Genomic DNA, 261,407 nt, shown 5'->3' on the forward strand with positions numbered 1-261,407 from the left:
GCATGTGTCTGAACTACAAACACTATTTTTAATGGTTACCAGAGACATTTTTTCCACAAACATATGTAGCAAAATATGATTTAGGCAAAAATGCTTCTTCCCACATGCCATTACAGTCATGAACAATTAAATCAGCCAGAGGCCAGAGGCGCACCTACAGGAGAGGCAAACCAGGCAAATGTATGAGGCCCCCAAAAGAAGCTTGGGAAAGGGGCTCCTGATGACCACTCTAGAGGTAGACAGATTATTGGCTCTGGCCGTTTATTCAGCATTTTCCAATTTTGTTGATAACTGTGATTTTTCTGTCAGATCCTAACCCTAACCCTAACCAGACCTCAACACCTGTTAACACATTATTCTATGTTCAAAAGTAGGTAATGTTTACTGTCTAACTCTCATTTATGCACATAAATATGTCTGTTTTCACACCTCTTACCTGTACATAAGAGCTCTATGTTTGTTTATCTTTGTTTAACTTGTCTTGTTGTTGAGCAACTGAAAAATGTAGTTATACTTCTAGTATGTGTCACTAAAGCTGATTTTGATACTAAATGCATATGGGAAGTGCATCCATATATAGTATGTTTAAAAAATGTTGAACTTCCACGGTAAAACAATTGCCTTTTGAGAGTTAATTCTCAGTTCCTGAAACAAAGAACAGGATGATTGTTCCCATCTCAGATGCTTCAGAGTTGTCTATAACACATATTTGATATTCCATTCACATGTCTCCATGCTGCACCAGTTTCAATTCTCTCTCTCAGGTCCCATTTACAGTGTCCCATGAGGTGCCTCCAGCAGGGCAGTTTCTCTCTGTGGGGTCACTCTCTCTTGGACTGGCCTTTCATGAAAACAACTGTCAATATGTTAATATGAAACACTCAGGGCCATTGTGGACTCACTCAGTTACTCCTCTTATCCTTCACAGTTCTGCACTGCGCCACGACAACAATGTCCACTCCTTGAGGACGGCGAGGCGGCTTTTGGAAGAAGATTTGTTTAAAAATGGATGCAATAAAATTTGTATCATATTTACCCAGAACAGAGCTAAAAGAAGCAGAGCCGTAGTCATGGAGTCAACACTGGAGGGGACAAATCTGCTGGGGGCACCTCCGTGAAAAAAAATGACATTTTAAAACTCATTTGATGCCAGTCTAAAATATTATAAAATTCATCAACACATGGACAAAATAAAACTTTTGATTTATTTGCTAGTTAAAGCAAACAATGTATGAGTCATTCCATATCAACTCACCTAGGGCTTGTTTTATACTGGATTGGGTTGAAATTTGTACTGAACGTCCAAGAAATCCTGAGCAACATATATTCATTTAAATAGCTGTTGCATTAAAAAATCATAAATCATTTTCGAGTAAGCAATTAGTGAGGCATAAAGCACACATTTAAAGAATCGCAAAGTGGTGAAATTTAGCTCCAACAGCCAAACTTCAAAAACTCATCATTTAAAAGGTATTTGGAGTACAGCTATAGGGTTTTGCAAGTTCCTATTAATTTAACAGAAGTTTTAACATGATTTATTTTATTTTTTTCAAGAAAATCCATTACATGAGCTGGGAAAACTTCTAAAATCTAGGTGTAATAGTATGGAATGATCCATATGCTAGCTAGCTAACATTCTTACAGGAATTTAGCATAACATTGCAACAGGGGCGAAAATATAATATTAAAGGACAGCTGCGTGAAATTTTCAAGAAATTCCAGAGGGGGGACACCAAAAGTACCTGTAGCTGTAACTCTGCTAACGAACGCCCTGCAAATGACACCCTGCCAGCTTTAACTTAGCATTGCATTGCTACATTTGCTACTGCAAACACTGGCTGATCTTACAATGGCTCACTAGCAAACATCATCTTACCACTGGCTGACATAAAGAGTGCGCTGTAATTTGGTGCAGAGAAAATAAAGACTGGTGATAATTATAAAACTCTATTGCATGTTTTTTTTATTAGTATTATTGAAGTAACACAGTTGTGTTTCCTTTTACAGAACAATGCACAAAAGCTTTCACAATCGACAGTGACGTAACATTGATATTACATTCTAATGATCCACTTTTTGAGAAACATTTTTGGTGTTGATTGCACCTACACACAGCTTCTACTTGGACACGGCAACACCACTTGGACAAACCACACACATTTAAATACTTTTTATATCAAAATGTTGGTGGAGGGGCATGTTCAGCATACTTGAATATATGGAGCATGTGTTTCCCTATTATATATTATAATTACAGCTCCAGTTAGAAGACTGTGCACATGCTGTGAGAAGATCATTAATGCCCATATTTACAGTTATACATATCACACTGGATCATTATAGATCTACTGAAACTCCCACTGGGTAATTACTCCGCAAACTTCACAGATTCCTCTCAAGGCCGTGCCAATACATTCTCATGTCCTTTGTTTGCAGCTCGAGCTGGAGACGACACTCAGAAGTCTGAAGACAGACACCATGGCAGTTATATGTCTCATGTAGGCCGCCAGGGTGTTGCATTTGTGCTGCTTTTAGGATATTTGACTTTTCCCTTTAACTTGGAGGTCTTTGTAGAAATTGTTGATACGTTTCCAAGGACTCCTGGAGTAAGACAGACATAGCTGCAAGGTTTTTCTAAAGCTGTTTCCATTGGCCTGTGTTTACCTGACACTTGGATTGACAGCAGAGTGATTGGAAATATCCACCATTCACTGCCGTGAGCTCCTGAGTGCACGGAAAGTGCTTTTGTAGTCTGGCTGTAATGGGCCAAGTTTGAATTGAAGGTTGAGAGAAATAGCCTCACTGCGGTCGCGCACTGTGAGGAACTGACACACCACAAATAATACTCAGAAGTGGGCTCCTGATAGCATCACAGGCACAGAGCAGGTACAATAGCATGCAGGACCTCATTTCAATGCACTTTCACAATGTTGTACTGTGCACAATCAGATGGAGGGGAAGAAATCTGCTCAAATACAATCTCAGATTGTGTCTTTCTTTTTCTCCGCCAAGTAATCAACACAATCGACATCTTAAAACTCAACTGTTGATCATTTTCTTATTCACGAGTAAGAAAGTGCCACTATTAGTTTGCACAAAACCCATGAGAGCCGACCGCTCATGATGAATTGAATCATGGTAGAATTCAAATTCATGGTAGAGTCACAATTTTATGTTTCAGAGCCATAAGCAGAGTAAATCTGCTTTGTAAACTTTAAAATAGGTATTCATTTACCCGATCTGATCTGCCATGATTCAACCAAATAGCGTTACTGTAAATATTTTTTTCTTATGTCAAAATCATCACAATCTTACTTTAATTTTATTAAATTAAATAAAAGTAATTGTGATCATTTTTACAGTATGTAAGATAACATAAGCTCACAATAAGCACTACGCAGTGACAGACAGATATTAACTTATGGAAAAAGTGAGCATTGAGTATCTGAACAGGGAGAGAAAAAGGTGGATTAGTGCATTAAATGTGAAATAATTTATCTGCCTGGAATTTAGACAGCGCATTATTTGTTTGTTTTGATTTGTTAACACCTTAATCCCACCTGCAGAGAGGAGTTATGTAAGGATGTTTATCGCTGTTAATGCTGTCTTATAAGTCATAAGCATTTTGGGACCATTTGTCGCTGTGTGCAACATTTTATTTATCAATATCTCACACTTTTCAAGAGTATTTTACCAACATATATAAATTACAATATGTTTTATAAATGGGAATGATGTTTAAAAGAAATGGGTTCGAGGTTTATTGATGATGCCGGAGGTTGTGTGACCTGTGGGACCATTAAAGTTGTTTTTCCTGGAAAAAGTCCTTATGTGCCTGGTGTTGATCACAAAATGCTCTTTGATTTGAGTTAGCAAAGGCATGAAGATTAATTTAATGTATTTGGCAAATAATGTGAATGCACTTCTGTGTCTATCTTACTTATTATTATTTATTATTATTATTATTATTATTATTATTATTATTATTATTATTATTACTATTATTTATATAGCCTATACTTGCTATTGTGCACAAAGCAACACGCTTGATTATACAAGCAGCTGTCTCACCAGTAACAACAATGTAATAGAAAGTGGATAATATAACTACAGTCCTCACTGCACATCAACCCCAATACAGTACAACTGAAGAGGCATAATAAACAGGAAAAGAATCCAACAAAGGATGATTGACACGCCGCCTGACAAATAATAACACGGTGTGCAGAATGAATAACCAATCAGCTTTATGAAGGACGGCGGGATTTCCTGTATGTGACGCAAACACTCCCAGTCAACACTGGAGGCCCCACCCTTTGTGTTACCTACCGCCCGTCAATCAAAATATAAAAAAATTCTGACAGTTATCATCCATTTCTACGCGTGTACAATCAATTTAATGTGCTGAACATGTCCGGTGGCTTGTGACCATCAGGACTCTCCGTTTCACGACAAGTCACGCCAATGACTGGTATGTAATATCTGTCTTTTCCCCCCACGTAAGCTAGCAGGCTACCACAGGCATCCTCTGGCTAAATTAGCTCGCTAGCAGGCTAGCAGGGATGCTTGATGGTGATATTGCTAATCAGCGCAGGCTGAGTTAGCGCTAGTAGCTAACGCTGCGCTCGTTAGCTTAGCTAACTAGGTTAGCTTGTTGGGGAGTTAAAAGTAGTCAGCTCTGCTTAAAATAATCACTGCTACGCCGTTTTTGTCTTTGTGGTGTTTAATGCACTTGGTAGCGGTGCTTGTGATCTTATCGTTAGCTAGTCTACTGACGTTACAATAACGTTACAGATGTTAGTCATCTGTGTGAATATCAGGTTTGTTTAGCTAACGTTAGCTTCGGCTGTTCCCTCTCTCAGCTATACGTTTTTTACTGCACAGCGCCTGAACAGCCGATGAAACCAGAGGATATGGCTGCACTGGACGTGGACAGCAGTCAGAGCGGCTTCCTGCAGCAGGAGGAGACCAGTGGCAATCAGGTAAGAGTTTAACTTTGATTATACGTCGTTGCAGCGTTGAGTGGTGCTTACTGAAGTTCACATATTTCAAACTTGGAGGGGGGTATGTACCCTGATTTGAACCTCTCAGGCTGCTTACAAATCCCGCCTCCTTAACTAGGATTGAAGTGACAGACTGTAAATTCAAGCTAGATTTAAACATTACCTGGGAGTTATCGTGGGTGCTGCCTGGGGGGCTCAATACAGGACAAAACGTCCTTAAACCTCCAAACTTGGCAATGAGTCACACTTTTTCTATGTGGCCCAGACTAATGGCCACCCACTTTCTTCCTTCTAAACTGGCCTGTTGTGGGTAGGACACTCAGCCATCACCCCTCGACCTGCTAGCAACCACCTGCACTAAGGTTGGCTCACCGTCGTCAGAGGTGGACAGAGGTGCTGCAGCTGATGTGGTAAGTCAGCACCTCTGCTAGATCCGACACAGCTACAGCAGAAGTGAAGCCTTCAGTCACAGCTGAGCAAAATGGTGGGAGTGTAGCAAAGGTTGCACTTGGTTTCATGAAATTAGAGCTGGTGCATTTTGGCATCGAAACATTAGGATATCTCATTGCTACAATTGGGATGTTTTAATTAGTTACAGACTCAGTAAGGGCACCCATATCTGTCTGGCCAGTATCTACATTTACTGTCGATAAATCTAGTGGCTTTTATATGTGAAAAATTGAATGCGAATACAGTTATCACTGGAATCGCAGTGTCACAAGACCTTCCATATTTGATGTAGTTTATGCAGTTGGCAGCTCGATCTAATGCTTCAAGCTTAATCTGTTTTGCGCTCTAATAAAACAGCCATATCAACCATAAACCACAAGCGCATCAAAGAAAATGAAGCTTGTTAACATCTCAAGATAAGTTAATGTAGGTCAGGAAGTAGTCGACTGGTTCTTTTGTGAGATTATTTATCAGACAACTGGTGGGTTTATGTTTTAGGTTTGTCCAAAGTGGTGCCCATGGGCCCAAACTGGCTCACTATAAGGTTAAATGAGGCCTGCCAGATGTTTCTAGAGATTTCTTTGTAGTAGATCTGTAGTTATTATTTTTCATAATCAGAGCACAGCAGTGCAGGCAGAGTGACACGTCGCACAGGAAGTTAGTCAATTAAGGCACCTTGGGATCTTTGTACCATTTTGCATCATAACAGTTTAATACATAAGGTGTTTGGGTGTTTGCTTTTAATGATCAAAATTATAAAACAGCACATGTTGTACCTCTTGTTACTTGTATTTAATTCTGGAAGAGTAAGATTGCAGCCTGGTGACATTTAGACTCTGGAGGAAGGAAAAATATATTGTTCCACTTATTCTGCTTTGTTTTTCATTTTCAAGAGACATTCTGTTATATTTAATCAATGCATTTAAACTCTAGGCATAAATATTGCTCAATTTTTCCATCTTAATCAAATGAGACCAAAACACTGCTGAGAATCTGACAAAAGACGTGACGCAAGGAACACCACTCCAAGGCATTCACTTTAAAGCAGCTGCAAGGACAGCTAAGTTTGTATTTATAGTAAATTAACACTCCATTACAGCTGTTGTAGCAACGCAGAGTAGACGATATAAGAAAACTGTGAACTTTCTGTGTCTACACACAGCATCTGTTTGATACAGTCGGTCAAAACTCTAGTGTGTTTGCCTTTTAGCTCATTTTGTCGTGATTTGTAATGAATCAGTGTCAACGTTAAAGATTAGAACTAACATACAGGCGACAATGATCGTGACTGTGTTTGTTCGGGTCCAAGGTAACCACACTACAAGAGTAAACACAGCCATAGATTACCACTAACTAATAATGGGAACATAACGTGCGAAAAAAAAATCTTGCCTCTACAAACTCAAAGAATTTAGCTGATTTTGCTCTCTGTCTCCCCATGTTTTTGATGCTGATTGTGCTAATTAAGCTAATTCATTAACAACAGGTGGCTAATCAGTTTTTTTTAATCTCAATCATTTCCTTTCTCAGACATCAGATCCATCTACACAGCTCACTGGGACTGATAAATGGGAGGTGTTAACCCCCACCTCAGTGAAGGATGAATCCGGAATGATACAGATCCAAAGTCAAGGAATATTAACGTCAAACGGACAGTATGTTCTTCCTCTCCAAAACTTACAGAGTCAGCCAATCTTTGTGACATCAGGAACGGACGCCTCCTCTGCCAATTCAGTGCCTAACATTCAGTACCAAGTAATTCCTCAGATTCAGACAGCAGATGGACAGCTGAGCTTCTCCACGTCTGGCGTGGAGGGAGCGACTCTGGCTCAGGATGCCACGGGGCAGATTCAAATCTTGCCTGATGGTAGCCAGAGTCTCAGTGTGACATCAACTGCAAACATCCTTAATAACAACCAGAACCTCATATCACAGACTGGTAATGTCCAGCAGATACATGGGGTTTCTATCGGCAGCTCCACCTTCAATAACCAGGGTCAGGTTGTTACTAATGTGCCTGTGGGTTTGCCTGGGAACATCACTTTTGTTCCCATTAACAGCGTGGACTTGGATTCCCTCGGCCTGTCTGGTGCTCAGACTATAGCAACAGGGGTCACTGCTGATGGCCAGCTAATTATGGCGAGTCAGCCCATGGACGGCTCAGAGGGTCTGGCGAAGACAGATAATCACCTCTCACAGACGCTAACAATAAATGACTCAAATGCAAATCCTGAGATATATGTGCCAACGTCTTCCTCTCAGCTACACATTCCAGCAAGTGAATCAGGTCTGCTGACACAAGACACTTCACTGTCATCAGTGGCTACAGAGCAAGCCGACTCGAGTTCTGGTCTGCAGGAGGGCTTCATCCAGCAGAATCAGGAGCAGAGCATCCAGGTGTCCTCAGCTCAGTCCATCATCCAGCTGCAGCAGGTGCCCATTCAGACCACCAACGGGCAGGTGGTGCAGTCAGTGGCGACCGGCGGCCAGGGTCTGCAGAACGTGCAGCTGATCAACCCGGGAACCTTCATCATCCAAGCCCAGACTGTCACACCGTCAGGTCAGATACAGTGGCAGACCTTTCAGGTGCAGGGGGTGCAGAACCTGCAGAACCTCCAGCTGCCCACGACACCACCCCAGCAGATAACCCTGGCTCCAGTCCAGACCCTGTCCCTGGGCTCCAATCCAGTGAGCATCAGCACGGGGCAGATCCCCAACCTGCAGACAGTGACGGTCAACTCAGCCCAAAATGAAGGAGACGAAGACAACCCCGCAGGTAGAGTAGCTCTTTTTTACGGAGTATACTGTAGGGAGCTGTGCAGTTGATTAAAATCTCAATATGGTCAAGTGCAATATCCAAATCAGGAGCTCCAATTTTTATAAGGATAATGGTACAAATCATATTCTCTAGATGTAAGAGAACATCCTTCTTGGGTAGAAGTCTCAGCAAAAATCAAATAATCTTCTTTTTTTTTTTTTGTGAAAATGAAATGCTAAAATTATCGTTCCTACTAAAATTGTGACTCCTATATCAATTGCAAAATCTGTGAAAATAATCACATTATGATTTGCATATCCTTAAGAAATACTGTATGTACCCATGGTAAAACCCACACAGGCGTTTTCACTTGGTTGCCAGATTAAACCTCTTCTCAGGACTCGGGGCAAGTAGAGACAGTGTTGGATATCTCCATGACTCTCCTGTTAGGTTGGTTAATTAGACCTGTATTATTATCATTATTGTTATTAGTAGTAGTAGTAAATTGATTTTGGTGATCTCACTAATTTCCGCATAGTACCTTCTACATTTTACCTGGGCAGAGGACTGGTCAGCTAGAATAACTCAAAACAGAGTGAATTAGTGTTCATAGTCAAATTCACTTTGATTTTTTTTATTACATTTCTTACACTAATGCAATAAAATTGAATGGAAGTCTGTTTTTGGTGCTCAAAGCAGTTTGTAAAATCATCTGTAGTGTTGTAGGGACGTAACTGACTTATTCACTGGTGACATTTTGACATGTTACAGAAGGAAAAGCACTTGTGTAAATCGTCAAATGAATTGATGGCTGAAATCCATTTAGCTGCTCCAGTCCTGCTATTGTGCGTGCTTGCTCACCCTAACACTGTCAAGACTTACTTAAGGCTCTTTAAAAACGTTAACACCTGTACTGCTCCTACTGTCATAAAATGTCTGCTGCGAAAATGTTGCAAACTATATTCTGCCTCGCGTGACTCCTGGATGTAGATTGTGGGTATAAGCCTATTTCAGGAGGCCAATTGCAGGCTACGTGTTACTGTATTCAAAGTACTTGTTGCTACAGGAAACAAAATGGCCAAAACAGCATCCGAGCTAGCAACCTACATGCTGAAAATTGCAAGTTACCTTAACCCTTACCTGTTTGCTAATGGTTCAACCCTTAACAAGCTAGCAGCTGTTAACTCTACTTTAGCAGAAATTTGGCTATTTATTTGAATGCCAGGGCTCGCTTCCCCGTGTGCAAATGTTCCACCCCTCAACACTATTTTGGGGCACCTTCACTGGATCCTCGGCTTTGCACTTCCCAAGAGGATTTTTCTTCTATAGCAGAATGATAATGGGTGCAGCCAGACCTTTCTCCAGCACTGACACAGCGCCGTGGTCCGGCTACGGGAGACCATAGTTTGCCTTTCCAGCAGCAGAGAAACACAAATTTTCAGATTTTTTTAAATATATGACATAGGGAAAAGCCCTCATATTTAAGAAGCTGTATGCAGCAAAAGCTTGCTATTGCTAAAGAGTTTCTTTACATTCAGTGTTTCAAAAGAACATCTTGTGTGTTTCCTTGTAGCCACTTTGTGTTGACTTTTACTGTAATTACAGCCATCAAAACATTGTGATGAAGTTTTCGGCTGTAGCAAAGTCCTTCCATCCATTTTCTGCCACTCATGTGGGCCAGAAAGTCCACAGGGTACATTTAATTTTAAAATTTTTAATTATCAAAATTGTCATTGATAAATTTTGAGCCTATCAAACAATTATTTTATCACTGTGCTAATATGAAGTTTAACTTGTGAAATTTGCTGCCATGCTGTCAATCACAGGCAATAATAAAGCAGCTCTCACTGTGCGGGCTTTTTTGGGAAGTGTAGCAGAGCTTTGTGTTGATATTAACATACACATTGTTTCCAGACGTTCGGATAAAAGAAGAGCCAGACTCTGGAGACTGGCAGCTGAGCACCGACTCCACCCTGAACACGAGCGATCTGTCTCACCTTCGCGTCAGGCTGGTGGACGAGGACGAACAGTTGGGTCAGGAGGGCAAGAGGCTGCGCAGAGTAGCCTGTACTTGCCCCAACTGTAAAGAGTCAGGTGGGAGGTGAGTAAGCCTGGCCGATGCTTTTCTCTATGTCTGTACAGCTCTGCGTAAGAAATACACATATCAGGGCCCTAACTCACCCTACCTGTACTTTACAGAGGATCCAGCACGGGGAAGAAGAAGCAGCACATCTGCCACATCGCAGGCTGTGGGAAAGTATATGGAAAGACATCGCACCTGCGAGCACACCTGCGCTGGCATTCAGGGGAGCGACCTTTTGTTTGCAGCTGGATGTTCTGTGGGAAGAGGTTCACACGCAGCGACGAGCTGCAGAGACACAGGAGAACACACACAGGTGCCCTTTTTCTGCTCCCTCAGTGTTTGCACATCAGGAAAACATCAGGAAAATCAGTAAAATGTGTTAATTTGTGCCCTGCAAAGCGTGAGTCACATAAGAAATGACAGCGTTTGCAACCCCTCTGGATTTACATGTAAAATGTCAGGTTAGGAATTGAAGTGATAAACATACCAAGATTTCACAATCTTGGTGGTATTTTTCCAGTTTAGAACGGGCTTTAAACAGTTAGTTCTGCACTCTAATTTCCAGGACCTGTTCACATCTGATTATATAACAAAAGCATGAGATGAGATTTGAGCTGTTTTATTTTTATCCCAAGATTCTCCTTTGAATCTGAACACTCTCGTATCAGCTCACCTAATCTGTTTTTAATTTTGTAGAATATCCCATCTGTTGTCATGGGGAGAAACACAGCTCAACAGAATATGGAAGGGAGCAGAAATGCATGAAGTAGCAGCTCATGAAAAATCCAGTCCTATATACCAGCAGAACATAATGATATACCGTGTGTGATGACATTTACTACCAGGATAGACCTTTGAAAGATATACGACCACTTGCTCGTACTGTTGTTGAATTTATAAAGCCTGTCATTGGCTGAGTGAGGCCTCTGACAGTACGGGCTAAAGTAACGTTCCATTACGCTGTCAGCTTCAAGCTCAAATATAGATGGTTAGTATTCACAGTTACAAGTTGATATTCAATAATTTTCTGTTTCTAATTGGTGAGAATTGTAATCAGTCATATAGTATCAGTTTGTCATTCATTTATTTGTCGTTTTTGTCAGTGACAGGTTGGAATTCAGTGATTTAGTGGCCTTGAGGCATTCAGCAACAAAACACAACAAAAATCTATTTAATGAGATGAGATTTTTTATTTTATTAACAATCCGCTATTAATTGTTTTGTTATTGCATTTAAAATTTTCTTTAATTTTATCCATGATGCATGCGAATTGGACCTGTGTGCCACTTTCTTAGACTTATCATTGAGCCGCAGCTAACAATTATGTTCATTATCGATTTATATAATCTGATTATTTTCAGGGTTAATCTTGAAGAAACTGTGTAAAATGCTTTTAGAGCCCAAAGTGACGTCTGCAGATTGCTTAATTTGTCCAAATAACAGTCCAAAACCACAAAACTCTTCGTTTACCTTCGTGAATGACAAAGGATAGCAGAAAATCTTTACGTTTAAGAAGCTGCAACCAGCAAATAATTGACATTTTTGCTTGAAAAATGAAACGATTAATTGATTATCAAAGTAATTGACTAGTTGATGCAGCTCGACTCATCTCCTCTCCCACAGTATGAAACATATCCTCCAGATAGATGGCATGTTCGACCATCTCTAAACGTATTCAGCATCAAACTCTTTATCTCACAAACTGTATTTTCTCTCTGGCAGGAGAGAAGAAGTTTGTCTGCCCAGAATGTTCCAAGCGCTTCATGCGGAGTGACCACCTGGCGAAGCACATTAAAACTCATCAGAACAAAAAAGGCGTGAACTCGGGCGGCGCTGTGGTGGCCTCGATGGAATCCGCGGGGTCCTCAGACAGTATCATCACCACGGCAGGCGGGACCACCCTCATCCTCACCAACATCCAGCAGGGTTCCAGCAACGCCCAGGACATCCTGGCCAACGCAGAGATCCCTCTGCAGCTCGTCACCACGGTAGCGGCCAGCGAAGTCATGGAGTGATTTACACTCCACTTATGAACTTCTACAACCTCTCTCATACTGTATAATCCTACCTGCATTTTTATTCCAAGTTTTGAAGAAAAGCTGAAATTATAAATATATATATATTTTAACACAGAAATAGTCAGTCCATGTCCGTGCTCAGTTTTTACTGAGGAGAAACTAGTAGTGGAGACTAAAACAAGATAAAGATGGAAAAAGACATTGCAGTAAACACACAAGGAAATGCCTTATTTTGTACAATATTATGTCATTGGAAAAGTAGGATGCCATTTTGCTTTGAATCTACTTATTTTTTCTATGTGTTTTTCACACAACAATATTGGTAAGTTGAGCAATTTTCTCCTTGCCTTTTTCTTTTGATGGTATATTCTTATGACGTCCTTGGTTAGCAAGGTTTGTTCCATATTCCTTTAAGCAGAGACTAAATCTCACAACAGAGCTAATTTTATCCAGCTGAAGTAATGTTATTGCTTACGTCCATGCAAATTTATTCATGTTTTGTGTTTGTGTCTTTTAATTATTATGCATTTTTTTTCAGTGCAGTCGGTCTACTTGCAAATTAGGAAGTCCTCCTTCCTCCATTTTCTTTAAAAACTTTGCTCACACCTACTACATTTTGCAGGTGAAAATCAAAACAATCAAAATTTTTGTATTGTAAATCCTCTTGAACATGTACTGTTGATATGATACACATTATTTGCTTATTAAATATTTTGACTGAACAGCTATTTATATTGGGCTTTACACAGAAAATGCATTTGTGATATTAGAAGTCCAAAATATTTCAAATGGCTTCATTATATGTAATTAAAGTGTGTGTTTTTTTTAAAAGTCTTTTTTGGAGGACTTCAAAACAAACAAACATGCATTGTGATATGAAGAGAAGAAAAAGCCATTTTTTGGAGGTAATTGCCAAATTTGACTACAAACTCAGGGTGACTTGTGACTGTGTGATATAGGTAGAGTAAAATCACCCCTGTAGCTTCTCGGGCCATGGTGGGGTGTTGTGAAGAAATGTTGTTTGATGGACCAAAAGCTGAGGTGAATTAAGCTGTCACCATGTTACCTATGCTTGTTGAATCCTACCGTGTCAGTTTTTTTTTTTTAATACAATAAGGACAACCCCCCTTCATGTTATAGAAACAGTTTGGCTGAATTCCTCACGCAGTTGAAAAATCAGTGCATTACTGAAAGCGGTACTCTTTTTTAACAGCACTGTTCTCATCACGTTGTTGTTAATCCTTTTGTATAAAAATGTTTTGTATACTTCCCAACAGACTGTCCTTTATATTCATTGTCAGTAAATGTACAATGTTTCTGTCTTTGTGTGTCGATACCTTTTCTTTTACTGTATGTCGCATTTCCCTGTTTCATGTTATAATGTGTTTTATATTTTATCTGAATTGAATTGATAAATACACACATACACACTGAACAGTGAATTATGGTGGCATATTTGATTTGATTATGCTTTAACCTCTGAGTCAGATACCAAGATGCTGTTGAAACATTCAAAGAACATCTTAATATTATGTACTAAACACACAAAGGTTTATTCTCACTCAGAAATCTTCTGTATAAATATGTCAATATAACATCAATATAAACCTTTCTGTTACACTTGAATTACCTTTCATTTTGCTTTATTTTATTTGATTGTTTTAAAGGGGCACTATGTAGTTTTGGAAAAGAAATTCCTAAACTGAGAAAGGTAATATTCACAATATTAGTAAGGTAGTAATACACACTATATTATTTATTATTTCCGTAACTTAGTAAATAAGCCTTCCTCAAAGGAACACTAAAGCTAAAAAGGTGGCAGGTGCAAATATAAACACAGTTAAACAGTATTATGTTGTCCCTTAAGGTCAGTTTGTTTATTCATGAAAATAAAGGAAGTTTATTTAATTTGTTAAAGCATGAAAAATCAGTCCATTCAGATTTTCTCTTCTGATTAAAATTTCTCCCCAAAAACTACATAGCGCACCGCTAATGTATCAACATCTGCTTGCAGAGGGCAGCGTGATATTTCATACTAAACTCAAGTTTGAATTTCTCCTTACACTTGAAACCTTTTGTTTTGTGTCTTTTCAAAGACTTGACATCCAGCCAGGAGGTTCATTCTCCCCCCTTCATGCTCACACTCTGGGTTAGTAGTCCAGTAGATGTCACTACAGCCAAGGGAGCAGGACAAGAGGTATGTTTGACCCCTTGACCTTCCCCATGTAGCGGCGCTAACATGAAGGCAGAGGCCAACGGGAGGTGTGGACCCTCAATTAACCACAAGTTAATGTCACACAGAAATGTCAGGAACATATTCGGCTGCTGTCTCATGACTTTGAACAAACCTGACTTCTGACTTCATGACCTGGATTCATGTATTTTTTAGCAAATTATCCAAAAAGCCTTTTAAAAAAGCTGGTCTATCCAGTTTCAGACTATAAAATGTGCACACAGTTTCCTGTGACTATCATTTACCAGAAATAATAATAATTTCTTAATATTTTGACATACCAACCTGATATTAGCAGCCCACACATGCTGCATCACCCTGTACTTCTCACACTAAATGGGACATTTTACTAATTAGGTACTGTTGCTATTTTTTCTTTAATCTCAGGCTCAGGACAGCGGCATAAGGGAGTTAAAAATGTATTATAGCCTACCTGGTTTTAGTGCCTGTGAACATAATTAAAATGGTAGTCTATGAAAAGCTTTATCTGGTAAATCAGAGAAGAGCACATGCTTTTTGAGTCTTAGTCAATTTGCTGAAAACGAGTCAGAAAGATGTGGTCGGTAACGTTAAAAAGGGACTCGTCCGTTTTGTCGTTCCTTTCATTTGCATAATTTAATGAATCCAATTCATTGTAATGCAATACCAAGTGCACCAGGAACATAGAATGACAGTTTGAGTTAATGAAATGTGTTAACGGTATCATCATTTACTTGTATGTTAATTAGTCCAATTAATTTCCCCTGCTCGGTAATCTGAATATTGTAATAATCTTTGCTCCCCTGCAGGAATGAAATCTATGATACACAGACCTCTGGGACAATCTGAGGAGAGAATCATGGATTTTCCAGTTGTGGCACATCTGAAATATTTTTTTTTTAGGTCTGATATTCTGGAATATTTTTCCGTTTTGTGGGGGATTTATGCTCGTATGTATGTATGGACCATACTTATGTATGGTCTGCGATCAGCTTTTACGATGCAAATCACATTGATAGAAATATATTGAGGAACAGGGAGTGTCCGGTGACAGAGCTCGGATAACTTTGTCTTGCTTGACAAAGTGCCATTGCCTTGTAACAGGAAGAGGTGCGGCTCTCCCGGCCACTGCAGATAAAAGCTGCCATCAGTGGGGACGATCTTTCCCGGCAGGTTAAAGGAAAGAAAAGAGATCACGGGGCAGTTAAGCGTGACACTGTCCACACACTTGTCATTTGAGCTGACCACCTGGATTGGGGGCCAACTTTGTCAACAAACTGTTCCAGCTCTTCTGTTATTGTACTTAAACCATGGTATCACAGTTTGTGAAATTGTCTCGAAATATTATTTACAGGATGTGTGTACATAGGGATGAATTTAAGATTGTTTTCGTGACTCTCAGCACAACTATCTTTTGTGCCTGCAGCACGTTTCTTTGGCTGAATGCATCACAACATTTATGAACCACGCTGGAGTCGCAGAAAGGTGGTCGTGTTGGACTGTCACACCAGAATTCAGGGTTCGTATCAAGTCTGTGGTTCGGTTTAGGGAAAGACATTTTCAGTTCCTGAAACTCACGAAATTTAATCTATAGGATTCACTTTAAAGGTGCACTGTGTAGTTGTGGAGAAAAAGTTCAAACTCAGAATTTTAATATTTACTTATTATTATTGTACTAATTAATATTGTTTATTTGTAAACAAAGTATAACAGTATCAAATTGTGTTGTCCTTTAAGGTCATTTTGTTTATTCAGTTTATTCAGTCATGAAAATGAAGAGTTTGTTTATTTAGTTTGTTTAGGCATAAAAAATCAGTCAATGAAGATCTTTCTCCTCTGATTAAAATGTCTTCCCCAAACTACATAGTGCACCTTTAAAGCAACATTATGTAACTTTTTGACCATAAAATAACAGCTTCAAAATCATGTTGATGGTACAGTGTCTTGTAATAGGGTGAATGGTGTCTCTGTCTCAGCCACTCCGCCCCCCTATCACTTGTTTCTGCACTATGTAACTTCAGTGAGAGGGTAGGATCACAGCGTTGCATACATGTTTACTTCAACATACACGTTTTCAACACATAACATTGTGATGATGTAATGAGTTTTGTTTGTAGTTATTACCTACATTACGTATGACAGCACTGGGATTTGTATTTACAACAGTGGTGTTGCACTCAGTAACTGTGGGGGGCTCCAAATTGCAAAAAATGCCAATTTCTACATAATGTTGCTTTAAAGGAATGAGAACAGAAGGGGGTTTTATGTGATAAACACTTTATAATAATTTCACAAAATATTACCTCCTGACAGACATGAAACTTGATATAAACTTGAAATATATATATGTTTTCTAATAACTCTAGAATTCAATACTGTATATAGGCAAAGGTACATGGCTATAATTTTTATAGCATGGTATCTTGAAACCTATATATCACTGCAAGCCTCACATGGACACAAATTTCCATTTTAAACTTGTGCTGAGTAATTGGTGCCCATTAAATTTTGTCACTTTCCCCATGATACTGAGTTAATATATGGGCACCTCAGAGTTTTCAACATTTTCTGGCCAGTTAAAGGTAAAATATCTAACATTTCTGCGTTTAAATGTCTCAAAACGACTAAACCTTCGTTATGTATTTTGTTGAGTTGTGTACTGACATTATCCCAAATGTTCCCAACAATGTTCAAACCCATAATTTTGTTCAAGGTAACAGTGTGTTTCATTTGATCGCCTGTCTATATAACTTTCGGGAGAGTTAGAGAGTGTGGAAGGAAGTGGGCGAACAGGTTAAAGGTAACGTAAATTAAAATTTAAAACATAACCTAATAATTTGTTCCTGAGTCACATCAGATAGATCTTCATCAACAATGGTGGTTGTTCAACAATAAAAACAATGCCCATTATCCCACGCTGCTTAAGATCTTTTGTTATGATAAAGAGATGACTAATGACAGAAATTACATATTGTGTATTTAATCTGAAAAGGTTGCTTTAAATTAAAGGATGCAAAGGAAGCCTCTTGTGGCTTTGATTATTGAGGCAAACATGTATTTTCTGCACACACTCAGTTCCTCATTGTTACTGATGTAGTTTGAAAATTATGTGAAGAAAATTTTGCATGAGAGGACAATTTTGGAGAGTTAAAGGAAAAGCTTTTTCAATAATCAACATTGTGTTCTTGTGACAGACAGGTATGGTTTCAACCGGTGCTTACACCACAAGTTGTTTGTCTGTTTTTATCGCGGCAAATAGCTTTTGGTTCTTCTCAGCTCAGTTTGAATAGCTGTGTAATTGTACGCGGTGCTCAACTTCTCTTCCGATTCATGTGCAAAATGCATAAATACAATAACCATGCAGAGGGAGAGAAACACTGTAATCATGCAATAATGTTTCCAACTGTATGTGTGATAGAATTCAAAACGCTATTGGGATTATGGTTCTTAACTGTTGGGAGGTAATGTGAACTGTTGGCAGAAATGACTTATTTCATTATAGCGTCCCAAATATACAAAATGCTTCAGCGAGAGGGCTGCTTCTTCTCCATCTCTGCCCAATTTGAACTGTTTTCACCGATTTGTTGAAGGCGAGGCCTGCAATTTGGCAAAGTGACTATTATTTGCTTTTCTCAAGGAATCAACAACTTGAAAAGTACAGTGAAATGAATTGTTGGGGTTGTGCAGCTGCATGTATTTACAATCCTCTGTGAAGCATCTCGCAGAATTTAAAGACTTTATTTAATTTCCTCTTAGATATGAACTCTTCATAAGTGAAAAGCACTCACCATCCTGCTTTAATATTTTGTTTACAGCACGCTACTAATGCTGTTTTTCTCACACGAGCCATTAGGACATTTGAAACAACATACAAAAGTGTCCCGTGTTTCTACATTCCTGACACATTCGTGCCCTTGATCAACTGCAGAAGGCAGACAATAGCTGCAGATCATTTTCCCCGGGCAGGGAAACGCAGCATGGATCAACTCAATAACCTGATATTCCCTGTCTACTGAATGTGGCCAATTTAGCAGAAGGTCAGCGCCTTTTTTTTTTTTACTCCAGAGACAATTTGGTGACCTCCCTCCGGAGCCCCAGCAGGACCAGCAGAGACAAACAGAATGGTTGAGCTTGAAAGTGCTGGTGTTGACATTGCGTTTAGATGTGGGCTTCTCAAGGTGAACAGATACCTGGTGTGGAACAGGGGGGCTATTATGCAAACCTGAGAGCAACGGCTTCAGTTTTTCATGCATTTTTGGCAATTATTTACGGTGTCAGGGTGGATGTTTGAATCTAAAGATGTGCACTGGGTAGAAAAGTATGGTGTGTGCGAGTATCGGTGTGGCTGCAAATCATCTTCCATCATCCTTTTACATGCAGAGATGCTTCAAATTAAACACTCTTGTTTCAGGGAAATTATGGTCTGACTCCATGTTCCATTTCAGGAGATTCAGATTTGATCATTCTTTGCCATTTTTATTGTAAAATGTCTCTCTCCTGCTGTATGTATGTTTTTTTTTTCCAGCTTAACTGTGAAAATTGAATCTGAATTGAATATGACACCTCCATCAAATTTGGCACATTATGTTGTTCTTTGTGCTCGTGCTCAGTGTGCGTCTGTTTTTAGCAAAGAGACAATTGCATAAGATGATGATGGGATCTATGAGAAGATTAGGTGGGATAATTTTTTTAGCCATTCCTCACAGCAGTCGCATAGTTTGTACGAAATAACTCTGTCTTTATTCTGCACCTCAAGGTCAAACGTGATGACGGCTTCAACTTCCTCGGACTCGAGGAAAAAACTGCGAGTGTGCGCTCAATATTGTCTTTTGTTGACAAGAGCCGGCCTTCGGTGTTATTCAGCCCATTGAAAAACGATTTCAGATAAGAAAGGAGACGTTTTGTATCTGAAAATGTACATTAAATGGTGTCAACAACATCCCGGAGGTCAGAGTGGAGTCCCCATGGAGACTGAATCTGGCTGCTGCGCTCAGAGACTCGACACCCCCCTGAGTGGCGGCTCCGTGATGGCTCTCAGTTTCTCTCGTCATGTCCCTGGCAGCTTTGACACAGGTAATATGCATGCAGGCTGACAGTGCCTGGGATGTGCGGCAGAGACAATGATGTACATATCATTTTCCTCCCTGACTGATTGAAGACTGTAATCTGTGCTGGACTTTCTCTCTGATTACACACGTCTCAGGGAGCAAAACAAGGACTCTGAGCTGCCACTGGGCACTGGACTCATCCAGGGCTTTCAGCCTTCAAGAGGACTGAAGTCCGCCTTTAAGGTGAGCTCAATTTTCGTCCCATTTACACTATTGTTACAAGTGTCGGATAGAATGCATCTGGTAGATAGTGGTCAAACAGTGCCTGTCTGAAGATGACACGGGAACAGAGATGTATCTGGCACCCAAGGTCATCCTATTCCCATCTGCGGCAATGTCACAAATGTTTAGAGCAGCTCCTGTAAAGGCACTCACAAAGAGAGAAACAATATCATGAATTTTACATTGTGAGCAAAATGCAAAGTGTCTCCTGCAGCTCAACAGGCCGACACTAAACCTGTCCAACAAGACCAACCATGAACCGCAGACAGAATATGTTGCTCTGCTATAATACTCTATTGTTCTCTCCGTACAAAGGTGTTTAACAATGAAGCAAATTTCATGCATAAAATGTCATGATTGCAAACAGCGCACTCAACCTGCCTGTGTAACCTTGTGAGGAACACTTGTGTCTTTATGTAAAAACCTAAGAGATTTCTCTGTTGACAATAGGTCAATCCGTTACAGAAGTTACCTAGCACATTACAAGGTTGGTCTCGGGGGAGAAGTAATGGGTTCTGGGCAATTGACCAACCTGCCATGCTTTACTGCACCTGCACTGAGTTAGAGCTGTCATCATTACCACTTCCTCTAACGTTCCCCCACAGCAACCCAGACACTCCCACTTAGAGCGATATTTCACTTTGGTGGAACATTTTCACTTTTTTTTTTTTTTTTATCACACGTCCCTCTGTAGACGAGTGGAGGCAGTCTGGCTTTAAGATTTGAAGCAGTCAGGTAACCTCCAACGGGCCTTTGGGGTGCACACTAAAACATAATGTTTCCAAAATAGCTCCCAATCGCCGGTGATGATTCTGACTTAAACTTTTCAGATCGAGAACCATACCTGCCAGAAAGAAAAAAAATCTTGAAGATAAAAGGTTGTAAAAGGTGTCTACCCACAATCTCTCTGTGTCAAAGTATGAAGAATATGAGGTTAGTCATTTGAATGGCATTTATCCTCTATTTTAGTCGAGTTATTCAAAATGATTGCAAGGTTGTACAGTCTGAAAATAATCATCAGGCCGTTCTGTGAAGCTGTTTGAATGGTTCATTAAAGTGAATCAGAAAAAGAACAAGCTTCGACATTAATTAGTTCATCGAGACCTGCTGATAGGAGGCACCTTCAACTTCATTTTCTATTTTCTTTCTTTTCCACGAGTGTAGCTACATTACATACAGGTCAGGAGGTCACGGACGTCACACACACACACACAGCTCTCTGATTACAAATCCATCTGAAATCTCCTCTGGTGAACATTTTCAACAAATATTTGAAATGTTATTAAAAATATGAATCATTCTCAGAGGTGGAAGAAGTACTTGTTAGCAGACTTCATTTTTTAAACATTCTGTTGCTCTCTGTTAGCATAGCGGAGAGAGGCACTTGAAAACATGCATAAAGTCACATCCTTTGGACTGTCGCAGAAAATCCAACCCAAGTTCTTCAAAAATCCACAGTCCAGCAGCATTAAACAACTTAAACAAATCATCCACAGGCTGGTATATTCAATGGAGAGAGATGGAGAAGGTTTAATTACAATCTGCTCACATATGGCCAATAAGAAATTGATAAATACATGTAAATTGCAACAAATTGTTAAATTGAGCCCCTTTAAGTAAACGTATGAAAGTATTAGCATCAAAATATATGTACAGTTTTAAAAGTAAGAGAACTCATTATGCAGAATGGTTTATTTCATAGTAATAATATGTAACATCATGAGATTATAATACACTTTGTTGATGCTAGTAAATGTAGTGTACTGTATATTGTTTATCTGCTGGGCAGCTTCTAAATGTCCCTTTGGGATCATGAGGGTTTTATCATAATCTATAATATTGCATCATAATTTATCTGTTGATTATATTTCGTATTGTTAAACTAAATCTGCAAAGTAACTAATAACTACACAACAGTATTTGCCTCTGAATTGTGGAGTAGAAGTAAGAAGTACCTCAAAATTGTACCTCACAACCTTAAGTACTTAAGTTCTTTTTTCAAGGTCACCTCAGCACATTACATATAGACATCAGATCTTGATCTATAGTCACGCGGAGGTTTAGTAGCTTCATCAACTATTACATTAGTCGCCAATTATTTAGACAAATTTCTGATTCCAGCTTCTAAAGTGTAACTTTTTTCTGGTTTCTTTACTCCTCTATGACAGTAAACTGAATATTATTTGGGTTGTGGGCAAAACAAGACATTTAAGGACGTCATCTTGGGCTTTGGAAAACACTGATCAACATTTTTCAAAATTTTCTGACATTTTATAGACCAAACAACTAGTCGATTAATCAACAATTAAAATAATCATTAGTTGCAGCCCTGTTATCCATCAGGTCACATGATTTTCATCAGCAGATGGAGTTTGCTTAGTTGTCATAGAAATGTAGGTTTTCAAATGTTCATTATCTCTGAGCACGTGATCACATTTGATATCAGCTGTTGTCAAAAGCAATACAGGAAGAATGAAATCCGTAGTAGCACTCACACATGATATATTTAATTTAGAAAGTACTCCTTCACTCTACATGTGTCAGTCAGTCTCAAGTAGAAATAAACAAACAACATTATTGTGATAAAAATGTTTAGCCTTCAGGTTTTTTAAACCACCAGAAATGATCAAGGCCTCAGCTGTAGCCAGCCTGCAGCAACTTCGCTCTGACTTGCAGATGTTTTTCCCTCAGTTTTTCACTTCCTCCTCCCACACATGTCTTATATCAGTATTTGCCGGATCCAAAACGACCAGCTTTGAAAATGAAGGAGAGGAACTTTACATTGTGCCAGAAAAAGGAATGGAAATTACGGGCAGTGTCAGATAATTGAGCTTGTCGTAAGAGACATGTTAATAACAGACGGAGATGCAGAAGACTTGTCACTCCGTACCCTGGGTGACAGACTCTCTCTGCTGTTGATGAGCTGTTTTAGAGGGGAAATTGTTCCACGCAAAACACCATCGTTATTACAAGCTGGCAAGCTGCTCGCTTGTGTACCCAATTCTGCTTGAACTGACAGAATCCAATTGACCGGCACATATTCATGCACTTTATTTTCTTTATTCTCACCAACAATGCAGATAATTACTGCACCAAGTAAAACTGAAAATAGAATTTCACTGTGTCCCAGAAAACAATGCCAGAGCTGTCTCAGCAACATGTCTGCTCAAATTGCTGTGACTGGGAGACCTACTGTAAGACAAGCAGCAATCCAATATTACTTGTCAACTTAAAACCTGCTGAAGCCATATTGGCATTCTCCTCTTTTATAAAATAGGGTGAAATAACTTTAATTTTCTCGTTGTCATTCATCCTCTCTGTAGCAAATCAAGGCAACATGCAAACCTTTTTTCAACAAAACTCCCTCATATGTAGAAGTTATCTGTGGTCTGAATGATCCTAAACATAAAGAAACTCTCCCAAAAGCTCAACTTCTGAATAAAAGATTTATTTATTATGAATCGGACACAAACTGTGAAGTGCACCTTTATGTTCTGGGGGTGACCTACACATGAATAATTCACTATTTTCACATTTGCCATTTGAAGTTAATGTAAACACAGCTTATTCTCAGAGGAATACAAGCATATTTTAATAGAAACAAGCCACATTTAGAAACCAAAAGCACATCTTAATGCTAGGATTTGTTGCTTTTTCTTGTAAAATCGTCTGCTGATTAAGCTCAGGGGCCTGTTTTATTTTAAATTGCATCAATTTGCATCACTAAAAATCAGGCTATGTGGCGTCTTTACCGCTGATGAAGTGAAATTGTAATTTACTACTTTATGTTTTAATCCAGAGTTGATTAATTTACGGTTCATAACTGTGAAGTATCCGTGAAGTATTTTTCAGATGCAGTGTCTGAACTGCCAAAAGGGTCACCAAGAAAATGATTACCTTGTTTTCGTGCTTTGTTTCAGTACGGGTGATTATAGCAGTGCATGTGGTTTTCATATCACAGATGAATAAAGAGCGGGTTAAAAAGGGCTAGAACATGTTCCAATAGGATAAGTTTAAAAATGATTGAATATAGATTTTGTTGTGGTTAAATGGGGTTTACGTAGTTTTGGAAAAGAAACTCAGAAAGATAATATTTACAATACTGACAAAGTAACAACACAAACTCAGAAATATTTATTATTTCCGTAATTGAATAAACAAGCTGTTCTCAGAGGAGAATAAGGTCCCCAGAACACTGGTTGAAGCTAGAAAGGTGGCAGGGTCCGCCAAATATAAACAAAGTAAAACAGTACTACATAATACACCTTTAAAAACACATTTACCCTAAAATCATGTCTGTGTTTTTACCATTAATCCCTTGGGGAGTAAATGCGATCAGCGGCGTAGCAAATGGGACGTTGTCTCTGTGGCACCCATGGCGGGACGGTAGAGTGTCTCCCAGGGACCTGAACACATCTGCTGAGTTCACGGCCCTCCGCCACCTCTAACGCAACTCATTAATGAGGATCTGTTACTGCCGGTGTGTCATGTATTTTTTTGAACTTTAACTTTGCTCTGAGTCCCACTGTGCGGGGGGGCTGTGTGGCTGTCATACTAATGTATAGGGACACTCTAGTGTCGCTGTCCAACAAGTCGTCCGTTATCTGAGGGAAATGTGTCCGTCCAGAGGTGAGGGCGGCTTTGTGCTCTCAACCAGGCCACCTCTCAGCCTTTGTGCCAGTAACAAGCTCAGCTCAGGCTCCAACGAAGCGAGAAATTGTAAACTCTCCGGAGAGGCCCAGTGGAGAGATAAGGGCTTAGTGTTTGCTGGCAATGTGCATGGGGATGAATCTGATACGGCCGAGTCCCACGCCAGAATGGGAGTGATGATACCTCCCCTTCTATGGAGAGTTATGTTTAATCCCCTTTGCCAGCGTATTCACTTGCAAATATTCCTGTCACCATTAATATGTATTAACATCCCTCACACACTGTTCAATACAGATTTATCAGACTCGATTTTTCCTCTTGTGCTCACCACCATCTCACCGCTGCTCTTGAACCCAAGCTTTTGATTTGGAGAATGGACCTCAATGTGCTGCTGATGTTCAAGCAGCAAACCTTTGCCTGTAGATCCTGCAGGCTTCTATGTAGACTCTCCTGCAACATCAGCCCACCGACGGGACAAAACCCACTATAGTTTATGTATATAAATCATGTGCACATTTTTTAAATATTTTTCAGTTCAGTTCAATTTATTTAGGTCGTCATTGTACACATGCAAATACAAATAATTAACAAAAAAACAACGGCAACAAAAATATATTGACCAAAAAGGTGTAGGCTGAAGGTTTGGTCATACAAGAGTTCATATTTTAGTAGTCTGTACATTAACACAACATTTTCTTAATTAAATGAACAAAAAATCCTTGATTCCTTGTCACAACTATTTCACAAGTGTGATAGATATACATCTATTCTTTATATTTGTTCATACCGACTCTTATTTCAGACAACCTCTGAATACAGTGATGAAGCACTTTGTGTTGTGCTTTGTACATCATCTGTGCAGTTCTATGATCAACTAGATCACAACATTTTAAAGCATGTAAGTTGATTCAATATATCTTTAGCTTTATGTAATATTACAATATTTTTCTCAGTAGTATCCACATTGGAACATATCATGGTGTGGCCATGGGTTGCATGATTGGTGTTCCTAAAAAAAAATACCAATTTCAGACTTAAAAGGCATCAAAATGTTCTTATATTTAAACTATATATATGTAATTTCCTTTTTGTCAAAAATGTTGGATATTTTCACTTCAAAATCGGAAGTGGTTATATCTTATAGAGCTAATTCAAGTAATTTTTAACTTTACATGTCTACCTTCACATAAACATCGTATATTCTTACCTGCTTTACGTCTATGCTTCTGTTGTAAACTCTCCTTACCCTTACAAAAAGTTAAATTTGCCTTTTCCCATGTGAAAATCAGTTTCACATGTGAATTGAAAATTAATGCATGTGATTAGCTATCTCACATGTAAACTAAAATTTTAACTTGTGAAAAGAAAATAATGTCCAATGTGAAGTAGGCTTTTTCACCAATGAACGAAATTTTCACCATGTGAAATTTACATTTTCATATGCTCATACAGTACGTGATTAGCTTTTTTTCTCATTTCTTCACATGTGAATTTCACATTGTCAAACCTTTTCACATTTAACTGGCGGTTCTCACATGTGAACTAAACATTTAACGTGAAATTAATGTCACAATGTTCACATGCCATTGGCTCTTTCACATATGAATGAAATTTTCCGTAGAAATGAATTATTTATGTCACATTTATTTTTTCACATCAGGAAACAATACATGGTACGAAATTATATGAAATCAAGTTAAACTTCCCTCTTTACATGTGAGTTACACATTTTCACATGCTTTCACAGGCTGTTCTTACATGTAAAATGTAAAAATAGAATGAAGTCACCTGTGAACTACACATGTTCACATGAATAGGCTTTGTCATGTATTAATAAAAATAAATACAGAAGAATTTTCACATGTGAATTACACATGTTCATATTTTGACTTTTTTCAGCACCATTGAAGTTCTTTACATTTAGTCTTAAGGATTTTAAAAGTATTCATTCTCCGATATCTCCATACACCTTGTATAAAGCTTGCCATCAAAGTTAATTAAGATTTAATATAAAACATTGTCACTGCTGATATTTGACTTGTGCTGTTCTTTTAACTTGAATGTAATTCTGAATTACAGTAGTATACAATCTAACAAGATAAAGAATGCTGGATGGGATTTGTGTGAGATTTTGCCTGTGTTTGCTGGTCTAATCCAGACAAAGCCCTGAGAAGCTCATTACAGCCTGGTGAGGCCTTAAGCCTGTGCTGCCTGCATTAAAGCAGCCAAGAACTGTCTGTCAGCTTGCTGGCAGAGCCCAAATCAAGCTGTCAATTACTGGACGTGTTTATGGAAATTACATGTTTGTTAACATGCTGGAAAAATGTGCTCTCGGCTCAAGCAGCATGTGTTCGGAGAAACAATTTTGCTCGGAAATCACCTTTCAAATGGATGAAGGTGATCCTCATCAGATCACAGACACGAGAGGCATTTTAACTCTCCCCGTCCTGATACTTGTGAGGAGAAGCGCAGACAGAAAGAGCCACAACTAACAATCAAAGGTGGAGTCCGTGTATGATGCTATGTTTTTGTTTAATAAGTCATTTCACTCTGTCTTGGCTGTCGTTCGGTTCCCTTTGTTACTCTTAAAAATGCAAAAGCCCAGGTTTGGTAACCAAGGCAGTGGTGAAAAGAGAAGCTTGTTTGAGCCGGAGCTGTAACTCTTACACCCGACAGACACCCTGTTCAAAGTAAACATTTCGTTAAAGAAATGTTATAAGCAATCTAAAGGTGAATTAACCACTAGAGGGAGCAACAACCTCTGATTTATAATAAAGAGTATCAAATTAATCATTTATGCAACATATTTCCATTTTCACGTACCGTACACCGCATTGGTGTCTTTTGGTGTCAAACACTTACCAGTTTCCACCTGAAGAATGGCTCTTTTAAAGTGCACCTTCACTTTGAATGGATTTGTAACAATGCAGTGTATAAAATGAAGCTCTCTCTACCATTCGGTGTAATGTCTCCGATGAGATGTTTATGTCAATTTCCCCGTTGATTTTCTCTCACATAAAGGCCTTGATTTCAGCCTCCCAATGATCATGAAATTGAGCCAATCGACATGCATGTCTCAGATGTCTGTTCGAGCTCATCTTAGACAAGGTAATTTTGCCAGAGCAATTACCATTGTAATGTATTCCAAAGTCAGGGCATTTTTCTGCTGCTTAGGTGAGCCGCTGACAGCATGTTTTGATTTTTAAGCAATTGTGCTTTTCACTCCGAGATCACGCCAAGGTCTGCATTTCTCCCTATGTAACAACCCGCCATGATTCCATTATTTCACATTAACATCTAATTACCTCACTCAGACCCGCAGCTATATTGAAAAGCCACTGCGAGTTCTGGGGTTTGACAAAGCTGTAAGTAAAGATGGGTGGGGGTGGTTGGTGCATGTTTATGAAGAAGAAACTCCAACTGTAAGACATACCCAATTCCCAGTGGACCCGTATTACCTGTCAGGGATGATGACAATGCCCTGGAGAATGTCACTGTGCAGTGAAACTGTCATCACACAATTACTCTCACCATTACTGGCCCTACATCTCCATGTAATGGCTGTGACACACTTTACAATTCAGATTGTATTCTCAGTCATTGGCACTTAAATGCTGCACTCCGTTTTATGAAAAGATAAAGATCTCTGTAATCTGCCAGAGCTCAACCATCCCTTGAAAGCTTGTCAGGCGGCATTTTGTCGTTCACAAGAAGTTGTCATACCCCGTAGCATCTCCCTTTGTTGGGCTGGTGAAAGTGTCTTTTTGAGTGCACTATTGTGTGCTTGTTGATATGTGCTTGCCTATAGAGTCAGACTGTGTTTTGGTCGAGTTATCTATTTGAGTCATCACAAGAGGAGTGTGCAACGTGGTATGTTGTGCAGAGTTCAGCTGCGACTACAGATCGGCACAGAGCATCAGGAGATCCCTCAGTCATGGATCATCAAATTATGATCCAAACAATAAGGCTGGAGATATTCTATATATTTTTGTTATTGTCCACAAATCTTAAGAACAGACCAAAACCACCAGGGTGTTAGTTCTAGTGGCAATACTTTCTGACTTCTGCAGACTGTCTGTGTCTTGTCTCTACTGATGACATTAATATTTAAAGATGAGTCACAAATATATAGTTTCATTTTTTAAACAGGCTAAATTGTTTCCCAAACTGGTGCAATTACTTTATATAAGATGGACTATTTTCAGTTGTGGATTAATACACATGCAGTACACCTGCAGGATGGAGTATGTAAAACTTAAAACTAAACTACAGGGTCCATGTTCATGGTAATGAAGCAATATGTCAACCGGTGTAACAGTGTTGCTTACTGATGTATTTTTAATAGTTGTAAGTATAGATCAATGGAGGTCTATGGTACAGAGGAATGACTTACCAACACATCCTTTTCCCTAAATGACTGAATAGGTCGATTGTCAGCGTCTCCCAAAACAACATACTATATCACCATGTCCAGAACAACATGATGAGCATACCAGTGCACACTAACTTCACCCTACACTCGCAGTTTGGTTAGATTTAGAAACCAAAACTACTTGGTTAAGGTTTAGGCACCAAATATACTTGTTAAGGTTTAGGCACCAAATATACTTGGTTAGGTTGAGGAAAACATTGTGGTTGGGGTTAAAAACAATGTTATTTCTGTAAGTTCCATTACAAACATACCTAAATTACCTAAGCTACTTACATCCCGTTATGTACTCAATGTGACTTGACTACATTTGTAAGCTGAAACAGCTCACTGTTGACTTTTGGTTTCACACAGGAAACGAAGAGCGGTTTCCTGAATGTGCCAACTGATGAATCTACAAAATAACATCTCTGTCAACATTAAAACCATTTACCCTCCATAGAAAAGGCAGTCTTTGTAACAAGATCAAGTCATTGTTTGTTTTGCTCTTTTCATGGGATTTGTTGATAATGAGAAAAACATGGGTTTCTCACCGGTTTTATCCTTTAAGTTTCAGCTGTTAGCAGATCCGGGAACCATCTAACTGCACCACCAACTGCAAAAAGCCTAACTGGCAGCCTGTGTGTGATAGCAGATTGAGTTTAACAAGCCAGATGGGTTGTAATTGTCTGATCAATCCAATGTTTGTGAGCTTTTATGCCTTTTATTATGGTTTGTTTTCCTTACGTGCTGTTTCCTCTGCTGATTTGCCTTCCCTTGGGGAGGGTCTGTGTCAAAAACACTTTAGCTGCCTGACCAGCGTTACTTCTCTCAGGATGTGAAGTGCGCCGTCTGAGTTGGGCAGCACCTCCCGTGAAAATGACTGGAGCAGCATTATCTTCCCCGCCTGTCGGCCATGCCGCTGCAGTTTTACTGGTCACCTTTTCAGAGCGGTTGTCTGGCAGAGTGTCTATATGATTAAGGCTGCCCTGCTTTCCTCTGTGCAGAGGTGAGTAAAGGCTCATTTCTCCACAGTTCTAAAGAGTGGAAAATTAATTTAGACATTTGGAAATGTCATTTACATCTACTAAACCATTTGAATTCTCTTAGCTTTTTAAAACTTGCAAGGATCAACCTTTGCTGTTTCCCCTCACTTTACATTAAGATATTTGTGTGCCTGAATCATCAAACTGCTCTTCTCCTTTAACATGAATCACATTTTTAAAATAACACACAGACATAAGACGTACAGATGGTTCTGACTTCTGAGACAGGGCGTCGCAACACAGGCATTGTTATTTTCATGCCGCATGTAACAGCAGGCCCTCTTTCCAATCATATCTTAAGAGTTGGTCCCTGTACAGATGTGAAGAGGTTTTTAACCCCTCACTTTTGGAAGCCGTTTTGTTAGCTCTCCTTTACTTTCTCCCGGTTATTGAAATTCTTTCACGGTGCCTCTGTTTCTTTTCCTAGGTATATAATGTACTGGATAGATCCTCAACATGCCCAATCACAGAGAACTAATTTGACTCTATTGTTTGACAAGTGTTCCTTACAGCTTGGTGTGAGTAAGATGCAATTTGAGAACAATTATGCCATTTTCTGAGAACAGTATGGGGCATGTAAGAATCATTTTAGATTTCCACAGGTTAAGTGTAATGACCACTCTAAGCATTGCATTTAAGAGTTTATGGGTATTTTTTTCGTAACTGCGTTTGCTCAGGATGAGAAAAGAAAGTGAAATACTGGCATTATATACATCTATATACGTAGATATAGTTTAATATACGGATTGCTGATACTCGTGTCCTCACCAGTTCTTGCGGTTTGTCCTTACTTCTTCTTTATGAGCTGCAGAATCTGCCACATGAATAGAGGATCCAGTCACTTTCATCTACGGTGAGGGCTTAATTCTAATTCTGCAGCACATCAGGTACCTAATCTTAAAAAATGGTTGGTAAAAGACCCTGAAGGTGCACTGGCATTTCAGAGGTAGTGAAGTAAAAGAGCTCAAGGTTGCAGAGGACTGAAACCCATCTGAGTCACGTCTTTGAAGCCCCCTGTTGGACTTTTAAATTTTTATCACTCCTGATATTTGTTCTCGATGGCAAATTAACAGCCTTCCCCGTGCCATTCAGTTTCCTTTCTGAAGACAAGCCTTAAATTTTGTCTAACTGCCTTGAATTTACTACTCTTCTATTTTTCACACGACAGAATCAATACCAGGACTGAAGAAGAGAGGATAAAAATTTATGGTATCTTGCAATTTAATGGTTGAAAAGATGCAATTTGAAAGATCATAAATTGTGAAGGAGCTTATGCTTCATTGCACTTGATTCAGTGCTTGCTGTTAGAACTTGATTTGCGAGTGTCTGCAAAGTGTGATTAACGAGGCGATCAATGTGCAGTGCAGCACAGTATGGCACTCCTAATGCTCTTCATTAGAATAAATAAAATAAATTGACTGCAGCTCTATGAAAACTCTGTAATGGTTAAAAATCAAAGAATGTCATCCCCCAGCCACGATTTAGCTTCTCTCAGCCTGCATCCACCTTGATCACATTACCCTGACAGCCTTGTCTCTGAACCTGCAGGGGCCCTGAGACGAGCTTGCGGTGAGCGAAGGAAAAGGAAGTGGTGTGTCGGCGGGGGCCACAGGCTATTGCTTAGTTGACTGGTAATCATAAATCGGAGGGCTTTTGTACTGAAAGTGTTGGGGGGAATGCAGTTTGTGGAGTATTAATGCATGAAATAGCATTTCAAGCTGATAAACGGTTCGCAGAAATGGTCAGTCGGCGCAGATTGCTCTTCCCCTCTTTCTTTTTCATGAAGGCATATTGTTTGTAATAACATTTACCAGGAGAATTTATTCCACTTCATCTCATGTTTTTCTCGCCAGACAGCTTGGTATTGGAGGGAGGTGGGGGTGTCAAGCTCAGCTGAAATATTCACTCCTCCAGCCTGTCCCCCTTTGGATTATTGTCTTTTTTTCAGATTAGACTATGTGGAATTGGCCACAATATGAGCTGTCATGCAGTCACTTAACTTGGCCCTTCAATTGATTTCTTGCTACGTCTCCCATGCGGTTGTTAAAATCAATTAACTATAAGTAACTGGGCAACAAAACACGTTTGTAAATGAGCTGGTATTGATATTTTCATCTTTCTCCATTAAAAGCAAAGTATCGACTCAAAGGTTTATGTTATGTGTCATGTTGTCTCTTTGTCTACACTATTACTGGGAAAATATTAACCACCATGTAGCGACAGATCCATGAGTGTGCAGCTTATGAAAATCCAACATGATGATATGTGTCTTATAAAGCAAATATGACATTCATAACATCAGAACAGCTTAAAAAAAAGCAAATCTTTTATGTCTTCTATGTGCTGTTTATTCTGCATAACACTCAGCTTGTCGATGTGATCCCTGCACAGTGAGAAGAGATTCATATTTCAGTCCATGTGCACTCGCAGGCTTTTAGCTGCTGATGAGACGATAGGGTGCCTGCCGGAGTCCACGCGGCAACCGGCGGCCCTCCCTGCTCTTGTGTCGGCGACACCTTTGGGCTGCTGCTGTAGGGTGAGTCACCTCTCCCCCCACTCAGCCCAACCTTTATTAGCTCTCTGCCCATTAAACATGACCTGAGTGCTCATTTTGCATGGAGACATTTAATTGCGTGCTGCTGAGGCACTAGTCCTAATAGGCTAAGTGCTGGCTCCTACGGTGACAACATGCACTGTATGCGAACTGCAAAACTTTCCTTCTTCCTGCAATCCCCCACTCTACTCCACAACACATTATTTTAATCATCTTAGAAATCACATTTTCTGATCTGAACATACACATTAGATCAATTCAAAAATATTTCAAATAAGGAGTTCTTTAAAGGGGCACTATGCAGTTTTGAAAAGAAATCCAGAAAGTCAGGTAAGATTTACAATATCAATGAGGTAATAACACAAACTCAGAAATATTTATTATTTCCATTACTGAATAAACAAGCTGTTCTCAGAGGAAAATAATGTCCCCAGAACACTGTTTGAAGCTAGAAAGGTGGCAGGGTCCGCCAAATATAAACAAAGTTAAAGAGTATGAAATTGTGTTGTCCTTTAAAGTCAGACTGTATATTCAGTTCAGAAGACAAAGATAGTTTGCACATTTGGTTTGTTTAGGCATTAAAATCAATGACGATTTTCTCTTCTGATTAAAATTTCTTGCCAAAAACTACATAGTGCACCTTTAATGGTTCACAAGTAATCAGTAATATTTAATTTCAGTACAATCTAAAATTAAAGAATCTTCCTGCACAATCTAATCATTGGGGAAACTATTGGCAGTTACATTTAGCATTTGTGAAATTTGAAACAAGCTGTATTCGAACTGAAAGTGCTGTCACGTCGAGCTGAAATGCACTCAGGTGTATTTGAAGACGACTGCTCGATAAAAAAGAAATATTCTACAGTAGATTACAGGCCTGGTGAGCTCAGTATGACACTTCTGCTGCCAAAATGTGTGCTTCACTTCCTGCAGAGTGCATTTGTGTTAAAATGTACAGGACGTGTGGTAATGTACTGTGCTCTGGATTGAAGTTTCCACCAAATGTCCTTAAAGGTCAGACATCCCAGTGAACTCATCAAGGAGACTCACAAAGACCATTTAAAGTTGTCCCAACGCGCAGTATGTCGACTGTAAGTATATCCTGTTGAACTCTTTCTATCAAAACATTAATAAGGTGGTTATAGGACTAAAGTAGCTCCGTCATGACAAAATAAAACAGTAGGTTATAGCTAGCCAGGAAATACTGAACAATCAGATTTTCCAACACTGGGACAAACGTCACAGCCTTCACTTGTATGCATACATGATCCAGATGTTCAATGAAAACATTGTTCAAATTAAAAAAGTTAATTATAATTAGGAACATCCATGATTGTTTGATCACTTTCACATATGTTACTAGACTGTGGACCATATATAACATATCAGTGGCTGTATTTCAGTATGTGTTGATCTTGAAAAAGGCATCAGGCCGAAAACATCATATAGTTAAAAAGAAAAATCCATATGGAGCCAGAGTGTGTGACATTTTTTCTGCTTTCTAGTCTACTTCCAGTGATCAGCTCCTCATTACAGCCCTTGATGTGTTTTACCTTTCTATGATAATTAAGAACATCTATCCAATGTGGTAGACTTCCATACTTAGCAGTCACTTCCCGCACGTTAGTCTGATATCAAATAGAAGAGCTGGTGGCATATCACCCTAAAGAACCTTTTGAATTGTTTTTAATTACTGTATTTATTATGACCACCGCTACACCCAGCTAAATCTTTCCTAAGGTGCTGGAAGCATCAGCATGTCCAAACTGAAAAGCTTTCAGCAAACGTACATGCTGGAAACATTGGCAGGCATGTGTGGCGAAACGTCTCGCTTTTCATTTCGGCGTCACTGCTCACAGTGTTTTAAAGTGGGCTGCAGGCCAGAGTGAAAGACATATGGCAAGTTTATTCTGTCAGTTTAAAAGCAATGTAATTTTGTTATTCAGGATTATTCTTACACTAATAAAAAGATTTATTAAGAATTCATTTGGTAATGAGTTACCTTGATTATATATGCATGAGCAGTGATGGAAGAAATATTCAGACCTTTCACTTTAACAAAACAAGTAATACAAGTAATAAATGGAAAAATACTCCATTAAAAGTAAATGTTCTGCATTGAGAGGTAGTGTTAACAGGTTAGAGCAGACACATTGCTGGTGTGAGTAGTGCTGCTCACATGTGTGTCAAGCGAGGCTGCAGCGGCTCATCATCTAGAGATTCGGAGTCTCGCCTATTTTTACTGCGACTTGTGCGCAAAAATAGACCAGAAGACGACCTGTAGACAGTCATATCGACATCATACCTGCTTTTCTCTACAGTTTTAGTCTGTGTCTGTAGAATATGTCACAGATGACACAGTTTTTTTTTCATGTACAATCTCGCTTGGAGAAAAGAAAAGAAAAGAAAAGAAAAGAAATAAAAAAAAAAGAAAAGAAAGAGTTAAAGAGAGCTGCCTCGAAAAGAAGAAACAAGTCGTGGAAGTGTGGTGGCGTAGAGAGGAGGAAGGGGATTGCTAACTGCAAAACGGACACGAAGTTAGCTGTCACAACGCTTACATCAGCTTAACTGTTACTGTTATTAGCGAAGATATAAAAAAAGACTACATTGCATTGCTCTAACAGTCGATAATGATATATAGTGTTTGACAGCAAAATAGTAAAACCTTTGCAAGCTGGAAACACTTTATAATAGACATAATTAATAAATGGTAAATTCATATCGACTGTTATTAGTTATGTGTTTCACTGTAAAGAAACAATGAAATGTTTAATAAATGATTTATAAATGTAAAAACATCAGTTTATAAAGTTTAAAGACAAACTGCACAGCATTATTAACCTTTTACAAAGTATTATAAACATCAGTCAGCTTGATAAATAGTTTATAACTGTTTGTTAAAAGTAAAAGTACAAATGTAGTTTAAATGTACAGTTTATTAGTGATGGTGATTACAGTGCTACCTAAATGTGATATTTATCTTGAATACCAAAATTTTACATTTTATTGATTTAAATTGGTTTCACCAGATTGCTGCTGTTGTCTGGTCTCTGTGAAAAAGAAGCCAAACTTGATTTACTTTGATTCATTATTTCTGTTCCTTGTTAAATGTAGAATCGTTCTTAACAATGAATACTGAATACTTCACAGAATACAGTGGACTGTGAGTGTTGTGGTCATTGTCCAGGTGGTCAGTTTGTGCAGGGTTTTATTTTTATTTTATCTTGGGACTGTTTTAGCCGTCCATCATGGGAGGCTCATTTCTTGGCCCTTGCTTGCTTGAGATTTCTGCAGCAACTGTGGGTCAAAGCCCAGACATGGTGGCCACTGATATATTCCATGAGAGAGTACTGGATACCCTAAAGTAATTATTGCAGCATCCTGAATTTTTGTGTTTTTTTGTTCTCTTGATGATTTCCCTGGGTATCTCTTTTCAAATGGAGGACAATGTGTGCAATCATTTCTATATTTTTGTTTTCCACCATCAGCCAGAATACTGCTAATAATCCATGAAGGCTTTTTTTTTCTGAAGGTAAACTGTAAGAGAGCACAGCCAAAATGGGAAGGGTCAGCACCGAAACAAAACAGATCAAGTTTTTCTGTTTTGAAACTGTGTTTATAGTGGGCTTCATGTTGCGCGGCGTGTGTCCATGAATAATAGACAGCACAATTTATTTCCAGAGATTGCTTCAAGACCATGCTGAAGCGCTCGGATGAGATAAACAGATGTTTACTACATGTGGAAAACCTTGTCTTTTTTACTACCTCATGTTGTCCTGAAGTTTAGGTTACAAAGTTTCCTTTTCACTAGTGAAGAGATGCACACAGCTCAGTGAGAGGTACAACAAGCTGGAAAACAACTGCATCCGCCGGCTGTCGGAGTGAGGAATTTATTAGCTCACAGTATTTTAAAGAGGGCTGCAGGCCAGAGTGAAAGAGGTATGGAATGAACTGCACAAAAAAACAGTCAGTTTGACAGCAATGCAGTTATTTCATTCAGCTTTATTCTTACACTATTAAAAAGATTGTTTTAAGAATTCATTTAGTAATAAATTACCTTGGATATATGCACAGGCAGTCAAGGAAGAAAGATTCAGATCTTTCACATAAAATAAGTAACACCAGAGCGTAGAAATACTCTTATTGCAAGTAAGAGTTCTGGATTGAGAAGCAACCCAATCTACAGAATAAATGTTAGGAATGTACATTTTTTCATTTTATGTTGTGACAGCGCTGTGCTTATGCTCTGGTTAGGTTTAAGCACAAAAACTTGGTTAGGGTCAGAAAGAAGGCACTTTTTGGCTGGCTCTTTCCAAATGTCTCATCAAAAATATCCAGTGGTTTCAAGTTTACACATGTTGAAGCGCGGCCTTGAACACTGGTCTCTCGTTCGCCCCGCTGTATCGCTACCACCATTCCGTCTACCTCCCAACATGATAGTCTGCTTATATACGTGTAGTGTGAATGGGATATGGCGCTTATTGTAGAAATGTTGATATCATATGTATGACATGTACAAATCTAAACGTTTCTGTGGTTTGCAGAATGCCAGAGCAGCAGAAGTTTTATCAGTAGAACGTACTTAAATTATCAAAAGAAGTACTCAGTCTGCAGACTGGCCTCATTTCAAAGTGTTATATTATTGTAGAAACACTATTTTATATTAAATCATTATTACAGATGCAACATGTCCGCAGCATGTTAATAATAAAGCCAGTCTAGGTGGAGCTAATTTAACTACCTATATTTTTTATACTGGTGGTTTCCTTAATTTGAGAGGATAACAAATAATGATATTTAGAGGCTAGTCATATGTTTTGTATGTAATATCTATAATTTGCAAAGTAACTACAGCTAAAAGAAAGAAATAAGATAAGATTTCCCTCTGAAATGTAATGAAGTAGCATCAAAAAAGTATAATTGCTTCAAAACTGTAGGAGGCCAGACCTGTCCACATTGCTTACTATTCTCTCAGTTGAGAATTTACAAGAAAGAATCTGAAATACTTTTAGATTTTAAGTCTAATTTTCAGTCATACATATTAATAATGGGAGACTGAATTATATGTAATGCAAAATAAAGAACAAAACAGTGGTAATATGCATTTAAGAACTATTTCTTACTTTAAATAACAACCTTCTGCCCGTCCAATAAAGACAACTACTACAAGTACAGTCTGTACATAAAGGTCCAGTGTGTAGGATTTAGGGGGCAGAAATGAAATATCGTGTCCATAATTTTGTTTTCATTAGTGTATAGTCACCTGAAACTAAGAAATGTTGTGTTTTCTGTACTTTAAAATTAGCCTTTTATTTCTACAGAGGAAGTAGGGCCACCATGTTGCACCATCATGTCTCTACAGTAGCCTAGAAAGGACAAATCAAACCCTGGCTCTATAGAGTGCCTTTTGCCACCATAGGGGACAATGAGTTGAGAGGTATTCAGTTGGTTGCAATCTGCAACCTCACCGCTGGGTGCCACTAAATCCTTCACACCAGACCTTTAGTACTTTACATTTCTTTAGGTTCAGTTTTATTGTGAAAATGCTGTGCTTATGTTCTGGTTAAGTTTAGGCACAAAAAGCACCCGGTTAGGGTTTTTGTCACCACAAACACATCTGGAAAGGGGTTTCCAGATACATGTTAAAACGCCGTCTCGAACTGCAGTCACTGGCTTGGCAGCTTTCTTGCCTGAAACTCCACCACCATCCCCTCCAGCTCACGAAGGTTTGGTCATAAACATTTCATGTGATATAACATGTTTCGGAGAAATGTCACATACAAATGTGAACATAGGTAATTGCCAACATTTTATCCTGGCGACTAGGCTGACTTTCGACCATTACTCACAAGGAATTGAAAAAGTGAATGATTTGTGATAATGGCAGAAGTGTTTTTTAAAATTTGAGATTACCTCTCATTCAATAGATGTCATTGCCTTGAGTCCACATTAGTTTATTGTACCTGATAATAAAGTTATAGAACTTAACATGTTTCGTTCAAATGCATAATTTGCTTTCGTACAGTTTCATGCTGTCTCCTGTTCTCCCCAAGGCTGAGGAACGGAACCGGCCCTTCGCTCCCTGCTACACAACAGAGGGATGAATATCATTGTGTGAAATCATTGCTTTGAAACTTTAACAACACACTCCTCATCACGTTGGAGCATAAGGAGCTGGGAGGGGGCCACAGGGCAGCTGAGCTGTGAATAGGCCTCATCAGTGAGGGTGAGGGTTCAGATCCTTATATTAGTTATACAGGAGTCACCCTCCCCGACCTAAGGCAAATAAGCCACTTAACGCGATTATTTGCAATCACTAAATGTGGTGTTCATTATAAAAGATTTTTTTTCTTCCTTGCCTCAACATAATTTCCCATTGTTCGTGCGAAAATGGTAACCAAGAGAGCGTTTTAAGTGTTACTGTGGAGAGAAGGGCATCTTTCTTTTAAAGACTGCTTCCAAGTCTGAATAAACTTTCAGATTGTGAGATGAAACTGAGCCTTATTGTTTGCGGAACCCCTCTGAGGGAGAAAATGGCAGGCGTCTGGGGCACATTGTATTGGGCTGATTTGTAAATATAAGCTATTGAAACGCAGCACAATGCTCCATCATGAATATTTCTGCTGCTGCACATTTAATGCTATTGTATTACTTGAACTGTTTTTATTAACCTTATCAGCAGGTATTGTGGTCGCAGATGCATCATCTCAGCAATACGCACTTTACTCTGATACCTGGCACCTATAGATGTGAAATCACAGAGGGGAAGCGTCTGTACGTGTAATAAACTGATCCCACACAGAAGAGGCGACATCAGAGACAGCAGATGAACAATTATTCCAAACTTTCCCTCTAGTGTTTATCCGTACATCTGTCTTTGTTTGATTACAGTTTCAAGAACAGAAGCCTCACTCTGTTTAGCCTCCTATCAGCGCCGGGCGTAATATGCTATTTGGTAATGCAAAACCAAATATCTTACTAATTAGCAGTTCCCTCACGTCGCTATACGTTTTTTCGCTCTGCATATTTCTGCCTTCCAGATAGTAATGCAATTAAGCACAACATTTTTTTTTTCCCTCGACAAAATTGCTTAAGTAGATGTAATTAGGGAGCGAATGTTTTGATGAGGAGAACCGAACTTATGGAATACATCCATAAACCTCCACTCGGGAACATCAGACAGCAGCTATAGGAAGGACGTGTGTGTTTGTAACTTTGTGTGTCTCATTTAAAGGACCAGGTTTGCATTTTTAAACACTATTTTAATACAGCACTCACATGCACACGGGTAGATTAGAAACCTTAATTGTTGCTGTAATTGTACAGCCTCATTCTGTGTGAAAACTGCATACTATAGATCAGCTGAAGCTAATAGGATCAATCAAATCAGGTGTGTTGCAAAGTTTTTGTCCTTTTGGTGCAAGATTCATGATAACTCTTTATAATAAGGTTATATATTTAAGTAATGCTTAACTAAAGCATGACTCAGTATTATTTAATGATTGTATTAATGCCGGATGTATCATGATTGTCTGTTGCTTACCATAAAGAAATGATCAAGTTACTATTGTTACAAGCCACAAGGGCGCCAAACCTGAGACCACAATTCGAGTCTGCGTTTCGCATTTGTGAGATTGAAACCACTGGATATTTTTGTCGAGGGACCACGGCGTTTCAACATTCGTAAACGTGACAACACTAAATACTGTTAAGGATATTTTCCAGCCGCGTTTGTGATGTCCAAAGCAGGTATTTTAACCCAAACCATGATGTTTCCCTAACCCTAACCAAGAGTTTTTTTGTGCCTAAACCTAACCAGAGTTGAAGCCCAGCGTTTTGACAAGAGATAAATAGAAAAATTAACCTAAAGAAATGTAAAGTTTTAACTTATCTGTGGTTTTGCAGAAATGTACATTGCCAACATCTATTGTGGTGATTGGGTTATTTGCTCAGCCTCTCAGTACCGGTTCTCGTAGAAATATTCTTTTAATCAAATCGGTCGTCAGATTTAAACATTTACGTAAATACAGTTACATAAATACACTTTTATAGAACTGAAATCCACCTTGTTGATGCATGTCAATTAACATATGAAGAAACTGATTTAATTATTCATGAACTGATGATCTAATAAGTGTGAACAAATCATGAAAATCCATAGTAACTTGATCATTTGTTAATGTTGAACCACAGGAATTCATGATACGTCCTGCCTTGATGCATGCATTAAAGCAGTGTTTTCCAATCCTGGTCCTGAGGGTCCCGGCCCTGCATGTTTTATGTTCCCTGCCCCAACACACCTGATTCAAATGATCAGCTCATCAGCAAGCTCTGCTGAAGTCTGACAACGACATTGAAAACATGCAGAGCGGTTTTGGAAAACTGCATTAAATCATCAAGAGCATTAGTTAAGTAGATTTGTTCCCTTATTGGTGTTAACCAAATCTTCTCTTGCTGAGCTGCAGGAAGACACATTAACATGTAGGTAAGTGTGACTTTTCTACTAAAAAGACTGAAACTTTGGAAACTAGAACGTCCCTCGGTAGAGTACATACCTCCACAAAGGCCCAACAGTCCCTTTTCAATTCAATCAAGCATAATTCATAATATCAAACTCCTGCCCTGTATCACTCTAAATTTTACACCACCCATAACACCTTAAACACAATTTAAGCTCACCAAAAATGCCAGATTTTTTTCATCAAGATTCATGTATTATTCCTTAAGAAATTAACAAAAATGTTGAAAAATGTTGTATCTCGCAATGTTAAAAAAAGTGATGAAGAAATTGCTGTATCTGTCCCTTCATCCAAATCCTACCCCAAAAATTTATGGAGTTTTGTGGAAATCCATTTAGTAGTTTTTGTGTAATCCTGTTGACAAACCAACCAACAAACACAGGTGAAAACATAACCTTCTTGGTGGAGGTTAAAAGTCACATGATTTGAACAAATTGTGGCTGCTGAAGCCTTTTTTTTTTTTTTACTTAGATCAAACTTTGGGTTTTGTCCTCCATTTCTTACACTGAAGTGGCATAAGTAAGAGATCTCTTCACAGTCAGTATGAACAGGAGCAGTGATTACAATGATCAAGCCTTGCATGAAGATGTATGAGGATTGTTTTCATAATGAAGTATCTGAAATACTACAGTGTATCTTAGAACTGCTCATTATAGTAAGTCCTCCCGTTCTATTGTGTTAGTCAAACTATTGTGAAAAAGAGCTGCAATGATTAAACAAATAGTTAATCAGTTGTTAACTATTAAACTAATCGCCAACTATTTTGATTTTCTCTGAATTCTCTGATTCCAGCTTCTTAAATGTGAACATTTTCTGGTTCCTTTCCTCCTCTGTGACAGTGAACTGAACATCTTTGGGTTGTGGACAAAACAAAACATTTGTGGATGTCTTATTGAGCTTTGGGAAACACTGTTTTTTGACATTTTTCACCATTTTCTGACATTTTATAACCAAACAACTAATCAATTAACAGAGAAAATAATCAACAGATTAATCAACAATGATTGTCAGTTGCAGCCCTGTAATGAAAACCCTTCATTCAGCGAAGAAGCAGTTCAACCTGATCCCATTCAGCCTCATATAGAGCGCTAAAGAGTTGGAGAACTTGTGGCGGCATGCGCATCTGTGTGAAAACTGGTGGCAGCATGATGCGTCACAATCGCCTCTGATCAGTTACAATGGAAATAAATAATTCATGCTGGAGGAAATGAGTCTAATTAGCAGGCAGTTTGGGTCCTTTGATAAAGCTGAGGACTAATTCTATGAAGGGCAGGAAGCTCTGTCATCAGTCAGCCCTGAACAGATTAGCATCTATTATGAATGAGGGACGAGCACCCTGGTGAAACCAAGTGTGTCCGAGAGACAAACTTAATAACTCCTGCGATGGGACAAACTTCCCCGCACCCTTCAACCCCCTCCTCCTCCTCCTCCTCCTCCTCAGCTGCAACACACACATACATATCCTCCCTCCTTTCTCCCTCTCTCTCATCAGTCAGGTCTATTGTGTGCAGGTAGAAGCATGCCGCTGCAGTGGCGAGCCTCGCCCCTCTGTCCATCACCCTGACAGCTGTGGAAATACATTCGCCATGCTGCATTAAGGAGCGTCCACAGTGTTTAACACCACACTTAAACACAAAAGGAACCCGGGGCACCTTCTCCACGCTCATTTTCCACCATATTCCTGCCTGTTAAAGAGAACATCACTTCATTTCAGTACATTTTCCCCTCACGGGAGTTGTTTTTGCAGTGAAGAGATGTGAAACTTGTGCAGCAAAATGGTGCCACATGTCTCCTCTCTCCCGAACAACACAATAAAGGCCAATTAGAACTGAGTGCAGAGCCGCTGTGACAAGCAAAAGGTCCCGGTATCAGGGGGGACAGGCGTGGGCGGGGTGGACCTGTCAGCGCTACATTGAGGGAGATAACAATAAATAGCTAATAATGACACTTAATGAGCTTGATTAAGTTGATTTGTTATGGAAAAAGTGCAGCAAACGGTGGATGTAGGCGACGATGTGACGAGAGATTGATTTTAATAGATAGGAGACTCTGTTGGGGCTTCTGCTGCACAATGGGGGAGAAGAAGGTACAAAGGGATGCTGAATGGATTCTCACGAGACATATTTGAGATAATTAGATAAATTTCACACTAACATACATCTCTCACTCACTCAAGGACATTATTATGAACACGTTACATTTCTCAGCATACAGAGGATTTTGTATATTTCCAAGAAACGGCTGCTCTGATTATTTTCGACTTACATGTTTCCAGCGAGCGCAATATGTTCATACAGTATATGAATGTCGTTAAATGCTATTATGGGAGCAGTAATGACTGCCAGATAATTATCCCTCCCACTCAGACTTGACGGCTGCTGAATTTCTCTCATTTCACCACATAATTGTCTATGATTGAATCGGAGATTTTATATACTTCTCTGTTCTTTCAGGCATGAGTTGACTTTCCACAGCAGTGACGGTGGAGGTTATCACGGGCCCTACAAGTCCCCCGAATTGCCCTGTAAACAACATGCAATAGGGAACAAAGTTTCCCTGGCTTTCAATATGCCTCTCCCAATTTTCCCTCGAAAGCGACAGAAAGTCAGATGAAGGGAAGTTTAATTAAGTAAGAACCTGTTGAGGAAGATTTCCAATCATGGTCTTCAGAATGAGTGCATTCAGCGTATTCATCTCCAGGCGATATGCTCTCTCTTTATCCAAGTGTGCGCTGGAGTTCTCTAGAGGGACCCCAGTTAATTGAATACATTAAAGTAGAGCGCCGGAGGCTTTATTTATTTTTCTACTTTAGTCAGACTTGTTTAAAGGAGACCAACTGCTGATGTTTGGCCCCTTCTAGAGTTTAAATGGTCTCTACACTGGGAGTGGTGTGCAGGAGTAGTGGTTTGAGAAGAGATTTGATGTAATCCACAGCCTTATTTATTCACCATGAACCCCTGAGTGAGCCTAGTTTATGTATTTGGCAGCCATTCAAATGTGCATCTTGGCCCTCAGGCCTGTGTCCCATTATGTATCTAAAGGACTCAATACACAGGAACCTACCTTTAATGTTTTTAATGTCGCTCTCCCTCGAAACTTTTATGACAAGCTGCAGCACACTGACCTTGTTTATATGATCTCTTTTCATTTTAAACCAACTGAAGACATATGAAGGTATCTCGCAACTGTGGCTCATTTTCAGCCATTTTACATTACAGATTCTGTGTTTTTGTTTATTTGCACATTACTACCCTAAATACTGTCTTGCTCTTAAATAACTAAACTAGACAAAGAAACAACCCTATGGGTAGAAATGGGGCTGTCACCATGTCAGATCTTCACGATGCGATCATTGTGTCGAAACAAATTCACGATAACCATTTTATCGCAATATCTACTGGAGATTTGGGAAAAAATGCTATCACTCAAATTCATCTTTAACTTTGTTTACTGTGTGTTTTATCCCTTTTTTGTAAGTAAAAATTACATTCAAAATACAAGTGTAGGGAGAGAGTCCGTAACCACGACTGTAAAAAAGCATACACAAAGAACAGTCACACTTTGGATTTTGGAGACCACTGTGGACAAAATTGGTATTGTTTTCCAACGTCAAGACCACAAAATATAACGTCAAAGATAAACCTATCTAATGAAAAATCTCCTGCTGCTTTTCCTGCAGGCAGACCTGGTGGCAGGTGTTAAGAAAAACTAAATGGAAATAGTTAATCTTCTCTTCTGATGGTCTCGTTTGCTTATATAGGTCATATAGAAGCATCATAATCAGTTAAAAACTCCTTGTAGTGGCTTTAATTATCGTGAAAAGGCAACGAAATGAACTGATAAAGAAAAGATCCACAAGGCTTAACATCTGCTTCAGATTATTCACACCATATTGATTTTTTTGATATCACAGTTATCGTCAATATCGGTTATACGCGACATCTCCAGGCAAAAATGGAATTTTCACACAGGAAACATTAAATTCAGGTTTTTATATTTAAACAAACGTGTGCTGTATATTCACTTTTACATTTGAGGGTTTTTTTTAGTTGTTTTCTGTAAAAAGTCCTTTTAAAGTGCCTGTTTCTTTGGATATATGTTCTCACGTGTTAAGATCTGTTCTATGTGCACCGAATACAGTTTTTTCTCTTCCCTTACATTTAAAAACATGTTTTTCTTCTTGTTCCTACATTTGAATGTTTGAGCTTCACTGTGTAGAATGATGTATGTGCACAGTTTGACACTACAAGGCTGTTTTCACATTCATCTGCTGAAAGCGTAAATTGTCTCTGTGCTCATTGAAGATGTGATTTTAAGAGGTGTGGCCACGAGCACGATTTGTGACATCACAAATAGTTTAAAAAACAATCCTGGTCCAATATTCAGTACACACAAGTGTGATGTGGAAAGTTGGACCCTTCAGTGCACATAAGGACTTCACAACCAAGCAGGAGACTTCTTGTGTCCAGTAGTTAAATGAAAAATATTTGCATATTCATTCATATTCTGGCATTTTTAATGAGGGAAAGGGAACATTTTAAGGATTTTAATTTGACAATTTTTCAGCAAAAAACATGTCAGTCACAGAAGAGATTTTTTATGTATGCCTTGATACATGTGTTGAGGGCATCTTTAAATATCATTACTGATGAAAAAACATTGAGAAGTTCAAATATTAGTTGTCTCATTATTTGTTAACAGTTCACTGTTGTTAGGACTGTTGTCACTGGTCAATGCTGGTTCAAAGCAAATAAGATCATAGGAGACTACACAACTTTCAATTACATACAGTTTAAACTGAACCTGGGTTGTGATGGGTCAGAGGGAAAGTAGAAATGACAAAGGAGATTCTTTAACAAGCAGCTTGACTGCTGGACCTCGGGGTATTAACATCATATGATGTGTGAAATCTAGACGGTGGCTTTCTCCCCAGTGGGCACCGAGATCAGATCCCTGGACAACACTCATTAGTCAATGTGCTCCTCACCTCCATCGTCACATTTATCACGACGACACAGAAAACTTACTTGCACAAGCACATTATATGCTCATTAATAACCTGGTACAACATTCATCATGCTGGAGAGAAAATTAATTTCCTTGCTGTGGTGCACTTGTCCATTGAAGGCAATTGTCAGAAAGCTTTTTTCTTTGTTTTGCTGCTGTGTCCCTTCAATCATGGTTAAAAAGGTAATGGGACAAAAATATTATTTTGCATTTGATTGAAAATGGCTGGCTATCAAGGAATGGATCAGACTTTCACTTTTGTCATAATTTTAATTTGCAGTGTAGAAAATAGCAAAAACAAAACAGTTTTTAAAAGGCATATTTGCTGCGAAGAAAGTTCTTTGAATTGTCCTCAGTTTAATCTGAATATGTAAAACACTGTAATTTGAATACCGGGATGCCTTTTATTAATGAAAAGGACTAAAGTGAGATTTAAAATGAACAAGGTGATTAAGAGCGCCTGTGCTGGACATTTATGTAGCAGGACTTGCACATAATGAATAAAGATTCATGCTTTAGTTCCTAAATTTGAATTTTTTGCACAAAATGTGCCTGATGTAGTCAGCTTTTAATCACCTCGCTGACAGGAGTAACTGCTTTCATTTAACCTTGACTGAAGATCATGAATTCTAAAGCATTTAATTGGATACGTCATTTAACAGAATGAACAGAGCAAATTTTCGCCAATTCAAAGGCTCAGATTGACAGACAGTGGCAGTAAGACCCACCACAATTAAAGCTGATCTGTATTCACTGGCCCTGTCACCCGTCGCCATTAGTGATGTGACTGTTTGATCATCTCTGCAGAGAAACTTTGCTGAACTTCACCTTGTTTTGAAAGGACTCGACGTTGAATGAAAGACGAAGGTTGAGGAGGGGAAGGGGCTCTGAGGATAGTCACACACACATATACGAACACACACACACACACCTATCTACCTCTGGGACCAAAGCTCCCTCTGATGCACCTCAGGTTTAACAGCAGTCCTGAAAATGGACGTGACAGCACAAAAGACAACAGAGCAAGTCTCACACCATTATGTTTATTATCTCCATCAGCGGCTTAATTGAAATGTTTCAAAATCAGAAAATAACAATGCCATCTTTCGGAGACATTGGAAGTAATGGCTTTGTCTCGTCGTCGCTCTCTGCAGACAATTGCCCCAGTGATGTGAAAAACTGTGTCAAGTGGTACACAGTGAAATGTGCGGCAGGCAGACACTTAATTGTTTTCCTGCCTTTGACTTCAGAGAGAACAAATTCAATCTGTGTGCCAGACATTTCCTCTGTGACTAAGCCTAACCAGCCAAAGCATGTTTGGTTAAGCAACCAGCCCCAGGGTTAAATTTCACATTTAGCAATTACAGTTTTTTTTTTTTAATCCACAAAAATACAACGTGTTATTTAAATGAACATAGCTTTGGGATGTTTCTGTTAACCAGATCCAATATAGTGGTTCTCAAAGTGAGGTGTGGGGGACCCCTGTGGGCCCTGTGGAGAGCCCTGGGGCTCCTCCAGAAAAATGAATTGTAGATTAATTTCACTCTATTTTAACTCATGGAGAATAGATCGTCTGTTTTTGGGTCATCAACGAGACATCTCTATATTTACTGTACAGATGTTTTACTGAATATACTGAGAATCTACAATATTTTAAAGGGGCACTATGTAGTTTTGGAAAAGAAATTCAGAAACTCAGAAAAGTCATATTTACATTATTGATAAGGTATTAATACGAACTCAGAAATATTTATTATTCCATAACTGTATAAATAAGCTGTTCTTCAAACACTGTTTGAAGCTAGAAAGCTGTCAGGGTCCGCCAAATATATACAAAGTATGTTTTACTTTGTGTATATTTGGCAGACTCTGCCAGCTTTTTTTTTCAATGAAGTTGTGTTGTCCCTTAAAGGTGCATGATGTAGTTTTGGAAAAGAAATTCAGAAAATATTCATAATTTCCATAACTGAATAAATAAGCCTTCATTAGAGAAAAAATAAGGTCCCCAGAACACTGTTTGAAGCTAGACATGTGGCAGGGTCCGCCACATATAAATAAAGTAAAACTGTATGAAATAGTTTGTCCTTCAAGGTCAACTTGTTTATTCAGTCATGAAAACAAAGAGAGTTTGTTTATTTAGTTTGTTTAAGCATGAAAATCAATCAATGAAGACAGACGGAGAATAATAACATTGCAACATTTATACAAACTAGATATTATAAGATGTTTCTTGATGACAAAAACACAGACACCAAAGAAAATTAACTAAATGTTCAATCTGCATAATATAACAGGCAACAACTAAGCACGCCTCGCACCAAACCCTTTTTTCTATCCTCTTGGGGGAAATCTTCTGAAAGATTTTGCAACTGCGATGACACACACTTTCTCACTCCAGCTGGATTTGATCAACGCTGACATTTTGGAACAGAAGAAAGACATGTTAAAGGAAATGCAGATTAGGGAGACCAAATCAAATCCACTCAAGTGTTGTTCATTCCGCCCCGCCACAATACAAACCATGTGTGCTGCTTTTAAGTGGTGAAAATAATCTTAAGATTATAGAGTGGTCTCTGGTGCTAATTGTCTCCGAGCTGTTTTTCTTTTGCTCCCATTAATTCTTCCGTTTTAAGAGCTTTTCCCCCCCGAATGTTTTAACTGGATTTTTGTCAACTGTTAGCTTTGGAGGTATTGTTTGACGCCAAATGTAATGAGGGAATCATCGTTTCAACATGTGCGGTGAAACAGATCTTACAAATGTTCTCCGGGACAGCTGTCGTATAACAGAATTTGAAATGTTAAGAAGTTTATGCTGCCTCAGAGGGAAAGCACTTAGCGCCTGCTCACTGATGTGTGTTGTTCTCATGCTCAGTGAGGGAAGAGTCTGACAACAGGTCTGAAGCATGAACAAACTCACAGCTGCCAGATTCAACACAGATGCACTCAGCTACATACAAACGCTGCATTTTGACACTTTTATCCATAAAATTAACACTCAATAATGTATGTTTCTTATTGTTTCCTCACTTTAATGTTTGACCTTCACTCTGCAGAAAGACGTGCAGAGTCTGCTGAAGGAGGAACGTTTCTCTGTGCTGACTTCAAGACTTATGAGATGATTTTGTGACATCACAACTAGCTTGACAGCTAATCAAGGTTTGGAAACCTAAAGCACACAAAGGACTTTTCAATGAAGTAGGCAACATTTAACATCGGTGTCATTTACCCTGGGGATGCTGGGAACATGCATTTTTTGCAGTGATGGAATGTAACTAATTACATTTACTCAAGTTTGAGAACTTTAGTTACTAGTTACTTTGCAGGTGACAGGGTGCATCAGAGCCAAAGTAGCCCATTAAAAAAAAAAAATGTATTTGATGGGCAGTCATATAAATAAAAACAATGATTCAGATCATCAAAACAAAATTCTGAGTATCAAGACCAATACTCAACCAGGCCACTAAAAATGCGGAAAAACTCAAAAGGTCAGTGTGCAAAATGGCGGACAAGGCCATGGAAGAGGAAAGGAAAAATTACTAAAATGTCACATGATTATCATTCTACTCATTAAGTGAGTAGGTATATCATTTTAGCCTAACCATTTTATATTTTTTGTATTCATACAGAATTATTACCTAAAAAAGTATAGCTAACGTGTGTGTGTAAAAATGAATAAATAAATACATAAACATTGAAAAAAGGTTTTAGACTGGAGATTCTTTTAGATTCTTATATATTTTTTAAATATTTTAAAATGTATGTTAAACATTGTTTAAAGTACGCTGTTCTTTTCTCCTCTGTCTGGGCCCCCTAGTGGCTAAAAGGCCATCAGCAACAAACTTGTAACCCTGGAAATAGATAGAAATAATCTAATTCCTGCTCCAGTCTCATTTATTTTCTCACATGCAGATATGTAAACCTTGTGCTGAGAATGTGTCATGACTGGTTAAAGGTGCTGTATGTAAGAAAAGTGGATTTTTGAGTCTCATTCCCAGGCCGTCAAATAATGACAACCCGTCCAACAATCCCAAAGCATCATTAATTGATAAGTTGGCAATGAGACTCAAAAATCAACTTTTCTTACTTTTCTTACTGAGCAACTTTAAACTTGAACTCTAGCGTTAAAAAAGTATGCAGCATCGAAACAACGATGCAGTTTATCTTAACAACTAAGGGTAAGGTTGATTTATTATCTTTAGCTAACATTGTCAATGTTTCTTTTTTGTCATATTTTAGGGCAGAGGTATTGGATATTGTGAGTGCTGCGCTGCCCGACATGCACAGTAGATGTGATATGGGGCGTTATTCAACTGACATGGTGTTGCAGGTATGGATGTGATGCATATTGATGAATAGTACGTACGCAGTCGTCGTCGTCGTCGTCGTCGTTGTGCACATTATTCTGGAAAATGTTTGGATATTTAACTCTGTAGTAATCTAGGCTATGCATTTTGATGTGCCCTTATGAAGTAATTATCTACCCCAAACGATCCCCCATTACGTCCCTTATCTTCCCACCACTTTTCAACACAAAGTGACGCCCTTGCATCTTGACACATCTCTCCTGATATTAAACATATTTCTTTCTTAGAGTCTGAGAAAACGTATTAGAATTATTAATCCGAGAAGAAGAGTATTTTTAAATCTGAAGAGTCCACCCCAAAATCCATAATACACGTTTTCTCTCTTACCTGTTGTACTATTTATCCATCCAGATTTTTTTGGTGTGGTGCCGAGTTTTCAAGATATCGGCTTTCCCTTGAATGTAATGGAACAAGATGGCACAGGGCTTGTGGCACTCAACAGTAATCAACAGCAATGCCTTCTTCCAGAAATCATTACCCCGTAATTCAAGACAATCCACAGACCTTGTTGTGAACAGTGTCATGTAGGAACTACTTTCTTTCTACCAAACTATACCAGTCAACCGTGTTGCGGCGCAGAAGGAAGCCCTTCAAACTTTTGAAATGTAACATGTTTGCTTAATAAATTCTGAAAAGAGTAGCCTTTGACGTAAGTTTAAGAATGCCAGACACAAATAACTTTTCCAAGAAGAGTATTTTTACGTGTTAAAACAAGTCTGGAAGTAAAGCGCATATTTAATTTCAGACTGAAGCTGTCCAGTTGTAGCTCGTTTCTCACCTCCACTCTCACCAAGTCTCACTCAATCTTTTCTCAAGAGTTCTGCACCCTCTGTGCATTTTCACAGTATACACACACACTCCCATCGTTGGTGAATAGGCCAATCACTGAAAGTCAAAAGCACACCATTCATTTTTCCCTCTTTACCCTCCCTTCCTTCGCCTTGCAGACCAGCGAGGGCCGTCACTTGATGGTGACGCAGGGCAGAACGGTGTGCATAGGTGCATTCGCGACTGATTGATATTGTTGGGCTAAAGGCTATAATATTAAACAAATGGTGCAATCCAAAGGGCCGACATAGGAATTTTTTATATTCCTTCCTGTGAGACACAAAGCTGCAGCACCTATTGGTTTGTAAGTAAACACACTTCAGGAATACAGTAGCTATCTGAGGATGGAGGTCTGTAATCTGTAATTACTGTGCTGGATTTTAATCACTGATGGATTTTGAAAACTACGATAGTGACACTCATGATTGTTCCAAAGTGGCCTGTTGTTAATAGCAGTATTTTATATTGTAACAGCAGAATTAACAAGAACCACTGTATGTATACAATTTCTAGGAGTTTTTGTTCCCATGCTTTTTATTTCTGTGGCTGTAATGACTTTCTGACAGCTAAATTGATGCAACACTTCATCTTATTGTGACTTGAATGAACACTTTCATCCTTTATGGACAAATGTAAAGCCAGGAGTCCGAAAAAGAAGTGACCTCGCGCATGAATACGACTTGATCCGAGGTTATGTATATTTCATGTGTTACTGATTTGTTTTGACAGCGTTACTCGGTGTATCCACTCCGCTGAAAGTCGTTGCCCGGGCTTGTCCATTTGCCTGTAGCCTGGATTCATGGCCGGCAATGAATTGTGTGTTGAAGGGTCTGAAGGAGAGAGTTAATGAAGTAAAAATTAATGAAGCACGTGAGCACCACCATCTCAAGGCTGTAAGCTCCTCCATGCCCCATTTATAATGTATGATCTCAATAAAATCAATCCAATGTACCAGTTCTCACTTAGGGTAAGAATAGATTTACAGATTACAGCCCTGTGTTCCCCTGGTCATAATTACCCCCTCACCTTCCCCTCCCCCCTCCCACAGTCAGAGTGTGCTGCCGGACTCCTTTAGAGGATTTAATGTGAAGTTTCACAACACCGTGCGCAGACAATGTCATCGTCCTCCTGTCACATTCAGCTCTGACACTGCAGCTACAAAACCATCAACTCTTCTAGACACCAAAATCTACTGAATATTTGAGTATTTCCTGGTTTGCAGAGCAGCGTATTTGTGCTTTTATAGTATCTTTTTATTAGATTAAATGTATGTGACAAGTGAGGTAAAAAGCTCTGGCAGCACTCTAACTTTCTCCTCCACTCCTGAAGACTTGTTGAAAGTTGAAGGAAGATAAAAGTGCAGCAAGTTGCCTGTATTAGAGCTCCCCCTTCAGGTGTCACAGAGACCGAACTGTCCACATTATGAGCAGCAGCAGCAGCAGCATTACATGATTGTATGCACAGATTATTGTCATCAGCATTCGTAGATCAGGAGCGTCCATTTTGGACATTTATTCTCTGTATTATTTAAATTTTTTGTTGACGTATATATACAGTAGATGTATATAGACATGTATACATGCTTATAATGTACGTAATACATTCACACTACGTACACATATTTATCCAGTGTTTATTCTCTTCACAGTACCTCTACTGCTTCTTTGCACTATTTGTACTGTTTACAGTTGACTTGTATACAGACATAGCGTCACTCCTTTCTGTTCACATGCTCTTGTATAGTACAGTCCTCATTCACATTTTTTTTATCATTCTTTATATTTGGTCAGTTTATTGTTCATTCCTAGCCGTATGTCTATTTCTGTGTAGTACACTGAGAGCAATGTAACCCGGAGTCAAATTCATTGTATGTGTACACATACTTGGCTAATAAAGCTGATTCTGATTCTGAAAAGACTGTGTCCAATAAAAATGCAAATAAAGTCCCCATACAAATTCTTCCTTAAACCAAAAAACAGAAGTTAAACTTGTACTTTAGTTTGTGATCAATAGTTCATAACCAAAAAATATGCCCCGAGTTTTTTGTCCGTGATTTTTTGATCACAAAGCAAAGTACAAGTTTAACCTCTGTTTACTGGAGTCATGAAATGCCCTTGGATGCAAAGGTCATGTCTTTTTTGAAACCTGTTTTTGTGAAGCAGCCCTCCTCAGCTCTTTACACAAATTCTTCTTATGTTGAGTCATTTTTATTATTCACAGCTCACTGTAGACTTACTACTTCCGTATATACTACACACTCAGTGTATATAAAGTGTGCAAGAGATTGTTGCATTTTTGATTATTGCATTTGACAACACCTGCATCACACTCGACTGACTTTACTGATTTCCACATCCCATGTCGTAAATATTCATTTGATCAACTACTTTGGTATGATAAAGCATTCTTTAAACATTTACATGGTCTTATCTTCCTTTTTGTCGTGACCTCTTGGGCCGGGTCATAACATACTGCAAAAAGTGCCACTTGAGTTAATACATTTGAAAAATAATGAATACAGTGTTTTTTGCTTGTAATAAGTAAAATAAATCTGCAGATGGAACAAGTGTGTATCTGCTGCCATACCACCAATCTACAAAGCAGCTTCATTCCCCAAGCTGTGAGACTCCTCAATTCATCATCTACGCTCCATTTTATAAAATAGATGAAGCACAAAGGACTCAAACATTGTTTAATATTTTTCAAACCCTTGTATTTTAAAAGATGATAATACATTTACCGAAATCAGATTTCTTGAAACAAGATGTGATGTCTGAAAACAAGCCCCTATACCTCACTGAAATGTTGCTATTGATAAGGTAATAATACACACTTATTATTTCCATCTCTCTTTATCAGAGGAAAATAAGGTCCCCAGAACACTGTTTGAAGCTAGAAAGGTGGCAGGGTTCGCCAAATATAAACAAAGTGAAACAGTATGACATAGCTCAGTTTGTTTATTCAGTTTAGTCAGTCATGAAAATGAATAAAGTTTGTTGATTTAGTTTGTTTAAGCATAAGAAAATCAATCAATGAAAGATTAAAATGTCTTCCCAAAAACTACACAGTGCACCTTTAAGTGTAAGAGACATTTATACAGGAAAATAGGAAAAAAACATTTTTTTAGTTTTTTCAGTGTTTGTATAATTTTCATATGCTCTGTGTCATCAGTTGTCGATCAACTTCTGGAACTGAAGTTGTAAACTACACAAAGCTGCAGTTTCAAGTAGTTTAAAGTGTAAACATCCACATTTACAGTTTAAGTGAGTATCATATGAATCCCAAGCGGATAAGGAGCTGATTTTGTTTTTAGATAAACCCATACAGGCTTTGGACGTGCACATGAAAAACAAAATTGTCAAGTTAAGCTGCCTGATGTACCTACCCCTCCACCTCCGTGAACAATTCTGTATTTATAATGTCATCTTATCACGCTCCCCTTGAAGGCAGCGGCGAGTGCACTTATGCCTTTCTTTGTTAGGGTGAGTTGGCAATTTCCTGCGAGATGGAGCAACTGCAGGCAGCCCTTTTCTTTGATAATGTCCCTGACACCTGGACCAAACTGCTGTTTCCATCACTTTGCAGGCAGGAACAGGAGGGAAAGGAACATGTCATAAGCCTCCTGCCACCCAGAGTCACTCACTGTGCATTTAACAGCACTCTCCTCACTACACTTTTGCGGGATGTAGAGGTCAGAGCCAGAGGGAGATGCTTGTGTGGAAAGTTGTCTTGCTGAGCTGCATCAAAAAAGGAGTAACAGTTGATATAACAGCTCCTTTTTTTCAAATGTTTTATCTAATTTTATTATCAGATGTATCTTGTTTGTGTTCACTGTACTAACTTACATTCACATGCTGTACTTTACCACCATGTTACATTGTTCCATGTAAAGCTGGTTATTAAGCAGCAAGCCTGAAAGGGTGTTTATTACAGAGGCCTGACAGATTGATTCTAAATTATAATTAATCAGTTGATTTTGACCCACAGATTGTGATTGTGCCCTGTGAGTTTCATTTATTCAGCTTTTCTTCTGGCTCTACTACAATCACCGTAGACCTGCAGGACTCCCAAGCAAATTAACAGTCTTCACGCTACCCTGCAGCCATAATGAAAATATCAGTCAATCAAAACCCATATTATGCTGTGAAATCCTACCACATATCTCCAGACCTGCATACAAATAGAAACTGCAGAATAAGCGCTCGAAGCTGTTTCAGCTTTATGGCCGTGAGACGATATTTAAAAGGTATTTCTGCACTGATCACATCCACCTGAAGCACTGAGATTTTCTACTATGCTGTCTGGCGTGCAATAAAACATATCATCTCTATATGAAGATGCTTTGGGGAAAATCCAAGAGGTAAGAGAGCAGGGCACACAGGGAAGTGGGGCCCATCTGCGACCTGTCTGCAGGTCCGGTGATGTATAGCTGTGGGCTGGACGGCCACAATCGGGGCTGTGTGTTGCTGCTCACTGTGCCATGGCATTCAGGGCACTTCAACCCCCAGTCCCTCCTTACAGGTACCCCGCAGCCTGCCACCGTGCGCTACTCATTTACTGCTACACTGGTTTTCATAATTAGCGCCGCAAGGCCTCATTAAATCTGCTCTAATGAATAAATATTGTATTTCATAGCCTGATTACCAGATCAGCTCAATGCTTGAGCGTTGTAAACAATTACTTCCCTAAATATTCATCACCCCAAAGTGGGTGATCATTGGTATTTAATACAGGACTAGTATTTTCAAGTGCATCTTTATTATACTAATAATAGTTTTTGAAATGTTCCTTTTGTCAGAAAAAAAGAAGGAAAAACGAGGAGTAGCTTATTGTAAGTTGTATTATAGACGCATATGATGATGATTTTATTCATATACCATTTTAATAAAACAGTACAATAGAGTAAACTGCAAAAAATCAAGAATTGCATCGGAGATGTGTCAATTCGACTGCATGGTAATTTTTTTTTTAAACCATTTACCATATTAGTGTTCTAATGAATCATATTACATTACGTTCCAATTATAATGTTCAACTCATGCATATCTAACTGGGACTGGACAGAATATAACACTGTTTCACACATACAACATACGTATCCAATAAACTGATTCATTTTATTGTTATTCATGGTTGCAATATTGCTGTCAGTAATAATGTTTTTGTTGTTCTGTTTCATTGTTGTGATCAATTAATACTAGATCTACACATTTAATAAGGACTATAGACGACTTATGTGATTTGTAAGTCAAAGCAGTTATTTGACTGCAAATATTATGAGCTGGGGGAGACCGGGGGCAACTAACATTTTTTGGTTTTCATGTCATTACTCAAAAACATAATGCATAATGAGTTTCTAGTTGGATTACAGTTCAATCACTGTTACTTTGTACTTGACCTGACTAGTAACCCAGGCAACTATTAAAGACTTAACTTGACTAGTCCATTGACAGAGTTGGATGAGAAGACTGATACCACTCACATGTAAGGTAAAAACAGTTAGCTTAGCTTAGCACTGGAAACAGGCTACGTCAAAAGAAACAAAATCCACCTACAGCCTCCTCTAAAACACAATATTCATTGGTTAAATCCATCATTTAAATGAAATGTAAAAACGACAACTCACCGTTTTGTGGGGCGTTATGAGCCTAAATATACGTGCTGGTACAGGTTGCCAAGCAACCGCAGAAGACTTCAGAAAATCAGTGTGAGGCGCATTTTGTTAACTATGGAAATACCCAGACGAGCTGTTTCCCTCTTAATACATCCATGGTTTCCCCCTGTTTCATGCCTTTATGCTATGCTAAGCTAACCACTTGCAAACTCAAGCTGGAGATTGTCCTATGTTCCCCAGCTCCTGGGTTAGGAATAGGGTTATTTGACCTGAACCCAATAGGGTTCATATCTGGGGAACATAGAAAACACTCCTCCAGCTACATATTACATACATGAGTGTGGTATCAATCATCTAACACTCCGCAAGAAAGAGAATAAGCATAGGCCTATTGTTTCTCCCTGACTTTACATAATTATTAATTAACACCAACACAGCTGAGAAAGTTTTTAGTAACCTTTTTGTCTATAACACAGGTATTAAAAGCCATACTTAAGTCCCAGTGGGACATCCCGACTGGTAATCTCTATCTGTCAGCAGCAGTTGTTGCTGGTGTCACTGGGTGGCTTTCTTCCTTTTCTAGTTACTCGAGCAAAGCAGATGTTATAAGATCTTCTTCTGATGTTCTGTGTGTAAAATCTCATCAGTGAAGTCACCACAGTACTGGACTATGAAGGATCGTCACATCCTATTAGACAAGATTATGGCTAATGTTAGGCATCTTCAGTTCAACTCTCTTCAGTACATTTCTATTAAACAAATGGCAGGATGCACAGCAGTGCGGCTGTGTGCTGAAATGGAAGGTTCCTACATTTTTTGGGGGCCAGATGGACCGAGGACTGTCCCCCAAATCAGAAACAGGAACTTCAGTGCTTTTACTCATTATTAGCGTGACAACAGAGCAAATTACTGTGACATCAAGATCATAGGGTCACAAAGTCGACACTCATTTGACATTCTCTACTGATTGCAAAGGACCCTGATATCCATATATCAGCCTCTGTGCTCTCTGTCCTGCACTGATGGCAGCAAATAAGTTGAATTTGATAACTGTTTTAGTATTTTGTCATCCATAAATGCCAAACACTCTCTAGTTTCCAGCTTCTCAAATGTGAGGATTTTATGCCATTTGTAGTTTAGAGCACTTTAAATTGAATATCTTTGGATTTTGGACAGTTGGTCAGACGTCACCTCGGCCTCTGGAGTATTGTAATGGGCAATTTTCAAAATTATAGTCCTAATATTTTTAAAGTTATATCATTAAGGGACAAATGAATAAATCTTGAAACAAGGATTCATTTGCAATGACAGATATCTCCCTTCTCCCTTATTTTATTTCCCTAAATCATGGTGTTGTTTTTTTATTTGTTGGCTTTTTGGTGCAGCCAATGGAAAACAAATCAAACTGGTGTTGATTTATTCAGTTTAAGAATGGTGTTTATCCATTTTTGTTGTTATTTGCAGCACTACTTGATTGTGTCATCATTTTGAATTTATTGAATTGACATCAAAATTGTGCTGACATTTTTCATATGCAGGTTAGCGCTGCTGTAACAGTATGTCACATTCAAGCTTAGGCCAGCCAAGTCAACTTTCAGCCAATTAACATTCGTCAGATTCTTACGCCAAAGTAATGCAAACACACAATAAACACTGAGCACAGCTAGCTAACAGTGATGGAAACATTAATAAACTTCCAGCCTTCACACTCAATCAGATCTTCAATCACCAGCAGCATTCAGGATTTCTCCTCCATGTTTCAATAACAGTAATTACAGCTGCCACTGTTCTGGACAGAGTGATGGTCAAGTCAGAGAAAACTCATCACACGATTCTGCAGTGATTAACGCTTTAATGAAAATGTACAGTTAACCCAATGAGCGCAAAGTAACCGTCACCATAACAGACATAAACAGTTCAGGATCACTCTTCTTGTTAGGAGTGCAGCAGCTGATAAATACAAGCAGCGGTGAGATAACCTCCACCTGCCATTACCTTGAAGAAGAAATCTCAACCGTTGATTATTTTGAAACAGTATCATATAATCAGAGCGTGTCCTGGTGCAGGTCGAATGAAGTACATTTCAAAGATGAACGACACAAAGGTTAATTCCATGTCATTTCGTGTGGAGTATTACACTTCTGAACAGAAAATGCAGGCCATAACTCTATAGCCACTTCAGTGGCACCTTCAACCATTCCTACTTAACAGTGTAAGGCAGAAAATGAGCCAAAGAGACTGGAGCAGAGCGAGAATGTGCTTTAACAGGATAAAATGATTTACAGGTATGAGATTCCCATTAGAGTGTGCTAATTGTTTCCACACCATTAGTGACAGTTATCTAATGAAGGATATTTAACCAGGCGCTGTAGTATATCACACAGCTCCTCTCGGTTTAGAAGTGAGAGGCAGTGGACCCCAGTCTTTGCCCTTTCCACCTGCACCACCTCAGTAGCATGCAGATCATTCGGCCAGCTCTACAGGGCACCCTGACTAACGCAAACATTCTGTTTAGTGGTTTGTTTTCAACATTTTAACTTTTCAGCAGATTCAAAAATGCGACAGAACTTGTAAAAAACACAAGCATACATTTGCAACTAGAAAAAAAAGGCACAAAGATGGTCCACATGGGCTGTGTAAAAAATATATACATTTAAAACAATGTAAACAGTAAATCATCTAAACAAGCATGAATTTTTCTTTGCATATTCAGCTATAAAAAGGGGATTTTTTACATGTTATGGGACTATGTACATGAATCATCTTAAAATATTTAAGATCACAGAGGGCTGTTGAGAATTTAAGGAACATTTTTCCTTAGTTTACAAATCATGCAAGGGCTCAGCTCATTACAACAGGCAGGAAAATACATGAGAGAACAAAAACACAGAACTGGCCTCCCTCCAGATGTCAGTCAATGCTCAACAAATATGTGAGCTTTCACAAAAACACAAACAAATAGCATTGTGTTATAATGCTTTAAACGCTAAGAACAATACTTGGACTTTGTGTGCGTGTAGAAACGGTCATAAAACATGTCGGTGTGGTCCTGGATCAGCTTTCTCCCAATTTCAGCCTGAGTTTTCTTCCAACTCCTTTTTCAGGCTGCAGTTAAGAGAAACTCGTGTTAACATCAGATATTTAAATTAAAAAATAAAAACATAAACTTCGAAATTCACTTCATTTCTCCACTCACCTTTTCAGGTAGGCGTGCACATTATCATAGCCATGAAATTTAGCCAGGTAAACCAACACTCCTGTAGCGCAGCGACCGTCTCGGGCCCGACAGAAGCTGCAGTTACAGATGCCTCTGCATGGCGGACACTGCCACTCCTAACCAGGGACAGTAAAAACAGTCAGACTTGCCCAGCACACACGTGATCAAATACAAATATGGTCATGTATGTTTAGATACTCACCGGATTCAGCAGGGCATCTCTGACCTCCTCTCCATAGCGGTTACGGAGACAGGGGCCGCAGAACTGACCCCTCACCCCGACACACTCTGGGTTGCGGCAGCTGGTTTTGGTGTCGATGGTTTTCTGGCGGCACTGGTGGCAAGTGGATCCCTGAAAACAAGGGAAAATTAGTGTCTTCAACTAAAGGAGCCTGACAAACAAAAGGAGTAAACCTTTTCAGCATTTCAGTGACTGTGGAACCTACGGTTGAGCTGTTGTACACTTTCTCCCGCACGTTGGTGCAGATGTTCTCCAGCTCGCATTCTGTGATTTCATCCACAGGCCGCACTACATGAGGGAGGGCCTTGGTACCGTTGAAGGAACGACGACGGGGCTGCACATGAAATAAAGTGAGTTAATGTACTGCACTACATATTAGCAGAATTTGATGGAATGTAAAAGGTGACATAACATGCAGACTGTTTATGATGTGACTTACTGGCTCATCATATTCCTCATAGTAGCGGCTTTTGCGAACCAGGCTGAACTTGTCCTCGGGATCCTCCTCTGGAGGTGGGCTGGGGGGTCCGTCCACCAGTGTGCGGGACCGTGTATGGGGACGGGACGAACGCTCCGGGTTTCTTCTAAGAGCTCTTGGAGTTCCCATGGGGCGCCAAGATGTCTGCCGAGGCTGAAGAAGTTCAAATGGAATCGGTTAATGCAGAGAACTGAAAAAGCACAATGTGATGTGGTGAAATGAAATATTTATTTTTAGGTGAAATTACCGTGGTGGATGCCGACCTTGCCCTCTGTCTTGGCAAGAGTCCAGGTACTTTGTTCAGCTCTGCCATGAGCTTTGCAAGCTAAAATTAGAAAAAACATGAATGAGATTTTGCACAATGACAGTAGAGGCTGTTCTGTTCAGTTCATAGTACCAAATAATCTGAACCAAATACAGCAAATTGTACCATTGCTTTGTTCTCCTTGATATTCAGGGCTCTCTTGTCCATGAAGTTCTCCTCTTCCTCAGCGTCGGAGTCCTCTACTTTAGTCTGAGCGAGAGGTTCCGACGCAGGTCTTTTCTTGCCCGTCTTCTTGGTGGGGAAGGTCATGGCAACCTTGAGGCCGTTGGACCTGCGGCCTCGTCTCGGAGAGTCCATTTTCTGAAAGAATACACAACTTGTGGTTAGAAGAAACTTCCAAGGCATCTGATGAAGTTCTGAACTATGTTGCAATTGCATTTTTCCTTATAACTTACCATGGCTTGCATCTGACTGTTGATCACGTTCTCCTCAAACCCGCTGCACGTATCCTCCTCTGACGTAGCCTCAAACACCTTTGGTTTCTCTGCCATCGTCCTTCTCAATCTCAAGCTGCTCCTCTAAACACAGACAGAATCATTAGTTGCAGACACACACAGGAATTTACGGGAATGCTAAGACTTGGTATTTTATCATTGTCGCAGTTGCAAAGTCTCCTTACACTTTTAACACCATTTGACAAGAATAGTAAGTTTTTAGTATTTGATTTTTACCGTATTTGCAAAGCCTCCATCAGAGCCAAAGCTATCGCAGCTGTCATCAGAAGAGGAAGAGGAGGTCTCCATGGGAACTAGCGGGGAGCTGCGGAAGCTCCTCAAACTCATCCTGGTGGATGGAGGCTGGGCTGCCAGTTTCTGTAAATGATAAATGTACATTTAAATCAATCAATTTAGGGTTGCATTTCAAATACAGTCAACGACTTCTTAATTACTATTTCCATATCACAAACACATGGTTTTATTTAAGCGGCCTTACTTACTAGGCTTACAGTAGGGTTACAAATTACACCTGCTTTTAATCATCAATTAACTTCTCAATAAATTGTTTAGGCAGTAAAATGTCTGCAAACATCCAATTATACCTGAAGCTCAAACTGGCATACTTGAACTGCATGGTTTGTCTAAAAGCCAGTAACAATTTAGTTTATAGCTTCTTTCATAGAGGCTTAAAACCAGCAAGTATATAGTTTAAAAACCTTAAATCAGTTTTTGCTTAAAATAATTAAATAATCAGTCAAAGTGTTTCTGCTAATGTTTCATGCTAATGTCTCACATGTTTAACCTGAGCCTCAGGGACACTCCCCTGTTGGCAAAGTCAGCCAGATGTAACTGAGTCGTGCATATTTCAATACAAATACTCTAATATGTCAATATATCTGACATGTTTCAGTTACTGTAAATGAACAAGCTAACTTTAATATCATCTCCCTCTTAACTTTGGTAACACTAACTTGGTGTGACATTATGACTTAAATCCTTTTAATCATTCGTTTTGCTAGTTTGATACATAATAATATCTTTTCATGCAAAGTTTTGTAAGCTAGTAAACTCTTAAATGTTAAATTAACATTTTTAAGCGTTACAGGAAGTTGGCATTTAAAGGGTAGCTTACTTAACTGTAACAAAGTCGTCATAACAGGATATTTTAACATCAACGTGATTTTAAAAAATACATTATTAATGGCAACAGATTGAATTGTAAATCATGTAAAGCTGTTTTTCTTACCATTGAGCGTGTGGCCGGCATTTTTCTTTCTTTCTGTCCAGACAAACAGAGACACAAACGCACCGTGCTGCAGATCTGCGGTGAACAAAGCTGCTGCTGCAGCTGCACGAGCCCAAACTCGTTCATTTCCCGCGCCACCGGAAGGTCCTGGAAGCTCTATAAAATGTAGTCAGGTAGATGTATAAATACTAAGCTTTCTGACAACATGAGAGGCCAAATAAAGCCACAGCTCGTTGTTAACATTTTGAAGTGTGTTCTGTATTTCTTTGAATAACTAAACGTATATAATTCATGACTTTACGAGGCGTTTAGGAACTTAGAGCGGTGGTTCTTCCAGGAACTGCAGCGCGGCGCGAATTTTTTATTTGACAATTTGCATGTAACGCGGGTAAAATGTTGAACTCTTTCCAGCAGTGAAAAGAGGTCAAGTTTTAAAGGGTAATTATGTGTTCAGACTCAAGTTAGGCATATTTGTGCAAGTCTGTTCAGACTTCATAATATGAAAACTTCACTCACACTTTATATGGGTTACAACTGATAAAAGCATTAAAGGTCCTATTTATTAGAAAAGTTGATTTTTGAGTTTGATTTTGAGTTGATTTCATTCGCACCTCAACAAACAATAACGAGTACACGATAGCATGGAGCTTTAGGAGTGTAGGACGGGTTGGCTGCTATCCCAAAGTGCCAGTTTTTGACCGTGGGAGTGAGACTCAAATATAATTTTTTCTTACAAACAGGACCTTTAAGATTTACTGGCAAAATGAAAAGGAAGAGATTGAACTTTAACTAAATAAAGGGGAATGATAAGAAAAGATAGAGGAACGATAAGGCCTGCAGCAAAACTGAGATAAGTCAAAAATAGGGTGACACTTTTGTGTAAACAACAGGAAGCTGATGTGATTGAAGCATCAAAGAGGGTTAGGGTGGGGCACACCAGAGCAAATCAAACTTTGCACTGGTGGGTGTATATGACCCTTGTAAAACAATGGAATAAGTAGCTCATGTTATCTTGCTGTGACAACAACACTTTACTGAGAGAAACACACCAAAGAGGCAGTTAAGGAAGTAAGGAGTTAAAGAAATGAGCCTTAACATTTTATCTCAGGGCATTAAAACAGTTTATTCGGTTACTTGTGAGAAACAGAGATAATAAATACAATCTCTTTTTTATGCAACCACAATGCTGGTTGCCATCTACCATTTACAGTTTTTTTGCTATTGCTCTAATTAATCTTGCTTTTTTCAAAACTCTTCACACAGTTCTCTTTACCAACATACAGCTCAGCACAACAGTTAATCTCATATCCATGCGTTAATTTATCCAAGTCACACACATCTGATGTCGACACATTAAAATATATATCGCTGTTGTCTTGAAGTATATTTTGTGTATTTTTTTTAATCAAAAACCAAGATTTAATTAGAACATAAATAAGGGGATTCCTTTATTGCATGCATTGCACAACCTAAATAGGCCCATGTCACAGAAATGAATCAGAAATGCTCAAACTTGCAGCAATAGGTTTTTTTTTTTGTTTTTGGTTGTTTGTTTTTGCCATTTTTGCAATGAGTAACGCACAAAATACCGATATAAAAACACAAAAGTGCTAGTCAGCCTTGTCGTCCTACATTTGCTCTCAATGACACTAATGTCCTCTCTTGTGATACAACCATCCAGCGTTCACTGCTTCCCAAAGGGGAATCTGATCATATGGCTAGTGATCATAAGCTTTCAACCTCGATAGATGCAGGAACAGAGAGAAAGAAACGGCACATTGTCTCACACAGTTTCGAAACCTTCTAGTATATGCCTCATAGAGGTCATCAAGGAATGAAAACGCTCAGTGTTGTAGGTCCCAATTAGGAATATGCATTTCTATTTTTTATAACATGTAGCAGAATTTAGAAAATTGCAGAGTAATTTACTGTAATCTTGTGTTATATAAGGGGCTTTCAACATGAATATAATATGTGTCATGTAACGTTTTTACAACAGGATGTAAATGTGAGAAAAGTTAATGACGTGGTCATTGAATGCATTTTGCGTCAAAGTAATTAAAAGTGATCCACTGTTGTGCTGACGGTGTGAAGAGTTTTTAAAAAGTGAACTCACTACAGAGAAAAGTGAGTTAGAAATGGTTTTAAAAAAACTGTAATGGATGAATAACAAAGTCTGAATTGTCCATTTTTATAATAATAATAAATAGATGCTGAGCTCATTTTGAGCTCATTTTATTAACCCTTTATTAGCCTGTTTTTAAAAAATATAAGCTTCACGTGTATTTTTAATACATCAGTGTGATTCTCTTACAACAAGCATGTATGCAGACATAATTGATATGTAAAACCTTTTCAGCGCATGAAGCTGTCAGTTCATGTGTGGCCCACATTAAGTTCTTCCAGCAGCCCCGCGCCCTCCCCTGCCCCCTCTCCTCTGTCGACCTCTGACTTGTTTATTGTCCTGACGTGGTAATCTCTTCTGTCGCTCCACTTTGATCCACCCTCCATCGCTGGCTTTGGCCCCCTCTTTTTCCTCACTGGGGTTTTCTGTCACAGACAATATACCTGGTATCATAGGGGGGCGGTTCTGTGGTGTGACACTGTAACTGTTGGACCGTGGCCTCCCTGGCTGTCTCCAGGTTTTGCTGCTTTTATTATGAATATAGTTACCTCTAGTATTGGTCCATGCATGCTCCCTACCCTGCCTACCTCCCACAGTTAATGTGTTGCCAAAGTAGTTGTTCCTGCGGTGGTCGAGCACTGCTCCGGCACTGAGTGGGCGCTCTCTATCCCTCTCTGAGGCGCTCTCTGACGTAGTGCTAGAAGGGCTGCTGCCCTTTGACCCAAGATGGAGAGGGGAGAGTTTGGCCGACAGGCTGGTAGTTGGCGAGGAGCTGCGCGAGTCGATCCAAGAAGATACATGGCTGCGGTTTGGAGAGCGACGCACAGCTGCAGCATAAGAAAACTCCTGGCTTTCATGTGCAGACAGGAACTGAGGCAGAGTGCGGGCATCAGAGCTGGTGAAGGCAGCAGTCGAATGAAGGGATTTCTGGGTCATCATCTGCCTCTGTCTTACGTTGTACATCCACGTGGGATCAATATCTAAAAAAGGAGATATGCATTGATAAAAATAGGAGCAAAATCAGTATTTAAAGAGGCACTATGTAGTTTTGCAGACGACAGAGACAGGTGGCAGGGTCCACCAAATATAAACAAAGTAGAACAGTATGAAACTGTGTTGTCCTTTATGGTCAGTTTGAATGTTATCATGAAAACAAAGAGTTTGTTTATTTAGTTTGTTTAGGCATAAAGCAAATATATATATATATTTCCCAAAACTACATAGTGCACCTCTTATACTGTTAAATATATTTATGATATCTTATAATTCTAGAAATATATCAATAACAATCTGCATTGTCCAGCAGTGAAACTCTTACTTTGGCACAAACTATGAATAAAACAATTACCATAGTCACACTTGTCTCTGGGGTTCCAGTTGATGTCGCTTGGTGTTGTTTCGATGACTAACTCCACAGTCTTGATCTCATCTTGTCCGCCACTGAGACTCCACGTCACTGGACAACTGTGTCTGGTCGACCTTGGTGATTTGACATCATTCTGAAGTGAGAAAATAAGGACAATATCAGGATATTTGGTGTTAAAAAATATTTATACTTCTTTGATTCATTTTCTGTGTAGATTTGCATTGTTTTGTAAGGGCGCCTCCCACAGCTGCTGAAACGACTCACTTCATAATTGACCGTGTAGTCCACTCGCTGGTTCTGCTGTATCCCAACGATCCATTTGTCCATCACAAAAGGAGGCTGCATTGCAATGACATTAGCTCATAAACAATCACACTATGGCAACCACAACACAAGGCCAGACGCATATTATAGGCAACATTTAGCACTGATTAAAACAAATGTGCTTCGGACCACACCTTTGTCATACGCAGCACTTCCAAATCCTGACGGTTGGTGTTGAAGACGACGTCTTTGATGTAGGTTACCGCTACGTCATCTCCATCTAGCTCAATGTACATTTTCCATTTGCAGTCCTTGAAAAGAAAAGAGCTAATGGTGAGATAATGTAGGTCTGCTATACTCTCAGAAAAAGCACCTGATTGTAGGGAAAAGTTTATAATTGCAATATTCTGTGTGGAGAACTTGGTGACTGTTGTATATAAACCAACAGCACAACCTAGAGGTGGTTTAATGGCAGTGGCCACAAAGCCTCACATTGTGGGGGAGGACAGAGATTATAACATGAAAATATTGTAAATAAATTGCAAGGGGATGAAAAGGGGATAATATATTGAATGTATTGTGTATAAAATATCTAAAACAACTCATTTAGATAACAAATCTTAATGGACACACTATACGAATGCCTCAACATTGCGGTGAGAATTGTCGTGTTTCAAAAAGGAAAGAAATGTCAGTAAAAGCAAATATTTTTAAGTAGACTCTCTGTTACACATTTGGTATTATATTTCTCGGCGGGATCCAGGATTAAATTCTTGAAACGATTGATATTAGGTGATAAGGGTGAAGGTTTTTCCTCTTGAGTTGCTGCATTAATTCCTCTCTGGGAGGCACAAATCTGAACAATTCCCCAGCCCTCTTCTCCTGCATACTGAATGCTGACGAAGCAGTAATGATTCTGCCGATCCCCAAAAGCCGGCCGCAAAACCGCAGGTCACTGCTTAACCACACAGGGTTCATGGCACGGGCCAATCCATTGTGTAGTGATCACAGAGAAAGACATCAGAGGAGTGGCACTAACACACTCGTCTGAGGAGCCTTCGCCCTCTCCTGCATCGTCCCCGGGGGCTGGAAACGGCTCAAAGGGGAAGCTTCAGCAAGCCTCTGGCTCAGAAACACACCAGTGGCCCCGCGCTGGCCTGGTGTCGGCACTGGACGGTCGCACCGGGGCTCCCAGGTCCATGCTAGTCTAATCACCCCAGCAGAAACAATGTCTGGTAATGATGCCTAGGACCCGAGTGCGTCTAATGACAACTCATACATAATTCAGCACCTTTCACTTGGCTGCACGGTGATATCCTCATTAGTAGGGGACCCTCAGTGGCTGTCAGATGGTGGCCGCACAATCGCAGGCCCTCATTTTGTCTTTGAGAAGTGCAGCTGCTTCCATGACATCGCCAGCAAAGAGGGGCGAAGAAAAAAAAAATGCAGTGCGGGTTTGTTTTATTTAGTGCAAAAAAACCTTCCAGTTTGTAAAAACAAGGCTGACACGGAACCTGACACCAGGCAGGGGAAAATAATTAGCTCTCATTTTCTCAGCCTCCTGTTTCCTTCTCCCTGCTGTGTTTTCTACCCACTAAACCACCACATGTCAGAAGAAATGGGAGGCAATTAGCAGGCTCGTTTCAGCCCTGCCGAACACACTGAAAGAGGACTATTTATGATGGGACAATGAACAGCTGAAAGATTAAATAACGTTTGCCTTTTAAAAAGAAAATGACTTCTGGCTAAATGGGCTATTTTTGATTAAATTCAAACAGCAAGTTAAGAGCCACCCTTTCTCCACAGTTTGAGACCCTAACAAAGGGCTGAGAGCGAGTCGAGGTGGATGTGGTACATGGCGGAGAATGAAATGTTTATTTGTCTGGTTTTATGCATGTCTAGTGATGCCTTCAATGGTCAGAGTAACAGCCATCATCATGATTTCCTCAGAACAAACGGCTTCAGCACAAGGAGGCTGATTCAGTCATGGCAAAAACATGATTCTGTGCATCCATTTACAATTATTACCAAACATATTAAAGATGTTAACAATTTATAACAACCCTGATCAAAGTGGATACAACATGTATTTGCGATTGTCCCCACAGATCGAATGATGCTGTTGATGCATTCAGTGTGTGTGTTACTGATACGCAAATAAGATGACATTCATTGATGGCAGCGGTGGATTTCTTTCCTGATGTGTCACATCAATTTTGCACTGGCACATTCATGACATACTGGCTCGTGACATCCCTGCCATCAGTTTGTAAGGCTGTGTAACTACTGAAAAATTGTAATCATTGAGTTGGTAGTTGTATAGCAGGCTAAAAAGGCTTTTAAAGGTGGAATTTGTAAGAATTGGCCACCAAGAATTTATACTCCCAACAAACAGGGGGCAGAGTAACTGCTAACTGTATTTTCTTTATATATCTATGACTGTAGTGACTGTTAGCTTGTTAGCTCAGTTAGCCCTGCAGCTAACCAGACTACCAGGGAAAGGTTGGTGTTTACTCTTCAACACATTCTGACATCTTTGACATAATTTTAGTAAATTATTGAACGTTTTAACTTAAAATTCTTACATATTGTACATTTAAAGCAGTGTTTTCATGTGAAAGCTTATATTAAAGGTTGTTTCATTAATGTGTATGATCAGATTTGTGCTCTTATAATGCTAATGAAGGGCTGAATGACTTTAAAACAGTTTTTTGTTTTTTTAATAAAGATCTCTGTTTCACCGGCACAAAAAGGGGGAATAAATAACAACAATAACAAAATGAACAACAAAAAAAATGTGTGTGTGGTTCACTACAAACTTACGGAGTTCCCAGTTCCTGGTTTCCAATGGTACCCAAACACCAGCTCCAAATTAACAGTTTTACACCTCTCTACCTCCTTTTCCAGCTCATCCTGGGAACAGAAAGAGTATAGACTCAAATATACACAGAAAACCAACAAACACAACTCTTTCTGAAGATGAAGAAGAAACTTTATACCTTCAACAGAGGTGGGAAGTGGACGTGCCCGAGGTAATCATTTGTTAGCTTTTCAATCCCAGCCTGCCAAAAAGGAAAAGAAAAGAGACTCACTGTGATTCCAAATATCAAAGAGATCTCATCCTGTCAATTATGTGTGTATAAAAAAAAATTAGACAGTTGTGGACAATGGTTAACTGTGCCTTGCCTTCAGGTGCATGACGTGACCTTTGGATTTGACCCCCATGTCCCGCATGTCGTTTTCTGTGAGCAACAGCAACCTCTTTCCTGTGATGTGATTTTCTTTAAACAAGTCAGCATACAGCTGCATGCCACATGTCCCCTCCCCTGAGATAGAAGAGGACACACCCAGTTAGTAAAAATACACAAACAACAACTAAAGAGTCGGATTGAAGATGATCCAGAGAGTGGTATGAACAAACCTGCGCCAAATATCTGCTGCATCCAGAAATACTGAGGGAATAAAATGGTGATAAATTAGTTTGTGAAAATCTAAATGAATACATGAAGTTATGATGTTAATACAATGACACTGACCACATGCTCCTCTGTCCACGTATAGATGTCAAGGGTGGGCAGCAACTGTGTGAAAAACAAAAGACAAATAGAAGTAACAGCAACAGAATCTGGATGGGAATTTAACATGTGTGTATTCATGATAGAGAGAAAATCACAAGACTTAAGTAAATGTTATTAAAATGGAAAATAGGCATGTTTTCCATGTCTTCCAAAGCCATTACTTTTCCGGTTATTGTGCTGTGCGATTAATACGACTTGCCTCTAATGGTCTATATCAAACCGAAATGTCCATCTGACTGATCTAACGTGATCTGTTTGAATGATAAATCATTTATTGCTCATTAAATGTAATCAGGCAGAAACTTGCCAGCCAAAATAAAGATTTCATCATTGTGCTCATGAGACTGGTGTGTAATGACAGAAATAATGCAATGGAAAATTGGAGGAAAGATGACTAAATGAATGAGTAATCCCCCCCCCATTCACTGTCTTCTTCCCACGACGTCTGATAACAGCTCAGATTATGAACTGAATGCCGGTCTCAATAGACAGTCGCTGCCATACGTTTCAGTGCAGCCTCATAAAGCCACTCAACCCTGCAGCTTTTTCCGCCTCCTCCTGCAGCGCTGCCGTTCGGAAGTAAACAGATTCAGAAACACTCTGCCACACTGCCAAAGTCTCACTGGAGTGACTTAGCATCACTTTTCAAGCAGCGTATTGTGTTTCACAAATGCTTCTTTTATTAAGATCCACAGCGGCTGTTGACAAAGATACCTAAATCTGAAATTCAAAATGCGGGGCAGAGTTTTTGTGTTTATGTGTGGAATCTGCAGAAAATAAAAGACTTTGAGTTTGGTTTAGTTCACACAATTCTGCCCCCGTGTGGACTGAAGTGGATGATGGGTAACTAAAGCATGAAAACAGGCAGTTGCAAAGTTAAAGGTGCACTATGTTGTTTTGTAAAAGAAATTCAGAAACTCAGAAAGGTATTATTTACAATATTTTTAAGCTAATACAACAAACCCAGACTTGGTTTTTTTTTCCATCACTGAATAAACAAGCTGTTCTCAGAGGAAAATAAGGTCCCCAGAACACTGTTTGAAGCTAGAACGGTGGCAGGGTCCGCCAAATATAAACAAAGTAAAACAACATGAAATTGTGTTTCTTCAAGGTCAGTTTGTTTATTCAGTTTATTCAGTCATAGAAAACAAAATAGATTGTTTATCTCTTACAGTTTGTTAAAGCATGTAAAATCAATCAATGAAGATTTTCTCTTCTGATTAAAATCTCTTCCCCAAAAAATAAATAGTGCTCCTTTAAAATCCCAAGAAGCAGCTCCACAAAAACACCTGAGGCAAGATATTTTATAACCTTATTAAAACTGTATATCTTTTCTGTGTTATATGACAAACATTTTAGTAATAATAGCAGTAATAAAACATAATAAAACAATTATCCTTTTCCTACTATTTGTTTACATATGGAAGTAATAAAATCAATCTAAGACAGACAGATTGGCAGAGAGTTGAAAGATTTATTGACAGAACAGTGAAAGATGAAGAAAATACGTCACATCAAGAAGCTGCAAGGCGTCTGATTTGAGATGACTAACAAGTGTGGAAGCTGAATGTTTCGGTGTCTGTATTTCACACAAAGAAAAATGTAAATATTAGTGAGAGTCCGTGTTAATTGTTATGTCCACTCTAGCATGTGTAGCGGCTTGATGTCGCAGGAGTACAAGGCATCGCTGAATAGCAATATTAGCTTGTGGCAGGAAGCTAACAAGCAACAACAGAGGAATACAGAGGATTACATCCTCATGAGACTGACTGATGATAACAAGCGAAGGGGACAATTGAATGGGCTATGCTCAAGGAAGCATGTCCTTCCCCCAGATGAAGCATAATACCTAACTGAACACTAATGCTAATACGATTTTCTCCACTGTAAAGTGCAGGACTCGAGGCTCAGTTAGACCATATGGCGTGATACTGTATGTAAAATGTGTCTGCAGAGGGAAATCATTCTATTAAAATCTTTGTTAAAAACTGAAAAGCCTCTGGTGCAGAAACATTGTTATTGCTATTAATTATTTCCTGATTTTGTCTCATCTTTCTGGGCCGCAGACTCCTTGAAAAGTAAAAAAGGTAAAATGACAGAATGAAGCCGACAGTCACACACCAAAGTCCCTCTCCTGCTGTTTTGAACCTGGGTCAGTCAGAGGAAAAAACATGTACTTTCTCATCCTGGTAAGAGACTGCGTCTCAACAACTGCACTCCACCACATCCAGAACAAATTGGCCAATCTTAATGTCAGCAAAATGTCACTTCATCATAAAAGCCTGGCCTTCTCTAAGCAAGTGGCTCACGTGGCTCTTTTCTTCACAGCATGGCACTATACATCTGGTACATTAGGCATACAGTAAATGACATCCATAATATCCATAGGTGGAGGGTTACAAATATATTCTATAATATGTTTCTGTGCTATATTGAGTAAATTCTGAAAGCAAATCAATTCATGTAACTTGGACGAAAGAGAGGAAACAGTATACTAAGACGTGGTTTCCAGGGATAAAGTAAAGATGATTGAAACATGACTTAACAAGCAATTAATTAAGAAATAGCACTTCCATTGAGTGAGATCACAGTGTTCAACAGATGCAGCTGTGGCGACACAAACACCGGAGAGCTTTATTCACTGTCATCAGACCAAGCGAGGCGTCCCATCCCAACAGTCATGTTGATTTTGTGTCCTTCTCTGACACAGCTCGACACCGAGGAGTTCTGCCTGGCCTGCATGTTGACCTGCATGCCCGAGTGCAGGACAGGCCGGCCAAAGTCCAAGGAAAACACGTCCTCAAAGCCTCTCATCATGGACTGCAGATCCACCTCCTCGTTACCAGAGGTCGTGATCTGACACGACATCTGCGAACTGTTTGATTCCTCCGTCTTACACTGATAGAACGACTTAGCACTTATCTTTTGTGCCACAGGTAAGAAGAGCTGAGAGGCAGAGACAGGTGGAGGGCAGGGTGGAGGGGGTAAAAGAAAAGAGGAGAGGATAGAAAAGAAAAGGAAGTAAGTAATCAAGTAAACCACCAAATAAGTGTAAATAAGAAAGGTTGTCAATTTTAAATCCAAGATGTGATTTAGAAAACTGGATTGTGAAGGAAAGTTAACAGAGCAGAACAATGGAGACAGATAGGAAAAGAAAGGAAACACAAGAAATCCTTTTACTTGATTTAAACTTTTGTTTTTTACTATTGACATATACAAAGATGGACAACATGACAGCTCTTCAAGAGTGAGGCCAAACATCTTGATCACCCCCTGGTGGCCGGCTGCAGTATAGGTCATAAACCATGTTAGCAGATGAGACATAGGCCAAGTTAAAAACTCAAATACATTTTTCCCGAATATGGTTTCTATCATTTCTAGGTAGTTTTTATCACACTAATGTATGTTCAAGTGTTGCTTAGTGATTGGTTTTGTTTTAATTACCTCAGCCAATGAGGTAATGTTTACGCTGGTGTTTGTTAGTTTGATGGTTGGTTTGTCGCCAGGATTACACATAAACTATGGAATGGATTTCCACAAAACTTGGAGGGATGATCTATGTCGGCCCAGAACAGACCCCATTAACTTCTGGTGCGGATCCAGATAAAGGTAGGAACTTTTTTCTCACTTTCTTTAACATTGTGAGACAGGGCGTTTTTCAACAATTTTGTTAATTTCTTAGTAATGCATTGATCTTGATGAAAAAAATCAGATGTATTTAGATGGCTTGTATGTATAAATAAGTACAATTTGATCCTGATCAGCTTAAATTATGGTTAAGCAGTTATGGGTGGTTTAAAATCTAGAGTGATACTGGGCTATCAGGTTTGATATTGGATTAGGCTTGACTGAATTAAACGGTACTGTTGTGCCTTGGCAGAGGTATGCGTTCTACTGAGTGCCATTCTAGTTACTTATTTGATGATATAAAAAGGGGGTAAAATGTCATGGTTGACATCAGAGCCATGCTCATGATTGAGTAGGCTGGTGTATGGGTGGGAACCATGGATCTAATAAGGGAAATCTGGATATAACGTCAGAGGCGGAGTATTGCTCAGTGGTGCATGAGGCCAAAAAAGTTCAACTTCCTGGGTGTAAAATGGAAGTCACGGGTGCCGACTAGAGACCTACGCCAGTCGAGCAGCTAACTTTCAGTTTAGCCCTGTGCTTTCTTGAATGGAGATGAGACAATTTAATGGTGTGGCTCCTCTAGAGTTTCCACATTTTGCGGGGGTTGTGACGCTCAAAAAAATGTATCCAGCCACTCTTTCACAATGTAGGCTTATGAGAAAAAGTATTTTTGGACGACAGCGCATCACACGATGTTGTAATTACACAGTTTGGCCACTATGCCAATGTCTATTCCTGGAGGTTTGACAGGAACTCAATACCTCGTCTCCATCGCCCGATCACTACTCCGGCTCCAAATTATGTCACCAGCAAGGATGGCAGCGCTCATTGGCTTCATTTTTGTATATTGGCAGGAAGAGGAGACTGGTCGTCCATCTTTATTTATGTCAATGTTTCCAGCTCCAATTATAGGAAGTGTGTTTTGTGGCGTGACAGCCTCCAAGATATCTATACCGTAGACTACTGCAGCCACTCAAGCCACACACAGTTTTAAGATAACAACCGCTTTTTGTGTACAGAAACACAAGTGAAAACAAGTAAATACCAAAATACAATCTGTTGTGTCTTTTGCATGCAAAAAATATAATGCAGGCAAACAAAAGAAAGCCATGAACAGCAGGTCAGATGCTGGACACTCACAATTCAACATGAACCCTAATGAGGAATGCAGCCTTCACTCTGTGCATCACGATGCAAATGTACTTGCTGGGCACCCATGCACTACACTGCACATAAATGCAGCACTGCCAATAGTATACACAGCCCATAATGTTCTCATAATGTGCTTTTACTTTACTTCTCATTCCACACTGTTTATTTTCATTTCATTGCTTCCCCATTTCCACTTCACCCCACAGGAAGATCACAGGAATTCTATCCCTCTCGTAATGGGACTGAGGAAACACGCATGTGAACAGCAGTGTAAACACGAGGTGCTGTGACCACTCAACAGTAGGTGGCGTCTGTCCTGAGGGCAAAGGTGGACCAAGGTGGCGGAAGGGATAATGAGGAACTCACCGGGGTGTTGGACTGTTCGATGAGTTTGCGCTCCCACATCTTTAGACGCCGCTCGCGCTCCTTAAGCTCCTGTTCCTTGGTGCTCAGATCTCTCTCCAGCTTCTTAAGTCTCTCAAGTGTGGCTTCAATCTCACACCTACAGGACACAGCGACAGAACAATGTGAGGTATAGATACATTTAAGTATGGTATGATTTATTATACATATATAAAGTCCCTTGAAGCAGATTTAATAAGCTATAAGATTTAAAAACATTTGTGAGGTTGCCTTTTCTCCTTTATTGGACAGTATGACAGTTATGTGGCAGCCAGAAAATGTGGGGAGAAACATGGGTATGACTTACTGACCCATCACATATGTATCATATTCTGTACAGACATCAATTAAATATTCCACGTTTGTTTATGGCTGCATCATTGCATTAAATGTAAATGTTTTAGAAACTTTGGGATTTCCACTAGAAACTGAAACGCAGTCATGTTGGTTTGAACAATGTTTGGCTACACAGCATCTGTTTGTAATATCTAACCCACACATGTTTCTTTTCATTGAATGTGTTGACAGTAACAAAACATTAAATGTCACCAGCCTTATAATGTAAACAACACAGTGTAAGGAGTAGTGAAATTAATCTCAGTGCTTGGACAGTAAGCAGTGACACATACTAAAATAAAACAAAAACAAAAAACTCCTCTGTAAACAACCCATGATGCCCTGCAGTCACAAGGTGATTAGTCTGCGTGTGAGGCTTTGAATGCGAAGGACAAGACAACGTCTCATGTTTACCTCATACTGGGGAAGTTTGTTTTGCCCAGCGGGTGGGGCTGCACAGTGTGTCGTGGAAATCCATGCTGAGCTTCAGCCTGAAAGAACTCTGTTCTCACGCATAAGCACATGTAGCCAAGGCAGGAAAGCCCATCCTTACTGCTCCCAGTCCTCTACTTCCTCCACCCTGACGCCTCCACCTCAGTTTCTACTCATGCTCAACTTTCCTAATAATTTGCTTTCTTCTCTTTATGGCATTACCCCGTACATTTTCTACAGTTGCAACATGAGCAGTCAAACAAGTCTCTCTTTATTCTTCAAGCTTTTATCCAAACTGGTCTGATACAGAGGGTAACAGGAGACATCTGTTAAGTTTTACATGTTTGATATTTAACTAGTGACTCAGTTTATATTGACTTTTTAGCTACATAATTACTGGACACAATACAATGTCAAGTACTGGCTGTGGTGGTTCCTGTGTCTTACCACCACCACAGCTGGTGCTTGACATTTGATCCAAAATGTACAGTGCAGGCTGGAGGCACTACTGTGGATGTGACATGAAAAAATGAGTGTTTTCAACACAGTCAGCTGACACCTGTATTGTGAGATCACAGAGGAGGCTGAAGGTGCCAGAAAGTACCTGGACTTTAACAGAGCAGGCGTGTGTAGAAAAATGATTGTTTTTGGTTAAATGTTTCTTCAACAGAGGATGCTGCTGGTTTTGGCTACATCCTTGTAACTATCAGGGAGAATATGACATCATCTCACCATGAAGTTTGTCAGTACGTTCATAAATGTGCCTTAATAACCATTTTCATGTCATCTTTTTGTGTCAATTAATAGATTGATAAGAAAAAAACATAATTTAACCAGCATCTTAGCATGACAGTACATGAATTATGGTTGCTTATTTTTGTCATGGCTTTGGGTTTCACTTCCTGTCTGTCTTTTACCCACCTTTTTCCCATTCACCTGTAATTTGTTAATTAATTAGTCCTTGTGTATTTAGTAAATTTGTGTTCTCTCACTTGTCAGTTCGTCTGTTTTAGTCCTTGTGTCACTTTCGGTTTGTTCTAAGTTTTTGTATTTCTGTTTAGTTTTTCTTTGATTCCCATCAGCCTGCTATTTGTCTGTTTTGTTGCCTGCCTTTGCTTTTTTGGACTCAGCTTCACATTATTAAAGCTCGCCTTTTGTTTTTCTACCCGCCTGTCCTTTTGTCTGCATTTGTGTTCTCAATTTTGAACAAACGTAAACTTTACTTTGTATTTCAGAGCCAAACTCACTGTTTATGCTCATTTTGTCATCAACAGAAGACTGAGCTGCGGCTGTCTGTCGCACTGCTATTTAGTATGCCAGAATAAGCGTTAGTGTGTCCCAATACATAGTATGTGAAATGCAGTATGCTAAAAAAGATACCAGGTCCTACTGCAACTGGTCACATTTTACAGTATTCAAGCCAGCATGCTTTTCTGACCCACAATCCTCTACGCAGCAGTAGATTCTTTAAATCGACTGAGCCACCGAGAGAGCACAAACAAATGAAAGCAAATCACGTCCTTTTTCATTTAACTTCAACTTTCGCACTGTGGACTGGAGGGTCTCACTTAAAACTTGGTATTTCACCCAGATGGGCGTAGTTTTGCGAGACGTAGCAGTGCAACTGCCGGAAAACCTTTTGGAAAAGTAGGCCTTTAGGTGATCTAGTTAAAGATGGCAAAGTACTTGTTTCTCCGTAAATTGTGCTGGATGAATGAAAGAGTTTGTGTCCTGTATGTAAGCAGAATTTTATGGTTTATGAACTTTTACTTGATGAATTTATTGTTTTAAGGTATTCAAAAGAATAGTTTCAGTTTAAGTTTGGGAAAAGATCATGGTTTGCATTAAAATAAAAAGTCAATGTTCATTTTTGGTTTCACATGGGACAAGACCAGCGACGATCACAAAAAATTAAAATCATCTCTGTTTTAAGTTACAAGTGACGAAAAACCCACTGTGAGCCAGCTAGTACATGCATCAGGCACACAACACTCTACGCCCCCGGGCAAAATACCAAGTTTATAGGAAGTCCCATGGACTCTGAGAGATTTATGAGCAAGAGGGTCAAAGTTCAAACTGCAATGTTATCAAGACTGTATACATACTACATATTTGTAGGGGGGCACTGCAGAACGTACTAAAAGAAAAAGCATATGATTTGGGAGGCAGCCTAAGTCTTGTTACACTGTACATACCCCAAAGGGTAAAAAGGGTTGTATTCTTACACTATCCACACAATACAGATATTACATTTTGCACATTAATTCAGGAAGTGTTTTATTTGAAAACCTAGTGAACTACAGCATCACACAGAGCCTCTCCACCAAAACATCAGTCTGCACTGTACTTTGTATGTATTCCTTTGTAATTTCTGAATAATGCAAATCAGCTAACAGAGCAAAACAGTATTAAGCCCAACAGGTCTCAAAACATCTCTCCACCCTTTCTGGTGAAGAGCCTCTCTTTAGATTTTCAGTCAGCTGAGTTCACAGTATCAAACCTCTTGACCAACAACAAATGTGTCTCACTGTGTCACACATTCTCAGTTTCTGTTTTCCAGCAGTGAGATTCGCTCCAACCTGCTCCACCTGCAGATGGCTGCCTGGACATGATGCCACCAGCACAACTTCTGAGGAAAAACCTCAGAGCACAGACAAGCCCCGCAGAGAGGCAGACAGAGAATAAAGTAACAGCTGAGACTCAGGCTGTGCTGAACATCACCAAACCTCCAGCTGCTCATACAACCCAATTAAACACTTCTACTTGAAAAAGATGGTGATTATTTTTAGGGCCTTATGGGTAAAGAGAGGAAGTATATCCAGATGGATGATTCTTTGGAGGTTTTCATGCCTTTATGTAGCTATCAGTGTAATTATTAAAGATCTATATGCACAATCTCAAGTCTTTTTTTGTGTTTCACGGCCCCCATCAGCTACATTTCCACATCATTCTTTGCAAACAGTTGCACATTTCCTTAGGCTGAGGCAGTATGTTGGTGAAAAAAAAAGGAGAGTTATAAATACATTGGAGCTTGGCTGATCTCATTACCTCCATTCAGCCTTGTTGTGAAGGAAAGAGTTGCACTGTTGAGGAAGTTGGCTGTCGTTCGACATGGACTCCAAAGTTGAGAGAATCTGCTTGAACTGTGGCCTTTCCTAAATCAGCATACAAACATTTGCTCTGTATGAGATTCAAATGAAAACATACGTATGTTGTTAATTTGCATGCTAAGTATTTGCATACTCAGCGTAGCACTCACTTTTGGCTCTGTTGACCAGCAGTTCCTCAAGAGCTCAGCAAAACTGGCAGGACAGCCACTAGGGATGGTTAACCTCTGAAACACAGACAGTTATTTAGGTTAGTGAGTGATCTAAACTGAAGGACTGCTTACTTAAAGGTGCATTATGTAAGAATTGACCACTTATTGAGGTCTCTCCAAACAAATAGGGAAGAGAACATCACCAGAGGAACCACTAACTCCTGCTCTATTAATATTTTTCTGTTGCTATCTATGTCTGTAGCTACTACAGGGCTCCAGACTAACTTTTTTTACTAGGAGCACAGTGGCCCCTAACTTAAAATTTTAGGGGCGCAAGCAGAAAATTTAGGGGCGCACACTATAAATCGACTTGCAAAGTTTTCCTATCATTTTCACTGTATTACTGATAAATACTTTGACAATAAATGCATAAACTACAATCTTATAAACTTGTGCAATAGTTTTAATAACATACACCAGTTATACAGCTTAAAAACACAAAGTGAATATTTATGCTCTACTGACAACAACAGTAGTGTTTTAATTGTCGTGTTTTAATTGTGTAGTGCCAGTCTTATCAGCAAATTTCGTGTTCCCCGCATGTTGTGGGTATCGACAGCAGAATTTGCAGTTCATTGAATTCGTCTCCCTGAAATACCTCAGCCAGGTGAACTCGCGCAGCCACTCATCGCGAAAGCTGAATTTCCTGCCTTTTTTCGCCACGACCGTTTCCTCACAATCTGAGTCGGACCCATTTAAAAGTCACAAACTTTGTACCAATGAATTGATCATACTTTTTAGGTTCACGGTTTTGAGGTCATACAAAGTGGATTTTTCTAAAATGATAACTACTTTTCACTGTGGGCTAAATGTGTCAATCAAAACTTTTTATTTGTTTAAGATGCCACTGTTATGATTGAGGTGAGAATCAGAACGACTGGGCAGATGTTAGCCCTTGGAAGTCATATTTATTGAACAGGAATTGCCTACAATGTAGATTTATGTAAAGGCACTGTCATTTATAAATCATACAATCCCTAAATTTAAGAAACTGAACTACTGAATTAACAGTCAGAACGTTCTCACAGCTACATATATAGGCTGCACATGGGGAGGACGAGCAGCAAAGGTTTCTTATAATCTTTATTTATTGATGTATTTATATTTGTAATTATATACAGTATATATGTGGGAATATGTGTGTATCTGGCATTGTATTCTATCCTTTGTTCTTTTTGTCTGCCTTGTAAAGCACTGATTGCTCGTTTTGATAAGTGTTATACAAATAACCTTCATTATTATTATTATTATTATTATCAACCACACAAAATATGTTTGTTAACAGATTAAACTTTCATTGCACAACATGAGATTCATATAATCTAGCATTAAATATAACAATTACACAGAAAATTAGGATTTTGGACAAAACGTAGTGTTTGTAGTCCTAACTAAGAGCCAATCAGCTCTTTGATCAGGCGAGAGCCAGGCGTTTCCCATCATGCCCTGCGGTCTTGCAGTCGGTGGAGCCCAACTGCGGCGCCTGGCTCTAAAAACTGCGGCCGCCTTGATCTCTCGAGGTTATCGTTGCCGGCGCGTGCATGACGTCAGAGCAAGTCGGGGTCAAGTCGGACACAAATCTAATCGGCATGCATTGTGCGGTGGTCGCCGGTGATCGATTCTGCGCAGGCCTGGCTCATCTCGAACGAGCCTTCTGTCCATTGTTTACAGGAGACACCGCTATGTGAAATCTGTGGATTCGCGCGATAACCCCCAAGACCCACCTCTTTTCACACATTAGCCTATCACAGTGGTCATCCCCCCCCACCCCCCGCCGCCGCCGCCGCTCTCGCACACATTGGCCAGCCTTCTTCTTCTGTTTTCGTCTCCTTTCTTCTTCTTCTGGAGTTAATGTCGGTTGGCAAACCACTCATTCAGGCATTACCGCTAACTATAGTGGGCTGAAGCGTAGAACAAGTTTGTCAGCAACAAAAATATTTAATAACCAAAAAAAAAAAAAAACAGCAAATTTACTGGTCGCGCATGCGCGAGTAGATGAAAAATTTACTCGCACTGTGTCTAATTTTAGGCGCAAAATGCGACCATTTGGTCGCAGTCTGGAGCCCTGTACTAGATGCTGTTAGCTAGTTACTGTAGCTTAGTTAGCCGTGCCCCTGATCGTGTCTTGTGACTTGTGTCCCAAACCTGACTCAAGTCTGCACAGACCGGGACCTTGGAGCAATGTGTCGGCAACAAATCCAGGCTCAGGAGCCTCCAACTGACATGGCGTCAAAATTGATATTTCTTCACATTATGTTGGATATTTTAGCTATATTTTCATTCATTAATAGTAATGTGAAATTTTCTAAATATACACTTTCTTTCTTCTTGCTAAATGAGATGATCAATACCGCTGTCATAAATTTACAGTGACAATGTACCACTTTACATTTTTATGCTTCAGTTTTGTACAGATTAACAAAATGAGATCTAACATGTTATTAAGTGAGATTAAAGGTGTTCAGACTAACAATCAACCAATTACTGGCCTATCGGCTGGGACAATTAGCATTTTTATAATCATCTAACTCAGTGTTTTATTTGTCTGATTGCCGTTAAAATAAATCAATAATCTGAATCTGTACAGTAACTAGTAACTAAAGTCATCAAATATATTTAATGGAGTAAAAAGTAAAATGTTTGGACTAAATTCTGATGCTAAGATCTTTGTTTTTACTATTTATGTTTACTTTGTGTGTCATTTCCAAAATTCTGTTATTGGTCTCCTTGATTACTGATGATTGGTATCAGTATCTGTCCAAAAAAAACCCCTCTGGGTCTATCCCTAGCTATGTGCCTGCGTGTTTGTGTGGCAGCTAAGCCTCTGACTATACTCAGAACTCACCAGGACCTCCAGTTCTTTGTGTTATTTTCCTCCTGTGACTCTCGTTTTTCAATGTGGGTTAATGCACACAGGAAACCTGGCATTTAATGAAGGCTTTTACTTTGACTTTGAATACAATTGCGCTACCACTGTTTCGCTTTTTTCGGTTTTTATGCTAAGCTAAGATTCCCATCTGCTGGCTGTAGTTTTAGATTTACTGTACAGACATGAAAGTGGTATTGATATTTTCACCTAACTCTTAGGGGAAAAAAGCAATTACATTTAGCAAAATATCAAGCTATTTCCTTAACAAATTTCACACCTATGACATCAAGCAACAGCATGAGATTTAAAATAAGGATGGTTTATTTATCTGGACAATAATGATTGTAGTACATGTAATCACACACTAGAGTACCTCATTTTTCTCCACCACGAGCCAGGCCACTTGTAAACCTTCCAGGCCTTTGAAGGGTATCTCTCGGGTGATCATTTCCCAAAGCACCTGTCACAGAAGTCAAGAGCCAAGGTCAGTAAACAAATACTCATAACGCTGTTAAATGATACACATACAGAACATGTATGTGCAGGCTCTGTCAACATACACTATAAAATATCTATGAATCTTTTGTTTTGCCCCACCAGGTGGCTTTGACAAACAAAACACTGCTGAGCATCATTCATATACAAATCAACATTAAAAACACTTTTCTGTCTGCCTCAGAGACAAAACACAACATATAAAATAGGCAAAAAGATTCATTTTGGATTTCATACAATGATTAAAGGCTGCTATTTCTGAAGTACTATAACAGTACTCCCTTGATAATTTAGGTTCTTTTCAGCCGTATTCAGCAGTGTCAGAAATAACAACCTGCGTCGACATCTTAAAAAATTAGATCATGAAAAGGTGGAGGAGAGCCATTTTTCATACACCCAAGGGCTCTACTGTATATTATGTGTGCACCGTACTTCTCACTTGCCAGCTGCCTCTCATTACATGTATGTGTTTTACTATGGAAAAATGTTTGAGGAGGAAACTGCATACTAAAATTTGCAATCATTTTGCAGTACCTGGCATGAAAAGCACTCATTGCAATCACAAACATTGTCTGTTTATCTTATGATATCCTACATATATCTGAGGAAACATAATTTTTACATATTCTTTGTTAAGTCATCAGTAATTTACCCATGTATACCAGGAACTGAAATTGAGTTGGCCGATTAAGGGTAACTGGTAACACTTTCCATTTAAAAACTGGTTCCAAAGCTCATTCGACAACAGAATAAGAAAAACACATTAAGTTTCTTGATTCTGTACCTCTGCTAGGTTCAAAATCACTGCTATTGTAAACTTAATCAGGGAAAGAAATGTAGAAATAATAATATCAATGGGACTGGTTGACCAACAGTTAAGCCATAAGGGACTTCAGTGTTCGGTATTTGTCGAATAATTGAAAAAATTAATTGTTAAAATCAACCAGTATGTACAGAACTACTAAGAAATAGTCTTAAGAACAACCCTAAACTTTGACTTATGAGTCAAATGAGTCAAACTTTGTATAAAGAAGCTGAAAGTTCAAACTTTTTGCAGTCTAAAGGGCTCGTATGCTCCAGCAGAGCTGCTTGTCAGGTGGTCAAATAGCTTCCAAGCCCCCTCCCCCAACACCTTTTCCGATGTCAGATTTGGGGGGTCTGTGTCCGACCATTTCTGTACCTTTACGAAACTGGTGATCTGACATTCACACCCACTTCCTGCGCTGATTGGCCTGCTGTGCAGAGGTGAGAAAGGAGCCAGGGATTGAACTTCTCTGCCTGGATCTCTTTTTTCATTTAAACCAAAACTATTCCTGGTCGCTTTCTTAAGTGTACAACCTGAAGTGCACAATGTCTTTCAGGAAAGAGTGTTTGAAAACGTGTACCGTATCCCAATATTATATTAACACTTGTAAAATAAAAGCATATATTTTATAAACTTTAGTATATTAAAACATCATGATGTTGTATTGACAAAATTAGATATAAGACTTGGAATATTATTGTTGTATTATGTAAAAAAAAAAAGTAAATGTTGAATTTTTCTATGATCTACAGAATTTTGCTATAAAAAGCTGTACCAGAGTCATGAGAATTTCACCCTTTTCCTTCTTATTACTCACCACACCATAGGAGAAAGTGTCACAAGTCTCAGACACAGGCAGGCTCTGGATCACCTCCGGAGCCATCCACGGAAACGTGCCCACCAAGGACATGTGTGTTGTGTGGGTCAGGAACTTGGATGCTCCAAAATCACAGATCTGACGAAATGAAAAGAGAGCCGAGATAAGTGCTACAACTCAATCAAAATGTTTATTTTGGTATCCATGGCCACCATCCATAAAACAATGTACTTGTCATGTAATACTTAAAAATGCACTAATCAAAGCAGGTACATATAGACAATGTGTTAAAATGTATTTGGAGTTATTCAATATTAATCTCTTGAAATTAAAAGATCAATATATTGTCATGAGTTTGTGTTAAATCTTCTTCTTTCGACTAGCCTCATCTACAAGAGCACCTACAGTGAAGCACACCGGTGATGCAGTCATCGGTTTCTTGTACAAGCTAAGTTAGTCACTGCCCTCTTGTGTCCACAAACTGTAGGTAAATATGATACCAGTATGTGCTCATATTCTTCTTAAATTCTGCAATAAAAGCTGAAACTTTCAGGTGACCGGACAGCATCACCTCATCAGAGCAGTCTCATTGTGCAGCAATATGTAAAGAGATAAACCTCGACGAGGTACAAGTCATAATGAAAACCTACCTTGAGAACCTTGTCTGCTGTCAAAACAACTGAAAGAGAAAATAAGTATTCACTTTTAAGAATATATTCATGATCATGTTTTGGACACATAAAAATGATGCTAGAAATCAAATCTGTTACCATTCCTGGACTTTAAGTCTCTGTGGATCACCTTGACGGGGGCCTCTGAGTGTAAATAGTGCATTCCTAAAGCAGAAATAGACATTTTTAGAGGGAGATCAGTGGAAACTACTACATAAACCGGCGGCTCTGATTTATCATATGAGAAAATAACGCATCTTCCAACTGATAATGTGAAGAGAAACCCCATAATGTTTGAAATACTGCATGTAAATATAAGGAATTATATATAAGGAATAAGGAATTTACTAATGAGCAAAATCATTACCATGTCTACTTACACTGCCTGCACACACTAAAGCACACAAAAACAGGATTTTTAGTTTTGTGTTTTATTTTGTAGTTCTCTCCATGGGTCATGTTTTGCTTTTTACTTCCTCTCTTTGTCCTTTGCCCCCCTTTTTTCCTGTACCCTGTGTCTCATTAGTTAATCACTCCCTGTGTATTTAAGCCTGTGCTGTCCCCTCACTCTTTGTCAGTTCGTCTGTTCCTGTCCTGGTGTCAGTCCTGTTCTGTTTCCTCACGTCATATAAACGTCTCATATGTTCCTTGTGTTCCTGCCTCTGCTCTCTGTGCTTCTTTAGTTTTTTTTTGTACTTTTATTCTCAGATTTGCCCCTGTCTGCTCCTTTTATTTTTGCTGCTTTTAGTTTTCAGCTTTTTGTTGACTGCCCTTTGTGTTTGCATTTTGGCCATTTGGACATCAGATTTTGGACATCAGCTTATTAAAGCTTGCTTTTTGTTTTGCAACCTACCTGCGCTTGGGTGTTTAGACAGCAACAAATGAGGACTCAAAACCAGCAGTCAGGCTGGCAGTCTTCCTTTGTAAAACTGTTTATACTTCCAAAGCAAAAACTGTTTGCTGTACCAATATTTCTGATTTAACCTGCTGTCAATCTGGCTTTCAGACCTCAGCACAGCAAAATCAGTGTGGTTCTGCTGATTAATCGTCCCTCTTAGGCCTTTGATATGCTTCATCATGATATGTTGAGATTCTTAAGATAAACTGGCTTTAATAGGACTACTTGTGGCAAGTTAAGATATGACCTGCAAAACTGAAATTTCTCATTGGGCTGCAGCTATATACCATTTTAAAGGTATACACAGTGGAATGAAAACAGATGGTTGCCATACTGTGAACTTTATCTACAGTACTGAATTCTAATATGTATTAATGTTATTTGAAATAAAGATATTTTTACTCTATATCAAGTCTTGTGTTCTCACACCAGAGTGGCAATTTATTGATATTATTTCAAATTAGAAATTAGAATCTGTATCAGAATTACTTTATTTATCCCAGAGGGGAAATTGGCAAATGTTTATAAAATTGAAAAGTATTTGTCATGGCTTGCTGATTGGTTAGTTATTTCCTGTTTTATTTTGTTGTTATATATCATCTTGTGTCTTTTTGTCACTTCCTGCTTACCTTTTTCAGGTTTCTGTTTCCCTCCCTGTTTCACACCATCCTCGTTAGCACTGCCCTGCTCCCAGTGACTCTCCGCCTCATCCCCTCTTTAGTTTAATTTGTATTTAGGCCTGTATTGTTCCCCACATTTTGCCACTTCGTCTGTGTCTTGTGTCTTGTGTCTCCGTTGTTCCTCGTGTTCCTGCCTGTTAATCCAGCGCTTCTTTGGTTTGAGCTTTTATTGAAATTTTGCATTTTTATAGTTCTTTGTTCTCGGTTTTGCCCCTGCCTGCTCCATCTGTTTTGTTGCCTTTTGTTGCCAGCTTTTGTGCTTGGACTTGTGTTTTTGTGCAAGATTTTTTTTAAGTTTGTGGACTTTGGTTACCGGCTTTATTTAATAAAGATCACTTTTTGTTTGTTTACCTGCCTGCCTCGTTGTGTCTTGCATTTGGGCTTCCTCAAAACAGGACAAAAAAATCACTTCCTCTCAATGACTTACCCCAGCAAAAAATAAAGGTTCAACTAATTAATTAATATAGAGACGTTGTTATTCAATAACAAAATAAAGGATAAAATCATAAATCATTTCACGTTTACCTCTGGCGATCTCTACAGCCCACGTCATGATCTGTCCAATGTCCATTTCCTCACTCTCATCACTGGACAGGTAATCATACAACGATCCACCGCTGGCATACTCTATGGAGGAAAGTGAGTCTGAGTTTGTATCATTGGGAGCTGACTGACAGGTTGTGATGGTAAAATGTCTTACAGTGACAAAACTGTTCTCTCGAGGCGTTACATTGTCCATATGAGTGCAGTATGTGAGAGCATTACGTGAAAACAATTGAAAATTGAAATTCTGCCAGTGGACTGCTGGAAGCCAACTGACAGCATCTTGTTTACAGATTGCTTCTGTCACTGTGGCCGTGGGCGAGCTCCATTTATCACAGTGTAACTGAACATTATGAGCCTGCCTGTTCCCTCAGGAGCCCACATCTTATCAAATCTATCAAAAATAGTATAGTCCTTTTGCTTTGCTTTCAAAAGTTTCATACACTTCTTAACCATGTTGCCGTTTGGTGCAGAGGTTTCTATGGAAGTCCACCTCAAACAACAGGCCAAAACATGGAAATAAAGCTTTGATAAAGCATGTAGAACAGGCAAAACAACATTTTTCTATCTGCTAACTTGTGAGATAAAGGGCTTGGATAAAGATAAACAAGCGCTATCATACCAGCTAAGACAGCAGGAAACCTCTGTTTGTGCATAATAACCCAATTATGTTCCAACACAGCAATGTAAACATGCACCGGCACCAAGACAGGAGTCTAATTAACAATCATAAAATACACCGATGTTTTTTTTGTTAGTATGAATAGTATTATATGAATTTTGAGTGGCTTTTTTGTAGCATCACTGGCTGACAGCAAACATATAAACTCGTGTCTTAAATGAATCCCAGCTACAAATAAGCTCAACTTACTTCACCTGTACGTGCAAGTGAAGACTCGTCTGCTTCTGTACTTTGCACCAACCACATTCCATAGATAATAAGGCTGGATGTGATCCTGTTGTAAACTTTACTTTCATTTGAGTGCCATCCACCTCCTCAGAGAGAATTAGTCTAATGTAGATGAGTTTTTGTATCCCACACATAAATGTACCTTTCTTTACCCCCAAACAATAACAAAGCTCAATTAACTGGGTTTATAATGCTACTGACTGACAGCAGATGTTGTTAAACCCATGAGACTAACAGGTGTAGATACTGGCTGTCAGAAAGAGGGAACTCCCCAGCCTGAAGCTGTACGGTGTGTCAACACACAAGAGGAAATTTATAACAGAGCTGATGAATGTGGACACGGCATGCTCAGGTTGGCAATAAACCTTTTTCCTGTATCTGGTGTTAATTAGATTCTACTTTGATAAATAGGGATACAGACCAGCACCTTGACAACAAAACCTTTCTCTTTCACAGCTGTAAAATACTACAGGGGCTGATAAGGTGCCATGTGCCGTGACTTTCCCTCTATTGTTCAGCTCCAATTCTGCGGGACATGCTCTAAAACTGCAACATCCACTCAACTGTTAATGATTTCTGTTTCTTTTTCCACAGCTTTTTAAACCTTTCACACAGCTGTTACATAGAAATTATGTTTGTATAATGTTAAACATAAGTGCAGACACCAAGTACAGATTTTACATCAGTGTCTTCTGGTCACAATGATCTCAATCTTCTTCCTAGTGAGGAAAAAAGCTGTTTCAGTTGTGTTGGCTAATTGACACTGTGACAATATGTTGACAAACAAAACCTTTAAAGGAGACCTATTATGCTTTTTTTGGTGCTTCTGTCGGTGCGGACTTAGACCTTTTTAGCCTTCGAGATCATTTATATGCACAGATTTCTACACAACACACTGAAGGCAGGAAACAAAATGTAAACGCATTATAGATCACCTTTAAAAATGTTTCAGAATGTTGATTTTTTTTTAAAGAATATTTTGTTTCTTCTTATCTTAAGTGTCCGTACAGTTCTGTTAATTTTGTTTGATTTTGACAACACAACACATTTTAAGCATGCACTTGCACTTCAATTCTGCTGCTTTCACATCAGAATTTCTGATTCGATCCCAGTTTTTATGCTTCTTACTGTCATTTAAAGTGTTTTTACTGTTTTATTGTTCAATTGTTTGTTATTGTATTAAAGCCTCAAGTCATTGCCCCTTTTAGGCTTGTTGAATTATTTGTAAGTGAGGCCAATTTAATTATCTTATTTTGATCAATGATTATAATGTTATGTAACAGCACCCCTGCTCGTGGGAAAGAAACAAGTCAGTGTATTGTATTGGACAATACGGTCCAAAACACATTAGATTCAGAGAGGACAGATGTGAACTATGGGCTTGTATTTATCAGTTTCACTGACCAACAGAACAAAGAACATCTTGTTTGTGTTTAAGTCACACTGTGGGATGTTGGGCATTGTCCACATGATAGAAGGAAGTGATTCTCACGCTTCAGGATGTGAGTTTCTGCTTCTGCTTCTGTGTCTTTAGTAGTTTTTCCTAGAAGGGGAGCGAACTCTGTGGCAGTAAGAACAAGACGTTAAATCTATATAAGCTGTGGGGAGTCACCTCAAACAAAGTCACAGACCTTTCAATAACAGCACTGTCAAACATAAATTATACTTCGTAGTCCAGTTCAGCCTTTGATGTAGGGTCAGTAAACATGTTAAGAGCCTGTAATACAGCCTCCTATCTACACCGTGTACACTGAGCTGTTTGTACTCTAAGGCTGCCCGTTGGTCCTCTGTTCTTTAACGAAAAGAGTATTTTGTTTTGCTTTTCCGAAAGAGGGAACGGTCTCCATTTGTGCAACTGCAAATTAAGTCACTAGTGGTGAAATAACTAGAAAATTATTGCCAGCAATTTTGGAAAAAATATACATTATTCGAGTATGTTACCTTGGGTTCTGGGTAATGTGATGGCCATTTGTCCACTAATTTATGACATCTTACAGACTAAACAACTCATTAATTGTGAAAAAATAATTAACAGATCAACTGTAATTGTAAAAGCAAGACAGTTGAACTACAGTAGAACTGAAATGACATCTCCACAGGACGACCTCTAGATTCCTGCCTGATGAAAGTTTGTGCAGAGGCATCGTGGGCCCCTTGAATACATGTGCTTTATTCTTCTCAGCCTCTAACCTAGACACAAAAACAAACAGGGCACACAACTACTGTACCAATGTGTGCACTTCCTGAACCCTCTGGCATTCACGAATGCTTCCATAGAAACCTCTGCACCATTCAGTGTTGAGCAAAATGCAACTGGTGCAAGCAGATTCAGCTGCTGCGCTTTCTATTAGGGTGTAGCCCGGTGGCTCTGATGCACACTGATTATTATTTAAACGTATTGTATGCACGGTCGGTATTTATTTGAAAAATCTTACCAGTGACGATTCCATAGTTGGGAGCCTCAACAATCGCACCATAAAACTGGATGATGTTTCGGTGGCTGAGGACACTAAGGATTTCAGCCTAGGCAATGAACACACAGAGAGAAAACGTGACTTTTCTTGATAATGGTGCTTGTTATATAATAAAAATAATATGATGTCATAGGCCACTTATAGACCACCAATATATTGATCAGGCTCTGGTAGAAAGTTTACCATGTTCACTCTCTAAGCTTAGCGTGTTAGCATTTGATAACTAGCACAGAACTCTACATGAAGTACAGCTGAGGCTGATGGGAATGTCAAGCAAGTGTTGGACAAATTGAAATTCAGACCTGGAGATGGCACTAGATGAAAAGGTAAAGGACCGGATGTGAATGTTTGTGCCAAATTTCAAGGTAATACATCCAAACACTGTCACACACATCTTGTGATGGCACCAGAGGAAAACTCAAGAGATGAACAAGGTCTGCATTAATCTTCTGGGGACCATGAATGGCCATGCAATATTTTGTGCCACCACCAGATGCTGAAATATTTTAGGATAAGTGGGAACTTTGACCTGCTGGTGGTGGTAGAGAGTAAGTCATTAGGTTCATCAAAGTCTTTAGGATTCATCCTCTGGGAACCAGGAATATCTATATCAAATTCCATGGCAAACTGCCACAGTCATTTAGAGCCGGACCAATATATATATACATATATATATATATATATATATATAATATATATTGCTAGATTTTCGGTGTATATTTTGTCTGTTGTGAATGAACATAATAGAGAAAACAATGATCAGGGTCATTATAATTATTAATTTGCCAATGGAGTTCAATCAAGTATCAGTGTGGCTCTTCTGCCATTTACATATTTTACTAAAAAACACAAATTTCAACCTCACGATGGTGCTAGAAATGTCATGTGATCACCAAAGTCAGCAGTATTCATCCTCTCAGGGCCATGTATACGTGATCAAATATTAATAGCAATCCAAGAAGTAGCTGCTGACATATACTACTCAAAATTAGTTGGGGATAAAGGGATATGGGTGCATATATCCATGTGCATGGATATGCAATAAAAGTAAAACGCAATGTGTCGCATCCTTTTGGGGGGACCAAAAATATTCACAAAACACAAAATAAAAATGCATATATCTCATCAGAATAAACAATCAAGTGAAGCACTAAAATATCCCTAACTAATTTTGAATAATGTATTCAGTCTGGACAGACAGGCAGACACAGCAGCTGGCTTAGCTATATATACATTGTTAAGGGGTAAGAGTATATATAAATATATATTTTAATATAACATACAGCTCAGGAAGACTATTGTAAAACCTGACAAAACCATTTAATTGTAGCCAAACACTATAATTAAATGAACAATTGCTTCAGTGTGAAAGGATTACATTATTATTTTCACTGAACAATCTCCTCTCCAACACTTGAGTGAAGTTGAATGGATATCTGTGATCTTTTACAATTTCATAAAAGAAACATGATGAATAATTTTCTGAACATCTTATCACAGGCCAACCAATGTTATACAATTTCCCTGAAACGATTTCAAAGATAATTCTTTTTTGTCTTTGAGACAATGAGCGCGAGCTTTCAAAGAGATCTCAAGAGCCAAATACATTCTTTCACTTGGCAATAATGTTTTTCTTTTGCTGCACATTTTCTAAGAGAGGGGGAGTATAATGACCATGAGTGATGGGTACAGAAGTCACCACATCTCCCCTAAATGGGGTAGCAATTAAAATGATTACTACACTGACAATTAAAAAGTATATGAAAAGCCCGAGCAATTATGACTCCTACCTCGTTTTTAATCTTGAGCAGCTTTTTCACTGCCACCTCTTTGTCCTGGGAGATCCACCTGGCTCGGTACACACTTCCGAAGCTGCCGCCGCCGCAGTTCTCGTAGAAGTGGATGTCATCAAACTTGATTTGCACGAAGGAGGCGCTTGGAGACAACATCTCATAATGACACTCAGCAACAACTCGGCTTCTGAGGAGGATCACAGGGGAAGGAAGGAAGTCTGGTTCACTCAACAAAGTCCTCTAATGGTAAAACAAACTTCAGACTCCTGCTTTGAGAGAGGTTAGATGAGACTCCCACATGACCCGAAAGAGGCCACTGAGCCATTGGCTGATTGTGGTGTCAGTGTGATATCCCTGGTTTTAGCCTCTGTCTCTGCTCCTGTCCTCATCATCAGCACCGGTAAGCAATGAGCTCAGATTCTGCTTGTATAAGGACGATGGCATGCCTGGTATGCTGTGATCATGCAGCCAAAGTCACAGACTTTTTCCAGCCTGGTTCACTGTGTTCAGTACAAGTAAGGCCACAAGCAGGGAGAGTAAAAATAAATGTGATGATAAACATGTCTGTAAATGGAGAAACCCTCGTACTTTCTTCATCTTTACAACTAAAAAACAAGCTCTTCCTGCCTGTAGTCAGGGTTAAAAATGTAATGCTTCCAAGCTGGAGTGCACACAGATTGATTATCATATCCTTTTGTTTGTCCGTAACAGCATAAAAGCATCTTGTAAAGAAATAATCCCATCATTACAGGAAATTGTAGCTCTGTTATTGTTCGTAGGTTTCCCATTTACAGCCGAGCAATTACGGCTTTTAAAAGGCTGTTACCTGGGTCTTCATTGGGATTGCTATCCGTCCCAGCGGGAAATGCCTCCATTGTCACAAAGGGGAGCCATTGCTTTCTGCTGATTTACTTGTATTCATGCTATACTTAGCCTCACAGCAATCTGCTCAGCGGATCAGCCCACAGTATTGTCCAGCCACTCAAGAGGCCAGGGTTACTGGGATATGGCAGCACTCTTGCTCTCGCCTCCTGCCAGCTCTCTCTTCATTGCAAACAATAACAGTCTGGTGGCCATACATCAAACCACAGGTAGTTACTGTAATCAAACTAAATGAAAGATAAATAAGATAGCTTCTTTTTCACATCATAACAGTCAGCAGCATGGAGATATTTACTCATCCAGATGTTGATATCACAGTTTATAATCAATGATCTGACAGTGCATGACTAGATATTGATCATGCTCTGTGTGGCTGAGATTTTTGGGGAGATTTGCATGACTGCATGGCACTGGTGCCCCCATGTTCGAAAGAACACAGGATGCTCCTATGGTAGATATAACATAACAAAAGCCCCATTGATACTGCCTTTTCACAAGGTGGGAATCTAATTAATATAAGATCGCATCGCTGTCTGCATGAAAGTTACAGAGGTGAAATGCAGGGACAGTTTTGTTCTGCCTCTGATCCTCCAGCGGAGGTAGTAACAGAGCCACAACAGAGGCGAATTGACCTCTGTGTGCAACTTTCCAGACCAAACAACAGTAATGTGGTAGGAGGTAGTGTCTTCCGCAACTTATATGAGGGAAAACAAATGCAGAATTTATACACTGAAAAGTCGCTGTCACCGCTCTTTGTCACACTTACGCCCGAAAATCAGCGTCTTTTGCCGACAGCGAGAGCCATGCGTCACCTGTTGTTTACTGGCAGTGATTTAATGAGGAACAGTCACCGTGACCATGGCCACCCTCCCTACGGAGTCTTGAGTGAACTTCCCCCCCGGAAAACAGCATCCCTCTCCGGGACTGAGAGCCAGACAGGGTCCGCTATTTACTGATGGCGATTATGTGATGTAATTTAGAGCAAAAAAAATCACATTTTTGTCACTTTCCATGATGCATGGTGGGTCAGGATCTAAGTCACGACGCTTCCACATGATTACAAACAGTTGGCGGATACTTGTTTAAATTTACAGGTGGAAAGCGGCAGAAACTCTTTAAAAAAAAACAACGTTATGATGCCCATTCTGGTCCTGCAATGCCGGCATGCTGTATGAAACGACACACTGGAGCGGCTTTAGTGGTTCAGTGTTAACAAACAAAGGCGGCGTGAAGGCGCGCCTTCGTTGCGGCGCTATTGTGGATTCTCTGTCTGAAAAGGACTAAAGTCTCGTTTTGGATGCCCACCCCCCCTTCCTTCATGTGGTGCCCTCTATATTTTTTTGCGCCCCTACCCCTCAAACATCCTGAGTCCACCACTGCTGTTTATTAAGACATGATGCACTGAAAACATTCAACAGTATTCAAGCTGAGAAAGCAAAGGGCAAAGTTGTACACTGCCACATTAGTCCTTCCTATAAACTGCCTCTAACAGCCCTGAAACAGCAGTAAGCGTGTACTAATACCCTGTGTTACACACACACTCGCATTCTCCGGCCTGCATTAACACTCCTCATATCTCCATGATGCCACTCAGCTGCCATGTGAACATCTAACTTTCACTCTCAGTTTCAAACATATATCGCCGCAGCTGCTACGTACCAGCATTAAGTGTGAAGTTTGAGGCTTCAGAGCAGCTCGTCGTCGGTCACAGGTTTCAGGTAGAAGATAAAAAAATAAGGAGAGTAAGATTTCTAGAGAAGTCAGAGTTCCGGGAAATCTCATGTGACGTTTGAGGATTTCTCCACTCACTCCGCGGCTGTTTTACTGGTTGCACAACTTCTTCCCGCAGCAGAGAGCAGAGAGCAGTAAGCCGGACTGAGCTGCTCACACAGAGGCAGCATCCTGACAACAACAGCTCCCCCTGCTGGAGCAAACAGGGACAGACTCTGCGGTCCTCTGGATGTTCTGGTGGCCTTTTCTTGCCTCTTCACGTCCCCTGGGCCCTCGGACCACACGAGACAAACAAAGAAAAACAAATACTTCCTGAGCTAAGAAACAGTATCACTGAAACAACAACAACACTGTAGCTTTTATTCTTTTCACAAATATTCTTTTGTCAACTTTTTGTTTTAAATGAATTGTTTCTTTAAATGTGTTGAATTCATTTTTATGCATTGTATAAAGCACTTTTTGCACACATGTGCCTCTGTTTTAGGTGATGCACAAAAACATCTCGCTCAGTCATCACTCGACCCGTACAGATGTAGAAAGTAATCAATTACATTTGCTCAAATACTGTACTCAAGTGTAATTTTGAGGCATTATTCTACTGTATACTTATACTCAAAGGTAAGGTAAGAATTGTACTTTTGACTCCATTTCATATCATTTGACAGCACATTGTGAATGCATATATTGTAGCTTAAGACTTAATGTACAAAACTCACTGCTTGGCCATTTTATTAGATACACCAATACAATTTAATGCAACCCAATGCAACAGATGTGTGACTAAATCTACATTGAAGATCATAATGTTCAGTAGTTTTTTTTTTGACACTGTCAAGTGTTGATTCACCAATATGTTTATTATTGTGTTGTAGTTGGTTCTAATATTTTATAATATAGTTAATGCCTCTCTGGAAGTGTCAATCAAAACTGAACATTATCATTTAAGATTCAAGATGAATGTAATTGTAATTATGCACTACAGGGTTGTATAATGAAATTTATGTTAGTATTACCCTAAGCGACATACACAATAATTCAATAATAATAATAATAATAATAATAATAATAATAATAATAATAATAATAATAATGATAAGAGCCTTAGCCTGAAGAAAGAAGCTGCTCGGTAGTCTGGAGGTACGCAGCGGGTACTTCTTTTTTTTTTTGCCAGAGGCCAAAATGTAATAGATTGCATTAGATTTTACAGGTGAGTCTAATAAAGTGACATCTCAATATTAAAGATGAGATCATAATTAAAATGTACTTCTTTACCATGTGCATGCTCTGTTTATACATCAGTAGTGATGTAATAGTACAATATGTAAATATAACCCTGCACCATTCTGCCTCCACATAAGTAATTTCACTTTTCATACTTCTAATACAATTTTAGTTTAGTTGTAGTTGTTTAGTTATATATGTTCTACTTTTTTATAACCTGAATACTTGTATTTTTATATTTTTTGGGTACCAAACTTGTGTCATGCAGATTTAATATTGGAAATATAAAACATTAACAACAGTTTAAACGTTGTTGATCAGGTTACGGAGAATGAACTGTTTAAACTGACCTTCTGTTTCACTCTAACAGAAGGTACTATGACTAAGTCAACAATACAAATGATCACATGTGTTCCTGTAAATTATTGGTACAAAATGGGCTGACAAATAAGATGAAATCCCCCTGAAATCCTGTAAATCACTGGATCCTTAACTTGGGACAAGGATTAGACTTTTAGATATTTTGACAACTATTTCATTTCCTAAGAACTGAATCCAGGAGATCATGAGTAATACTGACTTACTCTTACTTACTCACTCCTCTCTCAGATGAAGATATGAAAATTATAAAAAAAAAAAAAACCCTGAAGTTGAGTAATGCTTCTGCATGCTCTGAAATACACGTTCTCAAACTAGAGCCTTTTTTGTTGTGCTAGAAATCAAACTGCAAACTATTGTGATGCTTTTCCGACAAACCATGATTATAAATAATGCGCTGATGAAACACAACAATAACACACATCACACACACATACATCTAAAATATTTAATACTGAAAGCACACAAAAGTTTTTCAGACATTTACTGTATCTCAGACCTTTAAAGAGAAATGTGCTCACGTGAATAAAAAGTCAAACAATCTTAACAATTGTTTGCATGCTGAGGTCAAAATAAATATTTGTATACAGTTTACAACACTTAAGATTCTCACAAACTTAAATATGTATAAATACTGTTTGATACAAAAGATACGAAACAGCTGAATATCAGGAATAAAGAGACTTTGCATTCTTAAAGCGTCAGCGTCACATAGTGTTTACGTCTGAAATGTTAATCTGATGAATGAGATCCCCCAAGGATATAATTTCTTCTACTGTCGCTCGTGTTTGACTTGGAGATGATGGCGATATCTGCAGCACAGTGATATGAGAGGTACTTCACCCACCAACAATTACTGTTGTTAAAATACTACAAATTACTGTAATAAAAGGCTTAACAAGTCAGGCAACGGCGTCTGAAACAATATCTCATTATCTGACACGTCGTTAGGTCCTCCATGTGATTGCCTGCATTGAAGTAAATTCATCCCAACACAAGCACATGTCATGTTGTGACGCAGCATCAGAGTGTAACATTTTCTTTCCCTGAGTAGTTTCAAGACCTGCGGGGCTCAAGTCTGTGAGAGAGCTGAGTTAGCGTCCTTTGGTTGTCGATCACGTGGAGCTGACGTACGTAAGTCCGAACCTCTGGGTGGTTCTTGCTGGCCAGAGGTGAATCTGGACCTGATGAAAATGGAATAATGAGTAAAGATTGTAGTAAATGTTAAAATGAATTTCCAAAAACATCAACAGAGAAAACTAGAGCCTATGTTAAAGTATTATTTGTTATCAAACTTGTATGATGCACACTTACTGAATGGTTGGCTCCGACAGTATCTCACTATCTTCACTGTGTTCGCGATCATCCGCTGAAAGACAAAGAGCTAGAATCAGCAACACACATACACAATTAGCCAGTGATGGAATGTAACTAAGTACATTTACTCAAGTACTGCACTTGATTATGGTATTTTTAAACCTGGAACCTATATTTTACATGTTTTGGTGTGTAAATGATTCATACTTACCAAGAATCGGTCCAGTAGATCTCTTCAGCTGGCTACAATGTAGTCCTTTGGGGCAACTCTGACTGTTAAATTAGCATCCACTAAAAGTGCTTGTCTTTGCTACTGACGGGCTGAGGTCTACCAACATTACAGAAAATATTCCTACGGAGACAGACTTTTTTGTTAAATGATAAGATTCTTTAAGTCTTGCTCTGAAATCTTGCAAGAGGTGAGTTGTGTTAGGAGTTTACCTGGATGAACTGCCAGCAAGAATTTAGTTTAGTTTAGTCCTAGCTGAATATGACGACTCACCTCTCGTGTGATTTCAGAGCAAGACTTCTACTTGAACAAGTTTTTTTTTTTTTTTTAACAAATAAGGCCTATCTTGATAGGAATTGTTTCCTTAATGTTGTCAGACACTTAGAATAACAACCTCAGCTTATCAGTGGCAAAAACAAGAACTTTTAGTGGACATAACTTTGACAGTCGCAGTTGCCCCAAAGGATTACATCACAGACGTTGCAGCCGAGTCGCAGCTGACAGCTGAGGTAATCTACTGAACTGATTTCTAAACTTTTGGTAAGTTACAATCATTTACACACCAAAACATGTAAATATAGGACCCAGGTTTAAAAATACTGGAATTCCCCTTTACTTGTACTTTACATAATCATTTCCACTTTCTGCTACTTTATACTTAATAACTCAATAACTCTAGTTACTAGTTACTTTGCAGATTGCATCATCAGAGCCAAAGTAGCGCATTTATAAATTAATTTATTTTATTGGAAATCAGATAAAAGAACCATTGATTCCAATAAGTGGAAAAACGCTGAATATAAGATCCAATAATCAGCCAATAGTAAGTATAGGAAATATAATTATAATTTAGTTTTACTTGTACTCAAGTATGACTTTTGAGTACTTTTTACGACACTGCAATTAGCTGTTTGGCTAAACAAAGATTTACACCAACTGTTCGACAATAATCTGCACCTTCAGAGCCTCACCATTTTCTCAAAATTGACCAAATTGTCGATACATGTCTTGTTTCCCTCATGAGTGAATGTCATGTCTGGAAGAAAAACAAGGTAAGACAAGTCAGAGAAAAGGGAAGAGAAATTGTTTTGATGGTTAAAGATGTTGACGGAGAATATCAGCAACAGAACAACTTTAAAGTACAGGTCAACATGATGTTATCAAATGAACGACTCTGACCTTTGATCAGCAGCGGCATGAAGGGAATGATCGGAGCCTCCAGCTTGGAGACTGTCAGCCGGTATGCCCGGTGGTTCCTGGACGGGTCCTGTGGAAACAATCACACTGTTCTGAGATGTACCGTTGCTGTGTTAATCAGATCCATCACTGTCCTGGCTGAGGTGATGTTGCTAAACCCACGCACACTCACAGCTGACAGTGCAAGAGTTCCTGTTCAACTTACCATCAAGTTTTCAAATTCCCCGTAAAACTTCTTGAACTTGCTGGGAAGTTTCTGTGAAAACGGACAACACTAAAAGTTAACTTCCTGTTAGGAGAAGAATGATTATAACTGCAGACAGGTACCCACCTCCCAGGTCTGATTCAACCTGCACACTGCTGGGTTACTCAGTCCCATAATGACAGCAAAGAAGCCGTTCAGATTCCTGTACTCCTTACAGCTATGACAGAAACATGAAATGGTAAGTTAGAGCTGTGAATAAAAGAAACTGAAAGCTTAAAGAACACAGACTGTGAAAAAAAAAGGTCCACTTACTGAGCCGCAATCTTGATGAACTTCTTGAGAAGTTGCACCCTCTTGCTGAGCTGAGAACACAGAGACACCTCTGTGATCACCCAAAACTGAATCTCATTAAACCTCCTTAGGAACAGGTCCAGGTTCACCGTGGTTTTCTTCATGTTTTGCCTCCCAAATGTGTGGTAGATGAGTTCAAGCTGTTGGAAACCAAAGACAAACACATCTGAGCTTCTTGTGGACAGAATAGTTGATCAACTGAAAGTAAACCAAACCACGTTAACTTTAATTAATGGTATGACATCAAAACATATCAAATAAAGAATCAGTTCTGCTAATGGCACCTGGTTTTACAGTCGTACCTCATGTACACAGTGAAAAAGCTCCCAGTCATAGGAAGTCATGTGGTAAGCCACGTCCTTGGAGCTCATTAACTCAAAGCTGGCCAACAGACCTGTAGCAGGACCCTCCTGTTCAGGTAAAGGGGTCTAGAAATCAAAAAAAACAAAACAGCCTTTCTTTTATCAATAATCATGTCATGTAATGTTTTGGGAATTTGTGTTTTGCAGTTTAAAAAAACTATGCTAAGACTAAAAGAGTCATGCATCTTCTTGTGACATGAATGTTAGCCAAAATTCATTACAATATTAAAAAGAAGTCAAAGAAAAGACAAGACTGCTGTTGAACTGCTTGTAAGAGTAAATGTTGCTGTTGCACTTTACAATACACACGTAAAAAGATTCACATATACAGATATAAAAGAATCTGCACATTCACAATGTAGTTTAAAAGCTAGCTGGGTCCTAAAAGCATGGAAGACAATTTTACATAAACAATATGAAAAAAGGAGTTTTTATAGCAACAGATTTCAGAGATGTACAACTATACATAGAGTTAAGTGAACCCTCTTTTATATGATGTGCTGTTGAGGGTAACATGTTTTTGTAGGAGAAATTAACCCACCAATGAATCCAACTGATCCCTCCGGCAGGCAAACAGTCGTCCATTTATACTGAGTGTGGAGAAAACTGAAACATCGTTGGGCTTGAAGATGACTTTGTCTGTTGAACAAAAGCATAACACACAAGGGTTAAAAAAGATTTGAATTGTCTTTTTCTGGATAATATTGCACACCATCAATTTGATGTAATGTTATATCCTTCTATAAAACAACTGCAGAAACACAAAATCACACACTAATCAAAATATCTAAATAACTGCTGGATTACCACATGTTGTACAGACATGCTTCCCAGAGGATGTCTCCTATAGACCTTGTTGATGCACTGCATCTGTCCACTTTTAAAACTACTTACAAAACATTCCCATCAGCCTCAGCTTTGTGTGCTTACCACCACATGTTAGAAAGCTAACACAGTAAAATAAGATAATGAACATGGTAAACATAATAGCTTCGAACATAAGCTTGTTAGCACAGTCATTGGGAGCAGTTAGCATTAGCATGTAGCTCAAAGCACCTCTTTACAGATACAGCCCAACAGAGCTGCTGGCTTCGTATCTTTGAAAAATACATTTGTGCTTAAAAAAGTGTCCATTATTATTTGACATGATTAGTTTTCAACTATTATATTAACTATTTTGATAATAAATTAACTGGTTTGTGTATTTTTTAAGGAAAATTTCTGATTCCAGCTTCTTCAACAGGATTTTTTTTCTGGTTTCTTTATGGGTAAACTGAATATCTTTGGGTTGTTAGCAAAACAACATGAACAACACGACTTTGGGAAAAACTGATTGACATGTCCCACCAATTTCTGACATTTTATAGACCAAACAACTGATCGCTTAATCAAGATTATAATTTAATGATTAATGGATGATGAAATAATCGTCAGTTGCAGCCCTAGCTAGTCCTTACACCGCCAAAGCTCAATGGCTAAGAATACAGTAGCCTATATGAGCTCTGTGATAATCCACTCCAAGCAACAGAGAAGCTACAGCTCTGTATTTGTCTACTTGCCCTTGATAAGTCAAGGGCGGGTCAAGTGTGGGCAAGTAAGAGCTGCATTAGACACAATGAAACATCACTACAGTATGGAAGCAGCCACCAACCATCTTGTGCTGAATGTCAAGCTGCTCTAAAGGCCATTCGTCACACCTACTGCAGCAGTTGTTCGCAGTCAGCAAACCCACTGAAAAAGACAGCTAATGTCTCACTAAGTCAGCAGGGGATTAATGAGTATAACACTCTGCTCGGACTCTCCCATGTGCCGTCTCCAATCATTTGATTAACACGTAGCTGCCGCCGCTCTCACCTCCTGCCGAACTGAGGTTGACCAGAAGCAGGTCCTCCGCTGACCCCAGCTTGTCGGCCACGGCACCGATGACCTCCCTGACTGAGGCGGCCACGGGTGCACGGATCGTTGTGTAGGTGTGGTCGCAGCAGTAGACTTTGAATAGGACTGGAGGCATGAATCAGAGCAAATATGGGATTGTCAGCAGGAAGGGTTTAAGGAGTGGTATATTGGAAAGTTAGAAAGAAAGGACGTCACTATAAATTGGAGGGGTCATGGGGCAATTTGCAATACAGAAAAGAAGGGAAAAGAGTTTTATCCAAAAGAAACAACATACATTGCTTAATTTCAAGGCATCACAAGAAAATAAGGTTAGGATTCACTGGATTAAAGCTTTCTATGCTTGGTAATGTTCAGTGAGAGCTGATAAAATGAGGTAAAGAGCAACTACTGACTCATTTCCTTTGACTCAGATAGAAAGAGAAACGGTTTTGTGGTTTTACATGATGGCAGTAGCAGGTAGCAACTAAATGGTAGGTAGCAACTAAACTTAAATTCAGACCAATGAGGTGAATTGAAGAATGTAAGATATTCCATAAGCCCCTCTCTTATACATTTTGTATTGGTTCAATTCAAATTGACAAATTAACTAAATTATGTCTCTATAGACAAACTGAGACGGGTTTTCACCCACTGCCTCAGGATGCTAGAGGCAAAACCACAGGAAATTTGTGGTTTTCTATTTTTCTACTTATTTATGTCTGACTGAACTATCTGCTCTCAATTTCAATGGAAACTTAGGCCCTGGTCACAGATGTCATCAACATATGTTCTGAGTGATCCGATCACAAGTGGACAGCTCTAAGAACAGGTGTGAACACCCCCAAGATGCATGGAGGACCCATCTGAGATCCGATCAATCACACCAAAGGTCAGTCAGGTGCTGAGAGGTCAGTCAATATAATGGCATCATAGTAATGGTCCCCAGAAAGGTTGTCTATAAAAAATTCAAAAGTATTCGGCATGCGTGTAGATTGTGGGAGATTAAGTTTCCAAACCTGTAAGTCAGAAGGTCAGGACAGCTATCTCTTCTTGTGGTTTTTCATATCAGCAGATATGATCGGTTTATTCATTAATTTAATACAAATTTCAAGTGACACAGCACTGTGTGGCAACATTATATGAGCCTTCATCAAACTTTAGTATCATTACTGGCCCGAACATGTGGGGACGTGACATTACTCACTTTCATCATTACTCTTGATGGGCTGACGCTTCTGAAGCTTCTCATCTCCCATACTGAACTGCCGCAGTAGGATTTTGTGCTGTGACAAAGCAAAAGAGATTCAGACATCACGTCATTTTTTACTCAACACAACAAAATCTACATATTAACTTTAATTTAAAGGAAAAAGAGTTGTACCTTTTTCTGTGAGACTCTGGCATCTTCAGTGCTAAAACACAAAAAACAGCAACAATTACTCTAAAGTTATGTTTGTCTGTTCATCTACCAATGGGGGGCGGCAATAGCTCAGTCCGTAGGGACTTGGCTTGGGGACTCAAAGGTGGCCGGTTCAAGTCCCACTCGGACCAAAAAAAGAGTATGATGTGGACTTGTAATGGAGAATACTAGTTCACATCCTGGGCATTGCCGAGGTGCCCTTGAGCAAGGCACCGACCCCTAACACTGCTCGTTGGGCGCCGTTGCAGATGGCTGCCCATTCACTCGTTCTCCTCTATACACTGTGTGTGTGTGTGGGTGTGCATGCATGTATAACGTGAGTGATAAAAAGAATTTCCCCTTGTGGGATTAAAACAGTATAATAAATAAAAAATAATAAATAATACCTACAGAGACAGTAAACAGAAGGGTGTTGTTTTATATACAACACACAGGAGGATCGTCATGACTATGACATGATGAATACATATTAAAAACCCTGACTTACTTTCGCTTTACAATTTTCTCCAGTTTCGTGAGTTGATCCCTGAGAGCTGGAATTGCTTTGGCGTCATTAGATACCGCCATGAGAAACTCCTGAAAAACACAACAAGCTCTGAATAGAAAGAAGGTTCAGAAATGTTACGATTCAAGAACGCAGCTGGGGGGTGGGGGGGGGATGTTACTGGAAAATGTCTCGGTACAACTGTGCATCCATTACATCATGTTGTACTGTAATAAGTGTAATTTTGTGAACTTCCCACCTGTGCCGAAATCTGTTTGCCACTGAGAATTCGCTACTCTGATTGGTTGGCACGGTCCATTTAATTTGACTAACTGGACAACTCTGACGCGTGTGTTTGCTGTTGTAAATTAAAGTGCCGGTGGTAAATTATAAAGACAGCAACAGTGAGGCTTAGCTAATGAGCTTCGAGCTGAAGTTGGTTGTGTAACCAATATTTTTTTTTAAAAATGACACTTGGTTGATCAGTTATTACCACAAAATTTCATTTCAGTCGTGTTTATTTTGCGTACGACTGTTATTGTAAACTTGTTCAACTTGAATAGTTTAACTCAGTGGTTATACTGAGTAATTAAGTATATTATATATGACAAATACTGCAGATTAAACTACCCAACAAGTAAACACGATAAATGAATAAACTAATTAAAGCGATGAAAATTCATGCATTACTATTTATAATGAAGTAGTAAAACATATAAGATTCTGAAATGGGCCATTCTGCAGATTAATGTAATTTTACATTTACTACTTAGTAACTGATCTGAGTACTTCTTCCACCACTGGTTTTACTAAAATATATTTTATGCGTGTTGTCAAAAGTACACAAAAGTCATACTTGAGTAAAAGGTATAGATATCGTGTTAAAGTATTACTTGGGTAAAAGCTAAAGTCACCCGTATGAGTAGCACTAAAATACCTAAATTATCTAATATTAAAGGTACTTAAGTATCAAAAGTACAAGTAAAAGTCATTTATACATAAGTATATATACATGCATGCATATATCGTAAACTATGAGTCGATCCAATATTCAGCATTTTTCTGAATATCAGAATCAGTGTTTTTTTAATCCAACTGGTATTCAAAAAAACATTTTAAAAATGTGCTACTGTCGCTCTGATGCAGCGGTCGGCAAAGTAACTAGTAACTAAAGTTATCAAATAAATGTAATGGATTAAAAAGTATAATATTTGCCTCCAAAATGTAGTAGAGCGGAAGTATAAAGTAGCAGAAAAAAGAAACACTGTAAAGTAAATTACAAGTACCTCAAAATTGTACTTAAGTAAAGCACTTGAGTAAATGTACTTAGTTACATCCCATCGCTGTTTTTATGTTAGCCTCTGCTGACGCATATTGTTACATGCTGTTGATCTACGACATTGTACACTGTCACTAAAACATTAAGATAAAAGAAAAGGACCATAAATGACTACTTTACTGCATTATTATTGTTATTATACTTATTATAATAGTGGTTATATTGTAACTAATGTCTATTGACTGACCTCGAGGAAGGCCACCGAGACGTCTTCCTCCTGCAGGTAATCTCCATGCACAGCAGCCCACTGCATCACCAGGCGGATCACCCTGCGCTTGTTGTTCAGTGTGTAGTCCAGCTTCTCCTGGTCAGAGCCCTGCGAGGCCTGAGCGTGGTAGGTGCACAGCCGTTAAAGATCAAAACAATCACAGCAGAGCAGATTAAGGAAGTCCTTTTTTCTGGTCAGTTTCAGAGGGATGTGAAGGAACATTTAACTGTATTAGGCAACATATCGTGCTGAAAGGATATTGGGCCATCAGCACCGGACACAGCTGACTGTTTGGGATGAAGACACAGTGCATGAGCACAAAGTCATCTAAGGCTGAATCTGTGATAAAGAAAAGGACAGGAGGTTATGTCAAACACCTGTGCAGCCAGTGTAAGGGCAGATCAAAGAGCGTCCATCAGGCAGACGGCCACATGGCCCTGTGTCTGTCACCTCTGCAGGCAAATGAAAACCATATGTATCCACACGAGTGAGAGTAATTAGATCAGCTCTGTGATGTGTGGCTAATTATAGATGAGAACAAACAGGTCAGTGCAGAGCAGAGCAGCCGGCAGAGCACAGAGGAGAGCGAGGAGGAGAGAATAAATACACTGCCTCACATTAAATGATCATCATATTGATGGATTGCGTTAGATGGCTGATGCATGCCGAGCAGTACCTGACTCTGTGAATTGAGAATCCAATCGCATCATTTCGAGGAGGTGCTCCAAAATCTTCTCAGGAGTCCCCGACATCACCTTGTATCTGGAGCAACAGGGAATAAAACACACCCTTCACTAATCAAGAAACACCGGCTCTTAATGCTTAATGCCACGACTACGGCCCTCCACTGATTTGTGTTACTCGAACATGCGCCTGTGATTGCTTCATTTGATAACAATCCTATTTACAATCACACAGTTCTTGGCCGGCTCAAGATTAAGGGGAGTCTGGGGTAAGAGTAGAAGTAAAAAAAAATAAAAAAAAATGTAAGGGCATCTTCTCTGTGTGGAAAAATCAACACAATCTAGCCTTGGTTGTTTTTATTACATGATAACAGCATCACAAGAGGGAGGAGGTGCACGAGCCATGTTGTGTCTCCCACACTCAGGAGGGAGAACACGGTCTTGACACTCTCATGGGTGAGGAGCCGAGTTGATTAGAGGGCGACCCCTGACAAATAATTGTAACTTGCAAGGCCTTCTTTTTCTCCTCTGAGCTATAGGCCATCATTACCATTAATGTGTCTCTCTATATTACAGCAGTGACAGATGCCTCTGTTAAGATAACACTGGTTGGCTGCAGTGCACAGGACTGCAGGAAGCATTTTCCTCGGCTGTTGACACTCACTGAGAGTCCAGTAGTCACCAGGCACTTTCAAGATTTTTGAGGATAAATCTGGTGATAGCCTATATTTCCTTTTTGTCAACAAATACCATGAAGAGACAAGAGCCAACAATGATCCAACGACATCCATGTGGCCAAGAGACCATTTCACACAGCCTGTTCAAGGTGGGTCTGTTGCACCTCGTTGGTAGAGGTAGAAAGATGGAATGGGGAGGTTTTTGTTTTTAAAGATGTAATCTGTAGAATATGGCCAAAATTCGAAAAGGTAGCTCCAAAAATATGGGGGTCAACCAACAATTGCTGCTCTATGCTAGCAATACTCGGCGGTAGTTAGCTACAGTCAGTTAAGTAGCTTGTGACTCATTAAGCTGAGGAGCCAGTGGCCCTAGAGTTTGTCTGGACTGGGACCTCAGATCACAGGCTGAGTCACCACAGGCGACACTAACAGCTGGCATATATCTCCCAGCTGAGCTACAGTATCACCTCTTGCTGGGTAAAAGTGGTATTACGAGACAGAGCAGAGGGCAAGATCAGCCCCCATATAGCAGGGGGAAAGACAGGTCTTTGTTGCATCGGTACTGCGTAATATTTGTGTAAAAATGGCTAAAGATTGACGTGATTTATTAAATTTATTACATGTTCCTTTATTACAAGTAACATTTACAAATGATTTTGAATCATTGCCACATACTGTACATAAGCACTGCAACAAAATATCAAAAAAGCAATAGTCCCCAATAAATACACAATTTACCCGTTCTTGAGTATAGTTTGTTAAAAACTACAGTAACCAGCGGTTTATGGAATTTGTTCAGACCTTGAAAAAATCAAACTACGTATTTTCACCTGCAGTTTATCATATCTTGACTTCTGGTTTAGAATAGTTGACTAGAACTGCATTTGAGGTTATAATCTTAATGGTAATGCTTTTAAGCATTTAAACATTTAATAAATCGATCGTTATAACACTAATGTATTAGGATGCATATAAAAGGCCATTTTAAGTGTTTATTGATATACAGTTTTGTCAGTAATTATAACTTCTATAACAAAATATTTGTTTATACAGCTGTGTGTATATATACAGTCTATGGGGGGAGTTATAGTTGTCGACAAATATATAATAAAAAAAACAATTCTATCTGCTTACAACTACATTACAGTGTGATATAAACCATTTCTGCAGTGCACACACAACATTCAAACCTTTCTTATCTGTGAATGAAGCTCTGCTGTGTGTGTGCAGTGAATTGTGGGTAGATTTACTTGTAGTGAGAGGATGAGGCTCCGTGGCTGGAGGTTCGACTGCTGCTGAGACATTTCTCTAACACCAGAACATCCTGACCGTGCTCCTTCAGACGCACCGTGTTGGCCTCCACGTCCTTCACACACACACACACACACACACACACACACACACACACACACACACACACACGTTATGCATTTTAATAAACAGTATGAACAAGAAGCTGTGTGAGCTGATGGAGACATGTGATCATATCTAGGAAGTTTAATACAATGAAACAGCTTGTTTACAAAACACTGGGTGGTTGTGTGTAGTTCTGTCTGAGTCTATTTCTGTTTTAGTGATTATAAGATGGCTCTTTTACAATTAACTGAGGATGACATGTCACAGATGGTGGTAATTGATAAAGATTATTTTCAAGTGTAACCATTTCAAATTTAGAGGGATTTCTTGGAGTACCATCTCAATGGCATACCTTCAGGGCTGCATTGCTGAGTTTTTGCCAACAGAGGGCAACAGCGCTTTTTGCTGTTAGTGTAAAAGCATCAATAGATGGTAGATGGAAACTCACCCTCAGAATCCTGTTGAAGTCCTCCTTATCTACTCTCAGGAAGTGACAGTTGTCTTCTCGCAGGACAATGGAGGCAGCGCGGGGGGCGTCGTTGACGAGAGCGAGCTTTCCAAAGTCGTCTCCTTCATGAAGAGTGCAAACAACACCCTGCACAACACAGGGTACTGATCGGTTACTGACCAATACATCAATGCTGCAGCCAGAGTTACATAATCAGAACGATACCTACTTTTCCATAGATGACAACATTGACTGAGCCCTTCAGAATAATGTACCATGATGTGCCCTCCTCCCCCTGATTGAACACTGAAAGAGAAAAGACACAAAGCTAATCTGGGATTTGTTGGATTAATTCTAACTGTATTAAACTGTTTCACATCAGCTATGTTGAAAAGGATATCCACTGTATCAGGTGTTTTTGAAAGATCATCACGGTCACGTCACTTTATTCTATCGCATTACTTACACACTGTTCCTGCCTTCGCATGGGACTCAAAGATCAGCACTCCTGCCAGTTCTCTCTTAACCTGAGCAAGCAGGGGAGACAGATTCATAACTTAGGAAGATCAATATTAACACAAAATCCTTTTACTTGGTAGTGCAACAGGGAGCAGCCAGACAGTACAACCATGCAAAGATTCCTGCTGATCAATACCCTGCTGATGTAAAACAGATTTTTCTAAAATTTAATGTGAGGTTAAGTCAATAAAAAGGAACATTAAGTTTGCAGAAAATCTCTGCAACTCTCCCTGCAGCAACACAAAGTCATGCTCTCCTTACAGAACATGTGTCCAAATATGCATAAACATATGATGAGCACCATGAGTGGTGGAGTATTGGTGTTTACCCTGCCAGCACAGGAGCTTTTCACTGTGACAGGCCGGGGCTAGCTGATTAGCATGCTAACTTCAGTAGATACCTCTGCAACAACATCAAAACAGTTTTTTTTCTTCACATTCTGTCGATAATTTTAGTTATTTTTTTGGTCTTTTCGACAAATTTCATACACATTTTTCTCATATTCTCTTAAACTACCTGCCAGGCAAAGTACAAATAAAAAAAAACTCAAAAGCAATTCAATACAGTATATGTTTCAAATACATTTCATTGAAATACTGCCCATCTCTGAACATCACTCTGCTTTTAAATGCGACAAGAGTCTGAGGGGCTGAGCGTGGGTTTTACTGCCACAGAAGACAGAATCAGTCTTAATGTCTGCAGTGACATGTTGCACTCACAGTGGTGGATAGGTGAGACAAGGCCTTTATATGCAGCAGCTCTTCATAAATGATCTCCAAATCATCTGCTGTTCTCTCAGCCGGGCTAGAAAACAGGAGACATGTAAATTAAGTCACAACACCATCACACTGATTCACTTGATTTAACATCAGAGATTACTGCTTTAGATCCATACTATTTCCTCAGGATCATCCTCATGTGGGCGTCAGGTCCAATCTGCGAGAGGAGGAGCAGAGTGTCCTGCAGCTCCTCTTGGCTCTCCTTCCTCTCCTCCTCGGTGGGCAAAGGAGCGTCCTCCTGCTCGTCATCCAGGAAGCGGTAGAAGAGGTACTTGTCCTGGAAGCTCAGCTCCTGGTCCACTGCGTCACAACAAACCAACACGGACAGCAGGGCTTGAATTTACAATCTCTGCTTCGCACGTACATGTGTGCAGACACAGACATCACACAGAGTCTCACCATGGTTGAGAACACCCTCTTCCAACAGCACCTGCCACATGCCCACAGCCTGAATACGAGAGTGGACACAGGAGCTCTGCTGCATCTGCCAGTCGACCAACTCTGTTCCCACGCAACACTGCCTGGGAACGACACAAGTTATGTGATATGTTATATTTATCTCTTTTTGTTTTTTAATAATTGATGCTGATGCATAACTAATCTGGTAAGAGCTTATGATTGTATAATTCCTTGATAAATTGAGCTTAAATGAAATAAATAAATACTAAATTGTTATATTCTCATTATAACAAAATGTAATTGTATTGTTTCTGTCTCAAAATAGTGACAAATGTATTTCTAGCACATGTGGACTAAGAATAAACGCTAACATCACATCATCATGATTTTATTATGTTATTAAGTTATTTTACATAACTTTACTGTTAACAAATTACCTGGCTTTGGCTTTTTTTTTTTACTAGCCTGTTATGGGACTGATTTTACTTTGTCAGTGTCTTTCCTTGTTATTGTTGTTCCTTTTCCTTGTTTGTTTGACTCGATGTCATTGTAAATTAGGGTTACCCCTCGTTGATCTCTCGGGTGTAAAGAAAGGTTGATTGATTGATTAAAAAAATCACACACATCACAAATATTTGATCTTTTGAAATGTAATCCTAAGTGCTGTATCATAGGCAACTGGACGTTTCACCTCTCATCCGAGAAGCTTCTTCAGTTCTAACTAACTGGAGGGGAGTTACAGGCTTTTAAACCATGTGTGGGAGTGTCCTTACTGCGTCGTTAAGACCACATGTGAGCTCTGAGTTTTAGAGTCGTTAGGGCCACTTGTGGGTCGTTGACTTATCCCGGCCTTCATGTGGGTTGCTAGGTGAGCCCAGGTGTGAATGGTTGTTAAGCTGTCTGGGGAGAGAACTCAGTACAGCATTGTAGGTGGGTGACAAGTAATGTCTTAGGCCACCTTCTCTGTCCAAAGACGGTCGCTCCAGTTTGATTCTTTTACTCCTCTTTCAAACATCTGCACAGTCCTGGCTGAGGTGAAACATCTTCAAGAAACTGAAACATGTCCAGTTGCCTATGATACAGCACTTAGAATTAACCATGACCTGGATGACTCAGAATCTTCCTTAACTCTATTGAAATATGTATCAGTACAGCTTTAAGTTCATGTGGTCAGAAATGCTTTTTAGATAGCCGGTAAGAAAGTTTTGACAAAGACACCAAAAGACAAGATGAGGTTAAGTTTGCATTTTTGCCATCATTTGCCTTTGTGGTGTTGGACACTATTGGCCAGCTATGGATTGTGTCCTGCCATTACACCTTGTGTGTTTTTCGTCTCTATCTTTCAGTCTTTAATGATATTTTTAGATGTTTTTCATGTGTGCGAATGAATTGTTAATGTGCTTTTGTGTGTTTTTGTTTGTACACCTGTGTGCTTCACATCATCCCTTGAGGGACAAACATAGTGTTTTCAATTTAATATTGCAGCCTTCCACAAATATTAAAGAATTAAGATAACAACCAACCTGTATGTCTTCAAATGGTACTTCCTGTCTCTGATCATATGAGGCGCCCAGGAGAGGATGGCATTACGGAGAATCTTCCCCGCTCGCAGGATCTTCTCAGAAGGGACCTGCACAGTAGCAGTAATTCAAGTTAAATCTCAGCACAATAAAAGTCCTGCTGAGTACCTGCTACACAAACAGGTAATGACTGGTCCCCACATACAGAAGGTGATGGAGTTTACTACCTGAGAAATGCATTTAAGGTGGGGTTTGGCTGGACTTTCAATGAATGACTTCTGCAAAATAAAATGAAACAAAAATAAAATACATCACAGATGGCAACGAAATGATGCAAAACTGAACATCACAGGAGTCAGGTGAAATTAAAGACTTACTGAACCCAACAGTCTGGTAATTGGCAATAAAATACATTAAACAACATGTCAGGCAAGTCAAATAACAAGTTGTTTAATTGAACTTGTGTCTTTCTATATTGCTTCTCAGTTAAATAACAGCCTGTCAGCAGAGTCTTGAATGATGCACTCAGCTGCTTTAATGGGACATATATTGTGCATTACTGCATAGAAGTGTGTTTTTCTGTTTCATCCCTGCAGGGGCTGTGGATGGGTTGTGGGGCTGTGACATTTAAAATGCTTTCTGCATGCTTTAGAGAGCAGCGTAACTCATGCGTTTATGTGAAGGCTTTAAAGTTCATCATTTATTTACAAGAAAATTGGTCCACTCAGGAGCCAAAGAAGCTATGGTTTTCATTCTATATATTAACGTTATGGCTGTGTTTGTTTGTTACATAACAAGAAAGCAAGTTATGGGTCTTTTACATAACAGACTAAACTCTGTGGAGGAACAAAACACTATAAATCTGTTGTAGTGTCACGTTATCAGCCTAGCGGTCAGGAAACAGCAACAGGAGAAAGGTGGGACAGGAACTGATACGGCTGGAGAGAAAAACTCCACTCTTCTTGCTTATATTTAGACCAACTTTAAACAAACGTCACATTCCACGCTCATTTCCATCCTCCTTTTAAGAGGTGTGTAACGGTAAAGGATGCTGTTACGTCAGGACAAAACAGGAGCACAGGATGAGTTATGGCCTTCGTTTAACCCGGTGCCAAACTGTTCACTTACAGTAACACTGCTGGACGGGAACAAGGCCAATAAAGCAGCGTTGTTTATCACCCTCACAGCCACTCGCTGTCTTTCATAACATGTGGAAACACTAAGGCGTATAAATAATTCACGAGTGTCAGGCAAACTACCTTATTCTGATGTTTGGAGACTGAAACGAATGAGTTGTTGCTTATGTTCTCTTTGTCCGGCATTTCTGGAGGGGAAAAAAGACAGAGAGTACATTTATAAAGTGATTCATGATCTGGGACAAATCACTGAGAAAAGTCTCCTTTTTTCATTCAAATTGACACTAGAGGATATGTACAGTACAGAGCTCCTGCAGGCACATGTGTTGGAGTATACAGTGTTTAGCAATTCATGCCACCAAGTAAACTTCCCCGAAGCAAACACATAAACAACAAGCTGCTTCTAACTTTGCATAAGGAGCCGAGTTAATCCTTGAAAATGAACTTCAAAGTACGTTAAAAACACAGAAGGCCTTTGTGATTTCTGCCTCTAGGGGTCATCTCTCAATCAAAACAAAACAAAAGACATAAGTAGCGTAGGATCATGGGAGTTGCTGTCTTCGTCGCTGGTGAAAGTCTATCGATGTGACTCTGGCAGAGATGTTAATGGACGAGGTAATGTTTTAAAGTTTTATTCACGTTATGTTTAGTCTCGTTTGCAGACTTCCGTCGTCACTCTCTGATTCTCTCAAAAGTTATAGCGACAGGCAACCAAATGAAATGCACCATTACCTTGAATACCATGAGGATTTCTCTGGGTTTGGACATTGTTGAAAACATTTATGATAATTGAAATGCCAAACTCAACAAAATATACTACAAAGGGTCTATAAGTTTTTGACATTTTTATGCTACATATAATATCTTTAGTACACAACAACAAAACCATGTTTCACTGTATATATTAACATATTTAATACGATTTTAAAATAATTAAATAAATGCACATTTTATGAAAAGGTAAAAACAAGATTGTCCTTAAAGCTCCCATAGTGTTGAAAGTGTCTTTTTGATTATAGAGCAGGTCTAGGTGTTACAGAAATATTGGTGAAAAAATACACACAGTCCATATTCAGCCTTTAAATTAGCCATGAGGACTTCTGTTAGGTCGTGATGTCATAATTATACAGTCAACGCTCTCGGCCATGGTTGCAACAACACCGGCAGAGCTGATGTGATAACATGGTGGGTGGTGCCTACTCAGGCCTGTGAGAGCTGACCAATCAGAGCTGACTGGCCCTTTCAGGAGAGGGGCCTTAAAGAGACAGGAACTTAAATGGAGAGTTCAGACAGAGGGTGTATAGAGGTGCTGCAGCAAGAGACAGTATGAGAAAAATAATGTGTTTTTAAACATTACAGCATGTAAACATTTTGTGGTGGACACCCAAAATAAAAGTATGAACCTTTAAAATGAGCATAATATGGGACCTTTAAGCTCGACTTTAGTTGATTTTCAGTTACTGTTCAGACATAATAAATAGATTAGGCTTTCATGTCTGGGAGAAAATGCCTTTATTCACATACTAAGCAATTTCAATTTCTCCTTAAATAAACATACTGTTAGACTATTATGCTGAACATGTAGCAGGGGGTTTAGGGTGTGGTTATTTCTCTGTAAGGAGCTTTAACTTCTTACTGTTCCCCTGCAGGACAAATAACACTATCAGTCAGAGCTGCTCAGTCACAACTGTATCTGCAGGGCAAAACCCGGCTATTCTTAGACCTGCCCCTTAGAGTGCTGATACAACAAAAAAGGATACAGCATCCACACAATACATAGAAAGTGGAACAGAAATGTAACATTATGCTTCTGGCTATACTGTACATCCAGGAATAAAACTCATCTGTATCTGGATATCTGTGTGTTCACCGGCTGCTTTTAATACCTGGTTACTTTTGAAGTACTTTGCTGTGAAGACTTCAATACTTAAAGTGAATTAAACGTCAGCTAATATTTAAAAAGCAAATGAAATGCTTTATAAGCTACTTATTAAGCAGTTGTAAAGATTTATAAACATCACTTGCAACTTTATAATGGCAATCCAAATAGTCTCTACTACACAGTATTTATTAGCCATTTACAAAGTATTATAAACATCAGTTGCAACTTCACAATAAACAATTGCTGGTTATTATAAATTGTTACCTGGAGAGGTAACAAATGTAAATGGGTCAACTGCTTTGATTACATCAGATCATCAGTGTGAACACTTGAGTACAAGTGGATGTCGAAAAGTGGTTATTGCTCCTTGCGGACGTGTACCGCTAATTTCTAAGGACATGCACAACCAACAAAGCAGGTATGAATTCGGCCTTATTGTCAGGCTCGTCGGACCTTGCAACAGTAACTAATTGGAGCAGGATGTTGGATCGGTCAGTTGTGTCTGGATAATGCTGAGTAGGTTGTATACAGTAGGTTTTTAGTAGCTTTAGCTTTAGCTTCAGTAGATTTTTTGTTGAAAATGACACCATGAGAACAGTAAGTGTGAATCAAAAGAGTAAAGCCATAGGATGGACAGTTAAACAGTTACAAAATAAAGCTCCATTAAGTCGAGGAGAGCTGCAGATTCAGGTGATGTTTCTACAGGTTCATCACTCTGAGCGACCGCTTTCACAATATCACATAGTTTTTACATTGTCATCTAATTATTAGGAAAATACTGATTATAACTGCTTTAAACAAGAGACTCACTCTGGTGAGTCTCTTTTTTACACACTCTTGGACTGCATTTGCTGCAATGCGTTTGTTGACTGCTTTTTTGGTAAGTTAACAAAGCTGTCCATCATTTTATTTGTGATGCTGCCACGCTGGTCCACGTGACAGCATGCCACTCATTCAAGTGTCACATCAATTCAGTCACATCAAAAGGGAATGCTGTGTACAGTATGCATGTGGGAGACGAATCCAAGATTAGACTTAAGTTACATAAATCTAAAACCAATGTAGTTTGAGCATGTCAGAGCAAAGTGTTTCATTTCATTGAATAACAATGGAAAACAAATGTGTTTGTGCATTAAAAGGTGCTCAGGTAAAGTGGTCTTGAATGAAACAAAGCTGACTGTAAAAGCTCCAGCTGTTAACACCAAAGTGCTGTGATAGCGCAGTGTTGTTGTAACTAAGACAACTATGTAAAACATGTTTAATTCATTCGACTTAGCCACTAGGCTGCTGTGGATGTACTGTACCGGAGAGTGCATCAGCTTCCAGCTGCTTGACACTCGTGTGATTTCTGTCTTGGTGCATTCATGCATACAAGTACATAGTACTGTAAAGTACTGTACTGTATACTGCAGAAATACCCAGAGCCATGCTCTTATGGTGCTGCTCCAACAGTGATGAATACTAAAGCAGACACTTTTACTTTTAAATGCAGCCCAAAAAGCTTCAGCTAATCAACATTTTAGGGTTTAGAGTTTGAGTTTGTGAGTTCTTTAACATATATAGAGTAACATTTTCTATAAAATACATCCATCATTTATGAACTCTTTCAAAAATACATGACAATGCACAGTGAACAGGCTGCCAGTAAGCCGGCAGACTCTCTGGATTTTCTCACCGTACGCTGCTGTTCATCATTTTTATGGTACATGACTTTGAAGCAATTCAAGTGCTCTGTTTGAGCAAAGCTGAGTCAATATTGAGTTAACTTGCAACAGAAAAGCATAAACAAAAGAATCAGCCTTTATCACAATGCAGGAGGACAAAAGGGGTTGCACAGTAATGGACTTAGGCAGACAAAAATGTTATTACATATTGTACAAAATGAGGATCTATGTTATAAAACACTACCTCAAAAATGGGAAATATCATTATATAAACTTCTGGGAATCGTTATAAAGTAAAGACATTTACAGTAAACTGGAGTTCTTCGTCCTGATAAATTCTAGACTGAAGACAATCACAGCCTGGAAACTATACTGTTTCTTATCTGTGCCCTAATAATATCTTGAGAAACTGATATGAAAGCAGCTGAACGTAAACCTAATGAATTGTTAAACCTGTTTCTGATGATGTAACACTTGCTAAACCATACTACCGTGTGTGCACCAACTGCAACATTTGAACATTTGGGAGCACCTGCACTCTGATGTCAAATGTTGTTTGGTGATCCTGTTGCAATCAAATCTAATTCAAAGTACAAAGAATGCTTTCAAATCTAACACAACCTGTGTGAAAAACAGTGACAAACGTATGGGTTAAATGTGTGAATGCTCAGAAAACAGATGAGGGCTACTTACTGTCAGCACTGCAACCACTTTCCATCACACCATAGGGTGGGACGAGCAGTCCAGCCATGCAATGATGATATTTCTATAAAAAACAAAGAAAATACAAAGCAAATAGGTCACGGCAGTTAATATCCGACAAGAAATGATCAATTTGAAAGAAATTTGTGATCCAAACCTAAAAAATGCACATTGCCACACAGTGCGAACATGATTGCAGCACATTATGTTTCAGTCATAAGAAGACTGTAGCAGCATAAAGACAGTAGCACCGTTTCGATTGGTTAAAGCAAGCACGAGAAAGCTTGTGTCTCATCACTTTATCAACTTGGCCATGGGAGGCCAAGATAATGACCCATGTCCAAGTGTGTGTGAGGTTAAGTGCTCAACAGCTTGACATTAAAGTTGGTTATCCTGAGATTTTGTGTCAGGTTTCTTGTTCCAGTCTTCTTCATCATCAAACAGCTCGCACACAGCTCTACAGAGCAGGATCGACACCAGAAGTGGAAGAAGTGCTCACATTCTTCTAAAAATAACAATACAACAATGTAAAAATATCAGCAAAATGTTTGTGTATGTTTGACTCCATTAGTTTTACATATGCATATCTAATAAATTGACAACTGAGTGCATATGACTTCATTAGACTGTCAATACTGACGCAGCAATGTGTTAGAAGCACTATACTGTTGTTTGGTCCTGTGATTTCCAGCCCGAGGGTCAGGCCTACAAAGGATGACAAGATAGATCTAAGCATGGTAAAATGATTAACTGGGTAAGAAAAAGAGAAAAAAAAAAACAAAGTATAAAAATGTTAAGCCATTTTTTGGACTTTCCTCTAATCTTTTCTTTTATTGTGACATATTGTAAACTTTTACATCTTTGGGCCAAGAGTAATTTAAACGAAACCATCTGATACCCCTTTTCCACCAACATTGAAACAGTGCCATACATCCATAATTAGGTTTAGGCACCTAATTTTGAACTGTTCTCAGCATTTCAACCAAAAATAAATCTGTTTGAAACCCATAAAGTTGGTTCCCAGCCAGATCCAAAAGAAATAGGTTTTTCTTGGTCCAAAGTGGGCACAAGCTGCTTCACTGAAGTTTAAATAATCTTTAACGAACCCAGTTTAAGAACCAGAGCTAATCTGCGGGGCACGAGAGCTTTATAGGGGATCTATTTATCTTTAAAGCCATAGAGAGAATCAGGTTTATTTTAACATTTGAATAATTTTGTAGTGATTATAGCATTTAAACATATTTGATCTTATTTCATTTTGATATTATTTGTGTTTACCTAGCAGATCAAAATATATATCTATGGTCCCTAATTTGTCCTGCTACCACAAACTGATCCTACTGTCCTAAAGTGCAGCCAATTAGTAAACTGTCGTGTGGGCAGGCACCTGTGGGTATACAGCTGTGGGGAGAATTCACAGCTGGACGAGGAGCAACAGTTTTTCTGACCATTGCGTGTTTATTTTGTAACTGCCGATTTTTGTGGAATTAATCATCTGGATTGCTTCATTTTATAGCTGCCTCATTTCCATATTGGATTATTATGGAAGTTGGCCCTTTGGAAAGCACGAGTCAGAAGCTTTACGTCCTGCAAGAGTGGCAAAGAAGGTTTTTATTTTAAGTTGCCACTACAGTATATAATGTATACTCATACATAATAAATGTACTCTAGTACGGTTGTGTACTCTGATCACTGAATAGAGAAGCAGATAGTAGTGCTACTCGTCCATCAATGGTCTGACATGTACAGTAATACGGCACTTAAATGTCAGAGAAACGTTTGATTCAGGCTGTGAATCTTTGTTGCATGTTATGTGCCTCACTCTCCTCTTATCAACCCTTCTGACATCACTTGTCTCCAGGCTGGGAGGGAAAAAAGTCAATGAGAATTTGTTTAATGTTTTGTTCTCGTTAGTCAACGTGTAAATGCAAGTAAGGTTCAATGATTATTCAAAAAGTCATTATCATATTTCTTGTAAGACTGTAAAAAATGTGAAACTACACCTTAGCTATTGGAAATCACAACATCTATGGTGTACATTTGTAAAATGAAAAATAGATCTCAGGTTCTAGTCGTCTTTTTTTTTTTCCTTTTGTCTGTTTCTTTTTCCTGTCATGCACTTATTAGATTTCATATTTTGATTAGTCATACAGGACATATTCCTTTAATGTTGTTCAAGACGCAGAGAGCCACAGACCAAACAGAGCATGACAACTGTACATGCCGTATACCATCACTGTGCCCTGCAGCATCACAGATGTTATGTAATGAATGTCACAGGGCAACCATGCACTCTTGTAAATGTCATGTTTTCCTTCATGACACGGCACGAAGAGGTCGATCCAATCATGGACAAATGAGCGATAAAAGAAATATTGCCTTAATCACTGCGAGACAAGATCAGGGGTTAAAGTAGAACAGCCCGAGAGAAGACAAACCTCTGCCAAGGTGGAACAATGTTCAAACAGCAAGAATAACATTCGGAAGAAATACAAAATTCTGAACATCTCCTCAGTAAATTAAATGTATTCTTTGACTCAAGTTCCAGCTGTCTGCGTAATTTTATTGGAATCTGTTCACATCTGTTCACTAATTAAAAAATACGACCTCTGCAAACGAGGTTCTGTTTTCATCCGTGTCTGTTTGTCAGTTTGTTGGTCGGTTTGTCAGCAGGATTACAAAAAAACTATTGAATAGATTTACAACAAACTTGGATGGAGGATGGGTCTCAGCCCAGAATAGACCCCATTAACTTTTGGTGTAGATCCAGATAAAGAGACAAATCCAGGAATTTTTTTCTTTTTTACATTGTGAGTGTCCGTTTTTTCGACATTTTCGATAATTCATCAGGGAAGAATGCATGGATATGGTTTGAGTAACTCTTTAAAAGAAAATAAGTGGAGATAAACTCAGCTGTCACTATTTAGATGGAAAGAACACATAGCTTTTGGTATGTTATTTATTTTTTTTTTTTTTTGTGAGCCCATTTTAGTATTAAGCGCTGTTTTTAATTGTTACTTTTAGACTGATGAGAATTTTACACATATTTTTTTTGTGTGCATTTGTCCACTGTTGTGACAAAACCGAGCCACTGTTTGTAAAGGTGAGAGCCGAGGTTGAGTTAGGAAAATCAAAATGATTGGGGGTAAAAATCATTCTAACATCATTTTGAGTAAGTTCTTTCAGGGCTAGAGCAACACTGAGGCATACACAGCCACCAAAATACAACAAAATATTTTGATTTTGCAAACACGTTAAACATTTAATTATTATTATTGAACAGGTCCTTGTATTCTTTGCTTTGGATGCTTGCATATAGTATCTACATTTTTGTTGGGTTATCTTTGTTTTTGTAAAAGCTTGCCCACCACATGTAGTTTCACTCTAATATGTGCTGAATTTAAGCATTTTATTTTCAACCTGATTTCCAAACTCAATTTTTAAACAATTTGTCAAGTAGACTGATTGTTCGAGATTAATTTGTGGTAAAAGCCAAACAAAACCTGATTATGAGCCAAAGCAGCTTCGTTCTCAGTCAATAAAAAGCTGATTGAGGAACACTTAGTGACCAACTAATTCTCTCTACCTTCCTATCTTCTGGACGGAAGAGACTGAAGGAAAGCGAGAACATGTGTTCCTGGATGGTAATGTACTCTCAGAGGTCATGTTTTTAATTCAATTGTACCCTTCTGAGTCAGGTAATCACGTTAGCAACCCTCTAAGAGCACAGAGCTTTTTCTCTCAATCAAGAAGCAGTTTTCGAAAGCATTTTCAGATATCCACTACTCAACATGAAGATTGACTTGCTGCTCATTAAGATGCCAAAAGATATAGATTAATGTCAGCTAACACCACCACACTCAGATTATGAAAACTAGGACAGAATTTACAGATTACAGATAAGGAGACATACAATATGGTGAAACACAGAGAAAAAAAGGTTGGGATGTAGGGAGGGAGTAAAATTGTGGATTCCTGAAACCTGATCTCAACTGTCTGATTTTCACACTGATATAACATATTGCCAATTATTCAAGATGGAAGAATTTCATGGCATTTAATGACATTTTTAATAGCAATCAGAACAACATTTTACATACATTTTAAGTAAAAGATTGTTTCTTTACAAAGTCCACAAAAGTCAGAAAAGTCTGCGACACATGAAGATGCAACGCCCGTCATTTCCTCCAAATATGCCACTTTTTTGTTTTTTAATTGTAATTTTTTAGGCTTTATTGCTGAAACACAAAATGCCTATAGCAGAAATACTGTCATCATCATCACTTGAGGAGAAAGCGGGTGTGTTGGATTAAGAGCAGCAGACTTTGACGCCACACAGCCTATGTGTCTTTCGACCATTCAACCTGAGCAGCTGGACCATCCTGGGGAGGAAGAGAGTCGGAATAAGAGCCATGCTAATCCAGCTTGGTTTAAGGCTGCTCCTGACTAATGTCCGGTCGCAGGAAAAGGAAATGGACATAATATGACTCAGGTTGGCAAAACAACTTCAAATCAGAGACTGTTGTGCCCACAGAGACCTGTCTCCACCGCAACATCTCGGATCAAGCTGTTGCGCTCGACGGGTGGACCGTGTTCTGAGCCTATGGATCGCAGGACTACAGTGGGATGAGGCGAAGTGGACTCTGTGTTTATAACATCGATGCTCGGTGCTCACACACAGTGAAAGTTGATTCCTAGATGTCAAACTTGATGAAGATGCACAATGTGTTTACGTATATTTGTATGTAAATAACTGTGTTCTGTAATTTGGGTAGCATGAAGAAGTTTACAAACTTTCATTTCGTTATGCAACCCTGTGTTATGTAATGACGAATAAATTACCTTGTACCTTGACGATTAATCAATATTCAGTCCAAGCCTTTCCAGAACATGCTTTACAGGATATATTTTGTGTTGGATTTTAAATAAAAATCTCTGAGCTTTTTTCCAGTTCATTGTACCAAGAATTGAAGACCAGAAACGAGGAATACAGTTACCTACAATTACATTTTTTCTTTGTTTGTTACTACATTTTTTTATTTTCAAATGTCAAAATCACCTTTAAAGATAGTCCTATTTGTTGGCTGGTGACTATAATTGAGAGAGTTTTTATATCAAACTTGGAAAGGAATTCATCACAGGATGGTAACAGGCCACTTCCTTTTAAATGTGGCTTTCGGGAATAGCTAACACACACACACACACACACACACACACACACACACACACACACACACAAACCGCTCCCCAATTACAGTAGTGGGGTGTGTCTTTTGTGGAGGGGATTTTGTACACATGCAAACAACAGATTTAATTATTCAAAGTTAATGAAAGCAACAGAACTGAGGCCTTCAGAGTCACTTCGACGAGCCTATCTGTCTTTGTTGACAATTAAAGGATTTCGGATTAGGGAGGAGCACTTAAACTGAGCAGCACATGAACAAATGAACTCAACCCCTCTGAGCCAGTAAAGCTTCCCTCCCTGAGGAGTTGTATCCTGCACACAGGGCGGGGGTGTTGTTTTAGAGGAGGATTAGGACCACTGTCAGGTGTGTAAAAAGCACTCAGTTTTTATGTTGTTGTAATGACGTCTCTGACTCTTACGTCAAACAATGCATTTGTTTCCATGAGGAGCCTTTTTTTGCACAACCTCCATCATGCTAACCGGCGAGCCCTGGGCCTTAAAACCTCTTTCTCCCAGTGGTCCAAAGGACCTGTGCCAGCGGTGTCAACACTAACACTCTAGCTAGCTGGGCGGCTAACTGAGCTAACAAGCTAACAGTAGCTACAGTCATAAACAGAATACAGTTAGCAGCGGGTAGCTACTCCGGTAGCTATATGCTGCCCCTATTTGCTGGGAGAATCAACAGGTAGCCAATTCTTACATATTGCACCTTTAAACAACCACTATTGCTGATTAAAATCTATTTGACATGACTCAGAAATATTCACAGACGAGGTAACATGTTAGTCGAGTTTGCCTTCCTCGCTCTCTGACTCTCCCGTTATAGGGACAAAATGACCAAATTAAACACACCTTTACCTTGATAAAATCACGGTTTCTCTGGGTTTGAAGATCTGGAATACTGTATGTACACAACTCAACAAAACATAAAAAAATAAGGTCTAGTCGTTTTTTTTTTACATTTGAATGCACAACTGTTACAAATTATTACTTGCTTTTGAAGAAATCCTGCAATAAATGCGCTTGCCATGACCCCTTGTAATGCAAATGTACATATTTATGTGTAAATCACTTTATGTGTGTCACTTTATAGCCATAATACTGACGGACATGTCCTGATCATCTATTATCTTCAGTGGCAGAGGGAAGGCATGCCTTTTAGGATCACTTTGTTGCTGCTACAAGCCAGCATTTACTGACAAATGGACAGTCAATAGTCATAAGGCACAAACTCCACTGGGACTCACACACAGCTCTGCAGAGAACATCCACTGTTGTACTAATGGTAGAAATGTTCCTCACTGCATACAATGTTTCAGGCGCATTCGATTATGTGTGGGTCACATAATCTGTCACGATTTGAGTCCAGGCAGCAGGCACAGTGGTTTAGTCAGACAGCTTATAGCGTCTGAATCAACCCTGTCTCTTACAAATTATTGTTCAATTTTATCACATTAGAGGAGATTATGATCTGTGGCTTCGAGAGGATTAGTTCTAAGTAGCTGAGAGGTGTAACAAGCACTACCAGAATAAAAATTATGTTGTTTGAAGTGATATGATCAGTGGGTAGACATGTAGGAGTCTAAATCTCATCAAATCCATGACTCTAGGAGGAAGAACTAACTTCCAATTGACCTGAGGTCAACCTGACATAAAAGCATCACCAATAGACAGCAGAGACATGACTTTATCAACAGATATTCTTCATTTTTTCTTCAGCTCACGTAGCTCAACAATGGTGCAAGAATACAAATATCTTGAATCAGATACTCAACAGTCTTGTCAGAGTTGTCATGTCAAGTTTAAAGACTACATTTTAAATTCAACTGAAGGAGACATTTGTTTTGATCTCAGAGAGATAGCACAGGTGACGGAGTAAACTCTTCATTTATCAGTGTCTTCATGTTTTTGACATTTGAATTCAGTTTTTTCTTGCTTATTAGTAGCTAGGTGTCAACATAAAAACTGTTTTGTAGTCTGTGTATTACAATTCACTAATTTGTGTATGTATTTAAAATGATCTCCTGGTTTAGTGGTTTCCTTTTTTATTTTGTAGATTATATCCTTGTGTTTTACCTTCTACTTCCTGTCTTTGTCTTTTTCCTGCCCTTTCTCTGTGTACACCTGTATTTCCTCACTCTTTGTCGGTTCGTCTGTGTCTCCTCCTGATTTGTCCCCCTTGGCTTTATGGTTTGTCCTCCGTTTTTATATTACTCTAGTTTTCTTGGATTCTCTTTGTTGCCTTTTTGTTGCCTGCTTCTCTGTCGCTTTCCTTTTGCTGGTTTGTATTTTGCACTTTGGATTTTAGGACTTCAGCTTGTTATCAAAGCTCCATTTTTGTTTTTCAACCTGCCTTCCTCTGCGTGTCTTGCATTTGGGTCCATTTTTGAACATCTCCACTAGCTGATGTGCATGGTACCAACTAGTTCCAGTACCTCATATTTACCATAAACATATACATCATCACATTTGTTATCATGTGCCTCGTGTATTAGTATGTATTAGTTAAAAGACTTTCTCAGACATTCATTCTGATGCACATTAATTTCTGACTCTGCTCACCCTGTGAATAGAAGGTTAGATAAAGATTAATTAGTCTCATGCATTAGTTTCAGACGCAATCATCAGTAACAACAAGACGCTATACATGACCAACACAAATCTTTTCATCAGCTGCTTCAGTAATGTATTTTTCAATGGTATTTGAGTGAGGATTTGCTATTAGTCTGACATATATAAAGAGGGGGCTATTCCAAAATGGCTCTGTCTTAGAGGCACTAGATTTTGAGCAAGGTAACATAATTTGGCCATCGCCTGCTGTTTTACTGAAATGACTGTGACTTTACTTTATTTGATAATTTGGCTGTATCATATCTTTGCTTTAGTGGAATAAATGCTATTGCTGAAGAATGCAGTGTGCATAAAGTAAGTTTTTCCTCTGCCTCCATTGAAATATATTTACAGGGATCCATGCCCACCATTTTAAGCTTTGTGACTAGATGTTCCTGACTTTACTCCTTCAGAGGCTCGGTTGACTTCTGTCCTTTACAGTACACAATATACATAAAATCAGATTTTAAACATGACATGAAAGTGATATTTTCACCATTTTACACCATTTAAATAACTACTATATGATGTACTTCACTAACAATCTGGTAGAGTTCTGGATATGAACCATGTAACTATGAACGTTACAGAGTCAGTGGATGTAAAAACAACCTCTTTCCTCCCAACATCTAAAACCCTGACCATAAAAAAATGCAATTTAGAGAAATTTTCATTGAAGGTTTTACAGAGAAACATTGTTAATTTACAGATTTTTCCTAAATCATTACAATCAAAAACCTTCAATAAAGTGATGAAACTAATAGTTTTACAGATAAACACTGTTGTTTTACAGATTTTTATATGCTTTAAAAAAACAGAAAACTAATGTAGTACTACTGAGTTATTTTCTGTAAAATTAGGTTTATTTTTTTTTACAGTGTACTACCAAGCAAGCAATGTTTTACTGTTTTATGCATGCTGTATTATGGTTTTATGTTTTTTATGGTTTCCTTTTTCATTTTTATAAAGCCAATGTGTTTTTTTTAATCTCGAATTGCATGTGCGATATCTTAAATATCTCTTTTAATTTTAATTGTATGTAATGTATTATAGTGTCTTTGTTGTACCACTGTACCACCTTGTTAGCTTCATTTTGTTTTAAAGTTGAGTGTGTGTGTGGTACCATTGCCCAAGCAAAATTTCCCCTTGGGCACCATAAAGCATAGCTTATCTCATCTTATCTCAGTATACAGACATATCAGAGTCATCTGACCATGTTAGGAGTACGCTACTGCATTCATCCTTGTAAAAAAAAGGGGGACATTAGAAATGTTGGCAATAACAGATGTGCCATTCTGTATTCCTCCAGTGAAGCTCGGTCAGCTGTTGTGATTATTTGCTCTCTTACATTAACCTCACTGTTCACAGCAGCAGGAGAGCGCTTACATGTCCCTGAACACGTTATACACCTTGTGTATAAACACAGTCTGTCACCATGGAGTGAAAACGAATATACAGTCCATATCTCTATCTGATAAGTGAAGTCTTATCTGTGTCATAACAACAGATCAGTGAAGATATTAACCGTGTCATCTCAGTGCATTCAAGCTCCACCTCTGTCTTTCATGCTTGAGCGCGTTATTGCATTGTGAGCATCAATGTGCATGAATGCATGGCTATATTTTGAATAACCAACCCCGGATTACATAACCCACGTAGTGCAAACTGTTCTCAAAGCATTCACTGATTATTCCAAAGTCTTACAGGCACACTTCGGGGCCACTTGGGGAAACAATCACGGGAAAAAACCCTCCCAAGAGTTACACTTCATTTCACTTCTGCTCCGTCACATTTCCTCCCAAACAGGAACAGCTAGAATATACTGTATATTGTAGAAGGAATGAAAATATCCAGCATTTCTTTCACTTTCTCAGTATATGACACAGTGCCTCTCATGCAACACATGCATATGATTGTTAAAAACTTGTTTTACAAGATTACCTAAAGATGCTCCCAGCGTCCCATGCAGCCTAGTTTTATTGTTAATGACTGGAAGCTCCTCCACACCCTCTTGATCCAGGCGTTGACAAAAACTCCAAACATATAAATCCCAGAGCGTGGTCCTACATGATCCAGCGGCTCTGTCACCGCAGCACGAGCAGAGCCTGTCAGCCCAGCGGAGTGCCAGTCAGCTGCTGACTTCTTCTGAGCAGCAGTTGCTAGGTGATTACTCAACTCCAGTCAGTGAGCACACAGGAGAGCATGCTCGATCTCTCGCTCTCTCTCTCTCTCCCTCCCTCTCTCTCTATCACAAGTCTTAGCTAATCCACACACACATACAGTAGTTGCTCATTTTCAGCAACAAAGGCAGAGCTAAAACAGAGTCTGGTCAATCTCACAGAACACGGAGACCAAAGATCAGAAATCTTAAAAAATGATTGCAAAAACGTCCCTGCTGCTTTCATCAACTTCCAACTCTACAGGGAGACATATTTCCCTCCAGCAGCATTTAGTTAAACTTGTAAATTTTTCCTTCTAAATCTAAATCGTGCAGAACGTACAATCCTGTATCCTGTTCCTATCACTGAGCTCCTTCCTCTCAAGGACAGCGACCAGATGGTGTCTTATCTTTGACCTTGTTGCTTATCAAAGACATAAGACAGCTGCACTGAACTCTCTGAAGATTTTCCAAACCAATAAACTAAACACATGATCAAGAATATGAAAGTAAAATATGTTTGATTTAATTTGAGTTATAAGGTTGTACACTGCGACAAATAAATGTTTATTGAAAATGCCAAGTTAAAGAACAACTTATTTCCATTGTGGTCCTCTTTCCAGGAAGACGAAGATAAATGTCAAACTAAACGATGTGTTATGATTTGGACTTTGTGGTGGCCTGTTTGTGGTCTGTGTTTTGTGCTTTTTGTTTCAGAGGTGCTTGGTGAGGCTGGGCGTGGCTTTGTTGCTGGTCGGAGCTGTGCCGGTCCACACACCTGCAGCACATTGTCAGTATAATCAGCTTAGTACCTCTTGAGTTTATGTATTTTGAAAGCCTTCTTGTGTTCACTCGCCAGTGCTTTAACCCTGCCTTCCTCCTCTTCCAGTGTGACTGAGAACCAGCTCCTCAACCACTTGCCACCCAGCCTCCCGTGAGTCTCCACCTGCACCACCCAGGGAGCCCTCGGCCTGTGCTCGAGCTCACCGTCTCATCCAGCAAAACCATTCTTGTGATCAATAAATTCAACTTTCAAGTCACTACCTGTTTGGTGTCATTTTTGGGTCCACCTGTTCCTGACTACAACCGTTAGATGATGTCTAACGTAAACCTGATAGTTATCATTTGTCTAATTTTAAGGATGCTTTCATTAATTTTTGACGTGGTAATTGTCTCAGATGTTTGCAGAGATTTGCCTGTTGCAGCCTGAGGCTTTAGTTTAAACATGTTGTCGTCTCTTGTTGTGAATTTGATGCCTGACAAAGGTCCATGACCGAAATGTTGCATTTCTAATGAAATGCACGCTGGCAGTGTAAAACTGAATAAAAATCTCACTAATCGCTCTCGCACTTCACACAAGCAGCTTCATCAGCTCATTCCACTGGTGCTAATTTGTGAATGACAGTGCTGATAGAGGCTACAAGAGTGGATTTAATAGTCAGTGATGGTTCATATAAATGCGTATTGATTGAACAGGTACATTTGATCAAACGTGTCAAAGTTCTACATACCATATTCACATTTCTACAATATGTGTCTACATGTTTATGACCTGACTTTCATTTACGGAGTTGAAGGGAGTGGTTGTGGAGATAAGCGAGAAGGCTGCCAAGCCAATGACTGGAGTTCAACACTGCATTTCAACATTTTTAAAGAGACAGCAGGACATCTCCAGCTGTGCTTGTGGCGACCGAAGCAGGTATTTTAAGTCAAAACATGATCTTTTCCTTACCCTAACCATGTGTTTTTTTAGTAGTACAGCATTGTCACGACATAAAATACAAAATTAAAAGTTTCAGTATAAAGAAAAGTAAAGTTTTAAAATACCAGTTGTTTGCAGAAACGTACATACACCAAAATTGATTCTACCGACTGGTTTGTCATTTATCACAGGAAGGAAACGATAACACATTTAAAAAAGTGACATATTAGTAAATAGCCTTCTAAGTGAATTTGAGACAAGAGAACTGTGAAGAGATATAGATGGGCGTAACTGAGAAACAGAGATGGAGTTGGAACAAAGACTGAGCAGGTGTAGATGTTTGTCACTGAATCGCCATGTCAAATCTGACTCCCTGTCAGTTTACACAGAACAAACCAAACAGCTAAGCTGCTACAATTTCAGTAAAACCATGTGACGGGAATAGTGCCTAATTTTGAAATCATCATTGGTCATTCTGAATTTGATAGAATTAAGGCTTGTATTGAACAGGAACGCATTTACAACAAGGCAAATGTATAAAAATGTATTTTGGATGTCATTTTGATGGACTGAGGGAAACGGAGGCCCTGGAGAGAGAACATGAGCACTGATTACATTGTGTGTGGTTTAACTTACAGGTTCAACTTCAGTAAAAATGTTTCTGATATTGTTGATTTCTTCTGGGGGTTTTTTGGCAGCTTGGTGAGATGACAGGAGATGGCACACAGCAAAGGGGCACAGTCAATGATTTCTGATATGGAAGACAAAAGCTGAGAGATATCTAGTCTGTATACAAGCTGAATGTCCACTGGACACGTTATTCTGTACTCCGGAAATCCGTTGCCGTTTTGTGACTTTACAGCTGGTGTCTGTTATGCAGGATCTTTCTACCTCATCAATTTAATTTCATCTAAATCCGACTAAATTCTTATAAATCCTACAAAAGCTGTTACAACGACTTTAAAACTTCTGGGAGAGTCAAAAAGTGAGGAGGAAAGTAAAATGTAAATGTAACTAAACATAACATTAATAAAACTTAAGCAAAATGATGTCACTACTTTACCTTGAAATAACAGCTTTACAATATAATAACAGCTTCATTTTAATTAGTAAACTACAGTGAAAGGTTTCTCCGTCTCAGCCACTTTGTTTCTGCACTACATAACTTCAGTGAGAGGGTAGGGTCACAGTGCGTAACGCTTACGGCAGTACATCACACACAGCAGCAACTGTCACGGAGACTGGTTTATATGTTATGGAAAACTGTCCTCTGGTTTTCCCTCTGATGTCCTCCGGCTGCTCTGCCTCAACTCTCTGTGATTAATGGAGTTTCTTTAAGGCAACGTGGTTCTGCCACGTAGTGTAGCTAGAAGTTAGCTTTGCTAGGTTAAAGCCGGCAAGCGAGTAATGAGACCGGGCCCAGCAGCCTCTGTTGACATCATGACAGAGGTGAAGAGACCGAAGAGGACGTTAATGGACGAAACTAAAAGGAGGAAACTTGCTAGCTTCTGAGCATAAGGCTAGTCAGCCGATTTTTGACAGAGATTTAGCTGTTAGCATGTTACAACCATTTTCTTATTGTCTCTGGTTCACGTTACGTTAGCTTGTCGTGCTGTTACTGTTCTGATTAGTGTGCAGCACTTGGGCGACTTTGACTGCTGTGTGTCAAAAAAACCTGGGCATGCATGTTTAATTCAAGACATAAGTTTTCAAGACAAAACATTGTCATGATGTGCGGAGCTTTGATTGTAGTTAGCACGTAATGTTACACTTCATCTGACAAACTGTCACAGAAACATGGGATTTGTATTAACGACAGCGTTGCACAGCGGGGGGCACCAAAATTGCTAAAAAATCTGAAGTACTACATAATGGTGCTTTAAAATTTCGTATGGCATCCCTGAACATTTCTGCCCGAGTCACGTCAGACTGATTTACATCAGCAATGGTGGTTGTTTGACAATGAAGACAGCAACTCCTACGGGTTTTGTTTTGTTTTGATTGAGAGACCTCTAGAGGCAGAAATCAAATACTGTGCATTTAATTAAGAAGCAAAAACTGAACAGATAATAATAATCTGCAAGACCAGTTGCTGTTTCCCGCGAGTCCTGTTTTTTTTTTTACAGGTTGGAGTTCAGACTCTGGGCTTTTGATTATGTAGCGACTCTGTGAGCAAAGATAAGGGAACACAACACAAATATTTTGATCAAATCTTCCTGCTCATTCGGCGCACATATCCGCGGTACTCTTGGAGTGAATCTTGCCCTGGACGTGGCACACTATGTGGATGCTGAACCACCAGAGGATCCACGTGGCCTTGTTTTTCCTACCCCCCTCCTCCCAATCCTCAGACACCAGAGGGCACGCTGCGTCCCTGCCACTTCCTGTTCATCAGCTTTCTCCACTGGCTGCCCTCCAGGCTTCTTCTATGGACTTTTGATAGTGACACACCACCACCCCCCCATCCCCGCACACTCTCTCTGCTCAGCACCCAAAAGATACGCCTCCAGCCTAAACATGCATGCACAATACATAAAGATGAAAGCATTCAAAACACTATGTTTCTCAAAGCATGTGCAGCACGCATGCTTATGAAACCTATGATGTGTAATTTGTCACATCTAAACTAAAATGTCAAAGCTTCCAGATATTGAAAGCAGGTCAGTCCATGCCACATGCAGGCTGACGTGGCTGTTAGAGAGCCGTCTTATGACCATAAAAAAACAAAAATGGCAATTGTGTTGTTTCAATCACGGAGCCCATCGGAAGCAGGAAACAAAGGCGAGAGCAAATTGATGATCAGGCCATCTAAGCTTCGGTCAGCATGCCCTGTGTGCTGAGCTCGGCTCATGTCTGCTCTGTTAAACAAACAGCACGCGGCTGCCCGTTCCCGGCGGTTGTAGGAGTCAGCAGCATGAGAAGATAAATATCACAAAGTTGCGTGCATGAGTGGCACCCATAGACACTCACACATGCGGTGAGTTTGCCACGTGTACACGTCCGTGCACCACAGTCACATGCAAGACACATTAGCTGCGGTTACATGGACAATATAATGCGATTAAAATCATTCTAATAACAGAGTCCAACTTAACTGTTTACAGAACCGCTAAATAAAGTGATAAGATGCCTTAAAGCAATCTAATCAGAATATAACTTTTTTGACATACAAATTTTGACAAGTACATAGTAATACTAAGTGTATTATCTGTCTATATAATAAACATCGGCCAATATGGCACAGTCACTTTTAAAGTGGCAGATTTTTTAATTGAATTTGGCTTGTTCTGTTCTATGGGGAGCCCCCCATGCCAAATGAAGAGGAAATCGCATAATGGTAATTTCATTAAGAAGCAACACTTGGACAGATAATAATAATCTACAAGACTAGTTGCAGTTTCCCACGAGTCCTGTTTTATTTTACAGTTTGGAGTTCAGATTCTGGGATTTTGATGATGTAACAACTCTGTGAGCAAAGATAAGGGAATACAACACAAATGTTTTGATATAATCTTCCTGCTCTTTTGGTGCAGTCACATGCTAGAAACATTTGCTGGTGTTACGCAAATGATATTTCATCAACTGAGTGAAATCATTCTGATCAGAGGGTCAAATTTAACTGTTGAAGTGATACAAAATCAGAATCAGAATAAAACTTTTTTTAAAGGGCACAAAATGGTTCCAGGCATCTCAAATATACTGTACATCAGTCGATATGGCACAGCCTTCTCTAAAGTGGCAGATTTTTTAAATGCCAGTGCCCTTTAAAAGGAGACCTTCTATGCTGTTTCATTTGTTTCCTTTCCTTCAGTGTGTTCTTGTGCATGTAAAAGGTCTTGAAAGACAAGTCTGCACCAACAAAAGCTCAAAAACACTGCTCCTGAAACTCCTTGTCAATAGTCCTGCCTTTAATTCCATGACTTCTTGACATCACTACGTCACCATGTCACACATTTTCATAATTCAGGGCTATATTCATGATAGAAGTGAAGCCAACTGGAAGCTTAAAACATGACAGAGCCATGCCAGAGTCACTGTAGGTGGTGCTGGCTCAGGCGTGTGTGAGTTGACCAATCAGAGCAGACTGGGTATTTGGGAGGGGGACCATAAAGAGACAGAAACTAAAACAGAGCATTTCAGACAAAGGGGGAATATATTGCTGCAGCACTGGACAGTATGAGAGAACTGATGCATTCTGAGTATTAAAGCATGTAATGCTATCCTAGTAGTAAACCAAAAAAAAAACCATGAACCTGAAAATTAGCATAATATGTCTTCTTTAAAGTATCGGAATTTTTATATTTCTTTGTTTATCGGTAAATATAGACATCCAACAGTTTGTAAAACATGATAACTTGTGATTCAGCACAAAATTCTTGTAAAATTAATATGCATCCAAAATTTCAACTTTTATAACATCAATCTGGTAAAAAATTGGTGCTGATCGGACTACAATAGGCAGGCCAATTATTGGTGTAAGTGATGCTTTTTTAATGGGACTTAGGCCAAATGTATGTATAACCCCAGGCCAATCATAAAAGGTCTTACAATAGTGTTGATACGGTATACATTCGCCATGTTTTCTGTCCCTCCTGGAAACTCATTTACATCACATAATGTTAACCCAAGGTGGAGCTAACATGCACACAAAGAATAAGTGTATAAGTAATGTATAATTCATAAGTGTATTATCAAAGTTTTACTGAGCTACTCTCAACCTGATTGAAAATGCATTTCGACAGGGCCAGTCTCTTCCAATAGACCGTATTGACACGGCGGGTATTTCACTCAGACATGAAGCTCGGGTGGGAAACTCAAATATCTTACTGTTGTGTTCCAGGTTTAAAGTCGTATAAATGTAGGGAATATGACTGATCATTTCGTCACTTCCCAATTGATCAGCAACTGAAAAGACGATGGAAAGTGAAAATCCAGAGGGACATTGGGCCATATTTCAAGGTAAAACAACATATTTGATATCCCATTAGCTTCCGTTATAGACAACAGCCAACCATAGCAATGGGGTGAAATTAACTCTCAAATATCGATGTATATCTTCGACACATTTATTTAAGAAATGGAAGTGAAACAAACTGGATGTAATCAAGCAATTAGGTTAGCTAGGAAGTGGCTGAATGCTAATGTTAGCTAATAGGTTATCAAAATACCTTGAAATATGGCCCAATGTCCCTCTAGATTTTCATTATCCATTGTCTTTTCAGTTGCTTATCAGTTAGGAAGCGGTGAAATGATAACGATTTGTCAGATTCCCTCCGTTTACTTGACTTTAATCCTGGAACACATTTGAGCTTTCACAGAAACAAAAGTGGAGCGGGTAAGAAGATGGTAAACAAGCATTATCTCTCACAACATAATCTCTGATTTACTCAAAAGTCCATAAGGATTTTTGGAGAAAGAGTAAAACCTGGAGACATACTGGACATACACTGAATAATTGACATGGCCAGTCATGAATAAATAATATCCACTGGTTCATTAGGGCAATGCTGTGCTCACTGTGGCACAGTTTTGTATAGCCACAGGCGTTCTGTAGGACAGATCTGTGTGGGAGGAAGAGGAGGAGGTGTGTAACTTTGTTTCGGGGCATCCTCCTCAGCTTGACGCAGGGTAGGTGGTACAATTCCCTCAACATCGCTCCTCTGCTGTATCCCCATATCAGCTGGTATCAGTCGAGGCTGGGAGTATTTCAGTAAGCGGTAAGAACCCAGATCTCATACAGCTTAAGGTTTTCCATGGACAACAAAAGGTAATAAAGCCTGTGTGAAGTTTGCCGCCACAGTCCATCAAAACTTGCAGGCAATGTCTGAAGTCTGATGCCACCAGTAACAAGATAGGCCTACCCATAAGCAATTTTTCTGCACTGCGGCAATGCCTGGAGGAATAACTGAGTGCCAAGCAGAATAATTTGGTGAAACTGTTGTGCAAACAACAAAGTGTAAAATACTGGAAGCTAGAGTAATAATTATCTGTCAACAAGCTGATTATGTGAACATTGACTTGATAGCCCTTCAGTCACAGCTTGTGGGGCAATGCCAGCTCAGCACATCCAACAACAGAGGATCCATGTACCAAAGCCGATGCTGGAAGTTATTGTCATGGATTTAGGGTACATCTGGAAAACACTACGGAGAGCAAATAAAGTGAAAATCACATTTGGAAAACCTGTTTGTCAATCCACACGTGTTTTAAGACATAAAAATAATAAGGTTGGAATGATTATTTGTGTTTGATATACCAGAGATTTTATTAAAAAATCTTAACTCCTAATCAAGTTTTCACAAAACTATCTGGAAAGGCACCACTAGAAACTAGAAAAGGGCATGGATTTTAAAAAAATATGGATGGACAAACCATCTATCTATCACTGTCTGTTAGGCTAACTTCAACCATTCTGATCAACAGTAGGAGAGCGCTACCACCAGCAGAGCCAGTTGGTAAATCAAACTCTTACTGAAGCCAGTTGAGAGAAGAGCAATAACATCTTTTCCATGGAGAAAAGTCTTCAATGCAATTTTTTGCTCTTCTTTCAATGAAATAAAGTCTCCAGCTCTGATGTAACTGATGTTAGCAGCATCTACGGTAACCTCTTGAGGTAATCTATGCCCATCTATGCCGTCCCTAACTGCCAGTATTTCCTCAAAGGACGCTGATTGTGTTTAGCCACAAGCACATAGCTTGAAGCCTGGTAAGAGGGATCTGTGAGATCACATGATGACATCATCTTGCAAAACCAGCTGCCTCTCAAGGTAAATCTACTCCCTCTTTGAAAAGTTTCCATATCAGTAAGGTGGACGGTAATTGATTTTGATTCTAAATGGAAAATCAATCAAAATCAAAGTGTGCATCTAGTGTCAAACTTCTGCACAGTGGAGGCCAAACATCAGAATGAAGTAACAATAATCAAAGCACATTTTTGAGTGCTGGGGGCCTTAGAGATGAGACAGCGAGTGATAATTCTGTCAGAAAAATGACTCTCCGACAGTTTAATTCAGTCCCTTAAGCAATTGCGCGGGCAACAATGACACAAGATCGAAAATGATTTACCCAATGCTGTCAGCCAAACTGTTTAAAAAATACAATAACATGCAATTACCAAAACTGGAGCCGCTCTACACTCAAAATTTGTGATACCATAAGGATTTTTCCTTCTTTATACCAGGATTGTACAAAATAATATTGCAACCATGCCCGATAATGTCCAAAGGAAGCACGCTATCTGTTCCTAAACTTCATCTTATCACAGTTACTTTACAATGTGTCACTACTTTACAAAGCAACCGAAGCCAGAGAGGTTTGACAACAAGATACAACAATCAGAAGCCATAAAATCGCATCAGAAACAAACCTTACTGAGGAGGTCACCCCTGGGGCAGATGTGAGACGTGCAGCCTATAGTAGTACTTTCAGAGCTACATCCAGACCTGGTTAAGTGTCCAATGCGCTCACACAGACACACACACAGATCATAATTTAACAGCCCCTTGTGCCCTCCTGTGCCGGAGGGAAATGGGCTGTCTCTCTCTGAGTAAACCAGCCCACTGCAGCGGCTCCAGCAGAGGAGGAGATGGAGGGTTGACCGGTGCACTGGGACCAGCTTACCTTTGGCTTATCCACTAACATTCTCTTTAGTATCATCTTATAGTTGATATAAACTATTTTATTATGTAGCTGATATATAGCTCTAGGTCTTTCTTACATTGAGTCAGTGCATACAATAAAGACCTCAGTGAACACAGAACCAGAGAGAATCTGTTTATCCACAGCGCTGCACTTCCATCTAGTGGTCAGAAGGAGTTCACTAATGCTCACACACAAAGGTTACAGTATAATAAGTGGACAGCTCATGTTATACCTGCAGGGGGCCAACAAAACAATAACTTCACGATCCAGCCTCCACTAATCCAAATGACACCATCTCTGCCTTTTAGCCGCCCACGCTTTGGCTTGCGTTTGGCTCAATTCGTCATAGTTTTTCACATTTAAATTCCAACAAGAACGAGCTAAGACAGGTGGCTGTTCCCTGGCTTAAAGCAGCCCCCACATTAGGTCAGAAATTAAAGGATAAATGGAGAGAAATGTGCGCTGGCTTTAACCGACTCACTCAGCTGTGAAGGATCTGCTTTGTATCTACAATCAATGACTTTAAAAGTAGTTTTAGAGAAGAAATTCAAACTCAGAATTTAAATATTTACAATATTGACAAAGTAACAATACAAACAAAAGTTTTTCCATAACTTAATAAACAAGCTGTTCTCAGAGGAAAACAAGGTCCCCAGAACACAGTTTGAAGCTAGAAAGGTGGGAGGGTCTGCCAAATATAAACAAAGTAAAACAGTATGAAATTGTGCTGTTTTTATGATCAGTTTGTTTATTCAGTTTATTCAGCCATAAAAAAAAATCGGTCAATGAAGATTTTTCGCATCTGATTAAAATTTCTTCCCCTAAACTACATAGTGCTCCTTTAAGAATGTAAAACAAGTCACATCATAGAATCTTGATTATCTTACTCCTCTGACTCAAAGGAAGTAAAGTCAGATCGAACAAAACGGCAAAAAGACCTGCTTAGTCATATTTCTCTCGCAGCCTTTTAAGATCTACCTTGAGTTAAGCTCAGAGATGTGTCACACAGTTCAGTGTAGCCAGAGATTTGCTGGAGGCTGATACGAATACAGATGGAGCAGACAGAGGCACTCACCTCCCACAGAGACCTGAACTCCCTCTGTTCAATGCGGAGGAGTTCGCTGAATTCCCGTGTGACAATGGTGGCATGCCGGGGGGTGTTGTCCAGGATCGACTCCCCAAAGGCCGTGCCAGTGCCCAGTGTGCATATAGTAACAGCATCCTATATTAGAAACAGAGATGGTGCTCCACATGAGGGCTGGACAATATATCAATATATCATTATCTTGATAAGAGACCATATATTGTCTTAACTTTTCGATATCGTTACATCCTGATATGGCCTAAGTGTTTTCTTTTATTGATTTTAAAGGCTGCATTACAGTAAAATGATGTAATTTACCCATTTAGTCATTATTTTCACGTTATTGATGATTATTCATCCAAAATCTCATTGTGTTCATATTTTTTGAAAGTACCAATAGTCATTCCTACAATATTGTCACAATATCTAAGTATTTGGTCATTTACAAGATGTTTTGAGGAAATTTAAAAAGATTAAGATATATATTGTCTATCGCCATATAGCCTAAAAATATTATTAGAAAGGAGATTTTTTTTGTTTTGTTTTGTTTTTTCCTTATCTTCATCAGTTATTTAGTTTCTTGTGCATGTAAAAGCTCTTGAAAGTTAAAAAGGTCAAAGTCCACACCAACAGAAGCTCCTCTATCCCACTGAAAACACTGCTCCTGAAACGCCTCGTCAGTAGTCCCGCCTTTAATTCTGTGACTTCTTGACATCACTACATGTCACACATTGGCATAATTTATGTCTAGCAGCTAGTTTGGCACCTAAGAATTGTTTTAGCACAGTCTCTTTACTGTCGTTAGCAGTGCTGGCTCAGGCGCGTGTGAGCTGACCAATCAGAGGAGACTGGGTATTCAGGAGGGTGGGCCTTAAAGAGACAGGAGCTAAAACAGAGCATTTCAGACAGAGGGGGAATACAGAGCTGCAGGACTGGGCAGAATGAGAAAACTGATGTGTTTTTGGAGCATTAAAGCCGGTAAACCTATTCGAGTAGGAACCCAAAATAAAATTATACTATAAAATAACTTTAAACTTTAATTATATAACTATAAAATGAGCGTGTCTCCTTTAAGGACATATCATCCAGCCCTACACCACATGGATTATTCCTCCATAAGGATAAAACGTCCAGCCAGACAACAAGCGTGTCAATCGTAATGTAATGTCATTATTCTGCTGCACAAATGGCTTTTGTGTGAGGCCCTTGAGGAGCAGTGCTCTCAAAGGCTAGAGGCAATCACCTGAACACTTGTGGCAGACAGACGGATACACTTCAATCTGCAGACATTACTCCAATCAGCACCCACACAAACTGACTGCGGTGCATGAAGCTGCAGTATTAAAAACTATTCAGTAATGTCTCTTAATGTAATAAGCTAAATTCTTTTTGCAGCATGCACTCCAAACCAGCTTGAGGTTAGATGTGAATTCTGCTACATGCGGGATGAATTTCAATTAGGGCTTATACTGATACAGTCATTCAGATCTTGATGTGATGGCAGTATAGAAATAAGAGTGTCACTCCGATCTGTAAGTCCCACTTGGTTTAACCCACCCTTTTCAATTGCAACTGTGGTATCATGTAATGTTTGGAAAAACATATCAGTCGTACCTGATAACTTGATGTCTCTGAAACTTTGACATCCAGTGAACCAGAGAGTACAGCGTACCAGCTGGTGCCGATGTCTCCTTGGCGATACACTAAAAAGCACAAAAAAATCAACATGTCTTTAAAAAACATCCTTCTAGCCACTCATCTTTGCCAGGTTGACAGTTTCAGAGCCTGTGTTTTGGCTTACATGTGATGCCTTTCTCCAGGCACTCGTAGAATCCACACAGACATATCCGCTGCAGCAGACTGGGATGGAATCGCTCGAAGGCCTTCACATTTTTCAGACGAGCCAGAATTATGTCAACGTCTTCCCCAGAGCGCTCTGCTGGTCTGGAGAAATAAAAGGAAAACAATATTATACAGGCAATTGCTTAAATAAATGTACATAATAATCTGCAGAGTTTGAATCAGCCAGAACAGCATAAGTGTATCTGAAGCTCTGCAGGAGGAATGTATGAGGAACACTGGCTCCTGGAACGGTTGCAGTTTTCATGAACTCGGACAACAAGCAAGTTTGTGCTACAACACTTTTCACTTCAACCAATCCAATCCTGTGAGCATTTTATCTGGCTGCCTACATTACCCACTATGCAATTTGTGGGTAATGAGTGATATCACTGGAGGTAATTTATCAGATTAAATGCAGCTTCCTCTGGAGCCACAAAAGGCTTCTAGCTACTTTCTTCACATATGCAGTAGTACTCCCCAAGACCTGTGAACACACTTCACTGTGTAAAATTGGTTAGTTATCCTTTAATTTTTTTTAGGTTGGTATTTAAGTATTGTTTCAGTGTTAAGAAGTCAATAGCTAAACATTAAAGTAGAGCCCATACAATATATCGGTTAGCCAATATTATTGGCCAATATTGCCCTATCATAGATACATCGGTCTCGGCATATAAATTGTCCGATATCCACCGATATGAAAGTTGGAGATTATGCTCCAGAAGAAAATGCTTGTGGTAATTTATAATTATTAAATTCCCAGTGAACTGTACTGTGTCAGTGCACTGATTTCATTTTAGACATTAAAGTTTATCGCTAAACTGTAAATATCCTGCTTCCATGACATATCCTTGTCACAAGTGTTTGCTAATTACATAATAAAATTGTGGTAAAACGTGTGTGTATCAGTTGATTCATCAATATCAATGGCTTTTCATTGTGAATTATTGACTTTTAAAGCAACAACGTGTAAGTTCCTGCTGAAAGATAGTTGATTGTTGAGTCTATCTTGAGTCCCAGGTCATCAAATACTGAGTCAGACGCCAACCGAAATCTGACCACCTGAGGATGAGATGAGACTCAACATACAACTATCTTTCTCCAGGAAGTTACATTTTGTTGCTTTAAAAGTAAATAATTCACTGTGAAAAGCCACGCAGAGCCTTGCATATAAATTGAGAAGACTGACAGTTTTGAACCATACTCTACAAGCTGTTCACTGACCGTTTCAAGTGGATCATGCGAAAAGAGACGATTTACATAAAGAATCTGAGCTGTAACAATGTGAGTGGCCTCAACTGTGGCAAAAAAACGTTCACATCATCACAGATGTGTCAGTGTGTGTTTGATCCCTCTTTCTCCTCTGTTGAGCTGCATCGCACTGCCCCAAATTTGTTCCACTGAATCAGGAGCCTCTGATGTAACATGTGGGTGGCTGTACTGTAGCTTACATCACCTTTGAATCCTTCTCCATCCTCTAAAAAGATGAAAACCAAACAGTATCAATAATTCAGAAAGGGAAACAAGTGCGTGCTTATCCACTGCAACAATCCTATAGCTTCACGTGGCTCTGAAAATGATGTATTATTCTTTTTTACCCGCTGTGTCGCAGTACAATAAAAGTGTTTTCACCGAGCAACAGCTTGCAAGCAAATGCCTCCTCATTATGCTTTCCGTGACAACCATTCAACACACAGCAGTAACATTAAAGTATCTTTATCGTTGGACAACAAGAGAGGTGTGTGGGAGCCTGAGTTTCAAAGCCAAGGTGTCTATTAGGAAACCAACCAAGTCAACCCAGGAAAATCTTTCAAAAGATGCTGATTTAGAGTTCAAGTGAGGACAATTTTTCATCATGATGCAGCTTGTTTCAGTACAAACACTACAAACAATGATGAACCGTAACTGCTTCTCATTTACAGTCCTGTTACAGAGTGTGAGACTTTGACGCATAGTGAGTGACATTACATATTCCTGCATGTCCAAAGCTCTCTATCAAACTGTGGTAAAACTAACAGTTTCATAATGAAATAAGTGACACATTTAGTATTTGTGTGCACCTGACTTGTACTTTGCTGTAGAAGAACTTTAAAGTGAAGCGTTCATGCAGGTATTTGCAGGGAAAAAGGTGACTCATACAAGATCCATTTGATTTGAGCGACACAGGTGGCTTCTACAGCACAGCTAAGTGGAGGATATCACTGTGCAAACACGCCTGGCAGACTGCGTCACCTTGCTGCTTTTAGCTGCTGCACTTTGGACCCTTTCTTTTTTGCTCCATCCTCAGTCTGTGTATCCAAGTAGCCAGTTTAGCTTTGCGCAACATCGCTGTCTGTTTAACACCTGCAGCACTATGTTCACTTTCCACTCTTTCTTGAGTCTGAGTGTGTGAATTCAAAGTGTAATGTTTATCCCAAAATCCCACAATGGAGTAAACTTAATCAAATGAAATTAAATCAATAGGGCTGCAGCTAATGATTGTTTTCATTGTTGATTAATTTGCTGATTACTTTTACAAATAATCAATTAAATGTTTAGTCTTTGGCAGGGGGGCCCCAGTGCGGGGGGCAGGGGGGGCCATGACGTCTCTCACATAGTTGTTGGCCACCTACTAATCTTGAGTGCCCTGCCCACTTCGCAAGTGCCCCTCTTCCCCTAGTGAGCATCTCAGTAATTAGTTTACAGTAAACAAATAATGAAAACAAGATGAAAATAAGAAATGCATAACCAGCCAGACAATATTGACCATCTGTCTTTCTAGGGGCAGGAAGTGCCCTCTTGGATGCCTCTATGGTAGATAAAACAACCCACTAGGGTGTCCTTCCAGTGGACTCAATGTGGTTAAGTGCCCTCTCTTCACTATAAATGTATCACAACTTTCCAGGCGCTGGTGGTGCCCTTTTTATTTTCTTTGCCCCTGCCCCTCAAACATCCTGAGTCTGCCACTGTCCCTAACAGAGAAGTCTATAAAGTGTCGAAAAATGCCCATCAAGATCTCCCAGAGCCCAAAATGACGTCTTCAGATTGCTTCTTTTGTCCAATCAACAGTCCAAAACACAAAGACTCTCCAGTTACTGTCATAAATGACAAAGAAAAGCAGCAAATCCTTTCATTTAAGAAGCTGGAACCAACAGATGATTGACATTTATGCTTGAAAAATGACTTAAGCAATTAATCAATTATCAACATCAATGGTGATTAACTTTCTTTCAGTGGACTAATCAATTAATCGACTAACCGTGGCAGTTTTGAATTAATTTGAACATCACGGTACAACATTGCAGTTCTTTGCTGTGGATGACAGACATTTACATTACAGTTGTGCAACACTGCACCTGTCAGTGGTGATGCAGGATGATGATGATCCATAAATAGCCTATCTGAAAACAAATGTACCACTCACAGTAGTCTATCTGAACGGATCACAATCAGGTCTTGTAATCTGATCACTTTTAAAACAGTCCCTTGCAGCTGCTTGGTGGCTCCTGACAGGTGTGCATGCAGTAGTTTCACCACCTGATCAGGTGATTTGCAGCAGACTTCAGTCTAAAGCCAAATTCATCTCACGGACAGTTTGACATGTGAACCACCCTGTGTTTCCCTCTAACAATCACAGCAGTGTGTAATTCAAACAGCTGGAAGGTACATTTACATATCAGACGCTGTCTAAAGTTGGTAATCTTGTTGCTGAGACTGCTTTTCTCTCTGGCCATCCAGTTCCCTGCCGATATGAACGGAGTCACATTTCACATGGCGCTGCGAAGGATGTCCTGATAGAAGTCTGAATTCTGTTGGGAAATTAAAACTATGGGGACGTCATTAATGTTTGATCTCTTCTTCTGTGACACATCGGCCGAGCTCCGCTAGAAAAATCGTGTTAATATTCCGCCATTCTTCGCTCGCACAGTGGCCTCAGACGCTACGCAGTGACACGATGTACACGGATTACCTTTTATCCAGACAGATCATCCACTCGGCAGATTCCGACGAGTGTGAAGAAGTGTGCGCTGCTACCATCTTGAGATCCTGCTGCTGCTGATGATGCTGCTGATGCTGCGGTGGTGGAGAGGGCTGGACCAGCAGCAGCACTTCATCTGCCTTCACTCACTCACTGCTGACAGTCGACACTCCTGTCCCTGCTGCTGCTGATGATACTGCTCACCTGACCAGCAACAGCACCCACACACCACCTCACGTCCTGTTAAAGTAATGATGCTCAGTTTGTCATAAAAAAACGTGACTCACTTGGCAAAGCTGAGAAAAATTAAAATAATTTAGACATCATGATCAGGGTTTTGTCAGATTTCTCTGATTTATTTATTTATTTTGTAATGAGTGATCTACTGGAGTGGGTTATTTAAAAAATAGGCTAAGTAAATAAATCCAATCTGACATTTTTGGACTCAGATTTCCTCTTCTATACCTGTCAGTGTCTCCCAGTAGTCATATATACAAAGAATAGGTACTTTCATTGCATGCACCCCAGGTTAACAGTATCAACACATTAAGACATTTCTGACCTGCTTAAAGTACCTCTGCCACTTCAACACAGTTTGTCTTGTGTTTCCTTTGTCTTAGCTTTAAGTTAAAACGATTAGCTGGCATTTCTGTGAAAGTGTGTGTGTGTGTGTGTGTGTGTGTGTGTGTGTGTGTGTGTGTGTGTGTGTGTGTGTGTGTGTGTGTGTGTAAATTTTAGTTCCACAAATATGATTTCAAAACCTTTTAAGTGCTAAAAAAAATGCATTTTGCATATTCAGCATTCACAGTTTTTCAAATCAAATGTAAAAACAGTACTGACACAAACTACAGGTGCACTGTGTGTATTCTACAACATGCTGTTTCCCCCCTGAAAACTGCCTTGTTTTAAAGACATAATCTGAAAAGTAATCAAGTAATCCTTGACAATGTCACTATGAGCTAATTTTACACTTTATTCAAACTTAATCTGGGCTGAGTTTAGTTATTCAACCTATTTTTGCAATGAAACGCATAATCTTGAACACATTTAATCCGAGAAAGAGTGTTTTAAAGGGGTATTTCTAACTGACAAGAGGCAATTTTCTGGGATTTTTCTCAGAAATTGTTGCAATTCTTGCATTTTTTTCTGAAAAGCAATTTAAAGGTGCACTATGTAATTTTGGGGAAGAAATTTTAATCAGAAGAGAAAGATCTTCAGTGACTGTTTTTTTTGTTATGCCTAAACAAACTAAATAAACAAACTCTCTTTGTTTTAATGACTGAATAAACTGAATAAACAAACTGACCTTAAAGGACAACACAGTTTCATACTGTTATACTTTGTTTATATGTGGTGGACCCTGCCACCTTTCTATCTTCAAACAGTGATCTGGGGACCTTATTTTCCTCTGAAAACAGCTTGTTTATTCAGTTATGGAAAAATGTATATTTCTGAGTTTGTATTATTACCTCATTCATATTGTAAATATTAAAATTACGAGTTAGAATTCATTCTCCAAAACTACGTAGTGCCCCTTTAATATATAGGGGTACACTCAGTTCCCCACTTTCAGATACATCTAGCTCAAACTAATGCAGTCTAATACAACAGCCCAACAACAAATCCTTGATGTTTTACAGAGGTGTTTATTCAGCTTCATTGTCATTTTGGAGGCTGCACTTTGTGTTGCTGTTTAACTATTTTGCGCTATATACTGGAATGTGTTTCTTATATTTTGTCCACCCTGCTTATATCAGTGAGACCACATTAGATATTACTAACACTTCAACAAACCTACATGAGGGTGGGATTCATTGCAGGGCTGTTGTTAGTTTGAACTAGATGTATCTGAAAGCTGGAAACTGAGTGTAAACTGTATCGAGAAAATGCCATTTCTGAGAAAAATTGCGTGAAATTGCCTCTATAGTCAGTCAGAAAGGCAGGTCCGTAACTAATAAAAAGACAACTGAGTCTTAATCAAATTGCTTCATGAAAATGCCTAACAATGGTGTGAATTAACTGTTAATCGTGACGTACAATCTACCACCCTGGTGTAAAATGGTCCCGCTTGTTGGAGTGGTACAACATAAGTTGTGAATAATAGAAATGTTTTTCAACAGTTTGTCTCAGACGTGCGAAATGTCGCCCACACTGTGAAGCTGCTCAACTAATCTTTACTCTGCTATTGTCACGACCTAAAACCATCTCACACCCACAGCTCACCGATCTAAAAAAACACAACTGGAGGTTGAATTAGTCAAAACCTCAAGAATTTATTGTCAAAGCCTTGTGATTGTTAGAGAAATATTATGTTGTCATGTTGAAGCAGCTGTCTGCAGGTGGAGGACATGATAAGTGGCTCGTCAGCACAATAGCTGACCTTTCTCCTGCACAAGATTAACATACACAGAGGTTATCAAGGTGACCTTATGGGTAGCTTATAGAATAACAACCACATTATTATCATGATAGCTCATATACATATACAGGGACTGAAGAAGATGGCATAAACACCCTGCATTGTTCTCTGTCTATAATGGCTGCCCGTATAACTGACTGCGACTGCCTTCTGCAGCACTTTGCACCGACACTGACGGCTCGTCTTCTATCAAAGTGGGAATTATCATAATGGCCCTGAGAAAATGACGCTTTGTAATAAGAGGCCACATAATGAAGGGTCATTGGTCGCTCTCAGTTACCTTGGCAACAAACGGTGACAGTAGAGACAGAAGTAACGAGGCTCAGCGGTGCCACAATGCCTTCTGTGCTGATGAAACTGTGAAGGAAACTGTTTGTGTGCTTCCTTTCTTACTTTTTCTTTCTCATCACTTCAAACTGGGAAATTTTTTTTTTTTTCTCATTTTCTATGATTATATACAACACAAAGGTACCAGAAAGAAAAATAATAAAAGAAAACATAGACCTCCTTGTTTTGATGCTCTTAAAGGAATATTACTGATAAGTGCCATTATTAATCTCTAGTTGCTGTATAGGTTCAGTTGTGTCTTAAATAAATCAAGTAAACTAATGATGACATGGTTGTCAGTAATGGTTTAATTGCAGGTGTTTGTAAAAAACACAGGAATCAGTGAGTGCTATTCAACAGATCACATGTGATTCTTAAGGTTTTCGAACTTCTTTGCCAAAATTGTGAGGCATTTTCTGCTTTTGCGTGGTTTCAGCAGAGAATACCAAAATCATTACATCTTTCTTTCTTTCTTTCTTTCTTTCTTTCTTTCTTTCTTTCTGTCTTTCTGTCTGTCTTCTTTCTTTCTTTCTTTCTTTCTTTCTTTATTGATCTTTATTTATTTATTTCTCTTTCTTTCTGTCTTTCTTTCTTTCTTTTTTCTGTCTGTCTTAATTTATTATGTATTTCTCTTTTTTCTTTCTTTCTTTCTTTCTTTCTTTCTTTCTTTCTTTCTTTCTTTAATATGTACTTCTTTTTCTATTTATGTATGTATTGTGTATTTCTCTGTCAATTTCTTTCTATTTATTTATTTATTTATTTATTGTGTATATCTCCTTCTACTCTTTCTTTCTTTCTTTCTTTCTTTCTGTCTGTCTGTCTGTCTGTCTGTCTGTCTGTCTGTCTTTCTTTCTTTCTTTCTTTCTTTATTATGTATTTCTCTTTCTACTTATTTTTTTATTTATTGTGTGTTTCTTTCTTTCTTTCTTTCTTTCTTTCTTTCTTTCTTTCTTTCTTTCTTTCTTTCTTTCTCATTGCTGCTTTTGATGTTTCTATAATTTTTGGGACCACAATTTAAAATCATGTACTTCTATTGACCACAAGGTGGCAGCATTCTCCAATTAAAGGGTACGAAGATGAGCATATCAGAGCATATCAGAGCAGAAGGTGAATCAGTTCTGATTTGAGAGTAAACAATGGGGCTCATTCTGCCTTGACCTTGAATTAAGTGATTGTTTAAAAGGCATACAGTCTAACAGTCTGAGATATGTTGGATTTTTTAGCATGAAAAAATGTGTGAGCAAAAATGTCAACAATACTGTGTTGTTTCCCAGAAATGTTGTGTCCTGCACCTGAAAGGAATTTTGAGGGTCCTTAATTATTAAATTAATTACTAAATTACTGTTCCAGTGGTCAGTATTAAACATGCTCTCATATTGAAGGTGCGCATCTTTATCTTCTTCCTTGGAATGACCAGCAATTGCCCTACCCATCACTTATATACCCCCCATCCTCCTCCTAAGATAAATAATGGGGCTGAGCTCAGGCTGGGGCATGCACAACACAAAACACACATTCCTGTAACGCTGCATACCACCAACCCCCAGCAGCAACAGACCAACACATAACAATGTGTGAAGATTTCAATATGCACTGCATGACTTTGCCACCACACCTTTGTCAATACTTGTCATAAGACAGGCCTACAAGTTTACAAACCATTGCAGCTTCTCCCAAAGAAACCAGCAAATCACACATATTTGGACGTATTTCTGGGTGTGATTAATACTTCATTCACTGCAAGTAAACGTGCCAACAATCCTTTGTCGCAAAAAGGCGATAGAATTGCTCTCTATACTGAGAAGCACCCCACTGTCAGCAGCAATTTTTAAAGATCCCCTCCATAGGAATACAACAATATCCTCTAATGTGTGTCTGACATGGTTTTTGCACAAAAGAAAGTATAATTGCCACATTAAAATCCCTTAAACAGGACCTTTTCTTTCTCAAAGAGTTACAAGCAAACTCAAGCACACTGTCTAACTCGCAAAGATACATTTATTGCAACATTACGGTTTTAGACCTTCATCAGGCAAAGGCTTGTGTCTAAACTATTTGTGATGTAACAAATCATGCAGCTAGGCCCGCCTCTTTAAATCAAACGTCTTAATGAGCGCAGAGAAACTTTATGCTGTCAGCAACAAATGAGAAAGAAGCTTCCTAGTGTCAAACTCTGCACATACATCTTTCTACATAGTGAGGCTCAAACATCCAACTGTAAGAACAAGAAGAAAAACACATTTATGACTGGAGGGGGACTTTAACACCACATGGTTTTCAGCGAGAAGGAAAAGCAGCAGGTGTAAAGACAGTTTTGTGCCTGGCTGGACTGAGTTTGAGACGTTGTCTCAGAAATTCCACGGACTCCAACCTGCTCTTCTCCTGCTCCTGTTTCCATGTGGTTTGTCCTTTTCATTGGATGTTGTTTGAGGGGTTGCTATAGGGACCAATGGCTTGGCTGCGGCGTGCCATGCTACCCCTGGGAGAAAGCCCACTGACTGTGTATATACTGCTTCTCAGACACACAGTTGCTAGGAGATGATAAAGCAAGCTGGAAATGATGAAGACACGGACACATGACACTCTTATGTGCACACGCAGCATGATTTCAGATGCAGATGAGCATTTGGAAAGCGGTTTGTTACTGCTGGTATGTGACTCTTATGAACTCTGAATGTTTAGGGTCAAACTTGCATGAAAATGTGTTTGTTTCTTCTTGTCAGATGAGAGCAAAGTGCGAATTCCAGAGTCAAAGTAAAATGATTTTAAAACATTAATGACGCTGTTCAGATTTTTTACTCCCAGTCTGTGAGCTCACACTTCTATCTGGAGCCAAAGGTCAATGGATTTACATAAAGCAAATTAATACAGAACACATTAGAAAGCCATAATGTGCAGTAAACTATGTGAGTGGCTACATGAAGCTATATAAAACGTCATATATCAGATAACCACGTCTCAGTGGAATGCGAGGGCGGATAACTCCAGAGGAAATGCCTGAGAACCTTTTCCAGAGACATGCCTCTGAATGTTGTAAAACACTAATTTACAACTTTGATATGATGGGCTGAAGTAGCCCCAAAATGAAGCACTTTAGTCATATTATGCTTCCAAGAGAGTCTTACGATCAAGGGCAAAAGGTAATGATCACTGAAAGAAAGGACTCAGTGTTGAGGGTTCAATTTTTCATGCTTTGTACGATTAAAAATGTATATGGGATTTCACTTTAGGCAACAGAAATGTTCACATGCTCACAAAAATGCCTTCTAAATAGATCACCATCTGTTTAAAGGCCTCATGCTGCAGTCTGGTTCGTATTTATCAATAATTACTTCCTTATTTGCATATCGTTACATAATTCACCTCGTGTTTAGTTTCACACAAGACTGCATTTTCAAATTGTTTAAAGGTTTGGTCAAACATGTCAACATCCACCCTTTCAATCTTTAAAAAACACAATCCAAAGTTTTTTATCTCGACGACCTGGTAAATGAGTTATTAAAACTTGGATTTAAAGGCGATGCAAACTCATCATGTAAAAATATTCAGTTATACAAGTGAGATCAAAGAATATCTCGTCCCACTTGATTTGCCTTCTATATCCCAGGTTAGTCGGATTGGATGATATTTTTGTAATGTAGGTTCCCAGCCTCCAAGGAAATCTGACTTTCATTCAGTGTCTTTGCAGCTGATCTGAATGAAAACAGCATCTCTTTCTTTTGTGAATCAAGCAGACACATGTGTACTGCAGGTTAACTTGCTCTGCTCTCTGGGGAGGGGACCTGATTTTAAATATGACTGGCAACAAAACACAAAATGCATTATGTTTCACTGTTCTGTGGAATCACTTGTTTTTTCAGCATAATGAATTAGAAATTAAAAGTATAAAATTAGAGAAAGTCCCAAAAGACTTTTCACAGCCAGAGCAAATGTATGACGGCTATAGGATATCCGTTGGTGACCTACTTTAATAGAGGCCAAATTTAGAATGGAATATGAAGGCATTATGTGACAAATCTACTGTGACTTCAGAAGGGAGACTAGTCCCACATCATAATCTGGTATAACACCAGTGAGACGTTGTTTAATTACCGTGCACAACAGAGCTGGAGCGAACTTTCAGAAGATTTAAGTCTGGATTTAAAGGCAAACAAAGTCTACTAAAGTTTAGATTGCATGTTCTCCACTGCATATTTATCTTTAATTTTTCCATCAAGATGTTTTTTTGTCATTTAATTTCTATCTCTGTGTTTTATGTTGCATTTCCTATTCAATAATTGTATAAATTAAATAAAGCACTTTGAAATGCCTTTGTGTATGACATTTACTATACTAATAAAATGCATTGTTGTTGGTTACATCTTACTAGTACAATGGGATACTTCTGACAAGCAGTGACACAGGACCATGAGACCTTGTAGGAGCAGCTCTGCTCATGTAAAGCCAGACCTATCCGACTGCCAGCCTGTGGGCTGAATGCAACCATTTAACAGCCTTATTCCTGTCCTTTGATCATATTGTTAGTAGGCTAATTAGCCTATTCTAAGCCTATTCATTACTTATGTCTGTTGCTAAGCAGAAAAATACTCTTACTTTTATCATTTAAAGTTTTTCACCCAGGCTGTTTAAGCAGTAGAAATTTATGAGAATCAAACTGACAACCATTTTTAAGATAATGAGGTGAATTGTTTTTTCTTTACTTCTGCACATAGTTTCTTTTTCATTTGGGAAAACTAATAAATAAAGCAGAGAAGATAAAAAAGTGCTAATTTTAATTCCGAGCTTTGCAGGTCAGACATGGTGAATTTACAGTAAAAGTCTGACCCCTGGCATTTCACTTTTTTTCCTGTACAACACAATAATTCCCCCCAAAGGATCAGGACCCGGTCCCTTCACGTAGTCCCAAGATAAACCGAGTGGTCGATGATTAAAGGAACATTTTATTTTTTTCTTGCAGAAATCTATGTTTTCTTTTTTGTCTAATTTTCTTATGAAATATACGTATATAAGGGAAGATCGCTCTGGTTGGAGTAGTCACCCTACACATCCATAGTAAAACCATATCTAATGAGGGGTCACAAGTTGACTTTTTTTAAAAAAAATTTGGCTAAAAAGGGATCCACTTCCTGAAGCATGCAGCCTCTTACTCAGCCTATCACCAGTAACTGCAGCAGTGTGCCAAGTCATGGCTGGACTTACCAGTCAGAGGACCTCAGGGCAGCATTTGCTGTGGACCCCCCATCCCCACTTTCCTGTCCCCATTATCTGCACAGTGCACACAGAGGATATGTGGCAATTTCTTACCCAGAAACCAAGAAGTACTCCATAATTGAACATTTTGTTCCTAACTTACGAGCAATAAGTTCCATGTGTACACAATAAAACAATGGTCTTATTTCTAGATTTGACAGGGGGGCCCGCTACAAAAAAAAAAAGATAATCATGAAGATCCTGCCTGGATCGATTTTGAAATAGGCCTTTCTCACAGCAGACATCTTTTTAAGCAGGCTGCAGGTGTCACTAATAACATTACAATGGCCTTATTCTTTGTAGGTGTCCCAGTAAGAGTATGACAGAATAACAGTGTGACAGTGAACCAGCACGAACAATACCAGCACCCTCAAGGAGAAACCAACTCTGAAGCAGCCATCATTCATTTGTTTTATTTACAAATGTGCTTTCTCTGCTATGAGTGTGACATGTCAAAATGTCTTCTGTGAAAAAGGCCTGTTCAACAGATGACCAAAACCCACTGACCTCAGGCCTTGGGGCCATTTGGGGAAGTTTGGCAGTTGCCTGTTGGCCGAGTTGGTAATCCAAGTCATATAAGTAGGGTTACAGCATTAGGAATCTGTTGTTTCAGCAAAGTATCCTGAAGGGGTCCTCCAGGAATTTTGTATTGTTGATTATTTAAAAAAAATAAAAATAAAAAAAGACAGGAAAAACAAACAAACTGAAGCAGTGAGGGCCAAGATTTAAAGCTATAAAAGCTACAAAAACAGTGGATCTTACCATTTCCACAGGCCTAATGTGACTTAATAACATCTTTTATGAGACCCCTTCTACCTCCTCAATGCCAGTTCTTCTCAAACGCCACACTTCCAGTTTATAATGTAGTTCTCTGTTTTAAGTCTCAAGCCTGAGCTGTGAGATAACTGTGATGACATCACCTTTCACTCCTTTCAGAGCCAAAAAAAAGACATCCTGTTTTGCAGGCTGAATAGTAGGCCCATACCTGACAAGAGAGCTTAACTTAAAGGAACAGTACAGCCAAAAATGAAAATGCAGTCATCATCTAGCCCAAAGATTCCAAATTCAATTGAAAACATGCTATTTATTTTTATTTATTTATTATGTTTTTAAATCTCAACTGCAGCTGCCAAGGTAAAAGCATTAGCGCGCACCTGGTATGGGTGCACGAGCCCGACTGCACGTCCAGGATACAAATAACATCTTTTAGAATCAGTTTGCATCTCTGGGCTTATGAAGACTTGGATTACACCGGACGAGCTGCAGGGAGCCATTATATGCTTTTTGTCGTTTGTGCATTTTTGGCAAAAAAGGGTTTAAATAATGTATTTTCAAATCAAATTGGGATCTCTTGGTTTACAGAGGCTTGGATTATGCCGGACGAGCTGTGTAGAGCCATTTTCTGTGTTTTTGTTGGTTTGTTTTTTCTTTAAAACAAGTCCCCATCTACTTCAAGAAATGTTTCGAGGACTATGAAACTTCACCCGACATTCCATCGGCGTGGGGGTGAGTAGATGAGTGAATTTTCATTTTTGGTTGAACTTCATCTTTAATGTGTAAAATTAGCAGAGGGCCCCTCTAACGTGAAGGTATCATAATAGTGTAAGTGCAAGTAAAGGCCACTTTCCATGTCTGCTGTTAAACTTTTCCAGTCTTGGTTGCAACACATGCGCAGTGTAACTGAAGTCTCCTGGGTTGTTTTTTTTAAGTCAAGGTGCGGACTTTAGCCCGTGCAGATCGTCTAGGTGAGCTCTAATGTACAATAAGCTCTTTCCCACGCCTTTCTTCCACAGCTCCTCGTGTCTGTGGAGAAAGAGGGGTGGAGAGGGTGGAGTGGAGCGGTGGGGTTACAGTCCTGGAATGTGCGCGCGCTCCCGATTCCCTGTGTTCCCGGTCGGTCGCGGCGCGCGGCACAGACAGACTCGGGTGCGCGCGCAGCCCGCGACAGGTCTGGAAGTGCAAGGAGGAGGCAGGACAACGCTGCCGGAGCGGGGAATGATGGCGGTGAGCACGAAGAAGGGACAAGTTTGATACTGTAAAACTGGGGGATTGTGGGCGAGATTTCGGCGCCTAACACGATGAAGCAAGCCAGAGGTGAGGAGCGTGTGAAGTTATTCACCTTTCTGCGGGTTTGTGTGCAGAGCCGGGGGTAACGTTGTCCACAGCTCGTACTTGAAAAGCCACAATGAATTGTTCAGACCGAGGCACCGCCGTTCGGGGCTGTATTGAACTGTTGGCCCAGCGAGTTTAACTTTGTTTCGCCTTTTTTCCCCCTACAATGTAACGGTAGACAAATAGCTGTCAGTGTTTAACCGGTTGAGATGAGTACATTAAAAGTTCAGAGCTGGTTAAAGTTACCTCCGTGGTGAGAGTTTTGGTTGAACTAGCAAGCTAACGCCACCGAACGTTCTCAAAGTGAGCCAGCGGTCCAGCACGCTCCCACTTACCTTTAGCTTTCACGCTCTTTTGCTCTGAATGTAGAAATAGATAATCATGTATTAACTAATTTGAAATGACTTACGTCAGGCATGGTGAGATAATCGTATCCGGTCTCTGTATTAACAGATTTTACTGTCCGTTTCTCCCTTTTAGATGACTTCCCTGCGAGTGTTTAGTTGAGACAACAGTGCTCCAAAGAAGCCCCGCCGGACCCATGGCACCGCTTGCGTGAAGTTGAAGGATAATCGTTCACCAAGAAGCGGCAGCACTCTCTCCAAAAACCGTCTTTTCTAATTGGGCTGCAGTCACAAACAAACACAAAAAATGATCAAAGCGGAAAGCAAAGGAGGCGAGAGGACCCTGAGGAGCGCGTCCCCTCACAGAAATGCATACAAGTCTGACTTCCACGCAATTAAGTGCTCCTTTGATGGGCCAAAATCCGAGGGCGCCGCCAAATCATATGCAAATGGGTCCAGTGACACCCGGGAGGACTCGAGGGGAAGGCCTTTTGGCACCAGAGTGAACAAGATAAAGAACATATTCCTACAGATGGATGGTCAGCAACAGGAGAGCCAAGAGGGGAAAGTGACTGTAAAGCCAGATGTGCCCCAGGTGTCCCCAACAAAGGCGCAGTTCCCAGTCACCACCCACAGAGGTAACCTCAACAGTGCAACAAGCCCAGAATCACAGAATGTAGATAAAACACCCAAGGGGGAAGATGTTGAGATTGACAAAGTGGCTTTGGCAGAGAAGTTTTCGGTAACCAGAAAACTCTTTGAACGAGGGATCAAAGAGCAGCCTGCAGCTGACAAGCAGTCTCCGAACAGAGTAGTAACTCGTTTGTCCCTCGGCAGTGCCTCTGATGAAGGGAAAAGCACAAGGAGAGTCTCTGGATCCTCCGAGACCACTATCAAATCAGAGCAAACTCCTACATCAACAGTCGAATGTCGATCGGATGAGAAGGCTGATGGTGAGAAAAGGCATTCATCTAGAGTGTCACTAAATGCAGGACCCATGTCTAAAAGGTTGGGGAATTATATGACAGAGAATGACTCAGAAGACAACAACACAGCTGTGGTGTCTGCTAAACAACACAGTACCACTGAACACTTACTGCCTACCTCTCCAACTAGGGACAGCTTACACAAATCTACTACCCCTGTTAAAGAAGCCACTAACTCTACACCTGTGACCACTAACAAAAATGCATCCCAGACGGCATCTGTCATTAACAAACCAGCGTCCTTGGCGTCTAAACCAACATTCCCAGTTACAAACGCAGCGTACAAATCTGTTTCTCCAACAACTGATGCCACTCACAAGCCCATCTCACCAGAGCAAACAACCCCAGTTAGCCAAGGCTACAGACGCTCCTCATCATCTGGTGATGGATTTAGTAGGACATCTGTTGGTGGGGATGAAGGCAAGCCACATAGTCCGCCCCCAAGGGATGCGAAGCAGCCTCTTCCATCAGCTGGTGGATTTCAGAGCAGGGCTAAATACCCTGAAAAGGCCAGGAGTCCTGACAGTGTGGTACATAGTCCGACCATGGACAAGCCGCCCAGCCAGACCCCCTCACTGGACTCCAGGGGGGTGGGCATGGTACGGGCAGAACTGGTAGTGGTTCAGAATGAGTCCTCAGAGAGCGAGGAGAATGAGGATGAGAACGTTGAAGATAATGTGTTTGAGAAGCCGAAGGTGCAAAGCTCCAAAGACCTACCAACAGAACTAAAAAGAACCTTTCTACCAGAAAAACTGAACTGTAACCCAGCTCATGTCACAAAAGATGCACAAAGGATAGCAGAGACTGTGGGTGAAGGTAGAGTCTTGGAGGACAACGAGCAATTTGGAGTGAAAGAGGAGAAAAGGGAAGAGAGTTTAGTTAGTCAAGATGGTGACACTAATCGTGAGGAAGACGATGAGGCAGCGGAGGAGGAGAGTGAGCTGGAGGAGCAGGTGGGCCAGAGCGTCCTGGATGGAGCCTCACCAGTAGTTTATGGTATTGAGAACGCAGCATTTGTGGATGACAGAGATGTAGACCAGGTCCTCAGGGAAGAGGAGGAGGTGGAGGAGGAGGAAGAAGAGGAGGAGGAGGAGGAAGATCAAATGTATAGGGAGTATGACGACTGTTATGAGGCCCCTGGTCTGTCGGATGAGGAGGAGCCTCCCCAAAAGAGAAAAATCAAGTTCTCCACAGACCCCATTCTGGTAAGTGTTTAATGATGTACTGTTTACACGTGAATTATTGCCACTGAACTCAAGCACTTAAAAACATATAGCACAGGCCCGTCATTATAAACCACCGTCTCACTGATTCAGCAACTGTTTCTGACCTCACTGTTTCCCTGCAGACACGAGACAAATTAGTGGAGGCTGAGAATGAATGCTTCTGTCTGGCATTTTGACGTCACAGCTGTTGCACTGTATCATCAGACAAGATTATCACAGCTCTGAAAATCTAAACTATGGTTTATTTAATCTCAGTGACCAGGGTGGCAGGTGGTTTGACACACTCATCTCCTGGTGCAGTAACCCTGCAAGAGATAGGACAGAGGGGAGAATGTTGGGGATGTGACGAAGCAATGTTGTCTGTGGTATTTCTGGAAATATTGTTGACATTGCATAAGAGTTTGTGAAAGCAGGAGAACAGCTGAACGAGGGCAGCAGTGAGGTGGAGACTTGTGTAACTTTAGACTTTACAGTAAAAAAAAAAAATCATGGGCACCCCTGAGTCACAGCGCTGCATGGGTATTTTTGCTCATTTAGAGTGGTTCCCCTCCGTACATGAATCATGTGTTACAGTCATGAGGGACTTTTCCATTCTAACATGGATATGAGTAATTCTATATGATCTCTTATACAGACCATAGCTAAGTTATCTTATAACTAATTTTAACATTTAGTTGATTTTATAAGGATGTGAATGTTTATTGAGAAGCAGAGATGCACATTCAGTTTTTTTTTCTTATGATTCGCTCACGTTGTTAGTGGTTGGTATTGAGTTATAACATGTCTTCATTATCATAGAAGTATTTCAAGTTCTGCAATTGGGTTTCTAAATCTGGGTGATTGACAGAATGACTGCTGTTACAATATTCTTTACTCAGACAGTTGTCAAATAGTGGTAATGTGGGTGCTTTCATACACAATCTAAACGTAGCTTAGGCTTGTTCCGAATGGTCTGTATATTATTAGCATCACCACTGTGAATGATGACTGATTTTCATTCTTCCTTGAACAATCAAAGTAAGAAAATTCCTGCAGTCTCATATCATGATATCCACAATACATATTCTTCCAGCTTTACATTTTTGCACTCCAAGCTGAATTTCCAGCTGTTGTAATATCTTTTTGGCACAATGGTACACATCATTGCAGGTGGATGTTTAAGGTCTCATTCAGACCAAATCAGGTGTTATGACGAATACTACAGCACATCATTCATTAACTGCATTTAGGCTGTGGTGGTTCGAACTGCAAGGGTTGCTGGGAAAAAAAATGCAGCGACTGTGCGAAAAGTAGAAACAGAATCAACTTTTGGAGAAACGCAACCATTCTGCAGTGGCCAATCACATAAACTGGCGATCAGACAGGCTTATCAACAGTTTTGTTGTTCAAGCCTTTTAACTATTACTAGTTTACTTCGAGTTTCTGTTATGTTGTCTGGTGCATCAGGCAACATCATGCTGTGAGCAGACTGCACCAGCAGGGTAGAAGATCTAAAAACTTGAGTTGTTGCTCTTAAGCCGGGACCCAGAAACAGGGCACTGTTTAAACAAAGCGATGATAATCTTCCAGTTGTGTCCGCTCACACCGACGCGCAACCCTGCTCTAATCTCCACAACACCTGATTTGGTCCGAAGGGGTGTGGTGAAAACGGAGGTGATATCTTCTACCATAGATATTCCACCATCACCATATCTACACAATATTTTTCTAAAGCAGGGAAAAACAAATCACTCTAGTGCATTCCACAGAGTTTGTGAACAGCTCAGTGTTTATCCAGGCCTTCAAATGCTCTGTTATCTCAGGGTGGGGATCCCCCTCCATCCCTGTCATCCTGGCAGGGGGTCCTGGGAGAGGGGACCAGAAGCTGACCTGGAGTGGAGGGGACACAAACAACAGTGTGCCTCCTCCACCCAAAGTGGAGCTATGACAGAGATAAACACAGCTTTGTAGTTCACAACAATATGTTAGACTGTCTCCTCTGTGTAGCAGTTCACATACTGCTCATAACAACCGTGAGAGGGAAACTTTATGCAAAAGAGAAACGGCTGACACAAGGTTGTAGTTGTTGATATGTGAGATTGTATCAGCGAGCTAATTGAAAGATACAAGGCTGTGTCCAAATTTTTCGTACCGCATACAATTATGATAATTATTATAATGTGCAGTGCAAGTATGGCAAGTTAGTATGTGAAAGGTTTGCGGGAGTTATGTGGGAGTTATTCCCAATAAATCAGTTAATCATTTCTTCTGGTCATCGGTTTGATTTGAAAGGTTTTTTGTTTTTTTAGCTCTGAATTAGACCTAAACATGAGGGTGAGAAGGTAAATTCATACATTTTGGATGTAAAATTCAGTCAATTCAGTGTTAAATTACATGGACAGTATGATATAGTATTCAATAAAAATTTGAATATTAGTTGCACAATCTTCAAAGTATTCAGGCACAGCTTTTGTCCCCTCCTTATCCTACCCACCTGGTGTCTGTGAGAGCACCTATGCAAAATTAACATGTGTCATTAAGTCCAAAAATGTCAGAGCATTCTTTTAAGTTTCCAGTTAGCTTATTTATATAATTGCATGAATGGTTGCATGCAATGGACAGGCTGGAAAGAACACAGAGAGAGTTGTCAAAACAGTGACATGCGCCTGGATTAAAACCACGGGGTCAAGGTTACGTGGTATGCATGTTCGCAAATTAAGTCACACAAATGTCCCTCAGCCAGCCTTTTCTACCTGTGGCCAGGCCAACAAAAGCTTCCCGCTAGCAATGCATCATTCTTTACAGTCTGATAGTCAGAGCTGGCACTGGGATCGAGCACACTTGAGTCGAAGCTAACTAGGAGAGAGGAAGTGCTTTGTGCTTCTGCTCACAACGGGATTAGGTCCTCACGTAACCCGAGTCATCTTGACAGAGGAGGTGTCCTGTGTGGAAGAAAGGTCGTCTTTGTGAAGTGAAGTCGATGTCCAGTTTCAGCATGTATCACCCTAATCAGGGTTGAAAAACAAACTTTGTTAAAGAGGGCTTTCTGAGGCAGTTAGAAGGATTAGTGCACCTTGATTTGATCATTTCTAGAGTGAAAGTCTTGTGTTAAGGCAAAGTTTGGATGTTTATGTCCTCTAAATGCGTTAATATACTTGTGATGAAAATACTCGTAATGTGCAATATTAGAAAGAAATTAGCTTTAAAAAAATGCATTTTGAAAAGCACTACAATTATTTTATGCATTATGTTTTGTGAGAAGATTGTTCTGCAAACTATGGAGTTACACAGAGTCACACTTTAGTAGGGCATTGTAATGCTGCATTCCCATTGCTGCTGTGTCAGTATATAAGTTTGCTACACCCCCTGGCTGCATGAGCAGTATAGATATTGCACCACTGCTTTAAATTATATCTTTGTTTTTAGTGAGAAGGTTGTTTGCGCCATAACTGCAACTGCTAGCCGGCCTGTAATATTAGATCTGTGTGTTGAGGCATGTCCTTACCTGGAGAAACTTTTAAACTACAGATCACTTTTGTTTAGCCGTTCACAGCTTTGAATTCACTTTCTCTCTGAACCCTATAGTTTGGCAAAAAGCTGAGAATTATTCAATGATGAACACTCTCTGCTGTAGGCGTGTGTAATCTGCTTGGGGACAAAGACTGCAGTCCTTTTCCGGTTAGTCATGTGGGGTCTCCAGAGACACTGTCTTGCATTTTGTGAGTCGTGTTGCACATAAGGACATTTGGAACAGGAGTCAAAAACCAGTTAACTGTAACAGAAAAGAAAATGTCTGAAACCAGGATCTGCACCTGCTGCTTTGCCCCACCCCCGTAGAGTCACAGGAAGTACCACCGGCAGTTATTGGTCAAGTTAACACATTGTGCCTTCTTAAACACACAGGGTGTGGTGAAGGATTGTTGAGTGCATTGTAACTGAAAGAGTTCAGTGATATTTTTCTTTGTTTGCACTGTCGATAGTTACACTGTCTACATCAGCCACTGTTCAACCATAAATGCCCTTCTGTTAGATTGGCTTCTCATATGCCTGCAGTGAAACTTTGTTTAGTATATGCAGACGTCACCTGTCAGGTAGAGTATAGTTTGTCGACATTAATGTGTAGCCAGATAAGAGTTTCTTTCTTCAGAATAACTTTAAAAATGTGCCTACATAGTGTTGCTTTCATTATTTACATTAATGCACACACAGACTTGACACACCTCGACTTTCTGCAGATTTTTTTTTACCCGTCGCAATTGCATTTTCACAACAGCAGGTGATCCATGTGTGGAGGAAGCTTGTCGTTAATTATGTAGCCTCGAACTTTCAAAAACCAACGCGGTACCGAATGACATTGCAACAATCAGGTACACTTACAAGCTTGTACGTATCAATAGCATCTGTAGGCCTCCATTAAATTATTAAATAAAAGTAGAGATCATATCACAATCAGTGAGTTTACAGGAGGGATGTATACCAAACAACAGCTCTCTCCCTCTCTCTCCGTTTCTCTGCGGAGCATGTGCGAATGTCAGTGGACAGGAGAGTAGAGCGAGGGCAGATTGTCCACTAGTTAATCAATTGCAGAAATAGAAGTGTAAAATGCTAAAATAGGTCACCAAATATACCATTAATATACCTTGGCAGCCCACCCAAGTAAAGTCTATGTATGGGAAACACTGGAAAATGTAAATTACTGACATTGTGAGGTGTTTTTTGCAACAAAAAAATCTCAGTCCACCGCATAATTATAAACGTTATATCACCATGAGTGGAGAACAGCCTCTCTGATGCAGTGTTAGTAGCAGCAAAACCATTTTGATTGAAAATGCTGTACAGGCGAATGTCTTTTGAAATGAAACAAGCTGTGGATGGAGTTACTTTCTCCACCCGCATGGAGATGTGCAATGTAAGATAACACTAGCATGTGCATGCTGTACATTGTCTGTGTTCTGCACTGTGCCCTGTACTGAAATCGATTGTAGGTATTTGTTAATGGATTCAGAATCGTAGAGGGCGGGAATTGTGATAAAAGGGTAAGAATGAGTCTTTTCCCCATTCCCAACTTCTTTATATAAAGCTGGAAAGTTAAGATGTGATCACAGCAGGACAGCTCTTCTGTGTGTGTTTCATGATTAGTGAAAAGCAAGAGGGGCACACTCCATATTTTGACTCTGGCCAACCTATCCCATAGTGTTATGCTTTCCATTTCCTAAATGAGATGGGTCTTCTGCTGACCAGAGGAATGTGTCTGACTAGACTCCACCCTCATCAAACCAGCAGACAGGCCCTCCCCTTGTCGGCTCTGAGATCCCTCCAGACACCTGGGCAAGTGGGTGACTATCCAACAGAACAGGGCAGAATACTAATGCAGTCAGCTCAATGCTGTTCATTAAACAACTTGGCATGGGATGAGTCTTGGGCTGATTGTGATTGCCTTAAACGCTATCATTATGTGATTACAAACAAACACATTAGTGGGCACTGTGTGTTTTCACTGAAAGTTAACAGTAATGTTGTGTTAAAGATTTCAGCTCCTCTCACAGGACAAAAGTAGCTTTTGTGGGCCATTTATAAACAAACCTGTTCAACCTGTTTATGTTTGCAGTCCTTTGGAAATCTGATGCCATTATGGCACTCTGCTCTTCTCAGACTCCACCTCCTCCTGCTGTAGGTCACGCATAAACACTTAAAACATAAACATTGTTGTTTAGGTTACAGTCAGTCAGTGTGAACATATCAAAGTGTTAATATTACATAGGGCACACATACAGGAAGTACTAGATATATATTTAGGTCTTGTTCCTGGTGTGTTTACATAGGGTCTAAAAACTGGGCCCCATGCCTTCTTCCATAATTACTCCATGATCTGCGCCAGACTGCCACCCCTGCCCCAACTCGCTCTCACAGCGTGTTTTGATTTGTTTTCTTTTTGTAGGCCTGCTTACTTTACAAGCTCCCCCGATCCAGTGGTCAGCCCTCGTTTTGCATTGGCAGAGATTTCTCTGGTTTGCTTTTCCTCGCAGCTGCTGACTCATTTCCCACATTGGTATTCTGTTGTGGGGAGGGGAATGAGAGAATGATGGGAAGGATTTCAGTTTGGGTGTGGGCATGTGTGTACATCTGTGCGTGTGAGCACACGTAGAGAGGGTAGACCACTGCAGTTGTCGTAGATGGATGGAAAGCCCACACAAAGTGCTGGGAGCTAGAGTTTGGAGGAAATGGAAATTTGAAGATGGTATTGCAGTCTATTGACCCATATCACAACCTCAATGACCACAGAAATAATTTAGAAGAAGAAATTTGCAGAAAAAGATGATTTTCCTTTGTGCTGTATAAACTTGTAGTTCTTCTTTGGTCTCTGGATTCTTTATGCCTGATCAACAGTTGAGTGTTTTAGTTTTAGCTGATGGTGGACTGGACATGTGCTGAACAGTAAAGTAAAATGGGTGTTTTGTCTGATAACTGGAAACAGTGATAATTGTGAACTGTGTGTATGGCTTGTTTGTGAGGGAGAGGCTAATAAAAAGATTGATTTCTGTCTTTCTTGCAATGAAAACAGTGACTGAGTGATTAGGTTTCAGCAAAGAACAGAACATTGTTTGAAAAAGGCCTGGGAGTCCATGGCAACGGGAAATGGGAGTTGAGGGGGGAGAGGTAGAGAAGTGAAGCTAATCTGAACTGCTGCTGCTCAGCTAATGCCAAGGATGCAGCGGTGCTCGCTATATTCTATTAGCCTACATTTTCAACCGTTAATTACTAAAGTCTCCAAAGCCTAAACTAAAAAGCATCTTTCATCCTTAATGAAATTTCTGTCTGCTCTAGTTCTGGAAATCCATTTATAACTGTTTAAATTAGAAGTTGATAAGCTTTGTCAGACCTATTTATAGAAGTGCTTTCAAGCTTGTTATTTGGAGACATGCAAAAATGTGTTGAGTAGCTAGTTAATTTTCAATAGTTATAATCTTCAGTGCTATGTGCAGCGGTTTTGTATGACAAAGAATACATTTATCTACCACTGGAAAAAGTGCAATATGTGGTTCATATATAATAAACTTATGGCATTAGGTTTAAGTATAAAGAGGAGGAGGAGGATTTGGAAGGAGAAGGACTCACTTGGGTTGATGGAGGGTTGAGGCCCCATGAATAGCATTCCTGACTGTACGACAGAGTTGCAGTAGTGTGCATAATCTCCAAGTTTCTAGTCTTCTTTCATTTCTTTAGGCTACAGGAGAGAGGTACCTGTACCAAACCAGTACATGCTCCTTGTTTCCAAGATAACGCAATGCATTTCCACTTGGATAAATGTGTGAGAAAATCAGCGGGATGTTGTAAACCAGAAATAGTCATAGTAATTCACTTTGACGAATTGAACAGCAAGCTCAGTGAGTTATGTTGGAAGCTTACTATCTGCACTGTTTTGGGCTGCATCCAAAGGCTACATAGTGAGGAGACAGAAAGACAGAGGGGTAGGAGGGAATTGTTTGTGGTTGATTCTTCAAGTCTTGACAGGCTGCAGGATCTAGACCTCAGACTCTGTTGCCCAGAATGGAAATGTTTACTTAATTACATCATACATCCTCATGGCAAATGTTGCAATCAATCCTATAAGCCGGTAGCCCTACTCCTTTTTTATTTTTTATATATTACCCCTTGATGTTTTTATTATGTTTACCACAACCTGGGTTGCACACTCTATATCATGTGAGCAGTGTCTGAGCGCAAATCCAACATTTGTCACAGGGATTAGTGTCTCTCAGGTATCTATGGTCCTACACACACCACATGACAACACAGTGTTTGAGAGTAAGCCCATTTGTGTGTGTCTTGGTGTTAAGTGAGACTATATACAGCTGTACATGCAGCTCTCATTAATAACATGTTTGTAAATCATTTGATTGCACAATTTCAGCACCTTTGATATACAAGATGGAATCACAGATTTGTGATTGTAATCACGGAGAAATACAGCAAAACAAAGAACAGTAGAAAAACGTAGAACAAAAATCAAAGTTCATTAATGTGTCAATGTTGTTAAAAGAAAATCAATTATACATGTGTTTTTAGCATTTGTTTCAGGCAAATTCTCTGGAGAAAAAAAAGTATTAGAAACTTGTCAAACCACCCCCACCAGATAATATGACTGAAATAGACAGCTTCTTTCTCAAGGCTCACATGTGATCTTGTCTAGCAATGAGCATTTTGCACGTCTTGGTTTGCACATGTTATAACCTGGCTCCTGCTCTTCCAAGAAACAGCTCAGCAACTTGACTTAACGTGATAACTTCATGCCCAGAGAATACATTTGAATAAATAACACTGCAACCTAAATAACACTAGAAATCTAGAAATTTGTTTCTAGAAATGATCAAAATTGACAAAAGAAATTACTTGTGTGCAGGATGGAGTGATGAATGGAAATTCATGACCTGAATGGAAAAGCTTTGCACTGATGCCACCAAAGTAAAGTTTCAAAAATTCCCAAATTATGCCCTGTGTTTATTCCCACTTTGAGACATAAGTAATGTTTTATTTATATAGCACCTTTCAAAACTAAGAGGATAAAAGGTTAACAGTGCAAGATGTGATTGAGACACAAACATTGCAACCACACAGTAAAAACAACATGTACAGACAATTAGAAGCATCACTAATCAAAATGGTTTACAAGACTCAAGCACAATAATGATTAGAAAAGAGATAGGTCTTCAAGTGTGACTTATAAATTCAAGAGAGTTCACTGACCTGATTCCCAGGGGGTGACTGTTCCAAATTCTCGGACAGTGATCACTTCAAACTATCTTTTAAATGTTTGCCTGTATTTCTCTTACAGAAGGCCATTCATAATTTTTTTTTAAAACAAACAAAAGGTGGTCAGCAATAGGGGGACAACTTCATTCTTTCTCTGTATTCATGTTCTCCTTGCACTTCTTCACCTCTGTTAATTTTCTAAGCTGCAACTCTTCTGTTTTGCTCTGTGTGATTAGTGAGCCTACTCTTTAGTAGAGGTGTGGAAATTTCTCGATTAGAAGTGCATCGCAATGTCTATTGAAGATTCTGCATCAATGCAGAGACGGAGCATAGTCGAGAGTCTGCAGCTTATGCTGATTGTTGATTGTCTGGCCTCAGCTGGAGTCAATAAATTCCTTATCTTAAAGCTGCTATGTGAAAACAATATTACTGTAGATTACAACAAACATGTAAGGCACTGCAGATGGATTAACACTTTGTTTTTGTAATGTTTATGTATTGAAAAGATACAGCTTTTATTTTGTAGAGTGCGGTAGTCTGATTATTGAAAGGAGTTTCTGAATAAAAGGGGTATTTAAATAATTAAAAAGTAGCCATGTGCAGTAATATAGATCATTGAGGATGCCATACACTGAGATGCAACAAGATGCTTGGAGAATCGTAAAGCCAGTGAAGACTCACACCTCTACTCTAGTAAAACTGCAATTACCATCTCATACGAACAGTGGAGCCAAATGATCAGTGTGCTTTTTACCAGCTCAGTCATAGGCACCTGTAGGGTGCACATTTTGACCCTCATGCCAACCCTGCCAACATCACCACCAGTATCATAGTGACTCCACCCAGATTAAGACTAATGATGACCAAGAAGGGGTTTTATGTTACCGACCTACTGTTGGGTTCATCCCCATAATCGGGCATTAGGCCCAGATGGAGTCTGGTGAGTTCTAATCTACTTTTTATCAACAGTGCTTGATATCTGTAATCTAGTCTTTCATAATTGAACTCACTCTAACATGACTTTGCCATTTTTGCTTTAAAAAATACTTAAAGATTTAAAGGGCATCAGTGTTAAAAATGTGAAAAAAATGCTGTTCATTCCTTTATGTTAAGTTATAAATTGCTCTGTGTTGGACTTAATCAATATTGAAAATAATTGTTTGTTGCAGCCCTGCTGCTGGCCTTGCCTTGTCTTCGCAATGAATTAACTTTATACTGTTATTGTACATTGTAGTAACTGAGTTACAACAGATATCAGTGAATTTCAGAGAGGATTTCAAAAACCCTTTCTGCTTGGTAGTATCAGTGGCATTTATAGTAAATAGCACAAAGTGTTGTTCATAATAACCCTTAATACTAGAGTTGAGTACTGAGTAATGCGCATTAACTGAAGGTTAAGGGATTGGGTTACTTTTTTTTGTATTGCTCTTTATTTGATTTCTTTCTGTTGTGACGATGACAACACTTGTCGTCTGCCTCTGAACATTGATCTTTGCTACATTCACTGCTTAGCTCTCCCCAGCTGTGCCCTACTTTCCACACTGCTCATGTTCTGCTTTATAATTCCAACCAGAAAACAGCCTCTGGGACACATCCAGTGCTTTGCAAGGGCTGCCTGCAAAGTTCACAACTTCATAAAACTCTGATGAAAGACCTCATGAGTATGTCTGGGGAATGAATCTTTTGCTTCAGTGTTGTTGACACTTGATTTACATCTGTGACGTAAATGCATAAAGATAACCTGCAAGAGTTGATGATGCAGTCTGTGCAGTTAGATATGCTCAGATTCAGACACTATTGTGAGAACAGTGGCCACAGATGATAAACAAAGGAGCGAATTTCAATGTTAGTGGTCCAAATCATCATCAAAGGGCTCTGCTGTCCCTCAGCAGCTGTTACAGTGTGCTCCAGTAGTGCACTGGTGCCATAATTTCCCAAGTAATGGTCCAAAGTATGAGAGTATTTCTCCCTCGCTATGCAATTTATCTCAAATGAAGAATGTGTCCTTGTTCAGTCTGCCAATATAAATAAGAATAATTGAGAAGTGAACATAATATGCTTGTGTCTGCGTAGATCCCGTAGATACCCCTCAACATAAATCAGTCTGATGTTTAACTACTTGTTCAGGACAATAGAAGCTGGTGTATTGAAGCTATGCACTTGTTTTTTTGACCGACACAGGTCTTCAGTACCTTCTCCAATGAGGAATATGATCGCCGCAACGATGATGTGGATCCAGTTGCAGCATCTGCAGAGTATGAGCTGGAGAAGAGAGTGGAGAAGATGGATGTGTTCCCTGTGGAGATTGAGAAAGGTGAGTTTAGTAACACTGGAGGTCAATTTCAGGGAGAAACATTTATCTGCAGCCTCACAAAGACAAGCAGTAATATCTTCTAATTTTGTATTTCAACAATTTTGGTTCTGATTGTAAATCAGGAATATTTAGGTTGACAAATGCTATTAGATGGTAAAGTCTTGTAAACTTGAAAGCAGTTTCTTGTCCACCACTCACACAGTTACTGATCGGAATCTATTACAGAATCATTATTGTGATTCGGGGCATAAACTTGTGGAATTGAGCCTATTTCCAGTTCTTTCTAACCACCCTTGAAAAATCTTTGTAATTTCTCTGAATCCAGGAGACAATGGACTTGGCATCAGTATCATAGGAATGGGAGTGGGGGCTGACCAGGGTCTGGAGAAGCTTGGCATTTTTGTGAAAACTATAACAGAGCGAGGAGCAGCTGAGAACGATGGACGGTGAGTTAAATCACGGATTTGTTTTGATATGTTTTGTCTACAACCGGAAACATGGCACACACTCGCTGAACACTACACAACTTACACACAACTTACACAACACTACACAACAGTTTTTAATGTCGTCTTCTAGGAATTTCTCAAATTCCTGGGGCCCAGAGACGCACAAGATACAAACAACCAGATTTATTAATAACCTTCCGAGGAAGCTAAAGAAAATAGTCTCACTACGTCTGTTTCCCAGGCATTTTTAGATTTGTTTTATTGCCAGCTGTACTGTGGCGAATGTATTTTCGATTTATCTTAACCACAATTCTGTAGGCGGCGCATTACTCAATGTGGAAATGCTTTGAAAACCTCTCCATGTAATTACTGTCTTCTGTATCTCCAGCATACAGGTGAATGACCAGATAGTGGAGGTGGATGGCATCAGTCTGGTGGGAGTCACCCAACTGTTTGCTGCTACAGTCCTGAAGAACACAAAAGGCACAGTGAGGTCAGCTCAAAGTCCATCTTCCTGACCCCTAAAGACCTTTCTTTAGGTTCTGACCCTCGAACTTTATTGAAAGACCTTGTTAGTGACAAAACTGAGCCACTCTGCAACAACTGAGTTTGTAAATTTCAGTCCAGGGATGTTTTTTTGTCTTTTAAGTGAAAGAGGTCACACAAAGTATTACTGTATGTTAATGATTTATCATAGGGAAATGAAACACCCACACATGACCAGCATCAGGCCTAAACTGCATCAACCAGACAAGATGTGAATTGTTTCATTGTATGGTGTACTAACAACGTTGCACTCTAACATCATAGGTTCCTGATTGGACGGGAGAAGCCAGGGACGCAGAGTGAGGTGGCTCGCCTCATAAGCGAGACACTAGAGCAGGAAAAGAACCAGCAACAACAGCAACATCACTTGGATGACCGCTATGAACACTCTACAGAGGAGGTGAGTCATTAGACAGCCCAGTCACTGCTTCATGTCATGTGACTGATGATAGTCATGTAAGGATTAAACTACTTTTTATTGACAATATAACACATTGTTCATTAAATTGATAGACTTTTGCTGATGTGAGGCGTCAATACTTGTCTGGCTTCCCTATGATTTATCACCAAGGTGGGTATACTAAAGCTTCCAGGAAAAAATCGCTATTCATTACCAGCAAAAAACACTATTTACAATTCCTAATTACGATAACCCCAGCATGATACGAACACAACATTAGCCCCCTTTCCACGCCCAGTCCTATCCCACTCAGCTCAAACAGCAACAGGAGCAGGGTGCAGCTGACTGTGAGTAAGCCATGTGTCACCATTCTGCTGTGTTGGAAGGTGTTCATTCGGCTGCGGCCTGTCTGCCAGAGTTGTGAAATGTTTGCTCTGTGAAGTTCAAGCAGCCACAAGCCCTGTTTTTACGATAGAGAGGCTGGGCAGGGAATATCTGTGGGATTTACTGGAGCAGCCAAAGTAAGTGGACACTGTTTTAGTGTCTCTCTGGTTATGCAAAGTGTCTGAATATATGTGTGTAGGTGTGTTGATAATCTTGTTGTTCACTGAGAATTTTGTTCATGTTAATGTGTTGGATGCACCGGACTTATGTAGCCAATGTTTGGTTTTGGTTATATTACAATGTTCCCTTCAGATTGTGGTGAACTGTGCCCTTGGGGGTGTTGACACAAACTTAAGCATGTTCCTGGGCATGTAGGGAGTGTTGTGTTGCAATATGTGATGCCATGCGTGATGTCATATTTCAGGAAGAGCGCTATGAGGAGGAGGACGGAGTAGATGAGAGAATTCTGGGCTCCAATTTCTCTCCAGGGCGAAATGCAGAGGTGTTTGAGCTGCCTGATTCAGAGGCTTTGTTTCTGCCAAGCAATATGGACAGCTCTCAAATGGCCTTCAAGTTCAAAGAGGTATCACCCACATTATCACATTCTGTCTTGTCAAAGATCAAGTTTTCTGTTTAGACAACCAAAGAGTATTAATCACCAACAGTACTTGGTTTAACCAAATCTTTTATTTTCCTATTTTTGTTTCTTAGCTGCAGCTCAAACACAGCATTGCCACAGCTGAAATAAATCAACTAAAGGAAAAGGTATGATGGAAATAAAATCAACATTTTTCTTTTTTAATTGTTTAAAATATTCAAGATCATCATGCAACATATAAGATAAATAAATATATATTGTAAATGCATGTGAGTATTGTACCATTTATAAAAGAAGAAGAATGAAACCAAAACAGAGAACAGACTTTCATAAACTGAAGTTTCATCATCAGTAATTATACTTTAATATGGGTCCTCTTGTGTCTTGAGAATGGTGATTTCTTAGCACCCCTTTTTCTTCTGTGTGACTTATTTCTTTTAAATTACTATTTAATACATCAAGTAACACACAGATTGTCTCAGGCCAGGAGTCCACCTGCTTAAAAACAACACTTTAATCAACTAAAATAACATTATCTCTGTACAGATAAGGGCATCTGAGGAGGACAGATCATTGTGGGAAGCCAGGGAGTCCGCACTGGAGCAAAAGATGGAGGATAGCAACGACAAAATCCTGAAGTTGGAGAGTTACTGGCTGGAGGCCCAGGACCTGTGTAAGGGTGTGAATGAACAATTAGCTGAGACTCAGGCTCAGTATGAGACCCTGGACAAGAAGTACAACAAGGCCAAGAAACTGCTCAAGGACTACCAGCAGAAGTAAGTCTGTCGTGAGTTACATAACACCACAATGTTGGAGAGGTGACTAATTAATTCGATGGTTTAATCAAGCCAGCTTTTTGATGTAACACATTTAAAAGCAACAAATGTTGACCAAAATGTATTTTTTATAGAAACTAAAAATGCAACCAGGGATTGTTATATGTTGATTCATAATTAAGTTACTGGGCAAATGTAAAAATACAACAGGCAAATTGCACAGAAACACCTTAAATTATATAACATTTGTTTAGACTCAACAGCTGTTTGAAGATGTCTGGAGATGTAATTTAAAAGAAGACCTGATTGGGACAAGTAGTCCCCTCCGCTGTCTGTAGGACAATGTTTGATCCATGTGACTAGAAGCATGGAATGGGGGAGGAGTGATAGTTCAGTAAAACGGAGAGGACTGTAAGTAGAGTAGTGGTTGAGGAGGTCAGAGTTATAAAGTGGTGTCAACCATGCAGTTTCTAAATATATGAAAGGGAATAATGTCTAAATGACGTGTAGAAGGCGTTTGGGTAGTATAAAGGTTTAGTTGTCATAAGCACTGTAATGCATGGGGTTAAAGGGCCATCTCACCCACATCACAAAGAACATTTTCTCAGACCTCTAGTAGTAGGTAGCCATACTAATACTTCTGGTTTTATCAGCTGAGTTTTTAAGATGTCTGACTCTGACATTTCTTCCATAATACCAATACAGTGAGCATAAATGGAAACTCTTCTGTGGTGCATTAAAAAAATTAAATGTGACTAACTATTTCCCGAAACGATTTCCTTGTTACAATTTTTGTGGCATAAACATGAAAACTGTTTACAGACCTTTTAAATTTTTACATTTTTTTCAGTAATCTGCCAACCTCAGAATGAATCTGTTTCATTTTTATTGTATTAAGATGGTGAATATCTATATTAAAAGGGACATTTAAACCCAGCTATCTGCATGGTTTTGGACCTTTACTTAGATGTTCTTTCTTTTTTTGGTGATTCGGGTGATTTTTATTGTTTTTAATAATTTGTTTCCATGGGAATTAAGGTCTTATAGAAAACACCATTTGTTAGTCTTGTCTTGATAGGGCCAGTATATTTTTCTGTTTACACTTAGGTGACATTTTTCAACCAAGGTATAATCTCAGATTTTACATCTCATTATTTTTGGAAGGAGAATAGCTGCTGTATGACCTCCGTGTTTCAGTGATAATCACATGAAGTTGAGCATGTTTACAAGCTAAAGGGCTGATGGGAGACCACATTTCCTCTTTTTCTCCCCAGAGAGATAGACTTTGTGAAGAAAGAGGAGGAGCTGAAAAAAATTCTAGATGAAAAAGACAAGTGGTACAAGGAGCAGCTGGAGAGCTTGCAGAACAGGGTAAGACCCCAGCTCGAAAAGAAAAAAGGCTTATACAGCACAGCAGAGTTACTGTGAGACACTGAAAGGAGCCTGTGTTGTTTTGTCCACAGATAGCCGTCCTGGAGTCCAGAGGGGCCTCAGTTGTGGAGAGTCAGAGTGGTCAAGAATCAGCAGCAGACAAGAGATTAAGCAGCCAAGACCCAACCAACACACATACAGTTGACTCACTACTAGGTACAAAGGTTTACGAGAATTTAATCGTATTCAAAATGGAAGGACCCACGTCATACTTTCATCGTGTGATCTGTAAAACATTCACAACCATCATCAACTCCAGTGACCCTGGTAAATAATTAAAACTGCACCGTGTCTTCTGACTTACATGGTATTTTTGTTTCTTTCTCTTGTGTAGAACAAGACTGGAGCGAGTTGGTCCCTGAGACTGAGCGTTTGGACACCAGTGCACACAAAGCAAAAGGCCTGCTGGCTCAGAAGGCCAAACGTCAGCCTCCGTCACGCAACAAACTGAAGGAGAACCTTGCAGTGACTTCAAGTCACTCTCAGGTCTGCCAGCAACAGCCTTTAATGATACTTTGCTTAATCTGCTCTGCGAACCAAATTCCTGTGTCCTATTAGCATAAAATTGGATTTAACAGTCAGCCACTTGATGTAAGTTATGATGGCAGGTTCTAGCTCAGAATGCCATCTTTGGGGTGAAACTAATGGTGACAAACACTGTGTCTCCCTTTTATAGACGAAGCAGAGCACTTCATAACTTGTATAATATTTAAATTGGCAATAGACAACTTTTTGCTTTAACTTCATTATTATGGGGTAAAGGTTGATTGCACAGTGTAATGGTTATAGCATAATTACACCATTGGTGATTTGTTCCCTATGAACACTATGAATACTATCTGTTTCCACGTCTCAATTATAGACTATATGATTGAATAAACTTAAGCAGAGTCCTGTTGGTGGTTGTTACTACTCAAAACAGAAAAGATCCAGTTGTCTCTGCCAGCAGTACCAATTACAGTGAACAAGGTGCAATTTATGTTTGAGAAAAGCAAACATGGTGTGACCTGCTGTTGAGGCACAGAAATATCTAAACATATTCAAAACTGTTCAAAAATAAATATCTGACACATACTGTCATTCTTTTTGCTTTTACAAAACAATAATACCTATTTTTATTATTAACCACAAACATTTGATGCATTATTATATGATAAGACAATGTTGCTCTATACAGAAAGTATATTTCTAGCTTCATTTGAGTGTGACAGGTGTGTCATGTCCAGTGTGTGTGTGTGTGTGTACGTAACTCAGCCAATCAGAGCTGAGGAACCAAACTGTCTGTTATATAAATAGCTGCTATCTCCTCTTCCTTTCATTGTCCTTGTAAATAATTAGTTTTGGCCCTACAGGAAACTGAAGAAGAGGAGGATCAGGAGGAGCAGGAATCTCCCAGGAGGAGGAGGTCCATCCAGGAAAGCCTGTCCCTCCCGGTGCCTGTCTGCTATCCTGGGAATGGACAAAAAGATGATTCAGGAGAGACTAGAGATGGATCCAGGAGAACGGCAGAGCTGTCAAGCAGCCCGTCTTTGTCACCATCACTGGGAGACAGTGTGGAGAGTAGCGGAAGTCCTTCTTTGTCCTCTCCAAAAGACATCTCGTCACCACACTCCCCCTCTGGATTAATGCGCAATGTCAAGAAGAGGGAGTCCAAAGGCAAGGGCAAAGAGCTCAAAGGTATGCCAGACCAAAATGTGATGGCTGTCATAGCATGTGTTCTGCTGTGCTGTTTTTATGAGGCTGATTATCATTGTTTAATTTCAGATGAGCTAAATGAGGGCTCATCAGCAGGAAAACCTAAAAGACGATTTCCAGACTTTGGGTAAGTCTCCATGGTGATCGCTGTCACTCGTTTCTAAGTCACCATCATTTTTGCACCAACAAAAAATGTTACTGGTCTTCAACAGAGGTCTCCGGAAGTCAGGTGGCAAAGGAAAAAAACACGACAAGGAGGCGATGAGAGCATCTTTGGACAGCAGGTACATTATCACTCAATTTATAACAAGATAAAGGTGACAAAATAACTGTTGAATTGTTGTGGATCTTTTGCATGTTTTGTAACATTTGTTAGTTGCTGCAAGTGCAACAGATAGATGCCAAAATTCCTATTTTAACTGGACAATGGAACAACACACGCTGACTGTTTTTTCCAGTATAGATAACTTTTACTGTATTTCCAATGTGTAGGGGATCAGCAGAGTTACTGGAGGAGTCTGGAGGGAACCTGTCTCCTGCAGATTCAATGACCTCCATCCCTACCTGCATGCCCTTCTCCTGGTTTGGAGACAAAGAGAGGGACAGGGACAGAGAGCCCTCATCTTCCAGCAGCAGCCTGCCGTACGTTGCAACTGAGACCAGCAGTGAGCAAAGCCAGGATCGAAAGAATAAGGTGTGTAACTTCTTCTAACTTTATGTAAAAAATAAACATTGGACATGGAGTAGAGTATTAATATTCAGCAAAACGTAAATAAGATATAAGTTAGATAGTATTTAACACCACATAAATCAAGAATGAATGTTCAAGGCTGTTTCTAGACACGTGCCTTCGTTGACCATTTCTTCAAATAAGCTACGATGTGCAAAGGCTACAAATAACAGGATCCATATGTTAGCCATTAGAGAGAGCTAGCGGGGGAAAATTTGCTGGCTTTTCAATGACATTGCAAAGAGTGACACATCAAATGCATCCAGTGAAACAGCTGGCTGACTGTCATACAGGCTGCGGTTGGGCTTGTGTTCCCACAACGCTATTTAATGAGTTCAAGACACAAGCTGAACCAAGAAGACTTGAATACCAAGAGAAGAGTGTTGTTGCTGTGTGTATGATGGTAGTTTGTGTGCTTTGCTTCCTGGACATTTATCTCACTGAACCGTGTTTCCTTTAAACAGACAAATCTCTCCTGGTCCTCTTTATTCAGTCGCTCATTAGATTTGGTACAGTATGCACATTTTTGTCTTATTTTAATTTTAGATTACACAGTAGGGCTAACACTAACATTCTGCGATTTTGTAATATCTCACCTCAATACATCCTATGAATAATTCACTGTTTTCCTTTGTAGTGGGTATGTGGTAGTGTTACAGGAAACTAATGTTTTTGAATTTTCCACATTCAGAGAGAAACAGATGCAGCCAAAAATAGTTTCTCTGGCTTGTTGCACCAGCTAATCGAAAGTTTGATCAGACATTTGTGTGTACTCTGTATCTATCTTGTATCGTGCAGCTTGTTTTTTATAATGTAATTCTCACACTACATTTGAATTTTACTGGATATGGGCTTGTATACACATAGCTGGTGCAATAGCCCCCACATCTGGACAATATTTCCATTAATCCAAATTTAACTCTTCTGTCTAGAAAACAAACCACAGTTTAAAGGTCCCATATTTTATTCATTTTCAAGTTCACAAATGAATTTTTTAGTGCCTACCAGAACATTTTTAGATACTTAAATGTAAAAAAAAAACATTAGTTTACTCATAATGTCCGTTGCTGCAGCACCTCTATTCACCCTCTGTCTGAATGCTCTGTTTTTGTGCTCGACTCTTTAACTCCCCTTCCAAATAGCCCAGTCTGCCCTGATTAGTCAGCTCTTACAGGCCTGAGCAGGTACAGCCCCTATTACCTCAGCTATGCCAGTATTTGTGCAACCATGGCCGTGCTTGGGGCATGGCTGAAGGTGGTGACTTTATAGTTGTGACATCACAACCTTACAGAGGTCCTGACGGCTTGTTTAAAGGCACAGTTTCTGAACACGTACACACAAATACTTTTACAGTGTTTTTTTATAGCACCTAGACCTGCTTTATGAACACAACGACATGGACATGGAAATCTCACTTACTACAATATGGGACCTTTAACTATTACTGTCTCAAACAAAAAGTATTTACTCTGCCTAATTAAAAACATTACCCCATACCTGAGATGTGTGTTTCATTAGAAGTAGTGTTAGTTGTTGTAGTTTAGAAGTTGCTGATGTAGTTTGGTGGTGGATTTTGCTGCACAGTAGAATCTTTTGCCTTCCTTTCACAAGTTGAAGATCACTAAATGCTCAAATCAATGACATGGATTGCTGCCACAGTTTTGATCACTTATAACAATTTGAGTCCTTGTGGAAACAGCATTGCACTCACACCTCACACCTGTAGTGTTGTGTTTGTTTGTTTGTTTGTTTGCCTCTCCTAGCAAAGAACTGTTGTTTGTGGTGGTGATGTGTGACTTTAGTAAATGCGTTCCTTGTTTCCACTTGTTCCAGAGTTTTTCAGTCATAGATGATTCTAACGCTGCCAGTCCCAGTACAGACATCTCTGGGTTAGTCGCTGAACCCAATCTGTCTGGGCGCTCACACACTTTAATCTTCTCTTCCAGCGAGGTGAGTGCTCTCCTTGTTGTGCAGTCACAAAAGCCGTGTGGGACGCTCCGATGCAGCTGAAAGGGGACATTCTCAAGCATGCTCTTTGAGCCTCCCCCCTTTCATAGCTGAGATTAAATTGTGAATGCAGAGGGGATAGAAGAGAGCTGCATGTGTGTGTTAAAGCTATTTTGTTTTGTGTTAAAAGAAGTCTTGTGGCTGAGCTTTTCTTAAGTCAGCTGTGATGTTAATAGTTTGTATTTTGCTTCTGTTAGAACCAGTGCTTCATGTTCTTTACAAGCTTTGGCAGACCACAGAACAATGTTGACTGCTCTGCTGCCTGCTCAGTGGTTTCTCAGCTTCTGTTTTTTCTGATTTTAGAGTTTCAAGTGTCTCTCAGTAAAACATACAATATGAAGACGCACACCTGAATATGTTATTGGTATTTTGCTGTCATTGCACGCTTGTTTTCTTAGTGCTAGCCTTGGAAATTTGTATACAGCACACGCATTTGTTTTGTTTGTTGGACATACTGTATACTTTCTTTGCTTTTTATTTTGTTCCCCCAGACTCCCCACTCCCTAACTGGAACTGCTTTTCAGCAATAGAAATAAATTTGCTCAGATAATTGGTATAATTTCAGACAACATTTATTGAAGTGATTTTGTGAAAGAAGTGGAAATGTGATTAATGTCTGCATTTCACCTCTGGTAACTTAACTGTGCATTAGAAACAGACTGTCAAACACATAGCACAATTCATGGCACTTTATAGCTGTTGCACATTGGCAGACACCCACTAAATAAATATATATATATATATATATATATATATATATATATATATATATATATATATATATATATATATATATATATATATATATATATTTAGTGGTATATATATGGTACACTCTTACTGAAGCATCAGTATGTTTATTTTTTACATCTGTTCATTTTATGTGTCCTCTGTAGACTTTGGATGATGAGCCAGTAGCTACAGGAAAAGAGTATCAGTGGCAGAACCGGCCTGTCTCTGAATGGACCAATCAGCAGGTCTGTCACTGGTTGATGGGCATGAATTTGGACCAATACACACCTGAATTCACAGCCAAGGGAGTGGACGGCCAGCAACTCTTGAATTTGGACAGTGACAAGTTGAAGGTGAGGTGAAAAAACAATACCTGGTGATATTAGTTTACTTTGAATGAACCGTGTAACAATGTAATGATAGTGTTTCTGTATCAGTGATGTTCTAATGTTTATATTCTTATCATTGGAGACCTCTTTCAATGCAAATCAAGTCAGTATTTAATCACGTCTTGTCAGCCATCTTTTGACTGCCATCTTGTGGCCAGAAGAATTTTATCCTGTTGGCAGTTGCAACTTGAGATGACTCTGATTTCTAATTTATATTTTACATTTCTGCAAAATTAGAGGGGAAAATGAATATTCAAAACATAAATGAGAGAAAATGCTTTAGCAAGACTACTGACGTGAGATCATGACTAGGCTACATGTTGATTTGTAGAATTAAGTCATCTGTGTTAATTTACGGTATGTAACAGTTGGATTACATTTTTTAATCAGGCTAAAATTATAGTTATATATTTGATCCTGATATCAACTTTCTGTTTTTGTGAAGTTCTCCACAGTTACACCACTACAAATGTAAAAAAAAAAAAGAATAAAAATGTTGTTTAGAAAAACTCACACTAATAATATGAAGCGATCCTTCACAGCAAATTTGGCCTGGAATTGAAACGATTATTCAATTTATTTTTCTTGTGTTTGCTCCATTCTCTCAAATGTCAATATTTCCCACTTTATTTTGCCTTATATGTTCACTTGAATGGCACTCAGTAGAGCACATCCATCGCCAAGGCCCAAGAGCCGCCTTTAAATATTATCAAACTCAATAGCCCTGTATTACACTTATATTTTAAATCACACATAGACACCATCCACCTAAATACCTAATTTTTTCATCAAGATTAATGCATTATCCCCTGAGAAATAAACAAAAAGGTCAAAAACGTCTTGTCTCACAACGTTAAAGATCCTGGATCCGTCCCTTTATCTGAATCTGCACTAAAAATGAATCGGGTCTATTCTGGGCTGAGACCCTCCAAGTTTAGTGAAAATCAGTTCTGTAGTTTTTGTGTAAACCTGCTGACAAACCAACTAACACACAAGTGAAAAAAATAACCTCCTTGGCAGAAGTACTAAATTAAATATATTTGGGTTTCGCACTGATGTTTTGGCCCGATTAATCATTAGTTGCAGCCCTACTTTGGTCCCAAGTGACACGTTTTACATATGGTAGAATTATTCTGTCCTAAATTTGTGCTTTTTTCTCTCAGGCACTTGGTGTTTCAAGTCAGAGCGACCGTTCAACCATCAAGAAGAAGCTGAAGGAGCTGCGTAAGGCTCAGGAGAAACTGGAGAAACAAAGAGAGAAAAAAGAGAAGGAGGTTCGACGCAGTGGGAGACCTCCAGTCAGTAATGACTCTGTCTGCTGAGCCAGCAGCTCTCAAAGTCCATCACAGCAGAACTATGACCAACCTTTTTTATACTTTTGGTGCCATGACGTCAACCTCACGTGTTGTTAATGCGAACAACCAGAAAACATGACTGACAGGAGTGAACCTTTGCCGACTGAGGTGCCAGTTATGGTGTCTGTTCAAACTGCAGCATCCTGTTTATCTTCTCATCGCTGTTTCTCTTGAATATTTTAACACCTTTTCAGCTCAGACCGTTTTAACTGAAAGATGGAGACTGTCCAAAAAAAACAAACAAAAAAAAAAACGTTGGGTATATGACCAAAAAGGAATCCTAACATTTTTTACCACTAAAAGGCTAGAAGCTATTATTGTTATTATTATTATAAAAAAGTCTGTTTTCAGATCTAATGTAGTCGTTGCAGATCATGCACATATTTACCGATGGAAGTCCAATGTATACTGCTTTTCAGCATTTTATATTTTGCTAGTATAACTTGCCTGTTTCCATGTAAAGACTCTTTGCAGGAACAGTTACTGTACAGTTCAGATAAAAGCACTATATTTGTCTTTTAAGCTTCAATGGGCGACAAGGTTTTAAATGTATAAATGAGTTTTATACATGTGCCTAATAACTGCATATCTTTTTTTTTTTTTTTTTTTTACTTAAATACCATTGTTCATTTTATACTATCTAAATTTTTCTACTAAGTAGAATAGCTCAGCCGTCATTTTTGCTGAATGAAAAGCAACAAACAAATCAAGTAGGGACGTGGTGAATGCTGCTTCTGCTGGCCCTGACTCTGGCTGTGTGTCGCTGAGATGGTACCATGATGCTCCATGTAAATACACACACAGCATGCAGGTCTGCTACACGTACGCCTCACCGGTCCATTAGACGGTCAGATGTGCCTATGACAAGGACCTGTGTGAGTCTGGAGCGCAGCGTCGTGTCTGAATGTGAGGCTGAACAACGAGTCGTTGGCAGCCAAACCGAAGTGCTTCCTTTCTTCTTCCCACGCATGACTCCATGTTCTGTATAGAATACAACATGTTGGACTGCAACAAAATCATGTTTTCCACATCTCCTGAATCAGTGAAACATGTCTTGGTACATACAGCATCAATAAACTAATTTTCACTTTATGAAGTGTGTTTGCTTCCTGTTTGCTTTGGTCAGTGAGCTCCAGATAACTGCAGACTGACGTGTTTTAAGGTGCACGATGTAGTTTTGGGGAAAACATTTTAATCAGAAGAAAAAGATCTTCATTGACTGATTTTTTTTATACCTAAACAAAGTAGATGAACAAACTGACCTTAAAGGACAGCACAGTTTCATACTGTTTTACTTTATTTATATTTGGCAGACCCTGCCACCTTTCTAGCATCAAACAGTGTTCTGGGACCCTTTTATCGTCTGCAAACAGCTTGTTTATTCAGTTACGGAAAAATACATATTTCTGAGTTTGTATTATTACCTCGTTAATATTGTAAATATCACAGTTCTGAGTTTGAATTTCTTCTCTAAAACTACATAGTGCCCTTTTAATATATTGACACATACAGGGTTTGTACTATAAAGAGTCTTAAAGTTTGGAAAAATGCTTAATTTTAACCGTTATGGTTTCAAGGTTAGAAATATGCTTGAATTTGAATATAATCCCTGAGAAATGCTTGATTTTCAACATAATTTCCTTGTTAAAGTCTTATTTTTAATTAAATGACCCTTTCATCATATTGACTTTTAAATTAACAAGAATTAACGAATCATGATCAAAACATACAGTCAGAGTTGATATGAACAGCTGCTGCTGATAGTTGTGGGTATAAAGGAATTCTGTAAACTTGTATTTTTCGCAGTTGCATTTTCAGTAATTCATTCAAGGGTGGACATTTTTGTGTTAGATACCTTGAAAGTGCTTGAGTTTACTCTTAAAAAGCTGTAGTCCTGTATTAAATACTACTTTTATGAAGCTATTTAATTTTGAATTGTTGCCGACACTGTCAGGTGTTGATTAAACGTGCTTTTTAAAATTTTTATTTTGAGGCTGTAGCCTATTTTGGACTGCAGTATTTTGTCATATTAGTGTTATTTTTATTATTTCATATCTTTGCTCCTCCATATTCTGTATGTAGTCTAATGGAAAACTACAGCAATGTAGAGCCTCAATATGTAGCAGAGAACTGAGTCAACAGACCAACAGAGCCATCTCAAAAGAAACTGAACATTTTTATGTGCGGTTGTATTAACTGCAGGGCTGCTCTATTGGCTCAGATATAGTTACTCAGTAATGAATCAGGGATTATGCAAGGCTTCTGTCACAGTCTGTAAATAAAAGATGACACACAGTTGACTCTGTAGATTATTCACTTATTCACAAATAATTTCTGCGCAGTTAAATGATCAGAAAAGCTTTTTTTAGGTGCACTCAAACAATATCACACAATACTTTCAGTATCAACGGTCTGGTGTAAATCTTGTTTATTCATTGAATTTTTAAGTCTCATATCAGTATGGCAGGTGGTCTCATTGTAATATGGGGGACCCTCAATTATTTTAAATAATATATTTATAAACCACCTCCAATTATGCATCACTCTTCTGGATGTAACAGCAATATACCCACAGCAACAATGATTTAATTGTTAATGCCCTCAAGTAAATTATTTTAGCATTCAACTTGACTTTTTATTACAATTACATTTCAGAGCCAAAAGTGTCCCTTAAGAGTTTATTGTAGTGATGTCTCAACCAAACACAGGGCAGAAATCTGATCAGAAGTAACATGATATGTGGTGACACAAAGAACTGATCACTGACACAACTAAGAATCAGTCTGAAGTATTTATTGTTTACTGAACATAATCCATACAGCAGAGCTGCTTAAGTGTAACAAGGAAAATATGGATTCTAGCTTATTTAACAGCAACCCAAACATTGTATCCCGTTGTAATGGGAAGGTGACATAATTCTCCTAAGGTCATCCTGCACCACCTGATTTTCAAAGAAACAGAGAAGGAAAAAAATATGTTGCAAACCCATCAACACTGTTTTGATCGCATGTTGCTTGTCTACTGAAGAAGAAATGCCCGAAATGAAAACATTTGGACCAATAAGACTTATGACACACATTTCCAACGGATTTCAAAACAAGCAGCAACTTAATGTGGAAGTTTTCCTATTATCAAACTTCACACAGAGCAGAAGTGATGAACAGAGCAGACTGTAACAGAAAAAGTTCAACTTTCAGCAAAATAAAACCAGCAAAGCAAATTAGGCCAAGCCGTAAACCAATAGAGCAAAATGTCAATACAAAGTAAGTGGATACCTTAAAGAAACCTTACTTGTTGCACTAAAAGCATCAAAATCTAACGTTTCAACACATCAACACGTCGTCTGATTTGATCTGAACACAAATAACCTGTTTCCTGTTTCGAACATGTTGGCTGGTAATGAATTGCAATACAGAAACACCAAAATACATTTGAGGTCATTTAGAAACTGTAACGCCATTACAAGACATCGACGCACTTCTTTAATCACCATATTTAAAGAATGCTTAATGTAGATGCGATGTATGATTATCTTAAAAAAAAAAAAAAGTCTGCCTCAAAAATCCAGTATTGGTCTTTACTCTCACTAGCAAGAAGAGACGCTTTGCAGAAACGAATGAATAATGCTGTTTTTTGTTTTTTTAAATGAGGGCTGGTGCTCTCTGTCTATAGCTCTACAAGAAATATGGCACTAAAACTTTGTTCTAGTATTCTTTTTTCCCTTTTCTGTACAAAGAAATCTGGACCGATTAGTCCCCATTAAACACACACACACACACACACTTAGCATCTCTTGCACACGTTGCTACAGGACGGCCGCCATTCTGATCTAGAAACTGCGAAATGTGGTCATGTCCTTGGGTTCTTTGCTGGGGACGCACCAGTCGTCGGCCTCGTGGATCGTCTTGTAGTGTTTCCAGACGGACTTGTTGTACACGGGGAGCCTCTCGATGGACTCTGTGGAGAGGGCCTGACAGAAGACGGGGAGAATAAAGTTAACACAGGATGTTAACAATGCATGCATTCTTCTTTTTTCACATGCCGTTAACGTAAAACACAATTACCCGAATGTAGATCACAGCATCAGTTCCATAACCCTCCAGGGAGTACAGCTTCAGGTCCCCTTGAAAGTAGCGGGCGTACAGACGAGAGATGGGCAGGCCGTAACCGTAACCAGCCTGGGGAAAAAACAGGGTTCATTTCTACAAGCGCAATCTACATAGCAAAGAGTAAATGTTACAGTGATGTGACTGACGTTGATGTAGAGGAGACCTATTATGTTTTTTGGGGGTTTTTTTTGCCTTCCTTCAGTGTGTTATTTATTTTATTGTGCATGTAAAAGATCTTGAAAGCTAAAAAGGTCGATGTCTGCACCAACAGAAGCTCCTCTCTCCCACAGAAAACACTGTTCCTGAAACGCCTCGTCAGTAGTCTCGCCTTTAATTCCGTGACTTTGTGACATCACACTACATCATGATGTCCTACATTTGCATAATTTAATGCCTAGCAGCTAGTCTGGCACGTAGAAATGAATTTAGCACAGCTGCTCTGTTGTTGTTAGCGGTGCTGGATCAGGCATGTGTGAGCTGACCAATCAGAGTGGACTGTGTATTCAGGAGGGCGGGCCTTAAAGAGACAGGAGCTAAAACAGAGCGTTTCAGACAGAGGGTGAACACAGAGCTGCAGCACTGGACAGTATGAGGAAATTGATGTGGTTTTTGAGCATTAAAGCATGTAAGCCTTTTCTCGTAGTAACCCAAAATAAAATCTAGATTGATGAATAGCACTACAGGTACGAGGAAAAATATGTATCTTTGTTAAATATGATTTGGTGGTGAACTATCCCTTTAAGATTTTGACGGCGCCAAGAACAACTTGGATCAGTCTGGAGCAAAGTTGGCTCACATTCATCCGAATTATTCACACACTGTTGATCACACATGAGGAATACTGACCAGAGGAGCAGCACGGGACCCGTCGATGCTGGGCCGAGGAGCTGTGGAGTACGTGTAGGTAAACAAGCGGTCAATCTTACGCAGCGGCACGCCTCCTCCACGATCACTCACCTGGAGAAGAACATATGGTCTGAACAGTTTCCTCAGCCAGTACACTCACCCAACTGCCGTCGAGAAAATGCAGCAGCTCAGCTTTACCTTCACTGTCAGATCTTCAGTTCCCAGAGCGACCTGTGCGTGGATGGCAGGATACTCCATGGCATCGCCGTATAACTCCATGGTGGCCCGCATGGCGTTCTGCATTTTCCAAATGTTAAACAGAAGAGATAGGAAATATATGAGGATGTAAAACTGTGTCATGAAAACTGTGTTATGAGTTCAAAAAGTAAAATCCTACCTTAAAAAGTTCAAACACCATATGATACAAATGAGACGGCACGTACACCACAGCGACGTGGTTTTCCATCTCTTTCACTGCCAGGACACACACAACTGTGTTTATTTCTTTATTCATGAAACAGTTTGAAGTGCTTAAGATAAGCAGGAGGGATTGTGTGACGTATAAAATAAAAAATGTGTTTATTTAATTACCATTGAATTGCTCCAGTACCAGCTCCGGAGAGTTCATGTAGTACCGGTCACAAAGGTTTCGAGCATTTTCGTAGGCGTCTTCGAGGAAGAGGTTTGTTTTCAGGAAAGAACACAAACGACACTTGAATACTTGACCGACGACATGTTTGATCACTCGGTTATGTTCCTCATAAAAATATTGGTGTGACATTCTCACCTCTGATGACCTCACTGACACGACAGTGTGGATCAATACTGCCGATCTGTTTGGGATGTGCAGGGTTCACCTTCACCTTCCCACCGAAGAGGAGAGCTGGAATACAAATACACAGGGATGTGACCGTACACTATGGTATAAAGTGTAAATTGTTTAAAGGTGTAGTAGACAATTTATGAGAAAGATGGTAGATTGTTGAGTCTCATTTCCAGTTTGTCAAACACTAACTTTTTAGGTTCGTATATCGGTATCAGGAAAGTGGCAAAACCAAAGCATCAGTATTTGACAACCTGGAATTGAGACTCAACAATCAACTGTCTTTCTCCAGGACTTCTTCACCTTTAAGTGATAATACGCCCCAAACAGACATTTGTAGGAAGAGATTTCTGTCATGAAATGTCTGAAAATGTAAAAAATCACAATTTGATCACAATTTCCCAGAGCCCTCAACGACATCTCCCCAAACTCAAAGATGTTCATTTTACCTTCACATGAGAACAAGAAAAGCAAAAAATCCTCGCAGCTAAGAACCCTTACCAGTTCAAAGAAACCTTCACCCATTTTACACATTAAAGTGTATTTACAGGTCTTCGGGAGCACTGCTGCACATTTGTTTTTTTTCTGCCACAAACTTAAAAATATCTCTATATCTTATGGTGAGTTGAGCCGGACTCAATAGAAGCTCTGCACTCTTTAATTTTCAGAAGAGCTTGCTCTTAATGTTGTTTCCTATCTTTTACACTTACATTTTATTAGAAAATCCTTTTTTTATGCTAGACAACAAGACATCCATATTATAAACATTATAAACTATGGGCACTAAGTTTTTATGTAGCTCTACCCGATTGTCCATGAGTTGTAAAGCATTTAGCAAAACAACTGGGTCAAATTGAAATTAAAATAGTAAAGTTAACGGACATAAACCTGCTGCCCTGTTCACTATTACAACTCATCTAATATCTCTAAATGTTTTCAGTAACTTCTGTAACCCAACCTTGTGATTTTGTCCTTGACGTGTTCGCTCTCATAATCTAATCATGACCCTGTAAATCTTGTTTCTGTACTTTCTTATATTGTTCCTTTGTCCTTATTGTGTTACACAGCAGGGAAACCAGCAGAAAGAAAGTTTTTAACAGAGTCAGGCGTACAGCAGGGACTTTAGTTTCCTGCTAAAAGTAAAATATTGGTGATAATAATAATTATGACATGCCTAAAACAGACTGTAAAAAGATGCGATACAGACGGATCTTTTTCCAAACCAAACTATTTTTGTGCTACTATCTTTTATAGTGTAAGACTGGGCAGGTTTGGGTGTGGTCTGTTGATTCCTGGTTCACTGTGGCAGTGATGTTACAGGTCTACCGACAGTATACACTACAGAGCAGTGTATACACATTATATGATCTATGACGGAGATCAAGAGATCATGTTTTATAAAGCAGCAGCGAGTTGACTCACTGTGCTGGTTGAGCAACATCCTGATGGATATCCTGCTCATGTAGAAACGATCCAAGAAATACTGGACATTCTGGCTGACGACTGGGTCTGTGCCGTACGTCTCCTTGTACTCCACGACACCCTGAGCCATAGTGGGGATGACATCGTTGTGCCGGTTTCTGATTTTTATTACCGCATCTGTGAAACTAAATAAAGACAAAAAGATGTATTAACAATAAAACTACGTAAATTCATACAAGAAATAAAGCTAAACTGCACTGTGTGTGTTTTAATTCACTTACTCGTATGTGACTTTCTCATCATCCGCATTTTTGTCTTTGAACTCAAGAATCTCCTGAAAACTCTGCATGTACCTGCGTGAAAATAAAGGAGTGTCATAACTGTCTACTGGCAGGCATCAGTGTAATTTGAGAGATATCTAAGCAAAAGCAGAAGAAAAACCTTCATACCAGCTCTGCACCAACCGGACGGATGGAGTCCTCAGTAAGTTGTCAGGCAGCAGGTTGATCTCTTTCATGATGTTCGCCAACCTCACAGGTAACTCCTGTCTGAGGAAGGCGAACGATGTCTTCTCACACGCGTTCTCTGAGCCTGACGGGTGTAATTACACAGTAATGTTATCGTTATTAAATAAATAGTATTGGAGGCAAAGGTTGCCACAGAAGTGATTTCTCTCTCTAGAGCTGCAACAATCAATCGATTAGTTGTCACAAAGCAGACATTCTTGTCTGGTTTATTTCATCTATGAGCAATTTTTAAGTCATTGTGTCCTGTAAATTTACTGGGTCACGATATACAGTGTGGGTCATTCCACGCCAACTAGCCAACATTCAGACATTTTCCCAGTTCATGTCATGGATATTCTCGAAGAACTTAATATAAAAACCTAAATTCATGGGACCTTGTAAAATGTGTCACTGTACTCCTATATCTCATCGCTCATTTTTCACTGGATGATTTGCAACATGTATTCATTCAAATAGTTAATGCAGAATGTTCACAGTAATCAGATGAATAATAATAAATCTTTTTTTTTTTACCTCAACAAGTACTCTTTTAATTTAAAATATAAACATCTCCACTAGTTTTCACTTTCTTGGTACCAAAGTTTGATTCTGTGATGTATCAAAATCACTGGCTGTAATATTACATTCACTAAATACAATATAAACTGAAATGAAACTCTAAACTGTTCACCTTACATGATCTCGAGCTTCTGTCTCACTGCTATACTTACACATGTGCAATCTGCGTTCAATAAAACTCCCACAACAAACGTGTATTTCCAGTTCAGTCTCTAATCTTAATCTAACGATATGAGGAGGGACAATCATTATTTGATCAACAGCTCACAAGGGGAGGTAACACGTTGTATTGAGTGATCACAAGCAAAACAGCTGGGATCCACTGACTTCAAATGCTACATATGAAGGCATAAAGACATTGTTGTTTGTAGGGTGTGAACATCATCTTACCAAAATCCAGAAACTGCTTCATTGATAGAGGGGAGGGTGAAAATTTGGAGTAATAGTCAATGTCCTTTCCTACAGCCAAGCTGCTCCTCAGAAACCTTAAAATCCTCATTTTGACAGGTCCGGTGCTGGCTCACTGGGCGGACGGTGTTGATCAGAAGGTGTCACAGACTACTGAGTTTGATCACTGGTGGCATCCGCAGCACAGTCGTTGCATTGGTGTTAGCTAATCTATGTTGACATTAGCTTCCACGCTAACTTCGGCAGCTCGCACACACGCTCGTGGAGTTAACGTCCAGTTATGGAGGGATTTGGTAACATTTGTGCATCCATGGTCACCTCAACGGTGAAATATGTATTTAGTTGTCCTTTAGTTCACTGGCTCATAGCTGAATCCTTGTGGTGGAAATGTCAACATGCCAAGACCGCCGTGTGAGTACAGTGTGTGAAGCTAGCTGAGCCAAAGAGTCACGACGATGACAAGATAAGTCACGCCAGTAACGTTCTCTATTCTTCTTCTTCTTCTTCTTCTTCTTCTTCTTCTTCTTCTTCTTAGTTAGCTTACGACTTTGTCAAGATACCTAATAACTAATAAAATATAACAACATAAAAAAAGGAAAACCATAAAAGCAGATCTGATTAAAAATCAATGTTTTTAAAAATGCATTAATCATTTGCATACATTTGTGTAACTATATGTTATTGTGGTTTGGATGCAATTTTAGCAAACAAATATACATGTGTAACTTTGTAACGTGAATTGTTTTCGAAAAAAATACTTTTCATCATTTAAAATGTAGCCATTAAAAAACATTTACAAAACATTGAAATAAATATTGGTGTTATTCTGAAATATTCTTGAAGAAAATCCACTCGTAAACATCTTCGGTTTTGTACCGAGGTGAAGTTAGTTTTAGGTTTCTTTTGTTTTGTTTTGTTTTGTCTTTATCTCTTTTACTGCACACACAGCGGTTACAGACCATTTTTAACAGTGTCATATTTGACATCGACAGCGAGCATTTTTAAATGAAATAACTGTTTTTAAAGATCATCGTTTCGTTGGAATCTGTGTAAAATAGTTATTTCTGATAAAGTTAGGAGAAGACACGCAGCTCGAGTTATTATCTTTTCGCAAAGTCATTTCTCTTCGGAAAAACACAGGTCCCTCTTTCCCTGAAATGTGTTTTTCAGGCAAGCGAGCTCTACCAATCAGACTTCAGTTTCGGTCTGATCAGGATCATGATTGGGTATTGGAGCTGTCAATCTTGCAAGAAGGCGGGATTTGTGTCCTGGCAGACAAAACTCAGGGCGACACATTCTTGCCCTTTGGTTCTAACTGTCGTCACTTCCTTTAGGGAACTACGGAGATGCCTGTATGAAGCAGTAAAAAGCAGCGGGCCACGTTTTTGTGAAGGATGTCTTGTTAGTTTTTGGTCGCCGTCGGGACACGGTAACGTTATCAAACCTGTGATTGACTTTATTAACCGCTAACGTGTCGGAAGTCACTGTAGGAGAGGAACTGTTTCCTCGGTGACTCCTGTTGAACCAACTCGTCGTAGTGACCCGCCAAAAGCCACGGCGAGGTTCAGCGAGGAAGTGACCATTTTGTTTGTTAGCTGTTTTCGACATCGTTTTATCTAAACATGAGTGGCGGATTCAACTTCGGCCAAGCCTCCACGGGTTTCACTTTTGGAGCTCAGAAGCCGGCGCCCGCAGCCGCCGGCACCACCTTTGGGATGACGAGTTCCACACCTGCAGCTTCCGGAGGGGGCTTCACCTTCGGCACGGCTCCTCAGGCCGCCCCCAACCCCGCCGGCTCTTTCAGCTTTGGCACCCCAGCAAAGAGCACAGCAGCCGGCGGAGGCTTCTCTTTCGGGACCCCCGCCGCCTCCACCACTTTCGGCCTCGGCACGGCTCCTCAGCCCGCAGCAGCAGCAGCAGCAGCAGCAGGGCTGACTTTAGGCTCCGCAGCAGCTCCAGCTCCGGGGTCAGGGTTCACACTGGGCGCGGGTCCGCCCGCACAGACCACCGCTGCCGCCCCTCCAGGAGGGGGCTTCGCCTTTGGCACTGTACCTCAAGTTCAACCCCAACCCACAATGGCACCGGCAGCCGCAGTAGCACCAACAGCCATGTCCGCGGCCACGACAGCACCAGGTGGCCTCTCATCCTTTGGAGGATTCAGCTTTGGACAAACCAAGGTCCAGGTGACCACAGCTGCAGCCCCTGTTGCTGCCCCAGGAGGTGGCTTCAGCTTTGGCACCAGTGCTCCATCCAACCTCACCTTGGGCAGCCAACCCCAGCCAGTCTCCACCGCTGCAGCCCCAACGGCTCAAGCTATAGGAATCCCCTTTGGGATTAAGCCCTCATCAACCCCAGCTCCTCCTGCATCCACCCAGGCGGCCCCAGCTCCAGGTCCATCTCTCTTCGCTGCACCTATCGCTACAGCTGCTGCTCCTGCTACTGCTGCCGCAACAACTGCTGGCTTTACTTTGGGTGCCGCTCTAGCTCCAGCTCCAGCACCAAGCACTTCTGCTGCAGCTACTTTATCAGCTGCTGGAGGTCTGCCTTTCATGATCAAACCTCTGGGGGCAGCTTCCACCGCCTCCACTGCGGCCCTCATCTCTGCTGCCACAACTGCAGCTGCCACAGCAGGTGCTGCTTCTGGCTTCACACTGGGGCTCAAACCTGCATCCAGCGCAAGTGCCACAGCAACCGCTACAGCCACAACAATCACTACAACCACGGCCCCCCCAGTGATGACCTACGCCCAGCTCGAGGGTCTCATTAACAAGTGGAGTCTGGAGCTCGAGGACCAAGAGAGACATTTCTTACAGCAGGCCACTCAGGTGAACGCCTGGGACCGCATGCTGGTGGAGAACGGTGAGAAGATCACAGCCCTGCATAAGGAGATGGAGAAGGTGAAGCTGGACCAGAGGAGGCTAAACCAGGAGCTGGACTTCATCTTGTCCCAGCAGAAGGAGCTGGAGGACTTGCTCTGCCCGCTTGAGGAGTCGGTGAAGGAGCAAAGCGGAACCATCTACATGCAGAACGCCGACGAGGAGCGAGAGAGAACGTACAAGCTCGCAGAGAACGTGGACGCACAGCTGAAGAGGATGTCGCAGGACCTGAAGGAGATCATCGAACACCTGAACACATCCAGCGGCCCAGCAGATACCAGTGACCCAGTAAGATGAGACCTATTTTTAGTTATTGTTTTTGGTGCTTTGACATTCATTGTTACAAATAAATTTAACATCTGCCTCTCTTCTCTACTTATTTTCTTCCCCAGCTTCAGCAGATCTGTAAGATTCTCAACACCCACATGGATTCACTTCAGTGGATTGACCAGAACTCGGTTCTCCTGCAGAGAAGAGTGGAGGAAGTGTCCAAACTGTGCGACAACCAGCGCAAGGAGCAGGAGAAAACCTTTCGCTTAACGTTTGACTGATCTGGAATAAATCTGTTGACATGTATATTGACATAATGCTAACTTTGGATTTTGTTGTTTTCCAGTAGTCGTTAAGAGGAAGAGGTGTCTCTTTGGATACACAACCAAAACATTCATCACAACTACAGTTTGCAGTTTATCTCAGCTGTTTTGAGTTGATAAGGGTTTCATAAAGAGTGATATTTTCAATGCAATGGCTTTTATATACAGTAGTGAAAATAATCTGTTCCTATGTAAATGCTATGCCTGTTAAATAGTATGATTAAATAAATCTCTTGAATAAGGCTTTGTAAACAGATGAGCTTTACTGCAATTTATTTCAGTGGTAATATGGTTACCCTTCACACATACAGTGTCCCTGTAACATTTCAGTATCTCGTGATGGGTGTTATTTTTGAGACATGACGATGGAAATCAGTTTTTGCTTTTATACATAGAGCTGAAACGTTTGCTTCAGTGTTTCCTCTACATTCATTTGGAAGTGGTGGACCACTGCAGCCAGAAAAAAATTGAAATTGAACATGTAATTGTTCGAATAACTAATAGTGTTGTATTCACTTATAGACCAGCAGGGATGGATGCAGAACAAATACCAAAAATGACCCTCCTGCTCCCACAACTACAAAACAATCAAAAAGGAAACACTACTTAGTCGATCATTATCTCCTCTGTGACGGTAAACTGAATATCTTTGGGTTGTGGACAAAACAAGAAATTTAAGGGGCTTTGGGAAACACTGATCGACCTTTTTCGAAATAACTAATTGATTAAGTGAGAAAATAATCATTCGTAGCAGCCCTAACTGAATATCTGTGGGTTTTAGCTCATTAAAATAAATCTATTCACGTTAAGCTCTGGGCAACTGACGAAATGGGCAGATAAATTGAGAATGGAACTGATCATTAGTCACAGCCCTACTTTTATATCGGCTATTTTAAAGGGGCTCTATGTAATCATTTGTAGCATTTTATTTGTATTTATCACTTTTTTACTGGCCATATGTGAGCGTATTGTAACATGACATGAAAAATGACACCTTCCCTGTCCCTCTCGGTTGTCCGTACAAGCCTGTGGACGGTTCGTTGAAGTTGTTTAATGCTGCTGGAGTTCTCCAGTGCCTCGTCCAAATGACCTTAGAGAGCAGCAGTAGCTAAGTTAGTTTGGAAATGGAGCCCGCTAACATAAACTAACGACCGGCTTCCAACACAACACAGAAGATCCACAGAGCTCCTTTAAATGTGAATATTTTCTGGTTTCTTTACTGCTCTATGACAGTAAACTGAGTTCATAGACCTAATAATTGATTGAAATCATTCACCAGATAAAGGGTAGATAAAAATGATCATTACTTGCAGCCCTACTTTGCAATAGGCTATATGAATAGTAATGAAATTGCACAGTGGTAACCCAGTGTTTAAAAATGTTTATTATACAATTCGACAAGTAAGACATTGACATTGAATGAAATCTATAAAACACATTTCAGCTACTTTTCACCAGCGTCCCTTGGGATTCCTTACATGGAACAGAAAGACTTAGTTCAGTGACGACCTACAGTACAGTGGATGCTACCTGAATGCCACAATAGTGAGAAGAGGTGAAGAATAAATGTGTGAAAAAGTTCCTCAACTTGCTTTTAAATGGTCACTTATACATTTTTAATTATTGTACCTACATGTCATTCCAAAGACGAAGTTGTTTTGTTGGAAAGTACTGAACTAGACACATAAAGAGCAACAACAGATGTACAGATTTACATTCACATGACACTGAGCTGGCTGTACCTTCCTTGCATAGACTTTTAGTAAGACAGTACAACTCCACAGACACAGCAGTAAACTTTGCCCTGTGTTGATCCGCTGCAGGCAAACATAAGACTGAAAAAAAAACTCTTTGGCTGCATGAAATTATTTTTATCAAAAAATAAATATACAGTGTGCAGAAGAATTTCAATATATACAAAATTTACAAACAACAATTCATCATCTATACAGTGTAAAAATCCAAAGACATGAACCAGACTAATTCCTGAAAAGGATTACCTACAATCATTTTTTAAAAATCACTGACCGTCGTGTTCAAAAACAAAAGGCTTGACGATTTTTACGAGTAACTTTCATTGTCAATCCAAGAGGTCATCCACTGCTTCCTCTCAAAAGCATCAAGCTTCACTGTTCCGTCTTTATACTCGGGAGTTTCCTTTCTAATCCGCACGGCGTGGTAACGCGGGACGCTGTCGTCACGTTTGGAGCGTTTGAAGAACCCACACTGAGGAGGGAGAATTCAAAAAATAAATAAATGCTTTATTAAAAACAGATGCATGTCAGCAAACATTCATGCAGGAGAGAGATGTGCAGGAATGTTAAGCATGCTTTTGCAGTTTTGAATGAGACATTTCAAACAGCCAAGCAGTCAAAGCGATGTCAGCAAAAGCGGCTGCAGAGCACAGAACAATTACAGCGAAAAATTGATCTCAAGGTGGAAAATATGAAGCCTGCTGGTAAGAAAATGCATTGATTTTTTTGTCAAAATTCAGAGACACATATTGTACAAATATCAGAAACATTAACAAGTAAGAGGTTACAATTTTATGTTCGATTTAGGCAACAAAAAAAAATGCAAATTGTAAATTTTCCTTCCTCGGCTCAGTACAATATGTGTCTGATTGAATTTTTCTGCATAAGTCAGCTGATTTGAAAGTGAGTTCATTAGTCGGTGCAGCAGTAATCACACTCCATGCTGCCAGCTTGTTTTTTTTACCAATGTTCACAGAGTATAAATCAGGCCTCAGCAGACAGTTTGTCTTTGTCAGAGGGCTGAACATGGATCTCTGCCTTGTGATATGCAGCATCGTATTCGTCTTTTGTTGCTCTCTTGAAGAAGCCACACTGAGGGGGAGCAAGGGTGATGAAGTGTTAATGATAGTCAACAGCCAATATGATTTCTTCCAGTAAAACACCAGAGGAAATACATTTTATTAAGGAAATGCTTCACCTGGACAGTCAAGTGTCGATGCTTGAATGTCACCAGACAAAAATTAAATGTTAAATATTTCAATAAATCAGTTCTCATATTTATCTTCACACTGACATAGAATATATTTGACCTTTTACACAGTTGAATACTCACTTGAACGCAGCTTTACAGTAAATGGAAGGTCGTAGTCATTTGAAGAATCATTTGCAATTTGGAAAATAAGCATATTCTCTTTCTGGCTGGGAGTTACATAACAAGATCAACACCACCGGTGTCTCTGAGCCCAATAGATAATCTGGGACATAACTACCCATTATACAGTATGTCGAATTGTATAATCTTTTGTATAATGTGTTGTTGCTGTTTTTATTTTTGTTGTGGTTATTGTTTATTTGACATTTCACACTTTGTTTTTTGTACAAACTAATAAAAAACGAGATATAAAGTGTTAAGTAGTGATTATAAGTGATTATAAACATTTAAAAAATATTCTTTTTTGAAGTTTTCTTTTTCTTTTTTATTATTATTTGTATTGTTCACAGATGACACAGTTTCTGACCCAATTTCTCTAAAGGCTTCAATGATTTTTATTTTTTATCACCTATTTTCATCCCATGTAATCCTTTTTTATTACAGTCTCTGTACTCACCTTCCAGAGCAGAAACACCAACAAAGCCAAAATCAAGATGCCTGCAAGAACGGCCACCAGGATGATCCACCAGGGAACTCCAGTGTGCTGAGCTACGGCACTCTCTGGGGACACTGTCACTATCACCTGCAATGAAACATCACAGGCAGGAAAACCGAGATATCAGGTGAGTTAGGATCAAGATAGCGAACACCAGCGGTGGAAGAAGTATTCAGAACCTTGAGCAACTTACATCAGTGTCAGGAGTTTTCAGGATCATGTTTTTAGGCTGACTATGCAAGACGAGCGAGGCCTTCACAACGATATGCAAGTGTGAGAGAGAGGCATAATCCTGTGTAAAAACAAAAACAGCTGCTCAGGGTGGACAGTCACAACAAATCACTCTGATGAGACACACGGAAACAGTTAAAACACGTCACGTTACCTCAATAAAGGTCGAGTTCCAGAGGCGAGACCTCAGCTCAACTGCTGTACCGTCGAGGCCCTGCAGGGGGCATTTGAGCTCCACACATTTGATGTCATTGTCACATGACTAGGGAGGAAAGAGTCTATTACACATCAGAACAATCTATACTTTTAAAAAAACAATGTGAATACATCCATACAAACACTCACCAATACTTTATTTTTGCCTGACAGTGAAGACATTTTGGCGACAGGTTTTCTCTCTCCAATTTCACGTTTGGTCCTGGACGCAGACGACTCCTGAAAGCACGTCTCCTCGTTAATTCAAGTTGAAATTAAGCAGTGCAGGTTTGCTGATAATGGCAGATTTCTGGCTAATGCTGTAGTAGAGGAAATAAAGGTTTAAAAGTTCTACCCGGATGTGTTTGAGAGAGTTGATCTCAGACTCAGGAGAGCAGAGGATCTCCTGCGGTCCTGTAGAAGAGATCTTCACCAGGTACAGAAGCCATTTCCCATTTATGTTAAACTTGGGCCACTGAATGTGCAGCGAGGCTTTGACAGGAGACTTCAGAGTTTTCCACACGTTGTTTATCTGAAGAAGAAATCATTACGTTACAACTTAGCTGCTTTAAATGCTAAAACCATCAATTATATGACAGCAGCTGTGAATAAACTCACTCTGAATGTGTAGTTAATCAAACTTCCAATCTCTTCTTCTGTCTTCATGGCACTTTCACCTTTCACAACACCTCCAAAAGACACCTGATTAGGGCTGGCCTCCCTGTTGAAAACAAGCAAAAGTATTTATTACACCTACTGTTGGAGATACTGTGTATTTATTGTGGTTAAACAATAGTTTAACACTCACCCAGAGACCAATAACGGCAATTCAATGATTACTTTAGCCTTTACTTTAATGGAAGCAATGTTTTCTTGCACACTTGTCCTGAAAGAAAAAAAATACACCGGTATAAAACAATACTTTTATTTACTCATACATGTGCAGAACACCTATACCTGAGCAGCACTTACGTTTGGAGCTGCAGGTCAATGTCAATCTCGGTGGTGTCCAGAGTCATACCCACAGTGCTCAGGATGATGTAAAATGTAGTCTGATGAAAGAAAAAAAAAAAAAGTTAAAACATCTACAGCAGCAGAGCATCATGATAAACATCTTAAACTTAAAACAAGTCCGTACCTTGGAGTTGCTCTTAAAAGGATTCCCCAGCTCACAGTCTGCCTGAGAGCCGTTCTGATTGGCTGTGCAGATGATCGGCTTCTCCACCTGGAAAAAAAATCAATCAGTGATTCAGAGTGTAATTACAATATACAGAAGTTTTGCCCTGATTTCTCAAGTTTATAACATTCTTACTTTTTTCAGTGGCAGTAGTATGGTAATGTAAGTAACATAACGCCCACATGGGGTCACTAGTGCAGCTGCACACTTTTACTCTTGTTTACCGTTGTTTGCTGTGAGCGGACTCCAGAATATGACACAATATCGGGGAAAGTCCCAACCAGCTTCGCCTCGTAAGCGTCGTCTCCGTTCATGTTGTTGACCGTCACCCGCAGAGCCAAGTCCTTCCTCTCGTAATTCAGGTGAAACACGGGGACGTTTTTCTTGCTGCAGATACAAAAAAATAACAACTCACTTCAGGCTGAACTTTAGAGAAAACAGAAGACTTACGATTTGTTGTTTTCATATATTAAAATACTCAACAAGAACATTGTATCCAACCATTTCATTCTTGCACATCCAGCAGACAGAGGGCAACATAGAGTCTTGTTTCACAGTAATAAATCTTCTTTTAGCTCTGGTTGGTACACCCTGGTTATGTGCTGGACAGGCAACATACTGTCTTTTTGATTGATTGTTAATATTAAAATTTAATCTAGATTTGATCCATGAGTTTGACCTTGTCTTACACATCTTCACTTGAGTTCAATTGTAAGAACTCACGTGGGTAACTCTGTGTACTTTTCCAGGTTGTTTGGTTTGTAGAACAGTTTGTACTCCATCTTCAGGTTACTGCGGCAAATATGATCACTTCCACATCCCTCTTTTACAAAGTTGACCTGCAACACAACAAATAACAAAAAAAGTCATGTACAAACTTTGCTCTGTGAACAATTTGTCATTAACCAAATAATAACCGTCGTAGTCTGAATATTTACCTCAATGACGTCTTTGCTCGGCTGGGAGGAGTCTAATATGGGCATCAGTTGAGGGAGGCCGTTCCTCATCTTCTGTCGTTTAGTACTCACAATTTCTGCAGACACCTCAACGGGAATGCTGCGCATCTTATCCTTGAGATTGTCCTGTGCAAATCAGAAACAGTCATGATAAGATGGAGTACAGTAACTGCTTCTTCTTGGGTTGTTTAAATAGATCAGAGTTATATTGAAAAAATGCTTTTGTTATTAAGTAACTATGCTCTCCTAAGAGCTGCCTGAGAAGCATTTTAAGATTCAAGCAGACATGACCAAATATACAAAATATCAGATTTGTGAGAAAATATCTGTGGCTTTTACTGTCACAAGATCACAAGCTTTCCACCACAAAAACACATTTCTGTGACATGATATTTTTGGCACATACAAAAATAACTAAATACACCTTTCTGTTTTACTAGCACCCAAATATTTAGCACGTATTGGCTGAGTGTGTCTATATCTTTCTAACACTAACTCAAATTGTTTCTGACCCTCTGAGTGGATTGTATGCTGCAAATGTGATTTAACTATGTGGCAGACAGGTTTTACCTTTAGCTTGGCGATTATCTTGACGCATGATTCCTGCTTTTGGCCGCGGAGGTCTAAGGTGCCGTTAAACTGGTAGTCCGTGTCAGCGTGGGATTTGTTCAGGAACATGACTCTGGAGGGCAGCCCCTGTTTCCTGCGATCTCCATCTGCCTCGACAGTATAGCTGATAGCTGCAGTGCAGAGAGAAACGCAGGTAAGAACGACAGAACAAGTCTTGGATTTATAAATTCATTAATTACTTATTTTTCTAAACATTTTACTTACTGAGTCGTGGGTTGTAAGATGCAGGGTTTGCTTTGTAGGTGAAGCACGCGTCCACAGTGAAGCTAAGGACAGAAAAGTTATGTTTAACATTTCTAACAGAGGAAGTTTTGACTCTGAGGTCTGTTGATGTATGAATATTAGAACACCCACCAAATGCTGCTCCCACAGGTTTTAATTGTGAGGTCGATTTCCTGTGGAGATACTTTGACAGCCCTCCTGATGCTAATGACCGGCCGAGCCCTGAAAGAAACGTAGTTCAGTGAAGTTGTGATATAAATCAGTCGGGTTTAAATTAACTAATAATAATAATGTATATTTGGCCAATTACCTATAGATTAGAGCTGAGTCTGACAGAGAGCCGACAGCTACGTCTGGGTAAGAGTTACTGTCCAGGTCCATGTTCCCTGCCAGAGAATATCCAAACAGTCTCATGTTGTGCTGTTTTCCTGAGAGGATCTGAAGGAAGATAATTTAAGAATGAATGCAAAGTTAAAAAGGAAACTTTTTGACTTGATCAGCAAGTTTATGAAATAACATACCATTGAAATGTTACTTGTTTAGTGTTGAAGACTTTTGACAGACGATATTTCCATAAGACTATGTATTAATGTTAATTATACCAAGGTCTCAATTAAATCCTGATAAATGGACACCTACGGAATTAATTAGCTCAAGTAAAACTGTTGGTCCACCGTTTTAAATGAATGTATATCTAAAATGAGTAACCATAGCAACAGGGACCCGTTTGAAAATTATTGAAGCATGTTAACAAGCAGTGCACCATCCTCTGAAGACCACAGGATGGCACCAGTAACACATAAGCTGTAAGAAGTAGCTCACACTGCCTCCTCTGAACAAACTGATACTTGCTATTAAAAGCGATGATCTCACATGGCTCACGTGGCCGGATAGTTACCGAGTCTTGTTTAACCTAATGTGAAATTAAATTTACTGTTTGTCACCTGTACGCAAAGTTACTGACTTTGAATCTTAATCTAACATGACGTTAGCTTTCTGGCTCATAGCTGTGCTGTATATAGGGTTGATCCTATTTACTGGAGAAGTGAACAAAGTCTCCATTGTATAAGAACCTTATGGGATTGTAATGATGATACCGGCTTTTAGTCAAACCTTAACGTGTTGCCAAGGAAATGGAGTTACTGCTTCTGGATTACTCAAGATATTATATCATATACAATGCCCGATAATGGTTTACATTGCAAGGTGTACATTAAATGGCCTCGGCGGAGTCTGTTCCTGATTATGGACACCTTGAAGAGCATTATCCTTTATGAAGGGCTTTATTGATCATCAGATGGAAAAGCTCCTGTCCACAGAAAGGTTTCTCAGAAAGCTCAATCCTGCAATAACTTAATTGTTGGTCACTTGGGGGCAGCAGGAATAAGCTGAGAACACAAGGCTAACATATTATCAGCTTTCTAAGGGCTACTTCAGTGACATCTGCCACATCTTTCAAACTACACAGCCACAGGTTGTCTATTAAACTGATCTTCATGTGTAGAATTGGTTTGTGGCTCTTTAAGTTGATAGAGCAACCTTGTTGCAGTAACAGTTGCTTATTTACTCATCCAGCAATTACAGAGCAATCTTATCATTTCAATTGGAGTCCGTTTTCTGGTCACCTTGCAAATGTTAGTCTCTACCAACTCCTACAGGTAATAGTTTTTTAAACATGGGTAAACTATTTTAGTAGTAATGAACTTCTTTCCCAATGTCACAAATACCAACAGTAGAATGCAGCATGGAGGAAAGTGACAATGTTACAGAGGTAACTTTTCATATCTTTTTCAAACTCAATGCCGACTGAATGATGTTCTAGCGCTGCTTTATTTATGCGCCAGTGTGCTTTACTTCAACTTGTGTCATAGCATTGTACCACAAAAGAGGCGAAACTTGTGTTTCTACCCGGGATCATGTTTCCAGTCGAGGGACTGAACGAAAACAGTCAAGTTGTGGGCCGGAAAACCAAAAGAAACTATAAAGTGGAGTAATAATTCTCTCTCTGGGTTCATCAAAATGACCCACTCCTTTCACATGTAAGCAGTCATGTGATCCATTGCTAAAACGAAATATTGATTATAGCCGCTTCAAACGAAGCTCCGCGTAAACCAACCTGAGCAGGGCTGGTTTTGATTCCCTGCGCAGAGCCATGATAAATGTAGACTTTCCCTGCCCCGCCGTCATCATAAGGAGCTCCAACTGCGATGTCTGTAGAAAGAAGAAATAAACCAGTTAGCTTGACAGCAACTGATAGAGAAAACATAAATAAGCTACAAAATGACAGCTAAATTACCTTCATATGAGTCTTGATTGATGTCTCCAATGTTCTCCACTGCCAGTCCAAACATGGAGTCTTTGGTGCCGTTCAAACGCACAGGAGTGATTCTGTCCCACCTTCCCGCCTGGTTGATGTAGACGTAAACAGCTCCTCCAACGTCTCTGTCCTTCATGTAGAACTGAGGAGCTCCAACAACTATGTCTTGCCATCTAGATTAAAGAAGGGAGGTAAATATTTGTAAGTAAGTCAGGTCCCAAAATCTCAGAGCTAATGATGTTTTTCTTATTCCTGTGTTTACTTTTACTTATATTGTGACTTCTATGAATGTTGCTGTAAGACTTATTTACCAATAACATTAAATAATATGTATAGTGAAAGAAAAATAAAGGCAGTTTCCTACCCGTCACCGTTCAGGTCAACTACGGCCACGTCATATCCAAAGGAGGATGCGAGTCCCGGCCCGAACAAGGTGTGCTCCACCAATAGTCTGCTGGAGGCGTCGCTCTCTTTCCTCAACAGGACCACAGCTCCACTGTGATTGGCTCTGGGTGCTCCAGCCACCACCGTCAGGCCACGACCCCTGGTGATTTTGTGTCCCGAATCGAGGGAGAATCCTAATGTGTGAGACAAAAACGGGACATTATACACTTGTTAAAGGTTGACTTCACAGCAGAGCTGTTTGTGTTGAATGTGCTGTGTGTATTGAACTGTAATAGATAATTCAGGTGTCCCTAAAGTGGCCACTGAGTGTACGTTTGGGCATTGTATGCCTTCATTGCAGGCCAACGACCGAGAGGCCATATTTCTACATTCCCTATGTCTGACCTGTAAAGATTAGAATTTAAATTGGAATTTAAATGTGTCAAAACACTTTTTATTTTTTCTCTCTGCTTTGTTAATTAGTTTCCACAGTTGAACAAGAAACATCATATATACAGAAATACAGATAAAAGGAACTCCTTTGTAAATTTAGAAGTAGGTGTCAGTTTGATTCTTGTAAAGTCCCTCTGCTTAAACAGCCTAGGTTAATACTTTTTAATGAAATAAGAGTATTTATGTGTCAAACAACAGACAAAACTAATGAATGGGCTACTAAAAATACTCAACAAATGCGATTGTCAAAAGTAAAACTAAGAAAAAATAAAAATGTAAAAGTAAAAAAGCTAACCAAACGAAATCATGGTCGCATGACTTCAATGTCATCACCACTGAGCTTCTTACTACACTATACTATACACACTTTACTATAAATTGATCAGTCTACAAATTGTCAAGTTAGAGCTAGAATTATATGCATCTAAAGTCGGCCTGTACGGACAGACTAGGAGTAGATGAGTCTCTGTGTTCGGCATGATGACATTTATTGTCCCTGACAACTTCTGTAGTCTTATTTAGCCACTTGTATATATATATTTATGTCTTAGAACAAAATGTGAAAATCTCTTAAGCCTGTGCTAACCACAGCCATTATTTAAGGCACAGAACTGAAGACCCACTAAAAAAAATTGACGTTTGAAACAAAGTAACCAGAAGTGCAACAATTATAACTTTTTTACAGGTTTTAGGATTTATTCCTGCAGCACTGTATTGGACAGACAGTAGAGTAATGACAACCAATTAGAAGAGAGAGAGGACACAAAGATTCCTAGTTGGACACAAACCGGGGACATTGCAAGGTTCGAGGTTGACCATTAACCTCTGGGCCACCACGTCATTTCATTCTTGTATCTTTATCATTCTCAAATTATTGAGATTCAAATACATTTTTTTTCACGTTATAGCAGCAACAACACAGGTGGAACTGTTAACTGTAATGATGGCTCACTTACAGCAGTTACTGCAATGCAGCAATCGATGATGTTATGTTATATGATGTCTGATCATATTTCTTTACCAGTTAAACAGCAAAAGTCTATAAAATTGCGGGGGGGGGACTTTTACGCAATGATGACCACTAATCTCAACACAAAACGACACAATATAACCAAACAGTAAAACACAAAACAAAATTGAAAGCAATGCTTTGGGCTACAGATGCAGATGAGGAAGTGCTGAACAAAGTGACACACAAAAGTGGCTATATCTATTCTGTAGGTAGACACTCACCGAGGTAGCTGTTGGCAGGCAGAGGCACGAGCTCAGGGTTCAACTGATGCTCATCTCCAACTTCATACGGACCGTCATCATAAACTCCCATCTCAAGCAAAGTGTTGTTCTTTTGTTCCACCCGCACAATGCCTGCAGGGGAGGAGAGAGGACAGTGCAGTATAGATGCTAACAGGTGTAACCAAGAAGTGTTTACTTAGAATAAAAAGACATCCCATTACTTGTATTTTTAGAATGAGAAACTTGATTCTCCGACTCAATCCTCTAAGGCACTGTGTAGTTATTGTTAGGTACCTTTCCAGTTGTAAGCTCCTGGTGCTCCAAACACCACGTAATGGTAGTCCTTGGTGAAAGTGGCAGCCAAACCCTGCTGACAAGACCCAAACATCTCATGTCCTCTGGCTCTGCCCTCGCAGAAGTTCCAGTTGCCTCCGTCCTCATCAGAGTACTCGTCGATGGTCAGGTCCTGACTCAGGACGTAACAGCGGCCGGTGATGTCCCGGGACTCCTGAGGGGTGTCCACGAACAAGCGCCTCTGGTAGCGATGAGCACAAGTCTGACAGCACAAAACATAACTGAGTTAATTACCTTGATGACAGATGAGACCACAGCAAGACTGAAGGTTCAGACGCTCAGTTTGACTCACCACAATCTTTCCTCCAGGTCCCTGACTCTGAACCGTCACACCCATCCACTGATTCTCCTTGTTCTCAATACGCACGTTCTCTTTCAAAACAACACAAGACAAAGATATGAGCATAGATAGATAGATAGATAGATAGATAGATAGATAGATAGATAGATAGATAGATAGATAGAACTCACCTTCATTATCAAATTCAATGCGCTCACAATCATTGGACTGGGTGATTTCACATTTATAAAGGCCTCCAGTGATGTTGGCTTTCTGTTTTCCCAAAGCTCGAGCTCTGGGTGCACCAATCAACAGCCTGAAGTGAAACACAAAACAATACAAACAAGTAGTGAGATTTAATCATAACAAAGCAAGAAAGTTCTAGTTCAAAGACTAAATGCAATGAAGGTTTCGGTCTCGATCTCACACAAAGAGGACTCAGGACTACTCAAGCCCATACGGAAATATAGTTATACCTATAAGGCAGTATAAGATTATTGCATACATACAACCTCTGGGTATATGGAGATATAGGCTTATAACATATGTGAAATACGCAAATTGCAGCATGTTGGGGGTAGTTGGCTGGAGTTTCCCAGCATGCTTTAAGGCAATGCGTTTATGGCCATTAGCAAAAGTAAACTGTGTTTAACTGTGTTCGAAAGCACCACAAACGTTTCCTGTTATGCAAAAATTAGTGCTGATGTTCTTCACAAATGTTAATAATAGATAACGGTTACTGTTGTGGTAAAAGACTTCCTGAGATTTCAATTCTCTCTGCCCCGCAGGTCGAAACCTGCTACAATGACGTGAATTTCCACATATACTGTATGTAAGGAAAGATTCTTCCAAACATGTATAGTTTGTATATTGCACATTTATACAATTATGTTATATGTGTATAAATGATTTTATATGTGACATGCATGCTAAAATATGTCATTTGCATTCATGAGCATACATGTTTGTCTGGCTTGTACATAAATGTCAAATATAGGAACTTGGGAGCTCCCTGTCATCACCTTGATCTGCATCGTCACGTGCAGTAAATAATTTTCTACATTTCTAAGCTCCGGTGCAGCAGCTTGTTGAATTTAGTACATGTATGTGAGAAGATCAACAGTGACGGCGATGACATAGCAACAGCACCCTGTCTAGAAAAATGTTGCAACATGTCTTCTGTCTTCTTTCTTGTGATGCTGATATTATGGTTAACATTAGCAGAGGAACTGGTGCCACTTCTTCATTGCTGAATCTGATCGTCAAAGTAACAAAACAACACAAAACATCTCTTCAACTATGACTATGACTGTCAGCATCAGCAAGAATTAGCAGCAACACGGCTGAATAACCACATGATCAGCTGGGGACCACTGTTTTAAGTCATACCCCTCTCTCTCTCCCCATAGTATACAATATAATTTCACTGGAAGGATGATCCAGCCTGTGAAAAGCTGGTTGTGTTCAATCAGTCCCTCAAAGAGCTTTGTGATAAGAAACAAAATAGAAAACTTCAGCACGAGACAGTAGACTACTGTCCTGACATTCTGCAAAGGGCAGAGGAGCAGTGAAGCAGACAATTTGGAGTGTGTTCAGTGTTCAGTCCAACCATAGTTCACTGACCAGAGATTCTCCTCTAAACCCACAGGCTCAACAAGCATGAAGAGAGGACATGTTTGAAGGGTGACAGCAGCAGCCACTGAGATGATATCATCAGAAACACTTCTCTGATTAGAAGCGTTCATCAACTTCTCTTTCAAATGTCAGGACTAGACAGACAAAAATCAAAGACTCAATGACTTAATGTTACTCAATTCATTGACGTATTTTGTCACTTGGGACCTGACTTAATTCATTCACTCATTTTTTGTTAATTGTTTGCAAATCCTCTGGAGATGCTCTGGAAGGCAGGTAAAGAGGAAAGCATAATCACAGAGCAAAAAAGGACAAAAAAGGTATTTTAATAGTTTAAAAGAGTGCCTTGGAGTTTTCTTGTGATTGTTAAGCTTACACATGTCCCTATGTACCGTCAACTTATTTTGAGTCCAGGAAACGCTCCTACCCTTACATTTTTTTTAATTATAACATTTCATCTTGTGACGGCCCTCCTGCTTCAGCAGGACCTGCTGTCTGTGTTTCCCTTCGTCTGCTGTTGTGTCTGTTTCCTTGCAGATTGCATCTGTAACCTTTTACACACTGTCACACGGCATGCCATACCGTATTTTGCAAGACCTGTGTGATGGAAAGAGAACCAAAACTGGTCATATTTCCTGTCAGTGGCAGCCGAGTTCATCCTGCTTAGAAAAGTAACACTTAGAAAACAACAGAGAAACAAATATCCTTCATAGAAAACTAATCTAAATGTTGGCATGGATAGAGTTGCAGTTGCTATAGGGTGGACACAGCTGGTGGACCAATGACCGGATAGATTTTTGCTCACCAATCGACTGATGGACCAACAAATCACACACTTTCACACACACACACACACACACACACACACACACACACACACACACACACACACACACACACACACACAAACCTGACCTCCATGCCAATGATTGGCCTCTTGGGGCGAAAATTGTCATGGAAAGGGAGGGGAAATTTATATGGACCAACCAACCAATAGACAGAGTGACTTATAGAGTTACTGGTCAAACAAATCTAGACTATTAACAAAGTTCTTTATGTATTGTTTACGATGAGCATTAAGAGACATGAAACACTTGCAGCTGACTCGTAATGTGCTAAGTAAGCTTACGTTAGCTCCATGAGTTGGTTGGTTGCATGTTTTCAGACTTGTTTTACATAAATAAGGTAATGACGGATCGAACTTGCGCTACTGCCTAATAATATCATTAGGCGTATGAATTGAAGAGACTTCGTGCTGTGGCTATTTAACAACAGAAACTCAACTATATCTCAACTAGGTCTCCACCCACCCAAGCCACAGTCTGTTCACCCTGCTGCCATCTGGCAAAAGATACAGGAGTATCCGCTGCCGTACCACCAGACTACGGAGCAGTTTCATTCCCCAGACTCCTCGATTCATCATCAACACTCCATTTTCTAATATAGATGTAGCAGGAATCAAAGGACTCAAACATAGTTTTGATTTTTAAACCCCTGTAATTTAAAAAATGACAATAAATCTACCTTGTAACCCTGTAAATGTGTCATTTATGGTGAGCACTGAGAGACCTGAAAGTTCTGAAAACTTAAGACTTGACGTCAGCTCTCACACGAAAAAGCCTTAAAATCAGCTCTGCCACCTCACTTACAGTGTTATCGTGTCTCAGTCAGTGAAAATTGCTTACTACTTGACACCAATGACTACTAATCTACTGAAATAACATTCTTATCATTATCTGAAATGTCCTTTAAAGTGATTTTGAGGACCATGATGGTAAGCCTCACCATCATGTGTGAACTGAGGGGCATACTCACTGTGTTGGAATTTTCTCAAAGGACGGAGAGGAAATCCTCTCCACCCTTCACTCCTCCCTTAAAGTTCCTTCTGTAACCCACCTATTGATCTGTGGCTCTTGATTTGCTAAACAAGGGCTCTCCTGAGGTGGTCTGGTGTAAGACTGAGGACCAAACTGCAAAGCCTCTTTTCAAACAAAGCCCAGTGAAATGCAAATACAAACAAGAGCCTTCACAGAGACCCTTTCAATTTCACTTTTAAGCTCCTGAGCAGCAGTTTAGCCTCACGTGGGTGATACTTGATGTCAAGAAGAAACTCAATGTAAGGAACATTACTGTAATCTACAGCCTCAGAAATGACCACAGAGTTGAACAAATATATTAAATGTGATTGCATTATGCATTAGATTTAGAGCTGCAACAATTAACTGTCTCGGCTAGTAGTTTAAGTCATTTTCCAAGCCCAAGTGCCCAAAGGTTTGCTGGTTCCAGCTTCTCAAATGTCAGAATTTGATGCTTCTCTTTTTCATATGCGTCAGCACACAGAATATTTTTGGTTTGCAGACTTTTTGTCAAATAAAACAAGCAATCAAAATAGGTCATCTTCGGCTGTTCTGTTCTGATATTTTATAGACAAACTGATCAAACAATTAACTGAGAAAATAATCAGCAGGTTCATAGATAATGAAAACTGTTGTTAGTTGCAGCCCGATTTAAATTTCACAGGACGCTTACACAATGAAAATGCAATGACAAAAAGAATGCAATAACAGGTTTACAGGGTGTGAATGACCTGTCTGTAGAAGCATGTGCATCTATGCACAGGTAACAGTTCTAAAATTTCAAGTTTAAAGCTAATCTAAAGTACTTCTGTATCACCGACACATGCATACATGAAGTCCATGCAGGAAAACTTTATGAAGGGCCTGTTACACAGGTAAAGGAAAACACCTCCAACTTAACAGCAAAGCGACTCAGCAAAGTGACAGTTTGTTGAATTTAGCAAGTAGCTGAGGGATAACATTGACATTTACATGCAACACGCCAGTCTAGCAGACACATTAACCTGTTTTTCAGTCGGGGAAAAAGGCTAAATTCAAGTACTTTATCTTACTTTGTGCAGCGGGTATGTTGCAATATTTGCTGAAATGATAAAGTAGAATAAGTAGAGCTGCAACTAACCAGCTCTGCCAATTATTTTCATGATTAATCGCTTTATCTTTTAGTCTATAAAATGTTTAAAAAATTGTGAAATTCCCAGAGCTTGAAGTGATGTCTTTAAATTGCTTCTTTTGGACAACCAGCAGTTTAAAAATCCAAGAAACTCTCAAGTTACTATCAGTAAAACACACAAAAAGAGAAAAAGCAACAGATCTTTAAATTTCAGAAGGTGGAACCAGCAAATGTTTGACATTTTTGATTGAAAAATGACTTAAACAATTAATCAAATATCAAAATAGTCAGCAACTAATTTTCTTTCGATTCATTCTGTAATTGTTGGAGCTCTGTTATACTCAAAACAGCAACTTGTTCTGACAAGAAGTGGGATTCGACTAAAGCTGCAGGCTGTTATCCTTTATAGTCATCTAAAAGCAAACACACAGCACACAGTAAACCACTACAGAGCTGAAATACAGTCCCACCAATAAAAAAAAACTGATACAGTGGCTCATTATTATCAATATCGAATGTGCCTCCGATATCCAGTAGTGTATCCAGACTGCAGTGTTAAACCCCATCCCATCATGCAGCATGTCTTTCAGTGCAGTGTAAATGGGAATGCATAGTGACTGGTGTGGGTTTACACAGTGATCTCACTGCTCTTTGTTAACAGATGTGATCCAGCGCTCCCACAGCTGTGCACTCAAAGCCACAAGAACGGCTGCAGCTGTTCTAACTGTTTCAGTTTACACACACACACATAAATACATACTTTGATTGGCGCTGACCTGTGATTGACTGGGTATACATCACGGAAGACATCATGAATATTCACAACAAATACGGATCAACTTAAAGTAAAGAATACATTTAAAGACTTAAATAAGTTTTATAATTGACCTGTTTTAACTGTTTATTAACCATTCTCCATCTCTTCTCAAACTTCAGCGTAAACTCTGACTGGAATGTGTCTGCTGATGATTCACTGATGCGTCTAATCTATCAGGTTACATGTGCACAGATGGCCGTGCATGTCCAGTCAGTCAGCCATTTTCTTCGGTTTCATTCAGAGCATGTTATATCCACATCATTAACCCAACACATTATTCATGGAAGAGGCATCCAGTCGCCTCTTTGCAGGATGCCACATTATGTTCATTCTCATGTTGGAACATGGATCTCCTTGTTTCTTCCACTCATCACAAACCAATACGAGAAGGGCGGCATAATAACACTGATGTGCTCTCAATGAAGCCATTAGAGGAACAACACGGATAGAGTTGCATAAATGGTTGAAAACTATATGATAACAAATCACGTTAATCACCGGAATTTTGTTTTTAATTGCAGAAAAGAGGAGAAGATTTGGCTTTTAGCTCTGAATCCTGGAAGAGATGAAAGGCCAGTTTCATCTATCTAGTGACACAAACACATTCAGCGTTTAGACAGGAACCTGTAAAGGCCAGCGTTCTTTCCTCTCCTCGCTTCTGATTTATTATAATCACATTAATGAACACAGTGTTAGCCAGTGGTGTTTTACAGCTGCTAGTGATCATCATCAAACATGTGTTCGAATAAGAACAAAAGAGACAGATGCAGAGTGTGACACACCGCTAGCCTGTGGTTTCACTGAGTTGAGAGCGCTCAGTTAGTCAGGGCTGTTCATTACCTCCTTCTGAGAGCTCTACTGAACTTTCACTTGACTCGTCTGGCTGATTATCTCAGGGTCACATGAGGATTTAGAGCTTAGATCACAGCCGGGGAGCTGCTGGTTAGTCCATACCTTCCTCAGTTGCGAACTCAGTATGGGACGTTTCTATACAACACAGACTCAGTATTTTGTTGAGCAATTAATTGCCAGTAGAGCTGAAACAATTGGTCAGAAACATAAACAGATTATTAATAGGAAACCAAATGTGCTAAAACTTCCCTAATTCAAGCTTCTTATTCAAGGTGATCCGTTGCTTTTCTTTGTCAGGGGTGACTATAAAGTGAATATTTTTCAGTTTTGGACTGTTGATCAGACAGCAAAAGCAATTTGATGGCGTCACTTTGGCCTTCAGGAAATTGTTCATTTCTTTGCTATTTTTTGATCATTTATAGACCAGGGCTGCCCAAAGTAGGGACATCAGTTAGCTTAAAAAAATAAATAAATAAAAATAATAATAATAATTTTTAAAAAAAAAACACTTACCTCTTTCAGTATTCCTAATTAGTAAACTAAAATGATCAGAATGTGATGAAATCACAGTTTTGATGTTATGCCAAAGATGTCTATATATTATTACAGACATAACTACTGAAGTTGGCATGCTAACCAGCTAGTTTGTAGCTAGCTTGTACCTCAAGAGGTGACAGTCCGATAGTAAAAAAAGAAAACACCAACACTCGCAGGGTGCTCTGAGCTCCCAGTCCGGGCAGAGACGGCTAATATCACCGCTAGCTGTACAGTTAACTGAGCTAACTAGCTAAGAGCAGCTACACAGCAGTTAGCGGTTACTCTATTTGTTTGTGGCCAATTTTTACATATTGTATCTTTACATTTTGGCCCTTCAAGGAATAAAGTTTCGAAACTCCTGCTACAGACCAGGTGACTTATTGTGATATTAAAAATCATCCTTAGTGGAAGCTATAGTTGTTTGGGCTATAAAATGTCAGAGATTAGTAAAATAAATACCAATAAAATTTAACCTGACTTAAGCAAATAAGAATTTTTAGAAATGATGCAATGATGCTGTTTCTGTTCTCAAAAAGCAGTTTTTGCACATGTTAGCAGAATTATGTGTGGCATGTTTGTTTAATCAGGAGCAGCTTTCTGACAGATCAGCACGAGAGTGAGCTGAATCTTCACTCTCCTCTTACTTTTCCTGGCTTGAATCAGGCCATCGTCGCATTTAACGACTGTTTGACAAACATATATTACATTTCATGACTTTCACCCTCTTTACACTTGTCAACTCTGACAGATGTAAAAGCGCCTATTCCTGGGATGCAGAGTTCTTCGTGCACAAAAGAATCCTTGTCAAAACTCCTTCTTTATGACAAATTCCAGCTGAGCATGACCACTCTATTCACTACAACCATGAGCCGCCTGCACTAAAGTCAAAACACAAGCTAGATAAAATTCCTCAAGTTAAGCCTAATCTATGGGATCTTTGAGAAAACCGTTAAATCCTGTTATCAGAGCTTCTCATCATCGTTTCTCAACATGCTGCTGCAGATTCCTGCTAACCAGAGTACAACACAGTAGCTTGTGCATGCAGCCTCACCCTGGTCGCAGGCTTTGACACGCCACCCCCTCTCCTCATTTTAACCCCTGTTACACTTTGTGTGGCAGGATGACCAGACTCACCACACTGATGTCTGTTCTGCCCCCTCAGGGCTGCCCAGAGGAAATGGTTTACAGTAAGCATTGTAACGTCAGTAAGAATACTTGAAATGCTGCACTGAGGAAACATTTTACTGTTGAAACGCTCATCTTGGCACAAGCTGAAACCCTTTCCTGGATCACTTTTGTACTGTACTGCCTGAGATGTGTGACAGCTGAGCACAGGATGCATTAGTCATCTCGGTGAAGTCAGCAATGTTCATAAATGACACGTGACTGGTAAAACTGTGAAGTGGAAATACTGCTGCAGCGATTAATCGATAAATTGATTGGTTGTCAAGTATATGATAGTGGATTAATCAGTTTGAGTAATTTTTTTTTTAGAAAATAAAGTCATAATTCTCTGATTCCAGCTTCTTAAATGTGAATATGTTCTGGTTTCTCTTCCTGTGTCACAGTAAACTGAATAACTTTGGGTTGTGGACAAAACAAGACATTTGAAGACGTCCCCTTGGGCTTTGACCGACACCGATCTGCATTTTTCAACATTTTATAGACCAAGCAGCTAATCGATTAATTGAGAAAATAATCGATAGATTAATTGATGATGGAAAAACCTGTTATTTGCCACCTTAGGAAATACACTCGCTCAGTCCTTACTGTAAAAGAACCTTTGAGTTTTAGCTGAGCGCACTGCACTTACCACCAGTCATTAGTAGGAAATCACTGATTCTAACAGGAAAGCTGTAAATACATTAAAAACCTTTAAGTATTAACCATCTATCTTAGACTAAAATTTTCATTATTTATTAATTTATCACATATTTTTTTCCTACAGTCCAAAACCAAAGGATGCTCAGATCACAATGCAATAAAAGTGGGAAAAAGCTGATCAACTGACCAGTTAATCGACCAACAGTTGCAACATTACCTCTCCTCCCTCAGTTTGACCTTACAGGCACATTTGCATCACAATTATAACTATTGTTTATTCACTTGTTGTCCTTGGGCTTATTCCCAGTTTATATTCAAAGCACCACGGGGAGACAGTAAACCTCTTTTTACAATAAGAACAAAAACAAGCTTAAACTGACCAAAAACACTATGGGCTTTGGTGGATACAGTAACTTTTACAGGTTACTGCAATGCCAGTGGATGGAAATGAGTTTATAACTCTTACAAAGGTGGAATCCTTAATTTAAAAAAGATATTTCCTGCTCTGGATGAAGAAGTCATAACTTTAGACAAACAGAAATCAGGTGGAGGATCGTGAAAAGTTCAGATTTACTTCTGACAGTCATTTCTCTGAACCTGTCCGCTCAGGTGCTCTCATAACGGAGCTGCACTTCCGAACAATAACCACAAACAGATGAAAGATGTACATGAAAAGATTTGATGTAAAGTTAAAGACTTCACTCACAGTCTTTTATCCGGGTTGAGTTGCCGGTGCATGGCCAGAGAGAACCCGAACAGACTGCCCGGCTCTCCGTCCTTCCTGATGACATGACCGGTGTCCAGGTTGAAGGCGAGCACCAGAGTTGTCTCCAGTAAATAAGAATAAAATAAAAGTGCAGCAGAAGCGGCAGAGGGTCCTCCCTGCAGCAGCAGCATCGCAGCGCACCTGTCCAGATGTGTCCGGTTATAGTCCAAAGTTGAGAGCCTGTGACCCCGCTGCTGCTCTGCGCTCAGCCCGGTGCCGTTTGACTGAAGGCGGCTGCTGCTGCTGGTGTCCCCGCCGGGCTGTGCGCCTCTGCTCCACAGCGCCCCCACCGGTCACCGAGAGGAACAGCAGCGCTGCGGGAGGCTGCCTGGTGAAGTAAAGGGACATTTTTTATTTTTTTACCATAAGACTTTGAGGTAAATAATTAATATTGATTAATAATTGATAATAATTCAAAATGCCAGGCTAATTTAGTTAAACACAATCAAGGGCAGATAGATAATGATAATAATACATTCAATCAATCTTTATTTGGATAGTGCCAATTCACAGCAAAAGATATCTCATGACACTTTCTAATCGGAGCAGGTCATAAAGCAGCAATGAACATGATAAAATCTGATCATCATGACAAAACTACATATGCTCTCTATTTAAAAATATTAGCTGTTTGTAGGGTCATCTCATCTGTAGGCGGGCTCACAGAATGACAAACTCACATTTGTTTGATATGTAGTTTGATGAAATAAAGGCAATAGGTATAAAATATATCAGAATCTCAACATAATCAGCTCAAATCCTCTTTCAAATACATCCAAGCTGAAAACAAGATTTTTATATGCCAGACTCAGGATTCCACAGAAACTAACGCAGACTCATCCCTGCTTTGCTCCTCATCTACTGCTGTTAAAGCTCACACATGAAATACATTTCTTTCCATTTATTTATCAACCAAGTTATTTTTGGTTCCCAGATAAGATACATGTATTACATAAGATTTATACTGCTGGCACAGAAGGTAAAACAAACAAACTGCTCTCTAAATGCCAAAGTTACTGATACAGACCGGAAAATGGGGCCAGGGATGATTGAGCAAAACAAGAGCAGCAACAAGAGCAGCTTTGACATGATACATGATTCAAATACTAAATTCAAATTTCATCAACCTTCATACCATACATGGAAATTTAAGTCCATAGGCCAGTTTTCTCCCTTTCCTTCTAAATTACTTATTTAATAGGGCAAAACACAAATGATAACAGCACAATGTGATGTGAAATAGGTATTTTTTATTTCGTTGTATACTTGAAGGAGCTATGATCTTGGTTTTACTGGTCTTATACAAGAAGACAAATGATAAAGCAAAGGAGCAATGGTTGTTTTGCTATTTTAGTGGGGACAGATAAACAGCAAGTGTTACAGTCAGCTGGACAAATAAACCTCCCAAATTTGGCCAGACAAGGAGACAAGCTGCTGCAGGTCAGTAAAAGGCTGAGCTATCTTTGGAATAGTCAGAATTTCAGCCACTATCAGGATTCACTGGAAAAACGCTAACTTGCTGAATGACTTTAAATGGACAATATATTCTGGTTTGGGGGTTGATCATCCATCCATGAAAAACTGACTAAAATATTAACAATGCTCTCATCAATAACACCTGCTAAGGAACATGTTCATAAATAAGTAATCGTAATACAGAGAAGATTTTCTGGCCCAACCCAACACTCCATATCAGGAGTTCATCTTTGTAGCTTTGATGATGTTGTGTTTGGAAAAATGTTTGAGAAATTATTCTGTAAAGAGCTACAGTAACTCTTCTCAAGGATCTGTTTCATAGCTCCTGAAAAGCTGGCATTTGGGAGTTTTGAGGTTTCCTCCCACCAGCAGCAGTGATATGAGCCGGCAGCTTTGTTATCATCCCAACCTGCAGGAAACATAAAACAGCTTCATTGTATCGCCCGCTCACTTTCCTCAATGTATCTGCTGATGTTTGATGCTGGTGTGAAGTTTGAACCAGTCTTGGCAACAATCAAACGACACAACATAACACAATGTGGGCATTGTTGTGGTTAGAAAGCCCTCTACAAGTCTGTGTGTGCACGTTGGCAGGATGTGGCTGTGGGGGTGTATTAGGCTCTTAACCACATTCCTAATTGGAGCAAATGACTCAGGAGGTAGTGTAAGATATGTGAATGGCATCTCTGTTGCTGAGGGTTTGGTCACAGATGCATCAAATCTTAACACATCACAGGCAGTTAACACATCACTGACTTGTTGTTGAGGGAAAGTAGCCAAGTACTTTAAATCAAGTTTCCACTGTTATTTTTTTAATTAAAATTTCATATAAAAAGCCAAATCAGTTTATGAAATACATTATGTTAAATATTAAACCAGTGGCTGGTCTAGTTTAGCCCTTTTGTCATGTCTCATCTGACTTGTTGACTTTTCTATTCTAAACTTTTTGGATGGTTTCATGGTTCTCAAAGTGGGGTCTAGGGAACCCCATGGGGTTCTGAGAGGGTTCCAGGGGGTCCCCAGCATAATAGGGATTAATCATGTAACACGATGACTGAATGTACTGAGTATTTTGGTCATGGGTTTCATAAACCTACTGTAATAAAATATGTAAAAGCAAAAATCTTATCAGATGGGGGTGGCCTTGTATCAGTTTAGGGGTCATTGACATGAACAAGTATGAGAATCACTGGTTCAACTCCCAAGAAGATCAAATGATTGTGTTTAAGAGTCCAAGAATACTGAAAAGTCCTCATTAATTGGTTCAGTCTCGACCCCTTGGATTTATTATGTGACCTTTGGAGGGGTCCGACCCCTTGGTTGGGAGTCATTATATTAACTTTCAGACTTAAGGTCGTTTTTTTTCTCCTGATTTTTTTTTTCACGTTTTCACAGATGAAAAAAAATGAGGAACTTAGAAAGATTATCCAGGCAAAAAAGAGAGAAGAATTCCACCAGATCAGAAGTCATAAACACAGGAGAGAAAATAATTTAGATCAGACTTAGAAAATGGATCACCAGATTATTATATTGATGGTAATCTTGATGAGCCAATCAAAACAAATTAAAATGATTTTAAATTGTTTTTATGGACCAATACATGTCATATCTTGTATATTCTGGGATATATAGCCTGAGCTTATTTGCAGCGCATTTTTATTTATTTTTAAAGGAGATACAATAGAGAGAAAACAAATGTAACTACATCAGTGCATGCTTGCAAAACTGTAAATCCCTGCTGGGCGATTTTTGTTGATGACACAAAGCATGTTTCCTCAGATGATCATCTCATTTATGTGATTAGATCTGATAAATCTACAGAACAAAAACATCAGGGTTTGCTCAGTCTGGTCTGTGTGTGTGTGTCCTTGTGAGTGATAAGGTGTGTAACTGCCTTCACCTGGTTTCACCCAGCCACACAAGCAGTACTTTCATGTCCACTTTTGCCCTGGGTGGTTGTGTAACTCGAGCTGTGTGAGGAGGTGAAGCTGCTCGGCCTCGTATTGTCTCAGGTCATTGGGAATGGAGAAACCGGAGAGACGGTGAAGGTTGAGCAGGTGGACCCCTGCAGGTGACGAGGCCTTTCTTCACAGATTAGCTGCACTTTTGTACTGACAAAATGAACGCTGACTTGAGAAAGATCTGTTTGGCCCCGAGGTCAAATCACTGATGAACGTATTGAGTTTCATTTGAGACCCAAAGCCCTTTTCTAATGCTATCCACGTTCATAGTCCACAGGTTTGATGAGGCCAATTTAAAGCAACATTATGTAACTTTTTTAACTTTAAAATAACAGCTTCAAAATCATGTTGATGGCACAGTGTCTTGTAATAGGGTGAATGGTGTCTCTGTCTCAGCCACTCTGCACCCTCTATTACTTGTTTCTGCACTATGTAACTTCAGTGAGATAGCAGGATACATGTTTACTTCAAACATACAAGTCATACAAGTTTTCAACACATAACTATGACATGATGAGTTTTGTTTGTAGTTTGGATTTGTTTTTACAACAGTGGTGTTGCACTCAAAAACTGTGGGGGGCGCCAAATTGCACAAAGTGTCAATTTCTATATAATGTTGCTTTAAATTTCAAATGTGAGACTGTTTTTGTTTAGATTCTGTTGAGATGTACATGGTTAATTATTGTCAATAGTTGGATTTCAATCATTTGCCACTTGCCTACTTAAATAATTGGATTTTAGAAGCTCTGAAACTCAAACTCTAGTGAGACAGAAGGACCAGCTCCTCAAGTTTCACAATAATGAAGTCAACATAACAGAGACTGGTGGAGGAAACCAAACCCAAAAGTTATCAGAGAGGCAAGGAAGCATGCCCCAAATGCACAGTTGGCATTGGCACTGTGTGGTGTGCCAAGGCGTAAAACCTCAACTAACAATGCAATGCAAACATACGGATGTTGTTACTTTTAATTGAGGCCTTCTTAGGCCCAGTCTTATCGATAATGACATGGCATGTAAAATTTATTACATTTCATGTTGACTTAGGAATCCTGTGAGGATTTCTAGACAACTCATGCCATCTTTAGCAGAGATCGGAGAGTTGTATCAGTGGTAATGGCTGGATTTTACTGATTTGCCACCTTCATGCTGAAATGATCAAGTTTTAGAGGCTGTGAAACTCAAACCCTGGAGAGACAGAAGGACCAGCTCCTTAAGTTTCAATGTAATGAAGTCAACATAACAGAGACTGTTAGAGGAAACCAAACCCAATTGTTATTGGAGAGGCAAGGAAACATGCCCAAAATGCACAGCTGGTGTAGGCATTTTTTTGGCCTGGTGTGCAAGACATGAGGCCATACCACTGACCACAATGCAAAGTTATAACACATGTCTGCTGATGCTTTAAATATCAGACTTCTGGCTCAAGTCTGTGCCAAATCCTATTAATAATTACATTTCTACAGCACACAGACGCATGTAAAATTGACCACATATCATGCTGATTTTTCTAAATCTTAAGTTATATTATTACTAATCTGACTCTACGAACAAATCTGTGGTTACATGTTCTAAAATATGAATGGAAAAAAGGAAAATTGAGATATAGGGAGGTACATCTGGACCTGCAGCAGGTTCTGAGACTTGAATTAATGTCTTTGATTCAATCTGGAGGGTGACTGTATCCAAAAATACAGAAGAGAGACCTCTCAGTGTTTAGCCGTTGAGGTACATGGATGCTGAGTGAAAGCAGAGGTTGTGTCTGCATCAGTGGCTGTGTGAAGCTCGGCGTTAAATCATACTGTGTGAAAGTGCAAGCAGCTGATCCTGGTCCTGTTGTGACAGTGGCGTGGTCCTTTGTCGGGAGACCATCCACAGTAAATCTGTTCCACTCCCCTCTCACAAAGGGCTGCTTCCATTTATGGCTCCTGGGTGGGGGTGTGTGTGCTGCTGAAACAACAATGAAGGGAGCAGGACCTCGCAGACCTCTCTGAATTCTTTCTCAGGCAGGCCGTGCAGATGACACAGGGAATTCTGGGGATTCCTTTGTTATCCCTGCAAAGTGCAGAGCCTCCACAGTGAAGGAATTCCCTCCAGGATGTACAATCATGTCATGACAATCATTTCATACAGCAGGCAGGAAATTTACTTGAGTTGAAAGCATGTCTTTCAATTCTTTAATTTCAGTGAAGGGTATTTTTACTTTTTTTTTTTTGCCAAAGAGGTTGTGGACATTTTCAAAACTGTTGGGGACCATGCAATGGGGCAGAAACTAACAATAATTTTCATTCACGATTTATCGTTCAGTCTATAAAATGTAAAAAACAAAAGGTGAATAATTCTCATTGCAATTTCCCAGAGCCCAAAGTGAACTTTCAAACAGCTTCTTTTGTCAACCCAATAGTCCAAAACCTAAATATATGGAAGCATATTGCTGCCACACCCGAAAAAGGGGCTCATGTTATAATGTAAAAGTTTATTGTTATAACATCACACTATAAGACGATATTTTCACATTATTACAAATGACAAATTATAACATGTTATAATAAGACATTTTTTTCATTATAACAATAGACTACTAATTTAGTGAACAGGTGAAATGTTCCATGTTTTGTAACGTTGTATCACGTCAGAACATAAAACGTTTCACAGGATATTTTCATGTTACATTATCACAATATAACATTATAACATTTAGTGCTATAGCAATTTATGTTATCACATTATAACATGAAATGTTTCACGTTAAACAATATAAATAGAATATTGTTATAACAAGAAAAGTTTCTTGTTTTAATGTGTTATATAATATATTGCTATAAAGCGAATAACAAATGTTATAGTGTGAATAACTATCATGATTCTGGTTCTGCGTTTATGGTTTCCTGTTTTATTTTGTAATTTTGCCCTCATGTGTCGTGTGTTGCTTTCATTTCCACCTATTGTGTCATTTTCCCTCCTGTTTTCTTGCTGTCCACACCTGCTCTGCTTCTCCCTCTTTAGCCTTTCCCTCATTTCTGTGTCTTCAGCATTTCCAGCCCATCACCCCCTTCCCTGTTTCTAGTGTTTTTCCGTCTATTTCCCTCACCTGTGTTGCTCCATCTCACTCCACCTGCACCTCATCCCCTCGTTAGTTGTGTGTGTATATAGTCTTTGTGCTCCCGCTTGTCTTTGTTCAGTTCGTTCCTGTGTAACCACCCTGTGTTACTCACCAGTGTTATGGGTTCTGTTTTTTGTTCCTGGCTTTATGTTTCTGCTAAACTCTCATTATTACTGGTTTGAACTTTGCTTTTGATTTGTGCTTTGTTTTAGTTTTTTGTTTGCTACTTTGTAATTAGGCGTTTTTGCATTTCTTGGTTTTTGGATTATTTCAGTTTTAGTTAATAGAGCTCGCCTTTTGTTTCTTAATCCTGCCTGCCTCCCGTGCGTTTCTGCGTTTAGGTCCTCACGTTTTCACAAAGTGTAACAAATAACAGTGGTTATAACGATAAACTTTTCATGTTATAATGATACTTTTTATTTTTCTGGCGTGGCAGCAATAAGTTGCCTTACAAAGACTCTTCATTACGATCGTAAATAACAAAGAAAAGCTGCAAATTCTCACATTTAAGGAGCTGGAACCAGCAAAAGTTCGAATATTATTATATTATTATATTAAAAATAATTTTCTTTAGATAGATTCATCGATTAATTGACTTATTGTTGCTCTGACGTGCAATCATTAATTTTTTTTAAAAAAGCATAACAATTAGGTAATGGCATTATCGTACAACAGATCATGTTCTGCCTTTCTTTTTCTGAATGTAAAATGTACTTTCCTAGTGAACTGTAGCAAAATCAAGCATTTAGCTGTAATCTTTAACACTGATTGTCCCATTGTGGAGCATCAAGCATTAACCTCACATCTGTTATTGGCTCCAAACTGAACACTTCCTTCCAATTGTTATTGTCGTGCCTGTGCTCGTCATTAAAGCCTTTGTTGTTAAAAATAACTCCTCTCCAGGGGAAAAGCCGCCATGACTAACACTTAGGAAACACATGCTCCATCATGAACACCACGCTGAGGGTTTCCAACTCCACTTATGTCCGGAGCCACGCAGTACACGCTCAACCTTTCAGAGGGAGAGGTCAAGAAACACTTGGTCAATCATTTCCATGTTTGGGAGAAGCGTGTTTTATTTGCTGACTCAGTGTCTTGGGCTTAAAAACATTCAGGATAAACCCGCCACAGTTGCTTTGGTTTGTTTGGAAGCGTTTCATGGAGGTGTTTAAACTTGTAAGCCAAAGCTGGAGAACTTGCAGTTATGTGATTCGACTAAAAGGGAGAGTTGCCAAGGTGATGAATGCTCCAATAGACCCAGCAGGAGACCAGAGGAGAGAATCCACCAAGAGCCAAATCACTCGACTTGAGCTAGAAACCTGCCTGCATTACACACAACAGGGCCATTACTACCCCATTGAGTACAGGACATTATGATAAACAATCTTACATCCATTTATCATATGCAGGTTAAAAAAAAGTACACTGACATACTATTATGTGTCATCAGGTATACTGTAAAATTAGATACTACTTTTATACTTGGGTACCTTCATTAAAAAGCAGGAAGCAAAATTTGGGGGGTTTAAGCTGATGTCTTGTTCACTCACTCTCACAAAGTAAAAATTTCAAAATTGGTCAGTATCACCAATTAAAATACAGGGTCTCAAGTGCCAATGACCATCAGAACCTGGGTATTATCTTTGAGCATCTGTTGTGTCAACTAATCAAGATGGTGGCCACACAGAGACCATACAGAAGAAGAGCAAACAAGAGTTTAATAGCGAAAACCAAAAGCTGTGTTAGAGTGAGAAGGAAGTATAACGTTTGTCTCTGTTGTAGTGTGTGTGCAAGGTCAAATTCTGGCCAACTTCTGTTAGCTTTCCTACTAAGATCATTAAAACAGCATTATCATTGTTCTACACACAATTGATTATGGGGAAGAACGCACTATAACCTGATCTCTTCAGGTTTGTTTAGGATGTCAGACTTTACTCTTTGTCCTGAAATCAATAACAGTTTGAATTGAATGAGTCAATAATCAGTGGAACATCCGTTCTCGGTGTGAAGAGTTGTCCTCCCCTCTGGCTGCACTCCTGTACTTCCATTATATTGTAACTTTTGCAGTGGACAGTGCCATTGTCATTGTAAACAGATAGTAGACACTGTGCGGTGTTGAAAAGATCTGAGCTTTTGTTTGCCTTTTGAGCATCTGCAACACAAAAAACAAGATAACAGATGCTGAGGATCAATAACTCCACTGAATGTCAGGGTTGTTATCTTTCACAACGACTTCCTGTTTTGTGCACTTTGATTCCTCAAGACATAAATGTCAATATCAGCCGCTGTTGTCAATTCATGAGCACTCCACACAACCTTATAATGGGAACAGAGAGGCTGACGTTACATACAGGCTGCAATCCCACATTGAGTGAAACAGGCTACCTCATAATTATATGGACTGTGTTATATGCTGCCTATAGCAAAATGTCTCCAAAATGAGTATGAAATGTTTCTTTCTTTGCTTGTTCACTAACTTATGATTCAATACTTTGTGTTCTCTGTTCATACTTACACCCATCCTGGCTTCCTTACATTGGTTACCTGTTAGAACTGATTTTAAGATTTTATTGATTACTCACAAAGCCCTGAGAGTTTTTTTCTTTTTCCTTTTTACAGATCTCTTATTGCCCTATGTCCCTTCCCACTCCCTGAGATCCTCAGATGCATCATTCTTTGCTGTTTCAAGGTCTAGATTAACACACAAAGGTGACAGAATCTTTGCAGTCAGGGCTCCTAAATTACCTGCCTGAGGAGATCAGGGCTGTAAACTCAGCATAAACTAGCATCTTTATACTCAACTCTTCATATAAATTTTTATCTATCTATTTATTACTTATCTATTAATATTTATACATATTATACATACTATATTGTACTTACGATACATACTACAGTGTGTATTATAATATACTTATTATAAGTACATATTATATGTATGGCATATATGTGCATTTTACATTATATACAGATGATGACACATTAAATGATACTTAAATTGTGTAGTTATCATTTATATGTGTCATAATATGCCTATTTTTTATATAATTATAGTATTACTACATAATAAAAGTAAAGGTAAAGGTTAATCACCAGGGTTGTAAAACAAAACTGTGTATCGTCCTTTTATGCGACATAAGAGAAAAAAAAGAAAAACAAATGAAACAGATGAAGCAGTCTGATACATAAACTAAAATAAAGGCTACATATAGTCTATATATATATATATATATATATATATATATATATATATATATATATATACGTGTCCTATATCTACATGTATACAGTGAGATGATCCTGTACAATCCAAGTGTCTGTGCAATAATATTTAAATACTTCCATGTTTACTTATTAGTATCCCACATGGAGGTGAATATAGTAATATAGTAATTATTACTTCCTGCTTATCAATTTTACTATCTGGCTTTATCTTTCATCACTTTTATTTATTCAGCTTCCGCCTCTTGAACTGCTGTAATAATTGAATTTCAACCGCACAGAATCAATTTTATTAAACCTGGCATGGCACTGTTAAGTACTGTGGCAGAAGAAAACCAACACCACACACAACTCTCTAAAATCCTAACATTGAATCTGAACTTTTATTAACATAAGTGTAATATAACTACAGGTAAACTGGAGTCAAGACCTTTTGTTCCACACTGTGGAACTACATCAACTACAACTACACTTCATCTTTGCAAAAGAGGATGTGAAAGAGCATCTCAACAAACTTAGCAAGCTGAACATAAGCTGCTATGGGCTATTGCATTTTGCACGCTATGCAGGCGCTGTGGTTTTAACACCTGTTCAAAACATAGTCCTTTGCAACAAGAATAGGATGTACTCTGAAAGCTAGAGGTATGATTTTCTAAGATGCATGTTCTGATTAAGAACGATTAGAAAGATTAAGAATTGAACTGTTTGAAAGTTAAAGCTGTGATATGAATGTTGTGATTTGACACTGATGAATTCATGTGGTATATTGTTGTGGTTGAGAACTTGAGTTCATGACTGAAACTCACGTGGTTTTGATGTGAAAAAAAATCACAGGTACGAGGTACGATATGTCTTGCACCACCTATACACACACATATTTCGTAATTAACCAGATAGTTACATGAGTAACATAAATACATCCTGAAATAAGTGTTACAATGATGATTTGGTGATTAGAAAGCCAGGCTGGAAGTTCCCTAATAAGCAACTTGCGTGTAGATTGTTTAGGGAGTTCTTTAGCCCTGGTTAAGAAGTGTTTGACTGGTCATTTCATTAATCTAATCAGGGGATTATTTCATTGCAATAATATTTTAGTACTAATATGTTGAACTCAAAGTTGCTCATTTTAAGGTCACTATTAATCATGTGTGGCAACTTGCCAACCTCCTCAAGCACTGAAGAGATATTAAATAATGGATGGCCATTTTAATAAGGATTAGGCTAAATTATTGATAGCTGAGGAAAAAACAAGGAAAGATGCTTCTTTTATGTAGAGAGTAATTTTGTCCATTTTTACACTTAGAAAAGACAAAGATAAGACAATATGAACTGGAAAATGCTGAATACATATGTAAAGCTGTCTGACTGGTGTGCTGAAGCCAGGTCAGGAGAAGCTCCTGTAAAAATGTGATTTTGGAACGCGTGATAAAACTCGCTCACATCTGTGTCCTGTCATTGGGCATCATTTTCATGTCGCTGAACACTCAGAAGATCCACAATAACAGCTGCTCTGCAGCAGAAGAGAAAACATCCAAATTATAATCAACCAACTGGGCATGACCATCAAGTAGCAAAATCAACCATCTATTTCATGACAGGCTAAAAAAAAAGTATGATAAGAACGATGTAACTGGAGTCTGTTCTGTTATGAATGCTTTGGCACATCCTGATCTTGACTATGAACTCTGAGATTGTGGAAGTATGTTATGAAATCCTCCCTGACCTGACCATCTAAAAATCTGATGACTTCTGCATTCTCCAGAGGAACCTCCTTCATTTTTCAATCGACTTTGAAGCTTTTCTTGAGAAGTATCTGACTATTTTATCCTCTGGCATCTCTGAACTGCCAGCAGAAAACATACTGGATCACAGTGACTTTACAAGTACTGTACATAAATGTATGTTTTCGTAAAAAAGACTCGTCTCTTGGGAGTCAAATAGAACTAACTTGGGCAAACAGTCCTGAGAAGAAAAGTTAGAAAAATTATTTGCAACTGTGTTGTAGTGGAACAAAACATACTTTCACACTTTCAAAGTTCACTGACCATCAGACGACCTCATCAACCCAGCCTTAATGAAAAGAATCCTGCATAGAGAAGATAATTGCTCACATGACTTCCATTTTGAACGATGAGAATGATTAATTAGACAGTCTTTTCCAGCCTCTATGGACTCTGACTGGACAATTTTCACTCACTCTGGCTATGATAACGGGCAGCTGAATACAGAGACTGTGCTCTACTAATGAGCAGTGACATGCAGCCCCATTGGCCCACGGTGGGAGCGGATTGCTTCCCTTTCAGAAGAACAATGGACAGATAGAAGCCTCCCTGGACTGGATCTAGGGGTCCTGCTGCAGAGTCACCACAGAAAACCCATCATGACAAAGGGACAGAATAAAGGAAAATAATAACATGCAGTGAAATTAATCAAAATGAATAAATATATACCGAAAGAGAACAACAACTGCATAACAGCCTTTCCCAGGCTAAAGAAAATTAAAGAGGCATTCCACCAATTTTACTCGTAAAGATTAGTTGGGAAGGACTACTACTGTGGTGTATGGTGTTATAATATATATGTATAATGTATTATTTTTTCTGAGGTTCTGGAGGAGTTTTCTTAAGTGTGAGAAGATTATTAGTGACCTCATCCAGGTATCTCTGCTTGGCATTGACGAACCCAAATTTATGCCAGAAAGCCTGTGTTATTAACTGGGTGCATTAAGTTTGAAATATGTGGCTGTTTACCAGGCAGGGAAGGTGAAAGGCAGTCAAATTACATTATGGGAATTGTAGGGTCCAACATTTTTGGAACATAGCCCATCCTAGGAATTAAAAGTCAGGATGTGCTTCTGTTAGTTTCATTTCAGTTTGATTTAAAAGTCTTTTTAAATGATTTTGTCAATTTATTTTTTTATTTATTTTGGTGGCTTGAAATCAGTGACGTCCCATTCCCTATCTCCTCAACCACCCATAAACCATCAACTTGTCATCTTTCAGATTAAGAAATGCTACTATTTCAAAAGGTTAACGAGTCTATCAGGATAGTATCAGGTATTTATTTTATTTGTTGAAGTGAAACAGCCCTGCGACAAATAGCATATAGCCATGTGGAGTTCTGATGTATCATTTCTGAAGCTATATAGTGTGTTATTTTGTAATGGGGGTTATTTTCAATATTGAGGTCAATATACCAAAAAGATTAAAATGTTCACCATCACTACAGTTAAACATGCCTCTAATGGGCAGATAAGCTTCATAAAGATAGTTTAAAGCTATTGTTTTGGCTTGCATTTGCCCTGTTTACCCATGATATTGTCTGGAGTGTCACTACTTCTGTGTGCTTTGATGACTTGCAACTTGACTGGAAATTTTAAAAAATGACTTGAGACTCAACTTAGACTTGGAATTTAAAGACTCGTGGCTTGACTTGAGACATGAATTTGAGCCTGAGATTTGAGACATGAATCGAATTACATGTCTGCGTTCATTTTAGGTTTTCAGGAGAAGTAGTAGTAGATTTGTTCTTCTGGCTGAGGTGAGAATATTCTTTTTTAGAAAAAATTAAGAATTATATAAACGTTTTAAAAGTGATATGTTTTTTGTTTGTTACATTCATTTTACTGAATATCATTAACTATATTACAAATTCACCTCTCTGTCATCTTTCTATTATACAGATACTAATATCTTGTCTCTGCAGGTAAGACTGCTATCTGCTATCCTATCTTGGATAGGAAAAAACTGACTTGACTTGGGAACTGACTTGCATTAACTAAGGACTTGACTCTACTTGACTTGCCCAAGAAAAAGTGACTTGGGACTTGCTAGAGAGACTAGACCAATTAATTTGGGCTTCATGTCTGCACTCTGGCCAACAAGAAATAGTAAAGTCTGATCAATACATGCATTGATACATAAAGTCCATCCCGTTTGCAGCAATAAAAGGAACTATGCTGCCATCTTGTGGCGATGTACACAGGCGCCTCAACAACTCTGTGAACACATGAAGTTCTTCACTCCCAGGGGACCTAAACGCATCACGACGCGGAACAACCAACACTTGGGACTCCATGTGAAGTTGTGGTGGTGAGCCGCCGGTCTCCACACAGTTGTGAAGGGAGTTTGTTAACAAGGCGGCCCATCTGGTTGCTGTGCACCAAATGCAGACAAAAGGAAATGCAACAGGAAAAGGGGTTGTAAGTCTGATTCCAAGCACATGGGGGCGCTGTAGCTATTTCCTGCAGTCACCTCTCAGCATCAAGCACAGAAGTTGATTTTGTAACACTTTTGAATGCCTCTTTGACCGACCTTCCATTCCTCTGTGTGGTTTTGACTAGTTTTGGAAGTGTTACTTAGTTTTGTTTTTTTTGTTAGTTTTTTTTATTTTTGGACAAAAATGTGACCAAGAATAAGAAAAAGGCCTGTGGTTCCATCAAAACGAGCACAGTGCAGAAAAACGGGTATAAATCTGCCATATTGGCAAGCGTAAAATTCAAATGTAGAGGGCAAACCGCCAATTTAATGGTGCATTTATCTGATGTGTGGTACATCCATGTGTTGATGTCATATTATCTTCTTGACGAATGGCTGAGTGCGCACAGAGATGAATTACTCGATCTGTGTAAGGGCAGACGTGTCGGGCCTGCAGGTTCAGTCACGGTACCTTTTCTCTGATTCTTTTGAGATGCTTTGATGGAAAACTCTCAGCAGACGACCGGGACAGACAGACCTGAACAAATAATGGAGGGTGGACGCGGTGGGGAGTAGTCAGTCGTGCAGCCCTTACTCATTGGTTGCCTCAGACACAGTAGCTCTCCCTCTCACTCTCTCATAAATGCGCTCCCACCACCGACCGTAGCAGATAATCACAGGCCACTGTGAGAGGGACACACCTTCCGCTGATTTTGCCACAGTTTACACGGGGATGCGTTTCGATTCGCGCAAAGGTATCATCAGTCCAAGATTCGAGTCGTGTTTTCAGCTCGCGGTTTTGCAATTTGGCGATTTTTGCGCGTAGGCTGTGCGAGATTGCTCCGCTCCAACTCGAAGATGACCGGGGTTTTTGAGAACTTAAATACTGATATGCATTCGAACCAGATTACCTCAAGCAGTTACCACAGCTTGCACAAATCGCAGGAGTCCCCGACTCTTCCGGTGTCCACGGCGACAGACAGCAGCTACTACAACAGCCAACAGCCGGGCCACTGCGCCGGGTCTCCATTCGGCCAGCTCGGCTCGTACCAGTACCACAGCAGCGCCACAAGCACTGTGCCATATAACGCGAAGTCCTACGACCTAGGTTTCAACTCCTCTTATGGTGCATACAGCTCCTACGGCTCCAACTCCTCTCCTACTCCAGCCGAGACAGGTAAGGAAACTTTTAAATTCTTTTTGTAATGTATATTTAAATCCATTTCGTGCTTTTGTTTGGGATCAAACTTCAAAGCCTGGTTGTGACATGCCAGACAAGCTGAATCATGCATAACACATAATTGACAAGATAATTATTATGTGGTCAGAATTATGAGGCACATGCACGGATGCGCACAACATATTAATAGTACATGTTTAATTACTTTTAAACGCAACTCTCAAGGAAGCATACTTTGACAATTGCATGCTTTTTGTTGTTTAACTCAGAATTATAAAATAAATTGTTGATAATACAAAATGAATCATGCCAAACATAAACTGACGCCTGTGTAAAATAGATTAAGGCAGATAATAATGCAATACTCTTCATGTCTAACATCTATTGCGTTTGATTGTGACTTCAGAGAAAGAAGAGAGTGAGCCAGAAATCCGGATGGTTAATGGAAAACCAAAGAAGGTCAGGAAACCTCGAACCATTTACTCCAGCTTCCAGCTGGCTGCACTTCAACGGAGGTTTCAGAAGACGCAGTATTTGGCTCTACCAGAACGGGCCGAGCTGGCAGCCTCGCTGGGCCTTACGCAAACACAGGTGGGTGCATCTGAGACACGGGTGTCAAATATGCACTTTATGTCCAATATGAGAAGACATTTAAACTGTCAAACGGTGAGAGTATAGGTTAATTAATTTAATTTTGTCTCCATTTCTTTCTCAGGTCAAAATCTGGTTCCAAAACCGCCGCTCCAAGTTCAAGAAGTTGTGGAAAAGTGGAGAAATCCCCCCAGAGCAACACGTTGCTTCCAGTGAGTCTCCCCCCTGCACGTCTCCGCCAACTACTGCCTGGGACTTTCCACAGACTCAAAGAATGAACAGTGTCAACCCCAGTTTACCTCAGAGTAGCAGCCCTCCCAACACGACTGCGCCTTCATCGTTTTTGGCAAACTACTCCTGGTACTCAACAACGAACTCTGCGACGCATCTGCAGCCTCTGGTCCAACACCACCACAACGCCGCCATAAGTGCTGGGACGATATTCTGAAACAAAAAACAAAAAGATCGGGTTTAAATCGGACAATACTGGTGAATAAAGAGAAAAAAAAACGAAAGAAAAATGCCAATACCTTCATTTTACAGACCTCGTGTGTGCGCCATGCGAACTTTACGCGCAAGAAGTTATCGGAGCCAGACAGGTTCATGGACCTTGCCGGTTTTCGCGCTGGCAAATGGTAGACACAGATTTCTACAGTTATTTTTGTATTTATTTATTTTGTTTATGTCGAGGGATGAATGAACCACTATTACCCAAAGCAATCACAGCCTGGGCGCAAGCCTACTTTTACGCGGACGTCACTTTTTTGCCATTCCTGCGAAATAAAACAATTGACCGCAGGACAACCTGTCACAGATGTAGCACAAGTTAACTGTATCGTGCCTTTTTCAATATGACCTCATTTTGTTGTGCGATAAAAACAGCTTACCTTTATCCATTCCACATGTTCATTAGTTGATTTGAATAAACTGGGGGGTAAGTGTCTGAATCCACGTTTGTAAATATTTTACCACATCTTTTTGATATCTCACGTCGCTTCGACTCTTTTTTATGTTATCGGTGCAAATCCATTAATTAACCACCGTAAGCTACTGATTGTCCTACCCTCGGATTTACTTGTATCACACTTAACTGTATTTTTGTCTTATTTATTTTAGCAGTGTTTCATATATGGCCAGACGTTATTTAAATAAAAATGTTTTCTGTGCAAATGCAACTCTCTCTTTCTTTCCTGACAGCCATTTATTTACGACTGGGGACATTTATATGCTATTGTCTTATTCCTTTTGCAACATAGGCTTTTATGTACAAAATAATTGCCTGCCTGAATTGATGGCCTATTTATTTATTTTATTGTTTAAGAGCATACAATGAAGCTTGGTGAATGCTGCATTATTATTATTATTATTATTTTTCAGAAAGACCTCACAATAGCTTAATATTAGCTAAAAATTTAACCTGTTTAGGGAAACTCCATGGTGTCTTATAATGGGCTAAGACAGCTACACACATGTTACAGTTATTTATTTTTATTTATTTACCTGTATATTGGTTGTGAGGGGCTGAAACTGATGTAAAAAAACAGGATAAAAGCACACTTGTAGGCTAGCTAACAAAACTATTAGCCTGTAGCTTAATACGCTAACTTCTAAGTGCGTTGCTTAGCAACCATGTTAATAACTACCAGCTAACGTTAGCTTGAAGTTTGGACGGTTGGAGTTTAAGCTAGCTGGACACTCACTTTCAACATTAGACAACGTTACGCTGAATAAAATATATTTTTTATGTAATAATATGTTGTTTGTGATTACAACGGTGCTACAATAAGCGTAAACGACCTTTAAAATAATCCCTCAGCCGTCCCGGCTCCATCAGCAGATGATTAGCCGAACCGGGGCTCACTCAGGCAGGCAGGCAGGCAGGCAGAGGGAGAGGCCCGGGGCGCAGGCTCAGCAGAGGAGGGAGTCGACACAACAACACGCCTTGGCATGCGAGAGAGGGGAAGAAGATGAGGGTATGTGGCTGCATGAACCGAGCACAAGCTCCTCAGACTCTGTGGAGTCAGAGAGCTGCTTACCAGACGTTTTATGAACTCAGCCTAACAAGAGGAAAAGAGAGGAACTGGGACAGCCCGGAGTTAAAACATCATGGAAACATTTCTCACGTCTCACAAGTGAAGCCTGTGATCTCTAAGACGAGCAGATTGACCTACATTGTGTTTGTGGCTCATGTGGGGCCTGTAGGCTACTGGGAAAACACAGGCACACGTCCAAAAACTAAATTTAATGCTGCCAGGAATTTTATTTTAGTCAATTCAGCGATTTTATGAGGCTATTTTAACTCCGATAGAACGAGTGGGGGGGCTTATTATTATTAATACACATCCCCATCACTTAGCTAGTTCTCATTCATGATCCACACTGTCTATCCCACACGCTTCCCTTCAAACGACCACGGGCCACAGAGTGGGATCGTTTCCTTCTACATAATTAGGACTGTAGCTTGTCAGCGGTTGCTGTATCTCCATGATGGAGCCTCCTCCCCGGAGCTGACAGGATCAGATCCGAGGCATGCATGCATGCAGCAGGTCCAACATAACATCTACATGTAGCCTACACACCCACATTTACATTAATGTGCACATTTGTAGATTTAATTGTCTGTGTTGAGAGTGCATGCATGATGGCTGCACCATGAAATAACACGATATTCTCCTAAACATTCACTCGTGTGAACTAGTCAGCACAGATTTGTTAATAACACTCACGTAAACTAGCCTATTTTAGAGTATTTATCGATTTATAACACTGTAATAATCATTTTAAAAATGGATTCCTGGGTGTTCTGCATCTCCAGAGCTACTGTGGTTTGCACTCGAGCATTTTTCTAGGCAACTTGTAAATGCCATACCCCTTATCCTAATTTATACCCTGATCTGTAATTTCATCCACATTTGCTCTGGTTTGAGCATTCTGGCTTTCAAATCTGAAAGCCTGCAATTACTATATAATTCTTCGCAATTTTAGATGTCCTAATATGGGGTGTTATTTTTTACACAAGACAATTTCCCGCTATTTCAAGCATCAACATTGTCAAAGTCGTATGTACATAATAAATGGGAATATCAATGCATAGTTTTTAGCCTAACATCTTGACTCGACGATAATTATATCCGTGTGGAGCCTACGCAGAATTAGCCTGAATTGCATGGTAACTGCTGCTTTAAATTTTAAAAAATTACTCATAATTTCCCCCCAAAGATTACCAAGATCTCGAGTGCACAATGTCATCAGCGTAATGAGGAGTAAACATTTATGCTAATAATCTACATTTTTTTCCCCATCAGCTATAAAGAGGGGAAATAAAGCAGACATTTTCAGTCATATTCTGAACTCTGTCTGCTGCTATAGCTTAGAGACCAACACATGGGACACATTTTGTGGGATTTAAGCGCTCGTCTTTTCCTTGTGTCTGTGCTGCAGGATGATGCTGCTCACATCTGCCTCCATGCTGCTTTCTGACAAGCCTGAGAGGGAGCTTCCTTTTAAAGCTGAGAGGTGCGTATTTAAATTTATTATTATTATTATTTTTCTTTAAACATATTCATTAAATGTTGCTTGACGAGTGAATGTATTTCAGATGATTAAAAACAGGAAGCCAGGCTTGATTTTCCTTACAGGCATAATTTATCTCCTTTTTTCCCCCCCCTCACATTTATTTATTTTTATTGTCATTCATATCGGTGAATGCTTCTGGTTCTTTGATGCTATTCTGCAGACTTATTTCAAAGACTAGTTCCCTGGTAAAATCTTGGATGTCTCCTGTGTATTTAATGTGCAACCAAAGAGCTGCTTTTGTGCAAAAAAAGAAGTCCTATAGCTGAGAAAGCTGCACACACCGAGGGAGGAAATGTAAGGAAGGGGAGACACACAAGTTGTTCTCTAATTCAGTCGCTGCTGCTCTCATTACTCTTACATTGTGCTCTGCTAATTTTGAAGCCTCTCCGCATTGACAACTCCGTGATGTACACCTGCAAGCAATTTGCCAGCCTTATACATAGGCTAAGTCTAAGGGAACAGTGACGAAATGGCAGCTCACCTATTTCGCCAATTTTTCTCCCATTGCAGCAGCACATTTCTTTCAGAGCACTATCTCTTTTGTCAGCGCAGAAAGATCCTCCTTGCGACAAAAAATGCTCATAATTACCTCAGAGATAGGAAACTGCATTAGAATAAATAAGGGCGAAATTACTGTAATTATGGTGGGTTTGATGGGCTCAGCTCGTATAATCAAGGGGAGAATACAGCGAAATAACACTGACCCTCTTGGATGTGCAGCTGCGCCTTTCTAGGACTAGGTAGGCAGATTTCTGTTCACTACAGCAGCAGCAGCACAATTCATATTATTTCTTAATGGTATCGAAATATACATAGGCCTGCTCTACTTTACAAAGGACTGCATATGTTTTGAGTTGCGCATTAAAATAACAATGGGGACAGGGCTGAAGAAGAGGATGTTACACAAGGTGCAGACAATATAGATAAACAAGGACAGAGATTATTTTTCTTTTTAGTCCTTGAAAAGCTGATTAGTTGGTTTGAGTGTCATTCTGTTTCTGTATAAGAATACTATCAAAGATATAATAATAATGATGATGATAACAACAACAACAACAATAATAATAATAATAATAATAATAATAATAATAATAATGTATTTTGATGGTTTCGAGCAGTTATTTTAATAAATTCGAAATGAATGTTGTCTTTTATTATGATGTTATAAATGCTTCTCTGGACTCCTGTCCTCTTAAAAGGATGCTGTGCAGACGCACAAATTGCATCAAATTTGTCATTATAATTGCAAACATTAATATATTCATGGGTACATTGCAGCTGCAGGAGAGCTGGGAGCTACAAGTCGCGCATTTACAATCAATTTCCGTTTTTTTAAACTTTTTTTTTTTTCTTCCGGCATCTCAGGAAATACATTTTGTTTGTGTGCTTATCATTATTTGTTTTAATTAGTGATATTTTACCCTGTGTGACTAGTCCGGTGTTAACGTTGCTCGCATGGACAGGTAAATCCACCTGTATCAATGGCAGCTTAGTTTCTTTTATGGCATTTTGCTCAAAATAAATTACATTAAAATTAAATAACGACTGTTCGTAGCAGGAAAATAAATGCAAGCAAAAAAACCCCGCATTTTTAAAATGTTGTTTCTCACCACAATAGCCGCATTTTAACACGTTTTAATAGGCTACACAAAAACCCCTCAAAAGGCTCACTGCGACACCGCGTAACTGGAGTAAATGAATAAAGTGTGAAGAAGGCCTTTGAACTTTTCACTCTCACTGATCTCTATAATCCGCCTTGTGTCCTCTGTGCTCATCCAGTCCTTTTTGCAGCACCTGCCTCTCGCGCAATTATTCACTTAACACACACAATTGATCGCTCTCATTCATTGCCGAAAACGGGGATTGTCGGGAGACAAATAGAAGGAAGATTATCTTTAAGGAAAGCTGAAAAGAAATAAGCGATGTTGTTGAATGAACCCGGGTCTCCAGCACAGCGACGGTTCAATCACATGCGTTATCAGACAAAGGAGTCAGTGGTTTCTGCCATTTCTTTTACGCATGTTCATTTCTTGTATTTCCCCATTTATCACGCTGAACCACATGTAAAGATATTTTCGTGTAGATGCATCTAAAGTCTTGTTTTGGCGATAGTTTTTTAGCCAGCAGCGTCAGGTTTCATCGCTCCAGAGGTCTGACAACATCTGCAGCCAAACGCTAAACACGACCATAAATCTTAAACGACGAGCCTTTTCGCAGCGCACACGGTGTCTGCTACAATAACCAACATGATACTGCTTTGTGTCAGCTCACATTAAACCTGCACCATGCTGAAGCCTTTCTTTTCACATGAGAGGAGGGTGGAGGTGGAGGAGGAGGAGGGTGGAGGTGGTGATGGGGTATTTGAATCAGACACCTTTCTTGACATAATTTAAATCATCATTTTACTGCTTTTGAAACTTTGCACAGTCTGTACATAAACTTCAGAAACAGATCAATAAATTAAAGTGATCAATACAAAACTAAATATTTTCTATGTTGACTAAAACACATCTCGACGAATACAGAAAGCCTAAAACCCTGTTTCACAGCGTATCCAGTACAGCACAAAAACAAATCTGAAAATTATGTACAAAATACAGTGACAAAGGAGCTGCTCACCCTCACGATATTTCTTCTTTTTTTTTCTGTTTTGTTCTGAAGCAGCAAATTGTCAGGCCTTTTACATTGTTCACATAACATCGGGGCACGGCATAGAAAAGCTCTGCTTGCGTTAGTGCAGCATGAACAACACAGTGTTGTTGTTTCAAACACATGAACACAGACTGACCTCAACAGAAAAAACTCCTCTGAATAATTTAACTTAAATAACAAACACATATAAACAACATAGTAGCGAGTTGAGGCTTTGCACAATATGCCCTGTGGTTGAATGTACTGTATAGCCTGATGGTTGGAATTTATTCATATTTATTATTATTATTTGGTTAAAGGATCAATTCTATGGCCTAATCGACCTTTATGAATTTGAGGTCTTCGTCACCTTGGGCCCGACATCTGGTGTAAACAAACACGTGTTTTCTTATAAACAGAATAACTCACACAAATATGATTTAAAAAAAAAAATAGAAACTGACACAAAAGTGATAAACAGCAGCCAATAAAAGGATCCATTTGTCGACGCTTTCCGCTGACTGTCATGGACTTGTTGCCCTTGGGCGCATTGCGCGCCCTCTCAGTCTTTCACTCCATTGCTTGCCTTCATCCGGTATGAGGAGGCCACTGTGTCAGCTGGCGGCATGCGGCAGCTAACTCCGGGGTTGTTGTTGTGTGATATCAGCGCTGGCTGGGCCGCGCCGAGCGGCTGCAGGGCCCCTTCAACATCCTGATACACGAGCCACGGCAGGGCTGAGGTCTCTGTTCTCTTCACATGAGCTGTGACTGTTGCATAGACTCTTGGTGTGTGGTTGGATACCATGAGGTGTAGCTGGGAATGTAAGATCCGGTCGTCCCCACGGACGTCTTCACGGTGGTCGGCGAGCTCCAGACAGGTGCCACCGAGGGAGAGCCGCTCGACAGTCCGCGGCCGGTGGCTAAAGCGTTGGCGTCAATCGTGCCACCGCCTTGCTTCATCAGTTTCTTGAATTTAGAGCGTTTATTCTGAAACCAAATCTTCACCTGGAGAGACAAAGGAAAGCATTTTGCGTAAGAAAATTGAAACTGGAGTGACTTTTTACGCACGTTTTACGCACAGCTTTACGCACACAGAAGCTTTCATCATCAAGTCAAGAGCAAAGATTATTAAAGATTATTACTGTATGGGTATGTCATTAATATTAAGACATAAATGACTGGATAGCATTCAGAGAAACAAAACCAATCCTTGATTTGGTGTCAAACATTAAATGTTATGACGTTGCATATTAATTATAAACAATAATAATAATAATAATAATAATAATAATAACAATAATAGTGTATGTTGTGTATGAAGAAGCTGTGTGTGAGTGTGTGTTCATGGACTTGCCTGTGTCTGAGTGAGACCCAGCGACGCTGCGAGCTCAGCTCTCTCCGGTAACGCCAAATACTGAGTTTGCTGAAACCTCCTGTTCAGAGCTTGAAGCTGTAAACTCGAATAGATAGTCCTTGGTTTTCTAATCTTTTTTCCTTTCCCGTTGAATCGCACCTCTCCGCCCTCGACCACTGTGTTTTTCTCTGCTTCTGGCGCTGCAAAGACAGAAAAGAGCGAAGAGAAGGGGAAAAAATGAGGAGGCAGTTGTAGCCAACAGTGCTGCGCAGCTATGAATACTCCAGCGCAAGTTTTACAGGCTGTACTTTAGGTATAATTACCCTTAATTGCATACATTGTTTATAGCGTTACGCAATAAATAATTACCAAGCCTAATTCCAACATCTGGCTCGTCTTTTCCATGCAGCGAGGACCGTATACAGCAGAGAGCCGTGCCAACACAGAAAGTCGATATTTAAGATCCAAAGATGCTGTTGCACACTTACCTGCGTCCTCTAACCGCGTCTGTGTGAGCGCCGAGCTGTTTTGGTAGGTCTGTACTGTGCTGAGATATGGACTGGTGGAATGGCTGCCGACGGAGTTTACGTATGGATAACCCAGAGATCTGGGGAACGATGAGGCAGGACTGTAGCTGTCGTGCTGGGTATGACCTGCAGAATGTAAACAGTGCATGGGATAGTGTCCGTGAGACATGGAGGGAGGCGACATTTGTTGACTCGGGGGTCCAAACTCCATGAAAACGGTTTTTCCTGAGGAAGGGCTATTAAGACTTTCTGGAATTGTAGTCATTGTCATCTCTTCTTGCGGTTCCCCTTGTCTTGCTTTTGTTGTTTTCCTTCTATGATCTCAGTGAAGGACGGGTCCCAATTTAAGCCGAACTGATTTTTTCTCTTTCCATTCATAAGAAAATGTAGTTTGTGCCTGTGAAAAGTCCTAGGTATGATGCTGTGGACCAAGACAAACTCGCTCAAAGGTTTGAATCTCGGACTCATGAATATTCATCAAAGACTGTCGCTGATTGGTCCACTCTCTCCAAGAGGGAAGCCGATTGGCGACGCTGGGGCTGGGTCCGAAGAACCTGCAAAGTCAAGGAAAACCACAAAACCTTTATATTATTTCCTCCTGACATGTCAACAATCACTGTAGACATTATTCTTATTATTAATATTATTCTTATTATTATTTTCAATTTATCACCAACATAACAACATAAACGCCACTTTTTTGATATTATCAGATGTAAGGTGATTACATATTTCGCTCATCCACTCCTCAATATCCAATAATTGAAATATTTATAAAAAAACGGGCATTAATTTTGGCACAGGGCGCGAAAATACAGCAAATGTAAAATCATTTTAACATAAACGCCATTTATTCACATTAAATAATATCTCCAGCCTCGTTAAAGCAGGCTCCAGTTCGATCAAAGCTTTTTTTTTTTTTTTTTTTCTTTAATCATTATTAAAGCTTCTGATGGAAGGTGTATTAGCATAACACTACTGATCAATTTTCATAAGTAGGTCTGTAATTAGTCATGTGTTTAACACTTACAGTGGCTTGAGGTCTCGGTTACACCTGGCACAACAGTTCTGCTCTGATGTCAAATTGTTGGTTCAGGTACAGGCCTAATGATGCTTTGTGACACCTGTACGTCAGCAAAAATACAACAAATTAAACATTTTAATTAACAGGCCAATTTGTGATAAATCAGAGTGGGCCACAGTCGATTTTAAAGAGCTTTAAAAATGCTTTAAATGATGAAATCTCTCATAAAATAGATCCGTAAGAACTGCTGGTTATATTTTCAGCCTGTATCGCCTGTTGTTGTATAACACAGCAGCCTTGAATGCACCTATTTTCTTATCACATTTAAACGCTTCCCAAACGACTTTACGCTCCTTCTATCGCAATCAATTAATGGTCACAGTTTTGTTAAACACTGGCACCTTTGATTAGCATGAACCTAAGTGAGGATCGGGGGTGTGCGGCCCGCCTCCCACAGCCCTAACAAGAATAATTATCCACGGACATTTGATTTAATTGAACTGACGACTGACTAAACACAGGAGACATTTTTCTTGAGCTGCAGGTTCAGACCTCAAGCAGGACCACAGAGTTTAACCAGGCTGTATTAAAAAAAAAAAAGAAAGGAAAAAAGAAAGAAAGAAAATCTAAAAGAAATGTCCACTTACTTTTTTTTAAATATCATGTGATGGAAAAGGAGCAGATTAATCCGGGGTCAGAGAGCCTCCGCATGGTGATGAAAGAAGATGATGATGAAGAAGGAGAAAGAGAAGAAGAAGAAGAGGTGTGTGTCCAGCAGCTCTTCATTATTTTCGGATTCATTTGCAGGCTGCAGCTCTGGTCCCGGTGTCTGTGCGGAGCAGAAACACAGCCCGGCTGCAGCTCCATCCGCAGTCCCTCCATCTCCACCTGAATAACAAATTAAAGGCAGTTAAATTCCGTCACTGTGATTATCAGTGTAATTACATAATTGAACTCAAAACAGAACTAGCAAGTTGCACAAAAAAAAAAAAAAAAAAGTGTTATCAAAAAATGCAGGCGCTGACATCACGGCACGTGTGCCACAGTGTGCCAGGCGGCTGCTCGGATGTCTGGATTTAAAGATTTCTGTGCAATATTAGGCTATAACGAAAAGCTGGTCCCTTGTCCCCCTCCTAAAATAGGCCAATTTGAAGTGATTTCTCTGGAATTACTTTCGAAAAATGCTTCAAGATTTCCTCTATCAACAACGACAATGATAATGGTAGTACAACCAATAATTATCATCTTCCAGAACAGAGGACAGATTTTTATGGGTACTTGGTGGGTGCGACTGATAACTGTCATTATTTTCCCACGATTATAGTATCTGCAAACTGGCACGCGGCTGTGAGCAGAACCATTAACAGAATAGAGGCAGAATTTGCAGGAAATTGTAAAATAATACCACGAGTGTGCTGCTAATAATGGCGATAATAATTACAGGCTTTTTGTTGAAGTAAAAGTGATTTAGGGGCTGAGCAGACTCGCTGCATAAATCATATTTATTGATACTTTCTGCTGAATCAATCATTTGCAAAGTGTTGATTTGCGTGACTATTTATGTGAAGGATTCCTCCAAGCCATCCTCGGTGTCATTAGGGTGATAATATTACCACTTTAATTTATAATTCGGGTGGCTGGCAGGAGGGCAGCGCATCAGGCCACGGCGCTCCTCTCCTGCAGCAGGGCTCTAACTAGCCACACTAAAAATAAAGTCCTCCATGCATGGATGGAGCGCGGAGGCAGGGCTCATTAGGAGTGAGTAGCTCTGTGGCTGAGGGTGTTTTAACACCTGCTGCTCTTCACCTGAGGGTTAGCGCAGAGGTGGAGAGACAGAGAGGGGGGAGGAGAGGGAGAGGGAGAGGGGGGTAAACGGGCCAAGATGTCACAGACTTCATTTCAGGCCGGTGATAGAAAGCCCTCCTCAACTGCCATGCCAACCCACATTTTCACAGCCACCAAATATTATCCCGACCGCGGTGCATTGGTAAACTGCGTGTCCATGCTGTGTGAAGGCGCAGCTCTGCGTGCTCCCTGCAGACTCTGCATGAGAGCACTGATTAATTATTGTCATTGGAGGTGCAGGGGACTGTGAGTTTCTTTCTTTCTCTTTCTCCCTTAGAAAGGAGGAGGCAAAATGCTGCTTTACCACACGCACGTGTGTGTGTGTGTGTGTGTGTGTTGGCATTGGATACATTCATGTGATTTCTTTTTTCCTTCTAGCTTTAGGTTTGATTATTTCTGGTGATAAAATGTGCAAATGAAAAGAAGAAAAGCCTGTGGGGTTTTCTTTTTAAAGTAAAGGCACACTATGTACATTTGATGAAGAAATTAAAACTCAGAATTTTAATATTTACAGTATTAATGAGGTGATAATACAAACTCAGAAATATTTATTTTGTCCAAGCTGTTCTCAGAGGAAAATAAGGTCCCCAGAACACTGTTTGAAGCTAGAAAGGTGGCAGGGTCCGCCACATATAAACAAGGTAAAACAGTATGAAATTGTGTTGCCCTTTAAGGTCAGTTTGTTTATTCAGTTATGAAAACAAAGAGTTTGTTTATTTAGTTTGTCTAGGCATAAAAACAAGTCCACAAAGATCTTTCTCTTCTGATTAAATTGTTTTCCCCAAAACTACATAGTGCACCTTTAAAAGTGCAATCAATTTCCACAGCTTTCATATGCTGTCACTGAAATCCATAATAATCCATCTCAAACAATCTAATTCATAACAAAAAACAAATTGTTCTCACACTCTACGATGCTGTTTTTACCCATGTCAACCGAAATGCAAATGTAATTTCCAGCAGAAATGTCCCTCTACATAAAGGTGTATTTCATGGTTTTAAAAGGACACTGGATCAAACAAGTTGAAATTGTCTTTTGTTCTGCTGCTCTGCTGCCATCCTGTAATTTGCAGCGTCAATGAACGCAAACTAGATGTACCACAATTAACTCGATTCAATGTCTATTTTCCTGTTCAATGTGGCATCAAAATGCGAATTGATTTTTGTTTGTCGAGTTATATGCAAGCAACAACAACAACAACAAAAATCATAATATCTGAGAAACAAGATTGTTGTGTCGGTTAATTGATTGCATTATCATGAGGGTCAGGAGGGATGCAGGGAGAAAAGGAAATTATGTTAAGTCTTTTTTTGTTGTTTTAGTTTTCAGAAAATGCAGAAGAGTGAAATTGATTTTGGATGGTCAAAACCAAATTTATTGCCTCACAATAATTGAATGTGTTTGGATGTTTAGTTTTGGATAAAGATAATTTAATACTTGATTTTATTATGTTCAGTGTCACACTCTGTGTTTCATTTCTCACTTTCTGTTTCTGAAGTTTAATTTAAGTAGGAATGAATGATGGGATTTTATCTTTTATTTTTAAAGAGCTAAATCAGTCACTTTTGCTCATATAAATTAAAGGTTTATCCTGATAATATGACTTCTAAATATGAAACGTTTTGTGTCTCTTATTTGATCATAATAAACATTAGGAAATGTTAATAACTTTGTATTTATTAAATTAAAAGATCTGCCAATCAGTTTGAACCTGTTTTAATTTTGGTGTTGTGTTTTTCTCTTTTGTTTGTATTTGGATCACATATTATACTTAAACACACTAAAAAAGTGGAGGAATTTCTTTTATTGACAGCCAAAATATTTTTAATTTTCTATAGAAATGAAATGACGAAACAATGAAAAGGTGTCGATTGTTTTTAAAATTGTAAGCAGGGTAATAATGACAAATATGTTGTTTGTTTTTAGGCACTGATGACGCTGTGAGGACACTGCACCACATCAGATTGGGATGTTCTGACCAAATGCTCCTGGGACTCCAAATTGGACTTGTTGCTCTGTGGACGACTTAAATGTTAACAGACATAAAAAGCTGGTGAATGTGGCATTTAATTCACTACTATATTTTATTTTTGTATTGATTTTTGTTCAGCATTTTTTCCTGCATCATAAATCTGCATTTTGTCCTCATCACATGTAGAAGCAGCTCAAAAAAAAGGAAGATTTTGAACCTAAGCACCTTTTTTATTCCTAGCAAATGAAATTAAATGAAAAGTAGGAATTAATAGGACTTAAAGCTGGTCATTGCAGAGCTGAGAAGTCATATAACTCCTTTTCCCTCTCCAGTGTTCGGAGCAGCTCTCTCCTCAGAAAGCTGTGTGGAAAAACCCCCAGCGAACTGGTAGAAATGCTGTCCCCCATTACAGCAGCAGCAGGGGTCAGGCCATGGCAGCAAGCATCCAACCTGCCCGAAATTGGCTGCAAAATGACCAATTACCTGAGTGAAGGCTGTGGGAGAAAGGACTTGGGGGAAAAATATGGCTTTTACTTAATTCAGCTAAACTGTAAAAGAAACTAGTGTCACATCAACGCTTCATACTTGCAACATGTTACCGTATCCCCCACCTGTTAAGCCAAGATCTCGTCAAACTAACCAGAAAATCAATTTTAGGGATAATTGAAATTTAATAAACTCTTAGTCGTGTAGTGATGTGAGAGAGAGCTGCATCACAGGAATAAAATCGATGCAACAGAGCTATAAGCTGGGGGAATTATTTCACCAATACTAAAACAACGGCTGATTATCTTTACATGTAGGTCTTATTGAATTCATTTCCCTGCAAATGGAAAACATGCAAATTTACCAATTAAGTCATTTGCCCATGGAGAGCCGGGCTGCTTGACGTTCAGCTGCCACTGCGCCTTTAGTCTGAAACCCCTTTTTAGTTTTTGTTAAGAGTTAAGTCTTCAACAAAGACAGGAAGGAGGTCAGCACTCAGCCAACACCTGAATGCGCCTCTCTTTTTTGTGCTCCCCTTGATCCCCACAGTCTGTGCCTGTCATTAGTCTTAATGATGGAAAATTGTCATGTTGATATAAGTCTTGCTCTCCCCCTCTCTTCTTTGTATAAGTGGAAGGTGGAAACTCCATTTGTAACAAAGTTCTAAGCCGTGGACATTGCATTTGTGCCGGGGGGAGAATAAAGGCTGATGCTCTTTCCATAGCTGGGATAATTATTCCTACTGTGACCTTAATGATTCGCTCTGTTCATCCTGCATCTCATCCACGCGCCAGGCCCTCAGCAGAGCCCTGTGTCAGGGAATATGAAAAACCCATATAATGAAACCATTTTGGGCTGATGGAAAAAAAGGGCTACTGAAGCTGCACTTGCTACAAAGACGGCTCAATTATATGAGTAATTGTGATAATTTTCCCTCCATTCACTGCTTTCTCTGAAAGGTAAAAAACACAGATGCTGAAAGGGAAATTACTTGGACAATATATAATCTGGGAAATGGTCACAACAGAAAAAAAAAGATGACTGTAAGAAAGTGTAGGACTATAAATAGGTATGTTAATGCAGGGCACATAAATACACCCTCAGAAGCTCACAAAAAAAAAGAGGCACTACCTCGGAGCAAGCTCGTGTGAATAGAAAAAAAACATGCAACAAATGACCACTGAGGAAAAAAAGATAAAAGTAGATACGCAGCTGCCAGAAAATTAAACCTCCTTCTCCTTCCAACTGACAAAATTCAGCTCCTGCAAAATGCACCCCCATAGTTGGCTATCATTTGTTGTTCTCTGACAGGAAAAGGATAATTACCTCTCTCAGAGGCAGGAGGACTGACATGCCCTTTAGACTTTGCCATGAATGCAGAAGCTTGATAGAAAGCTTGAGGAATAATTTTGTTCTTTGCCTTTTTCCTTTATGTTCGAGAGCAGGAACGTGTTTTGTTCGGGGGGACGACTCGCAGAGATGGCAGTTTTGTGGAGTGCATTAAACCATGGGTGTTCATACTGTAAATATGACATCCCCGTGTCTATCAGCTTCTCCATTCGGAGGGGGAAAAAAAGTGAAATGCATTAAAATTTCAATTTCATCTCGCTGGGAGACAGCGAGATAGTGAGATATGCATTACTTTTTCCTTTCACAGTGGGTGTTGGATTAAATATTTCTTGTTCTTCTTCCTCCTTGCTGCAAAAAAAGGAAAGCTTCTTTCTGTCAGGCTGGCGCGAGGAGGCCGTGAATTCAAGTCGTGTTATATTCTAAGAAGTATCCGACATGTGTGCATCTGCATGAAAATGAAATTAACTCTTCACCTTGCTTGTAAGTGAGCTTTGTGTTAGAAAACTATCATTAAAATGTTCAGTGCTGGTCTATAAATAGATAGATGTGATGGTAAGATACATATCTCCCTCCACCGACTGATTCTTGCATGTTTTTCCACCCAAAAGTGCAGTTTTTTTCAGAGCAACCTCCCACATGTACGGCCGGTGACCCCTCAGGCCCTGCAATCTGGAATAAATCTTTCCAGACAAGCCGAGCGACATTACAGCCTTGCAGCTCAAATACTTGTATCACACTCAAATGATGAGTCTCTGTCACACACCATGTCATCAGCTTCACTCCAACCCCCCAATAACTTCCGTCCCATTGAGCAGCCTCGTGTGTTACGGGGCCAAGACAGCCAGAGACCCCCTGGTCCTACCTGATTGTGCCTCCTGTAACATGGAGAAGCAGCTTGGTCCCACCGCCAGCCTATACTCAGCATCGCTTTTTGTGTAGCAGCACACAAATACACATACACATACGCACAAACCACCAATCTCAATGCAGTGCACCCCACTGTGCACTTCCTGACAGCCTCCAGAAATGTTTTCAAGTTGTCAAGTCCCTGCAGTAATAGTCCGGGGTGCAGAGAATACAACAAAACAATAATCATATGATCAGAAATTTAGGTTATGTAAAGACTGTGAGAATAAAACTGTTTGGGTTGCTTCTTTCAGGCTCTTTCATTTGCTGTTTTCGCATTGAAATCTGGCATCTGAGCTAGTTATTATTATTTGGACACTGAAACAAATTGGCTCCCTAAATCTAAAGTTATTCTTCGAGTTGCAGCAGCTGTTGTAAGATCTGAGGATAAATATATTTTTACAAACAGGTTTGTTTAGCTTGACAGTGGTAAGGGACTGCATGAAAATTACTGTGAAGAGTGGGTAGAATAAAAACCACTGATACCTCCACATTTGTATGTATCATAGGCCAACTTACCATTTGTACACAATGAGAAGGCAGTGACCACAGTTCAAGACTGTGTTTCAACATCTGTGAGCATGAAATCACTGGATAGTTTTAAGGAGACCTTGGAACAATGTGGCAACAACAACTGGATGTTTTTGACCAGACCTGGAACATTTCCTACCATTGTTATGGCAAACAAAATAGGCATTTTAAGCCAAAACTTGATGTTTTTCTAACATTAACCAAATGTTGTTTTTGCCTAAACCTAACCAGACCATAAGTGCAGCGTTGTCACAACATAAAAATTTAGAATTGTACCTAAAGAAAAGTAAAGTCGCAAGAAAGTCATGAATGTTTCCCAACATTCACTCTGGTGACTGGATTGAGAGGCTCTGCAGGGAAATCAGACTTTCAATGGAGAGTAGTTTTTCTCATCCTTGATATTTGATCTATTCTCACATATCTACATCATCATCTGCTATAACCTTCAACAACAGTGATAAAAGCGGTTTACTTTAAAGGTCCAGTGTGTAGGATTGAAAGGGATCTATTGGCAGAAATGTACTATAATATTTATAATCATGTTTTCATTAGTGTAATATCACCTGAAACTAAGAATTGTTTTGTTACCTCAGAATGAACCTTTGTATCTAAAGAGGGAGCGGATCCACTTCTCATCCACAGAGTCCGCCATGTTTCTACAGTAGCCCAGAACGGACAAAACAAACACTGGCTCTACAGAGGGCCTTTTATATTTTTTTGCAGGCAATGTTGGGAAGAGTGAAACGAGGGGTGTTCAGTTGGTTGCGATTAATCAATTAGTTGCAGATTATGTCGTTCATCTGTTTTAATTTTTATTGAAATTACTGGTTGTTTAAGTAATTTCTTAAACACCCAAAATGTTTTAGTTTCATCTTAATTGTGAGGATTTGCTGCTGTTCTTTGTCGTGTTTGAAAGTAAACTGAATCTCATTTTGTACTGTTGACCGGACAAAACAAGACTAGATGCCACTAAATTCTACACACTGGACCTTTAAAATGTTTTGATTTGTTATTTTTGCTACAAGCTAATTCTACTTCCAATGTGTGATGTGGTGACTATGTGAATGGCATAATAGGACTACACCAAAACTACGATATACGATATCCTGATAACCATCTAAATATTCTTAAAACTTTAAAATAAAAACAATTAAACAATTGCACTAAAACCATGGTTAGAGACTTAGCCAATTCAAAATAAATGAGGGAACCAGTATAGTATATAGTATATGTACGTCAGCGAGCTAGACAAAAAATTCACCATGACCAAATGTTTTTTATCGCTAAAAAATATTTATCGTCCCATCCGTAGTTCCAAAAATTTACCCAAGAAAAAATACGTAACCCTCCCTTTTTGTGCCAACGCTTTGTCCCATGATTTTCATACAGTCCCTTATCCCCCCCCCCAATCATATGATTCCCTGATCCAGGCATAAAATGTATGGAGCACAGACATATGCTCAGGCAGAGGTGGTCTGATTTTGTTCTTCATAGCGAGCAGCCTGATCTAAACCAGTCTGACCTACAGCTGTACCTCACAGATATTACAAGCCGGGGACGGAGAGCCTCGTCTTCCAATTACACTGCTGCACCGCTGCCTGAAGCTCAGCCATCTATGGAGAAAGCAAAGACAAGGCTGTCAGAGATTTTAATAAATGCAGGGAACACTGCATGGGAAAAGTGTTGCTGTCTCAATAGAGTGACACAGACAGGCCAAGGCTGTCAATGGAGCCCCTAATGACAGAGTAAGATAATGACAGACCCCAGTTAGAATCAGCAGGAAGAGGAAGATCAATCTGCAGCCAGAGAGGGAGGGATGAGAGGAGGGGGACAAAACTGTGGGCTCTTTCTTTTCTATTTTCTCAGTTTTAGCTCATCTCATACATACATCTCTCTGCTGCAGCTGGCTCGCACCGTGGCGGGGCAGCTCTGCATTAAGCGCACAGTGGATCAATAGCCATTACAACTCCCTCACAGCCTGACACATCGCAGGGCCACAGTTGACATTTCACTCAGGGCCGCATTGATCCCCAGTGCACAATATTCCAGCCCCCAGTTAGCAGCCGAGCCTGGGGTCTGGCTGGAATTGAAAAGCGAGAGAGGGGGGTGTAAAACGGCAGAGGGGTGGCTAACCAGCTGCCCGCGCTACAAGTAAACAGCACACCCCTTGATGCATTCCTCATTTTCAATCTACTGGTTTTCCTGCCACTACTGGCAATCCGAGAGGCTGTATCAGAGGATCAAAGCCTGACCTATGTGAATTATTTATACATGCACCAGATCACTGTATATGTGTTTGTGTATAAGGCAGAAATGGCCACACTGACATCATTGTTGATAGCATCTGCAGCATTTTGCAGGCAATGGGAAAAAAAAATCTAAAATAAGCATTTGGTGCAATTAGTAAGCGGGAGTTTCCAAGAAACCCCGCTCAAAATAAACACAGAGAAACAGCAGACAACACAAAATTAGACACAATTTGAGTTAATTTCTTTTTAATTGCCTTCTGAGACCTGAGATGGTATCTCTGTGGTCAGCGTGAGTTTGCAGAACCACCAAAACTGGTACCAAAGATGACTGCTCTTTCTCAGTCAGGGCAGCTATGCTTTGGAATAGCTCTCTTTTATGAACATGCTTTTGAATCGCTACCCATGTGAACATTGATGTTTTGGCAGTTTTCTGTATTTTCCCTGTATTTCCTTTGAATCGTATTTCAAAATTGTTCAGCCACAATTGTGCTTAAAGGTCATATTGCTAACATATTTTTGTAGACAAATCATTTAAAAAAAATTAAAATAACACACACAGAGCTTGTAGAAAGGTGCAGAATAGAGTTACCTCTTTTCCACAAAAACATTATCTGATTGTGATTTAATTGTTTTAAAATGTTTGTCAGGTCAGTTGTTTCCAGCTTCTAACAAACATTCATGTTCTAATGCTAGCTAACATTAATGTTGCTAACAGTAGCTAGCTGATATTAAGGCAGTCCAGTTGCTGGGCGCATACTGTAGAAAACCATTTTTACATTTTTTTCCCCACAAACTGGCAACTACCAAGACTGTTGATCTTTGATGAAACACAGATACCAGCGGCATTCTAGCCGACAATTGGCTCACAAACAAGAATGTTTAAGAAAAAGAGATACTTTTATTCTGCACCTTTCTACAAGCTCTGTAGATGTATTCTTTTTATTTAAAACATTTTTTATCAATATGACCTTTAAAGCTTTCATCTGCTCTTAATTGCATTTCTTGTTTGGTGGTCTGTTAAAGATTTCTTGTTGTTTTTTTCATGTAAAGCACTTTGTTTGTTTTTATACAAATAAAGGTTTTATTATTAATAGATATTGAAAAAACATTACATGAAACATTTCTGCTTGTACATATTCCAAGAGTAGCACAACCTTGTGTATAACCTGCCTCTCTATCTTTATATTGTTTATCACCTTTCTGAAACAAAAACATAATTTTTATCTTTACGGAAATGTTTCAGGAATTATCTTTTAGCGCACAAACGATTGTGTGAGTTCTCAAAGTGTTTCAGGTAAATGAAAAGAAAAAAAGGGGGGGGGGGGGGGGTGATCCTCTCATCATAACTCTTCTTGCCAGCAGCGAACAGTGCTCCTGGGTTTGATTTCTCAATTGCACTTCATAATTGAAAGCGAGGGGAAACCCCAGATACTGTAAAATGGCTACAAGAGATTAAATACCTGTCAGGTGTAGTGTCGCCGCTTTGTTCACTTTGAAGTTTGATGGAGGGAAATTTCTGTGTAGGAGAAGAACCATAGAAAAGTGTGATTTGCTGCTTAATAAATGCTGCAGGTTATTCTATCCTTGTTGCCTTGACAGCGTATTTAATGTATGTGTGACCACCTGCTCAGAAATCTATATCCAAACACATTTACACACCTGATAATGAAAATCTCACATGTGAAATCTCTGCACCACCTCCTAACATGTCTAAAATGACATGAATGAGTTAAATTACAGGGATTTATAGTATAGATATATCATAACAACAATTTAATGACAGCTCTGCATGTGAAAGCACGAATGCATCAGATTACAGGTCTAATGCCATAATTGAATTCTTCCTCTGGGCAGAAATTTAATTTAATCAATTGTTACCACCTGGTGTGCTGTTTGCAACAACACCAGAGACCACACGTGGAATCAGAATGTAAAAAAGTCAATAAATAAACATTTAACAACGTATGCAATCATACACACACACCTTAAATATAGCTGGACGCAGTGACAGCAGCCGCCTCTGAATCAGAGCCTCACCTTTAATGTCTATGTTGGTCGGATACAATGCCTGTCGTCACATAGTCTGGGGTCATTATGTACTGGGAGAAGGGGAAAAAAGAAAGTGTACATGAAGATAGGAGCAGGTCTGTGGTCACAATGCTCCCATTTTACATGGCGGGGTTGGAGGTTGGTGGGGAGGGGGAGGATAGTTGGATTGTGGAGCAGTGTCTTACCTCGTCTGTGCGACCCAGGACGGCTCGGCAGAGAGACACCGGAGAGGACTCTCCCCATCAACACTCATAATGCTGCTTTGGGACAGACTCACAAGTAAGACAAGGCTGGCGTGTGTCCAAGTGGTTTATGGATATTTGCCAGGTCAGGGGATAGACCTAATGTTTACAGTGTGCATGTTGTTTGAATTGTTAACTGTCACGCAAAATTAAAAGGGGCAATATGTAAGAATTTTAGTTTAAAATAGTCTAAATTTAACATGAAATATGAAGAGAATGTGAATAAACACCAGTTTTGATGGTATGATGTCTGTGTGTTGTGTTGCAGCGATATCTACTGAAGTTAGCATGCTAAACAGTTAGCCCTGGCCCGTCTTGGTACAAAGCTCCTGTGCTGGTAGATAAAACACTAACACTCCTCTGGTCCCTGAGCTCTCAGTCTAAACCGCTAGCTGCATGGCTAACTGAGCTAATCAGCAAGGGCAGCTACAGTAAGCAGCAGTTAGTGTTTACTCTGGTGATTTGCTGCCCCCTGTTTGTTTTGAGTATGAACGTGACAGGTGGCCCATTTTTACATAAAGCACCTTTAAATAAAAATGCAAACCATAATAAGTTCTCATGACGAGTATAAGCTGCAATTTAGATATATTATGTTTCAATAGTGAACATTTTCTGCACCCCACATTTGAAAATCAAATTCTGGTCACAAATCTTAAGGCTGACACTCCATTGTGATTCCTGTCTTCTTTCAGATCCACCTCTTTTGTCCCGCTCCAAAGTCACTTCTTCTTCTTTTTCTTCTTTCGACTGGTCAATTACTATATTTTTCTCCCTCACAGCCTCACAAAGTCAAATAGATGTTTTCGCAGCTCCGTCTCATGACAATGTTTGTGTGAATTATTCAGCCTTTGCTTATGTCAAATAACAATAACTTTGAAAAACCCTAATGCAGAAATAGCAATTCAGGGAGAGACTTGAACTCACTCTACAGCCTCACACGCCTTTTCTTGGGAAAAAGAAAGGCACCAATCTTCCAAACTCGAGCATCATTCACCTCTGTTATTGTAACAGAAACACTCAATGCTCTGATATACAGTAGCCAGTGAGATATAGCATGTGTGTTTTATATTAAGAGCTTAGGGGTTGAGTTTCACATAAGATGACTGCTGAGAGTCACCTTTTGGACAGTGACGGCAGCACTCTGGCCTGACTTTGCTCAGAGGAAACACCTGCAGAGAGCTGCACGGACTGGTCTGCAGGGAAACCTCCGCTGTCTATTTTGCACTGATGAACTGCTTCCAAGCAAAGACCTTGTTCAGATCATTTGTAGCTCTGGATATTGTTTAAACAATATCGAGGGGAAAGCCTGATGGAAAGGAATGTTAGCAGAGTGGCTCTTTTTGTAGTGCAGCAGCAGCAGCTTGATGTAGGTTTCTGCTAAAGCCTGGGAGGAGCTTTTTTTCCATGTAGCAGCTCTGCTTCTTCAGGCCGTGTGAGAAAGTTTTCTCCCTCCACACAGCCTGGTTAAATTAGCCCCAGAGCCAGAGTGTGGACAGCAGCTGGAGTGCAAGAGTCAGCTCTGGCAGTGGTGATAATCAGCAGGGAGGATGTGGAGAGAGAAACCCTCAGGGAGGAGGGGGTTGGCAGAGAGGGGGGGGGGGGGGTTGCTGTGATCTTACAGGTCCAATCAGAACCCAAGTGGAGCCTAGGCCTCATGCAGTGTAACACCACACCATCACGCTGCAGCACTCGACATCCTGGACACAGAGCAGGTCTCCTCCCTAACCGGCTGCTTAACCCTTTCAGAGTGTGTGTGCGCGGCTCCCCCGGCCCTCATTCGCTCATCACCGCACTAATCAGCCGCAGAGACAGCAGCTGCAGGGAGCCCCACTCCTAACCTGGGCTGGAGAGGCTGTTAGCCTCAGCAAGAGGAGTGCAAATACAGAGCTTAGTGTTCTCAACAGGGACCCCAGAGCATCCACACGTCTGACACTGGCTGCCTCTTCTGTTGTGTCACATTCAAACAATGTCAGCAGATAATGTGCTTCTTTATTAGACAGCAGGGGTGGAAGAGGTACTCAGATATTTTGCTTAAGTAAAAGTAGCAATATCACAGTGTAAGAATACTTTGTTACAAGTTCAACAAAAGCACAAAACAAATATGTGCAAAATGTCAAATAAAATAGTCTATCAAATATAATTCAGATGTTGTGCATCAAAAAGCACATGAAACATTATGCTAGGCTACATGCACAGTTTATCCAGAGTTCTGTTTTGATTGTGAATAGCCATCTTAGTCTTTGTGCATCATCCATATAGTATACTGCCCAACAAAACCAAAACATAGCAACTACATGTTTTTGGTTGAGGTCCTTATCTGACTTTTTGGCAGAAGTTTTACCATAGGCTACAAAAGTTAAGATACCATTGAAATGCATTTTGAATTTCCACGAAAAACGGATGTAAAATCTACATTAAATAAAAAAATGAGCTAAAAACCAGGAGTAGTTTCACTTAACTTCACTTTGTTGGAGAGAAACAGCTAATAGAAGTGCACTATTGTTATATGATGAAAGCTAGCTGGTAAGATGATCATAGCTAGCGTTAGCAAAAACTACAACAAAAATTTAGCAACATACTGATCCATATTTTCCCTCATTGTTGACTGCAACTGGAAAATATACATTTTAATAAATCAACATCTTGGCAGATCAGCTCTTTATTCCGCATAAGTTAAAGAGACTAAATCCAGTTAAACTCATACTAAGAGTAACTAGCTAAATCATCTGGCATCCAACCCAAGGCATCAGTATCTGACGGCCTGGGGATGAGACTCAATTGACTGTCTTTCTGCAGGAAGTTCAATTTTCGTCGATTTAAGTACAGTGACTGTTCGGCAACTGTCAGATAAATGCATTGATATAAGCAATGCATTTCCTTACGAAATGTAATGGAGTGGAAGTACAAAGTGGTTTAGGAAATACTCAAGTACCTCAGAAGTGTGTTTTTATGATGTTCTTGTTATCTGTCACAGCTTGAGTGGCCAGGGGTCGACAGTAAATCAGTGGAAGTTTAAATAAAGCCCTGATGAATGTTAAGGGAGAAGAATAATGTACTGTATTCCCTGGTAGTTTCTACAGTTGTGGCATATCCTCACTAAATCAGACCACGGGTCGAGCCAGCTCAGAGGTTGCACGCGACCAGCGGCTCATCAGAGTGTGCATGTCACATGGACATGATGGAGGGTATGGAGGAACGTCCGGACAGGTAGGGTCAGAGCCAGGTCTGATTACACAGCTGCTGATCCTGAACAAAAAACCCAGAGACAAACCAGCAGCCCAGTCCTGCTCCAGTCCTTGAATCCATCCATCCACTGATGAAACAGACCCAGGCCTTACTGCTTTGTGGTCTGGGAAACAAATGTAAGTTGGACACAAAACTAACTCAGAACTGAGGCAGACTTTCTGTAGTTTGTACATGTGTCGCTGTGTAAAGTCAGGGAGTTCACACAAATGAATTACTCACAGTCAACGTCTCTCCACAATGCCTCGCCCAAGAAACATTTCTACCAAAGCATTGAGCGATACTGGCAGAGCAGATGCGATCTCCGAGGCCCAGCTTGACATGACATGAAGCAACGATTTTACGTTGTCTGTCAAATATACGGGGAAAAAAATCAATGCAACTTGACAGCATTACATAAAGAGCTTTTGTGCCTTGATATTTCTTTTCTGCCAGTGTACTTTTGTCTGGAGAGTTTAGAGAGTCGTTGTGGAGGCCCAGGGGGAGCAGAGCTGGAGAGAACAATGTGGGAATCCGAGGAGGAAACTGCGCATGTTGTCTTTTCTCTACAGTTTCTGTTGTGGCTCCGAAAGAAGCTGCATCTTTACAGACCATTTCATACGTCAACATCATCCATCAGCGCAGACAGGTTGGAAAGCACCTTCTGCACAAGTCCCTAGCTTGACCCCTGAGATGACGACTTGAAATCAACAGCTGTGAAACCCTTCAAAATAAAAGATTAATGTGCAGAATTAAGATCAAATCAAATTTTCCTTGACATTATTTTTGGCCATGTTGGAATATCATTCTCTTAGTCAGACACTCTTCATAATTTGAAGAGAATTTGGGGCTTTGTGAGGAACATTTTTGTGAATTAACAGTGATACATTGTATGAATTGCTAAATTGAAGTTTACAGGCAGAAGTGCATCAAACACTCATTCAATACAACCAAACTAAGTGCATCCATCTGCAGATAATTAACTACAGGATCAGTCCACATTTACATTTTCATGGGAACTTAGGAAAATGGTTTGTGGAGAAGCTGATCAACCACTTACTGCAGCAACGTCCATAATCTGATTAGCTAAAACTGGAGTTTAGTACGGAGGTGACAAAGCTACTGACTGCCCAGGTGCAACCAGGGAGAGCCGGGTGTGTCTGTGTGGCCCTCCAGGCTTTACCCTGCACAGCCTCAACCACGACTCAATGCAAAAGCCTTCCACTCTCTCTTTTTTTTCTCTCTGTCAACTAGCAGAGGATCAGCGGCGGCTTAGAGCTGCCCAGGCTGGGACGTGAACAAGTGGGGCTTTGAGGAGACCTCTGCCAGTCAGACGGGAGAGCTCCAGGCCTCCAGCCCTCAGGGGTTAACCTCTCAGACTGCCAAGCAAAATACTGCAAAAGTCTCGCAATTACAGAGACAGTCAAAGGCCACATGCAATTTCCAGAGCTATTTACACAGTTAGAAGGCCCCCCTCCAGAACTGCCAAGAATAGGCAGAATTAAGATGGTAGAGAGAGGTAAGGAAGGGTTTTAAATACCCTTTGCCCTCCTATGGCTGCAGTTCACAAAGGCTTACGCGAATATAAAATAATATGTCTGCAACATGAGTTATGTTGCATACGGAGATACAGTCACATTTAGAAATTCAGAAATTTGAGTTCACGTACTGACACAAGCACCTGTCACAAGGTTTTGGATCAACTTAGTTGTCGGAGTTAAAAAGGAGATAATATGGATACAAACATCCATCATGGTATGGTTATGTATTTTTTACATTGCAATATTGATTTATATCATAATATAATAAACTAGAATCACACTTAGTGGAGCGTATACCTCCGCCAAGGCCCAACAGTCCCCTTTAATTTAATCAAGCTTAATCCAATATCAAATAAAACAGATTCAAATCTGCCAGATCTGGATTTTTATTTGGATCTGCACCTAAATAGATACAAGCCATCTAAATATGCCTGGTTTTTGTCATTAAGACCCATACATTATTCCCTGAGAACAAAAATCTCAAAATGTTAAAGTAAGTGAAAAAAAAAAACTGCCAGTTTATCCAGATCTGAACCAAACGTTTATGGGCTCTGTTCTGGGCCGAAACCAATCCTCCATCCAAGTTTCATTTAAATCTGTTCAGTAGTTTTTGTGTAATCCTGCTGACAAACCAACCAACCAACAAACAGACAGAAAACATAACCTACTTGGCAGAAGTAATTAAGATCAATGGAGAAAGAACTTCATTACTCTGCATCAAAAATCATGTAAATAGTGCCATAAAGCTGTAGCGTTAATTGATTTTCAACATTGCTTACAAAAGGTCGAACACAGTGGATCCAAACGCCATTGCTGATAAAAATCTACATTATGTGATGCAGGAGAGGTAATGTTTGAGTTTAACCACATTAGTCACGTTTGCCTACTTCCTTACTCACTCTCTGAAACTCCTGAAAGTTATAGCAACAGGCAACCAAATGAAACGCACGTTTCCTTGTGTGAAATTATGTATTTCTCTGTGTTTGAACAATCATCTGGGATAATGTAAGTTCACAAGTCAACAAAATATACAACAAAGGGATTTTAATGTACATACATATAATATATTTAAGGGGCCAAAGGCAAAAGTCAGAAACCAAAGATCATCAAGGGATCTGATGATTGACAAACTTGTTTTTCCCACATCAAATATTGTCTTTTTTTTTTTTAGCTCAAAGACTGTAGCGTCATTTATAGCATCATAATTGTAAGTTTCCTGCCATCATGCACATCCTCTGTACATTGGACAGTACAGTAACTTGCCTTGGTCCTGCCTTGCAGCAGTGTATTATGAGCTGGTGCAGTAAGTCTGTATAAAAAAACAGTTGTACCTCCTGGCGGGCCGGTGCAGCGGTGCTCTCAGGGGACCGCGGGGGCCCCAGCAGCCTCTAACCCACACAGCTGTTCTCCAGGTCTAGAGCCTCTCCAGAGCCCGGCAGTTCTTCCTGCATTGGGGACTGCCCGCCCGGGGGGGTGTGGGGGTGGGGGGGCCGGAGCACTAATAATAACAACATCCAACATGCAGGCCCAGGGTCAGACGCAAACCGTGACCCTCCCCATCACAGCACCAAAACCTGGACAGGAGCCAGGACACAGAGCCATGCTGCAGCCTGGGAGAGCAGGGTGAGGAGGGGTGAGGTGGGCCTGTGGGTGGCTGCAGCTTTCAGGTCTCCTTTCACTTCCTGCTCAGTGCCCCACCACCACCACCATTTTGGGGGTGGACGATGGTTTGCAGAGTGGGTTATTATTATGCAGGAGGGAGGGACAGGTCTTTGGATATGGGTAGATTATACTCAGAAGCTAGTAGGTGGTGCGGTGGCTTAGATTGGAAAACGTGGAGGCTAGATGATAAATGATGAATGTCAAACCTGAAAAGGATAATGTGCCGGTGGTAAACTGCTGAAAATAGCAACAAGGCAAGAGCATTTTGCTTCTCAGCACCTGCGTTTTGCTGTGGCTCACCCACACAGGCAGCAATGGACTGCAAGACTGTGAGTATCTTAAATGACAGGCAAGACGCAGGGCGATATCTGTACAAGCTTCTGGCAGATCCTGGACTTTGTGTTCATGAGTAAAACACATTTAAAATTGTGTATTTAGTTTCCAAATTATCAGGGATCTTAGTCATAAATTAAAACTTACATCAAAGAAAACTGGAATTATTTTGTTTCTCCTTGTATGAAAACTGAAATAATAAATTCCAGCTCTGAATAACAATCCAGAGTTTGTTATGTTCAAGCATTCAGAGTACAAACAGCACTCCGCCCCGGTCAGGTCTTACAGGTCGGCCAGCGGTGCACTTATGGTTTCTCACACACTCCATATGAGGGGGAATACTTGGCCCTAATTAGCACCGAGCATCTGGCAAATGTCAGTGTGTGTCTGTGCGCAGCATTCCTATTTACTTTGTAAGCTCGGAGTTTAGCTGGAAAAAACCACTGTGAGAGCTTTGCAGCGTCTCAGACCGAGGTCCTGGGAGTGTTTTGTTATCGTATTGTGAGTGACATATGTGTAATTTAATCGCAGCCTTCTCACTATCCCCTGATTCTTGTGTACGGTTAAGGTTTACCGAGCATTTCTCATTCTGTTGTAGGTCACATACACCCCCACCGACAGATCCATTACTGTGCTGGTGTAGTAAAAATACTCTTCACGTGGATTTGTTTAATTCTTCTGAGTGGCCTTCGCTACTGATTTTGATTTTGTCATCAGTGGAATTGGGAGAAAAATCACTCCTGTGTAGCACATGTTGTCTACACCTATTACTTCAATTGTTTGGTATAAAATCTGTGACATTCTCAGGCTGTTTGCCAGCCTGCAGCATAATATTTCTGGGACAGCAGTTGAAAGTGAAAACATTACATATGTAGAACTGCACATAGTCTGACCGGACTTCTGTTCACATAAACACAGCAGAGAAACAATCAGCCTTTACATGTTTTTACCGGTCTACTAAAGTTTTCACATGAACTAACCACATATCCCTTCAGATACTCATTGTTTACTCTGATCAAATTCACAGCACTAGCCTCTCCTCAGTAACAGTTAACAATATTAAAGCAACATTAATTAGCTTCATTACTTTATTATTCAGCTTCAAAATCATGTTGATGGCACAGTGTATTGTAACAGGGTGAATGGTGTCTCTGTCTCAGCCCCCCTATTACTTGTTTCTGCTCTATGTAACTTCAGTGAGAGGGTAGGATCACAGCGTTACATACATGTTTACTTCAACATACAAGTTTTCAACACATAACATTGTTATGATGTAATGAGTTTTGTTTGTAGTAAGCACCTACATTACGTCTGACAGCCCTGGGATTTGTATTGACAACAGTGGTGTTGCACTCAGAGACTGGGGGGGGGCGCCAAATCGCACAGAATGTCAATATCTACATAATGGTGCTTTAATGAAGTATCTATTAACCTTAATAAGGTTGTTCTTGTTCTTGCTTTAGAGCTGGTAGCTGCAAAAAGCATTATTAACTGTTAATAAATACAATATAAATTATGTATTCTTCATAATGAAACAAAGCTTAGCAAAGGTTAACAATGACATAACAGTTTAGTTAGTTAGACTAAATTAATGTGTTTGTAATGCAATTATAAACGATTATAAGAAATTTTAGGCTTTTATTTATTTTCTAAAGCAATATATAAACTTTTTAAAACTGTTGTCTTATAATCTAACAATAAATGTGTTTATGATGCCATGTCAAGGCATCTTAAAGACCAAATCACTGTTAAAATATATATATTGCTTGTTTCTGCTGTTATTTTCAGCCATAAATATAACGTTTAAAGATATCTAGTAAAACGTGATGGTCCAAACTATCTGTTTTTTCTGCTGTGCTTATTTCATGTACTGTGTTGCTTTGTTAGCATCTTTGATATCTACACAACAGCAACATCTCGGACTAACTGCCAGTTTTAGATAAAATCAAGCTCTCATTTTCTTTACTCTGCAGTCCAACAGGTGAATTAGGTCTGTTAACTAAAGTTAAATATTGAAGCGTTAAACATGCATTTTATATAAATGAGATGTGTACACTTTGAAATAACATGATGCAAAAAGGCAATAAATTATATGTAAGCTAATGCCTAATGCCGGAAGTTATTGTAAACAAACATTGTGATTTGTTTCTATAAAGACTTACAAAGGCCTTATGACCAATTAACTGAAGTGTTGCCCTCTCCTCAGATACAAAATTGAAAATATTCCAACATGTAACAGCCAAGTGAAATCCAGGCTCTGGAGGAAACAACAAAGATCAGAGGAGTTCACAGCAGTTCAGTACACTCACTCTGTAAGCTACAGTACAGTAACAGCAGCAGCAGACAAGCAGGGTTCAGTCCAGTTGGCTCGATCTCAGCCTCGATCTCCAACCTGACAAGATTACACAGAGGCTTCCTGTCTCCCCAGCTGCGATACCATCTCAGTCTGAATTCTCGTTCCCCTCCCATACGGCTCCGTCCCAGCCTCAGATAGCACCAATTACGGCCTAATGGGACAGTTTTAATTAGAAAACTACATCTAGAAAAGCACATGTTCATCCAATTCCACAGCATGGCTCATTTAAGAGATTAATACGCAGGCAGGGCACGCAGTACAAGAGAAGTCAGCGTCAGTCGTCAAGAAGGTCATTCATGTGCAGATCAAAACAAAAAGCGCACTGTTAATGTTTTCTGTTGATTTTTTTACAGAAATAACTCCACAATGAAATCCTCCATGCTGTGACACATGAATGTTTCCAGTTAATAATAACTCATAACTAATTTTTATTTAAAGCACACATTGAAAATTAGTCCTCCATGGATTTTCAACAAACAGCCCAACTTCCTGGTAGATGTCATATTTTAGTAGCGCACATAGTAAACACAGTAAATGAAAACCAAATGGCACAGCAGGCTCCAGTCATTGACGCCTGCAGGCAGTACGATGACTCAAACAGCATAAGGTCATTTGAATTTGTTCAAGTCAATTAAAAAGAAGCACAACAGAAAGAAAGAAGGGAGGGTAAAAAGGACAAAATTAATCAAGTTTTTCATTAAACTGCATCGTCTCAGGATTATTTCTGCAAACATGCATCACTCTTGACAAAAATAACAAGTCTCGTCACGCGCTGTCAATCACCATAACAAAATCCAGTGCTTTATGCACACTAACTGATCTATTTTCATGTCATCTGAATAGAAATCCGCTCAATTTGAAGTGCACCATGATCCCAAATCATTTAACCGACAGATGCAATCACAAACACGAGCGCTGGTCGTACACAGATGGAAATCAATTACCATGAATATTGCAAAAAGACAAAAAAAAAGAAGAAAAAAAAAGAAACTTTTACTCCCAGGACTTAATCATTTCATGCACATCTGCCATTTATTCCAACTCACAATGAACACTTGTGTCTGTTGATCGAAGGAGATTAAAGATTTTCTTGTGTGAAAACATTTAGTTGAAAATAAAACCTTTGGCGCTATTTTATTTTTACCAACAATGAAAGCAATTTACTGAAACAAATACTGTTTGAACAAGCGCTGCTAGAGGAATCGTGGCATGTTTATGGAGCGGGGAACCAGCAGACTGGACTCCAGGGACCTCTACAACTAAACTATCAACACCACCACTTTCATCACATCCTTCACTGGAGCAAATTACCATATCAGCAGCATGATCTGAAAGCAGTGCAAGAAACCACAATCTCTGCTTTCTGACGCACAATTAAAAGATGTCAAACTCGGTTTCTTTTACACTGTTTTGGTTCTGGCTGTCAGCGCATCAAACATTATCTTAAAGAGGACTCATTTAGCAGAGAAAAGGGACCGGCCAGGTTCACTGACGGCGAAGAGGGGGCTCAGTAGCCTCGGGGTATGCGGGTAAAGCAAGGAGCACAAAAGAAAGGGGAACATGATAAGAAAAGCAGTGATGGTGGGAGGGTGGGGGGGTGTTTGAGGGTGGGGGGGGGACTCCACCTTTCCTGCCTGGCTCTCTCCTGGGAACCTGGGGGCTAAGACGCTGGAGCTCCTCCACACAGGTATCATGTTCAGCAGGTCCTTCAGTACAGCTGGGCTCCGGTCCAAAACTCCCTGACTGTCTGCCTCAGAGGAGAGATGTGGAGGCGCCATAAGGTAACAGTAGCAGAAATGCCAACAGGTGAAACCAAATATTCAAGTCAAGCTCGATACTGTTGTTGTCATTTCCCCGGATAATGGCATCAGGCCTTTCTGCCTGCTTTAATGTAACTTACATGCAATTATTTGCATGATTAAACATGCTCAAACATGATAGGGGAAAGCAAGGGAACGCCAGCATTAATGGATGTTCCTCCCCCTGTTTTTCTTGTGAAATATGAAAAGTGAGAGAGAGGAGATTGAAACTCATGACAGTTTGAGACATAAATCAACCTCCCACATCTCCACTCTGACACTACATAATAGACAGACTGTGTCCCCTTTACAAAAGCTCAGCGACTGAGGGCCCACTGCAGGATCCACTGTAATGGCCTCGACTCGAGGAGAAAGTGCGCTGCCTTCTTTAGACTTCAATTTACTGCATCTGAATGGCTGATCGACTGCAGAGGGAGAATGAGCAGAAATAGACGTGTTGAATCTGAATATTGCACTTCTCAGCCTGGATGTGACTTTGTTTTTTTTCTATTTATTAACCCAACATGTAGCTTTAGAATATTTACCGTAATGCTTATGTACAATACTACTTTTCAATATCATATGATTATCTTATACAATATAACATTTAACATCATCTGTATTATTACGTTGATTATCAGGTGCAATATTACTTTTTTTTTAAACTACCTTTCAATACCACTGCCAATACTATTATATTTCACTAATATTTAATACGCTCTTGTTTTTATTCTCAATTTTTTTTTTTTTTTTTTTAAATGGGCCCAGTTAGTGACCCTGACCTGGAGAATTCACTGGTTGGTACTGGTTGTACTGTAATTTTTTTTGGCACAAGAATTTCTTCGGGATTAATAAGTTCTATCTTATCTCATCTTATCTTATAAAGTATCTTAAATACAAGAAGGGACCTGTTTTAACAGAGAATTGTACTTCATGATCAACAAATAATTTAAGCCGTATTCAGAAGAGAACACACCATCCTGAGCCCAGGGGCTCTGATGATTGAGTTAAAAAAGAAATCAAGCATAGTAACAAGATTTTTCAGGTAAGATCACAACCTTAGAGTCAAAGTTCAGTCTGAAGATTGTTACAATTTACCAAACAGTAGGGGTGGGACTAACAGAGATCTCATCATGATACGATATTACTACAATACATTGCCCACAGTGTTGTATCGATAGCTATAATATGGGAAATGCCTCCGATACTGCATAAAATGCTGGAATTGTTATTGGCGAGTACATGAGTCTAGGCACGAACTTCGTTTGACCTGCATCTCTCCAAAGCTAACAAAATCAACATACCAGTCCCTCTAATCCGGTGTCACCTTATATCTCTGTTGTTTAACTTGTACAAAAATGAAGTGTAAGAACTGACTATATCTTTTTCTAACTGGCCACTGGTCTAACTCCAAAAATGCCAAGCTTTTCCTTTAAATCAAACAATCTCCTTTATACTTTTGAGTATTTGCAGACAGGTGCAGTGGGACAGGAAGGCCCAGGACAGACTTAGTGTGAACTGTGGGGGGAATAATTAAGCTTGTGCAAATTCAACTGTGTGGTCTGACGGAGCAAAAGGGCTCTCACAACCTCCTGACGACCGCACAGAGGCCTGCGGATCGTCCAAACAACCTACATCCACACCAGTTTGTTCTCCTGGTGCAGCGGACATGTGAAGGCTGGGGTGGGTGCATCCACACGTTGACGATGGCTCTATCACACAG

General features: G+C 39.7%; 10 protein-coding genes across 17 annotated transcripts; 4 read left to right on the forward strand and 6 right to left on the reverse strand.

Moving 5' to 3' along the window:
- Positions 1–4,278: 4,278 nt before the first annotated feature.
- Positions 4,279–13,938, forward strand: sp3a (sp3a transcription factor). 4 transcript variants are annotated; one of them, XM_073473810.1, is made up of 7 exons: positions 4,279–4,471; positions 4,885–4,982; positions 5,318–5,413; positions 6,984–8,229; positions 10,126–10,312; positions 10,411–10,607; positions 12,017–13,938. In XM_073473810.1, the coding sequence occupies exons 1-7, from the start codon at positions 4,465–4,467 to the stop codon at positions 12,307–12,309; spliced, it is 2,124 nt and encodes a 707-aa protein (XP_073329911.1). In that variant the 5' UTR covers positions 4,279–4,464; the 3' UTR covers positions 12,310–13,938. The 4 variants fall into 4 exon arrangements, with proteins under 4 accessions (XP_073329911.1, XP_073329914.1, XP_073329913.1 ...); XM_073473812.1 differs by having other exon boundaries at positions 4,321–4,471; positions 4,863–4,982; XM_073473811.1 differs by having other exon boundaries at positions 4,321–4,471; positions 5,327–5,413.
- A 44,743-nt stretch (positions 13,939–58,681) lies between these two features.
- Positions 58,682–62,868, reverse strand: cdca7a (cell division cycle associated 7a). Its single transcript, XM_073473669.1, has 10 exons — positions 62,789–62,868; positions 61,777–61,917; positions 61,501–61,623; positions 61,211–61,405; positions 61,028–61,105; positions 60,742–60,933; positions 60,508–60,636; positions 60,264–60,413; positions 60,041–60,177; positions 58,682–59,949 (listed from the first exon to the last, which is right to left on the reverse strand). Exons 1-10 carry the CDS (start codon positions 62,807–62,809, stop codon positions 59,916–59,918), a joined length of 1,200 nt encoding a protein of 399 aa, XP_073329770.1. The 5' UTR covers positions 62,810–62,868; the 3' UTR covers positions 58,682–59,915.
- Positions 62,869–64,225: 1,357 nt separating this feature from the next.
- map3k20a (mitogen-activated protein kinase kinase kinase 20a) lies at positions 64,226–95,013 on the reverse strand. The gene is made up of 20 exons (XM_073473586.1): positions 94,889–95,013; positions 92,345–92,534; positions 90,516–90,603; positions 87,153–87,254; positions 85,149–85,214; positions 85,029–85,057; positions 84,379–84,516; positions 82,635–82,721; positions 79,333–79,407; positions 79,122–79,228; positions 75,270–75,405; positions 70,080–70,124; positions 69,965–69,995; positions 69,730–69,869; positions 69,543–69,605; positions 69,367–69,456; positions 66,738–66,854; positions 66,544–66,618; positions 66,262–66,412; positions 64,226–65,893 (listed from the first exon to the last, which is right to left on the reverse strand). The coding sequence occupies exons 2-20, from the start codon at positions 92,501–92,503 to the stop codon at positions 65,181–65,183; spliced, it is 2,412 nt and encodes an 803-aa protein (XP_073329687.1). The 5' UTR covers positions 92,504–92,534; positions 94,889–95,013; the 3' UTR covers positions 64,226–65,180.
- A 1,980-nt stretch (positions 95,014–96,993) lies between these two features.
- On the reverse strand, positions 96,994–143,547 carry rapgef4a (Rap guanine nucleotide exchange factor 4a). Its single transcript, XM_073474224.1, has 31 exons — positions 143,480–143,547; positions 139,493–139,635; positions 139,306–139,394; positions 137,683–137,829; positions 117,303–117,375; positions 113,187–113,251; positions 112,155–112,205; positions 111,931–112,037; positions 110,408–110,529; positions 110,125–110,308; positions 109,949–110,033; positions 109,177–109,237; positions 108,940–109,016; positions 108,711–108,857; positions 108,157–108,272; positions 106,223–106,308; positions 105,807–105,885; positions 105,526–105,676; positions 104,003–104,091; positions 103,477–103,507; positions 103,300–103,378; positions 102,075–102,221; positions 100,762–100,859; positions 100,161–100,286; positions 99,820–99,998; positions 99,634–99,724; positions 99,508–99,558; positions 99,285–99,372; positions 99,077–99,141; positions 97,874–97,928; positions 96,994–97,743 (listed from the first exon to the last, which is right to left on the reverse strand). Exons 1-31 carry the CDS (start codon positions 143,545–143,547, stop codon positions 97,616–97,618), a joined length of 3,078 nt encoding a protein of 1,025 aa, XP_073330325.1. The 3' UTR covers positions 96,994–97,615.
- Positions 143,548–153,472: 9,925 nt separating this feature from the next.
- Positions 153,473–179,780, forward strand: ppp1r9ala (protein phosphatase 1 regulatory subunit 9A-like A). 3 transcript variants are annotated; one of them, XM_073473444.1, is made up of 20 exons: positions 153,473–153,578; positions 154,077–156,131; positions 167,064–167,196; positions 167,522–167,642; positions 168,034–168,138; positions 168,456–168,591; positions 169,400–169,558; positions 169,687–169,740; positions 170,120–170,349; positions 171,624–171,720; positions 171,813–171,936; positions 172,115–172,266; positions 173,133–173,457; positions 173,545–173,602; positions 173,688–173,759; positions 173,968–174,169; positions 174,670–174,714; positions 176,039–176,155; positions 177,109–177,297; positions 178,497–179,780. In XM_073473444.1, exons 2-20 carry the CDS (start codon positions 154,248–154,250, stop codon positions 178,653–178,655), a joined length of 4,362 nt encoding a protein of 1,453 aa, XP_073329545.1. In that variant the 5' UTR covers positions 153,473–153,578; positions 154,077–154,247; the 3' UTR covers positions 178,656–179,780. The 3 variants fall into 3 exon arrangements, with proteins under 3 accessions (XP_073329545.1, XP_073329546.1, XP_073329547.1); XM_073473445.1 differs by lacking the exon at positions 174,670–174,714; XM_073473446.1 differs by lacking the exons at positions 174,670–174,714; positions 176,039–176,155.
- Positions 179,781–181,460: 1,680 nt separating this feature from the next.
- pdk1 (pyruvate dehydrogenase kinase, isozyme 1) lies at positions 181,461–187,487 on the reverse strand. Its single transcript, XM_073473448.1, has 11 exons — positions 187,364–187,487; positions 186,338–186,479; positions 186,170–186,241; positions 185,889–186,073; positions 184,431–184,526; positions 184,235–184,312; positions 184,041–184,117; positions 183,842–183,940; positions 183,644–183,754; positions 182,753–182,866; positions 181,461–182,658 (listed from the first exon to the last, which is right to left on the reverse strand). Exons 1-11 carry the CDS (start codon positions 187,470–187,472, stop codon positions 182,518–182,520), a joined length of 1,224 nt encoding a protein of 407 aa, XP_073329549.1. The 5' UTR covers positions 187,473–187,487; the 3' UTR covers positions 181,461–182,517.
- A 1,115-nt stretch (positions 187,488–188,602) lies between these two features.
- On the forward strand, positions 188,603–191,104 carry nup62l (nucleoporin 62 like). Its single transcript, XM_073473447.1, has 2 exons — positions 188,603–190,545; positions 190,650–191,104. The coding sequence occupies exons 1-2, from the start codon at positions 189,004–189,006 to the stop codon at positions 190,806–190,808; spliced, it is 1,701 nt and encodes a 566-aa protein (XP_073329548.1). The 5' UTR covers positions 188,603–189,003; the 3' UTR covers positions 190,809–191,104.
- Positions 191,105–192,211: 1,107 nt separating this feature from the next.
- Positions 192,212–212,507, reverse strand: itga6a (integrin, alpha 6a). Of its 2 annotated transcripts, XM_073473831.1 has the most exons (26): positions 212,243–212,507; positions 203,096–203,220; positions 202,917–202,996; positions 202,565–202,826; positions 202,271–202,402; positions 200,565–200,778; positions 200,180–200,373; positions 200,000–200,094; positions 198,194–198,321; positions 198,016–198,105; positions 197,866–197,927; positions 197,602–197,771; positions 197,014–197,157; positions 196,799–196,914; positions 196,300–196,462; positions 196,037–196,123; positions 195,871–195,950; positions 195,707–195,784; positions 195,517–195,619; positions 195,254–195,430; positions 195,049–195,138; positions 194,858–194,965; positions 194,666–194,764; positions 194,434–194,559; positions 193,569–193,696; positions 192,212–193,076 (listed from the first exon to the last, which is right to left on the reverse strand). In XM_073473831.1, the coding sequence occupies exons 1-25, from the start codon at positions 212,431–212,433 to the stop codon at positions 193,589–193,591; spliced, it is 3,222 nt and encodes a 1,073-aa protein (XP_073329932.1). In that variant the 5' UTR covers positions 212,434–212,507; the 3' UTR covers positions 192,212–193,076; positions 193,569–193,588. The 2 variants fall into 2 exon arrangements, with proteins under 2 accessions (XP_073329932.1, XP_073329933.1); XM_073473832.1 differs by lacking the exon at positions 193,569–193,696 and having other exon boundaries at positions 192,833–193,076; positions 212,243–212,462.
- Positions 212,508–227,052: 14,545 nt separating this feature from the next.
- On the forward strand, positions 227,053–228,589 carry dlx2a (distal-less homeobox 2a). The gene is made up of 3 exons (XM_073474016.1): positions 227,053–227,434; positions 227,844–228,028; positions 228,153–228,589. The coding sequence occupies exons 1-3, from the start codon at positions 227,116–227,118 to the stop codon at positions 228,474–228,476; spliced, it is 828 nt and encodes a 275-aa protein (XP_073330117.1). The 5' UTR covers positions 227,053–227,115; the 3' UTR covers positions 228,477–228,589.
- A 6,399-nt stretch (positions 228,590–234,988) lies between these two features.
- On the reverse strand, positions 234,989–236,387 carry dlx1a (distal-less homeobox 1a). 2 transcript variants are annotated; one of them, XM_073474133.1, is made up of 3 exons: positions 236,078–236,387; positions 235,590–235,789; positions 234,989–235,240 (listed from the first exon to the last, which is right to left on the reverse strand). In XM_073474133.1, exons 1-3 carry the CDS (start codon positions 236,385–236,387, stop codon positions 234,989–234,991), a joined length of 762 nt encoding a protein of 253 aa, XP_073330234.1. The 2 variants fall into 2 exon arrangements, with proteins under 2 accessions (XP_073330234.1, XP_073330235.1); XM_073474134.1 differs by lacking the exon at positions 235,590–235,789 and having other exon boundaries at positions 235,218–235,240.
- Positions 236,388–261,407: the final 25,020 nt, after the last annotated feature.

Source organism: Pagrus major, chromosome 9 (assembly GCF_040436345.1).
Source record: "Pagrus major chromosome 9, Pma_NU_1.0".
Classification (NCBI taxonomy): Eukaryota; Metazoa; Chordata; class Actinopteri; order Spariformes; family Sparidae; genus Pagrus; species Pagrus major.

What these genes read in the sequence shown, in the direction of transcription:
- dlx1a (XM_073474133.1), bottom strand. Translation starts at nt 236,387, where the DNA reads ATGACAATGACTACAATTCCAGAAAGTCTTAATAGCCCTTCCTCAGGA. An exon ending in GACGCGGTTAGAGGACGCAG is followed by an intron (nt 235,790 to 236,077) that starts GTAAGTGTGCAA and finishes CTGTCTTTGCAG; the next exon opens with CGCCAGAAGCAGAGAAAAAC. An exon ending in TGGGTCTCACTCAGACACAG is followed by an intron (nt 235,241 to 235,589) that starts GCAAGTCCATGA and finishes TTGTCTCTCCAG; the next exon opens with GTGAAGATTTGGTTTCAGAA.
- rapgef4a (XM_073474224.1), bottom strand. Translation starts at nt 143,547, where the DNA reads ATGGTAGCAGCGCACACTTCTTCACACTCGTCGGAATCTGCCGAGTGG. An exon ending in GGGATCAGTTGGATTCATTG is followed by an intron (nt 100,287 to 100,761) that starts GTGGGTTAATTT and finishes TTTGATTTCTAG; the next exon opens with ACCCCTTTACCTGAACAGGA. An exon ending in GGTTGAATCAGACCTGGGAG is followed by an intron (nt 99,559 to 99,633) that starts GTGGGTACCTGT and finishes CCGTTTTCACAG; the next exon opens with AAACTTCCCAGCAAGTTCAA.
- map3k20a (XM_073473586.1), bottom strand. Translation starts at nt 92,503, where the DNA reads ATGTTGTCTCCAAGCGCCTCCTTCGTGCAAATCAAGTTTGATGACATC. An exon ending in AAGTGCTGCGTATGACAAAG is followed by an intron (nt 66,619 to 66,737) that starts GTGTGGTCCGAA and finishes ATTGCAATGCAG; the next exon opens with CCTCCTTTTGTGATGGACAA. An exon ending in ACTACACGGTCAATTATGAA is followed by an intron (nt 66,413 to 66,543) that starts GTGAGTCGTTTC and finishes TTCTCACTTCAG; the next exon opens with AATGATGTCAAATCACCAAG.
- sp3a (XM_073473810.1), top strand. An exon ending in GAGGTGCTGCAGCTGATGTG is followed by an intron (nt 5,414 to 6,983) that starts GTAAGTCAGCAC and finishes TTCCTTTCTCAG; the next exon opens with ACATCAGATCCATCTACACA. An exon ending in TGTAAAGAGTCAGGTGGGAG is followed by an intron (nt 10,313 to 10,410) that starts GTGAGTAAGCCT and finishes TGTACTTTACAG; the next exon opens with AGGATCCAGCACGGGGAAGA.
- pdk1 (XM_073473448.1), bottom strand. Translation starts at nt 187,472, where the DNA reads ATGAGGATTTTAAGGTTTCTGAGGAGCAGCTTGGCTGTAGGAAAGGAC. An exon ending in GATGTTGCTCAACCAGCACA is followed by an intron (nt 184,527 to 185,888) that starts GTGAGTCAACTC and finishes TTTGTATTCCAG; the next exon opens with CTCTCCTCTTCGGTGGGAAG. An exon ending in GGTCCCGTGCTGCTCCTCTG is followed by an intron (nt 182,867 to 183,643) that starts GTCAGTATTCCT and finishes TTTTTTCCCCAG; the next exon opens with GCTGGTTACGGTTACGGCCT.
- itga6a (XM_073473832.1), bottom strand. Translation starts at nt 212,433, where the DNA reads ATGCTGCTGCTGCAGGGAGGACCCTCTGCCGCTTCTGCTGCACTTTTA. An exon ending in GCCTGCCAACAGCTACCTCG is followed by an intron (nt 200,779 to 202,270) that starts GTGAGTGTCTAC and finishes CTCACACATTAG; the next exon opens with GATTCTCCCTCGATTCGGGA. An exon ending in CGAGCAAAGACGTCATTGAG is followed by an intron (nt 196,915 to 197,013) that starts GTAAATATTCAG and finishes GTTGTGTTGCAG; the next exon opens with GTCAACTTTGTAAAAGAGGG.
- ppp1r9ala (XM_073473444.1), top strand. Translation starts at nt 154,248, where the DNA reads ATGATCAAAGCGGAAAGCAAAGGAGGCGAGAGGACCCTGAGGAGCGCG. An exon ending in GCAGCTGAGAACGATGGACG is followed by an intron (nt 167,643 to 168,033) that starts GTGAGTTAAATC and finishes CTGTATCTCCAG; the next exon opens with CATACAGGTGAATGACCAGA. An exon ending in AGACGATTTCCAGACTTTGG is followed by an intron (nt 173,603 to 173,687) that starts GTAAGTCTCCAT and finishes GGTCTTCAACAG; the next exon opens with AGGTCTCCGGAAGTCAGGTG.
- nup62l (XM_073473447.1), top strand. Translation starts at nt 189,004, where the DNA reads ATGAGTGGCGGATTCAACTTCGGCCAAGCCTCCACGGGTTTCACTTTT. An exon ending in CAGCAGATACCAGTGACCCA is followed by an intron (nt 190,546 to 190,649) that starts GTAAGATGAGAC and finishes TTTCTTCCCCAG; the next exon opens with CTTCAGCAGATCTGTAAGAT.
- dlx2a (XM_073474016.1), top strand. Translation starts at nt 227,116, where the DNA reads ATGACCGGGGTTTTTGAGAACTTAAATACTGATATGCATTCGAACCAG. An exon ending in TCCTACTCCAGCCGAGACAG is followed by an intron (nt 227,435 to 227,843) that starts GTAAGGAAACTT and finishes TTGTGACTTCAG; the next exon opens with AGAAAGAAGAGAGTGAGCCA. An exon ending in TGGGCCTTACGCAAACACAG is followed by an intron (nt 228,029 to 228,152) that starts GTGGGTGCATCT and finishes TTTCTTTCTCAG; the next exon opens with GTCAAAATCTGGTTCCAAAA.
- cdca7a (XM_073473669.1), bottom strand. Translation starts at nt 62,809, where the DNA reads ATGCCGGCCACACGCTCAATG. An exon ending in ATGGAGGCTTTGCAAATACG is followed by an intron (nt 61,624 to 61,776) that starts GTAAAAATCAAA and finishes GTCTGTGTTTAG; the next exon opens with AGGAGCAGCTTGAGATTGAG. An exon ending in CAAGGTCGGCATCCACCACG is followed by an intron (nt 60,934 to 61,027) that starts GTAATTTCACCT and finishes GAACTTCTTCAG; the next exon opens with CCTCGGCAGACATCTTGGCG.